The sequence below is a fragment of the Sminthopsis crassicaudata genome, chromosome 2 (genome assembly GCF_048593235.1).
Source record: "Sminthopsis crassicaudata isolate SCR6 chromosome 2, ASM4859323v1, whole genome shotgun sequence".
Classification (NCBI taxonomy): domain Eukaryota; kingdom Metazoa; phylum Chordata; class Mammalia; order Dasyuromorphia; family Dasyuridae; genus Sminthopsis; species Sminthopsis crassicaudata.
In genome coordinates, this window is record NC_133618.1 from 1,070,001 (window position 1) to 1,280,000 (window position 210,000).

Below are 210,000 nucleotides of genomic sequence, written 5' to 3' on the forward strand. Positions count from 1 at the left end.
ACTGGGAGTTTTACTTCTGTGAACTCCTGGGGAGGAGCTTAATGTTTAAAAGGAACAAGTTCATTGGTTGAAGTGGTTCTTCCCAGAAGCCCTTGCGTTATCCCTCGCCCATTCTCTGGGAGGATAAAAAAGGGCAGCACTGGAGAGATAGAGAGTCTAGTCTGGGCCACACTTGAGGCGGCTCTCCGGAGGAAGAAGAGACTCTGCTCTGGACCAGAGTTAACGGCGACTGCCTGGAGACAAGGCTCTCTACAGGAAGAAGAATCTGGCCGAGAGATTTGACACAGCAGATCTCCTCCCAGCTTCTGGAGACCACAGCGCGTTACAGCCCCGCCTAATGGAGCCCGTGTGGACGGCTCCCTCCCCCAAGGCCGAGTCTGCTCTGGGCTACCCAGACCCTGGTGGCTCCAGGCCCTGGCCCGTGGCGGCCACTTCATCATCAGTGGGTGCCTGGGCAGGCAGCGCAGAGCCGAGCCCGGATTCCCGGGGCACTTCACTTCTCCCTACGTTTGACCCTGAGCCCACGGTTTTGCTCCATTCTCTGCCCCTTTTCATTGCATTTTCTCGCCTTTTTTCTTAGTTCTGATTATATCCGGCTTCCTCCTCCCCTCCCTAGTATGCGGTTCATTCTCTGACAGTTAGAAAAAAGAAAGACCATCACAGGTCAGTGACCTAGTCACTCCCCACCTCTGCCCTGGAGGGAGGAGCTGCGCCCGCCCTTCCCTGGGGACCAGACGGACCCTTTCCAGGGCCCTCTCGGGGGCCCTGGCGCCCTTGCCGGGGCTGTTGTCCAGGGACTGTTCCCACGCCATTTCTCATGTTTTACCAGCCATTTTTCCAGTGATGCCATGGAAACTTTAGACTCGCCTTTTGGGGCTTGTCTCCAATCCAGATTCCACATTTGGGTTTTGTTTTCGCTGAGATTGGATCTCCTGTTCACATTGCAAGCCTGAGAGGGGCCGGGTCACATGATGGGTGCAAGAGTGGAGTTTAGAACTCCTCCCAGAGCCCTGAGATCAAGGGGGGCCTGGGAAGCTAGCCCCAGGCCGGCGGTCCCATCCCCCCCCCCCGGGACCCCTGCTCGGGCTCCTGGGAGAGCTGGCAGACGGGGCGGTCGAGCTGCTCAGTGTCAGGAGTGTTAGGGGAAGATCATGGAGACGGGCACCGGACGAGCCGGTGGCGACGGGGAAGAGAATGCGGGGCGGATGGCCGCCTGTGGGCAGCCTTCAGTGGGAGAGCCCTAGGCTCTGTCAAACTTTTACCAGTGACACGGGTAAAGGCAGCGATGGCAGCCTCCTGTGTTCTGCGCCAGCGGTTTCCAAGATCATCAACCATTGTCAGCAGATACATGCCTGCCCACCTGCCTGCCTGCCTACCCGCCTGCCCACTTGTTTTCCTCCCTACCCACCTGCCTGCCTGCCTACCTGTGTGCATCCCTCCTACCCGCCCGCTTGCCTGCCTGTCTGCTTGCCCACCTCGCTGCTGCCTCTCGTTTGTCTGCCTGGAGCCAGCTCCTGTGGTCAGCACCCCAAGGGTTTCCTCGCCCCTGCCCCTGAGAACCCGTGGCTTCCTTAGAGCTCAGTTGGAGCACTCAGTGGCTCCCTTCTTCGTCTCTTCCCCGACTCCCCTTTCCTCTCACTCCTCCTAGACCCCCCAGTTATCTGGGACCTCTCTTGATGGGCCCTGGCTAAGATTTTAAGCCCCTCTGGGGCAAGGACTGTTTCACCCCAGTATGAAACTGCTTTATGGCTACATCTCCCCAGTCCCTGGAGCTCAGAACTCAAGGGAATAAAGCATTTATGAAGTGCTGACTCGGAGCAAAGCGCTGCACCAAGTCCTGGGCTTCGGGTGGAAAAACCTCCTCACTTTCTAATGGGGAGACCACACATGCCGAGGTTTCAGCTCCAAGTCTGAGGCCACCAGGGGGCGTCACAATGGAGAGTTCACTGGGTTGGGATTCAAGAGGACTGAGTTCAAATCTAGTCTCCTGTAGTTTCTGCCCCGAGAAAGCACTTAGCTTGCCTCAGTTTTCTCACCTGTAAAATGGAAATAATAGCATCTGCCTCCCAGGGTTGTTATGAAGACCGATTGGGGTAGGAATTACAAAGCACTCAGCACAGTTCATGGCTTAGTGCAGACATTTTATAGATATTTATTCCCTTCTTCCCTCCCAATGAAAAGGTGCCGGATCCTCAGGGCGTGGCGGCGAAAGCCGATGGTCGCACCATCTTTTGTGTCGTTTCCACTGATGCGATAATGCTTTTTGAGGTGAAGCCATCGGATGGGATCAAGGGCTTCAGAAATAAGAGCTTTCCTTTCCCGCTCCTGGAGCAGTCACAGCCCAGGGGCCGCCTCCCAGGTGAGGGCTGTGGCCCCGGGCTTCCTTCCCAAGGCCCGTGGGTCCAGGAGCCTGGGCCGTCTCCACGGGTGGTGGAGGTGGGGAGGGCGGTTTGACCCGCCTGGCAGAGGCTGCCCCTGCCCTTCTCGGGGTGCCCCGCTGCTGCCCCTCGTAAGCTAGCTCATCTGTCCCGACTATGGCATGAATCGACAGTTGGTGGAGAAAGCCCGGCCTTTTGTGAAGACTTGCTGCCTGCATGTTGCCTGTGAGGGCTGAACTGGAAGCGGGGCAGATGATCTGGGAAGTGGGTGGTGGCGGGGGCTCCACGCCGCCCCGGTCAGGGCTTTGTGTTTGCACGGCGGTGGCGGCTGGCCGGGATTTGCTGCTTGTGATGAAGAGGAGGGTGGGTACCCCTCTCCAGAGTGACTTTTCCCTCCAATGATGTCTGTGAGGGCCGGATTAGAAACAAGTCTCGTGGTTCCTCCCCCAAATCTTGGGCTCAGGATTCTGGGCTCCCCCGTTGGGACTGAATGGTGGGCTTTGATTTGCCTGGCACGGGCTGGGATTTGTACCCTTGTGGCTCACTTCTCCTTACCGCCCACCCGTTGCCAGCCTCCAGCCTCTTGCCCTGAGAGTTATAATGTGTAATGTCCGCCTCACATGGAGGCGGAGAACACCGGGGACTTAATTACAGAGAACAGACATTCGATGCCAGCCTACCCTGACCTCGGGCACAGCCTTTTCACCTTGGCTGTGTGTCTTTAAATCTGATTCCCTCTCAGCTGTTCTTTTTCTCCGGGGCATCCGGAGAGGAAGTTGTGCATGCCTATATTTGGGTGTGTGTGCGTGTGTGTGTGTGTGTGTGTGTGCATGCATATAGTTATGGAACCGTATCGAGAATTAGACCTGCATATAGACAGATCGATGGGTAGTTATAGGGACGTATTATATGTATAGATATCTGCCAATAATCTGCATACGTATATGATCCACATAGGAATGGATCTATTACATTCATTCACTTACAGAGATATAGGAATGCATAATTCTATATTAGATAGATAGTTATAGGGGTATGTAATTATACATCCATATGTGCATGTATACACATAGTTATAGGAACATATCTGCAATTATACATACATATATACATTGTACATATAGATATTTACCCATAATTATATATATATATACATGCATATCATAGGAATGGATAATTATACATACATGTATATGGATATAAACAGAGTTAGGAATGTAGTTATAATTATACATGTACATAAATAATAGCAATTGAGGTAGGAATTACAAAGCACTTAGCACAGTGCATGGCTCAGTATAGGCATTTTATAGATATTTATTCCCTTCTTCCCTCCCAAAGCAAATGGAATATATCTAGCCATAATTATGCATACACATATACATTCATTATCTACACACACACACAGATTTCATTGTCTATGAACCTCTTTTAACTATTTGTATTTTTCCAGTTGTCTTATGCTCCACTTAACCATTATTTCATTTTAAAAACTAAATTCCATTTTTTCCTATTAGCAAAAACCTGCCTTTGCGTAGTTCCTGAGACATAGCGAGCACATGAGAGAAGTTTACTGATGATTTCCCTCTCTCACCTCTCAAATCGAGACCACGTAGAGTCAAGTAAAACACATTCTCTCTTGGCCAAAAAGGAAAATCTCAATTCTTCCCGATCCTCCGGCTTGCACCATGACATGGATCGCCGGTTTCATCATGCCTTGACATTGAGGTTGGTCGTGAGGTTGGCTAGAGCTCTGTGCAGTTGGAGTTCTTAAGGTTTTCACAGTTGGCTTTACACTTTTGCCGTGTATCATCAGTTCATACAAGTCTTCCCAGGTTTCTCTGACGCTATTCCCTTTATCATCTCTTTTAGCACAATAGTGTCCCACTACATTCATACACCACAAATTGTTCATTTTCCCCATTGATGGTCATCCCCTCAGTGAACCTGAATGAATTCTGCAGAAGAAAGGGGATTCATTCACTCCCACCACCAAGAAAGCTGCTATAAGTCATTGTGTATATCCTCAGTTAATTGCATTTCTCTTGTTAACTCCTTCTTTAATTCACCTTCCCTTCCTTTTTTCTTTCTTTGTGGAGTAAAACGTTTTTCTGTATCCAGCTCTCTCCTCCCTCTCTCCCTCCCTGTCTCTCTCTCCTAATTTAAATGAAAATGAGAGTAAACTGTCACCTCTCCCTGCCCCATCTCTCCATCTCCCAGTGCATTCCTCTTTCCTTTCTGCCTATGAGCCCATGAAGACATGCTACTCCCAGACCCATTATCTGATTTCTTTCGGTAACTCGATGATTGTCAAGGGGCAGGCCAGTTCCCCAGAGCCTCCGCAGCTGTGGATCATAACATCCGAAGGAGCCGCGGGGCGGCCTTTGCTGGCACAGGTGTTGCGGACTGGGAACGAGCTCAGTTGGAGGCAGAGGGAAGCGGAAGGAGGTCAGAGAACGCAACGGCCTCTCAGTCGGAGAGGTTAGGGACAGCAACTGCTCTCGGCGTCCTGTGTCATCCTCTCGCACGGGAGGTCCATTCTGGGTTGGGTCTCCAGCAGCCACTGGCTCCCGGGTCTTCCAGCAGAAGATGATGAAGTTCTTGTGGGACACATCCGTCATTCCCTTCATGGTATAATGTTTACTCTCTCATAGTCAATATGTTGACTAATTTTATGTTTTTCTTGACTCCTGTTTTGAGGCAGTTCTGGTCTTTGTAATCAGAAGCTCCTATTTCAGCACAGGTCCGTTCTCCCCCTCCTCTCACCAGCCCCCAGGAGCATTACACATTAATTTTGGAAACCTGTAGCTTTGAACTTCTGGAATATCCCAAGCTCCCTGCTCCTATACAGTGATAGCTATTAAGTTCTTGGGGCTCTTGAGTATTTGAATTACGGTGGTGGTTGTAGTTGTTGTTGTTGTTGGCCGGTTGCTTGTAGCATTTCCTGTTCCCTGGAAGCTCTGGATTTTGGTTGCGTGGTTCTGGGAGTTTACATTTCTCCCAGAAGTGACTAATGTCCTCCAGTCTGGAGAGCTCTGGCCGGTTTTCTTTGACGATCCTTGGAGTCCGACGTTATGGCCCTTTTGTTGTCCTGGGCTTTCAAGTAGTTCAGTGACTCTGTCCCCGAGTTTTCCAGGTTTTGCCCTGAGACACCGGAGGTTTTCTTCTTTTTCTGTTTTTTTTTTTACTTTAATATTTCTTGTTATTTTGTGGAATCTTTGGCTTCTATTTGGCCTAGTCTCATTTCCAGGGAATTGTTGCCCAGGCAGTGTCCCTTGCTAGCTGTTTCTTGCCTTTCCAATTCTTTCTTCCATAGCTCGGCTACGTGGCCCGTGGGTGGAGGGCTGAGCCTCGAGTCAGACCTGAGCTCCAACCTGGCCTCGGACGCTTCCCAGCTGGGGGACTGTGCTGCTACTTGCCTCAGTTTCCTCAGTAAAGTGAGGAGGAGCCCAGCCCCTCCCCGCGTGATTGTCAGGATCTGTAATGTACTCAGGACCTGGCTCATGCTTCCTTCCTCCCTTCCTTTCACCCAGAGGTGAGCCTATGCTTACACATAGAATATGTACTTCCTGGAGGGACCGGTGGGCTCTACAACAAATAGATCTTGATACTTTCCATTCTTCTTTGGCTCCCGATGATGTCCAGGCTTTTTCTCTGGCTGGGGTTTTTAGAGGTGCGCTCTCTGTGCTGGGACCTGGCCCAGAACCCCACTGGGGCGGTGCTGTCAGAGGAGTAATGAGGGGGAAGAGCCGGCCCTCACCCCTGGCCCCGGCTCCCATCCCTTCTGCCCACCTGTGGGATGCTCCATCCTTCCCTGCTGGGTTCTGGGGGCCAGCCCCACAGCTCCTCTGCCAGGGTGGGCGTGGAGGCCTGGAGGGTGGTTCTGCCCAGGGGCAGGAGCCCTCAGGGTGAAGAAGGCAGAGAGCTGCTGGCTGCCTGACAGAGGAAAGCAGTGGGGACCCAGCAGTCTCAGTCAGGATCTGAGAATCAGCCCGGACGGGGGAGGCCCCGAGATCAGCCCGGACCGAGCATCCTTGGCAGACTCCGGCCTCCCTGGCAGCCCTTGCACCCGGGCCAGCTTTTCCTGATATCCACCCTAAGCATGCCCCTGTGCTCTTGTCTTGCCCTTTGGGACCAAGGAGGGTGAGTATCATTCCTCCTCCGTAGGATGGTCCTTCAGGCACCCCAAGTCTGTTTTCCACTCTGGTGCCCGGGCGAGCTCTGCTGAGGGCAGAGCAGAGCGACCCACACTGTCCTGGTCCCAGAAGCTAGGAACCTCCTCGGCAGTCCAGGATGCCAGGAGCTTTGGGGGCTGATATAGAGCACTCACGACCAGGAATCAGCAATCTACCCAGACCCCCGGATTGTTTTCCGGACAAGGGCGCAATGGACTGACCACTTCACAGTGCTCTGTGTTGCGTTTCGTTCTCTTGGCTCCAGCCTAATGTTTTTTGGAACCTTGGCTCTATCTTCTGGTGAATGTCTAGATTGGGATCATAGCTGGAGCTGGCAAAGGCATGAATTCCCATGTTGTCTCAGAAACTGGTTAATTGTGAGCCTCCCGGCTAGAAGTGTAATCTCCGGGCTAGACGTGCAAAAGGGAATAACACCGGCCCCTGCCTCCCAGTCTCTGTGAGGTTTGGAAGGAGCTTTGCAAGGTTCTATTTAGTAAGTGCCTACTGTGTGCCAGGTTCTGTGCTGAGTGCTGGAGATGGTACAAATAAGTGAAAGAAACAGCCCCTGCCCTCAAGGAGCCTCCAGGCTAATGGAGGAGGCCGAGAGGACGAGGGAGCTGGAGATGAAGGGGATGGACCAAGGGTGGGATTGGGCCAGGGGTGGAGTGACGGCATGCAGCTGGTGGGAAGTCTGAGATCGGAATGATTTGGGGGGCATCCCTGGGCCTCTCCCAGTCCTAGATTGCCCTGCTCTTGGTGGTCTCCAGCAGTCAGCCCCCCTCCCACCCCAGCTTCTCTCTGTGGGAAAGATTGGGCAAAATCATTCCTGAGGCAGCCCTTGTGGCCAGAGCCCGGGGCCTGTGATTGGGAAGCCCCGAATGCAAATCCAGCCTCAGACACTTGCGAGGGAGCTGATCTGGCCAGGCTGTGGCCTCTCTGTCCTGCCTGTGAGGACCTCATGAAGCCCCTTTGTAAAGCGCCTCTCTCCCAGGGCCCCGGGCTGAGCCCAGGGGGGCCGAGGCTGAATGGCGCCTCCCTCATTCTTGGGCCCCAGCTTCCCTGCCGGCTTGGGCGCCTCCTGTAGGCATCCCAGCACCCCGAGCCCTGGGGGAGCTGGATTCCTCAGGACCTCTACTGAGTTTGGGGGCGCTCTCCTGGGAGCCCTCCTCCTCATTCTCAGGGCTGGTTAGCCATCATCGCCTCAGTTAGTGAGACTGGGGGTCTTTGAGCGACAGCCGGCGGGGTGATCTGAGGTCGAGAACACCGGGGTCCGGATCGGCTACCTGGGCGGTCCAGCTGCTTCCGTTTCCCCCTGGAGCAGTTGGACCAAAGTCTTCCTTGCTCAGAGTGGATGGCCTTGTGGGCCCACGCCTGGGTAATTGCACCCCCCGACAGGTAGGGCCCCCCCAAATGCAAGGCTTGCCCCACCTGGAGTCAGCCCCGGGCTGGATGGCAGATTCATGACTCAGTCTGTGGCCCCGAGGGGAGGGGAATGCCATAGCCCGTCCAGATGTGTGTTGATAGCCCCTCCCCTTCTTCCTGAGGGACCCAGTGCCCACCTGAACCCCTTGTTTTCCAGGGAAGGAAACAGCCCGTGGGGGCTGGCCCCAGGGGACAAGGGACCTGGGGCCATCGACTTTGTATCTCTGTGAGACTTTTGCGGTGGGGAAGGGGGGGAGCTGGGGACAGGAGGGGGGGTCTGCCCACAGTGTCCGCCCAAGAATGCACGAGGGGACGGTGAGTCTAGGTCTATAAATAGATTTATTACGGTATACCAAGGGCTAACCAATAAACGTAGCTATATACAGTCCTGTACCAGAGAACCCTGTGCAGAGAGCTCACAGAAATTGCCAGCTTTGCTCCAGTGTGACCGATGAGGAGAGGAAGGGAATTGGACACGTCATCAGTCATCGCCTGCGCGCCATCCCTCCGGGACGCGCGGTAACACGAGGACGCGATGACGGAGGACGGGTGGAGTTTCATTGTGCTTATTACTTTAAAAAAGAAAGAATAAATAATCTCCCACATCGCTGCATAACCAGGATCGGGCAGATCGGAGGTCCGAGCGGGGGCGCAAGTCCTGGGACACAGAGATTCTGTCCTGGCCGTGTCTCTGTGGCTGCCCCGTGGTCTGGGAGCCAGTGGCTGATGGGGGCCGTGGCCCCCCGGGGGAGGAAGGGGGCGTTCTGGCTGGCCCGGAGCTGCCTTTGCCGCGGACTAGTTAAAAACGGGAAAAGGCTTGTCCCCACCGTGAGCTCTCCCGGGAGCCCGTCAATAGATAGCTATCAATATCAAAAATAATCTCCTGTGCTTTGTAGAGACGCTCCCCTCCGCCCGGCTCTCAGCCCGGCCCCCCACTCGCCTCGGCTCCCTCGCAGGCTCAGCGCCAGCCTCTCCAGGGGCTCGCCCACAAGGCACAGCTTCCACAGGCTGCCGGGCTGGAAAGGTTCCCCCAAATAAAGCCGGGACGCGCCTCTGAGAGCAGCCAGGAACCTCTAATCTGCACACAGAAAGGGAGCGGGATGGCCCACTGGTGCGGGGAGGGGGATGGCCTCCGCCTGCTCCAAAGGCTGCGGCAGCCAGTCTCTCACCCCCACCCCTTCTCTACTTACCTCCTCTTTTAAGTCCCTTAAAGTGGCCTTTTGCTCTCAGAAAGGTCAAGGATTCATACGGGATTGGAGGAAGCAGCCCTGGCAGTCTCCTGCCAGTCTACCCGAGGAGGGGACCAGGCTACTTGCCATCCTCCCTTGGTGCCGCTGGCTCACCCCCGCTCAGAGCTGGGTACTGGGCTCTGGTCCCACGTACCTCCAGGGCCGCCATCACCCCCCCCCCCCATAGCGCCCAGCCACCAAGAGCCTGAGATGTTTGAAAAGCTGAGCTGGGAGTCTAAGCGAGCGGGGGCTCCTGGGCCAGAGCCGGGCTCCCCTGGGAGGGGGAAGGCAGCCTCGTCCCTCCCACCCCATGAGTGGAAAGGGGGCGTTTCTATTGCACCTGGGCTGGTGAAGCCTGGACTCCCGGGAAGGGCACGACTGACACGAGCACCCCTGGCAGGGAGCACCAGCCGCACCCCAGCTCCCCTAATGCAGGGGGGAGGGGCGACTGTTCTACATTCGATGCAGAGAATGCTCTAGAGTCCAGTGCAGGGAATTCTGCGTCCGTTCGTCCGTCACGCTGCGTCTCTCGCCGTTGTGGCGTGTGGCCCGCCTCCCTGGCCGTGTCCACGGCCCCACACGCGTGTCCCGGGGCCTCATCCGCTCTGGATGTACTTTTTGATGACCACACAGCCGTGCCGGAAGACGGGGCAGGGCATGTGTGGAAGGAGGGTCCACGTGTTGGTGGTCGGCTCGTAGGCCTCCATGTTGCCCAGGGCCGGCCCTTCGCTGCTGACAATGCCACCCGTGGCGTAGATCCTTCCGTCCAGCACGACTGCACTGTGGACGAGAGAGGAAAGGGACATTGAACCCCGGCTGATGGCCCCCTGGATCCCAGTGCCAGCGTCTGTGGGAGTGGATACCCCTCGGTGTCTCGTCTCATCTCGGGGGGGGGGTGACGTCCGAGGGCTCTCAGTGAAATCTACTGTCCAAGCCGCCTCTGATACATGGGGAAACTGAGGCAGCCCAGATAAGTATGAGTGGAGAGTGAAAAGACCCCGACTCTCCCCCTCTATAGGCTATGAAGGAATGAGAGCTCTGCTAGAGAAGATTCAAAATATCTAACGACAAACTTCCACTGCAAGAAAGCACGTGGATAATAACCCAAGAAATTATATTCCCAAGCGTCCATCTCTGCTTTCTTGGAGTCGCCCTTTTGCTGTCAGATGTGGACTCCTTCCTGCCTTTCCCCCCTTTTGTTCCTCCCCTCCTTCAAGTGGGCTCCAGGGAAGCACAGTTTACCTCTACCCCCAGACCCACACATATGTACACACGCAGAGACCCACACGCATGTACAGATGCTCAGACACACACACATTAGCTTGCATGCAAATGTGCATCTAAACCGATATGAACCTGGCGGGTGGGGGTGGGGTAATAGGAATCTCTCTCCCAACTGAATCTTGGTTCGCAGTGATTACGAACCCTATGTTTTTTTCCTAATAAACCCTAACCCTGATCCCGCTTTCCGGGTCTCGATTTCCTCTCCCTGATCCTGCTTTCCGGGTCTCGATTTCCTCTCCCTGATCCCACTTTCCGGGTCTCGATTTCCTCTCCCTGATCCCACTCGCCGTGTCTGGGGGCAGCTCTGATTTCCTCTCCCTGTAACTTTCTGTTTTCCTTCTGCTCCTTAGCTGGTTAGGCTCTTGGTCCCCCTCTGGTCTTGTGGTGGGATGTGCCTACATGCTCATGTGTATATGTGCGCCTGTGATTACACATTATCAGGCATATATGTGTCCATGTGATCACACACAGGTGTGCATAAAGGTGCTCAGGTATATATGTGCCCTGTGGTCAGTGCACACACACTCAGGTGTATCCATGTCCTGAGGTCACACACAAGCGTTCCTACACACACAAGCTCACGTGTATATGTGCCCTGTGGTCACGTACAGGTGTGTACACATGTGCTCAGGTGCATCCGTATCAGATATTCCTGCACAGGTGTGCATGTATGTGTGTGGCCGGGGCGGGGGGGGGCAGGTGTGTCTGTGGGTCCCGGCTGTCCTGGGGCATGAGGAGGGAGGCCCGGCTCACCTGCAGAACTGGCGCGAGTGGTTCATGTTGGGCCCTGCCTTGATGTTACCCTTGTCGGGGTCGTAGATGGTGGTGGCCCGGGCATAGGCACCCCCCAGGATGAAGATGAAGCCGTTGAGGGTGACGGCCGGGGCATACTTGTTATCTGAGTGGGGGAGAAGAGCAAAGCCAGAGTCAGGCTGGGAGGGCTCCCTGAGGTGGGCTCTGGTCCCCTTGGTCTCTCTGCCTCCTCTCAGGCCCCAGCATCATAGGGACTAAGGCCACACCAGCTAGAGGGTCCTCAGTGTCCGTGGGCTCCAACACTTGGACTTCACAGATGAGGAGCTGGGCCTGGAGGGGAGAGCAGATGTGGGGCCCGGAGTCCCGGAGGGGAGAGCAGAGCCGGGCCCCAGAGTCCCGGAGCCCCAGAGGGGAGAGCAGATGTGGGGCCCGGAGTCCTGGAGGGGAGAGCAGAGCCGGGCCCCAGAGTCCTGGAGCCCCAGAGGGGAGAGCAGATGTGGGGCCCGGAGTCCTGGAGGGGAGAGCAGAGCCGGGCTCCAGAGTCCCGGAGTCCCGGAGGGGAGAGCAGATGTGGGGCCCGGAGTCCCGGAGGGGAGAGCAGATGTGGGGCCCAGAGTCCCGGAGGGGAGAGCAGATGTGGGGCCCGGAGTCCCGGAGGGGAGAGCAGATGTGGGGCCCGGAGTCCTGGAGGGGAGAGCAGAGCCGGGCCCCCTCTGCCATATTGGCACCCTGCATTCCATTGTGACTGTTGCTCACCAATCATTGGGGACTCGATGAAACTCCATGTGTTGGTCTGTGGGATGTAGGACTGCAGAACCCCAGCTGCCCGGCCGGCCTCGTTCACCCCTCCAAACACATAGATTTTGCCCCCACACACGGTCGCTGCAGCCGAGTGCACGGCCTTGGGGAGGGGGGCCACCGTCTCCCACTGGTTGGTGATAGTGTCGTACCTGTGGGCAGAGCACAGGGCCCCAGTCATACCCGAGCCACCAGTGGGGTCATTGTCCCTCCCGGGGTGGCTCCAGCACCCATGCACGCTTAGGGCACCGGGGGGAGGGGGGCTGGGAGTGGTCCCCCAGGAGAGCAAGTTCCTATACTTTTCCCGCTGGGTAGGAAAGCCCCTTCCCCCTCCACTTCCCACAGTTTTCTCCTCCCCATCTCCACTGGCAACCCCCTTCCCCTCAGCACTCAGGGCTGGATTTCTATGATCCTTCAGAGGTCCGGCTGGCGCCAGGGCCAAAAAGGCTACAACCCGGCCCCAAGAGCCTCGGCGGTGACCAAGGATGCTTGTTCGCACGTGGACGCTTCCAAAGGCCTCCACGTCAGGCAACTTTACACAATGCACATTGCCTGCTCATGTGGAGGGAGGGAGGAGGCTGGTTGTGGGCTGCTTGCCTACAGAGGGAGAAGGCTGGCACACAGTTTAAGGGCACATGAGGGCTGGGGACAGAGAAGTGAGAGCAGAAGAAAGACCGCTCGGGGGCTGGGGGCAGCCACTCAGGGCCTGGTCAGAACTGTGAAGGCCAGACACAGGGAGGCCAGAGCCAGCGTCAGATGGGAGGAGATGCTGACAGCCACGGACACACACGAGACGGGTATGCAGAAGGGGGCAAAGCTTCCTCTCGCTTCTGGGATCTGGGGATGGTGGGGGGTGCAGCAGTGCCCGTGGTGTCTCTGACCATCCTGGATTTATTTGAAAGGTTTTAAAAGTTGTTTTCTTTTTTTTCGGGGAGGGGGGGGCAAGGAGGTGGGAAACCAGGGAGGGCCAGGTCAAGGGGCAGGAGCAAAGAGAGAGAGTCCAGTAGCTAGATGTAGGCTGAGGGTTTAACATGGGTGGGCTTCTTTTTGGAATGGAGATTTCTTTCAGAATTCTTTCAGAAGAAGTGAATTTGCATAACGCACATGGCAGATCTGGGCAAAGGGAGAACGTCATAGCTTCGGCCCAAGGATTCCGGGCAGTTTCTATTTCACTGAGAGTTTGTGGTTAGGGTTAGAACCTATCACCTGGAGAGAAGCTACAGAAAGGAGACCAAGAGAACGTCTGTCCTGAGAAGTCACACAGTTACTCTTGTGAAGAAACATTTAGGGAAGGCTTGGGAGACAGGAAAGGAATGGCAGGGCTGCACTTCCAGAAGTGAGGGGCCGTTAGCGCTTGCTGCTTAAAGACACCTTCGGCTCTGATCCTTCTCGTGGTAGATAGATTGTAAATCACCATCTTTGTTTTATTCTTGATTTCATTGTTAACAAAAAGTATAAACAGCAACTTTGATGTTCAAGTTTGGAGGATGAGAGACGTTGAGACAAGTATGGAAAATATAGCCTACATAATGTTTTATATTTAACATATATAATGTAACATATAGAGAGAAATGAGAAAACCGTATGGGAAAGGGAACTTCCATTTTTCGATGCCATCTCATAAGCTAGAATGATTAAGCAAATCCTTACCGGAGAGCTGGTAACTTCTGGGTCATCGGGAAGGCCATGGAAGGGTATTTCCCTTCAGTGCCAGAGAGCCTGGGAGCAGAATAGTGAAAATGAACTTGGAACAGGAGGTGGAGGTGATCGCCTCACCCGGGCCGTGTGTGCTGCACACACACACACTCCTGCACGAGGGCTTTTTGATCAAGAAGGGATATTGGGAGGAAGAGGAGGAAATGGGAAGGGACGAGGCCACGGAGTGGGGGGTCCATGGACAATGCCACCGGAGAGCAGGACGAGCGGCTCAACTTGGACTTTGCTTCTTTTTCCTCTGGCAAAGAGGCCGTTCTTTGGGCTAAAAAGGAAGGAACAGAGCGTGCCAGGCTCAATAACATGTGCACTCAGATGGAGGAAGGAGGCGCGTCTCTCTTTTCACTAAAGGCAGTGGAGCATGTTTTCCCCTGGTGAATTTTAAAGCTTCTCAGGGGCAGTTCCCCACCTTGCCCAAAACACTAAGGGCTGCGGCATAAAAGGCAGGGAACCCCTGAGGTGCTGAGAGCCCCTGGCTCCCCTGGAAGACTCCTTCGGCTGGGATGGAGATGAGAGGAAATCTGTTAGCGTCTTAACATCAGCCTGGGAGCTCCATCGGAAGGGAGCAGGAGAAGCCGGGGACCTGTCGTCTCGGATTCGGATCTGGGCCGTGTACCCCTCTTCCCAGCTGGAGCAATGGAGGGCAGGGCAAAGGAAGAGCAGCCGCGAGGGAGTCCTGTGAGGTGCCGGGCACTCTCCCACGTCCAGTGAGGGGCCGGCACTGATCCTGCTGAAGTGGGAAAGGGGGGCCACCAGGAAGGGGGGGGACACTGGAAATGGGGGCTGAGGGAGGACAGCCAGCCCAGCCTGACTCCTCTCCTGGCTCCTTTCCAGTCACTGAATGGTGCTCAGTATTTGTCAGCGAGCGTGAGTTTTCAAAATGAGTAATCAACATTTTAGAAGATTAAAAAGAGCCAAGGAACACGGGAACAGGATGACGGATTTGGCCCCTTCTCCTCCCACGCAGAAAAGATTCTTCTCTTGTGTGTTTATTATGGGATAACAAATGGCCTTGAAGTCAGGCTTGATCAGAAAGCCGATGCTGCTGCCGCTGTTTGGCTCAGACTGACGGCCACGTGGGAGGCGAGGGCCTGGAGACACAGAGCCCAGGTCACGGTGCCGCTGATCCTTGGGCCGGTGGGGGAACACCCGGCCTGAGCCCCTCAGCGCCCCGCTTGGAGCGGAGCTCCCAAGGACTTGGGAAGCTGGGGCCAGGCTCGGATGATGAGCTGTCTCGCTTGGAGCCTTTGGGGCAAGAGCTGTTCTGGAGCTGAGCCCCCATGGTCTGTGCCAGGAGGTCTGCCAGGAGGAGGAGGCAGAGGGGTGCTCAGCAGGGCAGAGTCCTCCCGCTTCTGACAGGCAGCCCTATGCTGGGGCTGGGAAGGGTGGAACTCGGCAGAGGAGCCGGAAGCCTGGCCCGGCCTTTGTTCTGCAGGTAGCAAACTCGAGGGTCTGATCCTTTCCCATCTCTCGGCTGCCTCGGGTGACTGGGGGAATGTGCCTTCCTATTGGGCGGTGTGATGGGAATTGTGCTGGGCTTGCAAGCAGAGCCTGGGCTTGAGTCCTGGATTGTGGGGTGCCGTGGGATTCTGGGGTCTTCCAACTCTTGTTTCAACTTGAAACATATGGGTGATAAATTGCAGAATTCTGGGGCTCTGTGGGATTCTGGGGCTCCATGAGATTCTGGGGTACCTTTCTGTGTGCAGCCATGGACAGCACTGAACTCAAAGGGTCCCCAGGGGCGCCGCTCTCTGGTGGCTCAGGGCCTCCCGCTCACTTTCCTGCTGTGGCTCGTGGCCCTTCTCAAAGACACAGGACTCTGACGGGAGCGGACCGGACCGGACCGCCAGGCTGGGACCGGGATGGGGGGCCCACGCCTGCCATCCTGAGTCTTGCATCTCTTCCCATCACCCCGGGTACCCACGCACTCCTCCTCTGTAATGTTTCTGCTCTTCATCCGCCATCTTGGTTCTCCCGGCTGTTCTAGACTCCGCTGAACGTTCCATGCGTTCTCAGAGGCTTCTGGTTTTGGCCAGGGGGGTTCCCGCCATCTCTCAGAAGCCTTTCAGGTGTCTTGTCACTCTCTGTCCTATCACTCTCTTGCCCTGTGGTCTGCCTGCTCATGCTCTGGGTTTCCCTGAGCCTTGAAGCCGTTGGGGCTTGCGGCTTTCCCACTGCCCTGGGCAGTATCTGGGTATAGAGCTGGCCTTCCTGGGTACCAGCCCCCACCCTCAGGCTTGGGCAGCCCTTGTCCCGGTCTTCTGCCCGGCCCCCTTATTCCTTTGTTCTGCGGCTGGGCTGAACAGAAAGGGTGGCTGAAAAGGGTGCTCCCCTTTGCCCACCTGGGATATGGCTGGGGCACAAGTTCTCCCACCATAGTGTCCCCTGGCCTAGCCACCAGGCAGGCTGAGCTGCCCCTCCTGTCTGGAGCTCTTTGTGCCTGGAGCCAGGCAAAGTGGAGGCCCGCTGCTTGTGGTCACAGCACTGCTGGGCAGGAAGGTGGGGCTGGTCTGGTAGCAGGGGCACCAGAAGGCAAGTGGGGGGTATAAGTGGGGGGGTACAAGTGGGGGGCACCTTGCCTCATGGCCAAGACCAGTGGTGATTTGGTTCTGCCAGGCCAGGCTCTGGGCCAGTTGCAGGACTCTGACAGAGAAGGGCTCGCCTCAGGCGGTGAAGTGATGGCATCCCCATGGGAGAGACCTGTCATCACAGCATCAGGCAGGGACAAGTCAGACAAAGAGAAGAGACAAGTCTCTCTTGGACTAGTAGCTCTTAAACACTCCTCCCCAATCCTGTTCTGGCACCCCAGCCCAAAGGAGCTGGACGAGGGTTCCCCTCTGGCCACCATGGGCTGGTTTTGGGGGGCTGTGCCCCCTCCTCCAGGACATCCCCTCACCTTTCCACATGGTCCACGTTTCCAGCCACACCGAGGCCTCCTAGAGTGTAGATCTTGCCGTCGTACACCAGGCTGTTGTGCCGGCACCGGGGGACCGTCATCCTCGAGACCAGATTCCAGTTGTCAAGTAGGGACATGTAACACCAGACGTCAGCCAGAGTCACCCCTGACTCCATCCCACCTAGAGCCGGCATCCAGGGTCAGAAGGAGACTCATAGTGAGCAAGGAGCCCCACCAACCCCTGGAGCAGGAGCGGCAGTCCTTGGGCGTCTTGACCCCAGGAAGCTGCTGACCCCGGGGATCCCTCCCTACAACGGGGGGGGAGGAAGGTGGCTCAGACGGGGAGCCGCCATCCTCTGGTCCCTCAGGGCGGGGGCTCACCAGAGAGGTAGACGTTGTCCCCGGCACTGACAACACTGAAGAACTCCCGGTCATAGAAGGGGAGGGCCGCCAAGGGGTACCACTTGTTGTTCTGTGGGTTCCAGCAGGTGACAGCAGCTAGTGAGCGCTGGCTCATCCCCACCATCTGTCGGCCTCCGACCAGGACGATGACCTCGGCCACCCCTGTGGGGACACGTCCCAGCAAGCCCATCAGGACCCTCCCTAAGCTCCAGGGCGACACTCACTCCCCCGACCCCATCATCAGAGAGCATGTGTGAGAGATACAGAGACAGAGAGACAGAGAGGAAGGCAGGGAGAGACAAGGGGCGAGAGGGGGCAAGAGAAAGGGGAGGGCGTGGGCACTATGGGGGGCATGACCGGCTTGGGAGGGGTGGGGCAGGGCCAGCCCTGGAGGGTCTGAGCTCTCCTGAGGGAGCCAATCTGGGCCCTACCTGCCGAGAGCCGGGGTCGGGTACGGGGGGTCTGCATCTCCTGGCGGGCGTGGGGCAGCATGTGGTAGCGCTTGGCCTCGTTGACCAGGTCCCTGCAGGCCTCGGACGACTTGATCAGCTCCTCGTTATCCACCACGTTGAGCAGGTAGCTGGGGTGGATGAAGGGCAGGCGCACCACGGCCAGCAACTCCGCCGCATGCTAGGAAGAGAGGGGCAGGCTCATCCCGGGAAGCCAAAGTGGGGGGCTGTCTCTAAGGGGAGAACCCCAGGCCCTGCAGCTCAGCTCCCCACCTGGGCTGCGCTAAGCAGCTCTTTCAGATCTGAAGGGGAGGGGTTTCCTCCCATCACCCACGTGTCTCATCTAAAAGCTGCCCTTGGGGTTCCCTTCGTCCTCTCAGTCCCAAATGACTGGGGCTCTCTCTGCCGCTCTCCCCTCTGCCCGATGCCTTTCTACAGGATGGGTTCTGCGGCCACCCGGTGTCGGAAGTGGGGTCTCTGCCCCCTGGAGAGCCAGGGGATTAACCTTTGTTCTGGTGAAACAGTCCTTGTTTCTTTGTTTGAATCCTATGTGATGTAGGGGGCCATGTGCAGGCTTGATGTTGGGGTAGGCACCCTAGCTGACAAATCGGGAATCTTCCTGGAGTGATAAACCGAGGGCTCTGGGAGCAGAGCTCTGTCTGTGTCATCCCTCCCGGAGTCCTCTGGCCAAGGAACACTCACTCACTCAATCAGCACTTGCCAAGTGCCTCCTGGCCATCAGGAGGTGGTCATTGTGCTTGGTGGAGAGAAACAAATGAAGTAACTCTGGTTCTCAAAGGGCTTTCATTATGTGGAGGCTGCAGGGAGAACTGCCCCTGAGCCCAGCCTGATGAACCAGTGCAGAGGGCAGTCTCCCCGCCGTGGGGTGTGAGGCTCCTTTGGGCTGGGCTGGGGAGCCAGAATAGGGGTGGGGAGGTGTGGTTAAGAGATACTAGTCCATGAGAGACTTGTCTCTTCTCTTTGTCTGACTTGTCCCTGCCTGGTGCTGTGGTGAGAGCACCAGTGGGAGAAGGGAAATGGTCCTGTAAGGAGAGAGCCCTTAAGCCCCCATACCTGATGTAGATAAGAGTGGTCAATGCAGAGAAATAGCCTTTGATTCCCTGCCTTGGGGTTTGTTCTTTCATTTTAGGAGACTGAAGGTGATGGTGATCCATGAGTTCTGATGGGCCCAGATCTGACCATGTCATCGTCTACTTGATAAATTCCCCTGGCTCCTCCAGAAGCGAATATAAGATGCTGTTTGTCATCTGAATGCCTTTCCTGTCCTCTCACGCCTCTGGCTCCCTTACTCTTCCACCCAGTGACTTCCTGGCCTTCCCGTGAACAAGAGCCTCCACCTCCTGACTCCACACCTTGGCACTAGGCTGTCTCCTGTGCCTGGAGGACCCTCTCTCCTCAAATAACCAAAAGCTCCTGGACTTCCAGGCTCCCCTCCACTTTAGTCTTGGCTTGTAGCTTTTTCAAGGGAAACGATTTACCACCAGTGTGGTAACTGACCTTGATCTCCTTTTTGTCCTCATTGAACGTGCTTAATGACATGGCTGGAAACATCATGGTAAAAGCACGGGAGCAAATGCACAGCCCTGCTGCATGGCGATTGGGAAAGTGCTGGAGCATCCTCCGTCATCCTGAACTTGTGCAAGCCTGCTGTTGTGAGACTGGCGTACGAAGCCGACAAACTTCTCTGGGCAACCAGATTTCGCCTGGATCTTCCTTCTTCCGGATAGTATCAAAGGTCTTGGTCAGACTGATGAATGCATTGCTCAGACGTCATTCCAAAAATGCTCCTGTCAACTCTCCTGAAATTATTGGCGAGCAAACACAACATCGACCATTTCTTGACCCTTTTTGAAGCCCTACTGGCTGTCAGATGAATGGCCATCTTCTAAGTGAAGGGTCGGCCCAATAAGGAGATCTGTGGCAAGAATCTTGCCAGTGATAACAAGAGACCTGCCCTCCCCATCGCTGTCACAAGATAATCTAATTCCTTGACCTTAACAGAGATGGTCAATGGAGGCATCCTTGAACTCCTGGGGAATTACCCCCTCTTGTCAGCTAACCCAGATTTGTGTCAGCTTTTTAATGAGCGGTGTAGCCCTTGCCTTGCAAATCTCAGCACCAGGCACTTGGCTGTATGAAAGGACCCTGAGGGACACTCAAAACCCCTTCCTCAGTTGGCCATTTAAGTAGGGAGAGATTGACTTCAACCTGAGGTAAACAGTGTCTTCAGCATTGATTGATGACGGGTTATTGAGAACACTATGGAAATGTTCAGTCTGTTTCTCCAGGATCATGTCCTTATCACTGATTAGCCTGGCTTTGTCATCGCTGGATAGTTGAGTTTTCTCCAGAGGTCTTTGGCCAATAAATAGCCTTCAGAACCTCACAAAAGTGCTTTGGATTATTACTAATACCATAAAACTAAATTTCATCCCTCTGCCTGACAAAATCAAAAACCCTGCATGTCTCTAAACTTTTGCTCTCACTTTGCTTTTTTAAAATAGTATTTTATCTTTACAATTACATGGAGACAATTTTTAACATTCATTTAAACAAATGAGTTTCATATTTTCTCACTCTTCCCTCCCTAAAACAGCAAGCAATCTGATATAAGTTATATATTGCACTTTACTCTGGACGGAGTTAAACGCTGCCTTCTTAGAGATGGAGGAATTATCTTGCCGGTCCACCTGTGGAGTTCTCGTTTTTCACTGAGCAGCTTCTGGATTTTCCCATTGTTTTTGTCAAATCAGCCTTGATGTCTATGAGTGTCCTGGCCCAGACGAGCAAATGCCGCCCACCAGATCTCTGAAAGCCACCCCTTCCTTCTCAGCTCCACCATTGCCAGCTGCGTGTCAGCCCAAGTCAGCAATTAAGCGGTCAAGTGAGAGAATTAAGTTGCCAACAAAAGAGCCCCATGTTCCCTCGAGTCAAGTCACTAGGGTCAGGCAACCTCATTCTTGGTCATTAAGAGAACCGGCGGATGTGGCTGCGCAAAAGCCTTCGCCATGTGGTACAGCTCGCCACACTGCATGGCCTCCGCCATGGCCAGCACTCCCAGGCAGTTCCCTGGGGTCAGCTGCTTCTCTGGGGGTGGAGCAGGACCTGGTCACCCCACTGATTTGGGAGCCTTCCCACCCCCCCACTCCCGCCGCAGACTGGCCAGAGACCTCCCCAAGCTCGGGAACCACCCTCAAGGTGAAGGGCTCTGGACAGGTGGGAGTGTTCAAGGGAGTGAAAAAATGAAAAGAGGAAGGGACTGAGGGCAAATGTGCTCTTGACTTTGTAATGTCTTCTCCAAACCTCTGGTCTTGGGAGGTTCTGGCAGGGCACCTGTGGCAACATGATGGTGTGCTGATACCAAATCCTCAGCTGGTGGTCCTCATGCTTTCATTTTCTTGCACCCTCCCCTCCAGGTTGCTAGCCTGCACCCGCCCTCTGCCCGCCCCAGCTCACCTGGGCTCTGGATGCCGGGTCTTTCTTGATCCACTTCATCACAGTCTCGTAGACCAGCTCCTCCGCTTTGGTGTTGAGGCTGTCGTTGGACACGTAGGCGATGAAATCGTCCTTGGAGATGTTCAGAATCTCCTCCTGGGCTGCCACCTCGGGGAAGATCTGCAGCGCAAAAGCCTTCGCCATGTGGTACAGCTCGCCACACTGCATGGCCTCCGCCATGGCCAGCACTCCCAGGCAGTTCCCTGGGGTCAGCTGCTTCTCTGGGGGTGGAGCAGGACCTGGTCACCCCACTGATTTAGGAGCCTTCCCACCCCCCCACTCCCGCCACAGACTGGCCAGAGACCTCCCCAAGCTCGGGAACCACCCTCAAGGTGAAGGGCTCTGGACAGGTGGGAGTGTCCAAGCTCCTCTCTCCCTGTGCCTCTCAACCCTGGGGCTCCTGGTAGAGTTAGGAGGGAGGGTTCATCTGGTTTGGGGCCAAGGGTTGAAGACTCTGCCTATGGCTAGTTTAGGAGTCAGGAAGGGTCAAGCTACGGCTAGGTTGGGAGTTAGGAGGGGTCAGTGTGGCAGGAGGGATTGGGGTTAGTTGGTGGTTAGGCTAGGGGTGGGGAGGTCAGTTCAATTCAACTCAAAAAACATTTATTAAGCACCTACTGTGTGCTAGACACTGTGATCAGTTTGTGACTGAGTTGGGGATCATAGGGGTCAGCCTGTGGCTGGGTTAGGGGTGAGAGGGGTCAGTCTGTGGCTAGATCGGGGTGAGAGGGGTCAGCCTGTACTTGGATTAGGGGTGAGAGGGGTCAGTCTGTGGCTAGATCGGGGTGAGAGGGGTCAGCCTGTGCTTGGATTAGGGGTGAGAGGGGTCAGTCTGTGGCTAGATCGGGGTGAGAGGGGTCAGCCTGTGCTTGGATTAGGGGTGAGAGGGGTCAGTCTGTGGCTAGATCGGGGTGAGAGGGGTCAACCTGTGCTTGGATTAGGGGTGAGAGGGGTCAGCCTGTGCTTGGATTAGGGGTGAGAGGGGTCAGTCTGTGGCTAGATCGGGGTGAGAGGGGTCAGCCTGTGCTTGGATTAGGGGTCCCTGGGAGATCTGGATCCCCTCCCTGGGGTGTCCACACCCGGTCACTGCCTCCAGCGGTTTCCCTGCACTAAGCTTTGCCTCCCGCCGCTAGCGCTCACCCAGGAAGGACACGCAGACTTTGCAGAACGTATGGAACTGGAACTTGCTGGCGGCCTCCAGTAGCGTCTTGGCATTGGCGGCATCGATGGTCAGCGAGCCGGTGTAGACGAACTCGAGCAGCAGCTCCAGGACATCGGCCCGCAGGTCGGGCAGGCTGAGCTCTAGCTTGTCTCGGCCATCTCTCTCGCGGGGAGACCTAGGCACAGCAGACCAAAGCCTCCTCAGCGCCCCCGGTGCAGCCCGCCCCCGCTCCCCAGGGGGGCTGCGCCAGCCAGCCTCAGTCACGTGCTTCTCTTGGGGGATCAGAAAGCATGTCACACCTGTCCCCAGGGCCCCGCTCCGCATCTGCAAGAGAAGGTGACCCGCGGGGAGCCCGAGGGGCCCCCAAAGCCCTCAGGGAGCTAGTCTGCTTTTCATGCAAAAAAGGGTGCGAACCAAAAAGGATGAGTCACACGGATGGAGATGAGGGATGGGCTCCCCAGGGAAACAATACCCTTTGGGCCCCTGGGTCGAGGCCCCAAAACATATTGTTCCCTGGTGGGCACGGCAAAGGAAGCCCTTCATGGTATTGCTGGGAAACAGAAGACGAGACAAGATAGACGGACAGAATGATTAGAGCCAGGAGGGGCAGGGGGAGCGACCCTCTCCCTCCGCCACAGGCAGCCAGCAGCCATCCATCCCGCGGGGCCTCCTCTGGGGGCTGGGGCAGCGCCGGGGCCTGTGGGTGAGTTCTTGCTGGTGAACCTGGGGGGGATGCCGGGAGAGGGGACGGGGGAGGGCTGCCAGGGGGAGAGGGACAGACAGCGGGACAGAGGGCGCCTAGCGGGCACCGGCAGCGACCCTAGAGAGGACCTAAAGACAGAAACAGAGAGAAAAGCCCAGCCCCAACCCAACCGGGAAGCCGGTGACGAGCAGGAGGAGGAAGCAAAGAAGTGGGGTTAGGAGACGGAGCAGGAAAACCCGGCCCCACCCCCTCAGGACCCCCCCCCCCCCCCCGGGCTAGCTGTGGAGAGGTGGCCTCTGGACATGGCCTTAGGCCCCATTCCCAGCAGAGGCTCTGCTCAGTCCAGCCCTGTCTGTGGGCCAGCGGCTGCCTGTGCCCCAGCTCCCTGGGTGAGTCAGCCAGGGAACGCCCTTGCATGCCCTTCCCTCCCTAGGCAGTTCTCTGGGCAGTTCTCGTGTGCTATGAGCAGAGGAGAGGGAGGCCTGAGCTGCCCCTAGCCCTGCCACACTGCCTGCAGAGCCACCATTACAGGAGCTCCTCCAGAGCTTAGAGATCGGTTTGGATCCTTGTGGGGCAAAAAGCAGTGATGGGGAGACCAGCCAGGCCAGGAACTCTGTCTCCAGGCCCAGGCTTTCTTTGCCTCTGATATAGCTGCTGCTGCCTAAGGAAGAAGGGTCTCTAGGCATGGGGGTAATAGGGAATCTCCCCCTCCCAGCTCCTGTTTTCCTTCCAGCCCTATCCACAACCATTCCAGGGCTGCCCTGACTTCCTCACAGTGACCCAACCCGACCATGTGCACTAGTCACACTGAGTACAGTGTTTCCCCCAACACCACTAGGGACCAAATAGTTACAATTGTCAATGGAGCAGGTCTAGAATCGAGAAACTTGCCACCTCATGAAATGACTTAGCCTGTTCATGTTCCAATCTTGTTCCCCACTTTCTCTGTCACTTTAATTTCTGCTCAGAGGCTCTAGGAGATCCAAGGTAAAAGAAGGGAGGAAAGTGCCCAATTGCCCTCAATGAATCTAACCTCGGAGGGTCCCAGGACCCCAAATCTAGAGCTGGTCAGCGCCCTGAGAAGGGTACAGAGGCCCAAGGAGGTGTGCAGAGTGTCAGGCGTGTTTGAGTGTTGAGCCTTGTTCTCATGCTGCTTCCCTTCCTGGGTTGAGGTGAATGGGAGAGGCACCCCATCAAAGGAGAGTAGATGACTCCATTTAAAAAAAAAAAAAAGGGGGAAATTAAAGGGAGATTTCTTCAACTTCCTGGAAAAAAGTCTGGGCTGGTTGGTGAGCCTTTGGAAAAGGAAGTGGTAAGCCAAGATCTGCCGCTGTGGCCTGGAGTCCTGGGCACCCATCCTTGCTGGGTGGCCTTATCCAAGTCCCATCAACGTTGCCCCCATGTCCTCTTGTAAAATGGAGACATCTGCACTAATTTTCCAGGGTGCCGAGGTGATATTTGGAAAGCACTTTGCAGACTTTGGCGTGCTGTGTAAATGACATCAGTAACAATAACTGTGATTGATCTGTTGGTCATTATGGGCCAGTCCTACCACGGGTCATATCCCCCTGACTTCAGCAGCATTTCTTCCAGGTCTCTGTCACTGTTCTTCTGGAGACAAGGATGCAGAATTCCTGGGTCCGGGTCTGATGGGCTCCCCTCGTGATTGCCTTGTGAGCACAGCGGAGAAATGTCAGCTGACGTGACACCCAGAGTCACCCGGATTCAGGAACGGCTTACAGACCAGGGGCATAATGCCCATAGGATGGCAGTCTCTAGGAGAGGGCCGTAGGGTTCATCAGATGATCCCAGTCCCTGGCCGTGCTGTCCAAAGCCATATCCAGGACTGGTGTGGGGACAGTCTTGGACTCTGCCCTGGTCAGCCTGTGGCCATCTGGAGCACCCCATGGTAGGGTATTCCCTACCAGAGACCATCTGGGGGTGGGGAATCTGGATGGACAACATGTAGACTTGAGGGCCTGACCCCATGACAGCTGGGACACAGAGCCCACGGCTGATTCCAGGAAGAGCAGGTCAGCGGACAGGATGATCTGAGCCTGAGCAGAAACATGGCCCTTGGGGTCCTGCCCCATAAAGGTAGAATGCTCAGCTTCCTGAAGGTCCCGCAGCCCACCTCTGCTGTGGCCCCAAGGCCTGTAGCTTTCCAAGAGTACGGGAGGCTAGAGTTGGCTCAGAGTTCTTGGAAGGTTCTCTGGCTTTACCATTCCTTGCTCGTGATTGCTTTCAGAAACCACCAAGTTAGGAAAAGTTTCAATGACTTTTTCATTCAGGGAAAGATTTGATTCATTTTTGGCTCTTTAGAAGTCATGTTTGGTTAAGTGAGGTACCCAGAGTTTGGCAAAAACATAATTTCCTTTTGAAATCAACACCCTGTCTTTGGACTTGAGTAGTCAGCTTTTGAAATGGCCACGGCACTCCACACGCACCAAGCCATGAACACGCACTTTCAACACAAAGGCTCTGGTGAAGCAGCTGACCGAGCGGTGTTTTTCACTCTTACCAGTGCCCTCTGGACCCGGGGACCCCACCTGGTACCTGGAGCCCCTGGCTGGGAGAGTCGCTGAGCAGAGTGGCTCATCCCTCTCTCACACAAAGGACCCTTCGGCTTTTCCATCTCCCAGCTCTCTGGACGTCTTGGGCCGCCATGCCCTTGGTGGTAGCCAGAGCCAAGAGAAGGGCAGCCTAGTACCACAGGACAGTCAGGACAGTCAGCCCAGGGAGACCTTTCCTGTTAGTGGGCCTCGAACACGGTGGGCCGTTTATCCTCACATCGGAGAAGTTGGAGCCATGCTTTACCCTGGGGCACTGGGGTCTTCCCGCCTATTACTGACCTCTCTGGTCAGCCTTGGGGCAGGGCTGCCTCTACTTGGTCACGCCTCCTGAGCTCAGACCTTGCATCCTTTCTCTTGACCAAGTCTGGGGGGAATCTGGGGCCCCAGGAGCCTCTGGAACCCTTTCCAATTCTTCCAGTAGAAATTAACCAGCTGGCTCCTCACCTCAGCCCTGGCTGGCCTGGCAGGAAAGGGATGGGGAAACCTCCCTGAACCCTGACAGCAGCTTGTTGCTTCTTGTGGATGGGACTCCAAGCTTGCCTCCTCCAGCAAGTGCAGAAGGCCTCCCAGCCTCCCCTGGGGCCAGTCCAAACTTTCGACTCCACGTTCCTTCTGGCTCTCGGAAGCCTTCAGTAAGTCTGGCGTGGCCCATTGAGACGAGAGCATCAGTGCAACCTCCAACATGAGCTGTCTTCTAGGCAGGGCCAAAGGTACCCCGTAAGCCGATGCTGGGCCATCATGCCTGGCTCCAGGAGAGTGCCCCCTGCTCATGGATGGACGGACAAAGAGAGGGCACCATCCACAACAAGCGGCGTGACTCAGGGCTGTGTGGAGGCACCCATCTCATGGGAAGGCTTTGCCTCCAGGGTGGGGCTGTGCCCAGGGCTCTATCCTGGGAGCTGTCTGCCCATTTGGTACCTTCTTCTGGCAGGAACCGGGCGAGCTTCATGTTCCAGCTCCCAGGATGGAATGAGCTCCAAGTTCTATCCCTGAGGAGGGGGTTGAGGGCCACATTCTAGCTCCAGGGATTGAACTGAACTCTATGTTCTAGCTCCAGGGATTGAACTGAACTCTATGTTCTAGCTCCAGGGATTGGGCTGAAAACTCCATATTCTAGCTCCAGCCATAGGGCTGAGCTCCACATTCTAGTTCCAAGGATTGGGCTGAATTCCACATTTTAGCTCCAGGGATTGGGTTGAGCTCCGTGATCTAGTTCCAAGCATGGAACTGAGTTCCATGTTCTAATTCCAGGGATTGGACTGAATTCCACAGTCTAGCTCTAGGACTGGGGCTGAGTTCCTGTTCCAGTTCCAGGAATTGAGTTGAGTTCCATGTTCTAGCTCCAAGGAAGGGGCTGAGGTCCAAATTCTAGATCCAAGGATTAGGCTGAATTCCACATTGTAGTAACAGGGATTGGGGCTGAGCTCCATGTTCTAGTTCCAGGAATCAGGCTGAATTCCGTATTCTAGCTCCAGGCATGGAACTGAACTCCACATTCTAGCTCCAGGCATGGAACTGAACTCCACATTCTAGCTCGAGGTTTGGGGCTGAGCGCTAGCTTTTAGCTCCAAGGCTGGAGTGAGCTCCACATCTAGCTCCCAGGAACCTTTGGTTCTGGCCCATTCCCCTTGGGCTCTTCTGAGCTCACATGCTTGCTCCCTGCCCCACTCTGGCCAGCTCCCTCTGGCTGAAGTGTTCTCTGGCCCAGGCCTGCTCCAAGTCTCTAGGAAGCCTTCCCGACCTTCCAGCCTGTGCCGGGCTCCTCTGGCAGCAGCAATACCAGCAGCTGCCCACTCAGCCCCAAGACCACCTGGCCAGGCCAGCAGAAGTCGTCTGGCCCCCAGGGAAGCGGGGGGTCCGTGGCCAGGCACATAGGGATGATGAAGTGGAGCGCCCTAACTATTCTGGGACGGTCATCCCGGGAGACTCCGCAAGAAAGGAGGCCGGAAGGGATGACCCACGTCCTCCAGAGTTTAGGTCCTCGAAGCTGATCCAGCTGCTCTCCTACAAAGAAAGCCTCAAACCAAGCGCCGCGCTTGGGGTTACGCCTCTTTTTTCAGGGGCCCCTGCCAGGAGGCTGTCAGAGCTGGAAGGGGCTCTGTGGCTCGTTGGGCGATCTCTGTTGTCTCCTGAAGGCCCGTAGGCAGGGCTGCTATGTCCTCCAAGGCAGCCCCACTCACCCCTCCGGCCTGTTCTCCTGAAAGAGACTCTACCCCGGCTTCCTTGATCCCACACTCTCCCCAAACTCATCCCATCGGGTCACTGCCTGGCTCTTGGGTGGACAGCGGCTCCCCGCGAGCCCTCAGACCGAGTCCCACTTCTCCCTCCTTGCTCTGGGAGGGCGTTGCCGGAGGCCCAGGGGCTGGTGAGAGATCACCTGGTCTGGGGACACCCGGTCTTAGTGAGAGAGATTAGGGATGAGAGAGAAAGAGAGAGGAAGACAGGGAAGAGGGAGGGAGGAAGAGGAAAACACAGTGAGAGGAAAGGAGCTGAGGGGGAGGAGGATGGACAATGGGGAAGAAGTCCAGGGAGATGGGGAGAAACAGAAGGAGAAGAGGCACTTCTGGCTGGAGGGCCTGGTGGCCCCTCCCTTAAAGCCAAACTGGTGAGGACCTTCCTCAGACCCTCTTCTGGGGGCTCATCCCCGTCTCTTCCCTCTCACTCATCTCCAGGCCTGTGCCCAGTGTTATTGACCCAGTCTCCACAATGCCTCACATCCGACATCTCTCTGCTCCTAGAGCCACCTCTCGGTCGGCCCCGGCCCCTCAGCCGGCCCGCCCGATGATCTCCTGCCACTTCAAAGCATCTGCCCCGAGCCGCAGCCTGACTCCTCCCGAGACCTGGGTCTGACCAAGTCACTTCTGGCCTCCGTGGGGCCTCCGTGGGGCCTCCGTGATCCAAGGGAGGCGGCTTTCTTTGGCTCTTAGAGCCCTGAGCGGATCGGGTGCAGCTGGACATTCAGATACTTAGCATAGCCACAGTACGTGGTAAATAGTTGAGAGACTTCTCTTCTGCCTTCCTTTTCTCCTTCCCTCATTCCTTCCTTCCCTCCCTCCCTCGCTCCCTCCTCTCTCCTTCCTTTTCTCCTTCCCTTTCTCCTTCCTTCTTTCCCTCCATTCCTTCCTCTCTCCTTTCCTTCTAACTAGGCAGGGACTTTAGGAAGAACTCAGGTTCTTTCCTTCCCCACCCTCCATTCATCTTTGTACACGAATGCATCCCCAGGAGGGCAAGGACTGCTCACTGCTGCCTGTGTTCCCCAGGACCAAGCATAACTTTGCACATAGTAGGAGCTGAATAAATGCTGGTTGGGGGGGAGCGAAGGGGAGGGATGGGGAGGAGAGGAGAAGGCCGAGCTCCAGAGTTCTCCCCCAGCCCTCCTTGGGGTTGGACCCGCTCTGAAAGGTGGATAATGCCATGGTGGGATGACATCAGAGGAGTCACACAGATCCAGGTAGAGCTTTAGGCTCGGGACACAACTGTGTGGAAAGGAGACACCGGCCCACGGGCCGTCCTGAAACAAAAGGCAGTCACTGGGGTGTTAGCTGGCAGCGTGTTCTGGGCCCGGCATCTGCTGGGAGGGTGCTGCAAGGCAAGCGTCCGGTGGCATTAATGTGCTGATGGGTCGCGGGGACGGGGGACGGGCACCTGCCACTCTGACTCACCGGGTAGGCCCCGGGCTGGGGCTGCCCAGGGTTCTCTGCCGGGACACGAAGGACGGGAATCGAGAAGTCAGTGGGACAGAGACAAACTGCTTGTATGCACGCCAGGGGGTCAGTCTGCCCGTGCTCTCAGAGGGAGGGCAGGGGCGGCCCCTACTCCAGGAAGGGCCTGAAGGCCCAAGGAGGGGTGGGGTGGGCGGGGCTCCCAGTCCTCCCAGACAGAGGCATCTGCAGCCAACGGTGCTCTACAAGTGGCGCCCTGAGGGCCGGAGGGGAGCAGGAGTGTGATGGGGTGCCTGCTATTGTGGGTCTGGTCCCCACAGCCTTGGGCTGCCTTTGCAGGGCGCTTCCTTTGGGCTGCCTTTGCGGGGCGCTTCCCTTGGGCTGCCTTTGCGGGGCACTTCCCTTGGGGGCGCTTCCCTTGGGCTGCCTTTGGCCCCCTGAGTCACTCTGGGAATGGCGGAGATGCCAGGAAGGGAGGGACTAGAGGCGGGGCGGGGCCCGTTACGGAGGCGGACAGCCTGGCTGCTGGCTCTGGGAGAGGAGAGTCACTCTTCGGGACCTGCAAGAGAGGGGGGAGAGAAGCCACACAATGCGTCCTACAGAGGAGGAGACCAGATCGCGGCTGGAGGGGAGCAAACCTTTTGATCAGGTCCTTGAGATACAAGCTGCAGGAAGCTACCACATTTTGGTGGACTTCAAACACTTTGCCGTCAACAATAATTTTCAGGTCTGTGAACTCTTTCGTTTTCCGCTGCTGGTTCAACTCCTTCAACATTTCTGCAGAACAGAGAAGACAGACAGGCCAGATCCCATTAAGGCGAGGGGTCGGCGGCTTCTGATTTGAGGGGCCCAGAAGTCGAGAAATTGGAAATACCGGACACTGTCTTGGCAAGACTGACTCAACACTGACGGTCAAAAGGAGTCACAGACAGGAGGTGTCAGACAGGCAGCGACGGGAGGAGCTGGGGGGGGTGAGAGGGCCCCCAGGACCAGCACTTTTAAAAGCAAGCAGCGAACCACTCGGACCGGAAAAGTTAAAATCTAAACGAGGTTTCCACACAGATTAGTCAGAAACACAGAGTGCTCGGTTCTCGGGGAGCCCGCGGCTGCCCCCCACCCCGAGTGGCAGCGGTTCTCCCACCAGATGGCATGATTACGATGGGTGAGGATGCGATGGGCGCGGGGAATGGCGCAGAGCCAGCGCGGCTCACGGGCGAGTGTGGCAGGGGCGTCTGGTGGCAGCCGGGGGTGGCCGAGCCCTCCAGAGCCGCCACCACTGGTGGCCCTGCATCTCCTCCCATGTCGCAAGGGTGTCTGGGTGTGGACGGGGGCCCTTTTTGCCTTTTTAGCTCAGAGGTATCCTTGGTCCTGCAGCTCGAATGAGCCCCAAGAACTGCAGCGGAGGAGTGGGAATAGGGGAGCGGAGGAACGGGAATGGGGAAGTGGAGGAGGAGCAGGCCGGGGCAGCATACCTACCTTTACCTGGCATCCACTGCCCAAAAAAGCAGATGGTTGCCTGTGGTCTCCGGCCCCAGGTGCCACCCCCCCCCCCCGGGAGGCTAAGGCACACGTTTTGGAGACTTTGCCCCAACAAGTGGGGGAGGCCCTGCCTGGGAGGAGCGCAGGAAGGAGGCCGGGCTGCCGCAGTGGGGGCTCGGCCAGTAGTACCCGAATCGCCTCAACTGAAGTGGATGGGCAGATCCCCCGATGTGGAGGGACCTAGGTCCATAACCTCGCTCTCTCTTGTCTCCTCCTCCCTCCACCGAGTCATATTGGTGCTCCCGGAATCAGGGCGCCATCTTCCTAGCGTGGCCCTCCCGGCCTCTCACCTGGACTACCAGTCTTTCTGCTCTGTATTTATTCCTCCTTGTACCCTGCCAAGATGAGCTCACTGAACCACCAGGCCCCCCTCCTCATTCCCTCAAAGCCCTCCTGGAGGGGAGCGACTTGGTCCTTCAGCTAGTGAGTGTCTGGGCTGAATCTGAATTCAGCTCTTCCTGCCTCCAGGGCTGGGGCATCGGCCACCGGAGCAGCACCTAGCTTCTCCAGAAGGCCCTGATTGCTTGGGGGTGAGAGACCACTCCTCCGCCAGTCCAGTGGGAGTGTCAGGCCCCCTCTGGGGGGTTTTTGTCCAAGAGTCTTCTCCCCGGTGGGCTCTGGGCTCGTCTGCCTTTCCCACCCCAGCTCCTCCATCTCTCCAAACCCAAGCCATGCTCCACGGCCCTGACCCGGTTCCACTTCCTCTGGAAAGCCCACCTTGCCGCCTCTTCCAGTCCCGACTGCACTTGGGCCCTCTCCCAGGACCTGTCCCACCTCACGTGGCATCACAATGACCCGACCCCTTGTGAGCTTCCTCTTCTGCATCCAAGCCCTCACACAGCACCTAGCTCGAGGCCACCAAGCCCTTGTTTTACAGGCTCAAGGACGGCCAATGATTTACTTAAGGTCACACAAGGAGCAAGCCTTGGGGGAGGGGTCTGGACCCCAGCCCCCAGCCCCAAAGCTAGGCCTCTGTGGCTTCATCAAGACAGCCCTAACAATCTATCCTGTTCTCAGGCCCGGTCAGCCATGGAAACGGTCATGTGACCAAGGACACAAAACAGGTCTGGGACTGCTGCCTCGCCTTCGCCTCGTGGCAGAAGAGAGGGCGAGGGAGCTAGGACTCCCGCGACTTACCTGGCAGTCTTTAACAGTGAGATCTCTGTGGGGCTGAACCACTGTCAGAGTGCCATCCTCACTAAAAATGAGACCACAGTCCCAAAGGATGCACCAGCTCAAACGAGGGCACCTGGCCGGCTCTCCAAGGAGCTGGTCGGGATCGTTCCGCCTGGGGTCAAAGGCGATAAAGTCCACAAGAGCCACAAAACAACCACGACTCCTCCAGATTCGGAGAAAGCAGGAGGTGAGGTGCCCAGAGTATTCAGAGCTCTGGCCAGACCACTCAGAAATGTCCAGAAAAGATGAGGCTTTAGAAATGGTCCTACTGCCCACCCTGAGACTGACTTAACAAACAGGGAAGGGCCGACTGGTCACTCATTTGATTCTGTGTGCAGCACGGCCGTCAAGAGTCAGCAGTACGTTAGAGAAAAGGGCAAAACCAAGGTAAACTAGCCCAAACAGCATAAAGATGAGAAGATCCCGTGACAAATCACACAGTCCCAACTTGACCAATTTGCACAGACTTTTATTGTCTCAAAAAAGAAAACCAAAGAAATGGATAAAGGAAAAGACATTGAATCCGACTGTCTCCATTTCCTAGCAAAGTTTACCCGATGTAAAGTATTTGTGACTATGAGGAGGCCACAGAAGGAAAAACCTTCAGACTTGTTGCCACGCTGAGAGTGTAAGGGGCTGTGTGAAGTGCGGAGACAGAAAAGCTCTAGTAAAACTGTTTCAGGAGACAGCAAAGAGTGAACAAAGGGAAAGCAGGCTGCAAAGAACTCACTGCTAGATCTAAGGCACGCACGAGGAGAGCCGTTCCAGGCGGGGGACCACAAGCGGATGACCCAAGGAACCCCCTGTCTGGGGACTGTCGTTCTGAAAGCAGTCGAGCCGCCTTATTCCGTGCCAGGCCCAGAGGGTGTAGAAGAGGAGGAAGTGGGGGTATTTTCACCCAGCAAGCAAGGACCGAGCACCTCATGTGCATCTCCTCCCTCCAGCCCTGGGTCCCCCGGCCCCCCAGGCTCTCCCTTCTGGCCTCCTGCTCTCAGAATCCCTAGTCTCATTGAAGCTTCATCACAGGCAACCCTGTGTGCAGGAGGCTTCTCCCGGGCCCGCCAACCGCCAGCAATTTCCCATGAGGTTCTCCTTTATCTGTTTTACACTTGTCTATACCCCTCCTCCCCCAGTGGAAGGAAGACTGGAGTAATCTCCTGGGATTTATTTTCCGTTCAGCTGTCACAATGAATTTACTTCATATCCAGGTCACTTGACTTGGGGGCTACAAAAAAGAGAAACCAAGGACTAGAGCCACTGGGAGCAATTGGTGTGTAGGTGACACTGAATTTAAAGGCCAAGGAAGGAAAGGGGGGGAGTCCCTGTGCATGTCTATGGCCCTTCTCCCATCCCCAGGGAGGTTGTCCCAATGTTGGAAGACATAACTCTGGGGGCAGATTCGTACAGAGGAGTCTAAGTCCCCTGTGTGGTGTGGGGGAGAGCTGTTCCTTCTCCGGGACTTTGTCCACCCCAAAAATGGACACGTTAGCTGGAAGACTTCCTAAGTCTTTACTCCTCTCCACAAAGCTGAGGGGATATGGTGAGCTGAGAAGGGCACGAATTTAGGGTTCTGCTCTCTAGAGAGTACTAACTGTTCTAGTGTCCAGAGAGTCCTATGCTCTAGTCTCTAGAGGGTCCTGAGAATGTGGTGTCTAGAAATTCCTAATTGTTCGGGTGTCTAGAGAATGACGGTTGCCTTCTGGTGTCTAGAGAGACACAATAGTAATAGTGGCTAGAGAGTCCTGCCTGTTCTTGTGTCTAGAGAGTCCTGCCCGTTCTTGTGTCTAGAGAGTCCTGCCCGTTCTTGTGTCTAGAGAGTCCTGCCCGTTCTTGTGTCTAGAGAGTCCTGCCCGTTCTTGTGTCTAGACAGTCCTGGCTGTTCTTGTGTCTAGAGATTCCTGCCTGTTCTTGTGTCTAGAGCGTCCTGCCTCTTCTTGTGTCTAGAGAGTCCTGCCTGTTCTTGTGTCTAGAGATTCCTGCCTGTTCTTGTGTCTAGAGAGTCCTGCCTGTTCCTCCGTCTAGAGATTCCTGCCCGTTCTTGTGTCTAGAGAGTCCTGCCCGTTCTTGTGTCTAGAGAGTCCTGCCCGTTCTTGTGTCTAGAGATTCCTGCCTGTTCTTGTGTCTAGAGAGTCCTGCCCGTTCTTGTGTCTAGAGATTCCTGCCTGTTCTTGTGTCTAGACAGTCCTGGCTGTTCTTGTGTCTAGAGATTCCTGCCTGTTCTTGTGTCTAGAGAGTCCTGCCCGTTCTTGTGTCTAGAGAGTCCTGCCTGTTCTTGTGTCTAGAGATTCCTGCCTGTTCTTGTGTCTAGAGAGTCCTGCCTGTTCCTCCGTCTAGAGATTCCTGCCCGTTCTTGTGTCTAGAGAGTCCTGCCCGTTCTTGTGTCTAGAGAGTCCTGCCTGTTCTTGTGTCTAGAGAGTCCTGCCTGTTCCTCCGTCTAGAGAGTCCTGCCCGTTCTTGTGTCTAGAGAGTCCTGCCTGTTCTTGTGTCTAGAGCGTCCTGCCGGTTCTTGTGTCTAGAGATTCCTGCCTGTTCTTGTGTCTAGAGATTCCTGCCTGTTCTTGTGTCTAGAGAGTCCTGCCTGTTCTTGTGTCTAGAGCGTCCTGCCTGTTCTTGTGTCTAGAGATTCCTGCCTGTTCTTGTGTCTAGAGAGTCCTGCCTGTTCTTGTGTCTAGAGAGTCCTGCTTGATCTAATGTCTAGAGGGTCCTGCCCGTTCTTCTGTCTAGAGAATCCTGCCGGTTCTTGTGTCTAGAGAGTCCTGCCTGTTCTTGTGTCTAGAGAGTCCTGCCTGTTCCTCCGTCTAGAGAGTCCTGCCCGTTCTTGTGTCTAGAGAGTCCTGCCTGTTCTTGTGTCTAGAGAGTCCTGCCTGTTCCTCCGTCTAGAGAGTTCTGCCTCTTCTTGTGTCTAGAGAATCCTGCCCGTTCTTGTGTCTAGAGAATCCTGCCCGTTCTTGTGTCTAGAGAGTCCTGCCCGTTCTTGTGTCTAGAGAGTCCTGCTTTATCTAATGTCTAGAGAATTCTGCCTGTTCTAGTATCTAGAGGGTCCTACTTCTTCTTGGGTCTAGACAGTCCTGAGTGTTCTTGTGTCTAGAGAGCCCTGCCTGTTCCTCCGTCTAGAGATTCCTGCTTGTTCTTGTGTCTAGAGAGTCCTGGCAGTTCTTCTCTCTAGAGAGTCCTGCCTTTTTTAGCCTCTAGAGAGTCCTGCCTATTCTTGTGTCTAGACAGTCCTGGCTGTTCTTGTGTCTAGAGAGTCCTGACTGTTCTTGTGTCTAGAGAGTCCTGCCCGTTCTTGTGTCTAGAGCGTCCTGCCTGTTCTTGTGTCTAGAGATTCCTGCCTGTTCATGTGTCTAGAGAGTCCTGCCTGTTCTTGTGTCTAGAGATTCCGGCCTGTACTACAACATCAGGATTTTAGACACCAAGACACTCTAGCCACAAGCACAGGCAGGGCTCTCTAGACACTATAACTATCAAGACTCTCTAGTCACCAGAACACAGCCCAACTCTCTAGACAGCAGGACAACCATGACTCTCTAGACACTAAAATAGGCAGGACTCTCTAGACACAAGAACAGGCAGGACGCTCTAGACACAAGAAAAGGCAGGACTCTCTAGACACAAGAACAGGCAGGACTCTCTAGATGCTAAAACAGGCAGGAATCTCTAGACACAAGAACAGGCAGGAATCTCTAGACCCAAGAACAGGCAGGAATCTCTAGACCCAAGAACAGGCAGGAATCTCTAGACACAAGAACGGGCAGGACTCTCTAGACACAAGAACAGGCAGGACTCTAGACACAAGAACAGGCAGGACTCTCTAGACACAAGAACAGGCAGGAATCTCTAGACACAAGAACAGGCAGGACGCTCTAGACACAAGAACAGGCAGGAATCTCTAGACACAAGAAGAGGCAGGACTCTCTAGACACAAGAACAGGCAGGAATCTCTAGACACAAGAACAGGCAGGAATCCCTAGACGGGGGAACAGGCAGGACTCTGTAGACGCTAAAACAGGCAGGACTCTCTAGACACAAGAACAGGCAGGAATCTCTAGACACAAGAACAGGCAGGAATCTCTAGACACAAGAACAGGCAGGACTCTCTAGACACAAGAACAGGCAGGACTCTCTAGACACAAGAACAGGCAGGACTCTCTAGACACAAGAACAGGCAGGACTCTCTAGATGCTAAAACAGGCAGGACTCTCTAGACACAAGAACAGGCATGAATCTCTAGACACAAGAACAGGCAGGACGCTCTAGACACAAGAACAGGCAGGACTCTCTAGACGCTAAAACAGGCAGGACTCTCTAGACACAAGAACAGGCAGGACTCTCTAGACGCTAAAACAGGCAGGACTCTCTAGACACAAGAACAGGCAGGACGCTCTAGACACAAGAAGAGGCAGGACTCTCTAGACACAAGAACAGGCAGGACTCTCTAGATGCTAAAACAGGCAGGACTCTCTAGACACAAGAACAGGCAGGAATCTCTAGACCCAAGAACAGGCAGGAATCTCTAGACACAAGAACAGGCAGGAATCTCTAGACACAAGAAGAGGCAGGACGCTCTAGACACAAGAAGAGGCAGGACTCTCTAGACACAAGAACAGGCAGGACTCTAGACACAAGAACAGGCAGGACTCTCTAGACACAAGAACAGGCAGGAATCTCTAGACACAAGAACAGGCAGGACGCTCTAGACACAAGAACAGGCAGGAATCTCTAGACACAAGAAGAGGCAGGACTCTCTAGACACAAGAACAGGCAGGAATCTCTAGACACAAGAACAGGCAGGAATCTCTAGACACAAGAACAGGCAGGACTCTAGACACAAGAACAGGCAGGACTCTCTAGACACAAGAACAGGCAGGACTCTCTAGACGCTAAAACAGGCAGGACTCTCTAGACACAAGAACAGGCAGGACTCTCTAGACGCTAAAACAGGCAGGACTCTCTAGACACAAGAACAGGCAGGACGCTCTAGACACAAGAAGAGGCAGGACTCTCTAGACACAAGAACAGGCAGGACTCTCTAGATGCTAAAACAGGCAGGACTCTCTAGACACAAGAACAGGCAGGAATCTCTAGACCCAAGAACAGGCAGGAATCTCTAGACACAAGAACAGGCAGGAATCTCTAGACACAAGAAGAGGCAGGACGCTCTAGACACAAGAAGAGGCAGGACTCTCTAGACACAAGAACAGGCAGGACTCTAGACACAAGAACAGGCAGGACTCTCTAGACACAAGAACAGGCAGGAATCTCTAGACACAAGAACAGGCAGGACGCTCTAGACACAAGAACAGGCAGGAATCTCTAGACACAAGAAGAGGCAGGACTCTCTAGACACAAGAACAGGCAGGAATCTCTAGACACAAGAACAGGCAGGAATCTCTAGACACAAGAACAGGCAGGAATCCCTAGACGGGGGAACAGGCAGGACTCTGTAGACGCTAAAACAGGCAGGACTCTCTAGACACAAGAACAGGCAGGAATCTCTAGACACAAGAACAGGCAGGAATCTCTAGACACAAGAACAGGCAGGAATCTCTACACACACGAACAGGCAGGAATCTCTAGATGGAGGAACAGGCAGGAATCTCTAGACACAAGAACAGGCAGGACTCTCTAGACACAAGAACAGGCAAGACTCTCTAGACACAAGAACAGGCAGGAATCTCTAGACACAAGAACAGGCAGGAATCTCTAGACACAAGAACAGGCAGGACTCTAGACACAAGAACAGGCAGGACTCTCTAGACACAAGAACAGGCAGGACTCTCTAGACGCTAAAACAGGCAGGACTCTCTAGACACAAGAACAGGCAGGACTCTCTAGACGCTAAAACAGGCAGGACTCTCTAGACACAAGAACAGGCAGGACGCTCTAGACACAAGAAGAGGCAGGACTCTCTAGACACAAGAACAGGCAGGACTCTCTAGATGCTAAAACAGGCAGGACTCTCTAGACACAAGAACAGGCAGGAATCTCTAGACCCAAGAACAGGCAGGAATCTCTAGACACAAGAACAGGCAGGAATCTCTAGACACAAGAAGAGGCAGGACGCTCTAGACACAAGAAGAGGCAGGACTCTCTAGACACAAGAACAGGCAGGACTCTAGACACAAGAACAGGCAGGACTCTCTAGACACAAGAACAGGCAGGAATCTCTAGACACAAGAACAGGCAGGACGCTCTAGACACAAGAACAGGCAGGAATCTCTAGACACAAGAAGAGGCAGGACTCTCTAGACACAAGAACAGGCAGGAATCTCTAGACACAAGAACAGGCAGGAATCTCTAGACACAAGAACAGGCAGGAATCCCTAGACGGGGGAACAGGCAGGACTCTGTAGACGCTAAAACAGGCAGGACTCTCTAGACACAAGAACAGGCAGGAATCTCTAGACACAAGAACAGGCAGGAATCTCTAGACACAAGAACAGGCAGGAATCTCTACACACACGAACAGGCAGGAATCTCTAGATGGAGGAACAGGCAGGAATCTCTAGACACAAGAACAGGCAGGACTCTCTAGACACAAGAACAGGCAAGACTCTCTAGACACAAGAACAGGCAGGAATCTCTAGACACAAGAACAGGCAGGAATCTCTAGACACAAGAACAGGCAGGAATCTCTAGACACAAGAACAGGCAGGAATCTCTACACACACGAACAGGAAGGAATCTCTAGATGGAGGAACAGGCAGGACTCTCTAGACACAAGAACAGGCAGGAATCTCTAGACACAAGAACAGGCAGGACTCTAGACACAAGAACAGGCAGGAATCTCTAGACACAAGAACAGGCAGGAATCTCTAGACACAAGAACAGGCAGGAATCTCTACACACACGAACAGGAAGGAATCTCTAGATGGAGGAACAGGCAGGAATCTCTAGACACAAGAACCGGCAGGACTCACTAGACACAACAACAGGCAGGAATCTCTAGACACAAGAAGAGGCAGGAATCTTTAGACACAAGAACAGGCAGGAATCCCTAGACGGAGGAACAGGCAGGAATCTCTAGACACAAGAACAGGCAGGACTCTCTAGACACAAGAACAGGCAGGAATCTCTAGACACAAGAAGAGGCAGGAATCCCTAGACGGAGGAACAGGCAGGAATCTCTAGACACAAGAACAGGCAGGAATCTCTAGACACAAGAACAGGCAGGAATCTCTAGACACAAGAACAGACAGGAATCTCTAGACACAAGAACAGGCAGGAATCTCTAGACACAAGAACAGGCAGGAATCTTTAGACACAAGAACAGACAGGAATCTCTAGACACAAGAACAGGCAGGAATCTCTAGACACAAGAAGAGGCAGGACGCTCTAGACACAAGAAGAGGCAGGACTCTCTAGACACAAGAACAGGCAGGACTCTCTAGACGCTAAAACAGGCAGGACTCTCTAGACACAAGAACAGGCAGGACGCTCTAGACACAAGAAGAGGCAGGACTCTCTAGACACAAGAACAGGCAGGACTCTCTAGATGCTAAAACAGGCAGGACTCTCTAGACACAAGAACAGGCAGGACTCTCTAGACGCTAAAACAGGCAGGACTCTCTAGACACAAGAACAGGCAGGACGCTCTAGACACAAGAAGAGGCAGGACTCTCTAGACACAAGAACAGGCAGGACTCTCTAGATGCTAAAACAGGCAGGACTCTCTAGACACAAGAACAGGCAGGAATCTCTAGACCCAAGAACAGGCAGGAATCTCTAGACACAAGAACAGGCAGGAATCTCTACACACAAGAAGAGGCAGGACGCTCTAGACACAAGAACAGGCAGGACTCTAGACACAAGAACAGGCAGGACTCTCTAGACACAAGAACAGGCAGGAATCTCTAGACACAAGAACAGGCAGGACGCTCTAGACACAAGAACAGGCAGGAATCTCTAGACACAAGAACAGGCAGGACTCTAGACACAAGAACAGGCAGGACTCTCTAGACACAAGAACAGGCAGGAATCTCTAGACACAAGAACAGGCAGGACGCTCTAGACACAAGAACAGGCAGGAATCTCTAGACACAAGAAGAGGCAGGACTCTCTAGACACAAGAACAGGCAGGAATCTCTAGACACAAGAACAGGCAGGAATCTCTAGACACAAGAACAGGCAGGAATCCCTAGACGGGGGAACAGGCAGGACTCTGTAGACGCTAAAACAGGCAGGACTCTCTAGACACAAGAACAGGCAGGACTCTCTAGACACAAGAACAGGCAGGAATCTCTAGACACAAGAACAGGCAGGAATCTCTAGACACAAGAACAGGCAGGAATCTCTAGACACAAGAACAGGCAGGACGCTCTAGACACAAGAACAGGCAGGAATCTCTAGACACAAGAAGAGGCAGGACTCTCTAGACACAAGAACAGGCAGGAATCTCTAGACACAAGAACAGGCAGGAATCTCTAGACACAAGAACAGGCAGGACTCTCTAGACACAAGAACAGGCAGGAATCTCTAGATGGAGGAACAGGCAGGAATCTCTAGACACAAGAACAGGCAGGAATCTCTAGACACAAGAACGGGCAGGAATCTCTACACACACGAACAGGAAGGAATCTCTAGATCGAGGAACAGGCAGGAATCTCTAGACACAAGAACCACCAGGACTCTCTAGACACTAAAACAGGCAGGAATCTCTAGAAAGAAGAACAGGCAGGAATCTCTAGAAAGAAGAACAGGCAGGACTCTCTAGATGGCAGAACACAGCCAGAGTACCAGGACTCTGACTAAATTTTCTCAGTGGTGAAAGTGGCTGAAGTGCCCGCTCGGAGCCCTCTCTTCTCCTCTCAAGGGAGGCTGGCCTCCTTTAATTTTCCTCTTGCAATTTGTAGAATCATCTTCCTCCCTTCCCCCATCTGCCATCATCTTTGCAGGAATGAGGAGTCTAATCCTCCTTTTTCTAAGACATGCAGGAAGAGACACTGTTTGCTGCATTAACCGCACGGGGCACGAGGGATTCCGGCAGTCAGGGAAGGCCAGCTCGGCCTCTGGCTCTCCCTGCAGCATGTCTGGCTCCCTCTACTCTTCCACTGATTCCTTTTGCAATAAAAGTAGCCAATGAGAACTCCTGCCAGCTTTCTGTGTACCTCTGATTGTCACCGGCTAACCCTGCCCTGGCCAAATGGCTCAGAAGGATCCAGGCCCTGAGGAAGTCTGGGACCATGGGGGGCCCTGCTCTCCTGGGAGACCCCAGCCCCCCTCCAGGTGCCGGACTTCCTAGATGGCTCACGGCCTCTGCACTTGCTCCTGCCCAGAAAACCCAGGAACAGGCTGGGAAAGCAGCAGGCTGGCTCTCACTGGGTGCCAGAGCAGACCCAAAGCTGGCCTGGCCTGCTTCCGACAGCCCAGGGAGGCAGCCCCAGCCTTGCCCGGCCCTCTGGGCCCTTCTGCACCCCACAATCTGAGGCTCACTTCTCTATTTTCTCCCTCCCCACGAGCGGTGGGAAGAAGGCTAAGGTCCCATGCAAGAGGAGGATAAGGAGTCCGCATTGTCTAGCTTACTTTGGAAGCCCTGAATGAGATAGAAGCCAGGTGTTGTGGCGCGACTGCCAAGTGGTTAGAGCTCAGTGTCTGTGAAGTTAGCGGTGGAAGCCCTGAGTTTGCCCCAGGCTGCAATCCCCAACTGTGGGCTCCGGCAGCAGGGATAGAAGGCCCGGCTCCCCGCTTCTGAAGAGCTGGGGCCTCCCTGCTGTCCCTTCCTATCCCCCGCCACTCAATTCCAACAAGAGGGCTCAGACCTGAGATGTAGCAGTTCTCCCCGTGGCCAAAACATGGCCTCTCACATGGATCTTAGAAGCTCTGAGCAGCGAGGCCCCGAAGGGCAGAACCAGGCTACTAGCCCAAGAGAACGGTCTGTCTGTGGCCCATCTGTGGCCTCCCCGGCCCATGTGCCTTCTGTCTGCCCAGCCCGTGTGCCTTCTGTCTGCCCGGCCCATGTGCCTTCTGTCTGCCCGGCCTGTCTGTGGCCTGCCCGGCCCATGTGCCTTCTGTCTGCCCGGCCCGTGTGCCTTCTGTCTGCCCAGCCTGTCTGTGGCCTGCCCGGCCCATGTGCCTTCTGTCTGCCCGGCCCGTGTGCCTTCTGTCTGCCCAGCCTGTCTGTGGCCTGCCCGGCCCATGTGCCTTCTGTCTGCCCGGCCCGTGTGCCTTCTGTCTGCCCAGCCTGTCTGTGGCCTGCCCAGCCCATGTGCCTTCTATCTGCCCAGCCCGTGTGCCTTCTGTCCGCCCGGCCCGTGTGCCTTCTGTCCGCCCGGCCCGTGTGCCTTCTGTCTGCCCAGCCTGTCTGTGGCCTGCCCGGCCCATGTGCCTTCTATCTGCCTGGCCCGTGTGCCTTCTGTCCGCCCGGCCCGTGTGCCTTCTGTCTGCCCGGCCCGTGTGCCTTCTATCTGCCCAGCCTGTCTGTGGCCTGCCCGGCCCATGTGCCTTCTGTCTGCCCGGCCCGTGTGCCTTCTGTCTGCCCAGCCTGTCTGTGGCCCGCCCGGCCCGTGTGCCTTCTGTCTGCCCGGCCCGTGTGCCTTCTGTCTGCCCGGCCCATGTGCCTTCTGTCCGCCCGGCCCGTGTGCCTTCTATCTGCCCAGCCTGTCTGTGGCCTGCCCGGCCCATGTGCCTTCTGTCTGCCCGGCCCGTGTGCCTTCTGTCCGCCTGGCCCGTGTGCCTTCTGTCCGCCCGGCCTGTGTGCCTTCTGTCTGCCCGGCCCATGTGCTTTCTGTCTGCCCAGCCTGTCTGTGGCCTGCCCGGCCTGTGTGCCTTCTGTCTGCCCGGCCCATGTGCCTTCTGTCCGCCCGGCCCGTGTGCCTTCTGTCTGCCCGGCCCATGTGCTTTCTGTCTGAGGAGTGCCCGGCCCCTGCCTGTACTGGGGCACCTGGCAGATGGATCCGGTCCACTGAGTGACGGGTGTCCAAACACTTTCCCTGGATCAGGAGCATCTGAAGGCATCAGGAGGTTCCCAAGGAGAGGGTGGCTCTCCCCTCCCAGCCAGCGGCATCCAGGGGGACCACTGGGGTGCTCAGGGCCCCTCCTCCATTCGTCTCCCCTTCCCTACCCTCGGTGCACTGCTCTTCCCCTGAGCTCCCTGTATCCTTCCTGCCGTCCCTCCCTTAATGCTTTGCCCCTTCCCCTCGGCTTGGGCCCCTCTGCCCGAGTCTGGCCTTGAACCTTGGTCTCCTGGAGCTCCTCCTCCCTCTCGGCGGCCCGGCCGAGGCCCCGGTCCAGGATAGTGCGTTTTTCGGGGCCCTCGGGCTCTCCCGGCTTTCTCTGGCCCGGCCGGGCCAGGTCCACGCGAGCCCACGAGTGGGACGGCGGCGAGACCTACCTTTCGGATGCCAGGGGTCCGTGAACTCGTATTTCCCCATGCCGATCGTCCGGAGCATCTGGACGTTCTGGCCCTGAGCAGAGTCCGGGGGTGCCGCCGGGGGCCCCGCGGGCCCGTTGGTGGTGGGGATGCTGTTGGGCAGAGCTGCCACAGGCACGGAGGGAGGCGGCGGCGGCGGGAGGACGGGGCACGGCATGTGCCCGTTGCCGACGGTCGCGGGGCCCGGGCGGGCCACTGGCCCCACGCCGGGCATCGAGGTCAGGCTCAAGGGCTGGCTGGCACTGTACAGGCTCTGACTGGGCAGGGTGACCACCAGGCTGCTCAAGGGCTGCGGAGGCTGAGGCTGCAACTGGTAGTGGGCCGGCATCAGCGGCAACGAGGGGGTCACCCCGATCACGGGGGCCGGGACGCTCACGGCCGGACTGAAGGCGGGCGGCTGGGTCATCCCGTAGGAGTGGGCGAGGAGGGCCGGCTGGCTCCCCGCGGTCACAGCAGTCACCCAAGGCGTGGTCCCTGCAACAGAGGGGCGCGAGCATGAGCCCGACCTCACGCCCTTCCCTGGGGCCCGGCACCCCGGGCCAGCCCCAAGATGGTGGGGCAACGGGGAGAGCCCCCGGGTAGTAGGGGGGCTGCCCTGGGGTGGGGGCCGCCGGAGGCGACGACAGCCTCGGAGGACCTCGGGGTGGTCTGGCGGGATGCACTCCCGGGAAGGGGGCCCAGGCCAGAAAGGGGCACTGTTGTGGGGGGGCTGGAGGCTGGGAGAGGGAAAGGCCGGCTTGAGCTGCCCCCAGACCCAAGCGGGCCTTCAGCCTTTTGGGGGTCACAGGGACTTCTGCCATGCTTAGGTGTGCCACGTGGCACCGTGCAGACCGGGTTAAGTGCAGTGGGCAGGTCACTGGGCCCGAGTCCCTCTGTTTCCCTGCCCAAAAGATAGGGAGGAGGATCCCCGGGGGCGCCCGGAGCCGCTCCTGCTCCCTGCAAGGAGCGGGGCACGTGGGCCGCTGCCTCCTGCCCCCCAGCAGCAAAGGCTCCCGGGGAGGGGGGCCCCCAGGTCTTGCAGGTCCCTTTAACGACCCTGCCCACCAGACTTCCCTGGGGGCCCCTGCTCACTGGACTTCCCTGGGGGCCCCTGCCTGCCGGACTTCCCTGGGGGCCCCTGCTCACTGGACTTCCCTGGGGGCCCCTGCTCACTGGACTTCCCTGGGGCCCCTGCTCACTGGACTTCTCTGAGGGTCCCTGGCCCCCTTTGGGCCAGACCTGGGGAAGGAGGGAGGCTGGAGCGGGGACGGCGGATACCTGGGTTCTCACTCTCCCGAATCTGCTTGGGTGGCGGCTCATCCGTGTCCCAAGGCGTGGACTGGTTGATGGGCGTCTGCCCCCAGCGGACGCTGGTGGCCAGTCCCTGCGCCGGAGGCTCGATCTTGGAGAGGCCGGGGACCTGGGCGGAGAGCAGGGAAAGGTCGCTGGAGCCTGCGGGCCTCCCCTGGCGGGGTGAGGATGGCCCCGGGGAGAAGCGAGATCGGGGCCGAGCCGGGCAAAGCCCCCATCGCCGCTCCCCTCCCCTGGGCTTTCTACCTCCAGACCCCCTGCCCCTCCTTGCCTCAGTTTCCTCCTTTGCTGAGAAAACCCCCAACGGCTCCACCACGCCGCCCCCCCCCCCCTCCGCTGCTTCTTGCTCCCAGCCCCAGGGCCGGGCGGGGCAGGGCCCCTCCCTGCAGGGCTGGCTCGCGGGCCCCCCCGCCCCCCCTCCGCTGGTGCCCGAGACAACCTCCGGTTCCCCCTGGACTCTCAGGCGGCCTCTGGGCCGAGGAACGGCTCTGGCGCCCCCTGCTGGGTCCGGGCAGGCGCCGCACACTCTCGGGAGCTGGCCAGCTGCTGACGCCCGAGTGCCGGTCGGGGGGAGCCCGAGAAATGGGCTCCTTCCTGGCCACAGAACCCTCCCCCAGCTTCCGCCAGACCCCGGGGGGGGGGGGGCAGAGCCGCTGGGACAAATCCATTCTGGCGGCCCCCCCCCCTCCGGAGGCTGCTCCGGGCCCGCCCCCAGCTACAGCCACCCCGGGGCGCTGAGATTCAGCCCTTCCTGAAAATGAAGGGCCCCACTCTCCTGGGGAGGGGGCGGCCTCTGGGCCGCGCGAATGGAGGCTGGCCTCCCCGGAGGAGGCAAGGAGCAGAGACCTCCTGCCAAGAAAGGAGATCAGAGGACATATCCCAGCTCCCCCTCACGCCACCTTGCTGGACTGACCCCCCCTCCCCCGGGGGGTCTCCTTTGCCCTTGCACAGGCACCTCATTTCCTGCCCATGCTTGGCACTGAGTCCCTGGCCTGGAACGCCCCCTCCATCTCCCTGCTTTACTGGCTTCTTTCAAGACTCAGCTCAGACCCCCCTTCTTTGGGGTCCGCTGTTTGTGCCCAGCCTCTGAGATCCTCTTCTATCTGCTTGGGAACTTGCACCCCTTTATTTACCTGTTATGTCCTCTTTAGAGGGGCAGGCACGGGCTCCTCCTGCCCTTCCTTATATCCCCAGTACTTAACATAGTGTCTGTATACAGGAAGCATTCAATAAGTGCTTGCAGAGTTCCTGGTGTACCAGGTGAACAAGCCCTTTGATGACTTGGCTATCCTGTCCTGACACTTCCCTTGGCAGTTGGAGGGAAATTGGGGAGAAGGGGGAGAAGGGGGGAGGGGACCAGCTCTTTGGCCAGAGAGGCTCGGCCATCACTCCTCACTGGGCCGGAGGCTGCGCCCCCCCTCCCCCGCTCCAATCAAGGCTGGCTTAGGGTAACCCCAGGGGCAGGGCGTGGAGAGGCTCTAATGTCAATGACCCCGTGAGGCAGCCGGCCTCCCCTGCCAGGCAGTGGCAAGAACCACTTCTGGACTGTCACCCTCTCCCTTGCTTGGTGAGCTGGGTAAGCCACGACCTCCGGCTCAGCCACAGGTTCAACATCTTTAATAGCTTCCAGGCAGAGTACTGAAGGATGGAAGGATGGAAGGATGGAAGGGTGGATGGAAGGGTGGATGGATGGAAGGGTGGATGGATGGAAGGGTGGATGGATGGAAGGGTGGATGGATGGAAGGGTGGATGGATGGAAGGGTGGATGGAAGGGTGGATGGATGGAAGGGTGGGTGGATGGATGGAAGGGTGGATGGATGGATGGAAGGGTGGATGGATGGAAGGGTGGGTGGATGGATGGAAGGGTGGATGGATGGATGGAAGGGTGGATGGATGGAAGGGTGGGTGGATGGATGGAAGGGTGGATGGATGGATGGAAGGGTGGATGGATGGAAGGGTGGATGGATGGAAGGGTGGGTGGATGGATGGAAGGGTGGGTGGATGGAAGGGTGGATGGATGGAAGGGTGGGTGGATGGAAGGGTGGGTGGATGGATGGAAGGGTGGATGGATGGAAGGGTGGATGGAAGGGTGGATGGATGGAAGGGTGGATGGATGGATGGAAGGGTGGATGGAAGGGTGGATGGAAAGATGGAAGGATGGAAAGATGGATGGATGGATGGATGGAAGGATGGGTGGGTGGATGGATGGAAGGATGGAAGGATGGATGAATGGATGGATGGAGGGATGGATGGATGGATGGATGGATAGAAGGATGTATGGATAGATGGAAGGATGGATGGATGGAAGGATGGATGGACGGATGGATGAATGGATGGATAGATAGAAGGATGGATAAGGCAGCTCCTCCAGCTTAGGGTCACCCAGCTCTCTGAGCAGCACCCCCCTCTGTGGGGACTGATGACGGTCTTCGTCCCTGCCCTCCCAGGCTTAGCGCCTCTGTGGGAAGGGGCATCTGATGGCTCAGCCCCTGCTGGAAGGGAACCCGAGTGTAAATGTGTTTCAAAGGACATCCAAGAAAGAGCAGTGACAGCCCCAATGGACCAATTTCAAACACCAATTATGCTGGGAATACTTTCTAGGGCTCAAATTGCACCCAGGACATCACACGAACATGGGGTCAACCCCCCTTTTATGATGAAAAAACTGAAGTCCAGAGAGGTGGTTTGTGCAAAGTCACAATGGAAGGTGGCAGAGCCGAGCACCCCCTAATGTTCTCTGACTTCATGCCCACCCAGCGAGCGGGCACTCATTGTCCGTCCTTTCTCTGCCCCTTGGCGAGGGCTGCGCCTGGAGGCTCCCCTTCCCCTGGAGTACTACCCCCTTATTTGCAGGCACTAGGCACTGAAGGGTCAAAGCTGGGGCCCCTCACTGTCCCCCTTATGCTCCCGAGCCGTCGCCCCTCTTCCCTCCCCAGCCCCAGGCCGTCTCTCCATTTGGAGCACGGGGAACGTGGCGCAGAGGGACACCACTTGCCCCTGTGCTGCTCAGGCCCGGGCACGGATTTGTGCCCTTGTGACTACCAGGCAGTAGAGAAGGGCATTAGTGGCCGAGGACTCCCTAAGCAGGCCCCTCCGCCGGCAGCCAGGGCCTGGACTTCCCGGGCCGTGAGCCGGTGCACTCCGCGGCCCAACCAAATTTCTAATAATATAAACCAATGATGTGTTAAATTGGACACTTGGAGCAGGCGCCCATAGCTTGCCGGGAGCCGAAGGAACTGGGCGCCCTTTTCTCCATCAGCGCCCGGCCCCCTTAGCCTCCGTTCTCCTGGCGACTGGCAGGAAGGTGATTTTTTAATTTAATTTTTAATTTCGATCTTGTCGTTTTAAATATCTACTCAGATCCCCTTGATGTGCCTGGAGACGTGCCTGTCCCCAGAAGGTCAATGGCCCCTTCAGCACACACAGCTTCTCTCTAGAGTCTGTCTCTCATTTACATGGTGGGAAACTGAGGCACACAGGCTGGGAATTACCCACCTATGTGCTGAACCCATCAAGAGGGGGGCAAGAGGAAGCCTTCCCTCCCATCACGGTAGGGTCAGAAGAAATCATGAAGACTTTGGGATGGACCCCCCCGAATGCCGACCCAGCGTCCCCTCCCCTGTCTCTCCCACCTCCCAGAACCCTTAGTGGAGGAAAGAGTGAGCAGGCCGGGGCTCCCTGAAGTTCTGGGTGCCGTGTTCCCGAGAGCCCCCGACGCGATGCTGGAGAGTGCTCGGCTCCTGCAGGGCCCCAGGCTCGCTGCTGGCTATCTTGTTCCCTCCTCCCTGTCCCTCTCTCACCTGAACCCCCCCCCCCAGCCAGCTCTCCCTTCAGTTCTTTCCTCCCCTTTTTTCTCTCTCCTGCCTCCCTTCCACCTCCTCTTTTTAAAAATCTATTTCTCTCTTCCAGCTTCCTTCCTTTGCTCCTTCTTTCCCCCCTCCATCTCTGTCCCCTCCTCTCCCCTTTTTCCCTCCCTCCTTCTTTCCTTCCCTTTTTCCCTCCCTCCCTTCCTCCCCCCCTCCATCCCTCTCTCCCTTTCTCTCCTTGTCTCCTCTCCTCCCTTCCCCCTCCTCCCCTCCAACTTGTCTATCCCCATTTCTATCTTCCTGATGATGAGTCTCTGATGGGCCTCGAGCACGGATTCTGGAAAGGGCGCCCATCTCTGCCTCCTTTCAGACGACCACTGTCTCCCTCACACCCCTAAGAGGCCCCCTTCTGTGATCTCCCTCCTGTGACCCGCCCGCCCGCCCCAGAGCCCCGCTTCCCTTGCCCCCATCCCCGCCCCCATCCCCTGCCCGTTCCACTGCTAACCCTTCTCTGCGACAGCTGCGGCCAGACGCTCGAGAAATCGGCCTGATGTCCAACACGTGCTCCAAAAGGCCGGCTGGACAGCTAGTGGGGGCCATCGACAAGAGCCCCTTCCTCTCTCCTCTGCCTTGTCTCCTATCGCTCAGGAGCCCTTCCCCCTCTCCTTCAGCCCCATTCCCCACGATGAGGTGGCCAACCCTTGACCAACGCTGACCTCTGCCCATGCAAGACATTCCCTGCCATCCCATGTCCTCCAGTGGGCTAGCCCTTCTGCCATGCCCCTCTCTCACTGATCTTCACTCTCTCCCTCTCTATTGGCTCTTTCCCTTCTGCCCACAGACATGCCCCAGACTCCATCCTAAATAAACTTTGACCCTTCCAACTGACTATTGTACTATTTCCTTGTGGCTAAAGTCGTCAGAAGACCGTCTACACTGGCGACCTCCTCTCTTCCTATTCCTGACCATCTGGCTCTCATCATTCTGACACAACTCTGGCCTCCTCTGTCTCTCAGCTCTGGGCCTTCTCCGTGCCTCAAACATTGCTCTTCCTCCCCAACCGCTGAGCCTCCCGGCTTCCTTTAAGTTTCCCCTGAGTCTCATCTACAGCCCTTCCATGGCTTTCCTCTGAGACCTATCTCCACTTTTTTCTCCAAAGCCTTTTTGGGGCTTTTTGAGCCTGTTTTTTTCGTCTCTCTCACACACAAGAATGCGTGCTTCTCAAGGTTGGGGAGCTCCTGTCTGTTTTTGGAGCATCAGGACCTAGCGGGGCCGGCACTTAGTAGAGGCTGGTGGAGGGCCAACTGGCGTCACCAAGGGTGGACTCCCTTTATCCTACAATGCCACAGGATGCTTCCCAGGATGGCGAGCCCCCAAAATGGCTGCTACCGAGGACTCCCGGCGCCGGGCAGAGCCCGTTGTCATGGCTGCTACAGAGGGCTCCCGGCACCAAGTGAGCCCCCCAACATGGCTGCTACCAGGGGCTCCCGGCGCCAGGCAGACCACCTTAAAAGGGAAGCCGGCACCTTGTGTTTTAAACACTGTTATTTTTCCCTAGGAGTGGACCCCAACATCAGGGTGCCGCCGCCTATGGGAGAGGCCATGCCCCACTGGCCCGCCCACTGCCCCAGTAGCCCCTGCGAGATCCCTGATCAGGAGCTCCTTCCTACCTTGCTGGCAGCCCCAGAGGAGGAGCTGACCACGAGGCTGGTGATGGTGTCGCTGGGGCCTGTGCTGCAGGGAGCCCCGGGGGCAGCCGGTGTCGTGAGTCTGGAGGGCACGATGGGCAGGGGCAGGAGGCCGGGCCGGGCGCCGATGGCGCCGGCCGCGGCACCACAGCTGGTCAGGCTCCCGTGGGTGCCGTTTGCGCTCCATTCACGGCGATCCCAGCCAGGGGCACGGTATTCTCGTTCGAATCGGCTGTGGTGCCGGGACATCTCGGGGCTGGGCGGCTGGTGTGCACGGGACCACTGAGGGCTCACCTGGAGAGAGAGGACAGAGAGAAGTAGCCTTAGGAGGACTAGTTTCCACGGAGACCAGGCAGAGGCATGGTGGTCAGTGATGCTCCCGGGGAGAACCCCAAACCACCAGCCTTCTCCCTGACTTGTCAGAGCACCCAGAATACCCCGGCAGCTCTCTTGGGCACCCTCAAGTGCTCTCTCATAGTCCTGGATAAGAGGCTGCAGGATGGGGAAACCGAGGTGCAAGCTGACTGAAGCGGCTTTCCTTTGGCCTTTGCAGACCCGGTTCTTGGCACACAGTAGGCGCTTCATCAAGGCTTAATGTGGCAAGTGAAGGACTGAGCCCTGTTCTGTGGGGCTCAGACTATTTCAGCGCAGTATTGGGAGACACAGGTGGAAGACCTGGGTCAGAAGGCTGCTCCATGGGCCTTGGCTCTCAGTCTCAGTCCTTGTCAGACTGGCCGGGATCAGACTTGGAACACCAGCCTCCCAGGGTGGCAGCGAAGATTGGGGAAATGACCTGGGGAAGGCGCCTCGGGCAGAGCCCCTCCCCCTGGGGCCGGCACACCCCTGCCCCAACATGCCTGGCCACACGTGCCTCAACAAAGTCCCCGGGACACCCGTGTGCATCCCTATCCCCAATGGGAGGCTGCTAAGGGCACAGCTGCATCTGCTGGACCCAGGGCACTGGCGCCAGGCACCGGCTGCACAATGGCCTCCTGTCCCAGGCCAGACTTCATAATGAACTCCCCTCTGGCCCTCAAAGAACACTGGGGCCTTGTCCCCTCTCCTCCCGCATAGTGGGGGCCAGAGGGCACGGGGAGGGGCTGGGCCTTAGACCACAGTGGAAGTTCTGTCCTCTGGCGGCAGGGAGGGCCGCCAGGGGGTGCCACAGGGCACAGAGCCCTGGCCTTAGGCAGGAAGACCCGAATGCAAATTCAGCCTCCCATACTTCCCTAGATGGCTGACCCTGCCATGGCTGATGGGAGAAGTAAAGGGGAGCAGACTTGAAAGGGCCCCAAGCTCAGGCCAGAGAGGGTCTGCACACACTAGCTACATTGTTATCATTAATACTCAGGCTACATTGTTACTACACCAATGGGTACATTGTTATCATTAATACCCAGCCACACTGTTACTACACTAATGGCTACATTGTTATCATTAATACTCAGCTACATTGTTACTACGCTAATGGCTACATTGTTATCATTAATACCCAGCTACACTGTTACTACAGTAATGGTTACATTGTTATCATTAATACTCAGCTACACTGTTACTACACTAATGGCTACATTGTTATCATTAATACTCAGCTACATTGTTACTACACCAATGGGTACATTGTTATCATTAATATCCAGCTACATTGTTACTACACTAATGGCTACATTGTTATCATTAATACCCAGCCACACTGTTACTACACTAATGGCTACATTGTTATCATTAATATCCAGCTACATTGTTACTACGCTAATGGCTACATTGTTATCATTAATACCCAGCTACACTGTTACTATGCTAATGGCTACATTGTTATCATTAATACTCAGCTACACTGTTACTACAGTAATGGTTACATTGTTATCATTAATACTCAGCTACATTGTTACTACACCAATGGGTACATTGTTATCATTAATACTCAGGCTACATTGTTACTATAGTAATGGCTACATTGTTATCATTAATACTCAGCTACATTGTTACTATACCAATGGGTACATTGTTATCATTAATACCCAGCCACATTGTTACTATACCAATGGGTACATTGTTATCATTAATATCCAGCTACATTGTTACTACACTAATGGCTACATTGTTATCATTAATACCCAGCTACACTGTTACTATAGTAATGGTTACATTGTTATCATTAATACTCAGCTACACTGTTACTACACTAATGGCTACATTGTTATCATTAATACTCAGCTACATTGTTACTACACCAATGGGTACATTGTTATCATTAATACTCAGCTACACTGTTACTACACTAATGGCTACATTGTTATCATTAATACTCAGCTACATTGTTACTACACCAATGGGTACATTGTTATCATTAATACTCAGCTACACTGTTACTACGCTAATGGCTACATTGTTATCATTAATACCCAGCTACACTGTTACTACAGTAATGGTTACATTGTTATCATTAATACTCAGCTACACTGTTACTACACTAATGGCTACATTGTTATCATTAATACTCAGCTACATTGTTACTACACCAATGGGTACATTGTTATCATTAATATCCAGCTACATTGTTACTACACTAATGGCTACATTGTTATCATTAATACCCAGCCACACTGTTACTACACTAATGGCTACATTGTTATCATTAATACTCAGCCACACTGTTACTACACTAATGGCTACATTGTTATCATTAATACCCAGCCACACTGTTACTACACTAATGGCTACATTGTTATCATTAATACTCAGCTACACTGTTACTATAGTAATGGTTACATTGTTATCATTAATACTCAGCTACACTGTTACTATAGTAATGGTTACATTGTTATCATTAATACTCAGCTACACTGTTACTATAGTAATGGTTACATTGTTATCATTAATACCAGCCACACTGTTACTACACTAATGGCTACATTGTTATCATTAATACTCAGCTACACTGTTACTACACTAATGGCTACATTGTTATCATTAATACTCAGCTACACTATTACTACATTAATGGCTACATTGTTATCATTAATACTCAGCTACACTGTTACTATAGTAATGGTTACATTGTTATCATTAATACTCAGCTACACTGTTACTACACTAATGGCTACATTGTTATCATTAATACTCAGCTACACTGTTACTACACTAATGGCTACATTGTTATCATTAATACTCAGCTACACTGTTACTATAGTAATGGTTACATTGTTATCATTAATACTCAGCTACACTGTTACTACACTAATGGCTACATTGTTATCATTAATACTCAGCTATACTGTTACTACACTAATGGCTACATTGTTATCATTAATACTCTGGCCATATTATTACTACACTAATAGCTACATTGTTGTCATTAATACTCAGGCTATATTATTACTCCACTAATGGCCACATTTTATCATTAATACTCAAGCTATATTATGACTATGCTAATGGCTACATTATTTTCTTTTATATTCTTTTGTTAATTTTATAATTATAACATTTTTTTGACAATACGCATGGGTAATTTTTTATCCTCACACTCCTTTCTGTTCCAAATTTTTCCCTCCTTCCCTCCATCCCCTCCCCTAGATGGTATTAAATATGTTATAGTTTTTCCTAGATACAATCTATGTCTGCAGAACCGAATTTTTATTGTTGTTTTTGTTGCAAAGGAAGAATTGTATTCAGAAGGTAAAAATAACCTGGGAAGAAAAACAAAAATGCAAACAGTTTACACTCATTTCCCAGTGTTCCTTTTCTGGGTGTAGCTGAGTCTGTCCATCAATTGGATCTGATTTAGATCTTCTCTTTGTTGAAGATATCCACTTCCATCAGAATATATCCTCATACGGATGTATTCTGATGGAAGTGGAAATCTTCAACATAAAGAAGATCCAACTCACTTCCAGTTGATCAATGATGGACAGAGGTAGATACACCCAGAGAAGAAACACTGGGAGGGGAATGTAAATTGTTAGCACTAATATCTGTCTGCCCAGGTTGCATGTACCTTCGGATTCTAATGTTTATTGTGCAACAAGAAAATGATATTCACACACATGTATTGTACTTAGACTATATTGTAACACATGTAAAATGTATGGGATTGCCTGTCGTCGGGGGGAGGGAATAAGGGAGGGGGGGTAATTTGGAAAAATGAATACAAGGGATAATATTATAAAATATATATATATATAAAATAAAAAAAATTAAAAAAAAAAAAAAAGAATATATCCTCATACAGTATTGTTATTGAAGTGTATAGTGATCTCCTGGTTCTGCTCATTTCACTCAGTGTCAGTTCATGTAAGTCTCTCCAACCCTCTCTGGTCATTTCTTACAGAACGATAATATTCCATAACATTCATATACCATAATTTACCCAACCATTCTCCAATTGATGGACATCCATTCATTTTCCAGTTTCTGGCCACTACAAAAAGGGCTGCCACAAACATTTTGGCACATACAGGTCCCTTTCCCTTCTTTAGTATTTCCTTGGGATATAAGCCCAGTAGTAGTATGGCTGGGTCAAAGGGTATGCACATTTTGATAACTTTTGGGGCATAGTTCCAGATTGCTCTCCAGAATGGTTGGATTCTTTCACAACTCCACCAACAATGTATCAGTGTCCCAGTTTTCCCACATCCCCTCCAACATTCATCGTTATTAGTTCCTGTCATCTTAGCCAATCTGACAGGTGTGTAATGATTTCTCAGAGTTGTCTTAATTTGCATTTCTCTGATCAATAGTGATTTGGAACACTTTCATATGAGTGGAAATAGTTTTAATTTCATCATCTGAAAATTGTCTGTTCATATCCTTTGACCATTTATCAATTGGAGAATGGCTTGATTTCTTATAAATTAGAGTCAATTCACTGTATATTTTGGAGATTAGGCCTTTATCAGAATCTTTAACTGTAAAATGTTTTCCCAATTTGTTACTTCCCTTCTAATCTTGTTTGCATTAGTTTTGTTTGTATAGAAACTTTTTAGTTTGATGTAATAAAACTTTTCTATTTTGTGATCAATAATGCTCTCTAGTTCTCCTTTAAGGGTCACAAATTCCTTCCTCCTCCACAAGTCTGAGAGGTAAACCATCCCATGTTCCTCTAATTTATTTATGATCTCATTCTTTTTGCCTAAATCATGGACCCATTTTGATCTTATCTGAGTATGTGGTGTTAAATGTAGGTCCATGCCTAGTTTCTGCCATACTAATTTCTAGTTTTCCCAGCAGTTTTTGTCAAATAATGAATTCTTATCCCAAAAGTTGGGATCTTTGGGTTTGTCAAACACTAGATTGCTATTTTTATTCACTATCTTGTCCTGTGAACCTAACCTATGCCACTGATCAACTAGTCTATTTCTTAGCCAATACCAAATGGTTTTGTTGACTGCTGCTTTATAATATAGTTTTAGATCAGGTACAGCTAGGCCACCTTCATTTGATTTTTTTTTTTCATTAATTCCCTTGAAATTCTTGACCTTTTGTTCTTCCAGATGAATTTCATTGTTATTTTTTCTAGGTCATTAAAATAGTTTCTTGGGAGTCTGATTGGTATAGCACTAAACAAATAGATTAGTTTAGGGAGTATGGCTACATTGTTTTCATTAATACTCAGCTACATTATTACTGCAATAATGGCTACATTGTTATCATTAACACTCAGCTACATTATTACCACACTAACAGCTACATTGTTATCATTAATACTCAGGTACTTTATTACGACACTAATAACTACATTATTACTATTAATACTCATGCTACATTATTACTACACTAATAGCTACATTATTATTCTTTTTTCCCCCCCCTGAGGCTGGGGTTAAGTGACTTGCCCAGGGTCACACAGCCAGGAAGTGTTAAGTGTCTGAGACCAGATTTGAACTCGGGTCCTCCTGAATTCAGGGCTGGTGCTCTATCCACTGCACCATCTAGCTGCCCCCAACACATTATTATTCTTAATACTAATGCTACATTGTTACTATATTACTAGCTCTGTTGTTATTCTTAATGATTTTGCTACATTATTACTAAAGTGATAGCTACATTATTATTCTTAATACTAGTGCTATATTATTACTACACTAATAGCTAAGTTATTATCATTAATAATCATGCTTCATTATTACTACACTGATAGCTACATTATTATCATGTGTTAAGGGACAGGTCAATTCTCTGAGAGTCTCCACAGCTGTGGATCATAGTACCTGAAGGAGCTGCAGAGCAGCCTTTGCTGACACAGGGGACTGGGAATGAGCTAAATTGGAGGCAGAGGGAAGAGGAGGGAAGTCAGACAATGCAATGGCCTCTAATACAAATCAGAGAACAACAACGGCCTCTCAGTCTCCTTGTATCACCCTCTCACAAGAGAAGATCCATTCTGGGTTGGATCTCCAGCATCCACTGTCAGGTGGCTTCCCTGTATGCCAACAGCTCTCCTGTGTATTCCAACAATTATGAATACTCATATTAAATTATTACTACACCAGTAGCCACGTTATTATCAATAATATATTTTTTCCCCCTGAGGCTGGGGTTAAGTGACTTGCCCAGGGTCACACAGCTAGGAAGTGTTAAGTGTCTGAGACCAAATTTGAACTCGGGTCCTCCTGAATTCAAGGCTGGTGCTCTAGCCACTGCGCCATCTAGCTGCCCCATTATCAATAATATTAATGCTACATTATTACTGCAATAATAGCTGTGCCATTAATACTAATGCTACATTATTACTAAACTAATAGCTATGTTATTATCATTAATACTAATGCTATATTATTACTACACTGATAGCTACATTATTATTATTAATACTACACTATTACTACATTAATAGCTACATTATTATTATTACTATTATTAATACCAGCAGTAGTAATGGGACTGGGGCTGGTAATGGCAGAATATCTTGGGTTTGCCTGCCTGGGCCAGGGCCAAGCTGCTTTGGGGTATGGCTTTGAGGAATGGGGGAAGAGGGCAACAGACCCACTGTGCTCTGCCCTGTATGAGTCTCATTTGTCACCCACAGGCTCATCCACAGTCCCAGGCGTCACATATTAGGAAGGGCACTGATAAGGTGGCAAAGTCCAGGTGGGCAATCAGGATGCGGAGGGACTATCCAGGACAGAGGGCGGCCTTCCTGCCACTTCTCTGGGGACCACAGATGGTGAAAAGCTCCGGCCTGCCCGGGGAGCACATCTAACAGGACAAGGGGGGGGGAAGAAACCCCTGGAACACACATCCCAGGATGGGGATGAGCCTGAGCGCTGGCCCCCAGCTGCCCAGGAAGCACCTATCTCAGCAGCTTGGCTGTGCTGCCAGAGTCCCGGGAGGGAGGGACTGCAATGATTACCACACCCACTAGAGGAGGAAACTGAGGCTTGGGGATGGGGATCAGCATTTGCACGACCCCCACAACGTGGTGAGCTAGAGCTTAAAAATGGTCTCGTGACTCGGAATCCAGGCCTTGCCTTCTGACAGCAGGGCGCTCGCACCCTTCCTGTGAGGAAAGGGCTTGGCGGGCCAGAGTGGGGCTGCTCCTCCCTGGCAGAAGCTTTCAAGCCCTGGGCTCCCCTCCAGAGGGGCAGGGTCCTCAGCATGTGGCCCCTACTGGTGCCTCTCAGTTTGCCTCCCACAAGAGCCTCTTTGAGTCCTGGGTGCATTTTTAGGGCCCTTCTAGCTAGCCTGCTTCTCGGGGTTTGCAGCCCGGGCATCCCCGGGATGGGGCTAGGAGCAGGGCGTGGCTGGGGGCCGTAGGAGAGTCCCCGGGGTCACCCAACCGTCCTTGTCCTTGCTTTTTGCTGAGGGCTCTGCGATTCCTCCAGTTGGAAACAGGCACATTATGTGGAGATTGATGGGAAAAAAACTCCACTTCCTGCTGGTTTTACATGCACAAGATGTGACGCCTGGGAGTGAGAATGACTCAGTCAGCCCTGGATCAAGAAGGTGCGAGGGAGGAGGGCTGGGTGGCAGCCTCCATGCTGGGAGCACATCCAGAAAAGGTCTCCTAGCAGCAGCGGTCCTGAAGCCAGGGGGATGGGGGAGCCCTTCCCTGACCTAAGGATCCCAGGTCTTTGAGCAGGAAGGGATGCGGGGGGGGGGGGGGGGAGTGCGGGGGGGTGCTAATCCTGCCCAGGCCCAAGAACCTCTCCACGTATGTACAACACGGGGGCAAGGGGATCCAACCTTGCCTGAGCCCCGCAGTGGGGGATGGGGAGAGAGAACTGGGCTCGTCTACAGGACAGCCTGGGCCATTGCTGAGGACAGCCTGGGTCACCCTCCCCCCTGGGTAGCTCGGGCCACCCCCAGGGCAGCCTGGGTCACTCTGGGACAGACCTTGCTCTTGGGGATCCCTTCCTGCCATCCAGCCTCCGGTGCGGTGGTCCTGCCCTCCGGGTCCAAGCCCACAAGGCTCAGCACCATGGCGGCGGACAGCTCCCCAGAGGTTCTAGCTCCCTCTGCAGGAGTTCTTCCCTTCTCCAGGACCCCAGCTCCAGGTCTAGAACAGGTTGCAGACCCTTCCCCACACTGGCTCTTCTCCCCGCCTGTTCTTTCCGGTTCACCCTTGTTCTTCTTAAGACAAACATAGCTAGAATGACCCCGTGTCCCGGCTGTGCTGTGATCAGAGCAGGGACAGCAGAATTCTGGGCTTAGTAGTTCTAAAAATGTTCCCCCTTTGGAGGCGGTCTAAGATCTTGGCTGCTGGTCACACCCAGAGTGACCTTGTGGTCCACTATGGGCTCCTGATCATTTTCATCTCCCTCAAGGTGTCCTTGTGAAGTTGTGTTTTTGAACCAACTTACTTGACATTTATCTGCGGTTAATTAGTGACATAGGGGCGGACTGTAGCTGGGCCCAGAGGGTGGCAGGGAGAGAGCGACAAGAAGGAAGAGGAAGAAGGGAAAAGGAAGGAGAAGTGAGGAGGAGGGGAATAGAGGGACGGGCTGGGCGCTCTGGGGAAGCCCGTCCTGCCTGTAAGCAGCGTGAGGGCCCCGGGCTCTGCCTCCCTTTGCCAGCAGTGGATTCCATGCCCGCACAAATTGTGGTGAAATGCTGCCGGCTCTGGGGAGGGCCCGGCCGCAGCCCCGCCATCGGGAATGGTGTGCGGGACGGCGCTCCCCAGCAAAGCTGGCACCCGGACTCTGCCGCCACGTGGAGGAGGGCTCTGGCCGGGGGACGGCAGCCTGAGGGAGCCGCCCTGGAGAGGCCGCGGTCTGCGCCGGCAAGGGACTCCCCCCGCTGGGGCTGCTCTCAGATGGGCTCACGGTGGCGGCTGCTGGCGCTCTGAGGACACACGTGGCGGCAGGGATTACACTCAGACACATTCTGGGGAGCAAAAAGCGGATGGAAAAGGCCAGGAGGCCCCGACACACAAGTGCTAAGTGCCTGCTGTATATGGCTTTGTGCTCCTGGCTCCACTGGAGCCCCACTAATAATGGGACTATTCCTTGCTACAGGTTAAAGGGGGCAGCAAGGTGGTACAGTGGGCAGAACACAGCCTGGAGTGAAAAGGACCTGACTTCAAATATGGCCTCACTCACTACCGGGTGATCCTGGGCAAGTCACTTAACTCTGTTTGCCTCAGTTCCCTCATCTGTAAAATGAACTGGAGAAAGATCCCAGTATTTCTGTCAAGAAAAGCCCAGATACGGTCACAGGCACATACCTGAGACCTCTGAACGGCGACACAGAGGGAGGGGGCTGTTAGATGAGAACAAAGTGCAGGGAGGGCCCCGGCCACGTCCCGCCACGGCTACGGCAAGGGCCCCTTGGCCGATCACTGAGAGGCTGCGCCTCTGCTGCTAGCCAGCTCAGAACAAGAAGATGGGCAGGGGGCGTTCCGCTGGGCCGGAGGACCCTTCTCTAGGCCAGATGCCACCCTGTTCTGCCCACCAGTTCAGAGGCCAAGCTGCCCAGGCCCTGGCCCTGGCCTAAGGAGACAATTGGGCTCGGGCGGGGCCGGTGCTGGGGCTCTCCTTCGCCCCAAGGGATCACATGGGCATCAGGCCTCCTCTCAGTCCCAGGGACCGTGTCAGGGCGTGCTGGGCCTCCTGGAGATCAGGCTCTTCCTGATCCTCAGGCTTCCTTCCTCTCTCTTTGAGAGCTGAGGGAGGCCCATTTCACAGATTCGGTCCCCAGCACAGGGACACCAGAGCCTCATTCCTGGAGAGCCTGAGGCAGAGACCAGAGGACCCAGGAGCAAGCTTAGGAGCCTCTGTTCCTGTCACTTATTGTACATGTGGGGAAAATAGGGTCGCAGTGGCGTTCTGGGGTCTCCCTGCCCCCTGCCTGGACCCACTCCCTTTTCTGGAACTCACTCTGGCCGCCGGATATCCCCCAGGACCGCCCCCCGGCATCCCCGGAGCCTCTCTGGGCTATTCCAGGCCATCGGGCCGCAGGGCTCGGGGCACCGAGGCGGGCAGCTGTGCGCTCCCCGGGCGGGCCTGCCAACCCTCACCACATTTATCAAAGGCTTATCACTTGCCAGCCTTGGCTTTGGGAGAGATGGGGGCCATGGGGGGGCTTCCTCTGGCCCCAGGACAGAGCCTGTGGGAGCAGGTGTTCCCTGCGTCCGATGGCTCGATCCCTCTGGAGAGGAGGCTAATCTCCGGCTCCCGGGGCCACCTGGAGCCACGAGCCACGGCCTCATTAGCTCCGTGTCACACACGGCCCGGCCCAAGAGAGAGGCCCACCCCCAGCCGCCTGAGTGACGGGCCTTAAACTTCCCACCTGTCACTTGGAGCCTCGTTTGGACAGCTGGACGGCCGGGAGGAGGACGGGGACTGACTGACCTCGGAAGGACGGGCCGGCCAGGGGAGGCTGGGCAGGGGACAGGGGAGGGCAGGGCTGGGCAGGGCTGGGCAGGCTAAGTAGGACAGAGCTAAGCTGGGCTGGATCAGCAAGGCTGCACAGTGGGTGGTCATTCTCCCAGCTGAGCTAGGGGCTGAGTGTGTGTGAGTGTGTGATTATGTGTGTGTGTGAGTGTGATTGTGTGTGAGCGTGAGTGTCTGTGTGAGTGATTGTGTGTATGTGATTTGTGTATGTGTGAGTGATTGTGTGAATATGTGTGTGTGTGAGATTGTGTGTGTGTGAGTGGATGTGTGTATGTATGTGTGTGTGAGTGTGTATGAGTATGTGTGTGAGTGTGATTGTGTGTGTGTGTCTGTGAGTGATTGTGTGAGTGATTGTGTATGTGTGTGAGTGATTGTGTGTGTGAATATGTGTGTGTGATTGTGTGTGTGAGTGATTGTGTGAGTGAGTGATTGTGTGAGTGATTTTGTGTGTATGAATATGTGTGTGTGATTGTGTGTGTGAGTGGATGTGAGTGTGTGAGTGTATGTGTGTGTGAGTGTGTATGAGTATGTGTGTGAGTGTGATTGTGTGTGTGTGTCTGTGAGTGATTGTGTATGTGTGTGAGTGATTGTGTGTGAGTGATTGTGCGAGTGATTGTGTGTGATTGTGTGTGTGTTTGAGTGTGTGATTGTGTGTGTGTGTGTGTGTGTGTGTGTGTGTGTGTGTGTTGGGGGGTCCTCAGGCTGGCTTTTTCCCCCTTCTTGCCCTCTGTAAAGCCCAAAGCCGCAAGCACGGTGAGCGCTGCAGCCCCAGGGCCGCCACCCTCCTGCTCTGAGCTCAGTCCCAGAGCTGTCAGAGAACGCCAGGGAAGACCTTGGCTTCTAGGCCAGCCAGAGGAGGTAGACCAGGGAGCTCCGCGAGAAATGCCCTCCCCCCGGGGGTCCCTGGCGGCCTCCCTTTATACTTTGCTTTTGGAGCAGTCAATATGGGTCTAGCCTAAGCAGGATTACCTGCAGGTTGGGAGGCACCGGCCTCGTCCCCAGGGAGACACAGGGTGACGGCTGGAGCGAGGCTGTCAGGAGGGCTCCGGCCCGATGCCCGCTCTCTGCTGCCCCGGGGTGGGGTGGGGCTGTTGAGAATGCTCTGGAAGACCCTTCTGTAAGGAGCTGCCAGGACATTTGGCACGGCCCCACCCAGCCTTACACAGCCGGGCTCAGAAAAAGGCCTTCTGGGACGTTCGCCAAGTTTCCAGCAAAGCGGGTGAGAATGGCTCGACCTCTGCTAGGCTCCCCGGCCACTGTGAGTGGGTGTCCAATGTCCATCAAGCTCGCCAACAAAGAATAGGGGGGCGAGCAAGCCAAATGACGAGGTTTGTTCTATGAGAAGGTCCAGGGTTATGGCGCGCTCACCAGAGAAGAGCTCGGCTTCCTGCAAACTAACGCCCTCCCCCACCCATTGTCCAGAGAGAGTACATGGATGGGACAGGCCCCCGGCAGCAGGGGTGGAGCAAGGCTGACTAGGGCCAGCGGGGGGCACGGTCCGAGGAAACGGGGCTGGCCACTTACAGGAAAGGGTCAGCAGGTGAGAAGCATTGGGAATAAACACAAAATTGACTTAAGTACGGATTCTGGAGGGAGAAGGCCTGCTGGCAGTGAGCGGCTTTCATGGAAGCGCCTTCCCAATGGGAACAATCTTTGGGGCTGACCTCTGCCCGGGGCTGACCAGGACAAAGAGGGTGGTTTAATCACTCGATCCCTCACCCCAATGCCCGTCCCGAATGCCAGAACTGATCTCAGCCCAGAATAATGGAGCCAAAAAGACCTTAACAGAACCCGACCGAGAAGCTCCCCCACTTCGCAGTGATTGTCCAGCTCCTGCCGGGAGCCCCCCAGGAGGGGGAGCCCAGTCCTCATGGGAAGCCCCTTTCACCAGACTGGCCCCTTCAGCACCTTCCTTCTGCTGCCACTGGCTGTGCTCTTGGGAGCCAGGTGTGCTGGGCCTGGAGACACTCAGCCATGGCTCTCAGGTCCCTCTGTGGCCCGGCTCCGCCACGCAAGGTGCCTCCCAAGGATCCCATGGGGCATGGACCCTTCAATGGCCCGCTGGCCTCCCTGGGAGGATTTGCAGTTTATTAATGACCTTCTTAAAATGTCGGTCCTCCCACAGTGTGGTCTAGTATAAGTGTGTGTATTTGTAAGTGTGTGTGAGTGTGGGATTGTGTGTGTCTGTGAGATTGTGTGTGTGATTGTGTGTGTGTGAGTGTGTGATTGTGTGTGTGTGAGTGTGAATGTGTGTGTTGCATGATTGTGTGTGTCTGTCAGTGTGTGTAATTGTGTGTCTGTGAGATTGTGTGTGTGAGTCTGTCTATGAAATTGTGTGTGAGTGTGTCTGTGTGAGTGATTGTGTGTGAGTATGTGATTGTATGTGTGTGAGTGATTGTGTGTGTGAGTGAGATAATGGGTGTGGGTATGTATGTGTGTGATGTGGAAAGCAAAGACAAACATTTTAAATAAAAAATAATAAGAAGACTAAAAGCCATTTTCTTTTAAGTAAAAAACCGAAGGACCCCGGGGCAGCGGATGGCTCCCTCCTTACTAAGGCCTGAATCCTGGAGTGGAGGTGGGAGACAGACTGGGTGGGAGGAGACCCCCACCCTCACCACCTGAAAGGGGGCCTGGCTCCTTGGAGGACAAGAGGTACAATGGTCACAGCCACGGAGCCTCCTCTCTGTTTGCACAGGAGAGAGGGGGGAGAAAGGGAGGGAGAAGGAGCTTGGGGACAGACTCCCCGGATGTTCAGGGCACCAGAGCACCCCCAGTGCCCTTCCCCATGGAGCACTCTCTCCCTCCCTCAGAGCCCATGCTGGCTCAGGACGCCATAAACACCAGCTTATCTTCAGTTGGAGACAAAGTCCCTTATAAAAGGCGACAGTGAGAGGCCGGTGAGGGCGTGGATGCCAGGCCGACGGGCCACCACTTCCCGGCTCTACGTGGCAGCCTGGTGGAGGGCTGGGCTCCCCCTGCGGCCCACCGGGCTGGGCAGGGTCACTTGCTCCTAGGCACCCTGAGATCAGGGGAGCAGCTCTTACCCTGGGATGGGCTGAGACCTGCACCCACCCTAATGCCCCTGGGCAACCTTTGTCCCCCTCCTGCCTGCTTCCTCTTCTCTTCCAGCCAAATCCTCCTAAAAAAAGGGATCAGGCCCTGCACAGGAACTCCCAGATAAGGAAACAATACCAATCCGTTAACTTGGAGTATCTTCAAAGACCCTGGGCAAATCAACCTCTGCTGCCTTAGTTTCCCTGTCAATAAAATGGGCTTAAATACAGCTCCAACCTCAAAGAGTCCTTGTGACCATCAAGTGTTTATAAAGCACTCAGCACAGGGCCTAGCCTGCAGAAGGGATTTAAATGCTTCTCCCTCCCATCTTCCGGGACCTGCTTACCATCCCATGAAGTTAGTGACTCAGCCAAGGTCACACTGTCAGCTTCAGCTTCAGAGGTCCTGCCTCAGACACAGACTATCTCCCTCTCCCTCCCTCCCTCCTTCTCTTTGTCACTCTCTCTTCCCTTCCTCTCTCTCTCCCTCCCCCCTCTCTCTGTCCCAGTGCCTCTCTATTAGTAAAAAGCTAATAAAAATTCTAAATGAAAGCCTGGCAAACATGCCACGACAATATATACAAAACATGATTCACAACAAAAGTTGGATTTATACCCTGATACAGGAATGGTTCAACATGAGGAAAACCACCAGCATAATTAATCACATTAAAAACAAGCACAGAGAGGGTGGAGCCAAGATGGCAGAGCAAAGGTGGCAATTCATCCGAGTGCTCCCCCGGAACCCCACACAAAATGCCATAAAACAATGGCAACAGAACCGACAAAAAGATGAAGTAAAACAATTTTCCAGCCCAAGATGACTCGGCAGGAAAGAGCTGTCGCACAGTCCAGCCCCAGCAAACCAGGGGCAGGCCCCCAGTAAGGGGGTCGAACAACTGGTCAGAAGGAAATTATGGGGACCTCTTAGCTAGCACTGAGGCAGGACTCTGCTGCTTTGTCCACATTCTTATCCAGATCACTTTGCTGAGTGGCAGTACCAGGGTGAAGAGAAGTACTAACACGCCAGAGCTTGTAGTCACAGTGGAACAGGGACTCTCCTCACAGATCCAGGGCAGAACAGAGGGCTTGTGGTTGCTCACTGACCAGATCCCAGGCCAGGAGAGCAGTAGACACACCTATCTGCAGAGTATACCACCTTGGAGGAACTGAAAACTCATGCAAGGCCCTAAAAGGGCTACACAAAACCCCTGAAGCTTGTAACATTGCACCCTCCACCTTGGAAGCAGAGCCCTACTTTAACAAAGCATAAATAGTCAAGTAATAGGTTGGAAAATGAGCAAACAACAGAAAAATTCTGATAGTACAAAGTTCCTATGGTGACAAAGAAAACCGAAACATACACTCAGTAGAAGATAACAAAGTCAAAGCTCTTACATCCAAAGGCTCCATGAAAAATAAGAATTGGTGTTAGTCCACAGAAGAGCTCAAAAAGGATTCTGAAAATCAAGTAAGAGAAGTAGAATTGTCCAAATGAAAAAGGAAGTGCAAAAATTCACTGGAGAAAATAATTCTTTAAAAATTAAAATTGATCAGTTCCAGTTGATCAATGATGGACAGAATCACCTCCACCCAAGAACACTGGGAATTGAATGTAAACTGTTTGCACTATTGTCTTTCTTCCCAGGTTACTTTTACCTTTTGAATCCAATTATTCTTGATCAACAAGAAATTCAGTTCTTCACACATATATTATATCTAGGATATACTATAACACATTTAACATGTATGGGATTGCCTGTCATCTAGGGGAGGGGGTGAGGGAAGGAGGGGAAAATTTGGAACAGAAGTGAGTACCAGGGATAATGTTGTAAAAAAAATTACCCATGCATATGTATTGTCAAAAAATATTATAAAATTAATTTTAAAAATTTAAAAAAAATTAGAATTGAGCAAATGGAAGCTAATGGCTTTATGAGAAATCAAGAAACCCAAACCACAATCAAAATAATGAAAAAAAGAAGACAATGTGAACTACCTTACTGGAAAAACAACCAACCTGGAAAACAGATCCAGGAAAGATAATTTTTAAATTATTGGCCTACCCGATAAACTAGAACCTTTTCCTGTAAGATCAGGAGTGAAACAAGGTTGCCCACTATCACCATTACTATTCAATATAGTACTAGAAACTCTAGCCTGGGCAATAAGAGCCGAGAAAGAGATTCAAGGAATTAGAGTAGGTAATGAGGAAATCAAATTATCACTCTTTGCAGATGACATGATGGTATACTTAGAGAACCCCAAAGACTCTGCTAAAAAGCTATTAGAAATAATTCAGAATTTTAGCAAAGTTGCAGGATACAAAATAAATCCACATAAATCCTCAGCATTTTTATACATTACCAACACAATCCAACAGCAAGAGATACAAAGAGAAATTCCATTCAAAATAACGGTCGATAGTATAAAATATTTGGGAATATATCTATCAAAGGAGAGTCAGTAATTATACGAGCAAAATTACAAAACACTTGCCACAAAAATAAAGTCAGATTTAAATAATTGGAAAGACATTCAGTGCTCTTGGATAGGCTGAGCGAATATAATTAAGATGACAATACTCCCTAAACGAATCTATTTATTTAGTGCTATACCAATCAGACTCCCAAGAAACTATTTTAATGACCTAGAAAAAATAACAACAGAATTCATATGGGATAACAAAAGGTTGAGAATTTCAAGAGAAGTAATGAAAAAAAAATTAAGTGAAGGTGGTCTAGCTGTCCCTGATCTAGAACTGTATTATAAAGCAACAGTCACCAAAACCATTTGGTATTGGCTAAGAAATAGACTAGCTGGTCAGTGGAATAGGTTAGGTTCACAGGACAAGATAGTGAATAAAAATAGCAATCTAGTGTTTGATAAACCCAAATATCCCAACTTTTGGGATAAGAATTCATTATTTGACAAAAACTGCTGGGAAAACTGGAAATTACTATAGCAGAAACTAGGCATGGACCCACATTTAACACCACATACTAAGATAAGATCAAAATGGGTCTAAGATTTAGGCATAAAGAACGAAATCATAAATAAATGGGAGGAACATGGGATGGTTTACCTCTCAGACTTGTGGAGGAGGAAGGAGTTTGTGTCCAAGGGAGAACTAGAGACCATTATTGATCACAAAATAGAACATTTTGATTACACCAAATTAAAAAGTTTCTGCACAAACAAAACTAATGCAAACAAGATTAGAAGGGAAGTAACAAATTGGGAAAACATTTTTACAGTTAAAGGTTCTGATAAAGGCCTCATCTCCAAAATATACAGAGAACTGACTTTAATTTATAAGAAATCAAGCCATTCTCCAATTGATAAATGGTCAAAGGATATGAACAGACAATTTTCAGATGATGAAATTAAAACTATTTCCACTCATATGAAAGAGTGTTCCAAATCACTATTGATCAGAGAAATGCAAATTAAGACAACTCTGAGATATCATTACACACCTGTCCGATTGGCTAAGATGACAGGAACAAATAAGGATGAATGTTGGAGGGGCTGTGGGAAAACTGGGACACTGATGCATTGTTGGTGGAGTTGTGAAAGAATCCAACCATTCTGGAGAGCAATCTGGAATTATGCCCAAAAAGTTATCAAAATGTGCATACCCTTTGACCCAGCAGTGCTACTACTGGGCTTATATCCCAAGGAAATACTAAAGAAGGGAAAGGGACCTGTATGTGCCAAAATGTTTGTGGCAGCCCTTTTTGTAGTGGCCAGAAACTGGAAAATGAAATGGATGTCCATCAATTGGAGAATGGTTGAGTAAATTATGGTATATGACGGTTATGGAATATTATTGCTCTGTAAGAAATGACCAACTGGAGGAATACAGAGAGGCTTGGAGAGACTTATATCAACTGATGCTAAGTGAAACGAGTAGAACCAGAAGATCATTATACATTTCAACAATGATACTGTATGAGGATGTATTCTGATGGAAATGAATATCTTCAACATAGAGAAGAGCTAATCCAATTCCAATTGATCAATGATGGACAGAATCAGCTACACCCAGAAAAGGAACACTGGGAAATGAGTGTAAACTGAGAGCATTGGTTTTTGTTTTGTTTTGTTTCTCTTTCCAGATTATTTTTACCTTGCGAATACAATCCTTTCTTTGCAACAACAACAACAACAAAATGCAGTTCTGCACATATATATTGTACCTAGGATATACTATAAGATATTTAATATGTATGGGAATGCCTGCCATCTAGGGGAGGGGGTGGAGGGAAGGAGGGGAACAGAAGGGAGTACAAGGGATAATGTTGTAAAAAAAAATTTACCTATGCATATGTACTGTCAAAGAAAATGTTATAATTATAAAAATTTATTTAAAAAAATTATTGGCCTACCTGAAAGCCATGATCAAAAAAAAAAAGTATAGGTGTCATTTTTCAAGAAAGTATCAAGGAAAACTGGCCTGTTACTCTAGAACCAGAAGGTAAAACAGAAAGTGAAAGAATTCGCTAATCATTTCCTGAAAGAGATCCTCAAATGGAAACTCCCAGAAATATTACAGTCAAATTCTAGAGCTCCTAAATCAGGGAGAAAATATTGCAGGAAGCTAGGAAGAAATAATTCAAGTATCATGGAGCCACAGGCAGGATAATGCAGAATTTAGCTGCTTCCACATTAAAGAATCAGAGAGCTTGGACTCTTATGTTCTGGAGGGCAAACGAGCAAGGATTACAAATGAATCACTTACCGGCAAAACTGAGTATAAACACTGTTGAAGGGAAAATGGACATTTAATGACATAGAGAATTTTTGAGCATTCTTGTTGGAAAGACCAGAGCTGAAGACTTGACTTCAAATACAAGACTCAAGAGAAGCATGAAAAGGTAAAGAGGAAAGCAATAGTATAAGGGACTTAAGAAGGTTAAACTTCCCATGTAGGAAGATGATCCTTGTAACTCATAAGAAGTTTCTCATTATTAGGACACTCAGAAGGAATAAATACACACAGAAAGCGGGTGTGTGTTGAATAAGAAGGGATGATGTTATGGGCCAGAACTTGAAACAAGGTGCTAAGTCAGTGGAATTGATCTAATTTAGCATGGTGCTTAACAGTTCTCTAGTTCAGTACATATATTTAGTACTTACTATAGTTCCACAAGATTCACCCCTTTAAGAAAGTATATAAATTAGGAGTCTCAATCAGGATTCTGTTGGGGAGATTCAGAAGCCAGAGAAGGCAGGTGGGAACTCTCAGAACCAAGACTACAGAAGGCTTCTAAGAAAGCTAACCAGGCCCCAGGAAAAGAGACAAGACTTGGAAAGAGACAATAAAGGATTTGGATTTTAATACCTGGCTGCATTTAGGGTGATTACTTAACTGAAATGAAGCCTGCCTCCAGAGCCCCCCAAGAAACCTGCTCCCAGAGAATATTACATTTTAGAAAGAATATTATGGATTGAGATCTTAAAAAATAAAATGAAGAGGTGTGAGAGAGAAATGTACTAGGAAAAAGAGGAAGGAAGAGGTAGAATCGAGTAACTTATATAAAAGAGGCAAGAAAAAGCTTGTATAGTAGAGAAGAGAGGGAAGTTGAGACTGAGTGAAGGAACCTTACTGTTGGCAGAATTGACTCAAAATGGGAATAACCTATCTGTTCAATTGGGCATAGAAATCTATCTTATCCTACAGGAAAATAGGAGGGAAAGGAAGTAAGAATAAGAAGGGATGTACCAAGGAGGGAAGATTGGGATAAGGAGTAGTCAGAAGCAGAACATTTTTTTTTAATTAAAGTTTTTTATTTACAAAATGTACGCATGGGTAATTTTTCAAAATCGACCCTTGCAAAGCTTTCTGTTCCAATTTTTCCCTCCTTCCTCCCACCCCTCCCCTAGATGGCAGGTAGTACAATACATGTTAAATATGTTAAATTATATGCCAAAGCCAATATATATATATATATATATATATATATATATATATATATATATATATATATATATATATATATATATATACATATATATATATATATATATATTTACACAGTTATCTTGCTGCACAAGAAAAATTCAATTAAGAAGAAAAAAACTGGGAAAGAAAACAAAATGCTAACAAACAATAGAAAGAGTGAGAATGCTATGTTGTGGTCCACACTCAGCTCCCATAGTCCTCTCTCTAGATGTAGATGGCTCTTTTGATGATAAGACCATTGGTCTGAATCATTGTTGATATGAGCCACATCCATCAGGATTGATCATTGTATAGTCTTCTTGCCATATATAATGACCTCCTGGTTCAAGCAGAACACTTTTGAGGAGGGGTAGGATGAAAGGAGAGAAAGAATAGAACAAATGGGGGAGGACAGGGTGGAAAAGAAACAAAGTTAGCAATTGTAACTGAGAAAAAAATTTGAATTAATTTCTCTGATAAAAATCTCACTTTTTAAACATATAGAGAACCGAATCAAATTTATAAAGATAAGAGCTATTCCCCAATTGATAGATAATCAAAATATATGGATGGTTTTCAGTTGAAGTAACCAAAGCTAGCTATTCTGACCCACTATTGATTGGAGAAATTCAAACAATTTTGAGGTACTACCACATATCTATTAGACTGGGACAGAAAAGGAAAATGACAATTGGTGAAGGAGATGTGGAAAAATGAAACATTAATGTACTGGTGGTGGAGTTTTGAACTGATCCAACCATGTTTAGAGCTAATTGGAACTATGGCCAAATGATTACAAAATCATGCATACCCTTTGATCTAGCAATACCATTACTAATATCCCAAGAGAGGTGAAAAACAAAAAAGGACAAAAATATTTAAATTCTCCCTTTTCTGATAGCAAAGAATTAGAAATTGAGGAGGTACCCATTAACTGGAAAATGGCTGAAGAAACTGTGGTATATGATTGTGATGGAATACTATTGTGCTATAAGAAATGATAAGCAGGATGCTCTCAGAAAAACCTAGAAAGTGCTCCATGAGCTGATTCAAAGTGAAATGTCCTATGTACAAAGTAAGAGCAATATTAAAGTGATCTACTGTTTTTACAGCTATTCTCGGCAACACAATGATCCAAGACAATTCTCAAGTACTTAGGATGAAAAATGCTATCATTCAGAGAGGAAAAAAAAAAAACTGGTGATATCTGTGTATATATCGAAGCATACTTCTAAAACTTTATTTTCCTTGAGGTTTTTTTTTTGGGGGGGAAGTCTGGTTTTTTTCACAATATGACTAATATAGAAATCTTTTGCATATATAATCTATATCAAATCTCTTGCCTTCTCAATGGGTGGGAGTGATGGGGAGGGAAGAAAGGAGAGAATTTGGAATTCAAAGTTTTAAAAATGAATGTTAAAATTTGTTTTTACATGTAGCTGGGGAAAAATAAACTACTAAATAAATTAAAAAAAAAAAAACAAGAAAAATTCCAACCACATACCATATGATTATATCACAAGATACAGGAAAAGCCTTTGGCAAAGCACAGCTCTCATTTATACCCAAAACTTATGAGGCAGAGTACAGAAGGATCTTCTTAAATGATAAAAAAGACCTAAACCCTAAAATTATCATTTTAAACAGTGGGGAAACACGGGAAGTGCTTCCAAGAGTTAAAACAAGGCCATCTCCCCCTTTCCCTGCTGTTGTTTGATATCATTCTAGAAACACTGTCAATAGCAACAAGGCAAAAGAGACAAAACCATAGTCAAAGAAGAGATAAAATGGGTGGTGAAGACCACCTATTTTGTAGAAAACCCAAAAGAATCAGAAAAAAGAAGTAATAACCTTAGTAAAATGACAGGATATGAAATAAATACACCAAAACCCAACAACATTTCTATGTAGAGACAACAAAATCAAGGGAAAATAATAGAAAGGCACATCCTACTCCATACAACTACTAGAAGCATCCTCGAGAGGGCCAGTCTATGAAAGAACATAGGATGGCTGCTGTTATAAAGGTCTCCTTACTGAGACAAAGGATGACATGTACCTGTAGGGAAATCCGATACAAATATACTGCGTCGAGACAATAAAAACAAACCCAATGATAAAGTTTAGAATATAAATTATTTAGACATGAATCTCCTTTATGAGTAGGATTTCTTGGGAAAATTGGAAAGTAATTTGGCGGAAATCAGGTTTAGAGGAAGAGCTTCTACCACACACGCGGCAACCAGCTCACAACAGATATGTGAACAGTAAACATCACATCATGAAAAAAGAGCGACAGGTCTCCACAGCTGGGCTAGGGGAAAGTGACAGTTACAGGGTATATTGGCAGCTTTAATTCTTATTGGTCTATATGGATGAGATGCTATCTTGTAGCAGTATGAGTCCCTCCCTCTTCCTGCCTCCTCCTCATACTTCTAAATTCCTTTGCATTGACTTATAGTATTTAATGATGTTTATGGGTTTTCCTCTCCCCCATCCCCCTGGTAAAAAGAAACTGCTTCCCGCTGGTCTCTGTATTCCTGGCTTGGGGAAAGAGCTCAGTTGCTGCTGGTTAAACTGAGCTTGTATGAGAGCAGTGGGGCGGGGCTAGAGGGCTGTCCTGGGGAGGACAGACCCGGGGTACCACGGGTAGGGAAAGACCCACAAGGAGAGCTGTCCCTGAGTGGGGTGGGCTAACCTGGGGAGAAGCCTTGATGGGACTGGGGGCACTTCCTGCTACCCAATGAGGCTCTTTTTGGGGAAAGGCTATGAGGTCCCCTCCCCAGCCCCTGTGAAAGCCTGGCTGGCAGAGCAAATGTTCTGATTTCACTATTTGCTCCCAATTAAAAGTTGTTCTTGTCTGGATTTTACACAGTGACCTTTGAAAAATACAGATCAAGGCAATTAGGAGGAGAGACATCCACATAGCAGGGGCATGGAGGGGGAAAAACACCTTGTGCTGGGTGGCAGGCAGAGCCGCCCTCCATCTCTGCATGGTGAAGGCCCGGCAGCGGGGGGGGGGGGGGGGGGGCACGCGCTGGGGGAGCCGGGGCTGGGGGGGTGCTCCCACCGCTGGGGCTGTCGCTCGGCCTTGCTGCTGACCAGACCCGGGAATCTGGGGCTCAGCGGCCGGGAGGGCCTGCGGACGCCGAACCTCGTCATTCCCCTGGGCCTGCCTTCCTCACCCAGAGCCTCTGGGGAGGGAGCCCAGCAGTACCCTGGCTGGGTCCTGGGACCCATGAGGGTGTGTGGGGGATGGGGCGCGCTCTCGAGCCCAGTGGAACAGGGCAGAGGCTTCTCCCTGATAAAACCTGATAGCTTCTAAAAATAGCCAAGTCGCCTCCCTTCTCGGGTGGGGGCCAAGCCCAGGATTATTTTATTAATGAGGTAGTTTGTGGGGCTTTCATCAGCTGAGGCAGTGAGGGGCCCTCTTAGCGGCTCTCCATCCATGCTCCTGTGGGAGTCCGTACCCCCTAAGTGATAGTGGAGGAGAAAAACAAGCAGGGGGAAAAGAGGAGAGAAGGGGAGGAAGAGGATGGAGAAGGAGGAGAGGGAGAAGATGGAGGAGGAGGAGAGAGAGGAGGAGGGGGAAGAGGAGAACGAAGGGAAGAAGGAAGGCGAGGGGGAGAAAGCCAGAGGGGGAAAGGAAGGAGAAGGAAGAGGAGGTATGCAAAGCCTGAGGGCCACCCCCCAACACTCAGCCAGGAAGAGTCAGGGCCAGGACTTAATGCTCCCGGTTGCTGGCCCCGAGCCCTGTCCTGCTTTGCTGTTCTGGTGCAGCTGACAAGGCCTGAAAGCATTTTCCTGAGTCAGGTACCGAGCGGGAGGCGGGGGCTTCTCCCTTATCTGGGCACCTGGAGGAGGGCCTCGAGGGCCGGAGAGCAGAGCCAGGACGGCTCCTCCCCAGCCAGTCAGAAAGAGGAGCCCCTGGACCCAGCCCCCATCTCCTAGAGCACCAGACCCCCAACGGGGCAGAGAGCTACAGGCCGGCTGTCCTGCAGCAACGCCCGGGGCCTTCCCTGGAGCCTTGGGACCCTGGGGGGGGGCCCTTCCCGGAGAGGGGGCACAAAGGCCCAGAGGAAGACAGTGGCTGCTCTTTGCAGAAGCTGGGATTTCATCCAAGGGTCAAAGACAGAAGCAGGGGAGAAGGCTGAGGAGGGGAAGCGTCCTAGACATGGGGGGCAGCCAGTGAGGATGGCCACGCCCGGGCAGAAAAGCATCCTGGGGTGGATCAGGGAGGCCACAGGAGGCTGGGAAGGGGGGAAGGAGGAGGGGTCCACGTGGGCAGAGGGGAGTGGGGCCCAGGATGGGCTAGGGATGTTCAGCAAAGTGGTAAGGCTTTGGTTTGGGGCCTGCTGAGGTGGTCTTGGAGACCCCTCTTGGCCTGAGGACAGAGACGGAGAGGAGGGAGAGAGACTGAGAGAGAGAGAAAGCCAGAGAAAGAGACACACACACAGAGACAGAGATGACAGAGATGAGAGAGACAGACTCACACACAGAGACAGAGACAAGATAGAGATCGACAGAGAGGAGAGTGAGTCAGAGAGATAGACACACACACAGAGAGAGACAGAGACAGAGATGACAGAGACAGAGATGACAGAGACAGAGTAACAGAGTGAGCCAGGAGAGAATAATGAAAGCTCTATCCGTTCAGGGAGGAGTGAGCAAGAGCTCCCCAGCTCGCAGACACACGTTTGCAAGGCCCAGGGCCCAGGGGCCATTGTGCGGCCGGCCCGGAGAGCTATTTAGAGCTTTGTGAGCTCTCTGGTGACTCCCCCATGAGAGCCGGACGCCGGCCTCTCGGATTTCAGGCGGGTTTCTCTGGGAGTCGGTGAGTCCCTCGTAGAGAAGGACGAGCAGCTGCTTACCCAGTCCTCCCCCGCACCCCCCAGTGTCCTCCAGATTCCCAAGAGCAGGACCTGGGTCCGAGGGACCACAGCTGCCAGATTGGGGGGATAAGTGGCCCATGCTTAGGGACCCCAGGGAAGATGGGAATTGTAGGCAAGTCAGAGCCTGTCCCTCTGGCCCCCTGAACTCCACACGTGCCTTAGAAGAGGGGGCAGAGGCTGGCGGGGGGGCAGCCCTGCCCACTGGTCAGTCATTCTGTGATCAGGAGGAAGCTGCCCAGATCCCCTTGGGCCCATGTGCAGAGAGGCCAGCCCACTCCCCCTTATCTGACATGTCGCCCCCTCCCAATGAACCCCAGAGGCTCCTTATCGCCTCCAAGATCAAATACAAAATGCCCTGTTGGCGTTCAAGGCCCTTTAGTACCTAGCCCCGAACTCCTTCCTGCCTCCTTCCACTTGACTCCCCTCCACATTCTCTCCCACGCAGTGACGTCACCTCCCGGCTGCTCCCCCCACAAGATGCTCCATGTCCTCCCTCCGCGCCTTTGCACTGACAACACTTCAGGCCTTCTCCCCCTTGCCTCCCGGCCTCCCTTCTGCAGGCCCCCTTCCTGTTGGAGATTATCTCCCATAATCTTTATCTGCACGAGTCCCCTCCTCAGACAGTGAGGGCCGGGGCTGCCTTTGGCCTTTCTCTGCATCCTGGGGCTGGCCCTCGCAGGCAGCTCAGGCTTGGGAGCGAGGCACACTCGGGACAGACCAATGGAGTCCCTGGCTGGCCCCACGCTGCCCAGCTCTGCCCCGTGCCCAGAGGCTGGGCCACAGTGACCTAAGCTAGTGTGCCCCAGCCCCCATGGAGGGAAATTACCCGAGCCCTGGCTGAGGACTGGGGGTGAATCATCTTTGATGGGCGTCCATAGCAGTGTGAGGGTGGGACTAGGTGACCCCTGAGTCTGCTCCTCTCCAGGGCCAGGCTCCTCCAGGGGACATCTGAGTAGCTCCTGGCATCGGCCTTCCCGGCCGTCCTCTCTCCCCGGCGGACCCAGGCTGGGCGCTGCCATTGAATGTCACTGAATGACTTATCAAACTGGAAGGAAGTTTACACTGGGAGAATGTGAGGCTCAGGGAGGGAAGGCCCTGACCTGCGGTCACCCAGGCCACGGGCAGCGGGCGGGACTTGCCTCATCCTTGAGGCACTTGTGGGTACAGAGCCTCTCCTGCAAAGCCTCCCAGCTCTGCCTCTATCCCTGTTGCTGCCTGGGGGCCCAAGGCCTGGCACCTTGGCCCAAGGGGCCTCCCTCTTACCTGCCAAAGGTCCCTGCTGAGGGTCTCAAGAGCCAGTGAGAGCAGGCTCTTGTCTGGGGCCCATCATCCAGCAGGCCCCAGCTGTCATGAGACCATAAATCACACTGGCAGGGACAGTGCGCCTCTCCATACAAGGGGAGGGATTCCGGCCGAGCCAGACACAGCAAGAGGCCGCCTGGGAACGCCCTGCACGGGGAGTGAACCAGCCAGGATGAGCCTCAGCAGCCATCCAGGGCACTCTGCCCCCCCTCAAGGGGGCCCTAGGGCTCCCACAGCTGGGTCACCTCAGTGGACTTCCCTTGTGGGGCCGGGGAGCCTTCAGGGAAGAGGGAACCTGCTTGGCTTTGTCTGGGCATGGGACCACCCAAGCAGGGATGTCCCCACTGGCCCTGGGAAGGTGATCTCAGGGCTGGCCACACATGCCCAAGGACAAGGCGGGACCCAGGGTGCCCTTATTTAAGACAGTTGTTATCAGAAAGAAAAGCACATTGGGTCTGTTAGAAAGCTTGGTCCTTCTCCAAGAGGTCTGGATGCCTCCTCCGCAGCCCCCAAGAAGCAGCCCTCTCCCCTGTCCCCAGGCCCCGAGGAGGTGTCTGCTGCAGAATCCTCCCAGAACGAGCATCGTGGCGTGTAGAGTGGGGCCCCTCCCCGAGGGCGGGCGAGGAGCATCCGACCTCTGCAGACAGACCCTGCTCCCAGATTGTGTGGGCTCCCTGCGGGGATCAAGGAGTGCTCCCTAAAGATGCCATGACCAAGACACCCCCACAGCCTCCAGTTAGAATGGGAGCTCCCTGCGGGAGGGGACTGTCTCTCTGTTTTTAGGATGGTCTGGTATGGGACCTTCGTTTTTTCCTTTGTTCATGCTGGGGACAACGGCTGACATTCCTTTTGCACCTTGGATGCCAATGACCTGCTCTGGTTGAGCTCCCAGGACCTCTCCCTATTTACCCCCATGGAGTATTTCACTTAGTTGTCAGGGCCATAGGGAGCCAATAGAGTTTATTGAGTAGGGGGTGATCCAATTGGATCTGTGCTTTAGGAAAATCATTTTAGTGGCTGAATGAAGGAGGAACCAGAGTGGGCAAGAAGAACCCCTAGTAGCCTAGTCCAGTTATGAAGGAATGATGGTCTGCACCAGGTGAGGGCAGTGTCAGGGCAGAGGAGAGGACAAAGCAGAGATGCTGCAATGGTGAAATCAACAAGAGATGAATCAGAGGAGAAATCTGAGAGAGATGCTTCAGAAGTGAAATTCACGAATGGTGCAGCAGAGGTGAAATTGACCAAAGATACTTCAGAAGTGAAATCCACAAATGGTGCAGCAGAGGTGAAATTGACCAAAGATACTTCAGAAGTGAAATCCACGAATGGTGCAGCAGAGGTGAAATTGACCAAAGATACTTCAGAAGTGAAATCCACGAATGGTGCAGCAGAGGTGAAATTGACCAAAGATACTTCAGAAGTGAAATCCACTAATGGTGCAGCAGAGGTGAACTGACCAGAGATGCTTTGGAAGTGAAATCCATGAAAGGTGCAGCAGAGGCCTTGGCGCCATATTGGATGACGCACATTAGATGGCAGCAATGAAAGAAATAATTTCTCGGTAGGGAGCCTGAGGGATTGGGAGGAGTGTGTTGACCTCCACAATCAGAGATTTGGAAAGAAGGAAGGATTTGGGAGTAAAGATCATGAGGTCTGCTTTGGACATATGGAGCTTAAGATGTCTATGGACCTTTGAAGTACCTGAGGCAGTTGGAGAAGTGATCCTGTGTGTAAGGAGCGAGATTGCGCTGGCTAAGCAGATGTGAGACTCATCAGGCTGCCTTAGGTACTGAGGAACATCCTGACTTTTGCAGGGAGCTTTCCCCTACCTTTCCATTCTAGTGCCTTCCTCTACTAATCATTTCTCATTTAACTTTTATGTAGTTGCTTGTACATTTTGTTTGCTTGTTTTCCCCAGGAGATTCCTTCAGAGAAGAGTCTGATTTTTATCTTTTTTTTGTGTCCCCAGTACTTAGCACAGCGCTTGTCATTTAGTCGGCATTTAGTAAACGTTTATTAAGTGATTGATCTACATAAATAAAGTAATGAAATCCATAGAAGTCGATGAGAGCACAAAGTGGTATAGAGAGAAAAGAGAAGAGGGCCCAGGATAGGATCTTGAGGCTCAGTTAGAGGGTGCAAACCAGGGGAGGATCTGGCAGGGGAGAGAGAGAAGGAAGCAGAAAAGTCGGAGCCGGAGAGAATCTCGAGAAGAGAGGATTCGGGAAGAGAGAGTGACCGGCAGAGTCAGAGGCTGCAGAGAGCTCAGGCCGTGGATCTGGCCACTAGAGATCACTGGTCACCTGGGAATGAGCAGCGTGGATGGAAGGATAGTCAGATGTCAGACAGCAGAGTTAAGATGAGAATAATGTAAAGGGCCTTTTTAAGGAGTTTGGCTAGAGAAGGAAGGAGAGATAAAGAACAATAATTAGCAGGGATGGATGGATCAAGTCTTTTTGGAGGATGGGGGAGACCTGGGCATGTCTGTGGGCAGTGGGAAAGGTGCTAGAGAGGAAGAGATCGAAGACAAATGGGAGAGAGGGTGACCGGGGAGCAATCTGTCAGAGGAGATGGATGGGAATGGGATCTCCTGAGCAGCTTGGCCTGAGTAGGGAGTCAGGTCACTTCATCATGGGAGATTCAAATGAAGGAGGAGAAAGGGGCTGAAGGCATCTGGGTAATGGGAGATGAGGGAGAGGAGAGAAGGGAGCCCATGACAAACGGCCCGGGGTTTAGGGAAAATGGGAAATGAGGGCCTGGCTCGAGAGAGTGGGGGCCGGGGGGAGCTACGGGAGGCTTGAGGAGGGATGAAAAGGTCTGGAAGTCACTGTACGGTAGGGCTGCCGAGGAGCAGGGGGGTCCAGGGGAGGCGGTTTCACATCAGTTTGTAGGGAGTCCTTTCGGAGTGGCTGTGGATGGTGACCCAGTGCCGAGGCGTGATCTTGTGTATCCTGCCAGGCAAACTCTCCGGGGAAGGAGCCAGGGAGGTATGGTCTCCTCTCATGTCCCGCCCCCCCACTGCCCAGCACAGTGCCAGGTACTTAGTAACATTAGAAACAATCTCATCCAACGTTTCCAAGCTGCTGCAGAATCCTTCATCACTCACAGTGAACCCTGGGCAGAATCCTCCCATTTCCCCTGGCGACGTGCCCGGTCCTCTGTGCTAAGCAACTTGGCAGTGGGGCCATCGATGAGTGCTAGAGACTGGATCGCTCAGCAGCCTTGCACCTGCCGGACCCTGGGATCTGGCCACGGCATTGCCCCCAGCTGGCCAGCAGCCCCCCTCTGGGCACCCTAAAGCCTTGTCCTTGGAGTCACAGACCCCCCGGCACCTGCCAGAGCTGAGGAAGCAGGAGCAAGGGGCTTGGTGTGCAGCCCGACAGGGCAGGAGGAGTTTCTGCTGGGATCCCCAGCCCAGGTGTGACTGTGGAGATCGGGGAGGAAAGCCTGCATTGGGGTGGCCCGGGCCGAGCCAGGCCCCCTCGCGAGGGCGCCCCCCCCAGGGGCCTTCCGAACACGACTCACTGACCTCACGTCAGGCACCGGCAAAGCCCCCGCGGCAGGTGAGGGTGGCTGGGCTCCCTCTGGAAGTGAGGACCAGTGGCCGCGATGGGAAGCCGTCCCTCCCTGTCCCTCCTGGGCCAGGGCTTCTCAGGGCCAGTCCCCTCCTGCCTGTAACAGCCTGCGCTCATCCCAAGTATCCGAGGGGCCGTTCTGGGCACCGGAAGGCCTTCCTGTCTGTCTTCAGAGGGTGCCAGCCCCGGCTCGGTGGGTGTGGGAGGCAAGCCGGGAGCTCTCCATCGTGGCACGTGCCATGTGCCATAGGGAGAAAGGGTGGGACAGGGAAGGGGGAAAGGGGGAGCCACAGGGGCCGAACCCCATTCCCACTGAGGCCCACTGGTGGTCTAGACTCTGGCTGCTCACAGCTAGTGAACTTGGGATGACAAGGGTCAGAGGTCAAGAGTTAGGACCCTTCTGAAGGACTTCCTGGTTAAGAAACACTCATGTTGGCGCAATTCACAGAGTGAGACAATAAAAGCAAACAGAGGAAGGTGTGTGTCCGTGTAAGTGTGTACACACGAGCCGGGTCACAGAGCCTGGACCTCAGGGAAGCCGGACTCGGCCATCAGTGGCTTCAGGCAGAGGACAGACCTTGTCACCCTAATGTCTCACTGCTCAGCTCTGGAGAGAAGGGACTTTCCCGGGGCTCAGTCTGAGAGGGGCCCTGCCAGCCTCGGGGGCCGGGGCACTGCCAGCCATGGAGGCCGGGGCCCTGCCAGCCTCGGGGGCCGGGGCACTGCCAGCCATGGAGGCCGGGGCCCTGCCAGCCTCGGGGGCCGTGGCACTGCCAGCCATGGAGGCCGGGGCCCTGCCAGCCTCGGGGGCCGGGGCACTGCCAGCCATGGAGGCCGGGGCCCTGCCAGCCTCGGGGGCCGGGGCACTGCTAGCCATGGAGGCCGGGGCCCTGCCAGCCTCGAGGGCCGGGGCACTGTCAGTCATGGAGGCCGGGGCGCTGCCCTGCTCTCAGAATGGGCATGTGATCCTCTGGAGTGTGTGGATTCCTCTGCAGGGAAAGGTGGCAGAAAAGCTCTTCCCTTCAGATACTCCTGGCCAGCGGGCTGGGTCACAGGGGCTGCTGCCCCTGGCCAGAGGGCACTGTGCCCTCATTACTGCTGCCCCTGGGCAGAGAGCACCGTACCCTCATCACCGCCGAGGCCGCTGGCAGTTGGGGGGCCAAGAGGAACAGGGTAGACCGAGGCCTTGGAAATGGGCACTTCTCCTGGGGAATGCGGCTTTTTTGCTTGGGTGGGTCTGTAGAGTTGTCCTCCCCCTTCCCTCCTATTCAATACTGTTGGGATCCCCAGCCCAGGTGTGACTGTGGAGATCGGGGAGGGTTCTCCTCCTCTTCTTTTTCTTCTTCTTCCTTCTCCTCTTTCTCTTCCTCCTCCTTTTCTTCCCTTCTCCTCTTCTTGCTCTTGCGTCTCCTCTTCCTCTTCTTTTTCCTCCTCCTCCTATTTCTCTTCTTCCTTCTCTTCCCCCTTTTCCTCCTCCTCCTCCTCCACTTACTTGTCTTCCTCTTTCTCTTCCCTTTTGCTTCTTGCTCCTCTTCTCCCTCTTTCTCCCTTTCCTCTTTTCCTCCTCTTCATCCTTTTCCCAGGGAGCCCAAGCTCAGCCCCTGTGCCATCACAGGAGGGACCATCCGCTCCCGGGGTCAGTCCGGACTTCCCAGCCACGAGAGCCCTTAGCGGCCCACGGCAACGAGAGCCTCCTGGGCAGACGCGCTCCAGGGTGATTCAGGTTCCTGGAGGGGCCAGACTTGCCAAGCCTGGCATCTTGGGGTTCTAAGTGGAGCAGTCTGGGTTCTGGGTTGAGCAGTCCGGGTTCTGAGTGTAGCAGTCCGGATTCTGGGTGAAGCAGTCCAGGTTCTGAGAGTAGCAGCCCAGGTTCTGGGTGGAGCAGTCTAGGTTCTGGGTGTACTGGTCCAGGCTCTGTTCCGGGTCCTCTCAATTGCAGACCCAAAGATGGGCTCCCTATGATTCCCAGAGGCTTCCTCTGCATTTCCATGACTAGCTTACAGCAGCAGCCACAAAATGAGATTCAGGGTCCCGGGTCCGGGGAGTCAAAGGACACGGCCCTGGGAGCTCAGCAGCCCCAAGCCTGAGCCGAGGTGGTGCAGGGGGAGCGGCCTCCTGCCTCTGGGGGCAGCCTGCTCCATTCTGGGACTGCTCCCTCGCTTCTGCAGCGTCCCCAGGGATGGAGCCGTGGGTGGCCCAGGGGCCCTCCTGGCCTGGCTCCAGGGGTTCACTGCCACGGGCCAGATGCAAGGGCGCTTTGCGGCTTCCTTTTTAAATGGACAAACAGACCACGCATGTTCACGTGTGTGTGGCCACGTGGCCTCTGCCCCAGGGCCGGCTGCGGGTCTGTGGGAGGCTGGCCAAGCGTGGGTGGCCTCGGGGCACCTAATCCCCCCTGGTAGGGCCTGAAGGCGACAGTCTGGAGTGTCCTTCGAGACTTTTAGAGCGACTCAGAAATGGGTCACAGAGTCTCAGCAAAGGTTTGGGAAACTCTGACCACTGTGGGGGGAGGGATGGCCCCACTGTCCACAGACTCCCTTCCCAGGAGACAGGCAGGCACTGTCCCCGTTGTCTGTCAGCTTTCTGTGCCTGCGGAGGCTCGGCTGAACTCTCAGCATTCACCTGGAGCCCCAAGGCCTCTCCCCGGACTCTGGGGCTGGTTTAACGTGCCCAGAAGAGGCAGCCGGCTCAGAGCATGAGAGCCTGTGTATGGGCCAGGGAGAGCTGAATTCGAATCCTGACACATCCCATCTACGCGACTCCCTTAACTCTCCAAGTCTACGTTGAAGAAACGCTGGTCCAGTGTCTGTTCCTGGGGGAGACCTGCAGGTTTCTGGGATCACAGGGGTACAGAGTACAAAGTTCTTCATTTACAGAAGGGGAAACTGAGGCACAGAGTGAGGAAAGTCAAAGTAAGACCATGTCCCAGGTGATTCCCAGATGTCCGTCTGGCCGTAATGGTGGGGTGCCTGCTTCTGCCAGAGAGCCGGGCCTGTCTTCTGGGCCTGGGCACCCCTTCCTTCCCAATGAAGCCCTCTCAGGGCCGGGCCGTCCTCTGTACCCACCTCAATGCTCACGGCACAGAGTGCCTGGCACCAGGCTCTCGGTGTGTGGGGAGGGGGCTGTCTTGTTCATTGTCAGCAGAGCCTGGAATGACCTGTTCACACACTCTCTCTCATACTCTCATACACTCTCATACACACACACAGACACACCCAGGAGTGGCCCCAGTGCTCCACAAACATTTGTTGCACACTTACTGACAACTTAATTGCTTGCAAAGCTTTTCCAAGACCCAGGAGAGCAGCTCTAGACAGCAGCTACAGCCACACAGAACAGAGTCGCGCCCACCTGTGCTCCCAGAGCTGGCAACGCCCCAAGCACGGTGCGGGGCGTCCACCTGGGAATCCCTCGGTGATGGAGGACGGAGAAAACAGCTGGCTTGGGGGGCACCCAGCAGGGGGAAGGGAACCGTTCTGTGGGCAGTGGCCACTGTGCTAAGAACGCCATTGTTGGAGGAAGGGGCAGCGCAGGGAATACAGTGCCGGGCCTGGAGTCCGGAGTTAAATCCGGCCTCAGACATTTGGGTGGACGAGCCAGGAAGTCACTTCTCCACTGTTTGCTTTAGTTTCCTCAACTGTAAAATGGGGAGAGTAATGCCACCTCTCCCCCAGGGCTGTGACAAGGACCAAATAAAATAGTTATACAGTGTTTAGCTCAGCGGTGGGCACACAGGAACTGCGGCATAAATGGGCATAACAGTACGGATTCTCCTTACGACTATTGCTATCGTCATCATTGTCATTGTCGTCATCATCATCATGGTGGTTATTAGAGCACCGGCCTCTAGGGCAATGAAAGGGCATCGAAGAGCAGGCAAATGTCAAGTCTAACCCTGGGATTCAGGAAGTCCAGTTCCCCAGCCTGGTCGGGGCGTTCCAGGCCAAAAAGGACCCGGGGGCTGGGGGACCCCCAAGCTCATCACCCGGCAGAAGGATGTGGCAGCTGACACTGGAGGGAGCCCCTGAAAGGGATTTGGGGAAAGGGAGACTCCTAGAGGCTGTGCCCCCCATGGGGGCGGGGGAGGGAGCGTGACTCTGGGGTGGGGGGCCTGGGTCTGTGAGTCAAGGGCAAGAGGGCAGCTTCCGAGCTGGAGGCCACTCGTCAGAGACAGGCCAGGGGTTTCGGGGGCACAATGGAGTGACTGGCATTTTCATTCCCAATCTAGGGAATCCGGGGCGGGGCCCTGCCTGCTTGGGGCTGGCGAGGAGCAGGGGCAGAGGTGAGCATCGCCACAGGGGGGCGGTAGGAAGAGAATTCTTCCCAGACAGAATCCCCAACAATAGGAAATGGGACAAAGAAGTCGGAATTTGTTCCCAGAGGGAAGATTAAAGACAAGAGGAAGCTTTTGAAAAGGATTCTCCCCGGACTTCAAGGGATCAGAAGAGGAAATCAAAGGGAGGCAGAGGAGCATATGAAAATTCCAACTTGAAAACGCCTGAGGGACGGGCAGGAGAGCCCAGGAAGAGGCTCCCCAGCCCCGGCAGTCTGGCCTTGGCCCGGCTCTCCCTGCAGGACCGGTGGGCTCCCTGGAGGCCGGCCTCCCAGCCGGAGACCACTGGCCCCTTGGCTTTTCAGCACTCTCTGAACTCCTTAGGTGGAAGCTGGTGTGTGTGTGTGTGTGTGTGTGTGTGTGTGTGTGTGTGTGTGTGCACATGCGTGCGTGAGTGTGTGTGCGCGTATGAGTGTGTGTATGTGTGTATGAGAGACAGACAACCAATCGCCACACTGCAAATCCAGCTCTCCAAATATTCTAGGGACTCGACCAAAACACTACAGGCATCAGACCATTCTCCCCAGCAGCCCCCCGGCCTTGCACTGCCGCAGGGAACTGCAGAACAACGTTCCTCATCCACAAACACTCTCTCCAGCCCATGTGGAGCAGTCGTTCTCGCTGGGCTGAGGAGATCGGCGCCAGTGGGACTCCATGTCATCCCTCCCTTCGTCCCGAAGAAGCTGGTGCTGAGCCCCCGGGGAAGCCCGGATCCCAGCAGAAAAAGGAGCAATGTCATGCGCCTCTGTGTCAGTCAGCGGGACAGGAAATCTCAGCGCAAAGGGAGCGTGGCTTGTCCCCGGCTTCTCCCGGAGCCCGTCTGAGGGCAGTGTGAGTCCGGGAGGCAGGTGGCCAGGCACCCAGCAGCAGCCCCAGGAGAGCTCTCCGGGGGCCCCGATCGACAGCTCTCTGTTTCAGAGCAGCTTCCACGGCTCACAACTGACAGACCTCGGACCCTGGGGACATTTGGAGATGGCCGACGAGCCCCGGAGTGCCACGCCTGCGCTCCCCGAGGATCACCCTCCTGATGCGATGAGCTCACAGCCTACAGGACCTGAGCTCGAATCCGAGCCCTGCCACTTGGATTACATCACTCCCTATTTCTGCATGCCTCAGTCTCCTCCTCTATGCAATGGGGTCATAGGAGAACAGAAGGCTCTTCCATCATCTATGAGTCAGTCCTGAGGGGGTTTGATCTCCCCTGGCTCCTGATTCCTGTTCAGGGTCAACTTGTTCCATTTTCTCAGGAACATCTCAGCCAGGTTCAATCAATGCTGATTCCATGGTTCCTCCCCGTTTCAGCCCGGTATCCCCCCCCCCCCCCATGTTTTCCTGGCTAGTTCTACAGCCCGGGACCCTGCTCTACCTCTCCCTGTGGCAGGTCTATTTGCCCTGGCCTGGCCTTCTCCTGCTCCTCTGGCCACCAGCTCTGGCTGCTTCTCACTGAGGGCAGATCGAGGGGATCACTGGTGTCAGCTGTGTTTGCTGGACTGTCCCACTTTTCTGTCTCCTCTGGGAGAAATAAAGGCTGAGCCACATTAGCAGTCACCAAAGGATCCTGGAGAAGAAGGGGGTACCACGGGATCGGAGCCCAGCGATGCTCTAGGACAGCACCATTCCTGTTTTTTGAAATAGAAAGGGTAGAAACCATAAACTCGAGGCCAGTGAGCTCGATGGATCCCTGGCAGGATCCCAGGATACACTTCTCCAAGGTGGCTAGTGAGTGTTTAGAAAAAGAAATTGCACTCCCCAAGGGGTGACATGTCTGTCAAGTACAGGTCACGCCACAGCACCTTCATGTTCCCTTCTGACACAGTCCCTGTATCAGAGACCTCTTGTAGACAAAGGGCCCATCACTGTTGGACTGTCGGCAGAACACAGGTCTGAGCTGGAGTCTCGTGGGCGGGATGGAAAGATATGGCCTGATTAGAATCAATGACGTAGATATGAAATAAACAAACAAACCAAGAAACAACAGGACTTTGTGACCCGATGTCAATTTGGCAGGAGAGCTCCCCTTGGATCTGGGATGTTAGACGGTGTTGTCAACAATTTGGAGAAAAATATGCTTATGACATGAAGCTGAGAAGCTGACATCTTCAGCATAAACCTCAGGATCCCAAAAGATCATCACAGCTTGGAATACTGAGTAAATCGAATAAGAAACTTTATTATGATCAATACAAAATCTTATGTTTGGTTAAAAAAAATCAACTTAACGAAACCAGTACATCAAAGGTGACAATTCTACTTAATTCAGTCTCATCAAACCAACAAACTAACAAAAATCACTTTATAGGACTAGGAAAAATAATAAAATTCATCTGGAAAAATGAGAAGTCAAATGTATCGAGGGGGGATTCAATGAAAAATACGTGAAGGAAGGTGGCCAGCAAGTGCAGATTCCCGACTGTTTGACAAAGTAGTCATCGGAACAATCCAGCGTAAGAAATGGAGTGGGGGGTCAGAGGGATAAATCAGGCACACAAAACAGGGGAGCAAATGACCACGGTAACTGACTGTCTGGTAAGCCTGAAGACCCAAACTTTTGGAAATGGACCTTACCATTTGACCAAACTTGCCAGAACACAGAAAGCAGTTTAGCAGAAACTAGGTATGGAACAACATCTCACATCACATACCAAGACAAACGTGATTTAGATGTCACAGATGACATCACAGGCAAATCAGGGCAACGTGGAAAATTTTATCTGTTCAATCTAGGAATAAGGGAAAAACTTAGAACCAAACAAGAGATAGAATCATGGGAAGTAAAATTAATCATGTTAAATTAAAAAGGTTCTGCACAAACAAAATCAATACAGCCACGATTAGAAGCAAAGCAGAAGTTCGGGGACAAAAGTCTCAAGGAAGTTTTTCTGATAAAGACCTCATTTCTTAACACAGGGAAAGGAGTAAACATACAAGTCGCTCCACAACTGATAACTAGTCAAGGATGGTAACTAGGCAGGGAGGCTGCCGCATCAGTGCGGGCAGGGGCGGCTCATGCCGTGTTGGTGCAGCTATTACGGTGTGGCGAATCTCAACCTGCTTATTTGCAAACCCCCTTTGTCCCCTCTTCCTCCCCCACCCTGCTCCTGCTTCTATCCTTCAAGACCAAGAGCAAGGCAAAATCCTCTCTCCATCAGGCAATCAGATAACACTTGAAGAGGAAACTCTGCTGGATGGACACTGGCTGCTGCTCCTGGATTAACCAGGCAGTTGTCAGCCCAGGCCTTTCCTAAGCTCTCCAGCCTTTGGGATCCTTTATTGCCAATCTTACCTTCTCCTTCCCTCTTCCTCTGCTAGTGCCTTCCTTCTGAGATTTCCTCCCACTCCCCCATGTGTGTGTGTGTGTGTGTGTGTGTGTGTGTGTGTGTGTGTGTGTGTGTATGTATATATACATACATATCTATCTATTTATATTGCCTTCTATCTATCCATCTATCTATATTTTCATTTATTATCTTTCTCTATCTATAGTTTGATCTATCCATCCATTTACATTTCCATCTATCTACCCACCCATCTATCCATTTATCTATCTATCCATCTATTTATCTTTTCATTTATCATCTATCTATATTTCCATCTATCCATCCATCTATATTTCTACCTATCCACCCATCTATCAATCTATATTTTCATTTATCATCTCTCTTTCTCTCTATATATTTCCATCTATCCATCCATCTGTCTTTCTCTCTCTCTCTCTCCATCCATCTATCTTTTCATTTATCATCTGTCTCTGTCTCTGTCTCTGTCTCTCTCTCTGTCTCTGTCTCTCTCTGTCTCTCTCTGTCTCTCTCTCTCTCTGTCTGTCTCTCTGTCTTTCCCTCCCTTCCTCTCTCTCTCTCTCTCTCTCTCTCTCTCTCTCTCTCTCTCTCTCTCTCTCTCTCTCTCTCTCTCTCTCTCTCTCTCCTCTTATCTTTTGCAGTTGTCTCCTCAAGATCAGGGACAACCCTTCTCAGAGGCAGCTCCTTCAGTTTGGACTTCTGCTCATCCAGAAGTGGGACAGCAAGGCAGTGGCCCCTGTTCTTTGAGGCAGCCATCCCCTTCCTAGGAGCTGGAGACTCCAAGCTGATGGCTTGGATGTGGGCTGAGCAGGCCGCCATTTCTGAGCTCTCTCTTTCCATAAATGGGGACTAAATACCTATTATGAGCTGTGCTGACAGCATCGTGGAGGAAGCAAGCTTCTGCAAAGCTGGGCTTGGGAGGGCACAAGCCCCAAGTTTTTTTTGGAGGGTGACCCACATGGAAGTGGGAGATGCTGTATTATTAGATGGTGGAGGCCCAGAGACAGGGAGAATGGGTCTCCAAGGGCCCCAGCTCTAGAGCCTGCAGGGAGACCTCTCAGGACCAATGGCACACCAGGACAATTCGGGTAAGACTAAGGGCTGCCCAGAGGCTCAGAGAGGGGTTAGCTCTTGGGAAAGTCTCACTGAGGAGTAGAGGGACTGAGCTGTAGCTGAGCTATCTCTGGGGAGCCTTATTCCTCCTCCTCCTCCTTCCTCCCCCTCTCTTCCCTATCCCACTCCTTGGAAGCTTTCTGTTCTGCTTCCATGAAACCTCAAGATTTTCTAAAGCTCTTCCTGTTATTCAAGCACCTCCTCTGTTCCCGGAACTAATCCAATCTCCGGATGACAAGTACGGGACTCAACTGGAGTAGGGAAGAAGAGCGGACCTTGACCCGCCCTCGGCCCCATCTCCACAGCCATGTTCCCTGTTAGTAGCTGGGCTAACAGTGTTAAGTCGTTTAGCTCTAGCTCTGCTGAGGTTTTAAAAGATGGCGCTGCTCATTTGGGAGGGTACTGGGGGCTCTGGGAGCTGGAGGAGAGCCTGCCGAGATTCTCCTGGTCACCAACCCTGACCCTAACTCCACCCCAACCTAAAAGGTGCAGCTTCTCTCTCAACCCTACGTCCAATGGTGAGCCCAGGGATTTCAGGGCATTTAACTTAGGTTGTGATTTCCACCATCCTAAAGCAGGATACAAGCGTCACTTTCTTTCTCCTCCCTCTCCGCCTCCTTCCCCCATGGAAGAAAGGAGATAAGAACTCTCCTCCCCCCCTTGTTCCTCCATGGGCAGGCTGACAGACGGACGCACAGAACCACCAGGAAATACGGTTCCACCGAATCTGGGATCAAAAGCCCCGCGCGACGGCTGCAGAGATCTGTTTCCAGAAGAAATAAATTTATGAAGCAGCTTGAAAAACAATGCCTCCCGACAGCAGCAGATCTGTATTTAAATGGCTTCATTTCTATTCATGAGCTCGCTGATTAGATACATGAGGAGCATCATCAGGAGAAGATGAATAATTCTGGCAAATTAATAAGTTGTTGGGAGGTTTTTTACCTGAGAATATATGTAAGCATCTCATCCGGACCGGATGAAACATCCTGGGAAGCGCCTGCGGGCGGCTTGTCCTTGAGCTGGGGCAGGGCCGGAGGGGGCCAGGGAAGCTGGAGAGGGGCACAGTGATCTCTGATGGGAAGCTCTGCTGGCTCAGAGTGGGACCGCCCAGAAACACACACAGATGCAGCAAGAGCCATGGAGGAGATGAGAGCAATGATGGAGACAGCAATGGTAGAAAGAGCCATGGGGGAGAAAGCAATGGCAGAGATAGCAGTGGTGGAAAGAACATTGGAGGAGAGAGTCATCGTGGAGAGAGAGCCATGGTGGAGGTGAGAGAAATGGTGGAGGTGAGAGGAATGGAGAGAGCGATGGTGGAGAGAACCATGATGGAGAGAGCCATGGTGGAGGTGAGAGAAATGGTGGAGGTGAGAGGAATGGAGAGAGCGATGGTGGAGAGAACCATGATGGAGAGAGCCATGGTGGAGGTGAGAGAAATGGTGGAGGTGAGAGGAATGGAGAGAGCGATGGTGGAGAGAACCATGATGGAGAGAGCCATGGTGGAGGTGAGAGAAATGGTGGAGATGAGAGGAATGGAGAGAGCAATGATGGAGAGAACCATGATGGAGAGAGCCATGGTGGAGGTGAAGAAATGGTGGAGGTGAGAGGAATGGAGAGAGCAATGGTGGAGAGAACCATGATGGAGATGAGAGCAATGATGGAGACAGCAATGGAAGAAAGAGCCATGGGGGAGAAAGCAATGGCAGAGATAGCAATGGTGGAAAGAACAATGGAGGCGAGAGTCATTGTGGAGAGAGCCATGGTGGAGGTGAGAGAAATGGAGAGAGCGATGGTGGAGAGAACAATAGCAAAGATGATAATAATGATGGAGATAAGAGCAATGGTGAAGATGAGAGCATTGGTGGAGAGAACCATGGCGGAAATGAAAGCAATGGAGAGAACAATGGAGGACAAAGGAATGGTAGAGATAGCAACGGTGGAGATGACAGCCATGCTTGAGACAGCAATGGAAGAAAGAGCCATGGGGGAGAAAGCAATGGCAGAGACGATAATAATAATGGAGATGAGAGCAGTGGCAGAGGAAGCCACGGCGGAGATGAGAGCAATGAAGACGATAGCAGAGACGGAGAGACGACTCCTGACGGTCGCTCATCACCTAAGCTTTGAGAAGCCCTTTCTCTCCCTCTGCTCCGCCGGCGCCTCCCCTGCTCTAGCTTGTGGCACGTGGCCTGTTCTCTCCCCCATTGGGCTGGGAGCTCTCTGAAGGCAGAGCCCCTTCTTGCCTTTCTCTGTAGTCCCAGAACTAGCACAGTGCCAGCACATAGTAGGTGCTTCAGAAGTGCTTGCTGTTTGGAAGATCGTGACAGTGCCGTGACCTTGGCAGGGACACCGCTCCCCATTTAACAGATAAGAAAACTGAGGTTTAAAGAAGCTCTGAATTCAATTTACCAAACACTTATTAAGCACCATCTGCCCATGCCCAGAGACACTGCGCCCTTCGGAAATCCCGGATGGAGGGCAAGCCCTGGGATGGAGAGGGGCTGGGGGAGGCCCCCTAGGAGGTGGATTTTGGGGGGCCAGTTGTTTAGATCTCCTCAGATGCTGACCCCCCAGTGCCTCTCGGGGTCACCCAGGGAATAGCTATTGAGTGGCTGCGGACAAGTGGGCTGCCCTGTCTCAGCGGCTCCAGCAGGGGGTGGTCTGGCTCACGGGGACCCCCTCGGTGGAAGAGCAGCGACTCCGACCCATGTGCTGGGTCCGAGTTCACTACTTTCTCCAGATCTTTCCCAGCCTTCAAGGCCTAGCTCAAGTGCTGCCCCTCTGGGAAGCCTTCCCTGAGCAGCCGAGGCCACGGGGACCTTTCCTCCTCTCCAGTGGTCAAGGCTTATTGAGGTGGTGAACCAGGGCTGGCCAGGGAAGCCGGGGAGCTGGCGAGGGTCCGAGCCATCCGCTGCCCCGCGCTGCCCAGCCCAGTCTGTCCTGTTCAGTTCCCTGGGATCCTCCACGGAGCTGGGATGGGGCTCGGCCTGCTGGGTCACCGAGGCTCAGCTGGAGGAATGGGGGCGTCTGGGGAGGGGGGAGGACTCGCGGGGGAGGGAGGACTCAGGGAGGAGGTGAGAGTGAGGCTGTGGCCTGGGAGGGGGCCGGGCAGGGATGGGGGGGGGCTGGTGGGAAGCACTTGTTCCTCCCTAGCTGTCCCGAGCGGAGAGGCTGCATGGGGGGCTCTGAGCAGAGGCCAGGCAGCGCCTGGGGGCCGGGCAGGTGTCCGGGAGGGCCCTGGCTTCAGAGACGTTGTGGCGGGCTTTCCATGCGCCCGCCGGGGAGAGATTCTCCTCTTGGGCTAGTACCGAGCACGGGCAGACGGAGCGGGCTCTGCGGCCCCAGGAGGGGTGCAGAGCTGGGGGAGAGGGAAGGGCAACTCCTTCCCCTCTCCCCCACCGGAGGGTGTGCGTTGGACCCGGGGCCGGTCAGCGGGCTTCCGGGGAGTCAGTGACCCTGGAGGGGTCAATGAGCCTGGGGGGGGGGGGAGTCAGTGAGCCTGGGGGGGGGGTCAATGAGCCTGGGGGGGGGGAGTCAGTGAGCACTCATTGCCCTTGTCCCAGAGCTCCGAACCAGGAAACTGGCTTCCATTGCAGAGAGGGAGATTTAGGTCAGATAAAGAAAAGGCTCAGGGAAAATCAGGAGCCACTGGGGGGGGGGGGGGGCAAATTTCCTTCCCCAGAGCCCTTTGGAAAGCAGCTTCAAGGTCACGACTGCGAGGTTCGATTACAAGCCTGAGTCTGGAGAAGGGGCCGGGGGAGGCTGGGGCAGCCAGCCAGAGGGGAGGGGAGGAGGGGGAGGAGGGAGGGAGAGATAGGAGGGGGAGAGGAAGAGGAGGGGAGGGGAAGAGGAGGGGAGGGGAGGGAAGGGGAAAAAGGAAAAGCGAGAATGGAGGAGGGGAGGGAAGGGGAGAGGAGGGAGGGGCGGGAGAAGAGAGGAGGGGACAGAGCAGGGCGGGACAGGGCATGGGGGGCAGGCTAGGCAGGGCAGGGCATCTCCAAGGCCGTCCCCACTAGGAAGCCCCCGCCTGCACAGATCCCTTAGGAGCCCGGTGGCTGCTGCCTTGCTTCGACAGGGGATCCTCCGGGGTGCCCCCCTCAATTGTCTGGTGCCCCCAGAGCAGAGCCCGGCCCGGCTCAGCCCACCGCCCACCACCCAGGTGGCGCTCGGAAGTGCCTTAGCCCCAGACCCCCTCTGAGGAGTCCAAGGCTCCCCCAAACAGCGGTCTGCCCAATGGGGGAGAGGGGCTGGCACGCCCCCCCGCCCCCTGGCACAGCTCCTCCTCCTGAGCCCCTCTCGCTTCTCCCGTGTGCCAGGTCCTCAGCCCAGCTCGGCCCTGACCGGCCCTGACCGGCCGGACTCCGCTTTCAGCCCGGGATGCTAGCTCATTTCTCTCGGATGAGAAGCTCACAGTGAGCTGTCACGCAGTAGGGCTGCAGGAGACCTGGGGCAGGAGATAGCGGAGGGCCGAGGCCTCTGTCTCCCTGGAGCCCGGGCCGATCTCTCTCATCCGTCAGAGAAATACAGTCATCCACAGCTCACATCCAGCGACAGGGACGGCTCAAAATGCGGCTGAGAGGCCCCCGAGAGGAGGCAGGGCCGGATGGGCCAGCTCCCCACGGCTGCCGGAGCCTGGCCCAGAAATCCAGGCCCACAGGCCAGGAGTCCCCTCCTGCCCCAGAACGCCTGTGCCCTTTGTCTCCAATATGCCAAGGGCGCTTTGAGTACACAAGCCCTGAGTGTGTGGGGGGGAACGGTGAGGGGCCAGGACCGTCCCTGAGGATGGACGCAGGGGTCAGGACTGTTACTGAGGAAGCCAGTGTTCAGGGGTCCAGCTGCCATGCTGCCTCCACCTCTCTGTGTGGGAAGCAAACATGAGACGCCTAGCATTTGCCTTCTGCTACGCTTATGCCAGCCACGGGATACGCCGAGCCTCCATCCCCACGGACTCTCCTGAGGTTCCCTCATTTTCCAGCCCCCCTAGGGAGGCTATGGGTCTTGTCATCACTAATAATTAATAATAAGTGGGAAATCACCCCATAATGAGCGAATGTTGAAAAGCATTTCCTTGCTGGGCTTTGAATTGGAGGCACGAGAGGGAGCTGGGAGCCCATCCTATTCATCCTTTGGGGGCAGTTCATCTCACCTCCTCCTGGATGTCTTCTTTGATTGCAAGAGCCAGCAGGGACGTCTTCCTGTGAAGGGCTCTGTCCCTGAATGGTCTCCCCCAGATACTTGCCCTTCTCTTTCTTGGGGGAAGCCCTTCCCAGCTCTTTCCTTCCTGGTCATCACCCACTTTCACTCCTGAGCCTTACACTGCAGAGCACTTCTGTTTCTGGGTGCACTGCCCTTCTTTCAGGGACTTGGGGTACTTCCAGGTACTACTGGTAAGGAAAGCAACCTCCAGCTAGGGTAGACATGCAAATCATTCCTTCGATTAACCCCACAGATTGGGACCTAGAACTCCTCAAAGGTCCAAGGCCTGCCTGAGAGCAAGAGGCACGGGCTTTGGACACCTCGCTCCTCCACGAGTCATACCCGGAAAGCTGCAGCCGTGGCGATGGGGGCGGCGACGTCAAGCGGAGGACCATCGCCACAACGTGATCCCGTGAGAGGGCTTGGAAAGTAGGCCATGGAGCCCCACGGGAGGGCGACGGGAAGCCTCGGGAACTGCAGGGAGCCCGACACGCAGGTACTTGAGGGAGGAACGAGACGGGAGACTACCCGGGTCCTCCTCTGGAGTTGAGCTGGGAGTCATGGGCTGCAGCCTGCTCCCACCCACAAGGCCCCACTCCTCTGCCCTTGATGACTGACGTATTACATACGTGTGGTAAACCTTTGTAAAAATGTCCCCAATTATTAGTGGTCCCCTCCCCCAAATGATAAATACATATTATTTATAAATACAAATTATTTATATTTGCGCCTGTTTTTGCACCCTACCCCACCCCCAAATATAAACTTTTAAAGGTACAGGCTCTGCTTTACTTGCCCCTGGGAAGCCTCAGCACTCAGGTTCTGGCGACACGTTCATGGGATTGAATATAGGATTGTTGAAATATTTAACGTTTGCATCTCTGCCTGCTGTGAACTCCATGGAACAAAATGCCCTTCCCAGGAGACGGCATGACCCGAAGCCTCCTCCTACTGCTATTTAACTCCATCTCGCATAGCTAACACCTCCTCACCTCCGAATGGAGGGCTGCAAGCTTCCCCAAACCTTCCTTTATTGAGTTCCAAACATGGGCTTTCCACTGCCATCTGCAGCCCCACTCAGTCTGAATGCCCCAGAGTCAGATGCCCCCAGGCCTTCCCCTGCCCCCTTCTAGCTTCCTTCTATGTACTGCCTTTCCCCATGAAAGTATAAGCTCCTTGAGGACAGGAGCTGTCTTTTTCTTATTTGCATTCCCGGTCTTGCCAGGCACACAGCAGGTACTTAATAAATGTTTACTAAATTGAAGATAATCTTGTTAATGACTCTGATCATTAATATCAAGACCTGACAAATGCAGTTGGTTCATTATTAGGAAAACTAAAAACACAATAAGCAATTACCATTTAAAAAATGAGAAAAATCACATACTAGCAAGTCAAAAAGTATTAGCTGATTATCTCCCATGTGTCAGATATAGTGCTAAACACTAGGGATACAAAAAAAGGCAAACCCGTCCACGTCCTCTGTTCTCAAGGAGTTTGGGGTCTGATGGGAGAAAGAGCATGCAAAGAACTGTGTACAAACTAGGCACAAAAGGACTAGCCTGGTGACGAAGGGGGAGCAGGAAAGTCTCCTGGTGGAAGATGGGATTGTAGCTGGGACCTTTGATGCAAAGATGAAAAGAGAAGGGAGGCAATGAAAGTTGGAGTGTTGGGGCAGCTAGGGGGCGCAGTGGATAGAGCACCAGCCTTGAATTCAGGAGGACCCGAGTTCAAATCTTAACACTTCCTAGCTGTGAGACCCTGGGCAAGTCACTTAACCCCAGCCTCAGGGGGGAAAAAAAAAGAAAAGAAAGTTGGAGTGTTATGGGTTAGGAAAGCAAGGAGGTCAGTGCCCATGAGTCACAGGGCACAAGGAGAGCAAAAGTGTAAGAAAACTAGGAAAGTGAGCAACAGCCAGATTAAGAGGGGCTTAACACACCTCCTTTCATCCCGGAGGAAAGAGGAAGCCACTAGAGATTACTGAATGGGGAAGGACCCGGGAAGAGCCATCCTACAAAAAAGACCAATTTGACAGCTGACTAGACTGGAGCGGGAAAAGGATCGGGAAGCCAACCAGAAGATGAAGGCAATTGGCCAGGAAAACTCTTGACCAAATACAACACCCATTTTCAGTAAAAACCACAACACATTGAAAACAGGAAAAACCTGACCTTTCTTTAAGATGGCAACTGGTATCTATCTAAAATCAAGAGCCAGAATTATATGTAATGGAGAAACATTATAGATGTTTCCATTAAGATCAGGGGTAAAGCAAGGACATCCATTAGCACCACTGTTATTTGGTATGTTTACAGAAATGCTAGCTGGTACAGTAGGAAAATTAAAAAAAATCAAGGCAATAAGCAAGAGGAATAAATATTACTTATTACTGAAGACATTTGGTCTACTTAAAGAACATTGAAGACTTGACTAAAATTAAATGAAACGATAATTTAAATAAAAGAAACAGGACATAAAGTAAACCCACCCAAGTTATCAGCCTGCCTATATATCACAGACACAATCCAGCAAGGAAATCCCCCTGAAGTTAACTATAGAACATATAAAACACTTGGGAAAATAATCAGGACAGGGAATTATATGAATATGACTTCAAAACACTTTTTGCAGAAACAAAGACAAAAAATTAAAAACATTAATTGCTCATGATGGGTTGGCCCAAAAATAATAAAAATAACAATATCACCTAAATTCATTTGCTTATTCTGTGCTATGCCAGTCAAAGTACTCAAAAGGTTACTTTAAAGAGCAGGGAACTTAATAATGAAATTCGTCTAGAACAAATGGTTAAGAATTTCAAGGGAAATGATGGGAAGAAAGGAAGTTGGGTAGCGGACCTCAAACGTGGATACAAAGTAGTAATTACAAAAACTGCTGCTGGTTAAAATGTAAAAGAGTTGATCAGTGATCCCAAGCAAAGAAAATTTCAGGAGCAAACAAACCTAGCAGTCCAGGGTTCAGTGAATCCAAAGACACCACTGATTGGAGTTGTTGTCACTTGTGTCTGACTCTGAGACCCCTTTGGGGGGTTTTCTAGGCAAAGATTCTAGAGCAGTTGGCCATTTCCTTCTCCAGATCATTTTGCAGATGAGGAAACAGGCCCACAAGGTGAAGGGACTTGCTCAAGGTCACGTGATTTGTCTGAGGCTGGCTTTGCACTTAGGTTCTCCTGACTCCAAGCACGGCGCTCTATCTATTGCACCACCTCATGCCAATCTGAGGGGCAAAGATGACAAGAATGGAAAACCACAATTGTCGGGAGACAGGCACGCTAACGTCCACTGTCATCCTGTTTCACTTCGGACTTTCTGGATTTCTTCCACCACCCTTCTCCCGGGCCACAGCACCCCCGCAAACCCTCTGATTGGTGAGGTCCTCTCGGAATCTCTGGGTTAAGGAACTGGCCGGGCCACTAAGCTCACTCCTTCATTCCTTTCCCATCTTTGCTCCTGAGTGTCTGGACTCGATGGAGACGTGATTGGGTCCGATCACTCTGGAAAGTGCTTTGAGCTATGGCCCCGAGGCAATGAGCTGCCCTGCAGCCCGATGAGTCCGCTGCCCGTTTCACCCTCCCAAGATCAAAGAAAGAAGAGAAGGGTCTATGTCCGATTCATGGGAGCGCTGTTTGTGCAGCAAGCAAGTGGGAGAAAGCATGAGTCCACCCTTCGGGACAAGGCCTGAAGACATCGTGGCGTAGGAGAGTAAGGGAGTGCTTTGGAGAAATCCGTGTCAATCAGGGCAGAGAGGGGGGCGGGACCAGGGACTGCGGCATCTGAAAGGCAGATGGTCAGGAACGCCTCAAAGAGCTGCTTGATGGCACGGCCAGGCCGGAGACCCACGGACCGGCTCCGGGGCAGAACATGCCAACGAACGGCTCTGCCGATGACTGGTTCCCAGGGAGCTTTTTCTGAGGGGGTGAGGAGGGGGAATCGATAGGCCAGGGATAAGGACGCAAAGACCAAGAAACAAACAAGAAGCCCAACGAAGCGTTTAATTACAGTCGGTGTTTTGATGTGTGTGCTCTGTGGTTTGTAAAGGACTGTCCCGATGGGAGCTCCACTGGAGGTGGGGGCTGTTGCTGACTTGTTTTACAGATGAGGAAACTGAGGCAGACAGGGGTTTGCTCAGGGGCATACAGCTGGCATCTGAAGCAAGATTCAAACTCATCGTTTCCCAACTCCAAGCCCCAGGAAAGTCACAACAGACGGCATTTATATAGCACCTAGCATGTGCTTTACAGCCATTATCTCACCCGATGCTCCCAGCCACCTGGGAGGTGGGTGCTCTCATTTCTCCCATTTTACAGAGGAGACTATCGAGGCAAACAGAGGCAAACACATCTAGGAAGTGCCTGAACTCGGGGTCCCCCGACTCCAGGCCCAGCACTCCACCCACTGCCTGAAAATTATGACCTTAATTTGAATGCCCGAGGAGGCCAGCCGGGGTCTGTTGCCCTGCAGAGCACACTGAGCTCCTGAGGGCCCTGGAGAGATATGAGACCGTGCATGTGACCCCGGCGCGTGCTGAGCTCACATGACCTGGTCAGGAGCGAGAGCTAGGGCTGACGGCTGTCCAGGAGTGGGGGAAGGAGGCAGACCTTGCTTTGTGGGGAGGGGGAGCCCGGGATCCCTGCCCATCAACCCGGAAGGCCGCCTTCCTCCCCCACTCCCTTGTCAAAGCTACACGCTCCTAGGCCTCCATCCCGTCAGCACATCCCCGGCTCGGCCTCCTCTGCAGAGGCGACACCCGGGGCACTTATGGGTCAGGGCTCGAGCAGGAAGACTGCCGTGTGTATCAGCGTGGGCCCGGCACAGAGTCCTGGAGACCTCCCTCCCCCATCGCCACCCATCCATTACGGAATTAATCCACTCTTTGGTTCGGACTCCTCTAGGAAGCGGGGTCTCCCCCTCAGTTCTCTACCACCTGACTGGCCGGACTACAAGTGAAACACAGTCCTAGGCACCCCAGAGGGACTCATGACAAGTGGAGCCCCTCCGCCAGTGCTGGGGAGGCATGGGAACCATGGCTCCGCCTCGGCCCCTCTTTTGGGCAGTGCCTTCAAGAGCACCCAGAAGCCAGCTCCCGCGGAGGCCACGAGGCTTCCTCTTGTAGCTCTCTCACTGGGGGAGAGCCTGAGTTGGACTCTCCGCTACCCCCCAAGACTCAAGGGTCAGGGCTTTGTTTCCATTCCTCTGGCCCCCAAGTGGGAGCGCCATGAGGGCTGGGCCTGGGCTCCCATTCCCATTTCCCTCTGTAAAGCACTGAGCCCTTGGGTGGGCCAGCTGGCACAAGCCGAGTGGCATCCCGGGGCCTCATCGCACACTCGGCTCAGTCCCTCCCTTATGCCCACAGCGGCCCACTAGAGCATCCTTGTCCCTGGGGGAGCTGGCTATGGCAGCAGCGTCCCCCCGCAGGCTTAGACAGTGCTCTTCTGGGGAGGGAGCACAGCAGGCCCAGGGAGGAGGGGCTGACCAATTGAAGGGTCACATACATTCGGGTTCCTGCACCAGATGAGCTCCCGGGAGCCGACGCGGCGAGCAAACGCAGCCAGTTAAAAGGGGGAGACTTACCGCCGGGCTCGTTTCGAGTTCGAGGTCAGGTTCGGGAAACGCCCCTCAAGCCGGTGGCCGGCACTCACGTCCGGGCGAGAACCTCCGAGAAGCCAGTCTGGGAGAAAGAAAACAGACCTGGGGTCAGACCGCTGCCCGCCGGCAAAGGGGGCCAGAGGGAGCTCACGCACTGGAACTGGAGGGGCCCGGCTCCAGGGTCCTTGGGGATCCATCCCACCCAATCAGGAGATGAGCCCAGAGGGGAACCGGGCTTGGCAGCCCACTGGAGCCCTCTGTGGGCTCCCCTAAAGAAAAGACCTCAGGGGAATGGATCAAGGTGAGCTCTCCTTGCCTTTTAGTGAAGGAGAAGCCCCCTCCTCAGCCCCAGGGCTGCCGACGTCCCCAGGCCGGATGGGAGAGAGAGAGCAGGAAGCTGGTCTGTATGGCACTCGCACCCCCGAAATGATGGGGCTCCAGCAGGGGTGGGCTGAGCCACGAGATGAGATGGGGAGGACAAAGAGGAGGAGGAGGGAAGACAGAGGGAGGAGGAGGAGGGAAGATGGAAGGAGGAAGAGGAAGAGGAGGAAGAAGACAAAGAGGAGGGGAAGGAAGAAGGGAAGATGGAAGGAAGAGGAGGAGGAGGAAGAAGAAGAGAAAGAGGAGGAGAGATGAAGGGGAGGAAGAGGAAGAAGAGTGAGAGGAGGAGGGGGAAAGAGAGGAGCAGGAGGAGAGGAGGAAAGATGGGGAGAGGGATGAGGACAAGAACCATGTTCTGACACTGAATCCAGGTCTAGAGATCTGCTGCTATACTTCTGCCTGGATCCATCGTTACACGAGCCGATCACTACCTCTCCCAAGGACGCCTAAGAAGACCTTGAGGAGGAATAAAAGGGGCCCGAGAGATGACTGACTTAAAAATACTGAGCCAATCCCCAGCGACGAGAGGCGATCCATCACGGCAACGGAGCTCCGTACCGATTTCCCCTCACCAGGGTAATGGCTGGAAAGCGGCGCCCATGAGCAGAAATGGCAGCTCCTGCTGCCCACGCCGCAGCCGCCCTCATCTGAGGATCAATCGACTTTTAGACAGACTATATGGTCCTCCATTGATTTCCCTGCCCCCCACGCAGCCCCAGCTTTCTGGAGTTCTGGGAGGCCCAGGAAGGCCGGGCCAGGAGCCACGGAGAAGGTCCAGACCACTCATCCCTGGCAGGGCGAACCCCCTCAAAGCAGCGTCTCGGGCCCTTCGCACTCAGGCTTCCTCAGCATTTCTGACAGAGAGCAGTGGGGCCGCCTCAAGCGCCGCGTTATAGATGAGGCAGGGGCGACGCCGCTGGCTACACCAGGACTGCGTCCCCTGGAAGCTGAAGAAATCCCTTCCACCCTGACCAAACCCGGGGAAGCTCCCGGCTGCATCCCCTCCTTCATCCAGGCAGCAGCTGCGGCACCTTCCTCTCCCTGGTCCCACAAGGCCAGGATGAGGGAGGGACAGGCATCGCTCATGTTCACCGGGCTCTGGGCCTGCAGGGCTGCCCTGATGGATGGGGGCTCAGAGGAAGGGCGGGAAGGGCTTTGGGAAAACAGACTCCCATCAGCACGCATTGGGCGCCTAGTGTGTGCACAGCTGGGCGGGGGGTGGTGGTGCTGATAGTACTGAGATATGATTTGATCCCTAGTCTTAGGAACATCCTAGTTACCTAAGGGTGAACCTGATCTTATAGAGAAAGGCCTCAGGGACAAAGCCCTCCTATTATACCCATTTTACAAATAGGAAGACTGAGCCTCTAACACTGAAATGACTTGGCCAGAGTCATACAGCTAATAAGTATCAGGGGCATCATCCAGGTCTAGCTCCATCCACCAGGTAACATTCCTGTCAAAGGCTCTGAGTTCTCAACTGAACCCCACTTTTGATGCTGAGAGTGAGCTGACCTGAGAATCATGAGAAACAGAAAAATCTTCCTTCCTTCCTTCCTTCCTTCCTTCCTTCCTTCCTTCCTTCCTTCCTTCCTTCCTTCCTTCCTTCCTTCCTTCCTTCCTTCCTTCCTTCCTTCCTTCCTTCCTTCCTTCCTTCCTTCCTTCCTCCCTCCCTCCCTCCCTCCCTCCTTCCTTCCCTCCCCACCTCCTCCAGGCTGCAGGCCTCAGGTATTCACTAGGAAAAAAATGCACACTTATTGGCATGTCTATTGCCCACAGGTAGTTCTAGATCACAGTTCCAGGATGTTCAGGAGTACTAGAGTTTATGGCTACAGAGGAGCAGGGGCCCTTCCTGGGAAAAGACTAGAGTGCACACTAGGAGGGCAATGACCACATCTCTCCTCAAACAGACCTTGGAAGAACTGAAAGCTTGTAGACCTCCAGAGCTAGCTCTGAAAACAGCAGCACAAAAAAGCTTAGGACTGTCCTAAGCTATCCCAAAGTAAGCAAAGCTCACATAAAATTCAAAGGCAAGAAATAAGCAAACAACCACAACAAAAGAACCTGACCAAAAAAAAAAAAAAAACAAAAAAAAAAACAAAAAACCAAAAAAAAACCCAACCCAAAAACAAAAAACAAAACAAAAAAACAACTACTATGGTGGCAGAGAGGACCAAGACAAAAACTCAGAAGATGACAATAATGTGGAAAACAGGTATAAGCAAAGTCTGAAAAAAAATACTAATTGCACCAAAAAAACCCCCAAGAATTTCTAGAAAACCTAAACAAAGTATTAAGAGTTGTAGTGGAAAAAAGAAATAAGTGATGCAATTTAACTTTGAAAAGGAAACTAATAGTTTGGTAAAAGAGATAAAAAATAGTGAAGAAAATAACATTAAAAAATAGAATTTGCAGAATGGGTAAAAGAGGCACAAAAATTCACTGAAGGAAAAACTTCCTAAAAAGCAGAACTGGTCAAATGGAAAAAGAGAATCAAAACCTCGAAAAAAATAATTCCTTAAAAATTAGAACTGGAAAAGTGAAACTAGTGACTCTATGAGGCATCAAGAAACAGTAAAAAGAAAGTGAAAAGAATGGAAAAAATATTAAGAAAAAAATGTGAAAAATACCATGAAAAATAAATAGCCAGAAAAAGAGACTGAAGAGAGAGAATTTTTAAATTATTTGGACTACATAAAAGTCATGATAAAAAGCCTAGATGTCATATTTCAAGAAATTTGGTTTGCAATATGGAAGGCAAAGAAATTAGGATTGCGACCAAGAATAAGCAACTCAGTTTCAACTTTCAGAGGAAAAAAATGGACATTTAATGACCCTGAGGACTTTCAAGCATTCCAGATGCAAAGACCAGAGCTGAACAGAAAATCTGACATTCAAAGACAAGACTCAGGCAAAGCATGAAAAAGTAAACATGAAAAAGTAATCTTAAGGGACTCAATAAAACTAAACTGTTTACATTCCTATATGGGAAAATTATACTCTTAACTCTCAAGAACTTTATTAAAATTAGGACATTTAGAGCAGAACCAGGAGATCGTTATACACTTCAACAACAATACTGTATGAGGATGGATTCTGATGGAAGGGGATATCTTCGACAAAGAGAAGAACCAATTCAGTTCCAATTGATCAATGATGGACAGAATCAGCTACACCCAGAGAAAGACACTGGGAAATGGGTGTGGACTGCTTGCATTTTTGTTTTTCTTCCCAGGTTATTTTTACCTTTTTCTGAATCTGATTTTTCTTGTGCAACAAGAGAACTGTATGGATCTGTGCACATACGTTGTAGCTAAAATATACTTAATGTTTAACATGTATTGGACTACCTGCCATCTGGGGAGGGGGTGGAGGGAAGGAGGGCAAAATTCAGAACAGAAGTGAGTGCAAGGGATAATGTTGTAAAAAATTATCCATGCATATGTACTGTCAAAAAAAGTTATAATTATAAAATAAAATAAAAATTTCCATTAAAAATTAGGACATTTAAAGGAGTACATAAAGACAGGGGACATGGGTAGGGGAATCCTTCCCTACCCCAAAATAAGCAAAGTTCAACTTTAACATAAAGTTCAAAATCAAGAAATAAGCTGAAAAAATGAGCAAACCATCACAACAAAAGAACTGATCATAAAAAAGCTAATGTGATGGCAAAGAAGACCAAGACATAAATTCAGAAGAAGATGACAATGTGAGAAATGGCCTAAACAAAGCCTCAAAAATTATGTTGGAAATGATCCCCCCCCCCAATGAAGGGGTAAGAAAGTTGTACTGTGAGAAGAAGGAAGGGAGAAGTAGAATGGGAAAATTTTCTTATCTAAAAGAGATATTCAAGGAAGCATTTTTAAGGTAAAGGAGAAAATATCCGGAGTGGTGGGCAATGTTTGACATTCACTTTCATTGGAATTGATTCAAAGAGGGAAGACTTGATATGTACACTCATTTTGTATATAATATATATCTTGACCATTAGGAAAATAAAAGGGGAAGGGAATCATAAAAAGGGAGGATGGTAAAAAGGTAAAAAGGGAAACTTTTGAGAAGGGATAGGATAAAAAGAGAGAGGGTTAAGCAGGAGGAAAATAGGAAGGAAAGAAATACACAGTTAGTAACTGTGGATGTGATGTGCTCACCATTAAAATGGAAACAGTAGAATGGATGAAAAGCCAAAATCAGACTATATGTTGTTTACAAGAGAGACACAGGACATCCACAGATTCAAAATAAGGAGATAGAGTGAAATCGAATATGCTTCAACTGAAGTAAAAAAGGCAGAGGTAGCAATCATGATTTTGAACAAAGTAAAAGCAAAAACATCTAATTAAAGAGATAATCAGGGAAACTGAGTCACACTAAAAGGTATCATGCACTATAAAGTAATATCAAAAAAATTTACGAGTTTCCCTGCTAAAGGCCTCATTTCCCAAATATATATTGAATATTGAACTGATCAAATTTATAAAAATAAAAATTGTCCCACAAATGACAAATGGTCAAAGGATATGAAGGGGAAATTTTCAGAAGAAATCAAAGCTGTCAATAGACATTTTTTCCCCTTAAAAAATGCACTAAATCACTAATGATTAGGGAACTGCAAATTAAAAACAGACTCTGAAGATACTACTTCAAACCTATCAGAAATGGCCAATCCTGAAGGGGATGAGGGAAATGGGCACATTAATTAGTTGTTGATGGAGTAGTGAACTGGTTCAAACATTCTGGAGAACAATTTGGATTTATGCACAAAGGAATATAAAATCCTGCTATACCCTTTGATCCACTAATATCAAAGTGCCTCAAAGTGATAAAAAGAGAAAAAGACCCATATGTAGAAAAAGATTTACAGTAGCTCTTTTTGTTGTTGGCAAAGAATTGAAAATCGAGGGCATGTCCATCAGCAGGGGGTGGCTGAATAAGTTGTGACATGATTGTGATGGAGGTACTATTATGCTGTAAGAAATGACAAAGAGGATGACTCCAGAAAAATATGACAAGGCCTACATGAACTAATTGAAAGAGAAGTGGGAAGAATCAGGAGATCATTGTGCACAATAACAACAATGTTATCATGATGATCAACTGTGAAAGACTTGCCTTTCAATATAATGATCCAAGACAATTCGAAAGAACTCGTGTTGAAAAAATGCTATGCACTTTCAGAGAGAGAACTGATGAGCTTTTGAGTACAAATGGGTATAATTTTCTTATTTTCTTATTTCTTTTGCCTTTTACTTATCTATTGATTTTAACAATTTGGCTAATACGCAAATATATTTTGCACAATTTTGCACGTACAATCGATATCATATTGCTTCCTTCTCGGTGAGTACAGGAAAGGGAGAAAGAGAACTTGGAAATCAAAATTTAAAAAGAAAAGGATATTCTAAAAAAGTTTTAAAAAACCACATTGATACAAAGATCACCAACAGGAGGATTAAACCTGACTTGATGGAGTTGTTTTCTCAGAATTCTTAGCCAACGGACAGCCTCTTATCCGACCAGAGTTGGTGGTAGAGAGCCCTAAAACGCTCAGAGCCTCCTACATTCTATCGGAAAATATTTTCTCTTCTCTGTCAGGCCTGCTCTTCTGTCTAGGTCCCAGGCAAGTCCCTCCCCTTCTGGGAAGTTTTCCCTGACCATCCTAAGAGCACAACAACATCCCCCATTGATTTCCCATCCCTCTTATTGGCCCTCACTCTGGAAGGACGGCCCAGAGCCAGGTATCAGGAGAATGGAAGGAAATCTACTGCAGAGCACCGGGCCAGGCCCAAGCAGCTGCTCTTGGACAAGGAACAGGGCTCCCTCAGTTGCACTTTCACCTCCTCTGCATGGGGGTGCAGCTTAATTTTCTACGCCGAGTTGGCTAGACCACATGAATTATGACTCTGACCAGCCTCTCTGGGAGTGTGGGAAGCCTCTGGCTTCCACCACTGGGAGTGGTAGGAACTTTCCAAAGGCAGATGCCGACTTCTGAGGCCCGGCCTCTCACCACCTCTCCCTCAGAGAATAGCTGGGAGGCGGAAGAATTGTCAACAACAGGCAATGCTTCTCAGCCCGAGCTTGGTAAGAGGTATCATCGGTTTTTCCAGGACAGTGCCTCCGAGCAGGCACCAATTAGCTGGTTGGCTATGTGACTGATACAGGATCAGAAAGCCATCGTCTATTTGTGTCACAGACCTGGCTGGTGTTGAGCACCCCCCATCCTCAATATGGCAGAGACAGAGAGAGTACCCTGCACTCTCAGGAGCCAAATAAACAACATCGCTCACGTCAACTGGGAAAGGAGAAGTTTGGTTTGTTTGCTTAAAACCAGAAACCCAAAGGGGAGATGGCGACGTGCTGGGCCAGCACCCAGGACCCCTCCCCTCGAACTCCCCCGCCTGGAGTCAGCCCCACACAGGGCTTCAAGAAGTGACATTCTTGGCGCAAGGCTCTGTTCAGAGTATAACCCTGCTAAGACACTCATTGCTCTTTAAAAGGCAGGGGAGAAACACGCCAGCCATCAATAACATCCACCCCGAGTCCACAGAAGCCTAGCCAACATTTTGACAAAGAAAAAATAAATGTTCACAGAAGGTTTATCCATCAGCTCTATCAACAGCTCCTGGGAGGAGGCATCTGGATTCCACCAGATTCTGAAGAGGAAAACAAAAATACCAGTGCCGAGCCTCCACGGGCAAAGGTGGGTGGCGCTACGACCCCCAGCTCCACCACCACCTCGCCGCTTCCCTCTACCTGGCGGAGGAGGAGACCTGCGATTTATCCTCCTAACTGGGTGATGGCACCTGCCAAGCCCGTGCTTGCAGTCCTCAGGCAGCCAGTTCTTTTTGGAAGCTCAGCTTGCCGCCGAGTACCGGCGCCGTGGAAGCTAACAGGAACGTTGGCACTTCTATTTCCATCCCACCCTGGAAGAGGCAGCACGAAAGGCTCGGCTGGGCCTCGGGCGCCTCCTCCCAGACCGGCTCGGCCTGTGACTCACAGGCACGTCCTGCCTTTCCCTTTTGCCTCCTGCCCGAGGCCAGGTTGACCCTTCCTTCTCTCAAGGCCTGAGGATTCTCTGCTGGGGATACAGGAATTCAGCCCGGCTGATGACAGCTTATTATTAAGCTGCATCAGACTCACTCACCTCCCTAGGCCACTTTTCCCTCTGATGTGCTATTCCTGACAACTCTGCCTGCCACGGGGAGCTGCTGCTCTGCTCCTTCGCCTTCTCCCATGGGGGTCAATGTCTCTGAGTCTCAAACCCCGGGGCCCTCAGGGAGGCCCGCTCTACTCTGTGTCTCTGAGGGACTGGCACAAGAAGGCAAAATGACGGCAGGCCACGACAAGTCAAACAGGGGCTTCCCTGGGAGAAAAGCTTCCAGGGCTCGGCACGGGTCTTAGGTCCTACGCCCATCCCAGTCCATCTGTGACAGATGAGGTGGAAGCAAGGCCTCCAGAGCCCCACAAGAGATCCTGCCATCTGAGCTGGATTTCCTATTTATCAGGAGACAGGATGGAGTAGGAGTGGGGGCTCATCCATTTCACTTCCACTCAGCCACCATCGAGGAATCTCTAGGACGGCTGAAATGGGGAACAAAGATGACATGAGAAGGAGATGTCGCTACAAACTTATTAAAAGGAAAAAACTCAGCCAGAGGAGCTGGAAGAATGATGATGCTCTCTACAGAGCTGCAAAATTCTGGAGAAGGCTTAGGCCTGCTGGAGGGCGATGGCTGGGAAGAAGGTAACCAGCTCATCAGATTGGGACAGGTGCATCTGAGCTCTTAGCAGGACCTCGACATTTCAGAAAGATGTTTGACAAATGAGGTCCACCACAGACGGCTGGGTGACTTCTAGCTAATGAGATCCCCTCCTCTTTGTGTCCCTGGCAGCCGAACCAGCCAGGACTGGGCTTTTGAGAGGCTCTGGCATCCCCAAAGCCAGCCCTGGGCCCAGGGTGGTGGGCCCACAGCCGACACTGTCAAGTTGGTTGAAAGAATTCTTCTCAGGATCTGACTGTGGACTCTGCTATTCCCCTGCAAACATCTGGGTGAGAAACTTTCACCGAGTATTTGAGTGACTGACATCCGCAGGAGGCCAGCCGCACAAACAGCTGACCCACCGACCGACCGACCGACCAGACCTCGTCTCCAGATTTGGTTTTAATGGAAAGCTTTGCTTTGTCCCTTACAGCTCTTGGAAATCCTGCCCAGCTGCCCCTGCTTCTCCTCCTCCCAGCACAGCTGTGCAGACTTTTCCTACAGGTACCTCAAGGTGTCAGTCCCGGATTTGGATGCCTCCCATCTTCCCAGACACCCTCCCTGCCTTCAATGGCTCCATTCGACTAGCTTTCTCTCTCCTTCTCCCTCTTCTTGTCTCTCCTTCTTCTCCCTCTCCCTCTCCTTCCCTCCTCTGTCTGTCTCTCATGGAAGTGGGCCGCCCTCCCCATCTCACCAACAGGCATATTGCTTTGCTTCTGTGACTGATCTTTCGTTCTCTCTAAATATTACATAGGAAAAAACCCAGGAACTTTCCAGACACTGAATGAGCCTCTGCTGCTCTTCCCCTCATCCACACCATTGTCATGACCTCTTTTTTCCTTGATCACCCCCAGAACTTGAGCTTTCAGGTCCCAAGATGTCTTTCTCTAGTCTGTGGCTCCTAGGAAAGGCTCACTGGGCTCAACTTGCCAAGGCTGGGGGAACTTTCCATCCATGAATGCTGGAACCCTCCCCGCCTCCTAAGAGACTGGAAGCTCAGAGACCAAAAAGGTCCCTCAAAGTAGAGGGAGAATTTTATTCTTATTATAAAGAGGCATTTGGGGTGTGACCTTTCTTTTCTGAGTCCTCTGGCATCAGCCTCCTAATTGGCCTCCCTGCCTCTAAAGCTTCCTCTTTGCTGCTCCGCCATCGGTTAACGGTTTTCACTTGCTGGGTCCCAGCCACCTTGCTCCCCTCACTGCCCTCAGCCACTGCACGGCTGGCTTTTCCCAGCCCTGGCTTTGCCCAGACTGTCCCTCCTGTCTGGAACGCCCTCCCTTCATCACGTCTACCTCCCAGACTCCTTTAAGAGTCAGCTCAGCCATCATGACCTCCACGAGACCTCCCCTGAGGTCTTTCCTTAAAAACTGTTTATTCCTTTTGTATTTATTAATCTAAGAACACACAGTCCCTGGACCCGCTCCCCATTCTCCACAGTGAATCCCCGGGGCAAGGATCCTGCCATCCCTGGTTTCGTATTGCCGCCACCCACCACAGTCCCTGGAGCCCGGCAGCTTCAGACTCCTGGCTCACGCCAAGGGATTGGAAGCACACGCGGAGGAGAGGGTTGTAAACAACTGCCTTTGAAGTGCAGCTGCCTGGTCTACTGGGGACCCTGCGGCCCCAGTCTCCGGGCTTCGCTCCCCAAGAACTCCCCCAGCAGCTCTAGAAGGCCGGGGGCGCGCTCCCCAGCGCTCGGCCGATCCCACAACACGATCCCGGCAGACCCCAACATTTGCACCAAAGTAATATCATGCGAAATGACGGCCAAGGGCAGGATCTCCTCAACGATCATTTTCTCCTTTGAAAAGCAGATTAAGCAACAAGTGGTGTGAGGGGCAGGGAGAGGGGACGCTCACAGATCTGATTCTCCATGCCTCTGGAAGAGGAATTGGTTACAAGGTGGGAGCGTGATGTACATCGGGCCAAGGTGGGAGCGTGATGTACATCGGGCCAAGGTGGAAATGCAACATATGTTGGTCCCGGCTTGTCGGGCACCCTGGGTTCGAAGGAAGCGTATCTGAAGGTGTTCAGGGGCAGGGCAGGGGAGCCAAATCCTCCCAGGAGAGTCAGTTCAGAAGGGAAGGAGCTCAAGGAAGACTTTCTGATGAGGAAGCAAAGTGCTGGGGGGAATGCACAGGGAGTCGGTCCTGCCTTCACATTCGGGGTCCCCCCTCCGGGACCCTGTGGGAAATCCTCACTACTTCAAGCCGGATGCCAAAGGGCACGGGCTCTGCCACCCCACGCTGCCCATGGGGAAAAGCCTCCACAAGGGCTAAGGGACAACTTTCACTTGGATTAGAAAAAACCTGCCGCTTCCCCTACTGGCAGGAAGTGCTGTCGTCCACAGGAAGTGCACACAGCTGGCCTGTGGAGCCAGGTCATACCCGGTCCAGAAGGGCGGGAGCCAAGCACATGGTCGGTCTTTGCCGTCCCGTCCTCATCTGGATGGGAAGTTGGACGGCAATCTCACGACGCTGACCCAACGGAGCTTCGTCAGCTGGGCTCGCCTGAGCATCGAGGGGCTGGAAGCCGGGAAACGAAGCGGGCCGAGTTGGAGGGACCCACGGAGGGCGCTGACCCCCCCAGAGAAGGCCCAGAAGGCAACCTGGGGGCCAAGGTGCAGTGTGGCCCAGGCCACATCGATGCCTTTCCCTGCCCTCTGCCCTCAGATGGCAGAAGGCGTGGGCCAGTTGCCTCTAACCCGAGAGAACTTTGCTCCTTGCTTCGTGGGAAGCCCTGTACCCAGCCCCTGCCAGGCGCTGTCAAAAGCAAGCTTCTCGCCTGCTTCAAGAGTCTTCTGGGGAGAGACCGCTCTATAAAGAACACGCGCTCTTTTACGGGAACAATAAAGGCCCCCCCCCCCCCCCCCAAGCAGCGCCTGCCGATTGGTTCCACATTAATTACCCGCTCCCACACAATGGAACCGAATGACTCCAATGGGGAAGCCCGGGCAGGAGACCCGGGGCAGGGGAGGATGAGGAGGGAGGACCGGCTGTCAGATATGTCACTGGTACATTCAAATGGTATTTGAGCTACAGTTTCTATAGTCACATCAGGGCTCCCCGAGTCTGTCCGTTCAGAGAGCAATGGCTGGCTCTTAGGGTTCTTCCCATTTCCGAGGCTAAAAGCCCGAGTCCCCCCCAAATCCTCCACGATCAGCGTCATTGTGATGCTACAAACCAGCAAGGGCCTGTGGGCAGAGTGTGGGTCCCAGATCGCCACAGACCCATAGGGTGAGAAGCAGGCTCTTTCACCTCCCACTGCTCACCTAACACAGGGGAAACTGAGGGCCCCGTGGGGGGCTTTCCCTCTTCCTCCTGACAATGAAAATGATGATCCTAATAACCAGCATTTATATAGTACCTGCTGTGTACCAGGTGCCGTGCCAAAATGCTTTTAAATCTGTCTCATGCCATCTTCCCCACAACTCTGGGAGGCTGGCACTATCACTATACCCACTTTACAGATGAGGGACCTGAGGCAAACAGAGGCAAAGTGACTCAGCCATGGTCACATGGGCAAGGGCCCGTTTTCCCGGCACACCAGAGACCAGAGGAAGCGAGGTCTATGAGGGGTGCTTGCGTGTTCGTATTCCCAGCAGCTGGGCCCAGACCCAGTCCTGTGGCTTCTTCCTTCATCTTCTGCCCTCCCTGCCGTCCATTGACCCAAACAGTCTATTAACAGACAGAGCCATTGGGCTCGATTGCTTGGAACTCACACCTTCACACGGCTAGACGGAGGCTTCAGGAACCGCTCTTCCTTTCCAGAACACACACTCACACTCACACACACACACTCACACACACACTCACACTCACACACACACATACACACACTCACACTCACACACACTCACTCACACACACTCACACACACACTCACACACACACTCACACTCACACACACTCTCACTCACACACACATACACACACTCACACATACACACACACTCACACACACTCACTCACACATACACACTCACACTCACACACACACACACTCACACTCATTCACTCACACACACTCAGTCACTCACACACATACACACACACTCACACACACTCTCACACTCACACACACTCACAGTCACACACACACTCTCACTCACACACACACTCACACACACATACACACACTCACACACACTCTCACACTCACACACACTCTCACTCACACACTCACACACACTCTCACTCACACACACACTCACACTCAGTCACTCACACACATACACACACACTCACACACACTCTCACACTCACACACACTCACAGTCACACACACACTCTCACTCACACACACACTCACACACACATACACACACTCACACACACTCTCACACTCACACACACTCTCACTCACACACTCACACACACTCTCACTCACACACACACTCACACTCAGTCACTCACACACATACACACACACTCACACACACTCTCACACTCACACACACTCACAGTCACACACACACTCACTCACACACTCACACACACATACACACACTCACACACACTCTCACACTCACACACACATACACACACACTCACACTCAGTCACTCACACACACTCAGTCACTCACACACACATACACACACACTCACTCACACACACACATACACACACACTCACACACACTCATTCACTCACACACACTCAGTCACTCACACACACATACACACACACTCACACACACACTCACACTCACTGTCACTCACACACATACACACACACTCACACACACTCACACACACTCACAGTCACACACACACTCTCACTCACACACACACTCACACACACACTCTCACTCACACACACACTCACACACACACTCACACACACACATATACACACACTCACACACACACTCTCACTCACACACACACTCACACTCACTCACACACACACTCACACTTACACACACACTCACACACACACTCTCACACTCACTTACACACATACACACACACACTCACAGACACTCTCTCACACACATACACACTCACACATACACACACACACACTCATTCACTCACACACACAGTCACTCACACACACTCACACTCATACTCACACACTCACACTCACATACACTCTCACACTCACTCACACACAATCACATTCACCCACACACACTCACATTCATTCACTCACATACTCACTCACACACACACACACTCACCCACACACACTCACTCACACATACACACTCACATACACACTCACATACACACACACACACTCTCACACATACACACACACACACTCACACATACACACACACACACTCACAGACACTCACACTCACACAGTCACACACACTCATTCACTCACACACACTCACAGTCACTCACTCACACTCATTCACTCACACACCCTCACACTCATACTCACACACACTCTCACACTCACACACTCACCCCCACACACACACTCCCTCACACACACTCTCATACTCACTCACACACAATCACTCACCCACACACACTCACTCTCACACATACACACACACTCACACACTCACACACTCACCCACACACACTCACACACACTCACCTACACACACTCACTCACACACATACACACACACTCACTCTCACTCACACACACTCACACATACACACACACACTCACACATACACACTCACTCACACACACTCTCACACTCACTTACACACTCACACTCACACACACTCACACATACACACACACACCCACACACACTCAACACACTCTCACACTCACACACACTCACACCCACACACACCCACACAGTCACACACACACTCACTCACAGTCACTCACACACACACACACTCTCACACTCACACACACACTCACTCACACATACACATACATACACACACACTCACACTCACCCACACACACTCACACATACACACTCACTCACACACACAGACACACATACACACACTCGCATACACACACTCACTCACACATACACACACACTCACGCACACACTCACACACTCACACACACTCACTCACCCACACACACCCACACTCTCACACTCACATACACTCACACATACACACACACTCACCCACACCCACCCACACTTACTCACACACACTCAACACACTCTCACACTCACTTACACACACTCACACCCATACACACACACTCACACAATCACACACACACTCACACTCATTTACTCACACACACTCACAGTCACTCACACACACACTCTCACACTCACACACACACACACACACACACACACACACACACACACTCCTGATTATTCATCCCAGTGAGGAGCACCACGGAGCAGAGTGGACAACCCCAGACCCTTCCTGTCCTGTGTGTGACCGCACTCCTGCCTAGAAGGGGGTCGGGCCCCCAGGTTCTGAGGCTGCTTCAGCACCAAGGACAGGCCCTCATGGGGATGTGCTCGGGAGGAGCAGGGAAGCCACCCAGCGTCTCCCTCCTGCCGTCCCCTCGGGATGTCGGGGGCAGGCCTGTCACTTTTCTCCTCCTGGCTGCTCCCCAGGGTCCAGCTCACACTCCTCTGCCCAGGGAAGCCTGCATTTGAGGGACTGACTCTGCTCCCGCTAGGCTACCGTGGCTGGGGGGGCCATTTGAGCGGGAAGACATGGATTTGAACCTTGGTTTGGGAACATATTTCTTAGTGCTCTGGGGGGCAATCCCTCTTCTTCAGTCCTGGGGCTAGAGAAATGAAAGGGCTTCAGAACCAGTCAGGTCCCTCCCAACTCCTTTTTTACAGTGACTGTGGGTGCGAATGCGGGCTGGAACGTGGAGGCTGCCCCCGAGAGCAAGGCTGTTTCCGGGCTGGGGCTCGGACGACAAATCCCGTGGGCCGCGTAAGCCGCTTTCATCTCTGGGAGGTTGCCCGGCCCCCTCCACGGAGCACACGTGTCCATCCCCAGCAGGGAACCCTGGCTCTCTGACACAGGTCTGTAATGAGATTATCTGCTCTCTCCTTGAGCCTCGCACCAACATTGTTGGAGGCACAAGCCCGTTCTGGACGGCCACCGAGGGATCTGTCTGTGATCCTGTCGGGCAAGAAGGAGCCATTGTGGGTGAGCAGCGTCCAATTACACACAAATTATCCCGGAGAACACACTGAATGGCTAATGACGGACATCCAAAGGAGCCTCCGTGGGGCCACGGGGAGATGCCAGCCTCCCCAAGTGCCCAGAGCCTCAGCAGCCAGGGGCCTGGATTTACATTCCCTCCAAAGGCTAAGAGACCTGACAAACTCCCTGTGCCACACGTGTTTAGCCAGAAAAATGGGGAGGGCACTAACAGGAGATCCCTTCAAAACCAGAAGGTTTTTAGGGAAAAAGAAACATTCAAAGAAATAAGCAAAAAAGGAGGGGAAAGGCAAAGAATAAACACAGAGTAAGTGCCTACTCTATGCGAGCTACAGTGCTAAGAACTGTACAAACACAATCTTATTCAGTCTTTACCATAGCCCTCCATTTTACATTCCGAAAGGACACATCCTGACACAGTGAAAAAGTATTATAGTCTAAAAGAGACCAGGGCAAAAATGCCATTAAAAGGAACTGAAACCCCAGGAGTATTTCACCAGACACCAAAGAAGAACTTTTTTTCAGAACTCAGAGGGATAAAAAACTTACCAAATGAATTAAACAAAGACGCGACATTGGCAAAATTATCATGAGGAGGAGAAGGAAGTGTCTGGGACGAAGAAACAGCAAAACAAGATGACGACGATGATGATGAAACTCAATGGTTTAAAATATTCATGGGAAATATGAAGAAAACAGCAGATTCCGTGAAAAGCCAACTTATTTCATTGGAGGACATGATGGGGAAAACAGCAGGGAGGGAGAAAAATAAGGCAAGAAAGTACTCCGCCAGAAAAGGAATTAGAACCCACACTGACAAAAATGGTGGTTTGGGAGCACCCAGAAGAGGAGGAAGTTTCAAAATGATCAAATTTTTTATATTTTTGGAGGCGAAAAATGACCTGAATTTTGTATTTCAAGGAATCTCATCAAAGTCACCTAGAAATGTTGACAAGGACAGACTAGAAACTACCAAAATTCAAATGCCAGCGGGCCAAAAGCTAAATCCAGCTCCCAAGTGGCCATGAGCCCTCCCCTCTTCATCCTTCGTTCTGCCTGGGCCTCTGCCCCTCCAGAGACCATGCCTGGGAGGGACTAAAACGACTGACTCTGAACTCCCGGACCAGCAGGCCAGTGGTCAGTGGGGAGGGCATTCCAGAGATGAGGAAACAAGGCCCGCGAGACAAGAGGCGTTCACAAGCAACAGCGAGGGGTCCGGTGTCATTGGAGTCAGGAGCACGTCGGGGTGCGGAGAGAGAGGAAGGTCCAGGGAAGGAAGGGATAAGTGGGCACCAGCTTGCTCCCTGCCCTGACCTTGGTTTTCCGCTGTGATCACTTCATCTGTTCAATCAGATCTAGTCACAAAGCTCCTGCTTTCACCTGTGAGGCTCTAGGTCGGGCAGGGGAGAGCCAAGGATGACGTGAAACCGTCGCTGCCCCGGGGACGCTGAAGCCTCCTGGGACGTGGCACGCTGGCCCAACGAGGGAGGGCCGGAGCCATGGCGTGAAGAGCCTTGAATGCCACACATAGACATCTGTGTGTCAGAAACACCAAAGACACCAGCTGGGAGATGTCTTCAAGCACACCGTTGTCGACACGGCGAATGTTATTCTCCTGCTGCTTAGTGCCACGGTGGGCGAGCGGCACGTGCTCCCAAAATGCCAGCTCTCCGCCTGCTCCGGCTCATCTTCCCGGACTTCTCTAATTCCGCCTTTCCAACGTTCTGCTGGCACAACGTGGCCGTTATGCGCAGTGGGCACGGCTGGGCGGCTGCTTTGTCGATGGAGGGACCGAGAGGACCCACACTTCCCTCAAGGCCAGACCCAAAGCTGCAGCAGCGACATCGCGCAAAGGTGAGTGCAAACGAGAGTGTTCTGGGGGACAAACGGGAGCGCGCCTTCCTACTTCGAAGCGTCTCCGGCTACGAGGCGCTGCCGGCCCAGTGACACGGCAACTGGGGTTATTGAGGAAGTTAAGCGAATCATCCAACTTTGTTATCCCGTGGACGGCCCCCGAAGCGCTGAGCAGGGAAGAGGCCTTGGGACCGGAAGATGGTGGGAGACCTGAAGGGGATTCCCCAGCTCAGACTCCGGGTCCCTGCTCGGCCACGCGGGAGCTTTGGGATCCTGACCTCCAGGCTTTGGCTTCAGCCAGTGGATGACAGGCTCAAAGCGGACTTTTGAGCCTCCTCCTGGCTGGGGTGGGCGGAAGAGGACAGGGTCCAAGCTAAGAAGGGACTGTATTTCATACCGTGAGCAGCCTCTGCAGGCAGCCGGCCCGGCCTCCCAGGTGACCGAGCCTCAAGGAGATCCCCAGATGACCTCTGAGGTCCTGTTGGAACCCCTGCCCACGGGGGCCCACGGGACCCCCTCCCAGAAAGCCAGGTTTGGAGGCTCCAGAGTCGCCTTCCCCGTGTGCACGAGCGTTGGGAGGGTGCACTTGTCTGAAGGTCCCTCACGGTGCCAGGGGGGCGAGCGCGCGGGCTCTTCGTCATGGGAACGTGCTAAGGACGCCCGCCAGTTAGCGGCAGCGATGGTCAGGAGCATTCTCAGGAACTGAGCGAGAGCGCCCGATTGCGGCCTGACTGTCCAGAATTACGGCAGGAACCGCTGAGCTTCTGCACAGTCTCACTGTCAGGCAGGCACGCGTCTCCAAACGTCTCCACGGGAAGTGGCCTTGGGAGTGGCGCAGGAACAAAGCGGCCGGGGGCCCGGACGCCAGGCCGGCGTCCTCTGGGACGGGACGGCCCTCTCCTTCGGAAGCTGGCGCTTCTGGTGTTCAAGCCCCTGGGGGAAGGTGGGGTTGGCACGTGTGCGCGCACCTGCGTGCATCCTGAGGGACACCAGAGAGAGCTCATCCCTGCCGAGACTGGGGTGTGAGGCTCCTCCCAGCATCCTCCACCCCCAGGACTTTCACGAAGTAACTCCTCCCTGTCCCTCGCCAATTACTGCCAGGACTCTCCTATCAAAATGTCTCCCAGCACCATTTTAAATCTCCCCAAATACAGAGATCTCTATGCCCCTCCTTCCAGAGCAGCAGACATGGTTCTGGGCACTGCCTGGCACAGGGAACCCTTTGATTTCCTGGTTGTCCTCCTGTGAGGAGTCTGCTGGGTTGGTTTGAAGTTGACCTGGTTCAAGGCTGGCCCGGTTTGAGGCTGACCAGGTTCGAGGCTAGCCCGGTTCGAGGCTGACCAGGTTCGAGGCTAGCCCGGTTTGAGGCTGACCTGGTTCGAGGCTGACCAGGTTCGAGGCTGGCCCGGTTTGAGGCTGACCAGGTTCGAGGCTAGCCCGGTTCGAGGCTAGCCCGGTTCGAGGCTGACCAGGTTCGAGGCTAGCCCGGTTCGAGGCAGGCCAGGTTTGAGCTCCCAGAGCAGTGTCGATTCAGGCAGCCCCTCCCTGCACCCTCCATGTTCATTACAGCCCAGCAGACACCATCCCCCCCCCCCCCCCCCCCCGGCCCAGCAATGACTGGGAGCCATCATCTGGCCGACCATGAGCAAGAGCTCCTAACTCATGTGATGAAAAACAAGGGCCCTGAGCCCTCGGAAGTTTTCTCCATCAAGCAGGCTTCCCTTCTTCCTGGGGAGGAGAGGGAACGGGGGAAGCAGCACGGCACGGCGGGGGCAGGGCAGAGGCTCCTTTCCCTTGTGGTAGGCGGCCTGCAGGTGGCAGAGGGACCCCGGCACCCACTGGCCACCACCTGCAGAAGGGGTCGCGAGCTGGGCCAGCGGCCCCGGCGAGAGGAGGAAGGGAGAGCAGGGGCAGGTCCACCCTCTCTCTCGGACCGCAGCAGGAGTGGGAGCTCTTAGACCCCGCGAGCCGAGCCCGAAGCTGCCCGGCCCTCCCTGCAAGGGCGCCAGACAGGCGTCGCACGGCTCTGCCAGACGATCTCCAACTGCTATCTAGGTGTTTTTGCTACGCAATTTGGGGAGGCGACAGAAAACCTGCAGAACAGTTCCCAGACTTTCTCTTGTACAAAGGCCAGCGCCCCCCCCCCATGTCCCTATGCCAGGGGTCTCGCCGACTCTCACGCTCCCCCTGTCTGGTGCCCCCAGCCCCTCCCTCCTTCCCGCCCTACAAAAGGAGCTCCCTCAGACCCCAGCCTTGGCCTGCTCTCTCCCCACCCCCTCTGCCACCTCCTCTGCCTCCCCAGGGCCTCACTTAGCAGCTCCACCATAGTCCCATGGTCCCTTTCAACCCGGCCCGACGCTGCAGGAGGGCGTCTATCTGGGCCCCGCGTCCTCCCCGTCCCTGGCTCCCACGCTCATCTCGGCCCGCCCTCCCGGCTGCCCTCGTTGGGGCCCCCTTGCTCGGCCCGCACTTCCTGCCGCCCATCTGCCCTTTCTAATCCACCATCTTCCTGAGGCCCAGATCTCACCTCAACACTTCTGGCCAAAGATTCACCGTCCCCTCCCTTTGCCCCTGGACTAAGTTAGAACGCCGTTCCCTCGCTCCGAAAGCTCGCCCCAGACTGGGTCCAAGCTCCCTTTCCAGGCTCCTCCCTTGCGGCCCGGCCCTCACGGGCGGTCGGTATTTCCAGCCAATCCTGGGACATTTGTTGAGCGCCGCTGGGTGTCAGATGCCATGCTCAGCCCCACAAGGAGCAGACAATCGAATAGCGGTAGGGACAAACAGGAAATACTGAGAAGAGGGAAGGCTTCCCGGGGATCTGGGTGGGGTGTGAAGGAAGTCAGCTGCTCAGTGGTGGGAGATGAGGAGGGAGAGCAATCCAGCCTGGGGAAGGGCCGAGGAAATCCCAGGAGGCCAGAGGAGCCCAGAGGGTCACCGGATCAGAACACGTGACTGGGAATGAGATACAAGAGGGGAAAGGACGAGGGGATCTCCATCAGGAAAGGCTTTGAATGCCAAACAGCACATTGTATTTGATCCTGGAGGCAACAAGAAGTTGTGGGAATTAACTGGGGGGGAGGGGGGATCAGACTCATGTTTTGGAGACTGAATGGTGGACGGATGGAAGGCAGGCGGGCCTCCAGGGCCGACTGCGGCTGTCCAGGGGTGAGGGGATGAGGGGATGACGGCTGCATTGGTGTCCGGGGACACGACGGGCCGTGTCCAGATGTTGCAAAGGTGGGATCACAGGTTAGACAGAAGGGCTGAGCCTTAGGTTGGGAGCTGGGGGAGGGAAGGGGGTGGTGCCTTCTATGGCAACAGCCAGTTGGAGATGTCTCAGAGGGGAGGGTCAGGGTCAGGGGAGAGTTCGGGACAGAATCGCCGTGAAGACGGCCATTGATCTGTGGGAGCCGATGATGGTCGTTAAACCCATGGGAGCTCTTGATGAGCAGAGATCCCAAGCGAGGCAGGCTAGAGGGAGGAAAGGCTATGAAGGGACGCCCATGCTTAAAGGGCGTGACCTGACTGACAGAGGAGACAGAAGCAGTGGCCGGAGAGGGAGGAGGAGAACCAGCCGAGGAGGGATCCGCAGCAGGCCTAAGACGAACCCCCGACCACGTGCTCCTCTTGTCTTCCCCCTCCACGATCTCTAGTCCCGGGGGTCCAGAATAGGCTCTCCTCCACTTCTGCGGACTGCCATTCCTTCCTTCAAGACCCTCCGTAAGCATCTCTTCATTCTGAAAACCTTCCCTGACCTCCCCCCCCCCTTAGAAGATAATTACTCCTTTCAGAAAGATCTCGGGGCTTCCACTCTTCTAGCTCGGTTATCGGCCCACGGATCCTATCACGCCAGTTGCTGTGAAGTGCTTCAAGGCAGGGACCCCCGATTTTGCCTGGGCAGCCCAGAGATCTGGCGAAGTGCCTCTTAAAGAAGTCTCAAAACGTCTGTGGACGGAAGGGAATTTTGATCAGACAGCAAGACTTTCTCCCACGATACCCACTGGAAGCGTGTTCAGCCCTGAATATACAGAAGCCGAGCAGCCCCCCCCCCGGGAGCTCATGTTTCAGTAGGAGCCACGTACGTATATAGGAGACACAGAGCGGAGAGATGCAAGGCAGTCTGGGAGGGCCAGCACTAGCTATGGTGGGCGCATGAAGGCTTCCAGCACGTGGGATCTCAGGAAAAGCCTCGGCGTCGTCCTCGCTGCCCAATTTCACCTTTGGTTTAGCCAAGATCTTCTTGGGTTGTGATTTTTATCATTCTGCATGTCAGCTCCCCCTTCCAGCGTTAAGTCGTCCACTACGTCTGCCTCCATTCACGTCCTCGCTCCCCGGTTTCCGGGACACTTGGTTTGACAGGAAACCAGGAATCACACTGCGGGTCCGGCCACTCAAACGGTGGCCCTAATGCCGCTGGGCCCTAATGCCGCTGGGCCCTAATGCCGCTGGGCCCTAATGCCGCTGGGCCCTAATGCCGCTGGGCCCTAATGCCGCTGGGCCGCATCTCTAGTTCTGAGAGACTTTGTGGGATCATTTGCTAAAATCTCAGCAACTCAGCTCGCCAACGTTTCTCTGATCTACCAGGCTCCAGACCTTGCTAAAATATAAAGGGAAGGCTCAGATTGGCGCGATCTTGCTCAAGCCGCACTGGTGACCCGTCAGCCCCGGGTGCTCCAAATTTCCACTGAATAGCCGTCTACTGAAGTGTTCTAGCAGCTAGCTGGGAATGGAAATGAAGCTGACTGGCCCAGCCTTCCAGACTTTCCCCCAAATGGGGAAACCGAGGTGGCTCCTGCCCTTTCCCAGGCTTATGAGACCTCGCTCTCCTCCAGGATCTTTCAAAGATCTTGCTCCCTCCCCCACTTTCCCTCTTCTCTCCCTTCCCCTCTCCCATTCCTCTCTCTTCTCTCCCCCTCTCTTTTCCCTTCCCTCACTTCCCCCCTTTATTTTCCTATCTTCCTTCCTTCCTTCCTTCCTTCCTTCCTTCCTTCCTTCCTTCCTTCCTTCCTTCCTTCCTTCCTTCCTTCCTTCCTTCCTTCCTTCCTTCCTTCCTTCCTTCCTTCCTCTCTCCCTCCCTCTCTCCCTCCCTTCCTCCTTTCCTTCCTTCCTTCCTTCCTTCCTCCCTCCCTCCCTCCCTCCCTCCCTCCCTCCTCCTCCTCCTCGGCCCCACGCCAGGGAGATGAGACAGAGCCACCGGGGGTATCACATGAGTGGCAGAGGTCATTTCCGCTGGGGGAAGGTGTCGCAGTGGAATCCAGAGAATGCCAGGGCCTGCCTGGTGGGTGGGCAGCACGGGGCCGGCCTTGCCGCCGCTTCTCGTATCCCTCAGGTCCCACGTGTTCGGCTCGGGGCTCCCCACTGCCAGCTACCAGCCCAGGTCCACCCCGTCCTCACTCCCATCCTCACCCTTGCCCCAGGGCCCGTTCTCAGCACCAGAAGCAGACTTCCTCAGAGCTGGGCCCAGCCTTCCACACCTGTGGCTCTGGGCTGTTCCTAATGAGGCCGGGCTCCCCGAGGAGGCCCCGTGTGCACACACACTCACACCTCCATCCCCCCCAGCAATCTCCCCTCGCTCTGCCTTCACTACCACAGTGGCCCAGAGTCCATGGGGAGCTCACTGAGTCACCGCCAGTGGGTGGAAGGAGCTGGCGGCTGCTGGTGCCATTTCCCACAAGCCCCGGGGACTCATGGCTGGGTCCCAGACCCTTCACCTCCCGTGGGGCTTCCCCAGCCTAACTCTCAGGGGATTGTGCCCTTGCCCGGCCCAGCCACAGCCTTCAGATGGCGACCGGGGCCAGACCGAGGGCTCCGTGGCCCCCGTGGCTCCCCCAGAGCCCCTGCAGCTCTTGGCCCAAACCCCTGCCCAGAACCTAGGGGCCAGCCCATGGGAAACGGGGAGAGAAGCCCGCTCGGTGCCTGGGTCCCTCCGTGGGGAGGCGGAACTGAAATGAGAGGCGCTGGGCCCAGCCAGGACCCAAATCCACTTCCCGCATGAAGCCTTCCATGACCTCTAAGGCAAACCATGATCTTGCAGGACCGCAAATCTCATGCCCTGGCTCTGTGGGGCGCTGTCAGGAAGACCACTGGCCCTGGGCCCCAGAAAGCCCTCTCTAGGTCTCTGCTGCTCTTTGGAGGGAGGGGCTCAGAATAAGGCCCCCGGGACTTTGCATGCTGGGATGCCGCAGGCGACCACCGTCCTCCCCAGCCCCGACAGACTAAGGGCTCCCTAAATGTCAGCTGTCTCGGTGCCTGAGCCGCTGATGGCACCCTCTGGGGCAGCGCAGCTCCATGGACCTCAGAGGGCAGCTGGTCTTGCCCAGAGGAGGTAACTGCCCACAGGGCACCATTCTGTCAGCACTCGAGCCCTCCTTAATGTCCTCCTATGGGCCAGGCACAGCGGGGATGCCCTTAGAGCCCATCTGTCTGTTTGGCCGTTGGAGAAACTGAGGCAGCAGGATTTTCTGCCTCCCTCCTCAGCACCCCCAAGCTCCCAGATACGTGGAGGAGGAGACCCTGCCACTCAAAGCCAGGCCTGTCTAACGCTCCCTCCCACCACGGGGTGGCCAGGCCTTCTCCAGACAGCAGCCCTCCCCCTCCTCCAGCTGGGGGTCCTGCCGCTGTCCCATGAGGTGCCTGGGCGTGAGGGACAGGTGACCCGTCCCCCTTGGGGCTGCAGTCACGAAGAACGAGAGCCAGCAGCCGGCACAAAGGCCCGGACTCGGGTGAGCATTATCAGCGCCACACGGGGCATTGCTAAGGCAGGGACTCGCTCCCCGAGGGGCCTGACGACGGGCCGGGGGAGCAGGAAGGACCCGATGCGATGCCCTGCCACTTTCTCTGACGGCTCCCGGGCTCTAAAGCCCGTTGCAAGTTGGCAGCGATCTGTGCCCCCCCCCCCATTGGCCGGCAGCTCTCAGAATCTTTACTAATGTTCCTGAGCGGACGCGTTACCTCAATGAGGCAACGAGCGGGCCGGCCGAGCGGCTCGGAAGCCTGTGTTTAGCCAATTTTGCGTGACACCCAAATGCCCGAGCGCACGGGTGATCTTCCCCGGCCGCGCACACGCCTGTCCGTCAGCGCTGAAAGGTGGCAATTTGGCAGAAGGGATGAGCGGCGGGGGCTGGAGCGCTCCGGCCGAGCTTTGGGGGATCTCGACGGCCGAGGGGCCGGCGGCCGGGTCACACGTGGGGTGCCCGCGGGGGTACTGGCTGGCACCGGCCCGCCCTGGCATTGCCCCCCGGGGACCTCGCTCAGAGGCCAGCCCTCCCCGTGGCCAAGCTCCCCGGCTCTGGGGGATGCCTTCGAAGCACTTGGACCGAATCAGGGGCTCCCAATAGGACTCTTGGGACGGGGCGGAGAGTTTCACCCTCAACTGCCCTGTTTCTACCCTCACAGCACAACCATGAACCTAATTATGAGGAGGGAGGGGGGGGCACCGGGGCAGAGGCTGGCTGGGACAGGCTGCTCTCCTTCATCCAGCCTCCTTCTGGGGGCCTCTGGGGGATAAGGGCATAAGAAGGCCTGTCCCGGGCTGGGAGGCTCTGCCTTCCAGAGGCTCAGGGAGGGGAGGGAGCAGCTGAGACAATGCGGCGAATGTCGGCCCGGACGTGGGTCACCTGCGACATTTCCACCAAAGATCCAAAGGTGCATTTTTAGGGGTGACTGAAGCTGTAGAGTAGAGCACCAATGGCCTGGGCCGTCGGGGACCCCGTGGTCAGGAAGCACACTCTCCGGATGGGTCGGCCGGGCGGGGCGCCCGCGTGGGCCCCGTGGCCGGGCAGGGACAGTGGATGTCTGTCTGCACTGTCTGTGGGCCCTGGCAGGGCTGCCATGACTCAGCACTGACCCTTGCCGTGGCGGGGAGGCTGGCGGCCGGGCAGCAGCTGTTGCAGACGCCCTCCCCTCCATCAGGAGGCCACGGGCGCCACACCGTGCCAACAAATAGCAGGCCCGGCCCGGCCAGAGGCTGCACCTCCCTCTGGGGGCGGCCTGGGTCCTCCCGGGAGTGCTCTGGGGGGGCCCATCTCCTCTGGGCGTGGAGGGGACTTGGATGGAATGAGCTGGCCCAGGCATCACCCCCCCCCCACTCCATCGCCTTGGCCCCAGCTCGGGTTTCCTGATGGTTATGTGACTGGGACCAATGTGGGAAGAATGCAGGGATTACACTGAGGAAGGAGCCTCTGGATGGGGGCGGTGGGTGGGGAGGGACGGCCTCCTTTCAGCCAAAAAAGCCCATTAAGTGTGGAGAGGCTGGGCGGCCCGGCCCAGAGTTCAGCAAGGCTGCTGCCCGAGGGGCCCCCCCCCCCCCCCCCCCCGCGGAGCTCAGCGGAGGCCCAAAGGCCCAGCCTGCCCACAGGCCCGGCCTCGCCCCCGACGGGGCCCTGAATCACTTCTGAGCTGTGTGACTCTAAGCCAAGCTCTGCCCCCAAATTCAGTGCCCTCATCCGTAAAGTGGGGTGACCGGACTGCCCCCCACGCAGTTTCTGTGCCCCTCCCACACAGGGTGAGAGGACAGAGAGCCCCCTCTCTGTCCTGCAGGGCTGAGGCAGCACGTATGAGGCGCTTACTGTGTGCGGTCACAGAGCCTGCTCGGGCCAGAGCAAGAAGCTCGCGCAGGGGCGCGGGTTCAGGTTTTCAGTGGCCACCCTTGGCTGGGCTGGGATCCGGAGTGGGAGGGAGGGGCTGAGGGGACCCCGAAGGAGAAGGGGGGCCGGGCACGCCCTTAGGCTGTGGCTGAGGCCCCCCTGCCCTGAACCCAGAGAACCAATCAGGGACAGAAGCAGATGTGAGCCCTTGGAGGCCAGGCCCGGAGAACCGAGCCCAGAGGAGGCGGAACTTTGGATCAGGTCCCGGCGGCACAAGCACAGTGATTCAGAGGCACTAATTAAAACTGGGTAATGGGAAGCTCAGGACCAGCCGGCCGGGCCTCCTCCTCTTGGGTCTCCAGCCTGGCCTCCGGCCTCCTCATCACCCACGCTGAAGCCGGGGCTCCGAGGAGCCTCCTCCTCCACCCCGGCCGGGCCTCCTCCTCTCCTCCCTGGGCCTCCCACCCCCAACTCTCTTCACGTCCTCCCTGTGCCGCCCCATGTCCTGCTTTATGTTTCTCCCTTTCTTTCCCCCGGCCTCTCCTCCAATCTAGCCTCTCACTGGCTCTTGCTTAGAGTCCCACAGCCTCCCTTAATCCAGACTCTGTCTCTAATCCGTCTTCCCACAAATGTGTCCGTGGTACTCCCTCCCTCCTGAGGCTTCAGTGGCTGCCTGTGCCTTCTAGGACCAATCCCTTCCAACACGGCTCCCACCTTCCTCCTCTTCTCCTCATCCTCTTGATGCCATTCCACCAGGCCACGGTGTTGGTGCCTCAGTCTCTCTGATCGGCCCGCTATTCCTCAGGCACCAGTTCTGCCCGATCCACCCGCTCCCTTGAGAAATTAATTCTGGGAGCCCGCAGCCACGGTATCTCCTTCCTCATCCCCCAGAGAAGAGCCAGCCCCTGTGGCGGTCGCCCCCGCGGCCCCGGCAGGAAGGGCAGTCGGGCAACAAGCGTTCCGGAAGAGCCCGTTACGGGCTGAGCCCTGGCGTCGCTAAGAGCCGGGGGATAAGTGCCCGGCCAGAGGGCCCCAATGTGCCCGTCCCTCCCTGTCCCCACTGGCATCGGCCGGGGGTTCCTGCCACGGTTTTGGAGGATGCCCCTGACCCCGGCCCTCTCGGGAAGTGGAAAGCCCCCTCCCCCTGCAATGCAGAATCGTTTCCCTCCTCCTAAGCCCTCACTCTGGAGTGTCAGCGGCACTGAAGCTAGAGAACAGGTCGTCAGCGACCCTCACGTGCCTTAGGAGGCCATTACCGAGGCCCTCCTTGGCTGCCCTCTGGCAAAATCATGTTATCCTGGGCCTCTAGCTGGGCGAGAGCCCGCTGTCAGAGAGAACTCCATCGGGGTGTCTTGCTTCTGGGGTCCGACCCGAGATGCATCGGGGTGCCCGTTTCCAGGGTCTGGCCTGAGATCCATTGGGGTGCTTCATTTTTGGGGACCTGGCCTGAGATGCATCGAGGTGCTTTGTTTTGGGGATCCAGCCCAAGATGCATCGGGGTACCTCGATTCCAGGATCTGGCCTGAGATCCATTGGGGTACTTTATTTTGGGGATCTGACCCGAGATCCATCGGGGTGCCTCGTTTCCAGGTATGGCTCGAGTAGAGGTTGGTCTCGGAACCTCGGAGCTCATCCCAGCTTGGGAATTTGGGGACAGAAATGAGATGGCGAGCAGGGACGGCCGGACTTTCTGATTTTCTTTTTAATGGCCTTGTATTTTTCCACCAACATTCAGAGATCATTTTCAACAGTCACCCTTGCAAACCTCGGGTTCCAAATTTTTCTCCCCCTCCCCCCCCCCACAGCGAGTCATCCGGGCCGCTCTGACCATATTCCCATATTCGTCACGCTGCCTGAGAAAAATCAGATCAAAGGGGAAAGAAAGAGAAAACACAAGATGAAAAAACCCAAGCAACAAAACACCAACACCAAGAGTGGGAACGCTGGGCCGTGGAACACCCTCAGTCCCCCCAGAGCATGTGGCTGTCTCCGGGGGCACGTGGCTCTCTCTGGGGGCACGTGGCTCTCTCCAGGGGCATGTGGCTCTCTCCGGGGGCACGCGGCTCTCTCTGGGGGCACGCGGCTCTCTCTGGGGGCACGCGGCTCTCTCCGGGGCCACGCGGCTCTCTTCGGGGGCATGTGGCTCTCTCCGGGGGCACGTGGCTCTCTCTGGGGGCATGCGGCTCTCTCCGGGGGCACGCGGCTCTCTCCTGCACAAGACCATCAGAATTGTTCTGCACCCGCTCCCTGGTGAGAAGAGCCACGGCCATCAGAGAGCGCCATTCCCTAATCTGGCTGTGCCGTGTGCCGTGATCTCCTGGCTCTGCTCCCGTCCCTCAGCATCAGTCCCTGTGAGTCTCTCCAGGCCTCTCTGAAATCCTCCTGCTGCTCGTTTCTCACAGAACAATCATATTCCATAACATTCGTAGACCACAATTGACTCAGCCCTTCCCCCACTGATGGGCAGCCACTCATTTCCAGTTTCACCACATCCACCACGAAAAGGGCTGCCACAAGTATTTTGGCACACGCGGGTCCCTTTCCCTCCTTTAGCTTCGGGACCCAGCCCAGCTCAGAGGGTCTGCACACGCCTTGGCTCAGTGTGGGAATGGATTGTCGAGCAGAGCTGACCCCAGGACACCCCACCCTCCGACCTCCCGCTGTCCCTCCTCTTCCCCTTCCCCAAATCGTTCCTGCAGGCTCAGCACGGAGTTCCCTCGGGCCTCTTGGGAGCACGGGCCCAAGCGGAGGAAAGCGTGTTCCGCCTGCCCTGCACAACAGGCAACGGAGCAGGACTGAAAGTGCTTGTTGGGAAGGAGGGTGCCGGGGGCTGCAAAACAATTGTGCGGGTCCTGGGGCTCCCAAGACTAGAAGGAAGGAGAGCCCCGGCCCGCTGTCCCAGACGAGGTGCTGGGCATCCCTGATAGTGGGAGTGATCCGAACGGGCCCCATCCCGCGTCGCCCCCAGCTCCTGGCAGCCCTCGGCAGCTGGTTCGGGTCTCTTGTCTCGCTCACACCAGGCTGCTTGGCAGGCAGATGCCCACGCCAGCCACTGCCCTCGCCAGCCACTGCCCACGCCAGCCACTGCCCATGCCGGCCGCCGCCATCTCCCCTCCTCCAGAATCAGCGAACTGTGGCTACCACAGCACTTGGGGGGTGTCTCGGATGCTCCTCCCTCACCAGGACAACAGGAGATGCGGGACGGGAGGAGAAACCTGTGCTGGAGCTCGGTTTCCATGGTGCCCGGGGAACTCCCGGGTGCCGGGCTGCTGCTTGGGGTGGCTGCCACACAGCGCCATGGGGAGGGCCCGGGGAGGCTCCAGCCCAGTTCCTTTGGTTTCCGAGGCATTCTGCGGGCGGGGCGTCAAACCCAAGGCAGACCGCGGTGGGCCCGTGGCCGAGTCAGCGGGCCTGTGCACTGGCCACGGGGGGGGAGGGGGGGGAGCCCCAGAGTCCCGGCCCGGGGAGACCACCCGGCTCTCTCCCCTCTGTGCTCTAGGGGGACACCTTACGCCAGCAAACTTCCTTTGTCTCCCGGCAGTGGCTGAGAAAGGCCCTCTTGTGGACGGAGTCCGGCCACAAGAAGGGGGGGGGAGGTCTGCAGACAGACAGCCCATTGTCTGAGGGGCCCTTTCTTATCTCCGTTTTTAATGTAAAACTCTGCAGGGGCCGGGACCTCGGGCAGGGGGATTGCCCAGGTCCCAGTGGCCACTGGGGGGCCAAGGGTGTGAAGATGTCAACATGGTGAGCAGCAGAAGGAGGGGCAGGGGCAGAGGGAGGGGCAGGGGCAGGAGGGGCAGAGGGAGGGCAGGGGCAGGAGGGGCAGAGGGAGGGCAGGGGCAGGGGCAGAGAGAGGGGCAGAGGGAGGGCAGGGGCAGGGGCAGAGGGAGGGCAGGGGCAGTGGGAGGGGCAGGGGCAGGAGGGGCAGAGGGAGGGCAGGGGCAGGGGCAGAGGGAGGGCAGGGGCAGAGAGAGGGGCAGAGGGAGGGCAGGGGCAGGAGGGGCAGTGGGAGGGGCAGGGGCAGGAGGGGCAGAGGGAGGGCAGGGGCAGTGGGAGGGGCAGGGGCAGGAGGGGTAGGAGCAGAGGGAGGGCAGGGGCAGGGGCAGAGGGAGGGCAGGGGCAGTGGGAGGGGCAGGGGCAGGAGGGGCAGAGGGAGGGCAGGGGCAGGGGCAGAGGGAGGGCAGGGGCAGGAGGGGCAGTGGGAGGGGCAGGGGCAGGAGGGGCAGAGGGAGGGCAGGGGCAGTGGGAGGGGCAGGGGCAGGAGGGGCAGAGGGAGGGCAGGGGCAGTGGGAGGGGCAGGGGCAGAGGGAGGGCAGGGGCAGGAGGGGTAGGAGCAGAGGGAGGGCAGGGGCAGAGGCAGAGGGAGGGCAGGGGCAGTGGGAGGGGCAGAGGGAGGGCAGGGGCAGGAGGGGCAGAGGGAGGGCAGGGGCAGTGGGAGGGGGCAGAGGGAGGGCAGGGGCAGGAGGGGCAGAGGGAGGGCAGGGGCAGTGGGAGGGGCAGAGGGAGGGCAGGGTCAGAGGCAGAGGGAGGGCAGGGGCAGAGGGAGGGGCAGAGGGAGGGCAGGGGCAGAGGGAGGGGCAGAGGGAGGGCAGGGGCAGGGGCAGAGGGAGGGCAGGGGCAGTGGGAGGGGCAGAGGGAGGGCAGGGGCAGGGGCAGAGGGAGGGCAGGGGCAGGAGGGGTGGAGGGCAGGGGCAGGGGCAGAGGGAGGGCAGGGGCAGGGGCAGAGGGAGGGCAGGGGCAGGAGGGGTGGAGGGCAGGGGCAGAGGGAGGGGCAGTGGGAGGGGCAGGGGCAGGAGGGGTAGAGGGAGGGCAGGGGCAGGGGCAGAGGGAGGGCAGGGGCAGTGGAAGGGGCAGAGGGAGGGCAGGGGCAGAGGGAGGGGCAGGGGCAGAGACTACACACTCTCTGGAAGCTGCTCTCTGACCCGCCCTGGGCCGGCAGGTCTTCCGGTTCTCCTCCTCCCCCCCCCCCCCAGTCCCTGCCTCGAGGGACGAAGTGGGGAGGGGAGGCGGCTTAGGCGAGGGGCGCAGCTCCAGACGCCGCAGGCTGGCTCGCTTCAGGGTGGCCCGGAAGTTTTTTCAGAGATCACTCCAGATCCTTTCAGACCAGGAGGCCCTGCCGGGCGCCCGCTCTGCCAGACAAAGCCCAGGCCATTCGGTGTCAAGAAAGAGCCAGGGGAGGGGCTCGGCTCAGTTCTCTTCGGGCTGGCAGGCCCAGGTAGCCCGGGCCGGAGCCCACCGGTACTGGAGGCCCAGATAGCCTGGGTCCAAGCCTGTCAGGGCCCGAGCCCGCCAGTGCTGGAGGCCACGGAATCCCGAGCTCCTCCTGCAGAACGAGCCTTTTCTGGGGGCCAGCTCTCCAGGGCAGGGGCCAGCCTGAGGACTGCGGGAGGCGAGAAGGCAGACGCGGGCCCGTCACGATGGCAGGCTGTGGGGCCGCGGAGGGAGGAGCCGCAGGTGTCAGAGGGGCCGGGGAGAAGTGGGGGAGGTGACTCTCGGCAGCTCAGCTCGCCACCCCTCCCCCTCGCCTGGCTGGAAAGCCCCAGAGATATTCCCAGGTGACTTGGGGTTCGAGTCCCGGCCACCGGGGAGACGGAGCCAAGCTCATCAGCTCCGGCTCAGGTTCTCTCTATAAACGGTTCGGGAGCCAGCCCAAGGATCCTACCTCCGTTGGCCCGCAGCCGGTGAGCCTCGGGAGCCTCGGCCACCCCAAAGTCCCCAGAGTTTCACCCACATTTAGCCCTTGGCAGCAGACTGGGGGCTAATGCCAATACTGCCCCTCCCTCGGCCTCAGTTTCCTCCTCTGTCAAAAGAGATGGGCGGACCGGCAAAGTCCCCAGAGTTTCACCCACATTTAGCCCTTGGCAGCAGACTGGGGGCTAATGCCAATACTGCCCCTCCCTCGGCCTCAGTTTCCTCCTCTGTCAAAAGAGATGGGCGGACCGGCTGATGGCTAGGGTCCTGCCACTCTGCCATCGTGACCACCTCCAGGCAGGGGGGGGGGGGACCGAGCACCGAGGGTCTCGGGATGTAAGGGCCGAAGAGGAGATGCAAGTCCCGGCCTCAGGGAGCTTACAAACTGGGGGGAGACGGCCCCCTCCCCGGAGGGCGGCTCAGCACAAACACGAGGAAGCTCTAAGCGTCACGGAGCACAAGGACCACTGAGGGGGGAGGTGCTGGGTCTGGGCTGGAAGACAGGCAGGACAGCTACAATGGGGAGCGGCCCATGGGGACTGGGTGTGGAGGGGGCACGACGGGAGATCTCAAGCGGAAAGATAGCAGCTCTGGCAAAAACATCTTAGCGGGGCCCCAGGCCCCTCCCTTCTGGAATCGGAGGCACTCTGGGGGGCTTGTGCAAGGGGGAAGGGAGGCAGAGCGGACTCGTGGCCCAGCCCCTGGCAAAGGAGACCCCGGGCCCGGGCTCTGCCCCTCGGGACGAGCCCCCGAGCTCTCGGTTCCATCTCTACATCCGACGCCCGCTGCAGAGATACCTTTCACCCGTGTAACTCCTCCGCTGGGCCCAGTGCCCCCCTCAGCCGCCGCTGCCGCAGGAGCCCTGGGGCACCCCTGGACCCACAAAGGCATCACCCGCAAGCGGGCCGGGGTCTGGGCATCCTGAGGCAAAAGCAAAGCAGCCCCACCCACAGGAAGCCTGTGCCCTCCTGCTGCAGCTGCTCCCGAAGGCAGCGAGATCTCTGAAAGCCTGGCAGGAGAAGGCACCACCATGTGGGAGACATCGCCAGAAAGTCCCGGACCAATAGAAAGTCCTGGACCAATAGAAAGTCCTGGTCTTGGGTTCAAACCATCAATGGCCCAATCCCAGAGGGCAGGGGCCTCCCTCAGAAAGATTCAAGAGAAAAAGATCTGAGAAGGGGGAGGAGGGGCAGGGGAATGCAGAAGCAGCCAGACGGGAGCGAAGGAGAGCAGGCCCAGGGCGGGCTCCACGGAGGGGGCCCAGGCTCCCGAAGGAGGCAGACAATAATCTACAAATTCAAGTCAGAGAACGCGGTCCCCGCGGCACTACTGTCAAAGGAATTTGGGGGAAGGAAGCCCCTGGGAGCCTCCCTAAGGCCTCTGACACCAAGGAAGTGGAAACTTGGGGCACGCACGGCGGGCAATCCTCCACGGGTGGTGATCAGTGGGGAGGGCTTTTCAGCCGGGAGAGCACCGGCTCCAGAAGAGCCACGGTCTGAGGCCACGGTTACACTATGTTTAGAATCATTGAAGATGGGGCCTCGAATGCCAAGCTAAGGAGGCTGGTCCTGGGCTGTGGCAGGAGCAACGAGAGGCCTTTGACTAGGTGAGGATCAGCGCGAAGAGCGGCTCGGGGGAGATTCTGTCTGAGTGTAAGGGCAGGGCAGCTAGCGAAGTTCCCGAGCCCCCATCCCCGGCTCCCCCCACAGCCATTCCCACCCCGGGGAGAGAGGGCTAGATCCAGCTGGGAAGGCCCGCCGCTGACTGTAAGGGTGACACGGGTGGCTGTGAGCCCACGTGCACGGCCCCCGCCCCCTGGGAAGTCAGGGCTGACTCCTGAGGCTCGGCCTGGGATGCTCTCAAGCACAAACGAACAATTGACTTCCTTTGCTCCAGCAAATGCGAGTCTGTTGAGACATTCTTGTATCCCATTCAACTATTTCCGAGGAAGACTCCTCCTCCCAGCCTCCCTTTCTGGTGCCTCCTGTCAGGCCGTCTCCTGCAATTGCCCGGAGCTCTAGAGAAATCTGGACCATGGGCAGACTCTGGCTAACTCTCCCCTCCTAGATCCCCAGGGGGAAAGCCCCAGCCCCCAACTGCCCCACGGACCCCCCTTCCTTCGTCAGGTACCTCCGGAACCAGGAAACACGAGCTCTGGCGGGGGCTCTGGCGGGACTCTGCCGGTTCATTGACTAGGAACCCGCTTCCTCCTTGGGTAACTTTCTTGACTGAGCTCCCCCCACTGACCTCCGTGGAATGTCCCTCATTAGAATGCAAACTCCAGGACGGCAAAGACTGTTTATATTTTTCTATGTGTCTCCTTAGGGAACTTATTTCTAACTCCTAGCACGGTCACAAAGGAAGGAGGCACTTAATGAGTTCTTCCTGAAGAGTCCCCCTCCAGATTGCCACTAGCCTCCCCCAACTCCTCTTCCTTCCAGCATCTTCCCTCTGCTAATTCATTTTTGTTGTTCAGTTCCAACATTTCTCAGGCATGTCCGACTCTTCCTGCCCTCATCTGGGGTTTTCTTGGCAAAAATCCTCCAGGGGTTGGCCTTCTCCAGCTCATTTTACAGATGAAGAAACTGAGGCAAGAAGGGTAAAGTGACTTGCCCAGGGTCACACAGCTAGTCTGTGTCTCAGGCCAGATTTGAACTCAGGAAGATGAGCCTGGTGCTCTGTGAGCTCTGGCGGCCATCCCACTGTTAATTCTGTCCTATTTATCCGGCATTTAGTTTGGTTTGTATGTTTGCTTGCTCCTTGTAAGCTCCTTGAGGGCCAGGGCCTGTCTCCTGCCTCTTTTTGTATCCCTAGCCCTCAGCACGGCGTCAGGCACACAGGAGGCCCTTAATTAGAGTGTATTGATTGACAAGAGCTGGGATTCATCCGCCTAAGTCAGAACTTCCCCTAGCCTCCCTCTTGCTACTGTTTCCTTCTCCTCAAGATACAATGTATCATCTGCAACCTTCAATGTGCGGCCTACAACCTTCAATGTATCCCCTGCAACCTTCAATGTATCCCCTGCAACTTTCAATGTATCCCCTGCAACCTTCAATGTATCCCCTGCAACCTTCAATGTATCCCCTGCAACCCTGACTCCCAAGAGATAAACACATGAAAGATACAAAGTTTCTTTTCCTCCCCCAGGAGCCTCTGGGGCCCCTTTCAAGAACAGGGGAGGGGCTGATGAAAATCCCAACCCGGGGACAATCCTAACCCCCCAAACAGTCTTCTCCTGGACCCCCAGAATCCCGGCCTGCCTCAGGGCACCAGAGAGACCTCCCAGGTTCCGGCTGGGCCCAGTCTCCAACTCAATTTATCTCTCCAGCTAAGAAATCCAAATCCACGAGTCCTGATCAAGCCCCTGCTAGTTCCAGACACGGGATGTGAAGGCCCAGCCGGTTCCCTCTCACCCACCAGGAGCTCTCACTCCACCCCTTAAGCTCCCTTCCCGAAGGCCTTCTTCACAGCCCAGATCTTGGGGACTATGGGAAGCCAGGAGGTTCCCCAGTCTGGCCAGCGGATCAACGACAAGCCAGTCAGATTGTTTACCATATTTTCCACCAGAAACAAGCAGAAAACCTTGTTGTTCTCCAGCTCGTCTCTTGAAAAACTTCTAGGCAAAGACTCCAACAGCTGACGTTGTCCGCCAAGTTGGAAGTTGCCAGTCTGAGCCGCAAGCCCGGGCTGCCGGGGCGAGGGGCCGACAAACTTCCCGCGGCTGCTCCCTTTTCCGAGGCACTTACCCGGCACCAGAGCTGCGGCGGCTCTTTGAGTCCTGCCCTGCCATCCCCCGGAGCCCCCGAAGTCCAGAGCCGGCCGTTTTAGCTACGCTCAGAGTCGGGCCCTCGGCACAGGTCTCCACGCATGAAATAGATGCTTAATAGGTGCTGAATGAATCAAAAGCAGAAAAACCACTCCCTTTTCCTGCCCCTCCTTCAAGGCGCTCTCCCACAGGAAGCCTCCCTTCTGTGACCAGCTCCGGGGGGCAGTGCCCAGCCTTGCCCGGCCTGGCTGGATGTCTGACCACGTGCAAATTCACGTCAGGACGCCAGGCTGCAAGGTCCAGTCACCCGGCAGCCCGTCCTAAGTGTTTCACGCGGAGCCCCAACTCCCACCCGCGAAGGGCACTGAGCCCGTCTTCCCGGCTGGGAGCTTTGGGTCTGCCCCTGGCAGACGTGCTCTGCTGCAGGAAACACTTGGGGACTTGGGGAGCAGGTAGTTCTAAGTTAGAGGACGCTGGGTGTGCCAGAGCCAGCTCAAAGCGGCTGGCAAGCTGGTGGTTAAATGCTTAGTGTGAACCTTTATCCTTCAAACCAGCAAATGTTACAAATCAGAACTTGCCTCGCTCTGCTGGTCGCCAGGACTTAAGTGGTGGAGAAAATATTCCTAATAAAGATTCAACTTGAAAATAGAGGGAATATGAAATTTCCTCTCACTCTCGCGAGAGCTGATTGTTAAACTTTTACTAAAGCCCCCTCCCTAAAAAGCACAGCCGGAGCCTTTGAGAAACACTGAGCTAGAAGGAAAGTGGGGGTGGCTGAGTCTGGTCCTTAACCCCAGCAACATCCCTGAAAAGTGGATTGTCGCTGTGCTAGAAGGCCCCCAGGAAAGGAGGCCCACGGCCTCCGGGTGAAGGCCCTCCACATCAGGAAGGCAGTCTTCAAACTGTCCTCTCAGTCTCTACCCTGACCCCATAATTCCCAGCTGCACCCTTCTCCCCCAGACCTCCTTATGTCCGGCCCGCGCTCTGAGCAAATCCTCAGCCCCTCCCCCATGAACCGTTCTGGTCCTTTAATAAGCCCCCCATGGCTGGGCTTGATCTCTCACAGCCACGTTCTTGTTTGTCAGTGTCCTACTGAAACGCGGCCTTCTCAACTCCGGGCACTCACCTACCAGACCTCTTAAAAGTACCTGCTCCGGCTGAGCAGGGCGGTGGGGAAGGGAGGGGGGAGGGGGACGGGGGAGTGGCGGGGACTGGGGGGGGCGCCGCGCAGAGCACCCAGCCAGCTGATCCACTGCCAGCAGGGCCGCAGACGGCCAGAGGGCTTCAAGTCCCCCCAGCACATACTGACATAGGGGGCTGGCGAGCAGACAGCCCCCTTTGCTCTGAGACCCCAGAACCCCTGGGCTCATGGTCCAGCCCACACTGACATGGGGGGTCGGGAAGCAGGCTGCAAGGGCATGGGCCTGAGCCCCCCGGGCCCTGGGAAACATCTCGGGGAGCAGCCATCCTCCCTGCCCCACCCCCAAATTGAGGCTCGCGGGAGCTGTGGCCTAGAGCACCAGGCGCGGAGTCAGGAGGACCTCAGATCCTCGTTAGCTGTGACCCTGGGCAAGGCACTGAACTCTGCCTCAGTTTCCTCATGGGTAAGATGAGCTGGAGCAGGAAGTGGTAAACTACTCGAGGATCTCCCCCCCACGGGGGTCTGCAGAGCCAGACCTGAGGGAGCGCCGGGCACTGTAGGGACACAGACAAAGCAAGAAGCAGCCCCCGTTCTCAAGGAGCTCGCTCTGGGGGGCAACACGCAAACGGCAGGTCCCCCGAGCTCCGGGTGGGATAACATGCTTGCAGCTCCTCCTCCTCATCGCTAACAAGTGTCTCTGTTTGGGATTTAATACAGGGGGTCCCCAAAGGTTTCGTTTTGAGCCTTAATGTGTGAAAAAACTGTTTCCCGCCTAGAACAAGTTCCCAGGGGTCTGTGGCTTTCTCTCAGCATCCTTGGCATGCGGTGAGCCCCTCAATCATCAGAGGTGCTTAATAAATGCTCGTGGTGAGCCGGTTCTTCCTCCTTCCCTTGCCCAGCGCCCAAGGGCGGGCACCATCCCAGCCTCCTTCCCGGCCCCAGAGCCTGCCAGGTCGTGCCTCGGACGCTCCCGGGGCTGTGTCCCAGGGACCCTGGATGTTTCTGGGAGCCGGGCACCCTCTTTACTGTGGCAAGAAACAGCGTCTTTGGCAAAAGCTCCGCTTCCTGCCTTCCCGATCCAGCAAGCACCTTCCCCCCCCCCCCCCAGGCCTGCCTGTGACGCAGCTCCCGAGCCTTGGGGCTCCCTGAGGGGCGGCTCTTGTTCCGTGCCCATCGGGGGGAGGGCGGGGGAGGGCGGAAATTCTTAGATGCTGAAGCCGGGACTTGGGCCCAGCTGTCCCCGGCCCGTCCGCTGCCGGCCCTGGAGCTGAGGCCCAGATCCTCCCCCAGCCTGCCTGCCGGCCCCGGAGCTGAGCCCTGGATCCTCCCCCCAAACGGCTTCTCCTGGATTTGTCCTTGGAGACACATGCACGCTCTGCCCGCAGGCTCGTGCCCGGGCCTCCAGACTGCCCATGGAGAGGGAACGAGCCAGCTGGCCAGCAGGGCCGCAGGCAGCAAGAGGTGTTCAAGTCGGGGGGGGGGGGGCGACAGCACAGCCCCCTTGCTCTGAGACCCTGGGACCCCTGGGCTCACTAGTCCGGCACACGCTGACACAGGGGGTCAGGACCCCTGGGCTCACGAGTCCGGCGCACGCTGACACAGGGGGTCAGGAGCAGCGCGGCCCCCCCTGCTCTGAGACCCTGGGACCCCTGGGCTCACGAGTCCGGCGCACGCTGACACAGGGGGTCAGGAGCAGTGCGGCCCCCCCTGCTCTGAGACCCTGGGACCCCTGGGCTCACGAGTCCGGCGCACGCTGACACAGGGGGTCAGAAGCAGCACGGGCCCCCCTGCTCTGAGACCCTGGGACCCCTGGGCTCACGGGTCCGGCACACACTTCCGTGGGGGAGGGGGGGAGGATGCACGTGCACAGGCTTGAGCCCCCCAGGCCCTGGGAAACACCTCAGGGAGCAGCCATGCTCCCTGCCCCACTCCCAACAGGCTCGTGGGAGCTGTGGCCTAGAATCTCAGTGCTAGAAGACACCTCCGAGACCCTCCGTCCAGCCCATTGTGCACATAAGCCTTCGCTCTGTCGATAAGCGCTTATTACTTAGGCTCTGCTTGAATGCCCCCACTGATGGGTAACTCATTACCCCATTTTCCTACTTGCAGGAAGGCTCCAAGTCCTCAGGTGTGGAGCGTTTGCAGCTCGAGGGATCTGTGAGATTCCCATGCTCCTTTGTGCCATCTGGGCCCCTTGGGTCACCTCGGCGGGGCCTCCGAGGTCCCGTCCGGCTCCAGAATCCCATTTACCTCATTGTCAGCAAGGGGCCGGCCTCTCGTCCCTTCGGATCTAGCTCTAGGCGGGATGCTGGGAGCACCTCGGTGGGGGCGAGTACCCCTGGGGTCCCCTCCCACCAAGGCCTCGGGCTTCTGGTTCTCCCGACACACAGAGCCCCGGCAGCCTCGGAACAAATGGGCTCCCGGGCCTCTGGGCTTTTCCTCGTGAGGCCGATCAGCGGGGGGAGCTTGGATGCCCCCCCTCCCCACTCTGGACTACCCCAGCAGGCCCGATGCAGGAAGGCGCAACCCTGGGCAGGCAGACAGGAGTCCCAGGGCTCCAGCCAAGGCCACGGAGCTGGGGCCGCCAGAGGGCAGCACTGTGCACTCACGTGAGTGGGAGCTCTCTCATACACACACTGTCTCCCATCCCCACACCTCATCCCTGCTCCTCCCAAGCCTGTCAGGAGGCAGGGAGAGAGTTGGGCTCAGAGAAGCCGAGGCTGCGTCGGTGCCGGCCAAAGTGGCGCCAGCGGGAGCTCGGGCACGGAGGAGTCTGGGGGGTCTAGTGCTGCTCGAGCTGTGGCACTGTGTGCCCGCCGGGGGAGGGGAGGGAGGGGAGCGGACGGAGGCCCCCGTTTCTCTGACGGCAAGAATGCAGGGCTCCTGACTCCCCGAGTGAGAGAGGCGCGGAAGGCCGGCGTGCCGGGCAGGAACCGCCTCACAGTAGGAGGGACAGGAAGGCGGGTCCCCACGGGCCCCACACCGGAGGGGCAGACCTGAGCTCGCCCCCCAGAACGGGGCCGCTGGCCACATACCTGGCTTGGCTGTGACAGCAAAACCCCAGGTCGGAAGGCCTCTGGCACTGGGTGACCCCAGCACAGCTCCCTTTTGGAGGTTCTTAGAGATGTGAGTCCTCCCTTCCTTTGGGATCCCCGAGATGTCAGTCCTCACTGTGATCGAGGTCCTTGTGATCTCTGATGCTTCCTGGGGGGGGACTGTACAGGGAGCATCATCTGCCCCCGGGATGTCAATGATCAGGCAGACAAGCGCTAAGACATCGGCCATGTTTTTCAAAGCGGGAACCCTTCTCCGAGCGGGGGGGGGCCTGCTGAGCAAGGCCAGAGTGCGGCAGCTCCCGGGTCGGCCGCGCGGAGTCCCGCTCCGGGAGAGGGGAAGCCACGCACGGCACGGAGCCGCTGCCACCATCGGGGGCCTGCACGCACTCAGGCTTGGGGGGGGTCCCACCGAGGGGGGCTGAGGAGCGCGGTGGGGGCTGCACACGCCTGACGCAGCTTTCATCTGATTGTGCTTTTGGCGAGCACCACAAATGGAATATTTTCACACAATATGTTGCTGTTAGAATTGGCAAAACACTTCCTGGGCGAGTCAAAGATCCGGGAAGGCCGGGCCTCGTGCAGCTGGAATTGCGAGCGGCGGAGCCGGAGGAAGCCCGGGCACCCCCTCCAAGGTGCTCGCTGCTCTCCGCTTAGCTCACTCCCGGGCGGCTGCCTTCCTCCATGCGGCCTCCGACGAGCTGGGGGGGGGGGGGGGCGCTCCCTGCTGCCGACTAGAGCCCAGCCGCTTCTGGTTGTGCAGGGAGATTTTCTGCTCTCAGGCAGGGGAACAAAAAGAGGCCGCAGGCTTCCCTTCCCCACATTCCACAGCTCCTTCCCGTCCCTGAGCTCCGACTTGTTCTTTGCCGTGTCCTCTCTCACAGCACTGGCCAACTTCACTCGTTCAAAGGCTCCCAGAGCTAGAACCCTCCGAGTTAGAACCCTCAGCATTAGAACCCTCATGGCTAGAGCCCTCTGAGTTAGAGCCCTCAGGGTTAGAGCCCTCAGCCCAGAGCTGGGGGAGCCCAGAGCCCCGGGGAACCCAGAGCCCATCCAGTGCAGCCCTGCCATTTGGCGGCAGAGGACCAGGACCACGAGGATATTTTGGTTTTCCAGAAATTTAAAAAAATGTCACTGCAGACCCCATTCAGGTACTCTGGAAGCAATTCTGGGATCCCAAGGGAGGTACTGAGCTCCCTGTCACTGGAAGTCTCCAAGCCGATGAGCCCCCCGACCATCGGGCGACGGAGGTCACGCTTGCTTGGGCCTGCTTAGATTCCTTCCAGCTCCAAGGCCACGGTCCCGCCTCCAGAAGCCACGGGGTCCGTGCTCAGCCGCTTCTCAGGGAGCTTGTCTTGGAGGCTGCAGGGCCTCCGGTGGAGGGGACGAGTGGCCACCATCAGCCCCTCGTCCAGGGGTACGCGTCTCTCCTTGGCCTAAATGCCCCCAACTCAGCAGCTCTCTGTTCCCCAAACCCCTTTCCTGGAGACCCCTGGAGCATGACCTCAAGCTTTTAACCTGCAAAGTGAAAACGGGGCCACCCAAGGTCACCAGCGTCGCTACAAGTCTTGGTTTCTCTGTCCTGCGGCCAACTAGCCACGACTGTGCCAACTTCAGCAAAGGCCCGGCCCTGGCCCAGCCATCCCTGGCCCCCTACTCCTCGGTGGCTGCCCGGCCCTGCACATCCTCCTGCAGCGTGCCTGCTAGTGGGGTTCTGCTTTCTAGCATGAAGCTAGAACAATGCCCGGCGCTCTGGGTGCTTAATAAATGCTCTGGGCTTCCGATTCCAGAAGCACAGTGCTGGGGGCGGTCCCATTTCTCCCTCTGAACTGTCAGTCTTGAACATTAATCAGCTCCATCCTCCCCCCAACAATGATGATCATTTTATCGGCCCCTAATCAGGAACCCGCTGGCAGGCACTGACCTGCCGGAAACGGAACTTAGCCCACCCGAGCTCAGCATGACTAAGGAAGGTTCAAAGGTCACATGAGGGACGCTGAGGTCTCGGGGATGCCCCTCATTGGGTTAGGGGCTCGTCGGCCTCTCACCTTGGGGTCTGAGTACACTGAACCAGCCTGTTCTTGAATGTTCTAGAGTGGGATCCCTCTGGGAAAGAGAAACGTGGAGCTGGATCACTTATCTGGCTATCCCAGCATGCTCTCTCAGCCATCCAGCGAACTGGGCCTCTGAACACTGGCCAGCCCTGCAGGCTTCAGCGAGGCAGTCTGAAGCAGAGAGGATGCGGGACGGCCGGCCCTCTGCAAGGAGATGGATGGTTCCCGGCCCCCCCTCCCCTGCCGAGCAAAGCAGCGCCCCCGCCGGGCCACAAGCGAGACTCCTGACGGGCCGAGAGGGGAGATTCGGACGCCTTTCAGGAGCCACGAGTCCGCAGCGAAGGACCAGCATGGACACCCCAGTGAGAAACTGGGAGCCAGGGCGCTGCGGTGGATGCCGCTAACATCCACGGATGAGGTAAGCCAAGGAGAGGCAAAGCCTCCCGTAGCTGGGCGCCGAAGTGGGGGGGCCCCAAGAGGCTCAGGCTACGTCCCCTTTAAAGTGACAGGTGTTGATAACAAACGTGTCACTGCCCCCCCCCCAACATGGTCCTTTGCCCTGGCTCCCAGAAGGCCCACGGAGCCCAGCAAGCTCTGGGCAGCAGCTCCGGTGCAAATGCTCTCTCAATTCCAGAGGGAGAGAGGGAGGGAAAGAGGGAGAGAGGAAGGGAGGAGGGAGGGAAGGAAGGAAGGAAAGAGGGAGGGAGGAAGAGAGGGAGGAAGGGAGGGCCAGAGGGAGGGAAAAAGGGAGGAAGGGAGGATGCACCGGAGGCTGATTTAATGGGTTTCTGTATGAAAAACAAACCGTTTTCATGCACTTGTTTTCTGGCTGGGAGGATGTCCCTTTAGCAGTACAGGAGCAGGGAAAATCGCTCTCCCCAGCGAGCCATGACGGGAGGGAGGGAGCCAGCGAGGGAGCCGGAGAGAGGGTGGCCCCACTCTGCTCGCGGAGACCTCCTCCAGAAGCCTTCCAGAGCTGCGGGGCTCCTGTGGCAGCGCTGGGGAGGACGACCCCCCAAGGGAACCGTAATTAAAAAGTGACAAAAAGGGTCGGCCCCCACCCCATCGCACACAGATGAAAACCAGTCACCCTTAAGCTCTTTTGTTACCATGGCAACCATGGGGTGTTTCACTTCAGCACAAGCGGCCCTCCCTAGGTGTGTGGGGCTGGGGAGAGGGGTCGGCTCGGGAAAGTTGGCGCCGGGAACCCCAGCACTGGGCCCGGCTCAGGCAAAGGTGTCCAGGAGAACGGCTCGGTGGGTTACTATGGCAGCCTCGCAAGCGCTTCCCAGAAGCCCCAATCACTGGCCCTGCCTGACTTGTAGGAGAGGCGCCATGCCGCTCCCTCTCCCCCCAACGCGCCCCCCAGAGCCGGTGCCGGCCGAGCCCCCGGCCCCCCACGCCTGGCCCAGCCGCCTGGACCCGCTCGCACCGAGCTGCCTCCGTGGGCCGGGAGGCCGGGGCTGCCTTCAGCCTGCAGCTGGGCCTCGAGTGAGCTCAGCCTCCGCCGCAGGGCGGCAGGGGCGCCCCAGAAATGCCCTGACCACTGAGCTGCCGAGAACTCGGCCTGGTGGCTCCGTTTGCAGGAGGAGCCCCTCCCCCAGTCCTGAGCCAGGTGAGTGGAGCCCCAAAGGCCAGGAGAGGGGCCGTGGGGGGGGGGCTGCTTCCTGTCCTGAGCCATCTCCAGCGCTCTGGGAGCCTCGGGTCCCAGCCCTTCACCCTCAACTAGAGACATGGCCTCCAAATCGTCCCACGGGGAGCCAGTGCGGGGAGTGGGAGGAGGGGAGGTGGGGAAGGGGACAGGGGGAGCTCGGGAAGCCGGCCGGAGGCCCCAGCTCGCAGCCATCTCTTCCCCAAAGCACCGGCCCAAGCGCCTACTGCTTTCCCAAGCAAGCCACTGGAGGGGAGGCGGACAGGGGTGAGCGCTGCCGCTGGCCCGGAGGGCCCCCTCCAGCTGAGCTTCCTTATCCTTGCCCTGCCTCCCCTTCCCTGCCTCCCCTTCCCTGCCTCCCCTTCCCCTGCCTTCCCCTACCTCCCCTTCCCTGCCTCCCCTTCCCTGCCTTGCTTCCCTCCCTCCCCCTGCGTTGCCTGCCTCTGCATCGGCGGCGGCCGCCCGGGGAAGGCTCCGGGAGCTCCCAGAGGGCAGCCGGGGGAGGGAGCCGCTGCCTGGGTCCGAGAGGCCGCGGGGCCCCGGGAGGCTGCGGGGGCCCGAGCTCCCCGGCCCGAGCCCGGCCTGGCCGCCCGGCCGGCCGCCTGCGCCGGGCCCAGCTCTCTCCCGCAGTGGCGGCGGCGGCGGCTCCCAGGCAGGGACGCGGGCGGGCGCCTCCGGCAGGCACGGCTGCAGCAGCCCCGGTGCAGGGGCACTGGCAGCGGCTCGGGAGCGGGGCCCAGGGGAGGGGGCCGGCCGCGGAGCGGTTCGGGAGCGGGCGGAGGGGAGGGCGCCGGCCGCGGAGCGGTTCGGGAGCGGGCGGAGGGGAGGGGGCCGGCCGCGGAGCTCGCTACCTGCCTCAGCCTCAGCGGCGGCCGGCATCGCCACGGAGGGCACCCCCGCCCCGGCGCTCGCTCCGAGAGCGCTGGAGGCCCCAGCGGAGGAGCAGGCCCTGCCCAGCGACCGACGCCGCCAAGCCGGGAGCCCCCGCGCCCCGACAGCCCCTCAGCCTGCGACGGCGTGGGGGGGGGCGCCGCGGCCGAAACCGGGGATAACTTCATTCTCAGACGGGGGGGAGGGGGAAGGCAGGGTCACGGGCAGTCCCATCAGGAGGCGCGGCTGGGGAGGCAGGCCCCGCTGCCACTTCAGGCCGGCCCACGGCCGCGCCGCGGCCCCCCCCCGCCCCCCCGCCCGACGCCCCTCTCACTCCCGCTCGCAGCCCTGCCGGGATCCGGTCTCCCAGCCCCGCACGCGAGAGCCGCCAGCCGCCCGGAGCTGCCGGGGATAAACAAACCGGCCCAGGGCCGCGATCAGGGGTGGACGTGGGGGTGGCGACGGGGGCGAGGGGGAAACTCGGCCCCCCCCCCCCCGCCCCTCTCCGCGCCCGCTCCTGCTCCGAGGCCAGCGAAGTTAGAGCGGGGAAGGGGCCCGCGAGCAGCAGCTGCCGGAGCCGGCTGGGGTCCTCCCGCCACACACACGCACACACGCCAGACACGCGCGGACGCGGCCACGGGCACGGACACACAGACACACACCGGCACTCGGGCGCGCACACACACGCCTGTTGGGGGGCTCAGCCTGGACTCCCGCCCCAAGCGGGCACGCGCTTGCGCGCGCGCGTGTACACACACACACACACACACACACACACACACGCAGGAAGTTTTTCTCCCCTTTTCCATCCGCAGCAGCAGCAGCAGCAGCCTCGGCGGCGGCGGCGGCGGCGGCGGCGGCAGCGCAGGCGCAGGTCCCCCCCCACCCCCCCCCGCCCTCCCGGAGTGGGTCTGTGGGGGGGGGCGGGGGCCCAGGTCCGGCTCCACTGACCTGCAGGGTTCCCTCCGGGGGTGGCGGCTCCTCTTCGTCCTCCTCCTCCTCCTCCGGGGCCCGGGCCGGCTGGGGCGCAGGGGTCGCTCCGGCGGGTCGGCTCGGGCTCGGGGCGCCCTCGGGGGGCCCCGGCACGGGCTCTGCCGCCGTCCCGGGGCTGGCGCGGGGAGAGTCCGGGCGCGGGTCACCGGGGCGGCGGCGGCGGCGGCAGCGGCAGCCCGGGCAGCGGCCGCACCATCCCGCGCCCGGCGCCCCCCCTCCCCAGCGCGGCTCCCCCGAGGCGGGCGCTCTTTAGCCGCCGCCGCCGCGGCCGGGGCCCGGGCGGGGGCTCCGGGAGCTGCGGGGGGCGGGCTCCGGCTCGGGCCGGCCGAGGCTGCGGGCTGGAGGCGGCGGCGGCGGCGGCGGCGGCGGCGGGGATGGCGCGGAGACCATGCCTCCCGCTGGTGCCTCCGCTCCCAGGACCGGCCGCCCGCCTGTCTGGCTGCTTCGGCTGCCGAGGCGAAGACTGAGCGAGCGAGGGAGGGAGGGGGCGGGGCCGGCCAATCCGGGGCGCCGGGGGGGCCGCGCGGGGCGGGGGCCGCGGCGGGTGGGGGAGGGGGCGAGGAGGAGGGGAGGGGGCGGGGGCCGCGCCGGGACTCTCCCGCCCCGGCCTGGCTCGGGGCTGCCGCCGGGCGGCCGTCCGTGGGGGCTCCGGCCCGCCGCCGGCGGCCAGCCGGCCCCGTGCGCGGCTCGCGCGCCGGGCGGGGGCGGCCGGGAGGGCTCGCCGAGGGCTCCCCATTCGGCGGCCCGCTCGCCTCTCGCGTCCCCCGCATCCTCCTTCTCCTACCCTCCCACACGAAGGCTAACCCCGTCACGGCCGCCGCCAGCGCCTCCCCCACCTGCTCCCTCCCTCCCTCCTTCCCCCTCCCCCTTCTCCTTCTCCTCCTCCCCTCCTGCTCCTCCTCCTCCTGCTCCTCCCCTTTTCCTCCTCCCCCCCTTGCTCCTCCTCCTCCTCCTCCTCCCCCTTTTTCCACCTCTTCCCCGCCTCCTCCTCTTCCTCTTCTCCCTTCTCTCCCGTCTTCCCTCCTCCTCCTCCTCCTCCCTCCCTCCTCCTTCTCACCTTTCTCCTCTTCCTCCTCCCCTCCTCCTCCTCCTCCCCCTTCCTGACCTGGAGCCCTTTGCGTGGCCCTATGGATGGCCAGGTGGGGGCACTGGGCTCCCATGAACACCAGTGGGCAGGCGCTGGAGCTGATAGGCAGTGCCAAGGGCTTCTGGAGACTAGGCTCTTTGAGCCCCCGGGAACAGCTTGCCTGGCAAAGCTGGGGGCTTGGGGGCCCTCTGAAGGGCCAAAGGACGAGGGGAAGGGGCACCAAGAGCCTCCCTGGGAAACTGGCGAAGACCTGGAGTGGGCTCCTTGGGCTGGAGGCCAGGACACTGGCTGCAGTCTGGCCAAGGAGTGCCCTGCTCTGACAGAGCACCGCCCCCCTCCCCCCCCCGTGGTCCCCCCTCCCCCCCAGGATTTGCCAGCCAGATGCTTCAGCCCAGGAAATACTGGCTTTGCTCTTGTTGCTGCTTCTCGGCCTGCCTGTCCTGTACCCCCCCCCCCATAGATTTTCTGTCATTACTGGGGCGTCCGCTGTCACACAGTCAGTCTACACTCTCCACTGACCATCCGGACCACGAGATGACTGGCCAAGCAAGGGAACGAATACAGTTTCTGAAAAGTCTCTTTCCCTGTGTATTTAAGCGTGAGGGGATTTGGGAGGGAAAGGGATAGGAAGAGAGTGTGGGGCTCAGTGGAGAGGGGAGGGAGTGAGGGAGATTGGGGTTCTCCGGGGATCTCTGAGGACAGTGGCGTCCAAAGTGAGAAGCAGCGTGGAAGGAGAGAAGTTTCCAGGAGTCAGGGGAGGGCGGGCCAGTTCTTCAAGTGTCCAGGGGAAGCGCTGGGAGGAGGAAGTGGACAGATCATGAAACTGAGGAGAGACACGTGAAGGGGGTGATGGGAAGCAATGGCAGGCACGGGCTCCGGGGGGCAGGAGAGGGGCCCCCATGCACCTCCTTCCTGGTCCTCCCCAGGGCCTTCTCATGGAGGTCGGGGAGGACCAGGGAAGGACGCAGAGAAAAGGCCTCAGAGTCCAGGGGGATAACACGCCCACTCTTGTGAAGACTGTAGATAAGGGGAAATGATGTCCCTATGACGTGAACCAGGGTGGTCCAGGGGCCTCAGCACTGCCTTCAGCCTGAGGGGGTCAGCCCCTTGACCTGTCACAGAGAAAGGGGATGCTGGACCTGTCATTTGGGGGCACTCCACGGCCTTTGGGTAGCTGCTCCTTTGAGCAGAAGATGGTCCCTATTCAGCTTGGGTGTTTTTGCTGACCTGCCTTTGACCCCCCAGGGGCATCTGGTTCTCGTCAAAACGTCACCCCTCCTTCACTGTTGCCAATGGGAATCCGTCTATATCCCCTCAGTCCTCCAACATGTCCCGGCTGCGCATTGTTTATCCCGGGTGCTCACTCCATAATCCACCTATTTCCCTTTCCAATGAATTATCCATCTCCCGTGTGAAAAATGTCACATCTTGCTGAATGGAGGAGGAGAGGATGAGTCCTAGAAAGTCTGCCTGGTCAGCAGAGCTATTCGAGTTGTTGGAGTCCTAGGAGGGCTTTGATTTCAAACATCGTGTTATCCAGTCACTGGTCACTGGCGGCTTTAGGAGTTTCCTCGAACCCTGGTTGCAGCGGGGAAGATGCTTATCACCTCAGAGTAAAGAGCTCTTGGTCTGGACACGGCTTAGCCATACCTCTGAGACTCCGGGATTCCAATTTTCTGGGAACAATGGGGCCCAGGGCAGCACAGGTCACCCGGAGGGAGGCGGAAGGGTGGCCCTTCATCTACCGCACCACACTGCCCCTCCTGACTTGGTTAATTCCACATAACTTCTTCCAGACCCTCCAGGGTAACATTTTTCTAGCAGTGAAAGTCTAAGGGTGGGATTGAAACCATTTGTGTGTCTTGGATAAGTAAGAAAGCTTTTTGATGAAATCTTACAATCCAAACTGAGTGTGAACAGGGCCTGTACCCCTTCTTGAATCAATCAAAGCCACTGTATAAAAGACTGGGTCTACTCAAAGTAAATTCATAGAAAAGGAAGAAGCCAGCCCAGACACAGGGGGGAGATTCAGAGTGCTTGAATGGGAAACCCAGCCAGCTGCCATTGCTGTTCCACTTTTGAAGAGCAGAGGGAGTTCTGAATGGTGGCAGAAAAGGGAGGTTTTCAGAAATGGAGGACCCAAGCCTCCAGAAAAGGCCAACTCCCTCTCCACTGTCCCTTCCTGATTCTTTCTATCCATAGACATCTTTATAGAATGTCATTACCCAAGTGTTTCCAGGAACCTGATTTTTGCCTTAATCACGAGGAGGCCAGTGGTTAACTAGCAAACTGTCAATGTACAACAAAGAACCCAACCTCTGTGGAGAATTTAGGAATTTTTAAAAACTAGTTACTCTAGTAACTTTTCATCTATAATAAAATCCCTGACATAGCAGAGGTAGCCAAGTAAATCTGTAGGACCGCCATGGTGCCCCCTAAATGTTCAAGGTTTCCAAAACACAGTTTCTGAGGACCAAGTACAGAGACACTGGTCCCTTGGGTCATGGACACCCAGGAGACAAAGAAAAATAAAAATTGGTTCAGGAGTTCTCCCATTTCTTCAGTGATGGTAGTAGAGAGACAAACAAGGAAGAGGTCAAAGAATATCAAGAATCAGCTTTTTTTAAGATCCCTAAACTCTAACTTAGCTGTTGAAATGTGAGCTACATAATCAAATGCCCAATCAGTGGGCTCCTTACTGGAAGAACAGAATTCTATCCATTGATCTTGACCTTCTTAGGTTAAATGAACCTTAAGAAGGAAGTCATAACTACCTCAGAAGATGGCTCCTCAGAGAAGCAAATAAAGCAAATGATGGGGAGAGTTACATCATTTCCTGGGACATTTGGCCATATTGTATTTCAGTACTTAAGTATTTGAAAAAAAAAAAAAAACATTATTATGAAATCATCGGAGACTATGGACCATCATCATTAAGAAAAAGACCAAAAGGGATAGAAGTGCTCCAAAGAGTTGGAGAAGACCTATATTAAGTAAACATATACGCTGGTACTCAATGACTTCAGGACAAGTGAATCTCAGGGGATAGATGTTGGAAAACATGGATTAGGAATAGGCAAAAGCTGAGAGATAGGAGGTTTTTTGCCTTGTCCCATCTTCTGTGGAGCTGCCCCCAAACTCAGCATTCATAGGTTTACTGACTGGGTCTCCGGGGATGAGCAGGGTGATTCCAATTTTGGGTTCAGGAATAAACTGTGGATGTTTACTACGAAAAGCATAGCTTCCAAGCTCCCACCAGTGTATTTCTCATAAAGGACTGCCAGTAGACACAAGCAGTTTAAACAGGTATTTGTTAAGATGGTATTGTGAGAGCGATAGTTAAAAGGCATCACTCCCACGAAGCTGGGATGCTCTCTCTCACGGATACATGTAACTTCTCTGGAAGAGTAGGCACAAACCTAGAGCGCAATGATAGCCAGGTGGTGCAGTGGACAGAGCACTGGACTTCCCCTCTGCCTGCCTCGGTTTTTTCATCTGTAAAATGAAAATAGCACTTATCTTCAGAGGTGTTGGTAGCATCTTGTAAAGTACTTTGCAAACCTTAAAACATGATAGAAATGTTAGTTATTATTTTGATGACAATGATGACGATGAGCGCGTGAGCAAGGCAGGTCACGCCTCCGATAGCACTGGCCCCAATGTTATTTTTAATTCATGGAGTCCTTACTCTGACCAACAGGTCACTCATTTGGGTTCCCAGGGTCTCTTCCACTTGGTCAGCCCACTATTTCCAATTCTCTCTTTGAATACACAGTTGGCTCTCTTCTCTGCTGCCCGAAGTATCAGTCCTTGATGCTGCTTCCTGTCTAGAATGACTTTCCTCTTTGTGACTGTGTCTCCATAGAAAGTATGTTTTTCTGATCCCTGTTGGATGCATCTCAACTATTCTTCTTCAATGATTCAACTATCTTTTCCCCCAGTCAATGGTCTCCCACTATGTGTCTTTTGCTTTTTTTTTTACATCCTTGGCTGGGATGGTTGGTTAGAGATGAACTGTCCCCCCCCCGCCCCAACCTATTCCCGATATTCCATGAAGCTTTCTTTGAATTGGTAGGCATCAGACTTGGGCACCCCAAAACATCACAAGGCATGAAACTGAGGATGTTTTAGCAGACTTAAAATGATAAGATATTGCTATGGGAGGAGTTCCTGAAATGGCATCTATGTGTGGTCAGATCAAAATCAGCATTAAATTAAAAGAATGAATAAAATAAGCAAAAGGTATAGTACACAGATAAAACAACTCCCTTCCAATGTTTTTATACAAGTTATTTGTTATGGGCCAGAACTTGAAACAAGGTGCTAAATCAGTGGAATTGATAGAGACAATAGTTATCTAATTTGGCACGGTCAGAGACTTTTCAACCGAAATCAGGATCATGTCTGTCCCACGTTGGGCACCAAAATGTAATATTCTTCTTTAAAATGTAATATTCTCTTGTTGGGGTTTTCTTGGGAGGTCTCTGGGAGCAGCCTTCATTTCAATTCAGAGTAATCAACCCAAATGCAGCCAGGTGTTAAAGTCCAAATCCTTTACTGTCTATTTCCAAGTCTTATCTCCTTCACTTGGGGCTCAGCTAGGTTTCGTAAGGCCCTTCTGGAGTTATTGTCTCCTTCAGAGTCTTGTGTCCTTCACTTGGGGCTCAGCTAGTTTTTCTGGAGGCCTTCCGGATCTTGGTTTCAGGGGAGAATCGAAGGAGGACAGCCTGCCACCACTTCTCGGTCTTCCCTAGTTCTCCTTCTGGCTGAGTTTGTCCCAGCTTTTATCCTCTCTCATTATAGGTGTGAATCTTGTGGAACTGTAGCAAGTACTAAGGACAGGTACTGAACTAGAGAACTGGTAAGCACCAGGCTAAACAACCATTGTCTCTATCAATTCCACTGACAGCACCTTATTTCAAGTTCTGATCCATAACATCTATTGATGATGAAAAACTGGAAATGGACAGAATGCAAAATATAAATAAGATTAAAATAACCTCACGAAGAAATCTAACCAATGTAAATCAATGGGCATAACAAGGAAACTGAGAAAGTCTAAGAAGAACTAAAGTCAGCAGACCCAACTTCTCTGCCAAATGACTGGATATGGCAGCCAAGACTACTGATATTTTGGAATACTGTATAGACTCATTTATAAAATCTCATGAAATAAGGGATGGATGGACCCACACTTAACACCATATAACAAGATAAGATCAAAATGGGTCCATGATTTAGGCATAAAGAATGAGGTCATAAATAGATTAGAGGAACAGAGGATAGACTACCTCTCAGACCTGTGGAGGAGGAAGGAATTTATGCAGAGGAGAACTAGAGATCATTATTGATCACAAAATAGGAAATTTTGATTACATCAAATTAAAAAGCTTTTGTACAAACAAAACTAATGCAAAAAAGATTAGAAGGGAAGTAACAAACTGGGAAAATATTTTTACAGTGAAAGGTTCTGATAAAGGTCTGATTTCCAAAATATATAGAGAACTGACCCTAATTTATAAGAAATCAAACCATTCTCCAATTGATAAATGGTCAAGGGATATGAACAGACAATTTTCAGATGATGAAATTGAAACTATATCCACTCACATGAAAGAGTGTTCCAAATCACTACTGATCAGAGAAATGCAAATTAAGACAACTCTGAGATATCACTACAAGCCTGTCAGATTGGCTAAGATGACAGGAACAAATAATGACGAATGTTGGAGGGGATGTGGGAAAACTGGGACACTGATGCATTGTTGGTGGAGTTGTGAAAGAATCCAACCATTCTGGAGAGCAATCTGGAACTATGCCCAAAAAGTTATCAAACTGTGCATACCCTTTGACCCAGCAGTGCTGCTACTGGGCTTACATCCCAAAGAAATACTGAGGAGGGAAAGGGCCCTGGATGTGCCAAAATGTTTGTGGCAGCTCTTTTCATAGTGGCTAGAAACTGGAAAATGAATGGATGTCCATCAACTGGAGAATGGTTGGGTAAATTATGGTATATGAATGTTATGGAATATTATTGTTCTGTAAGAAATGACCAATTGGAGGAATACAGAGAGGCCTGGAGAGACTTACATTAACTGATGCTGAGTGAAATGAGCAGAACCAGGAGCTCACTATGAACTTCAAACAATGATACCGTATTCCTAACCCTGGATGAAGATATATTCTGATTGAAGTGGATATCTTCGACAAAGAGAAGATCTAATTCAGTTCCAATTGATCAATGATGGACAGAAACAGCTACACTCAGAGAAGGAACACTGTGAATTGAGTGTAAACTGTTTGCACTGTTGTCTTTTTACCCAGGTAGAAATCCAATTCTTACTGTGCAACAAAAAACTCTATTATACACACATACATTGTATCTAGGATATATGGTAATACATTTAACATGTATGGGATTGCCTGTCATCTAGGGGAGGGAGTTGAGGGGGGGTGGATTTGGAAAAGTGAATACAAGAAATAATGTTGTAAAAAAAATTACCCATGCATATGTACTGTCAAAAAATTATAATTATAAAATTAATTAAAAAAAAGAAATAAGGGATGAATGGCATGACCTCATAATATAGGAGCAACAGAGAGCAAAAACAACTTAATCCAATCCAGACCCCCAAGGAATCCCTCACTCTAACATTCCCAACAAGTGGTCATCCAGTTTTGTCAAAGAATTCCGAGGAGGAGGCCAGCCTTTCAGTTCACACGATTTATTATTTATTGGAAAGTTGGTCCTGACATTCAGCCGAAATTTTCCTCTTTGGAAATGAAAATTGAATGAATTCCCATTATTTGGGGAATGGCTGAGTAAGTTATGGTAATGAATGTAATGGAATATTTTCATTCTGTAAGAAATGATGAGCAGTCTGATTTCAGAAAAGCCTGGAAAGACTTAGAAGAGTTGCTGTTGGGTGAAGTGAGCAGAACCAAGAGAGCACTGTATATAGCAACAACAAGCTTTTATGGGATGATCCACTGTGATGGGCGTGACTCTCCTCAGTAATGCATTGATCCAAGACAGTTCCAATAGACTTGGGATGGAAAATCCCATCTGCCTACAGAGAGGAACTTTGGAGACAAAATGAGGATTGAAGCTTCCTGTTTTCTTTGTTTTTCTTTCTCATGGATTTCCCCTTTTGTTCTGATTCTTCTCTATCAACATTACAAATGTGGAAATATATATTAAATGATTGCACATGTGTAACCTATATCAGATTGTGTGCTGTCTTTGGGAAGGTGAGAGAGGGGGAAAATTTTGGACCTCGAAATCTTATAAAAATAAATGTTGAAAACCATCTTTACATGCAATTGGAAAAATAAAATACTATCGAGAAAATTTTTTCTATTTTGCCACTTCCCCATTGCTCTTGGTGCTGCCCTTTGAGGCCAACTGGGAATACACTATACTCCATAAAATAATCCTTCACCTCTTAGTTCCCTCTTTTGTGAGCTCTTAGTCGTTTTTTCTCCGAGCTATATTTCCTCAACCCATCCTCACATCATGTGGACTCCAGAGCCTTTCTGCCTTGGATGCCTTCCTCTGGACACCTTCCAGGTTATCAATGTCCTCTGAAAGTTCTCGATTACTGGGAGCTCTACCACTCTTAATGCTTTCAGTATCCCATTAGCTCCTTTGGTGCCCCATCTCACTACTTTTCATTGGGATCTTGCAGTCCATTCAAATTCCCAGATCTTTTCCTAGAATAGCCACTAAGCTTGTTTCCCCTGCCTTGTAATGATGGAGTTGATTTTTGTATACCTACTGTGAGACTTGGTATTTATTCTTTCCCACTGTTCTATGCCATGGGTTTTTGGAGTGTGTGTGTGTGTGTGTGTGTGTGTGTGTGATGGACCTCTTTGACAGGTGACAGACTGGGAAAGCCTATGGATCCCTGCTTTTTTTTTTTGAAAACACGTGGGAATATTATTGCCAAATTTTGAAATCCCAGATCAGATAAAATGTTGCAAAAAAACCAATTCAAGTATGTTGGAGCTCCATTTAGAATTGTACAGGTTTTCTCAATAGCCATAATAAAAGACTGCAGTTCCTGGAATTTGGTATACCAGCAATCAAAAGAATCAAGCCTGCAGCCAAAAAATGTCATATCCAGCAAGATTTATGGACCCTGCATTGAAAGTCATTTTTTAAAATTCCCAATTAAAGAAAGTGATATATTTCGGTGAGTGAAAATATTTTTTTTTTCTATTCAAGTTCACAGACTCCTTTAAATTTATCCATAGACCTTGTGCATTGTAAGTTAAATATGGAGCCCACAGTTCTAGCCTATTAGGATCTGCTTGGTTCCCAAATCTGTCCTTCAGGGTGTTATGCCCTCTCCCCATTTTGGGATTTTCTGAACATCTAATTAACATGACAATTTGGTCTTTTTCTAAGTCATTGGTAAAAAAAAAAAAAAAAGACTAAGTACAGATCCTTAAGGCACTCCACTGGAGACCTGCCATTGGTCAGCATTGGACCATTCATTATTTCCCTTTGGATTTAGTCATTCTTCCAGCTTTTAGGCCTTCTATTTGAGCTGCCTACCCCTTTCTCCCTTTTCCACAAGAAAAGCATGAGAACCCTTGTCCAATGCTTTCGTAAAATCGGTAAATGACATTTACCCCTTTGAGCAATCAGGTTAAAAACTCATCCGTCAAGACATACAAGGTCTGTTTTGGAGGAATCCAGGATGGTTCTTCATGAGGATCACACTTCCTGCCTTATGAATCCTCTCTCTAATGAGCCACTCTAGACTCTTCCCAGGAACCAAAGGCAAGTTCGCTGGCCTGGAGTTTGCAGACTCCATTCCCTACCCAGCTTGGAAAAGGTGTGTAATGTGCCTGGCAAACACATTCTTCCCAGTCTTTTTTGGGTGTACTCCATCTCTGGCCAGGAATCTGTCATTCCTACATTGTAAACTTCGCTCCAGAAATCTCAATCCTGCTCTCAGGCCGGTTGTCACTTCTCATATGTGCTTTTTGTTTCTGCATCCATCTTCAGTGGGCAACAGTGATAAAAATAGAATTTTTGTCTTTGTGAGCTCCAGTCTCTCTGGACTTAGATTCAGGAAGATGTGAGTTCAAATTCAGCTTCAGGTCCTTCCTGTGTGACACTGAACAGATCACTTTATGCTTCAGTTTCCTCATCTGGAAAATGAGCTGCAGAAGGAAATGGCCAACCCCTCTGGTATCTTTGCCAAGAAGACTCTAAATGGGTTCATGGCTGAAATGACTAACAACAATGAGTACCCCTGCTTGCCCCAGTTTCTTCATTGGTAACATGGGGATTATGATAGCATCTCCCCTTCCCCCCCGGACTGTTGTGAAGACTAAATGAAGTCCTACTTATAAAGGGCTCAGCACAGTGCCTGGCACACAGTAGGCACTATATAAGTGGTAGCTGTTGGGACCTCTGTCAATGCTTTCTGGTTTGTCACCTATGTCATCGGAGCCTGAGTGACCTAGAGGTGATCTGGGAGTCAGCTTTTTGATGGGTGTTAATGGGATCTCTCTGGCTCTTCTCAGATATGGGCCTAGAGGTGATTTTAAGGAGCACTTCATCGTCCTTGGTAACAGAGAGAAAGGAGAGACACTGGTGGGCCCGTTCACCGGACACCACAGAAATAAAATCATCACCTTCTCTGCCATGCAACCTCCCAGCTTTTCCTTCTTGCTGGCAGTGAGAGCTTTGTTTTGCTTTCCTATTCCCTGTGGGTGATTGGCTTCCATCATCACCATTCTGACTGCCATATCTCCCTTCCCTTGCCGCTTCCCATTGTCCCATCAATCATCTTATCTCCTTTCCTTCCTCGCTTTCTCAGGGAAGAAAGAATAGAGACACAAAGAGGCAAATATAAATCCCACCCCAAATGTGTCCTTGCTTGTCACCCCTAGCAAAGTCATAGAACCTTGGTTTGCCTCAGTTTCCTCAACCCTAAAATGGGAGTGATGTAGACCCTCCTTCCCAGAGTGGTTGTGAGGATCAAGTGAGATTTTATTTGTAAAAGTGCTTGCTAGAAGGGGCTACACAGCTATTAGTTGACATTATGCCGTCTGCTTCCTTAACTTTAACCCCCCTTCTCCTCTTCAGAGCATTCTCAGTCCTTTTCCCTCTTCTCTTCTAGGTCAAGTGAGACCTCAGACTTTCCTCAGCTTCTGAATTCAAGCTCTGGCTCCTTTATAAGAACAAAGCGTCAGCCTGGTACCGGGCACACAATAGCTACTTGACAAATGTTTAGGGACTGACTGATGGAGCCCCCAGCCTATAATCCCCTTATTCATCTCCAATCTTTCATCTCCAATCCAATCGCCAATCAGTCCCTTCAAACGCGCAGATGGCTCCTCAAGAAGCTGGAAAGAGAATGAGTGGAATATTCCTTCCCAAATCTGGGTCTTGGTTTCTTCCTCTGTCCAGTGAGGGGAGGGTGTAGCGGTCTGGGAAATGCAGGAAGAAAATCCAAGTGGGGAGTTGCCTTTAAGATCACTGCCTAAGGCCTTCATGGTTCAGAGATGGAACCTGAGGTCCAGGAAGGTGAATACTTTTCTGGGCTCCTGAAGGAGCTGAGCAGAGGACTCTGAGTCTCACCCACATCTTGAGCCTCTCCATTATCTGCCTCCTGGAGCTTTGCCTGGGCAGGCTCAGTGGTTCAGGGCTCAGTGGTTCTGCCTTCTCAGGGTCATCGGGCTGAGGTTGGGCCATCGCTGCTCACTCTGCATTAGCGTCTCACGGCTATCCTGGCCCTCTAGATCAGCAGCCCAGAGCTGGGTGGTCCCTGCCCACCCCGGATCAGCAGCCCAGGGCTGGGTCATCCTTCCCCTGCATCCCTGCAGCAGATGCTTGGCTCCCCAGCCCCTCTCCAGCTCAGCTCTTTGGAATCCTCATACTTTGGGGATGATGTCATGCAGGAGACTTTCTGGAGGAGCCGATCCCGGTGACTCGTGCAGGCGAGGGGAGGACGCCGGCCCCACTGGGCAGCTCTCCCTGACCTTGCCGGCCAGCAGTGCCCTCTCCTTTTCCTCCTGAATTGCAGGCCCTGGACCTGGCTCCTGACAGAACGGGAGTCGAGCCATTTCTTGACCTCAGGTCTGACCGTGTTTGTGCACTAAGGCCTTGCAGCTGCAGAAGTCAGACTTGAGGCCAAAGGGCCGCAGCTGCCCGCCCCCGGAGATGTAACAGGAGCCGGGAAGCACAGGTTAGTAAACCCTGGCTTTTCTGAAGCAGGAATCTGGGATCGGCCTTTAGGTCCCAGGGCGGGAAGAGGGCGGGGGGCCTTTCTGCCAGATGCCGAGGCCCCCAGCCTTCCTCGCTCTCTCTGTCGGGTGCTCGGCTCAGGGGCTAGAGTGGGTTGGGTGGGAAGTGGATGAGACTGTCAGGCTGGAAGCCTCTGGAGACTCCAAGCTCATGGTCACTCACCCCCCGGGCTTCCCTTGACGTCCTCCATGATAATGCCGAGAAGCCGGGGAGCCCCTCATTCCCCTTTTCCGTTCTCTAGCTTTGTTTTCTTTTGAAATTTCTTTCTAGTCCTTCCTGGTTTCCTGCCTCTGAGGAGACAGCCCGAGCCAGGAGTTCCCCTGGGGTCTACCGAATCCAGGCTCCCCTAGCTTCCTTACTGTAACAGGCCAGCGTGGTGCTGAGTGTTGTGGACACCCCATCCCCATGCAAGATTCAAATCACCATTCAGTATGTAAAGATTCCTGGAGGCTCATGGTACCTGCCCCACCCAGTGACCCTCAGCTGACCAGGCATTCGCTCTGCGCAAGGCAGGATGGGAAGGCTGCTGGGTCCAGAGCAAGGCAGGGAGACGACCCTCCTCTGCCCTGGACACAACACAGCTCTAGGTCCCTGGTTCCATTTCCGCTGCCAACAAAAACAGCCCAACAGAAGTCACATGCCCAAGACTCTTGAGGAGATGCTGATGGAGCTGGAGGAGCCCCGAGGAAGCTGGGGGATGGCGGAGTCCCTCCTCAGACTATTGGAGAGGTCGTGGCAAAAGGGATGGGGTCTCCACATTGGAGAAGGGCACGTGTTTCTGGTTTTAAAAGGGGAAGACGGCAAAGTCTACAGATGAATGGCCAGGGAGCTTGACTTTAATTCTTGGGGAGTCCCCAGCGGGGCCATTGAAGAGATGCTTGGTCAACACTGGAGAAGAGATCGGTGATTACCGAGCAGAGAACAGGTCACGGCCGACCAAGCCCATTTCCTTCCTGAGGGGGTTACCAGCCTGGCAAATTTGGGCAACGTGGTGGAGATAACGGATTTCAATTGGCTAATTTTTAGCAAATCTATTGTATATTATCAATAATGTCTTCTCCCAGAGAAGTGAGAGGGATGGAGACTTAAACTATGATTAATGACTTGGGAACTGGACAAAAAAAATCCCAGAGGGTCCCTGAATGGTCAGCACAGCCAGAAGGTGCGCTTGGCTCTGAACTAGTTAACATTTAATCAGGCCCAGAGGGCATGCGGGTCCCATTTTCCCCTGCTTCAAAGCTCGGAGGAGTTGCCCATGTAGTGGATGATGGTTGGGATCCCAAGAGATTTTTTGACAGGCCAGAGCATTGGGATGAACTCAAGAACACAACGGCTCGTGGGGACAAATGTGAAGTCCTACCCTGGCGGTGGGATAAGTGCCTTCCCCAGTTCCTGATGAGAGGAGGGGGGGTCTGAAAAAGAGCTGTTCGTTTGGATGAATTATAAGGTCAGAGAGAGCCAGTCAGGGAGGGGACGGCTAGAGAACACTAAGGAAATACTGCAGTAAAGGGGCAGCTCGGTGTTGCAGTGGATAGAGCTGAAGTCAGGAGGACCTGAGTTCAAATTTGATCTCAGACACTTAACACTTCCTAGCTGTGTGACCCTGGGCAAGTCACTTAACTCTCATTGTCTCAGCAACAAAAAAAATTTGCATTAAAGAAGGCAGAGGGTCCCAGTGTAAGGAAAGGATTGCCTCCCCGGCCTCTGCCCTAGTGGCTCATTTCTAGGCACCACGGCATTGGAAGGACATCGCTGGACTCAGGATGTCCAGAGAAGAGCAGCTCCAGAGAGGGAGGAGTCTGGCTTCCATGTCCCAACGGGATAAGGAGCATGAGAGTGTCCGGGAGAGGCGTGAGGTCAGAGACAGCAGAACTAGGAGTGGGGACTGAGCACAGGCAGACTGAGGCTCAGGCTGGCTGCCTTGGGAGGGCTGTGTGTGTTTGTATAAGTGTGTGTGTGTGTGTGTGTGTGTGAGCTTTTTCTCACAGGAACTTAAGAGAAAAACCACGTGCAGAATCACTTTGGGGGAGACATGAGGATGCCCTAAACACAGTAGAATCCGCTGGCCCTGTTTGCCTTTGGGTGGGTGTCTCCACCTCTCTGTGCCCCAGTTTCCTCAATAAAGGGGAAGGTAACACTAAGACTCTGTGCCATTGTATCTCTCAAAGCACCTCAGGGAGACGTTCTGCAGGTGAGAGATTCTGGCGTTTGTTCCTATGCCTTGTACCTGGGCCTGCATAGATTGGAGTGTGCAACGCGCCATGAATCTGGCTTCCCTCCCCTTTGATTTGTCACTCCAAATGATGGTCTTTCAATGTGGATTTTTTTTTCTGTCCTTCTTCTTCTTCTTCTTCTTCTTCTTCTTCTTCTTCTTCTTCTTCTTCTTCTTCTTCTTCTTCTTCTTCTTCTTCTTCTTCTTCTTCTTCTTCTTCTTCTTCTTCTTCTTCTTCTTTTTTCTTTTTCCTCTTCTTTTTTCTTCTTCTTCTTCTTTCTTCTTCTTTCTTCTTCTTCTTCTCTTCTTCTTCTTCTTCTTCTTCTTCTTCTTCTTCTTCTTCTTCTTCTTCTTCTTCTTCTTCTTCTTCTTCTTCTTCTTTTTCTTCTTCTTCTTCCATCTTCCCTCTCCCTCTCCCTTCCTTCCTTCTTCCCTCCCTCCCTCCCTTCCTTCCTTCCTCCCTCCCTCCCTCCCTCCCTCCCTCCTTTCCTTCCTTCCTTCCTTCCTTCCTTCCTTCCTTCCTTCCTTCCTTCCTTCCTTCCTTCCTTCCTTCCTTCCTTCCTTCCTTCCTTCCCTCCCTCCCTCCCTCCCTCTCCCCCTCTCTTTCTTTTCTTCCTACCTTCCTCTCTCCCTTCTTCCTTTCCCTCCCTCCCTTCTTTCTTCCTTCCTTTCTCCCCCTCTTTTCCCCTTCCTCCTCCCTCTCTTTCCCTTACTATAATTAGAAAAGGGTTCCAGAACTTTAAGAAATGAGACTGCTTCCCAGAGTCCATGGTGACTTTCTGTAAGAGGCTCAATGTGCTATGATGATACCAAGATGCCCCCAGTGGCACATAGTAGGCACTTAACAAGTGTTTACTGATTGCTTTCCCACTAGAACCCATGAGGGACACTCCGGTAGATTTGGTGATTTCTAGGCGAGCTGTAACCAGCTTCTCCTGCTGTTCTGTTTAAGATCCTTTGGGGAAATGAGCTGAAGTTGCCCCGGCATGAGCAGGACTCCCGTTTCCCTTTCCAGGTTGATATTTCCTTTATGCTCTATCCTAAAGTTTGACCAGGACCCAGAGCCAGGGTCCTTAGGTCCCTGTTTCCGGACTTTGTTCTCTTCCCCTTTTGGCAAATAGGAGTAGCACTTTTCCCCACTCTGGGGGATCATGGGTTTCTTCCTCCCTTTCCCCAGAGTCTTTCACATATCACTGGCAATGATTCAGCCATCTTCTTTTACTCTGCGTCTGTCAGGACCCCGACTCTGCTCATCCAGGCCTGGGACATGTGGGCTTGCTCTGGCTACCTCCTCACTTGTCTCAGGGATCCACTTCCGAGGAGCCTTTTTCCTTCTGTCCTTTCCATGGCCAAGGTCATCGTTCCGGGCAGAGAGCATACAAATAAAGTTCAGAGAGCTCTGCCGGCTCTCTGTTGTCTGTTATCCCGGGTCTGTCCAACATGAGCGGCCATTCTCTTCCTCCTTTGATCTTTCCCAAGTAGAGTTTTTTAAAACAACAAATCACTTCTTTCAATGTCTTTCATCTCCCCAGTGCCGTTCGGGGGCCTCTGTGCCGTGCTTTCAAACGCATCCTTTCCTCCCTGCCCTTGCCTCCATGTCAGTGTGGAGTCATCCCTTACTTCCCCACACTCTAGTCTACTTGCCGCCCTCCAAGGCTTGCTGACAGTGTCAGTTAATGACCGGGGCCACCCCAGGGATTGCTGGGCTTCCTAGGACAATATGCCTCACGCTCGGGCTGCCCGGGGACCACGAGGCGCCGGCTTTGGAAACGGGGGCTCCCATGGGAGCCGGGCCCTGAAAAGTGAACCACTGCTGGATTCTTTAAGCACCGAGCCCCGTGCTAAATGCAGGGTAGAGAAACCCTCAAAAACAAAGTGTGTGTGCATGTAAGCGTGTCTCTTGGGCATGTGTGCATGTCTGTGTGTGTGTGTGTGTGTATGTGTTTGTATGTGTGTGTGTGTGTGTGTGTGCGCGCGTGTGTGTGTGTGTGTGTGTAAGGGGTGAGATACTCCTACTAGAGTGACGATGGTGGAGCTTGGAGCATGAGGAATGGCTGGCCTGGAAGCTTCTTCAAACTCAGGTTCCAGGAGACGTTCGGGAAGTGTGAGACAGTCTCAGGGATGGATCCAGGCTGAGGGCCTTGTCCTGCCCAGCCCTGCCCTGCCCAGGCCTGCCCGGCTCCAGCTCTGGGCCAGCCAGGCTCTTGGCCCGCTCTTAAGTGGAATCCTGACGGGGCTCAGGACAGAGGCATGTTGAAAATGCTTCAATCAGCCTTATACCCATTTTGCGTCCTAGCTCAAAAACCCCACGTGCCCCAGGCTCAAGGGCTTCTGGGGCGTCCAGTAAATAGAGAGACCTTGAATGGAGCCCATGTGCCAAGCCCGGTGCCCTGGAGAGAGGCGTGAATGAACCGGGAGGCCACAGAAAGCAGCCAGGACATGGAGACGGGCTCCCCTACCTCCAAGAGCAAACAATTATGAGATAAGAGAGACGGCCGTGAGAGGAAATCCTTCCCTTTCTTTCATTGCCAGGGAAAGCGATCCAATAGCCTGTTTATGAAGAACAATAAGGAAGACACATGAACTCGGTAAGAGGCTGTTAGAAATACCCTGGGCCGCTCTAAAGGCCAGGCCTGGGCCCTGGGCTTGGGCTTCAATAGAGCTGTCAAAAGCAGGGGAGGAAACCGTTCTCCTTTTGGGGGAAAAAGCCGAGCTGGCCTAAGTGCTTGCTTCCAGTTGGCAGCCAGAGTCAGCACTTTTTCTCTGGGACTTGGGAAAGCAATTAGAGGAGCCCCATCGAGCTGGGATTAAATGAAGCTAAACGCAACCCCCCGAAATCGGCCCTTTAAACCATCGGCCAAACTCAAACTCTCAGCGTCGTCTTTCACTGGAGGCGAGAAGCGCCCTTTCCCTCCCGGGACCCGGGAGCCCAGGTCAAGGGCTCGGGCAGATGGCTTCTGATGCTGAGATCTCACCCGGAGGGGCCCATTTCTCTCTTTGACGCTGTACCATGATCTGGAATCATGCCAGGAAATTTCCTATTTCACTCCCAGTAAAGTTGCTTTTCCTCAGATATTAGTCAAAGGTGATCCCAGTTCCTCACTCAAGGTAGAAATTGGGCATCAGACAGCTTTTATTTCATCCCCCAAGGAAAAAGCAAGTTAGAAATGCAAAGGACTCCCTGAATTCCACGAACAGACATAGGGAAATATGGGACTGGGACTTGGAGTTCCTATGGGCAACCTTTGACATCCTAATGAGTTCCTCTTCCTCCCAGTCCTTTCGGTCCCTCCTCCCTCACACCCTCCTCTCTTCTAGTGAAAACCAGTGGTTTCGATTTTCCTTGAAAGACAAACATACTCTGGGCCCTCTGGAAAAAACCTTTTCTTCTTATTGAACCCACGCTGTCAGAGTAACTCAGCACTTTTGGTAGGACCTCATGTAGGAACTGTATGAATACTGACTGCATTAGGAAATGTGTATCTCTCTCTGTCTCTGTCTCTCTCTGTCTTTCCCTATCCTTCCCTCCCTCCCTTTCCTTCCTTCTCCCTCCCTTTCTTCCTCCTTCTCCCTTTCTTCCTCCTTCCTCCTCCCCCTTTTCCTCCTCATCTTCCTCCTTATTCTTTCTCTTCCTGTTGTTGTTGTTGTTGTTGTTGTTGTTGTTGTTGTTGTTCTTCTTCTTCTTCTTCTTCTTCTTCTTCTTCTTTTTGTTCTTGTTCTTGTTCTTCTTGTTCTTGTTCTTGTTCTTGTTCTTCTTGTTCTTGTTCTTGTTCTTCTTGTTCTTCTTGTTCTTCTTCTTGTTCTTTTTGTTCTTGTTCTTCTTGTTCTTCTTGTTCTTCTTGTTCTTCTTGTTCTTGTTCTTGCTCTTGCTCTTGTTCTTCTTCTTCTTCTTCTTCTTCTTCTTCTTCTTCTTCTTCTTCTTCTTCTTGTTCTTCTTCTTCTTCTTCTTCTTCTTCTTCTTCTTCTTCTTCTTCTTCTTCTTCTTCTTCTTCTTCTTCTTCTTGTTCTTGTTCTTCTTGTTCTTGTTCTTGTTCTTGTTCTTGTTCTTGTTCTTCTTCTTCTTCTTCTTCTTCTTCTTGTTCTTGTTCTTCTTGTTCTTGTTCTTGTTCTTGTTCTTGTTCTTGTTCTTCTTCTTCTTCTTCTTCTTCTTCTTCTTCTTCTTCTTCTTCTTCTTCTTCTTCTTCTTCTTCTTCTTCTTCTTCTTCTTCTTCTTCTTCTTCTTCTTCTTCTTCCTCTTCCCCTTCTTGTTCTTCTCGTTTTTCTTGTTGTTGTTGTTCTTCTCCCCCACTTTAGCTCTCTTTCTCTTCTTGTCTGAATTCTTTAACTTGAGGCCTCCTAAACTTTGACTTACCCATGAGTCAATCCCCCACACTGACCCATCCAAAGAAACTCTCTTTTCTCATCACATGACTGGATTCTGGCATTATACGGCCCAAGGGATTCAAATTCTCTCCTCTTCTACACAGTTAAGAAACATTGTTTGGGGGCTACCCTTTCAGGCATAAACAAACATTTATCTGCCTTTGCCATGTGCATCTACTACAAGTCTTCACCAAGTGCTCCATGGGGAGACAAATCGGATATGAGAAAAGGTCCCCACCAGTCCCCCAAATGAGGAGCTGGTCTGTGGTTCTCTGGTCTTCTCCAAGTCCCTCCCATCCCACACAAAAGTGGTCTGTAAGGTCAGCCTCCTAGACCCCAGAGAGGGACGGCTTATCCCAGAGAAGGCATAGTGGTTCTCACCCATCTATCCAGTCAGCTGAAACTTTCTCTGTCTTGTCAACAACGTTCTTTAGGGAGATAGCCCTCAGGTTCCTCCAAAGGTCCATGCTTATAGTCTCATCAGCACGACTGAGCAGAGATTCTCCTGCTTAATTCCACTTAAGGTACGAGTGCTCACTTGGGAAAAGGAAATCCAGACCCACGAATGGGTAGGTTTATTCAGTCAGTTAAACACCTCCTTCACTGAAGAAACTGGCCCAGGAGAGCAATCTGAACCCAAGGCTCTCCAGCCCTGCCAATCTTGGCAAGGGGAGATTGACTGCAAGTGGTAAAAATATCAGTGGATGACGATGCTTTGCCGGTGTCTTCCTGACCACTGTCTCTAATCGCTTCTTTAGTTTGTATTTTAAGAAGATGGGAAGTGACGCTGGCATAGATCCAAGACATATGGCAGGAATCTGGGGGTGCTGGTTCCATTCTGGAGGTGACAGCGTTGAAAGTGTTGAGAGTGGTAGGTTTTTGAGCACTCAGTGAAGGAGAGACGGAATCATTTTTTTAAATATGTGTGGACAGTATTATTACTAAAAGTTGGAAAGTGGAGCTCATTTGGAACATTTGGCCTCTGTGCTTACTTTCTCCTCTCGCGCCTCTTTACATACTGAGGGAGTTCTTGAGGAAGATTTGAGAAGGGATTAGGCGAGCTTTGACAAACAGCATTTTACCACAGATGGTGACATCTTCAGAGTCACACAAATGACTGAAAGGTGCAAAGAATGCAAAATCCCACTGTGCTGACGATTAGGTGCCTCGAGGCAATAGGGACACCCTGAAGATTCTTGGGTAGGGGAGTGACATGGTCATATTTGCGCTTCGGCAAGGTTATTTTAGCAGAGGTGACGAGGAAGGGGGAGAGGGCGCCAGGAGACTGATCTGCTCCTGAGGCTGAAGGGGGATGCTGCCAGCAGAACGCTCCCTCTGGATCACTCCCCACCTTGTGCGGCCCTCTCATTTCTGGCTCTCTTCTGCGATGCCGGACTTCCTATTTCTGGAGGTTGCTCTCCCCCTCAGGTAAGAGTCTCTCTGTACTGGGTCTGGTTGGAGCGGGTGTCCCTTCTCACTGCTGGACAGTCTCTACTGAACAGTAGCCACATGACAAGTAGCTAATGGGGTGGGGAAGCGAGAAGATCTCTCTTTCTTGCTGCCCTCTGGGGTGGTGAGAGAGGCTTCTCCCAAGCTGCCTCCAGCTCTCCAGTTCCCAAAGCCGAGCTCGGAAATGTGTCCAGAAATAAGTTCCGGGATGGGGGGAAGCTCTTTGCTCAGGCTCTCCTGCTTCCTTCTAACTCAATGCAAGAGATGTTTGCATCTTATAAAAGGTAGGTCTTCTTCTGCACTTGGTCTAATACTTGGGGATTATGTTCTGTGCCTTGTGTAAGCACGACAATTGATGTGTGTGTGTGTGTGTGTGTGTGTGTGTGTGTGTGTGAGTGTGTGTGTGAGTGTGTGTGTGGTGTGTGTGAGTGTGTGTGTGTGTGTGTGAGTGAGTGTGTATGTGAGTATGTGTGTGAGTGTGTGTGTGTGAGTGTGTGTGTGAGTGTGTGTGTGTGTGTGAGTATGTGTGTGAGTGTGTGTGTGTGTGTGTGAGTGAGTGTGTGTGTGTGAGTGTGTGTGTGTGTGTGAGTGAGTGTGTGTGTGTGTGAGTATGTGTGTGAGTGTGTGTGTGTGTGAGTATGTGTGTGAGTGTGTGTGTGTGAGTGAGTGTGTGTGTGAGTGAGTGTGTGTGTGTGAGTGTGTGTGTGAGTGAGTGTGTGTGTGTGTGTGTGTGTGTGTGTGTGTGTGTTATGTGTGTGTGTAAAACCTCCTCTTTTTACAAAACAATGGGTTCGTTTATTTAGGGTGTTTCAGAGACCTGATGTGGCTTCTTCCCTGTCCCCATCCCCCACTCAAAGATTGGGAGGGGCTGGGAGACAAGTGCCACAGAGACAGGGCACTGCAACAGCCCCGGCCCATCCTCCCCCTATCCCCAGTAGGGTAGCAGCGGATACCTCCTAAACTGGGACAGCCGCTGACAGCACAATAGGATGAGGAAGGACAAAGAAGGACAGGGGAGGGACCCAGCCAGGGAGCTCTCCAGAGTCCTGGGCAGGATGGAAGAGGCAATCTATTATAACCCTTAGAGGACCTCCTCTTTGAGCTCCCCACTCCTCGCCCATGCCTCAGGTGGCTGAAAGGGGCTTTTGCAGGGCTTTCCTAAGCAGTGCCTGACTGGCTCCTCATCCCCATCTCTGATGCCTAGGTATGGAAGCCTTACTCCGAGGGGTGACCTAGGAATAGAAAATGCTCTGCTACATTCTGGAGATGGCAAGTGAAGCCTAAAATCTATTGTGATTGGGAAAGGGGCCTAAAGCTGGGAGAGAGCTGCTGTGGAGGGGGAATCCCCAACAGAGGCAGCCATGCGTCCTTCACACAAAGCATTACCTAGCCACATGGGACCTAGCGCCTCTCCAGAATCCCTGGTGAGCGGCCCTCCCATCTCTCCTTTGGAGCCCCTCTGCCGAGACACTCCTGAGCCGTCCCCTTCCACTAGGGAACAACTCTCATTTTAAGCAACTGAAGTTATCAGACGGCCCATACTCTTTGACCCAGCAATGTTCTCACTGGGCTTGTATCCCCAAAGAGAGCTGAAAGAAGGGAAAGTGACCCAAGTGTGCAAAAATGTTTGTGGCAGCCCTCTTTGTAGTGGCCAGAAACTGGAAAGGGAGTGGACGCCCATCAGTTGGGCAATGGCTCAATAAGTTATGGACTATGAAGAAAATGAGTCTGAAAACTGGCTGTTAAGTTTGCTTGTTGGGGACAAGCAGAAAAGTTGGATCTTTCACTGGGAACTTTAAGGTACTTGAAGATCAGCATCACGATCCCCTGCCTGGACAGCCCTAAACTCAGGGAAGCCATAGAAAGACAATCAGACTAGAGCGGGGAGCTTCATAGACACACAGGAGAAAAGCCAGGTGTGGGCAAGATGTCAGTTGGGGTGGGCCCATCCTTCCCACTGCTGGAACTCTGAGAGGGAGAGATCAGGGCAGGCTCAGAGGGCAGCCAGAGCCACTGACGCCTGGGCAAAACACCCTTTCCAAAGGGGCTCCTTTTTACCCGGGGAAGCCCCTCCTATTCAGACAGACACTGGGGTCTCAGGTTTTGAGATGAATGACGGCAGAAACTGGACGGACAAGTCTTTGTCCTTAAAGTCAGTCAATAAACATTTATCAAGTGCTTTCTGTGTGCCAGACACTGTGCTAAAGGCTGGGGGCTACACAGAGAGGGAAAAAAGTCTCTGCTCTTAAGGAATTCACAATATAACGACTTCTGGAAGAAGGTGGGATTTTCTCTGGGACTGAAAGAAAGTCAGTTTTCAGAGAGAGAAGGGAGAATATTTTGGGCATGGGGGACCCAAGAGAACCAGCCCAGAGCTGAGACACAGAGGGATTTGGAAGAAAAGGGAAGGAAGCTTAGAGGTAGTTTAGTGCCAACTCTCTCCTTTTACAAATGAAGAACTTGAATGTCAGAGAACTTCCCTGATCTGCTCAAGGTCCCAGAGGTTCTAAGTCACAGATCTAGAATTCCAATCCAGAATCTCTGACTTCCAATCTCCTTCCATTTCTACCGTATCCAGAGCCTCTTCTAGGGCTGATGAGACCCGCAGATTCCAACTATGGCTCTTTTCTCACACTCTGATCGCATCGATGCGACCCTCGGAAGCTTTTTGACGGGGTACCTGGCACACGAATCCCCTCATGAGATTCTCTATTGGGCCTCAAATCCCCGAAGCCTCGCGCCATTTGAGAAGCTCTTTATACCCATTGCTTCCATTAAAGCTTCATAATGACCATGAAGGGTAAATAGAACTCCTAGTAATTATCCCCTTTGACAAATAAGGAAACCAATGAGTTATTGTAAAGCTCTGGATGCTCTGTTGCCTTCAGCGATTACTCCCTAGAATATGAGGACCTGACATCTCTGATGCACTTCTCATGTCAAAGTGGGATATATTCTCACTGCCCCTCCTCCGGTTGGAGCTTCCAGGCGCGGGGCTGGAATTGCTCTGCAATCTGGCCACACTTCTCAGGACCCAGCGCCCAGGCCTTGCTATACAGCAGGTGCTTAATCAATGTCTGGGGAACTGGATGGGGCCTCCTCCCCTCATAAGAGCCTGCACATTTATTCAGTCTCAAAGCCTCTGCAGACGGCTGCAGTCAAGTTCAGCACATCCTTGTGAGCCAATATTTTTCTTCAGTAGGAAGTGGGGATTAAGAACTCTTTAGAATATACCTGAAGGAGTAGGAGACGGTGTGCTCCTCTCAACTGGCGAGAGAAAAGAAACAGGGCTTTCTCTTTTAAAGGCAAAAATAGTTCAAGCTTTTTTGGGGGGACTTAATCACATAATATTGAAAAGGTGTTTGGCAGCCTGGCTGGGTGTTCGAGCCGTGGGGCAGGCGTAGCTTGTGGTCAGGGGGAGATGTGCCTTTCTCTGCATCCTAAGTCCTCTTTTATGATCTCCACAAAGGAGCGTTCTCAGGGAAAAGGGTGACGCCTAGCAAGAGCGGGGACGGTTTGGGCTGGGCTGGAGGTCGGTGTGGGAAAGAGCCCAGGGCTTTAGTCTGAGAGCTGCTCTGTACAACGGCCAGTCCTCCCAAGAGGCAGCGTTTGGGCCAGGGGCAGTTGGAAGTCCCGCCCGGAGGTTGGGCACGGCTGGCTTCAGGACCGCGGACAGCGCCGGCTCTCTGCCCAGCTTCCCTAGGGGCACAGCCAGTTCTGCCCTTGGCCATCCCCTTCCTTTGCCTTCATTTATCCACCTTTCTTCAAGCTAATAACTTCAGCCTGGCCCTGCTCACCCTTCCAGGTCCCACACCCCCTGCTTCACACTCTTCCTCCCTGACACTGTCCCTTGGCCCGCCTGTCCCCTCCACCCAGAGGGTTCTCCCTTCTGAGGCTGCCCGCCCAGGAGGCCTCCCCTGCGGAGACCCTCTACCGGTCCCACTTTGAGGCCCCTATTCCACTGTGGGCTCCTCGAGGGCCGCGGGCTTTCCCTGGCTCCGGGTTCCAGCCTGGCCGGCGGGGGCCACTGACCAAGTGCCTCTCTTTCTGATGGATTGCCATTCCATTTCATTAATGAGCCTGAGTTTTACACTAATTGTATCCTCCAGCTGACCATGAGAGAGAAGCGACTGCTGAGGCTAACGAGCCAGGATTTCAGAGCAAAGGGAGCCCCAGAGTTATAGGAATAATTCATGTTTACACAGAACTCCGAGACCCGCCAAGTCCTTCACAAATATTATCTCGCCCGACTTGGGGCCCACAACCATCCCGGGAGGTCCATGTCATTGTAGTAACCCATTTTACAGCCGAGGAAACTGAGGTAAACAGAGACCATGTGGCTTGCCCAAGCTAGTGAGTATCTGAGGTTGAATTGGAACTCAGCTCTTTGTACCTCTGGGGCAAGGACTCCACCTATTGTCTTGAATCTGGGGGGGGGGGGGGGCGCTCTATGGGATGCCCTTCACCAGCCTTCAATATGGGGAATCCACGATCTTTGATGTGTGTTACTTTGCTTTTTTGTGTATTTCGGTGCTGAACTGACCCCAGACTAGCTCAATGAGCAATCTGGTCCAGCTCCTCAAGCAGAAGCCGGGGATTGTGGTTCACGTCACCTTGTAAACGCCCCATTCTAAGCCCAAGACAAAAGTGGGGAGGGCCAGGCTCGGGAGCCTGCAGTACACCGAGTGGTCCAGCCCAGGGACCGGGAGGCAAGGAGGGGAGAGGATTGTGTGTCCTGGACCCTCCCCATCTTCCCTCTTTTTTTTTTTTTCCCCCCTGAGGCTGGGGTTAAGTGACTTGCCCAGGGTCACACAGCTAGGAAGTGTTAAGTGTCTGAGATCAGATTTGAACTCGGGTCCTCCTGACTTTAGGGCTGGTGCTCTACCCACTGCGCCCCCTAGCTGCCCCCCCCCCCCCAATCTTCCCTCTTGAGGTTAGGCCGGCAGCAGGCTGGACCCCTCCCATGGAAGGTGGAGAAAGAAGGCACATTTCTCCCATCCTCCTTTGGGGCAGCCCATCTGTCTTAGCAATCAGCAGCCCAATAACCCGGATTTCAGGTCCTCTCTCCAACTTTTACAAGGCAGGATAATTTTGGGCAAAATCACCCGATCTCAGTTTCCTCATCTGTAAAATGGGGGCTGCCCCCCTGGCCCAGAGCCACGGAAGGGTGAGTTCAGGCGGTTCTTTCAGCAGTGCCCTGTGCATGTTGCTACCCCACAGCTTCAGGGCTCTGGGCCCCAGGTTGCTGGTACCAGGCTGGCCACTGGCCTGCGTCTCTGTAAGTCACATGTTCTCCAGAAGAGGAGGAAGAGGAGGAAGATGAGGGAGAGGGGAGGAGGAGAAGAAGAAAGGACGGGGAGGAGAAAGTGGAGGAAGGGAGGAAGAGGGAAGAAGGGAGGAGCAGAAGAGAAGGGAGCAGGGGGAGGGATGGAGGAATTGTCTCCCTGGGGTGCCCTGGAGCCCCCAGAAATGGCTCACTGAGTAAATGGCAGTCAGTCTGATGAGGTAACCTCCCCCCGCCCCCCATGGCAGCTGCTGGCAGGCCCCCAGGAGGCAGTTACCTGGAAGGAAAGGTTTCTTTGCAAAGGAAATTCGATTGGGGAACACTCGAGGATGGGGGAAAGAGTGAGCCCTGGGGCCGGGGTCGGACATGTGGCAGGGACAGCATGGGAGATCGGCCCTGAGCGGAGCTGCTGACTAGGGTGTTGTTCTTCCCGGGCTCCTGGCTGGGAGTTCCTCACGGAACAAAGGCTGGAGAACAGAGCCGTGGGCTGGCAAGCCCGGGCAGAGGCCCACGAGTGTGGGAGGGCCAGGGAGAGGCCCAGAATCTGGCCCCAAGCTCTGTGCGAGGCCCTGGGCCTCGGGAAGCCATGGGCAGAGCCCTCACTTTGGGAGGCTGAGAACCAGGTCCGTCCCACCTGCCACAAAGCTGAGCACGCTGGGGACCGGGGCCAGCCTCACACTCGTCTGGTCTGTGGAAGGAGGCTCCACAGGGGGCTGTGGCCTCCAGCTCCGGGGTGGGGAGCTGCCCTGGAGTGTCCTCTCCTCCATGTGCTCCCCGTTTCTGCCTCTCTCTCACAGTCTCTGCTTGGGTTTCCCTCCCTGCCCGGGAGTTGCTTGTTCACTGAGCCACTGTGACTTAGGATATGGACCATGAGGCTCCCCAGGTTCATAAGAACCCCTCGAGCTACTTACCTGCATAGGATTATGGTCCCCAGCTCCCACCTGAGCCCTCTTAGGAGGGCCTGGGATGGGCCAGGAAGGCCGGCACAATGCTCCCCACCCCTCTGCCCCCAGGCAGAAGCCCAGAGCCCCCTCAGAGCCGGGGGCACCTCAGCCCCAAGAAGCAGCCAGGCTCTTGTCTGTTAGGAATGGCCAGGCTGGCTGTCATGCTCAGGTTGATGGGCCCCTCTGCCCACTCTGCAAACAGTCTCACAGGCAAGGGTGCCAGGCGGGCAGCTGGGCCTGGACATGAGGCACATCGGGGTCATGGCCCCGGCCCGTCTGCCCGGGGGCTTCCTTCTGTTGCCAAAAGGCCAACCATTGGGGCGCCTCCGAGGGGGGTTTGCAGCGCAGATGAGGCTGCTGGGAGAACTGGGCCAGATTCCCCTAAAATCTGGGAGCACCAGGCCAAGTGCAGGAGGACTTGTAAGTGACAGCCTGGTGGGGGGGGGGAGAGGGGTACCATGGTGGCTGCTCCTTCCTCCTCCTCCGGTTTCCTCACTGTCTCCTCTCTGCCTTTTCCCTGTGACAGGTTTAAGGCTCAATCAGCTTCCTCCCCTCCGCCTGTCTCTGTCTCTGATGTGTGTACATGCACACACACACACACACACACACACACACACACACACACACACATGGTGGACACACAAATACCCTCCCCCCACATATTCACCATCCCCTTTGAAGCCAGGACCAGTAGCCAAAAGCCCCAAGTCCCAAATACGAGGTCAGCACCGGCCATGGCAAGGGCAGCATCTCGACCTCAGGGATTTTCTGGTCTCTGGTCGGAGTCTCCAGAGCAGACACGAGGGCTCAGGCTTGCTCCAGGCTTTTCATTTGGGCGGGTGCACGTACAGGGCCCGGGCGGACACGTGTACATGGGAGCGCGCATGCTGGGCCGACGGAACGGCTGGCTCTGGTTAAACCAGTGCGGCCGCTCCGCCACAGTGCCTCACGTCTCCCCTCTAAGCTCTCAATAGGACTTCCCCGGACTCGGGGTTCCTTGCCTTGGTCCTTCCCCCCACCTCCCAGCATCCTTTGAGCTTGCTGAGTGTTGGCTCTGTATTTCTTGAAATGACTCTGTGGTATTTACTCATTTAATTCGCTCTCTGGGACCTGGAGTAAAATGTGATCTCCTCGAGGGCAGGGACTTCATTCCGTCTCTGAGTCCCCAGCACTCAGCACGGAGTCTGTCACAGCGCAGTGAGCAGTCAATATCTGTGACTCAGATGGAATTCTTCCCCCAAAGTGGGGAGGGGGGAAAGACTTATATAGCACTTGCCAAGTGTTAAGCTCCTTATAAATATCTCATTTGATCCTCACAAGAGCCCTGCAAGGTACCTGTTGTTACCGCCTCCCTTACACAGTGGAGAAAATTGAGTGGAAGTGGAGAGACTTGCCAGAGTCATACAGCCGGTGAGTGTTAGGGGCTGGATTTCCACAAACGAGATCAAGAAGGAGCAACTTGCCTGGTAGGAGAACCAGGAGAGATCAGGGTTCCAGAGCTAAGGGAGTAGAGGGAGACGCGTTTATCACAAGGATGTGTCAAGTTCTGCCGAGAGGCCCAAGGGAGCGAGGTCTGATGGGAGTTCACAGCGTTTAGCAGCAAACGAACTACTGCTGACCTTGGAAAGGTCATGTTCTGCGCACTGAGGTGGAAGGCACTCAGGCTGCCCATAGATAAGAAGAGAATGCATGGGGAGGAAACTCAGGCGCTGACTGTAAATGGGCCTTTCTAGGAGTTTGGCCATGAAAAGGAAGAGAGTTACAGTGTGGGACCCTGAGGGATGGCAAGGTCAAATGGGAGTTTTATAGGGGATATCTGGGTATGATTGAAGATAGTGGCAAAGGATCAAGGAGAGAGGGAGAGAGGGAAGATGGGACAGTGAGTAATTCTCGTAGGGGCAGGCTCCCAAAGGCATAGAAAGAGATGGGGGCAAAGACAGAAAAGTTGGCCATGACAAAGAGAAGGACCTCACTTTATCAGAGACTGGAGAAAAGAAGCAAACTGGGAGATGGATAGGGAAGGTCTGAAGTATGAAGAAAGGGAAAAGAGGGAGCCAATGACTGGTGGACTCTTTATACTGGGAAATAGGGGACAACTGCTGAGACAGGGGAATGGGGCAAACATAAGGGGTTTAAGAAAGGGAAAGATGGTCTCAAAGAGTTGCTATGAACTTGAACGTGCCTTTTAGCTAGTACACTCTGTCCCAAGTCCTAAGACTTTCACCCAATTCACATTTTCTGTTTCAAGGATCTTCCCAGCTCTGGCCTTCCATATTCTATGCTGTAATATCTCTCCCAGTACTGACATTCTATACTCTCTGTTCTGAGCTCTCCCACCAGGCCTAAAGTTCTATGCTCCCCTCTCACAACTCGAGCGTTCCATGTTTGTTTTAGGGTCTCTTTTAGCTCAAACATTCGTTTTCTTTGTTCTAAGGTCTGTCTTAGCTTTGACATTTCCTGTTCTGAGATCCTTTCACACCCTTCTCTCCCAGATATGATATTCTCTGTCCAAGAGCCCCTCTGATTTCTGACATTCTGCATTTTAAGTTCTAAGGGACCCTCCAGCTTTGCCTTCACCTGCTGTAAGACCCTTCCCAGTTCTTTCATGCCATGTTCTATGTTCTACTGTGTTAGAAATAGACCTACCCCTGTTTTCTGCCCTGATGCTAACTGTGTGGAATAGAGAGATAAGGTGAAGAACTTACAGGAAAGTGTGAATTCTTTTTCTGTATTTTATTTTCATTATTTCTGTGTCTCTGTGACCTGCATAAATACAATATGTGCAGACCCATATTTACTTGAGTCTTGGCCAGCTATAGACATATTTACTTAACCTGAGCTGATGACATCTATCGGTATTTGACATTTATCGATATTTAGACTATTAGTTTAAATACTATCTGCTTGATTATCTAAAGCCTGAAGGTACAATTTTCTGTTTCCTAGAAATCAGGTGATTTCAGGGAAACAGAAGCCTTCCATTCCTATCACTCTGGATAGCAATAACCCTTTTCAGTGCTCTCTTATTTGTAATGTAATCTCTTGTATAAAAGTTGTGTATCTTTACTACTTCTTTAGCCCTCCTACTGCGAGCTTTCTCTTTCCCTTATCTCGTGGTGGGATTGCTCATCCTCATGAGGATTCAATTTGAGTGAACTCTGAGTAGTCATTTGGGGTAAAGGTCTTTTTACATCTCACACATTAACCAATTTTCTTAATTATGTTTTTAACTGAATAATGAATTTCTTCATTGTTTTGTGATCCTGGAGCCAAACATAGATCTATTTTATGTCTTTGGTTTTGGTTCTGTGTTATCCAATATGCCCTACTGGTCCATTTTTCTCTTTTAAAGTCTAATGCCAGGGGCAGCTAGAAGGGGCAGTGGATAAAATCCCAGCCCTGGAGTCAGGAGGACCTGAGTTCAAATCAGGCCTCAGACACTTCATACTCATTAGCTTTGGCAAGTCACTTAACTCCAATTTCCTCGAAAAAAAAATCCAATTCATTACCTAAGTAATGAAAGCTTTCTAGCAAAACTTCACATCAGTTCTATAAACCTCTTCATTTCTTCATTTCCTTCATGATTCCCTTTGCTATCCTTGCACATCAGAAGTGATATAGTATATGGGTAAAGTGCTGGACTTGGAGTCAGGAGGAAATTAGTTCAAATCCCATTGCAAATATTCAATGGCAGTGTGACCCTGGGCAGACCTTTTTACTTCAGCCTTTTTCAGTTTCTTCCTATGTAACATGCAGATAATCATATCTATAGTATCTACCTCCTAGAACTGTTGGAAAAGTCCCCCAAATTACATGTGTTATTTTATTTTATTTTATTTTTTTATGTTTTAAGTTTACTTTTTATTTGAACCCCTTTCTTTTTTCTTCTTTTTTATATTTTAATAGTTTTTATTTACCAGATATATGCATGGGTAATTTTACAACATTGATACACGTGTTTTATGAAAACATTTTAATGTTTCCAAATGTTAAAAAATCATGCAATTATCCTTTGTTATGATTTGTTCTTCCCTATTAATTTTGTTAGGGGAAGCTAGGTGGCGCTGCAGTGGATAAAGTGCTGGGACAGGCTAGAGGCAGGAAGAGTCATCTTTGTCATCTCAAACCTGGCCTCAGACTCTGTGTAATCCAGGGCAAGTCACTTAACCCTGTTTGCCTCAGTTTCCTCATCTGTAAAATGAGCTGGAGAAGGACGTAACGAACCACTCCAGGATCTCTAATGAGATCATGAAAAGTAAGACATAATTTAACAACAACAACAAAATTTATTTACTTGTAGAAAGCATACTTTTGATAATTTGATTGATTCTGTATGAATGCTCTCCATTAGTTTGGGTAGTAGTGTAGTTTGTGTGTGTGTGTGTGTGTGTGTGTGTGTGTGTGTGTGTGTGTGTGTGTGACATTCTAGCTTTGTCTTTGTTAATTTTTTTGTTGGTGTTTGAGTATGTTCTTCTTGTTCTTATTCTTGTTTTTCTTCTCTTTCCCCTTCTCCTTCTCCTTCTCCTCCTTACCTTCCCCACCCCCCCATCTCCGGTGATCAGATATCTTTAAGAGCTTTTGTTCCTCCATATTCTCTAAACCTCCAGAAATGAATTTTTAATAAAGATCAAGTCCATTATACCTAGCCAGCTGCAGAATCCAAACTAGACAATCAAATACGCTTCCCAATGCGCTCATTTGTCCACCCAGGCCATCTTGCCATTTGTCATGTCTCCCCAGAAGATACCTTCTATTCCTTCCTTTCCCTCCTGCTTCTGGCACAATAATTTGATCGACATTTCCATTTTTTAAGTTATGTAGCTTGGCTGCCCCATGCATCCGCCCACCATGCCTGTGATGATGCCCCAGACACTCCCTTCCTTGACCTTCACTCCTGTGTATGAGTTGTCTCCCCTGCGAAAGCGGGATGTTTTTACCTTTTTTTGTGTGTGTCTCCATTCTTTGTCACAGGATTTGTTTTTGTTTCCATAGCATGTTAATGGCTGATATGGGACCAGAATCTCTATCCCTCTCGCTGAGTCCTTTCAGAAGTCTTGCAGATTGTACAGGAAGTTCACTTGGGGTATGGGTTGGAACAGCGGCCATTGAGTTATCTTCTTACTCTGAGACTTTAAAATTTCATGTTTGTTGATTCTTTCAAGGGGATACATTGCCATTGTGTTTATGCTTTTGTTGCCAGGATTAACTGCTCCCAACAACCCACAAAGTTGTTTTTGGGGGGGGGATGATTGAAGAGCCCGGAGAAATGATTTTGTCTAGTTCAGTTTGGAAGACTGTAGGTAGGGGTGTGGGGAGAAACCCTCTCCCTCTGGGGCGTGCCCAACAATCAAGCCCAGCTGTTGGGTTCAGCGCGGCTGCTGACATGCCCGGTGCACAGATGGAGAGCCCGGCAGGAGGGGTCCCAGCCCAGCGTTCCGTTCTGTCAGGAAGCAGGCAGAGGAGGAGACGGCTTTCTAACACTTCTGCTTGGGGCACGAAGGAAATGCTGGCATCTCCAGGCTACATTCATAGACCAAGTGTAGCCTGAAGTCTTCAGATACCCCGATGGGGGCTCATTCTGCATGGCTAAGGGCCCTGATAACTTTGCCTTGGGGGGAGCTCGGTGGTCTTGAAGGCTCACTAATTAATTGTAAATGCATCCAAAGGGTCCACAAAGGACCTCCCACTGGGCCTCCATACCTGGCTTGTGCAGCTGGTCACTCCTGTACATGGGGGGCCATTACCAAGCTGAGGAGGCGCCCCCCCCCCCCCACAGGAGGTGGGCTGAAGGTGGCTCTGGCAGCGCCCTGATCCCATCTGTACCGTCCCTCTGGTGTCACCTCCAGGATCTCCGGCTGCCTCCCACGAGGTCGGAAGCAGCCTGGGCTTCCTTAGGATCCTGTGAGGCTCCAGCTTGAGCAGACAGATTGAAGGTTTGTGGGGGGACCTTCTTCCTTCCCTTGGCTCCTGGTCTTTTCTCTCTATTCTAAATAGACCATGGCCAGCTACCGTTTGGTTTGGGGCTGGGAAAGTGGTTTTTTTTTCTCAAGTCTTCTAGCCCAGAGAGTGCTTCCCGTTGTTCCTGGCTGTTCCCTAATTCAGGGGAACACCTGAATTTAATTAATTTAACTAAATTAACTAAACATTTGTCGAATATCCAGTGGAGACTCTGCCCCTGAAACAGGAAAGGGGTGGAGTGGGGCTATATAGAGGATGCCCAAATGTATACAAGGCTGGTACATAGGCGCCGGCTATGGGATAGATGCTGGTCAATAGGGAGGGGAGGCCGTTTCTGGACTACATAAGCAAGGAGAGACCACGGTGGTGGTGTTTCCTTCTTCCAAAGCTTGAGGAAGGACGAAAGACAAGACAAAGGGAGGGATAGTTATACACAGGACCTTACACAAATATATATATATATATGTACATATGTATGCATAGTTTCTTCAGATTTTAGTGAAGCATTTGCCAAAGCTCATGCTCTTTCTTCCTCCCTCCCTCCTTCCCCTCTTTTTCTTTCTTTCTTTCTTTCTTTCTTTCTTTCTTTCTTTCTTTCTTTCTTTCTTTCTTTCTTTCTTTCTTTCTTTCTTTCTTTCTTTCTTTCTTTCTTTCTTTCTTTCTTTCTTTCTTTCTTTCTTTCTTTCTTCCTTTCTTCCTTTCTTCCTTTCTTCCTTTCTTCCTTTCTTCCTTTCTTCCTTTCTTCCTTTCTTCCTTTCTTCCTTTCTTCCTTTCTTCCTTTCTTCCTTTCTTCCTTTCTTCCTTTCTTTCTTTCTTTCTTTCTTTCTTTCTCTCTCTCTTTCTCTTTCTTTCTCTTTCTCTCTCTCTCTTTCCCTCTCTCTCTTTTCCTTCCTTCCTTCCTTCCTTCCTTCCTTCCTTCCTTCCTTCCTTCCTTCCTTCCTTCCTTCCTTCCTTCCTTCCTTCCTTCCTTCCTTCCTTCCTTCCTTCCTTCCTTCCTTCCTTGCTTCCTTCCTTCCTCCCTTCCTCCCTCTGGGAGCACAGTCACTGCCTCAATGATGGGGGTTCTCAGAGGCTCCGAAGTTCATGTGGTGAGGACTCAGCTTTGTCCTTGTAGCCGAGAAAGAGCCAACTTTTTACTGTTTAGCAAGAACAACAAAGTTAAACTGGAAGCTCTGGATGGTGAATGCCCCCCCCTCAGTCCCGCCCCACCCTGTCTCACCCCAACCAGGGCCCCCAGGACTCCCAGACTCCCTTGCCTATCAGCCCTCACTCCAGCTAGCCAGGCTGTGCTCTTCCAGGAGCTGCCTCTAGTGCCTTAGACCCTTCCCCACCCCTTCCAGGTGCTCCCTTCAATCCCTCCCCATGTCACAGCTGTCCCTCACACTCAGGTGGGCACCCAAGGGAATTGCTGAGGGGGGAAAGGAGCCCGTGCTGAGCCAGCCCTGGGCCTGGGAGAGGAAGGAGCTGTTGGTCCTCTGGACAGCAGTCACCCCCCATCATAGGGGCAGAGAAGCAATCCCATCCTGCCTTGCTCCTCAGCTCCTTCCTCTCCCTCCCTGGGACCCCAGATGGATAGGAGAAGAAGAAGGGACTCCTGGGGGTTTTCCTTTTCATCCTCCCCCCTCCTCTGTTCTCCCTTCCCCTCCAGCCCTCCTCTCTCCTGCCCTCACCCAACCTTGTCCGACCATGTGCTCTACTCATACACTCAGGCTCAGAAAACCATTTTCTGCTTCATGCCTTTGAGTATTTGTCATGCTGGGCGGGTGCTTCCCTCAGGAGCAAAGGCTGCCAGTTGGGTCCTTCTCTTCCTCCTCCTTCTCCTCCTCTCCTCTTCCTCCTCCTCTCTTCTCCTTCTTCTTCTCTCCTCTTCTTCTCCTCCCTCTTCCTCCTCCTCCTCTCCTCCTCCTCCTCCTCCTCCTCCTCCTCCTCCTCCTCCTCCTCCTCCTCCTCCTCCTCCCTTCTCCTCCTCTCCTCTTCCTCCTCCTCCCCTTGCTCCTCCCCTACCTTGAAGAGGAGCGCTGTTGGGTGGGGCTTCTGAGAGGGGGCCACGTCCTCCTGGCTCCCCGCGTCCGGCCTGGGTGTCCTCCCCTTGGGGTGGCTGGCTGTGGAAAGGTCCCTTCTCCCTCCTGCTGCTGCGGGCGGCCATTCCTAAGCCCCAGGGGAGGGAGAGCCAGCCCAGCTGGCCAATTGTCCGTGTTTCGGGGCATTTGCACCTTGGAGTTCGGGGCTTGGGCAATCGCTCCGTTCCATGGCTCGGCTTAAAGGGGCGATGAAGACGCTGGCAGAGAAACGAGGGGTCACGAGCCAGGATGTTTGGGTCAGTGTTTAACAACTGGCTTTCCAAAAGTGTCCGAGCTGCACTTTGGAGTTTCATCTCCCCTACTGACGAACTCTTCTTCCCTCCTAAATCTGGACAATCCACACAAGCCCAAGTCGCGTCCCGATTCCGAACCTTGATGAAATAGGAAAGTTTACATGGAAAATCAAGCAAGATGCTAGAGCAGCCCCAGCATGCCCTGGGCCAGACATTCTCTCCCTCAGCACTCCAGCTCAGTGCAGCCCCCGGGCTCACCCGGTGCCCTCTGGGCCCATGGAACTCAATCGAATCCACTCTTTCCCGGCTTTCCGGTTACGGCTGAGAGCCCTGCCAGGCCCTCGATCCCCAGGTCCTGAGTAGGGGGCTAGAGGCTCCCTCTGTCCCCATGCTGGATCTCCCCTCCTCATTTCCCCTTCCCAGCCCCTTCCCCATCTTTCAGTATCCCCTTCTGCAGCCTTTGATCCTGGGGCTTTCCCAGGCTGCTGGGGTACGGTTTGCCCCATGTGCTATTCCCCCCCCCCCCCGGGGGGGCAGGAAGGGAGAGAACCAGCAGTTTGTGTTAGGAAAGGATTAGGAGCTCTTCCCTGCCAGGAGGAGGAGGAGGGCCGCCCTTCCAGGGCGTGGTGGGCCGTGTTACCGCAGGCCCAGAAGCCGGGAAGGGCAGATCAGGGAGGGGCTTGGCTTGTGGTGGATGAGCAGGGACCCTGCAAGCCTGACCCCGGGGTCAGCAGCGCCCCGTCTGGGGGCCGACTCCCCTCCTGTACGTGTCTGCACCCAGGTGGGCACATTAGCTCCCCGGGACTGCCTCTGAGCCGGCGCCGCCATCCACCGGGCATGTTAAACAGGGCATGGGCGTCAGGGACGGCGGAGAGCCTGCCTTGCATGGTGAGACCCTCATTAGGGCCCGGCACAGTGTGTGTCTGGGTAATGGCAGGGACGGTTAAGGATCGCTGCCCTCCCCCTTCGGCTCGCCCCGCGTAATGAAGCCCTGGGGAACACGGGCCGCCGCCGCTTCCAACGTGAGTTTCTGATTCATTTGTTGCAGCTACAATTGTCTTCCCAGGGAAGATGTCCAACAACACATCAAGTAATGGCCACTCATCTTAATTGTAGCCCCCCCCCCAAACAAGGAGCCTCGGACAGCTGGATAGGACAGACGCCTCCCCCCTCATCAACAGGTTCACAAGCATTTATGAAGCGTCTGCCTGAGGCCAGGCAGCCCAGGGATGGCCGAGAGGTGCTTTGGAAGCCCCTCACTCTCACCCGGTTAGAAGCTTTGTCAGAAGGGGCCGTTCTCTGGCCCGGGGCTTTCGGACACGCCGATCCCCCGTGATAGAGAAAGTGAAGGACGGATAACAGAGGCAGTGAGGCCCGGGCCTCTTAGAGGGGTGATAAGCTGCCTAAACATGCGTCATTATGCCCCCATGTGGAACGTGACCCTGCCCCTACAAGAACGCTCCTCCACGCCCTTTGGGAAGTCTGGGGCAGCCGTCTGCGGGCGGACACCAGGGGCCCGCGGTGCACTGGGGTGGGACAGGGGAGTAGCAGGGGAGCTCCTCGACCGGGAGGAGACGCCTTGAGCGGTTCTGAATCTGAGGTAGGTGAGAGTCGTCCAGCAGGTAAAGGGCACGTGCCCTCCGGCCGGCCACATTAATACGGAGTCACTCAGGGAAGGGGGGAAGCGGTTTCAAGGAACATGACCCCTGGCAGCAGAGAAGAGAGCCCGTCATGGATTCGGGGGGAATGCGCCCCTCCCTCCCCCCCCGACTAAAGGTGGAGGTGCAGGGAGGATGGGATCCAAGTAGTGAGGACGCTGAATGAATGAGAGCTCCGCCAAGACAGGTCCTGCCAGAAGTGTGGCCTTGCTTACAGGGGCCCCCATTTAAGCCTCACAACACCGTCCGCTAAGTCTGATTCTCCCGTTGATTTGGGGGCTTGGGGCAGCCGGCGCCTCAGGCTTCTGGGGACTTAACTTTCATCGCTACTCTGCCGTTTCGGAGAGAGCCATCACTTCCACTGACCCGTGTCTACTGGTTGATCAATAAAGACGAGTTCACTAGAGGGGGGCTCACAAGCTCTAGTTTTGAGGTATACGTCCCCACTGAAGCCATGGAGAACCCTGGAGCGTCATCCTCCCCTCCTCCCTTCTCGCCCCAGGACCCAATCTGCAAATCTGCAGGTGCTGACTTAGGGAGAAGGGGGGCTCACCCAGAACATCTCTGGGTTCTCTGTTCATTTTTGGGGAGCCAGAAGAGACAGCCCTTTTCAGTGGATGAGTGAGCACAGCAAAGCTCTCTGGGGGACCTTCGGATTACCTTCCTTCCCTTGTTTCAGCTCATGAGGGAACAAACCAGGGGCTTTCCAGGCCCTTCCAGGCCAGACAGTCTCTCCGAGGTCACGCTTGTGTGGCTTGGACCAACTTCTCGCCTCTCTCCTAAAAACAGAGCAAAGGAACAAGGCCGAGGGGATCCTCTGTCAAGCAGCGGGAGGGCAGAGGGGCGCAGCCAGAAGCTGCCGTTGGGGCGGGAGGCTCTGACTCAGATCCCGAGAAAGGCCCGGAGAGCTTTCGTCACACACAGAAGCCTCTTCTGGGAAGGGAGGCGAGAGGAGCGGGCACTGGTGACCTCCTGCGGAGGGGGCCACAAAGCTGCCCCTCGACCTGGCTGATCGGGGAACACGCCTGGGAAATGATGGAGGAGCTCCGGCGGCCGCCCAGGGCCTGGAGACCACTCCCGAGACTCATGTGGGGGCGGCTGACAGGGCCAGGAGGCTTCCCGGAAGCCCTGGACTACATCTGGGGGGATGCCAGGGAAGGCGGGGGGTTCAGGAGGGAGAGAAGGTGGATGCGGGGGGGGGGACAGAGCAAGCCCTGCTTTGGGCGCGGGGCTCTGAGCCAGACCCCGAATGCCTCCGGTTTGCAGAGCGTCTCCCTCCCTCCCAGCCCCCCAGCCCCGTGGCTCCTCCCAAGGCCTGCCCGGTGAGCCCCCAACCCCAGCCCAGGCCAGGGGCGGATGGAGCACCAGGCAGGAGGAAGCACAGGACCAGACATGTGGTATCCAAGGCAACAGCCGAGCCTCCCTCGCAAGGCTGACGGGATGACTCATGACTGACTATTCTTTGGGTCTCAGGGATAGTTCATTGTTTATTAAGAGCAGCCTGCCACTGTCCTGGGGTGGGGGTGGGGTGGGCCTCCTTCCCAGAAGGCCCTGCTCTTCCCCACCCATCCTCATCTGAGAGACTGACTTCTTCCTCCCTCTGTACCTTACCTTGGGGGTCAGAGTCCTGAGAAGTCTGAATGAGCAGGGGCTGGAGGCCATTCCGTCCGGCCTCCGTCAGTTAGAGACAAGGGCTGAGGGGGAACCTGGAGCCCTTCCTTAATTGGCCGTCACTTTGCCCCACTGACTCCCGTTGCCCCTTTGGTCCACTCAGACACCCAGATCCTTTTCAAACAGCTCGCTTTGCAGCCACGCTTCTCTCTTTAGCACTGGTGGATTTTTAAAAGCCCACATCAGATTTCCCAATTGTCCCTATTTAGTTTCAGGTCATCATGGGACATACTTTTTTATTGGGGAGGTCACTGGGTGGCGGACTTCTGTGCTCAAGGGAAAGAGCTAGGGGGAGACAGAGAGACAGACAGAGACAAAAGAGAGAGGCAAAGAGACAGAGAGAGAAAGAGAGAGAGGGAGAGGGAGAGGAAGGGAGGGAGGAGAGGGAACAGGAGGGGCAGCTACCAGATGGGGGCCAGAGATGACCCTGACCAGGGTCCTGAAGGACATGGCGGGGTCCCGAGCCCTCCCTGCTGCCGCCATTGGGCCCGCATGCTGAGCCCACGGGCTGGGAGAGACAACGGGATACTTGAGTGCGGCGGTTTGGGAGAGTGGCCTGGAGAGTCTGGAGAGGAGCAGGCCCGCGTCCCTGGGCTCCGGGGGCTGCTCTGCTAACCTGGGCTCGGGCCGGCCGCGGGCATTGCACGGCTGGGGGCATGTGCAGGGCTCCCCTCTCCTGGCCAGGTCCCCGACCATGGCTCTGGCGGCCTCTGCCGGGGACGCCTCTTAGGGTCACTGTTGGCCAACGCGTCTCCTCGGGCTGAGGGCCCGGTCCCAGCTGGAGAAACCTGCATCTGCAGCTGTGTGACAGGCGGGAGGAAGAGCGTGACTGTGCCCGTGCCGCCCCGGACTCTCCCCAGACTCAGGCAGGGCCGTCCCAGAGGTCTGCTTTCATGGATGGCAGGGTGAGAGGGGTGTGGCCAGCCCGGGGAGCCACGAAGGGCATCGGATAATCCCATTGCGAGAGAGACGCCCGGACACATGGCGGCACCGCCACGGACTAGCAGACTCCAGGCACCTCAAGCGTCCTCTCCCTTTTTGCATTTCCAGCCCGCGGGCGCCGTCCCTGCCGAAATCCGGGACCCCGTGGAGAGCATCGGGGGAAGATCAGGGGAAGCAAGAAGAGAAGCGATCTTGTCCTCGGTGCGCTAGAGGCCACCCGGGCGGAAGGGGGAAGGGGATGGATCCAGGGAGCCGGACCTCACAGTGACGGGGCTGGGGGGCTCTGGCTCTCTCCCAGCGCTCCCGTGAGTACCCCACCTCTGTTTGCTCGTTGTCTCCCCCAGTGCGTCCGTCGGAGGCGAGGGACTCTCTTTGCCTCCTTTTGCATCCCCTGTGCTTAGCCTGGTGCCTAATCAATGCTTGTTCTTCATGGCCTCACGTCCTCCTGCACCTCCCGCTCCTCCACGGGCACCAAGAGGCCACACGGCCTTTTTGTTGTCCCCACAGGGCCTCCCTCTCCCACGCCTGCCGCGTCCTCCTCACCCCCACCTTGCCTGCAAAGTCTGCTGCCCCTCCCCCCAGCAGAGGTCCCTCTCCTGTGGCCTCCCAGACATCCTGGGTCTCAGGCTCTTTGTTATTCTGCTACCCCAATGCGCTTTTTTGCAAAGTAGTGTAGTAGCTGGTACACAGGAAGCGCTTACTAAATGCTCGTGACTGCAGATCACAATTTCTAGATTTGCTGCTGCCGCTGGGCCTCCGTGGCACCGAGGCACTGGCCGGGGATGGAGGACAGGGGACATCTTCGGGCCAGCACCGAGGGTGGGAGCGGAGGCTGGGATCTGCCACCGCTGCCGCTGCCACTCTTCCTCCAGGAGGGGATTGGCCATCGCCTAATGTGTGTTCTCCAAGTTGTTTGTTTTCTCGGGTCTATTTTTCCCTCCCCTGCTCACTGTTTTCTTGAAAATAGCAGAGAAACGCGGCCAAAGTGGAGGCAGACTTGCTGGGAGGCTCCCTAGCAAAGGCGAATAGGGAGAGCGGCCCCATGGCCGCTTCCTGCTGCTGTAACCTCTGCTCGGGCTTTCTCCTGAAAGGCTGGGGGCCACTTCAAGCTGGTTCTGCCCCCGTGCTGCCCTCCCCTCCCCCCGAGCTGTGACGTGCAGGTCCCAGGGTTTTTTGGGTGCATGCGCCTCCATGTTACAGAAGAGATAACTCTGCTCAAAGACTGGACATGACTTCTGCCCAGTCTCCCTCTCACTGCCCCATGGGGAGGTCTGGGGAAAACCAGGACTGTCTTTGTAACCATCTCGTTTTTCTTCTGTTTGCAGCTTGCAGACCCCCACGATTCCCGGGGTTTGCATCGTTCCACTCCAATAAAGATAATCTTGCATAACCTAGATCAGTTATTTGCTTTTCCAAGGAGGGAGGGAGCGAGATAATTTGGGATTCAGAATTTTAAAAAGGCAAGCTGAAGGGAGATTAAATGGGCCAAAGGCAATACCGTGCCCCGGCTTCTCACTGCAGATCTGGGAATCCCACGTGACCTCTGAGACGCCATTCCCAGCATGCACCCCCAGGAACCTCTGCCCCCTAACCCAAGGTCACACTGGGACCCAGGCCAGGACTTGCTGGTTTCCACAAACGGAGCCACAGCTTCTTCCTCCAAACCCATTTTTTTTAAATTTTTTTTTATTATATATATATATATATATATATATATATATATATATATATATATATATATATATATATATATATATATTTTATAATATTATCCCTTGTATTCATTTTTCCAAATTACCCCCCCTCCCTCTATTCCCTCCCCCCGACGACAGGCAATACCATACATTTTACATGTGTTACAATATAGTCTAGGTACAATACATGTGTGTGAATATCATTTTCTTGTTGCACAATAAACCCTCCAAACCCATTTTTGTGCTCACTTCAGGAAATGAGCGTGGCCTCACGTTTGCTTCTGGTCCCCATCTACCACTAACCAGCAGTGAGACTGTGCAGAAGTCATTTTCAGGCTTTGGACAGTTCCCTGCAGCTGTCCGGCTTCAAGTGGCTGGGCTGTTCTGCGGGAGGGAGGAGGGCTGAGGGAAGACTTCCTCCGAGGTGCTCCCTCTGGGGCTTAGAGGAAGCAGCGTCTGAGTGCTCTAGAGTTGGCCCAAGATGACACATGTTAATGGAACAGACGGCAGCCTGAATGGTTCTGTCTGGGACCTAATTTTGGCTGGGAAGACGTCTCACTCACCTACTTGCGATTTCGAGCTGAATTCTGGCCCTTGGAGTGGTTTGGGGGTGAAAAAGCAGTCTTTCCTCCAGATGGGCTGAGGTTGACCCACATAGAACCCAGCAAGGAGCAGAGGATCCCACTGACTTCTGGCCCACGAGGCTCTGAAAGAGCTCCCAGCGTCGCTCAAGAATCCCGGGGCCCCTGCTCTGTTTCTGGCCCTGGACCAGGAGGACCAGGAGCAGGAGGAAAGAGAGAGGAAAAAAGCCCGGGCTTTTGCCCTGGGGTACATAGCGAACATTTAGAGACACCAGTATCTAACAGATTTCACACTGGAGGGGGTCGGCTTCTCTGGGAGTGAGGGGTGGGCTGCAAGGTGTGAGAATACTGGAAAGCTAGGGAGGAGCCAGCTTGTGAAGAGCTTTACCAGTCAGAAGGTTGATGTCTGATCCTGGAGGTAATAGGGAGCCAGTGGAGCTTGTTGAGTGAGGCAGCAGGAAACAGGACTGTCCTTACTGGAATAAAGATTCTGACTCTGGTCATGAAGTCCCTCCCGGACAAGATTGATGCTAAAAGAATGGCTAAGGGGGGCTGGGGGGAAGAGAGACGGGGGACCGTCCTTCCTTCCCTGCCCCGCCTCATCCATATCTTCCCTCCAGCCCATCCGCAGCATCCCAATCCCGAGCCGCAGGACGCCAGGACTCTCAGGAGTGCAGGTGGGTCCCATTTTAGCCCTTGGTCAGCCCTTGAGGAAATCTGCCAGAAGGCATCAGGTAGACTTTGGGACAAAGGAGGGATTCTGGGAGGCCACATCCTGCCAGAGACCAGGAGCAGAGGGGAAGGACGGTCCAGGGGTCATTGCAGAAGTTTTTTAGGCACAGCCGGGGGGAATTACCCTCACATCTCTCCACTGACAGGGAAGGCGCGGCTGCCTTCGGGGGCGTCCATCTTTCCCAGAGCCCCGCTTATTCCCCCGTAAGGCCCTTGTGGGGACGCCTGCGACGTGAGCGGAGCCGACCTCCGACAGACTTTGTCTAGATGGAGGGGAGGTGTCCAGTATTAATACTCTCCCACCTTTTTTGGGGGAAAGGAGCTATAATAAGATCTAAAACTTTCCCCATTTCTGACAAAAATTGTCGAGTTCTTTAATTCACTGTCCAGCTCCCCTAGAGGCAGCTGGAGGAACTCTGGGTAGAATTCTGGGTTTGGAGTCAGGAGGACCCGAGTTCAAATGTTGCCTCTGATATTTACTAACTGGGTGACTCTGGGCAAGATGTTTCCCCATCCTCTGCCTCAGTTTCCTTCTGTAAAATGGGGATAAGAACAGCATCGGCCTCAGAGCTGTTAAAAGACCAAATGAGTTAATGTTTGTCAAGTGCTCAGCACAGTGCCTGCTGCTAGTAGGAGCTTAACAAATGTTGATTTCCAAACCCTACCTTCCCACGGCCTAGCACACAGTAGGTGCTTTGCAAATGCTTGGTGAAAAAAAACAACCTTGGGGGCAGCTAGGGGGCGCAGTGGATAGAGCACCAGCCCTGAATTCAGGAGGACCCGAGTTCAAATCTGGTCTTAGACACTTAACACTTCCTAGCTGTGTGACCCTGGGCAAGTCACTTACCCCCAGCCTCAGGGGGGGAAAAAAGAAAAAAAAAGAAAAACCAACCTTAACATCTGTTGCTTTCCTGAGGCTATGCAAGGGGAGAATTCCTGGACTTGTATATGTGTGTGTATGGGGGGGGGAGTTCAGGGGAGAAAAGCGAGGGGGTACCCCAAACAGGCTCCTAGACCCCGCTGCCTTTGGGGTGTTTCTAAGTGAGATGTCTCCGCTCCCCCAGGACAGTCGGTGCTGCGATCTGTGCGCTGATAAATCCCAGAGGGGGCTATGAGAAGGCTATCATAAATGTCGTGGCTTACGATCCATTTGGGTGAGTTACGGAACCAATCGCTTTGATCGAGGGCCCGGCTGCATGCGATTAGCAGCAGGATAATGAGATCGGGTCGGAAAGGGGGAGGCTGGGGAAGAAAGGGAGAAGGAATGCTGGGAGCCATTAATAAGAGCACCTTGCACCAGGAGGTGGTTCGCTTGGCAGGGACATTACTCAGGGTGGGGAGCCCTGCCACGACCTCAGTGGGGATATGGATGAGTCTTCTCACCTCCACAGCCAGCCCTCTAATAACCAGGATGCTATGAGAAGCCAACCTTTCGATAATCCATCCATCAGGCGATCAATCAGCAAGCACTTATTAAGCTTTTACTGTGTGCCAGACACTGTGCTACCTCCTGAGAACACAAAGAGTGAAACCAAGTTTGAAGACCAAGTGAGGAGAAGATATGTCAAAACTTAGAGCAAAGTACCCCCAAATAAGAGCAAATAAGACCTCCCATCCAGGAAAAACCTTGGCAGCTTACAGAGTACTTTGGTACACACCCAGAGCCCCACGGGGCAGGCAGGACAAGGAGGAACATCCTTGGGAGACGCAAGCTGAGGCTCCAAGATGTGAGTGTTTGAGCAACAAAAGGGGTTGTTTTGGACTGGATGCCAAGGAGGTCCCCAAACCCCGTGCTCTTACATGATGTGGTGACATGGGGGTGTGGTTAGGGAACCTCTGGGGAGGAGATGTGTGTGTGTGTGTGGGGGGGGGTGAAAAAGAGATAGAGAGACAGACGGACACAGAGAGAGAGAAAGAGAGAGAGAGAGAGACAGAGAGATACAGAGAGAGAGAGAGACAGAGAGATACAGATAGAGAGAGAGAGACAGAGAGAGAGATAGAAAAAAAGAGACAGAGAGAGACAGAGAGAAAGAGAGGGAGAAAGACCCCATCTGTTCAATGCTTATATAGGATCATGGGCCCCAATCACCCCCCTTTTGGCAATCTAATTTCAAATATTGCTTCTTTTGTGAAGTTTGTTGGCTGAAGGAGGAGGGCCGTGGCCTTTTGTGCAAGGGAAAAGAATGGAGTCAACATGAAGTAAAACATTCTCTCAGATCAAAAGGGAGGAAAGGCCATTGCTGTGAGGAGGACCGGGTAGAGAACTGCCCCTCGGATGCTCTGTTTGAAGGTACAGAGATAACCAAGGCAATAGTGACCACGGGGCGTTTTGGGGGTTCAGGGGTAACAATGCACAAACCTCTACATTAAGCGACTATTTGGAAGTTTGCTTGAGAAGACTGAATAAGGGACGTCGAGTTCATCCGTGAATTTCTTGACTTTGCTCTTTGCCGTATAAAGTAAAAACGAGTCCCTGCTGCCAGGAAGCTTTGATTTGAGACAATGGGAGGAACCTAAACAATCAATCAAACGAAAAACAGCTGTTGAGCCCAGGGTACAGGAACCGGGAGAGTGGACTGGTGAGAGGCTTCGGCAGCTTTGCTGGGAGCCTACGGATTGGAAGAGTCGTTGCTTCGCAGACGGGATAGAAAAAGGCCGCTGAGGGTGCAGCGGCAGAGAACGGGATTCTGCTATTATTTAAGCTTACCGCAGCGCTGGAGGGAGGGGAAGCCCCCCAGAAGTCTGCTTGCCCTACACTCCCTCTGTCTTTTGAGAGTCAGAGACAGGCTTTGCATCTGTTCTGCTATGATAACGACAAGAACCAAACTAAGGGACTCTTCCGCTCTCTTGCTTTCTCGGAGCCCTCTCAAGAGTGGTTGTGAGCAAAAAGAGCTCGTCAGGGCTTCATCTCCCAGAGAGTGAAAGAGGAGCATCTTCGTCCATCAGCAGAGAGAGACCAGAAGGGGAGCGGGGGCAGAGCTGCAGCTTTCTGGGGGGACAGCAAGGCCTAGAATTCAGGTGGGAGCTGGCCTGAGCCCATGGGCTTCCACACATGTTTTCCCTGTAAGGTTTCGCTACACGGGTGCCCACTTTCCCCCCTGGACACTGTGTGTGTGTGGGACTGTGGTAGTTGTTTCTTCATATTGAGGAAAATTATGATTATTCTTGCTCTTGCCTTACTGTCAAGTAGATGTTTTATGCATAAGAGTTAATGAGAAGCTCACCCGGGAGGTCTCAAGCTATGGGAGCTGTGGTCTTGGGTCGTAGGTCACCCCTAATGTTGACAGCCACGTAGCTGGGTCCAGCCCCCTGGCGCTCAGAAAACTCCCGGCATACCAGCACAAGGGCATCTTGGGGTGAAGGAGAGACGGCCAACAGACAGAGAAGAGGTTGCAGGTGCCAACCTGGGCACCACCTCCTTCGGTGACATTGCCCTCTGGATGTTGGTAGCCAATCCCTGACTGAACTAGACGGATGCTCATGCCGTTCTGCGATCCCATTGAGAACCTAGATTCTTCTAGTGATGTAAATTGTCACCCACCAGGCTTGAGCATCTCGTGTGGCTCTCCCCTAGGCTCTCCCCAAAGTTTGCTAAAGGGCTATAACCAACATGCTAGAGACCTTCCAAGCTTGTTCTTCTCATGGCTGTGAAGCGTCTCAAGCCAGATTTGAACTCTTGCGGACGAGTCTTCCCGACTTCAGACCTGGTCCTCTATCCCCTGCACCACATATTCTTCAAGCTGCTTTCCCCATCTTTGTTCCGCTTTCTTTGTCCTTTGTTAATATCCTAGGGCGTGATTTCCACTCTTTAAAGGAGAAAGTAGTTTGTTGTAATCTTTTCCTCCACTTCTATTGTTTGTTGTCTGTGTTCGATCTTCATTCTGGCTGTTCTTGCGATGACTTTGCTCAGCTGGATAGCTGGCCATGCTCTCCTTCGACCGTCCAAGCAACGTTGCTTCTCTCTGGAGAGATGGCCTTGTTCCGAATCATCCTTTCTTGGAGTTTTACGAAGGCGTTTGGATTTTACCCCAGTGTCGCAGTGGCGGCCATCGCTCTCCGTTTGGTAATAGGATGAATGTTTCCTAAAGTGTTTCTTTTTGCTCTCCTGGCTGTAGCAATTCATTTACAACATTCAACTTCTGGATGAATTTGGGCAGTTGGTATCGATGTCACCTCTTTTTCCATTTCCTATTTTTGTCAATAACTTATTTAGTAATTTAGAGTTAAATCTTAATTATACTCACGTCTTCTCATTACTATTCTTTCTTCTGGGCTACAGATTCTTATCTTAGATAAGTTGTGGATCTGGCTGTGTGTGAACAGGCAGCTACTTCAGGGACTAACACCAAGCTCCGCTGCTTAAAATATAGTCAGTTTTATTCTTTGGGATGGTGTTTGCTTCATATCTGCCATGTTTTCTTTTGCTGAAAGTGTCTGTGATATGAGGGTGTGTATGGAGGGGAGAGGTTTCTGTGCAAACTCCAAGTCTTTTACCCCTTTTGTTCTTTCTTCTGGAATCAGATTTTTCCACATCCTCCTCCCCCTCCTCCCCTTTTCCACTTTTGCACCGAAGCCACCAAGTATCAGCGTGAAGGCTGACTTGATTTGAAACTTGATTCCGCCATTTCCTCTTCAGACACTGATGTCGGTTCAGCATCTGGAATGATTTCATTAGTGGTCTGTTGGCCAGTCCTTACTAGTCATGGCCTGTGACATTTCTGGTGAAGTGAAGGTTTTTGGGTAACTTTTGAGCGTGTGATAGAACCCAGTCCCTCAGCTCCTTTCTCTGCCTCTCCCAGGAGGACGTGTGTGTGTTCTTAGCCAGGACTCCCCTCTCTCTTTTTGTTTCATTTCTAGCACGTGTATCAGGATTTCCAGGGTTCACGTTCTCCAACAATATGCTTGATAGCTGGCCCTTGCTCAAGGATCTTACATTTAGCAGACTGATAGTCAAGTTAAAATTTATTGATAGCTAAAAGGGTGGGATTCTTAGCTCCCGTGCCCCTAACACAGCTCCGGAAAGAGGGGCTGCCTACCACGGAGGGACATCTTTTATTTTCCTTTGTTCAGTGGGTGGCCCTCGGGTGATGTTCCCCTCCACAACCACCTGCCTGGGCCTCAGAAGGCAGAGATGGGCTTCTTCCAGGACCAAGCTCGAGCTCTGTAGGTGTAATTAATGGGAGCTTGGGTTCACCTCCGCATCATGATGGGGAATCTAGATAAGAATTTTGGGGGGACCCCATGAGTGTATTATTTCTGCAGCAGCTCCGGGGAGGAAGAAAGGAGAGAGGCCGATGCTCTTTAGCTAGCTCCCAGCCTTGGATCTGACCCGTGCAAGCCCATAATCTTGGGGGCTGCAGCTCAGGGGGGCCGGGACCACCCCCTCCTCCCCCTTCAGGGGCTGGGGAGGACTTGAAGGCCACAGCCCAGGGGGCCAGGACCACCCCCTCCTCACATTTCAGTGGCTGGGTGGAGACTGTAGAACCCAGGGGCAGAGAAAGGCTTCTCTGCCTGATCTGTGAGGAGCTAGGAAGATAATTCAATTCCATTCCACCAACATTCATCAAACGCCCACTTTGTGCAGGGCCCTGCCCCGAGCTCTGGGACTCTGGGGATGATAAATGGCACATTCTCTGCCCAAAAGGAGATCTGCTCTTGTGGGGGAACGGGCATCTCGAGCGCCTGACAGCCCTCTGGTCCGCTGCCCAGAAAGGCCGACTGCTCCCAGTGCCCCTTCCTGCTGGCGACCCTGGCCTTGCCCTGCTCCTTTCCTGGACCTCCCCCATTTGTAGACCCTGCTGTGCCCCTGGCCATTAGACTTGAGGTGAGTAACCAGTGAGATGCACCTGAGGGACCTCCCTCCCTGCCCTCCCTCCCATTCACCCCATCCTTGACAAATGGGAAGCTGCCTGGCCCCGAGAGCTCTCACCACCCTGGCAAGGGAGCCTGGGCTAACCTGGCTGACTAACCTGGAGGGCATCGCTCCCTGGCATCCACCCCAATGCTCCTTGGCTCCCACCTGCAGCTCGTCCCACCTGAGCCCAGGCTCCCTCCACCCACCACATATGCCCCCGTGTCTCCCATTTCTGGGATTCCTAGGGCCGGCCCTTAGCTTTGGGGTTGAAAGAAACCTCAAAAGTCATTGAGCCCAGCCCCTTTGTTTTAGAGGTGAGGAACTGAGGCAGAGAAAAGTGACTCCCCAAGTTCTCCCAGCTAGTCCAGGGCCAGGGTCTCCCCCTTTTGCCACAAGGGCCTGCATGGCCCTGCAGATGGCCCGTGGGCTGGGGGAGACTTTCTGCAGAATCGCCAACCCCGAGAAAAGCGTTGCTGTTGCTGTCAGACCAGCCCTCACTGGGCATGGGTCTCGCCAGGCTCCCCAGCCATGAAGACCAAGGCCAGAATGCACTCTTCTGTCAGACCCTTCTAAAGCAGCGGGGTCCGTCCCATCCTTACCTGAGACGATTGGCGGGGTGGAGGGGGCAAAGGGGCGCGGGCTCTCTCCCGCCTCTGCTGCTGCTGACTCGAACTCCTGGGCCCCTTCGGGAGCTTCTCGCAGAGGCCTGCTGCGGCATCCTGGGGAGCAGGCAGCGGGAAGGAGAATGAGCGCCCGGCCCCCGCGCTCTCTCCTGGCCTGGCCTTCCGAGCCACCCCTGGGCTCTTTCTGGGCTGCTTGTCCAGGATGCCTCGGGCCCCAATCAGAAGGAAGCCCTCTTCACCCGCCTGTGGGATGTCCCACCTGCTGTGACTCGGCCTCCACCTCTCCCACCTCCTCCCAGGAAACAGCCCTGGGCCTCCTGTGTCCCTGTCCTTTGCTGGACTGTGCCCATGGGCCCTCTGGCTTACAAATGCCCCTTCCCACTGGGTCTATTCCCTTTCTGTCCCCCGGGGTTCGCTGGAATGGGGCTGCCCCCTGGGGACGCTCCTCTCCGGCCCCTTCCTGAGGCTGCTTGTGGCCAGGGGGAGGCTGGTGGGTGACCAGGCTGGCTCCTCCCGTGGGGGGGCCCTTTCCTCCCCTCCTGTTCCCTCCATCAGGTCCCTGCACTTCTCTGGTCACTGGCATCTCCTGGTATGTTCAGGCTTCTCCCCCAGGCCGTTGGGGCACGATCTGACCTCCGTCCTGACCTCTGTCTCAGTCCCGTAGAGCAGCCGTGGAACCTTAGACCGGCAGTTACCAAAACGGGCTCGGGGAGTCAGCGGCCTGGGAAGAACAACCCATGTACGTGTTAATCCTGAAAAGAAAAACATCAAACTTTACAAATACTCGTTGTACAGGTCACGTTGCCCCTCGGACTGGGCCTGTCTTCACAGTAGCCCCTTGGAGGGGGTCCGGCGCCCTGCGCCTCTGCGGGCTTGGAGGCGACCTGTTGCAGTGTCCCTTTGTGGGGATTTTGAGGTCACCTCAAGGAGCTGTAGCTACAGGGCCCTCACCGAAGGAGCCGGGACCACGGAGGACTGCAGACGGCGACGGTACCATCTTGGGAGCACCGTGAATGGCAAGGAGCCGGCGTGGCCGTGACCGTGTGGCTCCTTGTCAGCCACATTAGGAGGTCGAGGCACTGACGGTCAGATGGGGGTGACGGGAATACTCCCTGTTAGGGGAAATGTGCATTTAGATCCACAATCACTGACGTGGAACCTTGGCCTAAGCATGCGCTGTGCCTGGAGACTCCAGCGAAGTATGGCGTGAAACCGGTGCGATTAGTGAGACGTTTAAAGCCTCAGCGTTTGTCTTAGGGCAACCCTGGAAGCGTGTCACCTGCAAACGCACTCCCGGTTCTCACTGGAAAAACCCACAGGCAAGGCGGCTCGGCCGGCTTTCCAAACCTGCTTAAAGTCCTTCCAAAGATGGCTTCCACCGGACTTTGGAGCCCTTGGCGGCGACCCTTTCTGAGTAATTTGTAAGAACTGGCTGACCCCACGAAAAGTGCCCCAGATCTCGGCGTTGTTGGCAGATGGGGCGGAACAGCGCGGACCACGATGGCCAGCCCGGCCACTCGGACGGCCTTTGGCCTCTTGGGTCTGAGGATCCTGGCGGGGGCTCCTTGCCCCTTGGACAGCCTGGCATTGAAATCAGCTGACCTCGGGGTCCAGCTCTCAGAGCACAATAGCAATAAGCCCCTGGAGTCACAGGGGCGCATTTAAATCTGATTTGTAACAGATTGAGGAGAGCAAGGGGGGCTTGCCCCATCAGGCCATTGGGTGGAATCTCTATAAGAGCTGTCCCCTCGGGTATAGTGAGGTACCTGCCCACGGGAGGGGGGAGGGGGGAGCTCAGAGCCCATGGCCGGCCCTCCTTAGAGCCCCAACCTAGTGGCTGCAAGCCCGAGTCTGGGCCAGGCCAGGCAAGGACTCTGATCCCAAGAGCGGTCCCAGGCCGTCCCCCAGTTATCAACCCCCTAAGCTGTGCTGCATCAAGGGGCTCTCCCAGACATCCTGTAAGGCGCATTGGTCACTGAGGCTCCAGCCTGGTCCCCCGCGCCCTCTGCCTCGGAGGCTTCATTACCGCCACCTCCCTTGGTCTGTGTGTCAGCCTGTCTGGTGGATCTCAGAGCACCGAAGGGTGAGCGATCTTGGACAAAGGGGAGCACGGCCGGAGCTGAGGGGGAGAGGAGGGCTCAGTGCACATCCGCCCTCATTCTACTTCTCTCTTCCCTCCTGAGACTGGTTTTCAGTTTGGAAAAGCCGGAAAGACTATGGCTCCAGGAGGGGACACCCACGACCGTGGCAGCCAGTGGACAGAATCAGGGAGACCCCACTTCCAGTCCTCGGACAGACACCTCCTAGCTCCTGAGGGAATCCATTTCTCAGCCTTGATTTCCCCCTCTGTATCATGGGAATCACATCTACCTCCCCAGGCTGACTTAAAGATCATTATTGTAAAGTTCTCTGCCAAACCGAAGGCCTTCATGGTGATGTGATGTGAGCCTGTGGGTCCAGAGGGGCACTGCAGGGGGCACGCAGAGGAGATGCTTGGGTCAAGGGCACAGCGTGCCCTCTGCCTTTGAGTTCTCAGGCCCTTGGAGGCTCCGGCCGGCCTCAGCTCAGAGGGCCTCTCTGCCTCCAGCCGCTTGTTTAGTGAAATCCTAGGCCCTGGCTTCCCCAAGGGAAGAGCAGCGGCTGACATTTATTTTGGGCTAGCTCCCATCAGCCTTTTCTTGCTGCCTCTCTTTCAGAAAAGAGCCACCAGCAAAGGAGAAAGAAAGAGAAAAGAACAAAAGCAGCAGGCCCCGGCAGCCTTCTCCTGTGGACTTGCCCTCGCTGTCTGGGTAACCGGGGGCAGATCCTCCCAGGGAGCCGGCCCCTCCAGCTTCAGCTTTTGTTCGGGCTTTTCTTCCGGCCCAGCTCGGGGGCTTCACCTGAATTCTCCAAGCACCTCCCAGAACCCCGTGGGGTAGTCACGAGCTGGGACGAGCTGCCCTGGGGCGGGCCTTCCTCTGCTCCCCCGCTTGCCTTTTCCATTCTCCCACACAAAGGGGAGGGAGGCCTGGGACCAAGCTCCCCCCCCCCTCTGCCACAGGTGAGACAGAAGGCCTCTCAACTGTTTGCTTCCTACCTGGCCCATTCACTGGCCTTTGAAGCCCCAGCGACCTTTGGGATTTGGCAGGGGACAGTGGTCCCTGACCCCGAGGGCCTGACTGGAAGATCCCCCATGTTTGGGGCCTTGGGGAATGATGCTCGGACATTATGGATGCTTTGAAGTTTACAGATGTTGTCTCATTTGATCTGGGCAACATCCATGGGCCTCAGTTTCCTCAAGTGTAAACTGGGGAATTTGGGCTAGATGAGATTACTTCCAGTTCCCAATTTGTGAACCGAGACCCTCCCATTTAGAGGGGATGCCCGGTTCCTGATGGCTGGAGCTGTCTCCTAGTGGACATGGCCGTCCCGGCCCCGGAGAGTCTCCTCTGGCTAGGGGAAGCTCCAGAACACCTGCTGCCATTTGGCTCTGGCTCCCTCCAGCCCGATTCATGAGCGAACGAGGGGCGCCGATTTCCAGGGAGGCGGGAGAGCGCCTCAGCGGGGGTCTCTGGCATGGGGCTTGCCTGGGATGTTGCTGTTCCGGGTCTAAATTCTATTTGAAAAGGAGGCCTCAGAAGTTGTCGCCCATTTCTGTGGGGAGCATAGCACCTGTCAATCTTGTTCTCCATGAGCTGCTTCTTCCCAAATCAGGACAAGTGGGAATGAATCTGATTCTGGTCGAGGGGGAACGTCTGAGAGTAACTGTGGAGAAGACAGAGAAAGGAGGGGGAAAGAAAACCTTCCCTAAGAACTATCTCACCTGTTACCCGGCGAAGAAGCACAATGGAGACTTTTGCAAGGAGTGAGTCTGCACAGAGCCTTCAGGTGACGGAAAAGGGGAAGGTGCCGGCTTCATGTCGGCGTCCCAAATGCTGAATGAAAACTCGGCTAGCTGTGAGATGGACCCCAAGCGACCTTCGCTTCCTCCTTTAAGAAACGATCGGTGACTTTATCTGGCAAAGAAAGTGAAGAGGATCCTTGAGAAGAAACTTGGTTATCCCGGATGAATTAAATGGTGGAGGACTGTGGGCTCAGAAGGGAAGCCATTTGTCTTTACAATTAGGATTTGAACTGACAAATTGAATCCTTCTTATGGCGAAAACACCGCTGATAATTATTTCGCTTTTCTTATCTAATTGCTAATAAATTGTGTATTTGCTACTTTAATATTTATTTAATGTTAGGGGATTAAGGTATGTGCTCTGTGACGAAATACGGATGACCGGATGACTGATGTTGAAAAAGGAGAAATGTTATCAAATAATAACATTTAATGAACTTGTGCAGAGGCTCTGAGCTCAGCTGATAAGTGATAGATATGCTACGGTTTTATTAATTAATGAGGAAACAAGCCACCGTTACACGTGGGGTTGTTCTGGAAACTCTGCTATGTGTTATTGTCCTAATAATCGAGCAGGGTGAGACTGCGATTTGTCCATTCTCTCGTGGGGCGGCGACTGAGCGTCCCGGCCAAGGCTCCCACCGAGGTCTGGCAGGTACGGCGGAGCCGAGCTGGTCCCGGATCTGACCTCTGCAATGATCCGAAGGGGCAGGTTACCCCCGTCCCGTCCCCAGGTGATCCTGCTGTTCACAGTGAGCGGCAGCTGCTGCCCCCGCTCCCTGCTCTGCTGTGGCACTGGAGCAAGATCTTGGTCATGTGAGGGAGCTGGAGGCAGAGACTTCCTTCCAGGTGCCCCCCACCGTGTGAGGTGCTTCCAGGTGGCTCCAAAAGGAGATCAGTGCTGCAGCTTGGGAAGGACTCCGGAGTCTGGGGAGGACTACCTCCAGCCCAGCCCGTCCTCTGCAATGTTCCTGGTCGGTGCTCCTCTGGGCATTTCCGGAGGACTCCAAGGAAAGAAGCTCGCCACTCAGCTCTCTCCACAGGTGTTGAGTCTCCCTTTTGTTCTTAGTAAGGCCGAGCCTCCCTCTGTCACCCAGGATGGGGTCTGATCCCACTGGCGACAGGTACGGGAGCTCTGGCCTGTTCTGTCCAACAGGGACTGGCTCCCCAGGCAGCCCGGCCTCCCCGCCTCCCAGGGGCTCCCCATGTTAGTGCCAGGCTCAGTTCAGACACTGAATCCACACTAGCCCCACTTCAGCTCTGCATTCTGGACCCACCATTCTTAGGATCCTAGGCAGGTCCCTTCCTTCTATTTGTCTCAGCTTCCTCCTCTGTAAAATGAGCTGGAGAAGGAAGTATCTCCTCCAAGAAAACTCCAGATGGGATCAGAGTCAGATGTGACTAAGTAGACATGATTGGACAACAGAATGGCTCTGTCACAGGCTCAGCCCCTTCTTTGCCTCAGTTTACTTGGGAGCACACTCATAGGGCTCTCCTCTTGTAGGTTTAAGGCATTATATTATAAATTATAAACTGAATATTGGGGATCTTTCAGGCAGGTTACCTCCTGTCCCCCCTCCTTCAGGTGGATGTGTGTGGAACGTACAAGTCGTGGAAATGCCCGAAATCAGACCGGCTGCTCCGGCTCTCACAGAGAGCATGAAAAGTGATAGAAAGAAAGACAAAAAGATGCCGGCGTTCTTCCAAAGTGAAGACAAGTAAAAAAGAGAAGATCTTTATTATCATTAACTCTATCCTTAAATGCTTCCTAGCCACAAATGAAAACAAAAAGGAGATAAATCAGTCAGTGTATGAAGGGGCTGGGGGGAAGCTGGGTTCGAGGAGAAACTTTATCATTCTCAGACACACTGTCTCTCCTCCTAGCCCGGGAGGTGGCTCGTCGCTCCGGCAGATCCGTTCCCATACGGCTCAACGTTCCCAAAGCTTCCCGGCCTCAGCCTGCCAATGAGCAGATTGAAGTGGGGGTTTGTGCCGGGTCAGAATGACACGAGTTACTGCAGACTGAGGCAGACGGAGCAGGCGGGATGCCTGGGAATGGACAGTCTGGAAATAGGGCAAGCTACGCCCAGGCGAGGCAGGGGAGATTACGTCACCAGGCAGGTGTGACTGCCTGGGCGGGCACAGATGTGCCAGTTATTAGTTAGTATTGAGCTATTTATAGTTTATAACTGGTCCTAGTTATTAGTTACTTAGCTATTTATAGTTTATAACTGTTCCTAGTTACTATTTAGTTAGTTGGCTATTTATAGTTTATAACTGTTCCTAGTTACTATTTAGTTAGTTAGTTATAGTTTGTAACTGTTCTTAGTTACTATTTAGTTATTTATAGTTTGTAACTGTTCCTAGTGATTAGTTACTTAGCTATTTATAGTTTATAACTGGTCCTAGTTATTAGTTACTTAGCTATTTATAGTTTATAACTGTTCCTAGTTACTATTTAGTGAGTTGGCTATTTATAGTTTATAACTGTTCCTAGTTACTATTTAGTTAGTTGGCTATTTATAGTTTATAACTGTTCCTAGTTACTATTTAGTTAATTGGCTATTTATAGTTTATAACTGTTCCTAGTTACTATTTAGTTAGTTAGTTATAGTTTGTAACTGTTCTTAGTTACTATTTAGTTATTTATAGTTTGTAACTGTTCCTAGTGATTAGTTACTTAGCTATTTATAGTTTATAACTGGTCCTAGTTATTAGTTACTTAGCTATTTATAGTTTATAACTGTTCCTAGTTACTATTTAGTGAGTTGGCTATTTATAGTTTATAACTGTTCCTAGTTACTATTTAGTTAGTTGGCTATTTATAGTTTATAACTGTTCCTAGTTACTATTTAGTTAATTGGCTATTTATAGTTTATAACTGTTCCTAGTTACTATTTAGTTAGTTAGTTATAGTTTGTAACTGTTCTTAGTTACTATTTAGTTATTTATAGTTTGTAACTGTTCCTAGTTATTAGTTACTTAGCTATTTATAGTTTATAACTGTTCCTAGTTACTATTTAGTGAGTTGGCTATTTATAGTTTATAACTGTTCCTAGTTACTATTTAGTTAGTTGGCTATTTATAGTTTATAACTGTTCCTAGTTACTATTTAGTTAATTGGCTATTTATAGTTTATAACTGTTCCTAGTTACTATTTAGTTAGTTAGTTATAGTTTGTAACTGTTCTTAGTTACTATTTAGTTATTTATAGTTTGTAACTGTTCCTAGTTATTAGTTACTTAGCTATTTATAGTTTATAACTGGTCCTAGTTACTATTTAGTGAGTTGGCTATTTATAGTTTATAACTGTTCCTAGTTACTATTTAGTTAGTTGGCTATTTATAGTTTATAACTGTTCCTAGTTACTATTTAGTTAATTGGCTATTTATAGTTTATAACTGTTCCTAGTTACTATTTAGTTAGTTAGTTATAGTTTGTAACTGTTCTTAGTTACTATTTAGTTATTTATAGTTTGTAACTGTTCCTAGTTATTAGTTACTTAGCTATTTATAGTTTATAACTGGTCCTAGTTACTATTTAGTGAGTTGGCTATTTATAGTTTATAACTGTTCCTAGTTACTATTTAGTGAGTTGGCTATTTATAGTTTATAACTGTTCCTAGTTACTATTTAGTTAATTGGCTATTTATAGTTTATAACTGTTCCTAGTTACTATTTAGTTAGTTAGTTATAGTTTGTAACTGTTCTTAGTTACTATTTAGTTATTTATAGTTTGTAACTGTTCCTAGTTATTAGTTACTTAGCTATTTATAGTTTATAACTGTTCCTCCTTACTATTTAGTTAGTTGGTTATTTATAGTTTATAACTGTTCCTAGTTATTATTTAATTTGTTATTTCAGGCGTTTTTCCTAGCCTGTCAGACAGGATGACTGGACATTGAGAAGTAGGAATTTTGGAGGCCCAGCAGACGTCCTGGACTGCCCCTGGTACGAAGCAGCCAGTGCTCAGTCTCTGCCCAGATGAGTGGGGTTTGCCCTGTCCCACCTCTGAGCTCTTCACCTCAGTGGAAGGAAAGGAAATGGAGCCTGAGTTGTCTTGGCAGGTCTCTGGGGGCTCTCTGGGGTGAGCGCTTTGGTGTTCCCAAGGGGCCACGGCTTCTCTGAGTCCACATTGGTGCCACGGCCAGGCTTCCCTGGCAGAGGCAGGAGGGGGCACCCTGGCTTACCTGCTTTGGGGTTAAATCTTGAGTTGTCCGCTTCTCAATGTCCCCTTTAAACCTTCTAGAATTTCCTTGGTGGAGTCATCTTGAGCTGCTTTTTCCTGGTGCCCAGTTCCAGACCTGCAGGCTCTGGGCAGCACAGGGACTGTCTCCTCCAGCTTATGACCTGGCAGACAGAGATCGACTTGGCTGCGGTTCTTATCGGAGCCCCTGCAAAGCCCAGGGATCCAGCCGATGCTCAAAAATGCATCATCCCCATCCCCAGGTAGCCCGGCACGGGTAGCGTACCCGGGTGCAGTGTATCTGGGTACATGTGTGTTAACTGTTCAGCCAGTAACCTGAAGAGCTGTGTGTGGGTGCATGTGAGTGTGTGCATGGGGGTGCCCAAGGGCCCACGTGGGCAGCTCACTAAAGCCTCGGTCTCCCATCAGGCTCCTGGGAGGAGGGGACCCTCACACCTGGGCTCGGCACCCACAGCCCAGACAGCAGCCGCTCCTCTGGGTCACACTTGCTTCTCACCCACAACGTTTGGAGTCCGGCAGAAATTTTTATTTTATTCAAAATGAATAAAATTTTATCTAAAAGGTGATTGGGCTGCCCTGACTGGCAGAATTCAAGAAGGTGCTTGTTGAACTCTTGTCATGTGTGTTGGAGAGGGAATCATCCGAGGCTCCTACTTCCGTGACATGGGGATGTAGGTGTGGAGAGGACCAGCACCCCTGGTGGGAGGTCTGCTCATCCACTTTGGGGGTCTACGTGTGGCCCCAAGAAGTGGCATCTTGCACGGTGGTCCCGCCCCAGGGGAATGGACTAAGCCGGGTGAAAAGTGGCCCACAGATCCAAGCCTGTCCAAAACCCAGAGGCATCTATCCCAAGCGTGGGAAGACATCCCCGAGATGAACGGGGGGATGAGAACGGTCTGTTCCAATGGCCGCACAGGCAGCCGTCCTGTCTGAATCTCGGCATGACTCTGGACGAGAGAGGAACAACTTGGTCCAGCTCTAGCTCCTGAATCCAGTTCGTGCACAAGTGGAGACGTGACCCCGCGAGGTCCCTGGTCCTCCTCAAAAGTTCAGGAGGAGGAGCAGCAGCAGTTTTCATGATGATCATGAATTATCATTTTCAATTCTAAGCTGGTGAATGTTGATAGCTGCCACCCACATAAACAAAGACTCTTTGCATGTATGTGTGGGTCTCCAGCAACTTTTAATAATCCAAAGAGATTTCTGAGATGGCAAAGTTTGCGCTGGGGAAGGCACACCTTTGTTTGTTTTCCTGTTTCCTTTATTTTTAAACATTTATTGCCATCATTTGTTTTTACATCATGCTAATTACCAAACACATCCTTCCCCCTTCCCTACCTGGGGAACCTTCCTTTCAACAAAGAAAAAAAGAGAAGGAGAAGAAAGAGCATTTCAGAAAAACTAACTGCCTCATCAATTGAATCTGACAGTCCATGCAAAACTTCCACTCCCACAATCCCCCAGCTCTAAACCACAAGTAAATAAATAAAAGCAACATCCCACTTTCCTTTGCTGGGTTCCTGTGCTTGGAGAAGTCACACTCCAGCGTGGCTCTCGCCTAAATTTGTTCTGTGTGCAGGGGTGGACAACGTGGTCATCTTCAGGTCCTGAAAGGCCACAGGGGTTAGATGTGGTCGGCTTGACCTGGAGGCAGAACAGAGAGACTCGAGGTGGGGGGGGGGACTAGAGTTGCAAAGGGGAAAATTTATGATAATTTTTTTTCTTGGCGAGGCAGTCGGGTTAATTGACTTGCCAGGGTCACACAGCCAGTAAGTGCCATGTGTCGGAGGCTGGATTTGAAGAGAATTTAATGTCTGGTGACTCGACTTCTTCCAAAAGGGAGCGGGCTGCCCCGGAGGTCATGGTTTGCTCTCACTGGTGAGGATGAGGCTGGCTGACTGCTCCTTGGGGAGGCAGGAGACATGATTCCTTTTCAACATTAGCAGGGGCTTCCCTGTTTCTGTGGGTCCTGCCTTCCTTCCCTCTGGACCCACGCAGTCCATGAGACTCGGGGTACCCCTAAAGGAACAGAGCTGGGTGGCTCTTCAGAGCTCCTGCTTCCCTTCCATTTTCCCCTTTCGCTGCGTGCTGGTGCCTGGGTTGAAGGTTCCTCCCCCTCAGCTACCTTCTTTTGTCCAGGCTTCCAAGGCACATTTTCTCTCCTTTCCTCTTCTGGCCAGTTGGGCAGGCTGCCCTAGAGGTCACTCACCTGTGCAGCCCTCTCCTGTGACTCTGCCCTCCTTGTCTTTATCTGCCTTTTTAGTTTATGGACCCCTGCAGAGTGGGAATAGGGGTGCTGAGGGCCTGCCTCCAAGAACCATCTTGGGATGGGTGAACTTTCCCCATTTCCCAGGTTCCACCCTCACTGAGGCCGCAGGGACTAGAGATCAGTGTGGCCTGGGGTAGGGGGCCCCGCCAAAGAGGCTTCCCGGCTCCTGGAGAGCCCAGGAGCTCCTTTCTTGTCTGAGGGTAGCCCAATCCACCCCAGGTCTATTTTTATTGTAATTCCACTGGGCTGGGGGTAGTTGGGGGGCCATTCCAGGGTCTTGAGATCGTCGGAGGGAGCCCCTCACAAAGTGGACTTTTGATGAGTTTTGGTGCCATTCTGCAGATCCGTGTTGATAATGAGATTTTCAGCCAAACTCCATCTCACTTGACAAATTATGAAGAGATCAATTTTTTGCCCATTAGTTTCCACCTCATTAATGTCCCTGAAGAGGCCAACTGGCCCTTCCCCGCCGTTAATAGGCTCCAACCTTTGTCATGGGAGAGACGTCTCTTTGTCAAAGTCTCCATGGAGGAAAATCAATGCTCCTTCCTTGAAGTTCACAGGGAAATATTTTGATTTAAATTAAAACGCATTCATACTTAAAGGTCAGACAAAGGCAATATTTGGAGCTGTCTCGATTGGGTGGGGCCATCAGTCAGCCAGGTCCTCTAACATGACAGGGGGCTGGGGGCAGAGAGCGGGGATCCCTCCAGAGGAGGGCTTTACATGCCATGAGCCAGGTATAATTATCTTGGCGTTCCTTTCCCTCCAGGTCAAGAAGTGGATGCTGAGAACCTTGAAAATCCCAGATGGTTCCACTCAATCAGCTGAACGGCTGGACCTCCGAGATACTTCCCGACCCTCTCTCCACCCTAGGTGACTGGAGCCCACTCGGCCTCGTTATTATAAGGGATGGGGCTGACCTTCCTGACTCCTCCCCACAACTTGGTCTTTGGGCAAGGGTGTCAGCAGGGAGATGATCTGTTCCCTGGGTCAGGAATATGTCCCAGCTTTCTTGGGCTCTGCCATCCCAACAGTGTGACTCTCTAATTGGGCTGAAACCCCTTCTCCCTGTGTCGGGGCTGTGCCCACGTGCTGTTCTCACTCCCCCAGGCTCCTAAATCACACCTTCCTGTGGCTGCCCCACTCAAAGGTGAGAAAGGGATTCTGCAGCTCATGTCTCTGATGACATTAGCTGGATTTCCTCCTACACTTTCACACATTATCAGAGAGGGCTCCCAGGATTATATTTTCAGGAAACGAGAAGCTTGTGACTCCCTTGGAAAGGAATGAAACTGTTAAAGAGCACGGCACAGAGTTGAGGCACCTGCCAGAGACACCATCCCTGGGTCTGGCCGCCTAGCTGCTGTCTCGGGGGGCATCGTAGTCCAGTTGTGGAATGAGCAGAGATGGGCCTGGAAAAAGATAATTCAAAATATATTAGAGATCAAGGTCATGGCATTTGTAAGGCAAGGGGGAAGAGAAGGAGGATGACAGAGCCAGGGAGAGCCTCTAGAAGAGTGGACAAATACATGGCTCCATGGAAGGCTGGGTCCCCTCCCAGACCCACCCCCAACCCCGCAGAGGGATCCTGTCTGCCCACCCCTTCTTTTGTTCAAGTGATAAAAATGCCAAACAACTCTGGGTCAGCTCTGAACATGCAGAACTATGATCGCTTGGGCTTTCTCTGCTACTTGCTACCTGTGTGTCCTTGGACCAATTCCTTCCTCAGGTTCCTCTTCTGTAAATAGAAGGGTGTTGGATTTAATAATAATAGCTAGCATTTATGTGCTGCTTTAACATTTGCAAAGTACAAATATCCTGTCATCTGATCCTCACAATCCTGGTAGGTAGGCACGGACATTTTCTTGACTCATATATGAATATATATTCATATATTTGAATATCGGCATATGAATATCCCTCATATATGAATGTGAGGAAACTGAGGCAGACAGAGTTATACAGAGTAAATGTCTGGGCTAGATTAGAACTCGGAACTTTCTAACTGGATATTTGGGGATCATTCAGCCCTGTTGTCTCACGTGCTAGTTTCTGTAATTGAGTAGAGTGCTCCACGCCCAAGGTCTGCTTCCTGGACCAGCAGCCGTGAGGTTCCAGAGCCCAGGAAAAGACCCCCTTGATGGGAGAATTCTGAATCCTGCTGTTTGAAGTAAATCACATTTTGACTTTGAAAAGTGGATTTTATCTCTGTGTGTCTGAAGACACTGGACAATAAGGTCATAAAGCAGAGTGGCTCCAATTGAGTTGGGTGCCCCTCAGGGCTTTTCTCAATAATCAGATTTTCCACCTTGGGCAGAGCAGGAGACGGATGTTGTCTTGGCCTTGGGAGGGCTACGTCCTTGCCAGCTCTGCCCGCCTGGCATTTCCTCTTTTCTCTCTAGCTTCGGATCCCCTTTTATTGGCCAAGTTAGCTTTGTAGTGATTTACCCGTCCTGCAATCCAGCCCTTCTCTTTTCTTCTTCTGTGTGGCCCCAAGTGCTCGGGCCTCTCCTCATTTCCTTTTCTTTCTCCTCGCTCACCTCCCCTGTGGAGGGGGAGCCTTTCCCATGTCTTCCCGTAATTCTCTCCCTGTTGGAGATCACACCCTCAGTGCTTAGCACGGTGCCCGACAAATAGTAAGCAATTAATAATTGCTTATTGACTAATTGACTGACTGACCTCTCTTACCTCTTCTTCTTCTCTCCTTTCCAAATCACATAATTTCAGAGCTAGAAGAGATTGCAGCAGCCAATTAATCCATCCTGTATCTGGACAGAATATCCTTAAAGATTATACCTGAGAAGTGAGCTCATTATCTTCCCCCTAAATCCTTTCCCATGGAATATTGGAGCTCCCTCCCTCCTCCCATCCTCCAGGCTCACACCCCTGGAGCCATCCTGCACTCCGCACTCTCTCTCACCTCCCAGATCCAACAAGGTGCAAGGGCTCTGGGTGTCACCTCTGCAGCATCCCTTGTCAATTTCGCCTTTGCATCATCTCTTGTTGATTTCACCTCTGCAGCATCTCTTGCCAATTTCACATCTGCTGCATCTCTTGTTGAATTCACCTTTGTTTCACCTCTTGTTGATTTCACCTTTTATCATCTCTTGCTGATTTCTCCTCTACATCATCTCTTGTTGATTTCACCTTTGCATCATCTCTTGCTGATTTCTCCTCTACATCATCTCTTGTTTTTGCTTCTACATCATCTGTTAATTTCACCTTTGCATCATCTCTTGCTGGTTTCTTCTCTCCATCATCTCTTGTTGATTTCGCCTCTACATCATCTCTTGTTGATTTCACCTCTGCAGTGTCTCTTGTCTTATACCACTCTCCACTTCCCTCCCCTCTGACTCTGGACCCCGACTCTAACCCTCCCAAGCTAACCTAAATGCATGCTCCCATGTCCTTTTCACCTCACACTTGGATTGTGGACTGCCCTGCCTTTAGTCTCTCTCCTGCCAGTCCTTCCTCTATTAAACTCCAAACTTCCTAAAGGATTTTCTTGAAGCAAAAATCTGTGTCATTCCCTTCTCTGCTCAATAAACTCCATTGGTTCCCTTTTACCTTCAGGATCAAACACTCTAACTTTTAAAGCTCTCCCAACCTTTCTGGACACAGACTTTGCATGAAGACCTCCAAGGAGGGCTGGGGGTCTCCACTTCTTCTCACAGCGCCCATTTCCCTCTTGGATAGCTTTTGTTTAGGAAGCTTTTTCCTGATATCAATTTTCACCTGCATTTTTGTAATTTCTATTCATTGCTCCCAGGTTTGTCTCCTGAAACTCAGTAAAAAATAAAATAAACCCATTTTCTGTTTGGCATAGAACTCTATACATATCTCCCAAACTCCCCCAGTTTTTTTTTAATTATTCTTTTTTTTTTAACTTGATTGCTTAGCTTCATCTTACTGGTCTCCTTCCTTTCACTGTGTCATCCTGACCTTATCCAAGCCATTGATCATGAAGCCCCAAAGCACAGGTCCAATCATAGATTTCCAGGGAACTCCACCAAAGTCCTTTTCTAACATGAAAGTGAATCAGTAATGATTGTTCAACTAGTTGCAGAGTAGAATGAATTGAATTGTCCTTCCAGTGCTTGAAGGAGCTATAACATCCCCCCACAACTCCCATGGACAAGTCTTTTCTTCTTCAGATTAAATGTTCAACGTTCCTTCAACTGGTTCTCATACGTCATCTCTCCTCCCCCAATAATTTGACTGTTACTTAGATCTGGATCTTTACCCATGTTCACTGACTCTGACCAGTGGTAGCTCATGGTGGATCCTCTCTGGCATCTTCCACCTTCTGCTAAAAGCCTCTTCAGCTTCAAGGTCAGAGTTAGAGACAGTGTCTAGAATTTCAGAAGCTGGATTAGTGCCCCTCACAGCCTGGTGGTCAGAGACAGACATGCTGCCCTCCTAGGGTGTGAATTCAAGGGCCTTTGCTATGGTTCCGTCTCCAACTTTTCCTCTCTCCTGGTGGGCTCTGTGGTTCCCTATGCCCATTCAGGCAATCACATGACGATCGGATCAGAGACTATGACAGGTACTGGTCATTAGTCCACTGCCATTCTTTCCCCAGAATAACTATGTGTCATCTATTTTTAGGATTTTTGTTAAGGATTCTATTTTCATTATATCAGAGACATTTTTGATAGAGTTGTATTGCTTGTTCTAAGCTAAGAATTTTCCCTGGTCGTCTGTGTGCCTGACAGGTCTCAAGTCCTACTGGATTTATTGAGCTAAGTTCATTATTGAGCTAAGAATTTCCCCTTGAGTCCATGTGCTTGAGATTTCCAGGAAATAGCTTTCTCTCTCCCTCCTTCTCTCTCTCTCTCTCTCTCTCTCTCTCTCTCTCTCTCTCTCTCTCTCTCTCTCTCTCTCTCTCTCTCTCTCTCTTCCTCCTTCTCTCTGTCTCTGTCTCTGTCTCTCTCTGTGTCTGTGTCTCTGTCTTTTTTTCTCTCTGTCTCTGTCACCCTCCCTCCCTCTTTCTCTTTGTCTCTATGTCTATGTCTATCTCTGCCTGTCTCTGTCTCTCCTCTCTGTCTCTATCTCCCTCCCTTTCTCCCTCCCTCCCTCTCTCTCTTCTTTCTTCTCTCTCACTCTCTCTCCCTTTTTTTCTTCCTCTCTCTCCCCTGTCTGTTTCTCTCTTCTTGCCCCTCCATTCTCTCCTCGTGTCTCTTTTCTGTGTCTCTGATTGTCTCTCTTGTGTTTTATCTCTCACACTGTCTCCATTGCTCTCTTGGTCTCTGTCTGTCTGTGTCTCTGTGGGTAGTTATCTGCCAGTCCCCAGCCAAATCACACTTTTATTTTGTGAGGTTCAGTTTTCAGTTTTTTCCAGTGGCCAGTGTTTAGAAAATATCAGGAAGACTGTTTCCCCGAGAGATCTGAGTTGTAAGCAGACTAACCAACAAAAGACAGCTTTTAAATGAGGGAGGGAGGTGCAGCCCATCCAGTAAATCCTTCTCATCACAGCATCGTCTGGGCTGCATCTTCCCCCCTCTTCCCGGAAAAATAGCATGAGAACCTTTGACAAATACTTTGATAAAATCTAAGCGGGTCCTACTGCTGCGCCAGGCTAGTGATCCTGTTCCAAAAGGAGTTGAGGTTAGTATGGCCAGATTTGTCCTTGGGGAAGCCATGCTGGTGGAAGGATGGGAGTCAACCTAGATAATCACTCCTTCCTCTTTAAGGGAAGGCATAAAGCTACACTGATGTGGCGCAAATACATCAGGACTGTTCTCTAGGTTTGAATGCATGCTGGACTTCTCCTTAGATGTGCCAAGAAGTCTGTTCTAATTGGGTGAGAGGCTTGGTAGTGGTTTATGGGGTCAGTATAAAATGAGGGTATAAATCCAGGACCCAAGAGATTTAAGAATCTCCTGGCCACACCTGAGGAAGAATGGGTTGTTCAGTAGATGGAGGGTGGACAGAGAGAGCTCTTGGTCTCTGCCTAGGTCTCCTACTTCCTTTTTTTTTTTTACCTTCCTATATTCACTTTTCCCTGAATTCTGTGTTTGTTAGTAGGACAATATGTCACAGACTTTTGGAAAGATTTTTGTACCAATTATTCATATTGTACCAATGTAATAAATACTATTTTCTAAAAGCTAATTTAGTCTGACTAAATTCATATATAAAGTCTGACTACATTAATATAAAATTAATAAAAGTAATTAATATCAAGTAATAAGCACGGTAGGAAGCCCACCAATGGGGGCTCATCAGCTCGAGAATTAAAAAGACATTCCCTGTCCTTCAGGGTTCACTCTAAAGCCCTAAGGAGGTGTTTTAGTCTAGCAATGAGTACTTGAGAGAGTAGTTTCCAGAATGTGCACTACACTGCCTTTTTTGTAAACACCAGCAAATCATTTAGAAAGTCAGATTGGGCCAGATTATAAATTCCAGGATGAAGAGATTGTAGGGAACCACTGGAGGGGATGGGGTGAGGGCAGTGACATTGTTAGACTTGTGGCTTAGGGAGATTGTCATGGTAGCTGGGTGGAAAATGCATTGGAGGGGAGTGAGACAGGAGGGGAGGATCCCAATTCTGAGGTTTTAAAATAGAGTGAGAGGTAAGAAGGGTCGGAACTCAGGTGGAGGCCAGAGGGTCACAAAGAGGAGGCAGGTGTCAAATTGGACCAGGCTTGGGGGGGGGGGCTGCCTCCAGGGTCCTTTTCAGTTTGCACAGACCCCATGATTGTTACTCAGAAATCATACAGGGCCACCTAGTGGTTCCTGGCACCCAGTAGGTGCTTTGTTCAATGAGAAAATATATGTAAATCACTTTGCAGACTTTGAAGCAAGCCCTATATAAATACTGGGTATTATATTAAGAAGAGACAGGAAGACCTGCATCCGAGTCCCTCTCCAGACACACGTTGGCGGTGTGGGTAAGTCGTGTTATCGCTAGAAAACTCTCTGAGACCATCAGTCGCAGAGGCTCCAAGCTCATTGGCGGGGAGTTTCCTCAATGGTACATTCGCT

The 210,000-nt window shown here is 53.5% G+C and overlaps 1 protein-coding gene across 2 annotated transcripts; it reads right to left on the minus strand.

Moving 5' to 3' along the window:
• Positions 1-8,295: 8,295 nt before the first annotated feature.
• KLHL29 (kelch like family member 29) lies at positions 8,296-144,181 on the minus strand. Of its 2 annotated transcripts, none has more exons than XM_074285357.1 (14): positions 143,980-144,181; positions 99,119-99,215; positions 49,962-50,273; positions 44,453-44,594; positions 43,157-43,669; positions 29,751-29,889; positions 22,153-22,349; positions 20,977-21,236; positions 17,482-17,680; positions 17,030-17,212; positions 16,649-16,829; positions 11,998-12,191; positions 11,242-11,386; positions 8,296-9,984 (listed from the first exon to the last, which is right to left on the minus strand). In XM_074285357.1, exons 3-14 carry the CDS (start codon positions 50,226-50,228, stop codon positions 9,801-9,803), a joined length of 2,604 nt encoding a protein of 867 aa, XP_074141458.1. In that variant the 5' UTR covers positions 50,229-50,273; positions 99,119-99,215; positions 143,980-144,181; the 3' UTR covers positions 8,296-9,800. The 2 variants fall into 2 exon arrangements, with proteins under 2 accessions (XP_074141458.1, XP_074141459.1); XM_074285358.1 differs by lacking the exon at positions 143,980-144,181 and adding an exon at positions 134,240-135,167.
• Between the last annotated feature and the right edge of the window lie 65,819 nt (positions 144,182-210,000).

Bases quoted from the DNA above. Each gene is read 5' to 3' on its own strand.
- KLHL29 (XM_074285357.1), bottom strand. From the start codon at position 50,228: ATGTCCCGGCACCACAGCCGATTCGAACGAGAATACCGTGCCCCTGGC. The intron at 22,350-29,750 runs GTTTGCTCCCCT...TGCTGTGCCTAG, and splicing joins CTCAAGGACCTGATCAAAAG to GTCTCCCCGCGAGAGAGATG. The intron at 17,213-17,481 runs GTAGGGCCCAGA...GTGTCCCCACAG, and splicing joins CCGACCCCGGCTCTCGGCAG to GGGTGGCCGAGGTCATCGTC.